This window comes from Emys orbicularis, chromosome 18 (genome assembly GCF_028017835.1).
Source record: "Emys orbicularis isolate rEmyOrb1 chromosome 18, rEmyOrb1.hap1, whole genome shotgun sequence".
In the NCBI taxonomy this organism is placed as follows: Eukaryota; Metazoa; Chordata; order Testudines; family Emydidae; genus Emys; species Emys orbicularis.
In genome coordinates, this window is record NC_088700.1 from 13,018,684 (window position 1) to 13,252,315 (window position 233,632).

General features: G+C 44.7%; 7 protein-coding genes and 1 non-coding gene across 12 annotated transcripts; 3 read left to right on the plus strand and 5 right to left on the minus strand.

Moving 5' to 3' along the window:
- Positions 1-4,956: 4,956 nt before the first annotated feature.
- On the minus strand, positions 4,957-23,669 carry DOLPP1 (dolichyldiphosphatase 1). Its single transcript, XM_065418701.1, has 8 exons — positions 23,573-23,669; positions 15,678-15,778; positions 11,410-11,494; positions 11,032-11,131; positions 9,948-10,046; positions 8,423-8,551; positions 7,674-7,763; positions 4,957-6,969 (listed from the first exon to the last, which is right to left on the minus strand). The coding sequence occupies exons 1-8, from the start codon at positions 23,646-23,648 to the stop codon at positions 6,933-6,935; spliced, it is 717 nt and encodes a 238-aa protein (XP_065274773.1). The 5' UTR covers positions 23,649-23,669; the 3' UTR covers positions 4,957-6,932.
- A 17,276-nt stretch (positions 23,670-40,945) lies between these two features.
- Positions 40,946-65,961, minus strand: MIGA2 (mitoguardin 2). The gene is made up of 16 exons (XM_065418864.1): positions 65,896-65,961; positions 65,482-65,725; positions 63,304-63,514; positions 61,741-61,853; positions 52,682-52,799; positions 51,321-51,454; positions 49,365-49,482; positions 48,552-48,652; positions 48,008-48,123; positions 47,414-47,486; positions 46,312-46,398; positions 45,456-45,554; positions 44,438-44,572; positions 43,427-43,480; positions 41,957-42,073; positions 40,946-41,170 (listed from the first exon to the last, which is right to left on the minus strand). The coding sequence occupies exons 2-16, from the start codon at positions 65,575-65,577 to the stop codon at positions 40,970-40,972; spliced, it is 1,773 nt and encodes a 590-aa protein (XP_065274936.1). The 5' UTR covers positions 65,578-65,725; positions 65,896-65,961; the 3' UTR covers positions 40,946-40,969.
- A 2,970-nt stretch (positions 65,962-68,931) lies between these two features.
- On the plus strand, positions 68,932-110,367 carry SH3GLB2 (SH3 domain containing GRB2 like, endophilin B2). Of its 3 annotated transcripts, XM_065418630.1 has the most exons (11): positions 68,932-69,078; positions 83,411-83,552; positions 83,968-84,096; positions 87,160-87,293; positions 87,798-87,890; positions 93,291-93,353; positions 99,365-99,388; positions 102,671-102,760; positions 104,011-104,111; positions 107,676-107,925; positions 108,786-110,367. In XM_065418630.1, the coding sequence occupies exons 1-11, from the start codon at positions 69,016-69,018 to the stop codon at positions 108,891-108,893; spliced, it is 1,197 nt and encodes a 398-aa protein (XP_065274702.1). In that variant the 5' UTR covers positions 68,932-69,015; the 3' UTR covers positions 108,894-110,367. The 3 variants fall into 3 exon arrangements, with proteins under 3 accessions (XP_065274702.1, XP_065274703.1, XP_065274704.1); XM_065418631.1 differs by lacking the exon at positions 93,291-93,353; XM_065418632.1 differs by lacking the exons at positions 93,291-93,353; positions 99,365-99,388.
- Positions 110,368-112,827: 2,460 nt separating this feature from the next.
- On the minus strand, positions 112,828-161,105 carry NUP188 (nucleoporin 188). The gene is made up of 44 exons (XM_065418677.1): positions 161,071-161,105; positions 157,064-157,118; positions 156,354-156,427; positions 154,054-154,138; positions 153,021-153,101; positions 152,547-152,591; positions 151,721-151,813; positions 151,480-151,599; positions 150,582-150,793; positions 149,940-150,054; positions 148,941-149,141; positions 147,662-147,751; positions 145,960-146,025; positions 143,423-143,542; positions 142,460-142,586; positions 142,143-142,298; positions 141,343-141,469; positions 140,792-140,879; positions 140,622-140,698; positions 140,000-140,114; positions 139,315-139,435; positions 139,050-139,116; positions 138,327-138,455; positions 133,430-133,563; positions 132,605-132,711; positions 131,797-132,003; positions 131,026-131,195; positions 129,821-129,890; positions 128,773-128,840; positions 127,149-127,344; positions 126,343-126,420; positions 125,094-125,179; positions 124,425-124,570; positions 123,199-123,380; positions 121,634-121,834; positions 120,823-120,915; positions 120,439-120,597; positions 119,207-119,344; positions 118,616-118,690; positions 117,112-117,321; positions 115,521-115,652; positions 115,263-115,333; positions 114,393-114,522; positions 112,828-113,651 (listed from the first exon to the last, which is right to left on the minus strand). Exons 1-44 carry the CDS (start codon positions 161,094-161,096, stop codon positions 113,481-113,483), a joined length of 5,214 nt encoding a protein of 1,737 aa, XP_065274749.1. The 5' UTR covers positions 161,097-161,105; the 3' UTR covers positions 112,828-113,480.
- On the plus strand, positions 125,897-126,053 carry LOC135891476 (U1 spliceosomal RNA). The gene has a single exon (XR_010562266.1). It is a non-coding gene; the product is annotated as a U1 spliceosomal RNA (small nuclear RNA).
- Positions 161,106-161,184: 79 nt separating the features above from the next.
- On the plus strand, positions 161,185-170,895 carry DOLK (dolichol kinase). Its single transcript, XM_065418865.1, has 2 exons — positions 161,185-161,239; positions 169,029-170,895. The coding sequence occupies exon 2, from the start codon at positions 169,126-169,128 to the stop codon at positions 170,713-170,715; it is 1,590 nt and encodes a 529-aa protein (XP_065274937.1). The 5' UTR covers positions 161,185-161,239; positions 169,029-169,125; the 3' UTR covers positions 170,716-170,895.
- A 5,302-nt stretch (positions 170,896-176,197) lies between these two features.
- PHYHD1 (phytanoyl-CoA dioxygenase domain containing 1) lies at positions 176,198-186,780 on the minus strand. Of its 2 annotated transcripts, XM_065418872.1 has the most exons (11): positions 186,681-186,780; positions 185,367-185,525; positions 184,654-184,729; positions 184,410-184,457; positions 181,472-181,527; positions 181,232-181,294; positions 181,113-181,134; positions 180,148-180,276; positions 177,863-177,979; positions 177,355-177,481; positions 176,198-176,259 (listed from the first exon to the last, which is right to left on the minus strand). In XM_065418872.1, exons 1-11 carry the CDS (start codon positions 186,711-186,713, stop codon positions 176,214-176,216), a joined length of 876 nt encoding a protein of 291 aa, XP_065274944.1. In that variant the 5' UTR covers positions 186,714-186,780; the 3' UTR covers positions 176,198-176,213. The 2 variants fall into 2 exon arrangements, with proteins under 2 accessions (XP_065274944.1, XP_065274945.1); XM_065418873.1 differs by lacking the exon at positions 181,232-181,294.
- Positions 186,781-199,744: 12,964 nt separating this feature from the next.
- LRRC8A (leucine rich repeat containing 8 VRAC subunit A) lies at positions 199,745-208,214 on the minus strand. Of its 2 annotated transcripts, XM_065418812.1 has the most exons (3): positions 208,046-208,214; positions 206,058-207,982; positions 199,745-200,020 (listed from the first exon to the last, which is right to left on the minus strand). In XM_065418812.1, exons 1-3 carry the CDS (start codon positions 208,212-208,214, stop codon positions 199,745-199,747), a joined length of 2,370 nt encoding a protein of 789 aa, XP_065274884.1. The 2 variants fall into 2 exon arrangements, with proteins under 2 accessions (XP_065274884.1, XP_065274883.1); XM_065418811.1 differs by having other exon boundaries at positions 206,058-208,214.
- Positions 208,215-233,632: the final 25,418 nt, after the last annotated feature.

Sequence of the window (233,632 nt, forward strand, 5' to 3'; positions counted from 1 at the left end):
ACTGTTAGGATGCATTGTGCTGCTTTTCTAGAAGTGTTTTCCTAACATAACCTTGCGAGGGGACTGGTCTTTGTGTGCTTTCCACAGCTCGGAATGTTCCCTTCCCCATCCTTCTAACACCTGGGTCTTCCCTTTTCCTGCACTTTCTCCACTAACTGTGAAACACCATTGCTACAATTGGACTCACTTCCCCTACTCTGGCCTTTTTTGTGTGTTTTAAGCATAAAGTGATGGATTGCTGGTGGGTCTCCATCTCAGAGCTTCAGGCTCTTCAAGTGGAGCCTCTTTGGCTTTCTTGTGTTGCTTCTACTAAACACATGCATTTTAATTGATTTTTTTTTTTAATTGTGCAGGCTCTGCTGGCCTTGACTTTATGCACTTAAATATTCTGTAGTGGGGAGGGATGATATAGACCTTGATGTTGTTTGCAGAACCTGTCCTCTTCATTCTGCCCCTTCTCTTTCAAATGGGAAAAAAAGATGGGAACCATGTTGACCTTTGTTACTTTCAAACTGAAATATCATGCACTGCTTTCCATGCTGCATTTATTTTAGTCTAAGGAGATGCTGCATAAGTAACTTAATGAGCCCTTCTACTCAAGTTTCCAAAAATGTCTCCAGACTGCATAGGTGGTGATGTATGTTGGAATTGAAGAAAAAAAGGCCGCAGCATGACACTTCTCCCCTGCTGTTTGTTATCTACTCCTACCAAGCTTGTGGTTCCTCTAAACTAAGGGAGGTAGTGAAGAAAGCACAGGAGTCTACTCTAGGATGTATAGACTCTGTCTGTTCATTGCCCCCAACAACCGCCTTTTCCATAGGAATCCGACAGTGCTTCTTCAGCAGAACCTGGTTTCTTCTTGCCTTAATGTTATTTATACCCATGGTGATTTATAATTTCCCTCTTTCGGGGAATATAGTCACATCTGTGTTGGTTTGATTGAACCTTTAGAAAGGAAGGAATTATATATTTATAAATGTGCAATTTAAAAAATATTGTGACACAATAAGAAAGGAATATAAAACCGCCAATATCTTTCCTAGGGCAGCATGTGAAACCATAGACCTACTGCCATTAGAGAAGAAGGTGCGTTGTTTGCCCCCACCGATGCTATTCCTGCAGTGGGATAACGGTAGTTCTGCAAGCTCAGACGTGTGGGTGCTGAACCAAGGAATAGCTTGAGTCTGTAGTCTGTTTTATCACATGAACACTTGTCCATATCACAAAGCCACCCAACCAGTAGGGTCATTGCTGCTCTTCTGGTGTTGGGCCTCGAGAGCATTCCCAATCAAGGTGCCTTGGTAGAGGGGTGTGACCAATTTGAAGTACGTTCATCCTACTATTATTGAAAACCTCTCTTTTATGAGCACTTACTCACCCCATCTCACTTTTTAATTGATGCAAACCTGCTCTCAGTTGTTTTAAATTCAAATTCCACCCCGCAACTAAATAATGAGGGGAAAGTTTTACTGAAACTCACCTTACAGCTAACGATTGTACAAACCTCCATTAAAAAAGTTTAAGTTTAAAAAATATTATAAATGGAATGAGATGGTTAGAAAGCAACGGGAGCATGTAACGCAAAGCTCTGAGCACAAACACACCTGCTCTAGCTATCTAATTTTTCCATAATGAACGAGACTGAAAGTTACAAGAGGCCACCCAAAATCTTAATCTGTATTAATATTTATTATATGTAATGAGTACTTACATAACCATTTAAGAGACTGCAATCTTCTGGAATGAATTGGAATGGGTAAGGTCTTGCTGGGATTAAAAAAACCACTACTTTTTATGGAGGCTTTTATTCTGGAAGAGATTCCTTTAGTCAGAGACAAAGTAAACTTTTTTTCCCTCCCTGTATGTAATGAATCAATATAGTGCCTGCTGATAACTGATGTTACCCTACTGTGGTCTGTGGCCAGGGGGCCAAAGACCAAGTGCCTTCAACCACGATATCACTACATATTGGCATGTCTTATTATTACAAGGCTAATTTCAGAAACTAAGAACTCTCTCTTCCCCCCCTTCAATAAGAGAGAAGTAATCACTCAAAGGCAAGTGCCCACTGAAAAGGATGAGATGGAAGTGCACTCTGCTATTAATGGAAAACATAGGGGATGGGTCTGATTTTATCTTAAGTCAGATATAAAGCTGGAGATCCCATTGGGTTGCAGTGGCATTTCTCCAGCTGTGGCGCTGAGGTCTTTATGTGCCATGCATAGGGAAACACAAAAGATTCTGATCCGGCTTGTGCATTCTCTCTTCAGGATTAACAGGGGAGCTGCTTTATTACATTACAACTGTTTACAGGGTTTTCTCTTTTAAAAAAGTGTTTTTTCTCTTGCTGTTGCCAATTTCAAGCTGTGGTGATGTCCCTCTGACTCATCACTTCTTGACTTATTTTTCAGTGACCAGTTATTTTGACAGGTTTCAGAGTAGCAGCCGTGTTAGTCTGTATCCGCAAAAAGAACAGGAGTACTTGTGGCACCTTAGAGACTAATAAATTTGTTAGTCTCTAAGGTGCCACAAGTACTCCTGTTCTTTTTGCAGTTATTTTGAGTGCCGGGTTTGTTTGTTTGCCCTTTATTAGCTGGTCACTTGCCCAAGAAGTGTCCATGAGCTTAAAGGCTATGTAAAACTTATGAAGAAACTACTGATTTACTGAATAATTAGGGAAATATGTAGATTTATAATAGATTCATAGATTCTAGGACTGGAAGGAACCTCGAGAGGTCATAGAGTCCAGTCCCCTGCCCGCATGGCAGGACCAAATACTGTCTAGACCATCCCTGATAGACATTTATCTAACCTACTCTTAAATATCTCCAGAGATGGAGATTCCACAACCTCCCTAGGCAATTTATTCCAGTGTTTAACCACCCTGACAGTTAGGAACTTTTTCCTAATGTCCAACCTAGACCTCCCTTGCTGCAGTTTAAACCCATTGCTTCTTGTTCTATCCTTAGAGTCTAAGGTGAACAAGTTTTCTCCCTCTTCCTTATGACACCCTTTTAAATACCTGAAAACTGCTATCATGTCCCCTCTCAGTCTTCTCTTTTCCAAACTAAACAAACCCAATTCTTTCAGCCTTCCTTCATAGGTCATGTTCTCAAGACCTTTAATCATTCTTGTTGCTCTTCTCTGGACCCTTTCCAATTTCTCCACATCTTTTTTGAAATGCGGTGCCCAACTAATGTACAACTAAACTCTTGGATTGGAGGTGTGGTTGATGGCACAGCCAGTGACTTTGCATGCTCTGCCAGTTAAATGCATTAAATGCTTTTTTGACAATGTAATCAGTGTCCTGCAAGGATTGGTGATGTTCTTCCAACATAAATAATAAAAGTCTAAATGTTGTCAACAGGGTTGATTCTATGCAGAAAATGCTCTAGGTATAAGTTTGATGATTCTTTACCAAATGATGTTCATTGTGAGTCACAGAACAATAGATCACACAGGAATGTATCCTCTTCCATGATAAGGGAGCAGAGCAAAAGATCAGCTACTTGGAAAGCAAGGAGTAGTTCTCTGAGGGTAGTCATCTACCTTCCTTGCTCCTTTTCAATCCACCTAGCTAAAGGCAGGAGGCTACCTACCTCTCTAAGACAAGTTGTCAGCTTCTAGCTGAAGTTTCTCTTCTCACATCCTAGGCTGCTCAACTTGGCCAAGAATGTACAAGGGGCCTTTATAGGCATTTATCGCTATGTCAAACAACGTGCAGCTTTCTGGGGGATGGAAAAAGAAAGCAGAAGCAGACCGAAGCCCAGTCTACACTTAAACCTTACATCAATATAGCTACAGCACGCAGACATATGAAAAATCCACATCGCTGAGCACCGTAGCTATGGTGACTTAACTCCTTCTGTAGACGCAGCTAGGAAAATGGAAGAATGCTCCTATCAGTCATTTAGGTGGAGTTCCTACAGCAATAGGAAAAAACCCTTCCCTTGCTGTAGTCTGAATCTATGCTAGAGTTACAGCAGCATAGCTATGGTGCCATAGTATAAATGGCCAGAGAAAGCAGATGGCAGGAACTGTGCTGGAGAAGCATAGGGCTGTCTCCCCAACCACAGGTTGCACAGCACTGGCTTGATGGTGCTATGAAGTTGTAGGGTTTAATGCACTGTGTCACTGTAGACAAACTGCCATAGCCACACAGTATGTTAATCATTAGAAAATAAAGTAAATGTAGTTTTTAAGGTGACTTTTCCACTTCTCTAGGATGACAGGCTCCCTGGAAGAGGTGAGGGATGTGTTAATTACATTTGAAGCAATTTACATTTTTTGCCTCATCTTTGGGAAAATGACTCAACTGCTGCCCCCCCCACCCCCATTTTTTTTAAGTGAGGGAGAAGAATGGTGGTAAATTTTATTTACTTGGCGGTTAGAAGATAAAGAACCAATTAGTACTGCATTCCACGCTGGTGCCTAACTCATTACTACACTACCCTATTACCTAGCTAACTTAGCTACTCGCACTTCCTTTTCCCTCTCTCTCACCTCCCCCTGTGGCCTATTTTAATGAAATGGTTATGGGCCTGAGCTAATGCCTATTAAAGTCACAGCCCACAGCTCAAAAAGAGAGGGAGATTAGCCCTGCCAAAGTGCTTTTATGAGAAATAAAAGTGCTATTGTTTTATGTGCAAATGCACTAGAAATCTCAGTGTGGAGAGTTCATATTAGATCACTCCAATGAGTGCTAAATTCAAGAAATTTATTGTAATAGACTAAAATTCCCCTAATCCTTAGTTTAAATTTTTTTTTTTTTCAAAAAACTGCTGCTACAGAGAAAGATATATTCAGTTTAGAACAAGTATGTGTTAAAAGGTTTTCATTCTTAATCACTACATTAAAATAAAAGGACTCTCTCTTCCTAGGCCAAATTCCAGGATTAGGGTAGAATAGGTGCTATAGCAACCAATTCATAACACTAACACACACACACACGGATCATGGCAAGAGGAGCAGATGAAATCTTTAAAATGCTGTTTTTAAATTAAGATGGCAGAAAAATACAGAGATGATCAGATATGAGCAAAATCACATCTTGCATCAATACATACCAATGAGTTTTTTATGAAGCTTCAGTAGCTTTTTAATGGAAGCTAGTAAAACATGCAGTAAGACATAGATGGGTATGCATAGTCACTATCCCTCTGTACAGGTGACAGTATCAGACAGATGCTAATGTCCTCCTCTTTGACCCAGCTTGGTAGCTGTACTTGCCCTGGCCTTCCCCTGTTATAAAACTTTAAGTCAATTGTACTGCGAGTCTCTCCACCTTGTTGCTGAACTTCATTGTAATGTCTTGATTACAGGCTAAAAAGTGCAATGGAACAGTCTGTGCACAGCCATGAAGTACATTCAGGATGCACTGCTGACTCACTGTTAGTATAGTCTTCTTAAAATATTTACCAGCCTATTGCAGAGGATCTAAGTACTTGCAGGGTCAAAGAGGCTGTCAGATATCCTATCACAGGGGAATGGTACCCAAGCATCTAGCAGCAGAACTTACTGTCCAGAACTCCAGACTAAGGAAGTTCATCACTTGAAAAACAGTCAAAATGAAAAAGGAAGGAGAAATGAAAGTCCTTACAGAGTAAGGGAAAGATCCCTTAGGAGTTATGCATTCTAGGGAGCCGGTGCAGACTTTTGCAATAGTCTTGACTACTGCAGAAGTCAAAACAAATCAGCATGACCCATGGAAATGTTTGCCAGGGTTAAAACATACTGCCTCATTTCAGCAGTAACCTGGGTTTGAATCTAACTGGGCTCTCCAAAAGTAATTCATGCAGTGCTAAAGCCAGGCATCAGCACTCATCACCTCTTTATTTTTATAAAAAGTTTACTGATGGCTGAAAAGCTCAATGGAAAGATTCATGATCAGAAAGAGGGTTTAGGGTAGAGACTGATCATACAAACCTTTAATACCAGTAAAAGCTTTTTTTAATGACTTTGGGGTAATCCTTAAAAGCATGGAGTTGTGCCTTAACTAGCAGTTATTTAAACTTAATGGTGTCCTTCATCAATAACAGAGTCTGGCTTAAGTTCAGCAACAGAAACTGTAGAGATCTCAGCAGCTCTGGGGGTCATAAAAGTACAAAAGGAAGAGGGAGTGGAGGGATAGTTGTAATGTGTATACCGTGTTATTGACACCTAAAAAGAAGAGGGCCCGGATAAAACAACCTGGCTAATTACACAACAGGAGCAGCAGTGAAGAAAAAAAAAAAATAGTATATTTTAGGTTTTCCTCTGTGTTTTAACCCCCTCCTCGCCCCCAGTGGTATCCGTGCAGGCTTGCACACAGGAATGTCACTAGTGTTTAAAAGCAAATCTTTAGTAGTTTCTTTATATCCTTACAAAGTGCAGCAGGAATTGATTTTGCTCTCCCAACTGTTGCAGAAAGGAAAGAAATACCTCTTCCCCTCCTGCCTAAGCCACCCTACCTCCCCCACAAATTCAAAACGCTAAATTAGGCAAGACCTAATTTTGGTTTTGTCTTCTTCCAAACACACAATCAATGCATCACCCACCCCGAAAATAATCAATTAAAAAAAATAAATAAAATAGTGTGTATATTTCATGCTGCAAAAAAAGTCACAGAAATATGATTTTTTTTTGGATTCTCCCTCCCCCAAACAAGCCATCAGGTATTTTCTCCCCTTCCCGCGACTCAGACACGATGGTACATTCCAACTGGCAATGTGCATTTGTGTTATAAATGAGGTTCTGCTCCTTCACGGTCCCACATGCATCAGGGAGCATCCAGCTAACTGCAAAAGCCAGAGCAAAGGCCTCCAGGCTTTGAGTATGGTCCCTGCCTGTTCCTTTGGTCCATCTGTGAAGACTCCTTGCTGCTCCCAGGTCTGTACAGGTCTCTACTCTTGTCCTTCTCCATTAAGTCCTGCATTCTGTTCCCATGTCTTGAGTCACTGGAGCTTCGTACCTAGCTTGCGCTGTCTGTTTCTGCAATGAGAACATAGAGGTGGCAGAGTGAGGGAGATCTCCATCACCAGGCATCATAGCACACTCAATGGATAAAGAGGTGGGAGGAATAAAATGAGCTGGATAGACCAGACCACCACATCAGTGTCAAGAGTGGTCATTCCTGCTTTTTACAGGCTCAGGTCTGGAATAACCAGAGGATCTGTAGCTCACAACTGAAGTGCATTAGCAAAGGGGTGTATGTGAGAGACCAGACGTGGTTACACAGTGGCTACCCTACTGTGACTCCCTTTTTATGGAATACCAAATTCACCTCACACAGCACAAAATGGAGACTTACCACTCCAGATGATTCTGCTCAAGTTATACACTTTACTGCATCCAGAGAGACCCTTTACAACACGGGTTGCAACATTTGGTTTCTCCCCTACTGCTGCAGTCCCCTATGGCTTTGTGTTTGGAATCATTTGTACTTGTTTATCACTTTTTCCAGTTTCATACTGATTATATTTTAACCATACACTCTATTAAAGTCAACCCACAATTTGGCCTCTTTTCACACTCTATACTACCCTGTCCATAAAAGCTACCCACATCAGCTACTTTAATTTTCATATATAAATAAAATCACAACTGATACAGGTAAATAAACCATTACCCTATTGGTGCATGCAACAGCTTAGATACACCTCCCTGTGTGCAGAACCTCCTACCATCCTGCTTACCTTGCCTCTGCTCTGGTGACTGTGTATTCAAACCACAGGATGTTGGGAATGAGGCTGGTATCTCTGATTAAAAAGAACTCTGAAGCTGGCCTAAAATTAACAAGGTTTGGGGGAGAAAAAGAGGGCGAGAGAATTAAAACATTTTCTTTCCTAATTCTGATAAGCACCTTTCTTTCAAGGATCTCAAAGTACTTTATGAACAATTATGCCGAACAATTCCTCCTCCCGCAAGAGGTAGGGAAGTATTATCCCCATTTTACAGATGGAGAAATGGTGGCACAAGTAAGTTAAATGATTTGCTCATGGTCACACAGGGAGTCAGTAAGCAGAGGAGGGAACAGAATCTAGGAGTCGCTATTCCCAGTCCCCTGCTCTAACCTCCAAGACCATTGGGAAACTGTGCACAGTTTAAACCCCTTTACATGGGGGTTTGCATTCCTATAGATCATCATAACAATCATTTGGTTTCACGGACTGAAGTATCCCATGATTGGTTTTCTTACACCATATGGTATGAATTCTCTATCCCTGTGAAGGTTGACTAGGACTTTACTTCCTTGCAAGGGTGTCATGCTGCTCCAACTACCAGTAGGTTCAGCACATTTCAAGAGGTAAACACTGTTGTGGCCCCTTTCGTGGTACACAGAGTAAACTTGAGGCACACAGTGCTGGACAAGTATCTGGTTCTGCAGGAGGGTGAGGCCTTGGGGGATTAAAACATAACACAGAATAGCATAAAAGGTTTTTACCATGCAGCTATCCTTGGGAACAAAGGAGTTAAGATCTCCTGTGTGAATGCAAACCAGGCTATGGCCATGATGCTTCCTGCAACACCTCCGTATAAGACCTGGCTCCAGGTGTGGTAGAGCAGATAGACCCTTCAGATGAAACAAGAAAGGAAAATGACCAGAGACAGGATTTCAGACAAAATAAGGGCATCACACAGTTGGTTACAGCGTTTTACAGGCCCCTGTAAAGGCCAGAGCAAGGTTATCTTCCAGATGTGAAACAGCCAAGTGGCACCTATTTAAAAGATATTGAATCATAAAAATGTAGGCCTGGAAGGGACCTTGAGAGATCATGCAGCCCATCCTCCCATGCTGAGGCTTCCCCCCATCCACTAATGGATAATCAGGAAACAACTTAGACCCTTCTGTGTACATAAATTTCTGTTTAAGAATACTCCTAAATCTGAGAAGCCCAATACCTAAGAAGGTGTCTGCGTGTTTCCCACAGTAGGAGTTCAGACTGGCTGGGGGGCCTGTTGCTGTTGGTCCCAGGAGAGAATTTTCCAGAGCCAGCCGCAGATCCTTCAGTAACTCTCCGAAGCCTGGATTTAAAGGCTTTCAGAATATATAGTAATTTTCACTCCATGCATCTGAAGAAGTGGGTTTTTTACCCATGAAAGCTTATGCCCAAATAAATCTGTTCGTCTTTAAGGTGCCCCCGGACTCCCCATTGCTTTTGAGAATATATAGTGTGAAGGGAACTTGTTTTGTCGTGGTTTTTGCTGATCTCAAATTCAGCAGTATGAAGGCTCCATTGCTGCAGACAGCATACCGCTTTTTAGCTGGTAGTGGTCACAGTAGTAATGATTTATTAGATTATCCTGGCACATAGACACTACTCACACAGACTAAGTCTGTTCATACTGCAAGATGATGGAAGCCAAACAATTGTGACTACATTTAGACTGACTCTACAAGAAGTCATTTCAGTCAATACTAAATGCTTCACATGCTGCAGAAGGTACTGGTCCATGACCTAGCTCAATGCTTTTATGGATTAGTGCAGAAAAGGGATGAGGCAGACAAAATTACTCTGTCCATATCCTGGACATGGAGGCCAGAGAAAATGGGGAGGGAAGCACTGGTCTTCAGTTTTGCAGATCCATGTGTGAAGACAGAGATGCAGGGCTCGATGCAAGTCCCTCCCTGTCTATGACCAACTCTCTTCGCAATGATCCAGCCTGCACATAGTTGGGTTTGCAGCCATGGGGCCCAAGTGCAATCATATAAGCTTATAACCACCCATTGGACTGCAATTTTTGAGGTGACTATTGAGGGACATAACTAGACCAGGAAAAAAAATCCAGCGAAAAAGAAAGAGCTCCCATTCTGAAGAGTCCCTGGCAATACAGGACTTCCTCAGCCCCTGGTATTTCTGGCACAGTTATCAGGAACTGAACCACAAATGGATGAGGATAAAGTGCTGCCAAAAACCCACAAGGCCAAGGGTTAGTACAAAGGAATAAGACAAATGGCTGCTTCATACCTACTATATGAGACTAGAAAGGCCACTGTGACAAGGCAGATGGACAGGACATGTCGCCACAATAAATCCAGAAACCTGGCATTGTTTGTTTGGTGCATTCTGGAAAAAAGAAAGAGATGGGGGGAAAGCCATTAGTGCAGTGGAAAAGAGATGGTGATAGGGAGCGGAACAGTCCCTATATCCCACCCCTCCAAATTACAGTGACCTAAGGAAGCCATAGCCCTCACTGATGTCATGGATAACCTCTTAACACTCCAGTGCTGATGTATCCAACTGCTGCCAAGAGGATGCAAGTGAGAAAGCCCGACCCCAGTGTCCAGGTGTTAATGGAGATCACTACAAAGGGAGCCCATGTGCCCATGGTACTATTATGTCTGGTGTGGGAGGCGCACAGAGTGCATATGCAACCAGCATGCCTCAGATCTCCTTATAGCTGCCCACTTGTGCTTGGCTACAGTATAGAAGGGTTTTCTGGTCTCTCGTCTGCTCCTCCGTATTATAGAGCTGGAGGAGGTAGCCATAGCTGAGCAATGAGGACTTCAGAAGAGGGGTCCTACACCAGAGAATGCAAGCCTAGCACCAGGCAGCAGAGACAAACCATGAATGGGTCATGCGAGAGGGCAGCAGGAACAAACTCACTAGTACAAGGGAGAATAGCTTCATGAGAAGATAGCTCTTCTCTCTCTCTCTCTCCTCCTTCCTACTTCCCCAATTGCATTCCAACATGGATTTTGGCAGTCTCAGAATTCAGCATGATTAAAAGAGACTGCGTCAGCACAGCCATATTCCGATGGACTCATGCTACTGGGAGCGATGGCATCAGGGGCCACCTTCCCTTCCCCTCCCTAATCAACATTCTCGCAGCAGCAGAGCCCATAGTCCTATATTCAATCTTTGATGAACTCACTCCAGAGGGAATCCCACCCCACCCCAAAACAGATTGCACAGGTCCTGGAATTCAGCTCTACCTACAGGAATCAACTGAACAGAAGGAAAGGCATGCCACCAGAAGGTAGCCACCCATTCCAAATGCCCCCAGAGGTCAAAAGTGTAAAACAGCCAAAACCTAATGAAGAAGCTTCACCTTAAATAAAGAAACAGGAACGAGTAAACAGAGAAAAACCACATGAACTGAGAGTGACTGGATGGCATCCCGTATTTTGTAGTCACCGTTGAATGGGCTTCTGGGAAGAGAAGAAGAAACAGTATGCTCAATACAGAGCAGTAGCCTGAACACTTCAAAGATCCAGCCAGGCCACAGTGTTGGGGTGCGTGTGTGAAATTACAATACATATCTCTGATCAGCTGCACCGTAAGCGTCTCTTCCCAACCCCCATATGAACGTGCAAACACAACATACCAGACCTGAGACAAAACCACCCTTCAACCCAATTATCGTCACCACAGTTCAAAGAGAACTCATGTACCCGCTCTTTCCCCCAAGCCACCAGGCCATACTTGCCTTCACAGGGCCGTGGCTCACGGATAATATTCTTTATTAGCCAGTTCACTCCTTCATTGAATGCCAGCCCCCCTAAGAAAGATATCTGTGAAAGAGACAATTGTGTCAGCCTATGACCCTGCATCCATCCCTCAGCTTCCCACTGTGTCATCTCAATGGTGATGCATCTCATCAAACCTTTGCGACGAATTTTCCTTAAAGGGACACAGTCAACTTAAAACAAAACCAAACCACACTTTCTCTCTGACTTTTTTTTTTTTGTTTTTTTTTTTAAACTACTACAGTTACAAGTAACACTCGAGATTACTCTAAACAAAAGAGATTAGACTGAAAAAATTCTATTTACTTTGTGCATTTGATAGCACTTTGTATATATTCAGTTTCCCCTGTTTGTGGGAGTCTTTCACAGAGCAACAGAAGAGAGAATAATAAATAAATAATAATAATAAAAAATAGAAAATATTGGCAGAGGGACTCCAAGAGTAGTGTCATAGCTGCAATTTTTTTTTTTTTAAATTGCCTAGATTTTAAATTGACAATACGTCTTCAACTGTTTGCTGCAGGCCAACAGAGGGAGCACATATGATGCTGTTGATATGCTCTGCTTAAAAGGGCAGCTTTTTATTTTATTTTTCTCTTCAGTGAACAACTTACAGAAAATAATTATCATCCTGAAGCTGTTCCCCACAGATTTCTAACATCTTTAAAGGCAAGGCACGTTCTGGACCTGGCCAGATTATAAAAACATAGTATCAATTTCACTCTGTAGTCCAGAATACTCCTTCCCTCTCTTAGACCTAGCATCCTGGCCAAATTCCAATATGCGTAATCGTATTCTGTCTCCCTAAATTCCTCCTCCAGTTTCAAATAGTTATGGGATTTTTCACTTCCTGAGCTAAACTGTGGGTCAATATACTGTGTGCTGCCGAAGAGCTGTCACATTCCAACCCAATGGTGGCTCCTTTCTATAGGTAGAATTAGTAATCAGCATTAACATTAACACTCGCTTAGTTGCTTACACTTTTATTACTAGCCCGTTTTCAGTTGCTTATAACTTTGCTGAACGTTGGCCCTTCAGGCTTGTTCTCTGCTCAGGTTGCAGGTTTTGTTTTGTTTTTAAATTTAAACAAGCACAGATCAGCCATTTCAGAGAATGAGATTGGGGGAGAAAGGTAGGAAAAAAAACATGTTAACTTTGGCTCAATTAGCTGTTTCTCTGATGAGCTCTAGCACTTCCATGTTTAGAGCAGGAAGACGAGATCTGCCAGGGAATGGTCCTGGACTCAGAGAGGTACCTTTTGCTTTTTCTATGAAAATCTACCGATATGTGGATGAATTATAAGCCTCCGGGCTTTGCCATTTGCACAAGATCAATAGAGAATGGTAGCGATTTGCTGCTACAATCTCTTGAACATCCCATCTGCACTCAGCATACTACAGCCCTACAGAGCTTTTTTAACATGGTAACTGAACTGAGAACGCTCCCAGGCAGAGCTAGAGCTCTGGACAGAGGACCATGAGGCATCTGCCCACTGCCCCTCTGGACTGAGTGAGAGGAGGAGATGCCTTCCCCAGTTTAGAGAAGCAGCATTCCTTCACAGCACCCATTCCTCATTGGCTGGTGCAGCAAGAGCTCCCCATTACGATTCAAGTTACTTTTACCATTGGAGGAAGGTGTTCTGGGCACCACCAGGACAGCATTAGTTTTGTCTCAGATCTATTACCTGGTGCTTATAATTCTTTGCACTTCACAGGCTGCAAAATCAACATTAGGAAATGCCAAAATTAAGGTTGTTTATGCAACCTTAATTCAGCCTCCTCGTTCATATACTTTATGATACGGTCTTTAATTACGTCTTCACATACTGTTTGTTTTAGAGGATCCCTGCCTCGTTCACTGCACAGGAGAGATAGTGAATGAGGCAGAGAGTTGCAAGAAGAGGAAAAAAACATGTTATTCTGTGTTTCAGGCCTCCACTAGGCCCAGTACAGCTCGGTCTATTCCTGACTTTGCATGCACAAGGGGATTGTATTTATTATGATAGGAAGTCCACCGCAAAGATTTCATGGAGAAATCTTATTTTTGAATGCTTTACCTTGCAACTGTAAAAAAAAAAAAAATCTTAAAAGAATGTTAAACTGTAACATGTATGTACAGGTCAAGGGCAGTGGCAGTTTAATACCTGGTGCTTCATCTATCAAGGCACCATAACCTCCCCTACAAATGGGGATGGATGCAACAACCTTTTACCATCTCTATGATCTTTACTGTATTATATACAAACACTATCTATCTATATCTATATACACACTTATTATATACACATTATACAATATATCCCACGCTATATATATATACACATCTCCCAGAAGGTCCCAAAACATTTACCTTACAAGCTCTCTCTATGTAGAGAGAGAGAGAGAGAGCGAGAGATTGTAAAATAAGAGTGTGTGTGTGTGTGTGTGTGTTTGTGTTTATTTATTTATTTAAGGGATCTTCTGGGATGAAAGGCACCATATAAAGATAAGTGAATTTAGGGTTTAAGGAAGCTGGATTCACAATCCTAAAACTGTCTTCTATTTACAGAGCAGATACAACACAAGCAGTAGCAGTGCAAGCTCCGCCCCCCCCATGCATGCCCCCTGCCAAAGTGACACAATCTTCAGCAGGTATCACCTCTAGAAATGAAAGAAGGTTTCAGTCTTTATGACCTATTCTATTTTCAGTATTTCTGCTGATTGCTAAAATGGGGAGCTAAAATTTGTGCCTAATTTGATTTTTTTCCTATGATAAAGAAAACTGCCCATTAGAAATTGGACTGGAATTACCAATTCAGGTCACATAGGCTTCCAAGAAGCCTTTAGATTGTTACGACTTTCAGAAGCTACTTCCTTGGGCAGCAATCACACTAGTAACCTAGAGGTTTCATTACCAATCCCCTGAGCCATTCAGTTCCCATGACAGTGTTGCTTTATATAAACATTGCAATATCAGAAACCTGATGTCATAATCCTATTACTGACTCCATTTCACCTGTCTGTTTACAAAAAGCAAATATTATGAATGGCTTGTAATCCCTTGTATGGAATGTATTCAGCCATCCCATCCTAGCTACTTGTCAGGACAAATAGCAGAGACCTTGGGGCATGCTGTATCGTGAAAAAACTAGCTTCTGGTCAGGAGAGAAGTAGGAGTCACTCCTGCTCCTGCTGTTTCACACACAGAGATGAAATGGGCCTTGCAGGCACACACAGCCTGATTTCCAGAGGTCCTGAATACTTACAACACCAGATAGACTTGTGGGTGCTCACACTTCCGAAAATCTGACCCTTAACGACTAAGATGACAGGCAAAGCTGCCACTTATTGAAACTGGCATCAGCGTCAGTGATCTTCACAGATTAATGCAAACATACAGCACCAAGACAATCAATGACATGGGGAAACCCATTTAGAAAATAATCTGAAAAATAAAATCACTTAAACATTAGGTAATAAAGCTTTACAACCTCTTGGGGACAAAAATAAAACAAATACAAGAATCACTTTATCCTCCATCAAAATGCAGCCAATCTTAGACAGACGTCTAACAGAACAAGGCAACATGACAAACAGCTGAGAAGAAGTGAAGAATATTGTATTCACCTGACACCAGAGGGACAATTTAGAGAGGCCGAACATAATTATCCAGACTGAAGTTCAGCCAGTATACTACTGTTAATACCTCCTCATTTTACAAAAAGTATCAATGACCACAAGTGATCAGGACCCATGTTTACATCTCATCCAAAAGACAGCACCTCCATCAGCACAACCCTTCCAGAGGGGAAAGTGCATCCCACAGAATTACAAATACCATCTCCTGCAGCATATGGGGTATTCTTCCTATTCCTGTATCTCCCATTCATCCTGCATGACCCTGCTTAGCCCAAGATCTCATGGGATCACAGCACAAGACAGAAATAATAATGGTATTAAAGTCCCACTTTAGTTTCTCACAAAGAGAGGCAGAAAATTTGCAACTGTCACTGAAATGTATGGCATGTCCTGGTCCAAGAATTCAGGGATGGGACATTATAGGGCAAGACAGGGGAGTGAACTAAGGCCTGACAGTAATTCAAGAGTATCACAATTAATTGTGATTTCCTCTAGGCAAAGAGGTCACATTTGTTATGGTAGCTCTGTAATGGCAAATCTCTCCTGCCCTCGCCTCCCTTCTCGCGTCTCCTGCCATGTGAAGTACCTGGGGTGGAAAGAGGAAGACTCACCGTATGAAGCTCTCTCTTGAATATGATGAGTGTAACAAAGCCGACTATGATGAAAATTGGACAGAGACTCAAGTAGGCTAAGAGCTGACCAGAGAAATCACCTGAGGAAGCAAACGAGAGAAACAAATCAGCCTGCATTGTGTGTGTGCTTGCCAACCATAGAGACTGCCGTCTGCTAGTGCTTCAGAGCTCATTGACAGCAAAGGTGTGAGTTCACCAGATTAATGGCCTAGCATTATATGGCAGACCCAGGATCCCTTCCTTGGACTCAGCATTTCATCCCAAGTGCTAGCAGGGACTGAAGGTGCTGAAGAGCAAGAAGAGTGGTAGTTATTAGCTTCAGGATTGGGACGAGAGGGAAATGAAATGAGCCTAGCATAATTCAACAGCAATTTCTGTCTGCCAGCTTACAACATGTATTGAGAGGCTGAGTAGTTTCCCACCTAGACACAGCTAGAGTTGGGAAGCTGCATTACAGAATCTCACAGAAGAAAATAAAAAGTGTCTCAAGAGCCATCTGTAATGGCTTCGGATAGAACGGATCAGGGGTAGACAAATGTCAGAGGTGAAAAATGGCAATACATGGTACACGCTATATGACTCAGTCCAAATCACCCCTTGCCTACTGCCAAAGCACCATATCTATTTGTTCACTTAAAAGAACACATGGTCCCCAAAAACTCTTTTGGAAAAGGTAAGCATAGGCTCAAAGCAAACAGGAAATTGCCAAAGTCATTTTGCTCCAAGATCAGCTTCTCACCACAAGAGGAGTTTTTCCATTTATTTTTAATAGAACATATTGTAAAAGATACATAAATCAGCAGCATCATTTGAAGATGCCAGTCATCATTGCAGATTCAATATGAAACTCACAGGGGAAAAGACATCCCAAAAGGCTTTGCTACACTGGAGATATTTTTAAAAGGAGGACACTAAAAACGCTACCCTGGTATCAACTGAATCAAGAGAGGGTCAAAGCCATTCTATGCTAATCTCCAAAAGACAGCAAGATCCTTCCTATCTCACCACATGGCCACAGAAGGATCAATCCCCATCACAAAGCACCTGATCCCTCCTGCCTACCCGTTAAGAAGAGAGGATATTTCTGCATGACTAAATACCTGATTCCTTCCTAAATCAATTTCACTTCCTTCTATTGTATAATACAGAACATTTCCCCCAAAACACACAAGTTGCCTCATTTTGAACTAAACAGCATTTGACGTGATGAACTTTAACTTCAATCCCTGAACAAAAGTATTCTCACTGTTACAAAGTTCACATTGCTGGGTGTATTGCCAGATGGTTGTTCAGTCACCTCACACACACGGTGCATACTCCCTTCCCATGGCTGGCTCTGTGTCACTTACAACTGGGAAGCACCAAGAGCATCAACACCAAGAGAATGGGCTGAAGAGTTTCATTCTGCAAAACCAATGGGAACTTGGAGTTAATTGCAGAAGAGCCCTAAAAAGCTTTTTTGTTTTGATTTAACCTGGGGTCCCTTAATAGATCTTTGGCTCAATGACCTTGCGCAGTCATTAACATCAATGCAAAGTGGGTTTCAAATGCTACCAGATCCGAATGGTAATGTTGTATGCCCACTTTGCACTGGGTGTAAGTGACACCACAAGGTGTAAGTGACATCACAAGGTGCCAGAAAACAGAGAATCAGGCTCCTTACATCTAAACATTGATCAAGAACCACATAAATGCAAGAAGAACTCCACCTTAAGTGACTGTTAACGTCAGATGCCTTGAGAATTTTAGACTACTGGACAACCAAAATTGTACTGAAGTCTTGGGTATGCTTTCAAGTAGTCTCAATTCAAGGATTATCTATTAGAGATGGTCTCTAGTTCAGGGATCATTGTTTATCAAAGCATTCACTTTGTTAATCTGTAGTATATATACATTTTGAAATTTGGTTAGACTAAAATACTGTAAAATTAATTTAAAAAATAAATAAATTGCGGACAATTTTTACTTTGTTTTCTCAGGAGGGACTATATTTCTCCCACAGATGGTGTAAGAATATCTTTATAAGCAGTTGGTCTTAGATAAAGTCACACTGAAAACAAAGTAGAACTACAGAGATCATAACAAAGATTCCACCAATATCACATAGAAGAACCAATACGGCAAGTCAACTAGTCAGCAATGGCTGGTGACCTGCGGAAGAACCTGAGGCCAAAATCCATGAACCAGAGCCTCAAGCACAGAATGCTGTATAAATGTATAACAGGAATCATTTACTCAGGTAATCTGAATACTGTTTGAAAAACTTGTTCAGCACTTGGAACTAGGGCTATCAAGCGATTAAAAAAAATTAATTGCGCTTAATCGTGCTGTTAAACAATACTAGAATACCATTTTTTTAAAAATATTTTTGGATGTTTTCTACATTTTCAAACAAATTGATTTCAATTACAACACAGAATACAAAGTGTAGAGTGCTCACTTTATATTTATTTTTATTACAAATATTTGCACTGTAAAAAACAAAATAAATAGTATTTTTCAATTCACTTAATACAAATACTGTAGTACAATCTCTTTATGATGAAAGTTGAACTTACAAATGTAGAATTATGTACAAAAAAACTGCATTCAAAAAATAAAACAATGTAAAATTTTAGAGCCTACAAGTCTACTCAGTCCTACTTCTTGTTCAGCCAAACACTCAGACAAAAGTTTTTTTTACATTTGCCAGGAGATACTGCTGCCCACTTCTTGTTTACAATGTCACCTGAAAGTGAGAACAGGCATTTGCATGGCATTGTTGTAGCTGGCATCGCAAGATATTTACGTGCCAGATGCACTAAAGATTCATATGTCCCTTCATGCTTCAACCACTATTCCAGAGGACATACATCCATGCCGATGATGGATTCTGCTCGATAACAATCTAAAGCAGTGTGGACCAACCCATGTTTATTTTCATTATCTGAGTCAGATGCCACCAGCAGAAGGTTGATTTTCTTTTTTGGTGGTTCGGGTTCTGTAGTTTTTGCATCGAAGTGTTGCTCTTTTAAGACTTCTGAAAGCATGCTCCACGCCTCATCCCTCTCAGATTTTGGAAGGCACGTCAGATTCTTAAACCTTGGGTCGAGTGCTATAGCTACCTTTAGAAATCTGATATTGGAACATTCTTTGTGTTTTGTCAAATTTGCAGTGAAAGTGTTCTTAAATCAAACAACATATGCTGGGTCGTCATCCGAGACTATCATAACACAAAATATATGAAAGAATGTGGGTAAAACCATGGATCAGGAGACATACAATTCTCCTCCAAGGAGTTCAGTCACAAATTTAATTAACACATTTTTTTTTTAAACAAGCATCAGCAGCATGGAAGCATGTCCTCTGGAATGGTGGTCGAAGCATGAAGAGGCATATGAATGTTTAGTATATCTGGCTCGTAAATACCTTGCAATGCTGGCAACAAAAGTGCCATGCAAACGCCTGTTCTCACTTTCAGGTGACATTGTAAATAAGAAGCGGGCAGCATTATCTCCTGTAAATGTAAACAAACGTGTTTCTCTTAGCGTTTGGCTGAACAAGAAGTAGGACTGAGTGGACTTGTAGGCTCTAAAAAGTTTTACATTGTTTTGTTATTTAGTGCAGTTATGTAACAAAAACATAAATCTACATTTGTAAGTTGCACTTTCATGCTAAAGAGATTGCACTACAGTACTAGTATGAGGTGAACCGAAAAATACTATTTCTTTTGTCATTTTTACAGTGAAAATATTCATAATCAAAAGTAATATAAAGTGAGCACTGTACACTGTTTTCTGTGTTGTAATTGAAATCAATATATTTGAAAATGTAGAAAAACATCAAAAATATTTAATAAATTTCAACTGGTATTCTATTGTTTAACAGTGTGATTAAAACTGCAATTAAATTTTTTAATCATGATTATTTTTTTGAGTTAATTGCGTGAGTTAACTGCGATTAATCGACAGCTCTACTTGGAACAGAGCAGTGCTATCTATAATCATATATTAAACACTATTAATACCAGCAGGGTTCTAGCAGAGCCATATTCTAAAGCCATATTACAGAGTAGACTATGTAGGTGGATAGGTACCTAAGTAGTGATGTGTTGACTGTGAGTGATTGTTTCTGGCCTGGCTCTCAGGAAAGAGAGACCCTGCCAGTCCACACTGGTCAAGCAAACCATGCTAGAAACCTGCTAGCAATAATGTACTCACTAGTTTAGTAGATGGTTGTAGCTAGTGCAGCTCTGATCCAACGGCGGAAAGGGCTTTAAATCTTCGATGGATAATGCATTGGGGGCAGAAGGGGAATCTGAGAAAACAAGGCCAACTATGTTTATATCATAATGTTTTCAAGTTTTAGAAGTGGCACAAGTAGATAATATATTATCTATTCTTACAGAAGTTTATTCCTAGGGAAAAATTAATAAGCGGCTAAAAAATGACGTGCTTCCATGGACCTGGTTTAAAAACAAGACTATGCAACTATTTTTGACTTTCCCCACTCCCCAAACCTCTAATAGCTTAAAGGGGACGGAGTAAGGTTGATAAGAAGAACGATCCCATGAAAAACAAAAAATTCAATATTAAGTTTTATTTTAACTCAAACATTCCCTAGAGCATTTTGGGCTCAAGAACCAAAAGATGAAACTGACTACTTTATTTTAAGTTATCCAAAATGCAAATGGATGAAGCCGCGGTGAAAAGCACATTAGATTTTCTATATTAGCCTCTGGCTATATTTATATATTTATTTTAAAGTATGATTTTTACCCAGCATCCCTTTGGCACTGACTGGAAAGATGTGAGGTTTACCACTTTAGCATAACCTGAATGTAACGTGAAAATATGAATTAATGGCACTGTTACCACATCCCATCACGGGGTCTTGTTTTACCGCCATCACCACTGTTTCCTATTGAAATGTCTATTTGTGGCAGCGCTGTTTATCGCACAAACTTGCGGAAAAAGAAGCAACCACAGACACGTCGGTTACATGATATGAATGCTTTCCACTCCATCAATACTTTCTACACTGATTTTCATAGGACTGTCCATATCCTACCAGTACAACTTGCAGGACATTAAGAACAGTCTCAAGCGATCTTTGAGGATGATGTGATGCTGTGGCATGACAAGGTTCACATCACAGCATGATACATTTCTGCTGGAAAACCAAGCTTAAAGCACTAAGATATGAGAGACGCATTGGCTCTGAAGAGCTACAGTCCCAGCAGAAGTCACAATAAAGAACAGTGGAAGAAAAAATATTCTTATAGAACATACAGTCAGTTAGTTAAGTAGCAACAACTAAGTGCTAAACAACTATATTTTTAAATGTGTGCACACATGCAGAATCCTTTGCTTATATGCCTCATTTAATTATACATACTAATTTTGTTAGTGCCCAGCGCCACCTAAACATGTTTAGCTTCTCAAAGTCTATGAATTTTTAAAAGGGTACTACGCAAAGAAGCTAGCAAAATTCTCCATATTTCTTTAGGAACAGGAGTTGTTGCTGTGCCACATCTTTCTATACCAAGGTCAATTTCTCAAAACAGAGCCTCTTACAAACACCTCCCTTCATTTTTCTTAAAGAAATGAGAAGTCAGAGATCCTTACAAATCCCAGTTGTCCTGAAGAAAAACATGCTCATATGCTTATCTAATACCAACAGACCCTGGTCGTCAGCATCAAACCTGGGACCTCTGGAGCTTAGTGCATGAGCCTCTACTGCAGGAGCTAAAAGCCATCTGGCTGTTAGCTAAGGCTGTAGAGCAGACTCAATCTCTTTCTCTCTCTTTCTCTCTAAGTGGTCTCGATGCCACTAGATGGGACAGAACACTACACCCAGAAGGCGTGTGGGTTACACTTACATGCACACATACCAGGAACTTAATGTTTCTCTAGTGGAATTCACCCTGAAGACAAGAAATCCCTTAACAGGACAGATAGAATTTTAAGGTTCCAGGACTATACATGAAAGTGATATTGGGACAGTATTAAGACAAGCTTGAAAAAAGATCTGCTTTAATACAATAGGAATAGCTGCTGAGTTATGTCCCACCATTATGTTTCTGTGATGTTTATTTCTCCTTCCTGCATGCCGGATTTTACATTTATTAGTAATAATTCTTTGACTGGTGCTTGCAGCCACCACTGCTCCTATCTCTCCAGGCCTCTTTGCAGTTTTCTTCTGTCACCGTGTGTTTGCTACTTCTCCAAATTAGATGTAATGCGGTAAATGATCACTCCGGAATTACACCAAAGGAACACTCAACAAAGACATGGAGCAGCTACGCCAGGGATAGAGAAAGGCTGTTTGGTCAAAAAGTTCCCTCTGGAAACTCTGGACTGGAATTCAAAACCAGGGAGCATCATTTTTTGGCAACTGAATGACAGGATGGCAGCAGGTCTCCAGCCACATTAAAGGTCTCCTGAAATGAGAGATTTTAAGGACCATTGCCACAGTGCATCAGACCATTGGGTCTTCAGGAAGAATTTTAGGGAAGAATATAATTATTAACATTGGAATTTCACCAAGTCATGCAAGCTAACACTCTGTCACCAAACATAAATAAATAAATAAACCCCAACAACACCAGAGGTGCTGTTTAGAGAACTTCAAACCAACCAACCCTTGCTAGCTGGAGAGAACTAGTATCATAACACAACACAAAATAGGCTGGACTGCGAGCATGCAATGTCAAAAGACAATATGGAGTCCGGTGGCACCGGACTCCTTGTTTTTGTGGATACAGACTAACACGGCTACCCCCTGATAAAAGACAATATGGGATCTCACTGAATCACAATGATGCAACAGCTGGGAAAGAATCTGTCCTGCAAGGTTAACAGCTGTTGAAGGGACTTTGACACCTGCCCTTCTAAGTACTACTCAAGTCCCCAAATCAAGCCCCATAAAAGTTTCCATGCAGGGAGCCCAGAGGTTGTAATCTGCACATCTCCAACCAGGGAATGCTATCATGATCGGACCAAAGTTCAACACCTCCAAAAATACAGTCTGCTTACACAGTCCTGCCTACCCAGAACCCACTAAAAATAATCCTGAAAAGTATTTCAGGACCAGGACAACATCACTGCAGCACCACAAAACAACAATGCTCTCAGTCATGACAGCATTTCATCGGGACGCCACAAGAACAAGTCACTACAACATCATGGGGATAGGACGGTTCAATGCTGCAACACAGCAATGCAAGGTGACATGGGCACCACGTTGTGAGATGGCAACATAATGTGGGGACAACTTGCATCCCAGCATCTCTGTGCCACTAAGGCAACTCTACACCATGGCAGCTCAGAACACAACCAGACAGCAAGGGAGAAGGGTGACACAGTGATGTTGTGACACAGTAGTACTGTGAAGTGATGCTGCAACCTCCTGTTGTGAGAGGAGAGGTGCACCCTTGGTGTTAGCACATGGCAGTGACATCATAACGAAGAATAACAAGAAGCCACGGTAATGAGAGATGGCAAGACAAGGCAGCAATGTGGAGGGGAGACATGGTGACACACCTCAAGGCAGTGACACGCCATGATCCCCAGGAGCCTGCTGCAGTGGGGCTGAGGCAGGTCCCCTGGGACCCCGTCACCTCCATGCACTCAGCAGCCCCTGAAGCTAGAAGTCCAGAGCTTGGGATAAGCACATGCGCAATATGGAGCACACAGGGATCACAATCTGGTAGTAAGTCCCGCGGCACCAGTGCGCATGCGCTTCCCTCCGGCCCTGAGCTGTTGGTTAACGGCTCACTATTTGGCAGCTACCACCCCGGCGCTGGGACCCCATTCACCCTGAGCTGAGAGCTGCCCACTCCCGTGGAACCGGGACCACGGAGGAGGCTGTAGAGGTATTCAAGCGAGCTTTACCTGCAAGATACTCGACATGGGTGAGGGAGACCGGCCGCCAGGGAGCAGGGAGCGAGCACTCTCCGACTGCGGCCATCTTACCCGGATACCGGGCCGGGCCGCCACAGCCAATCGGAGCGCACGCAAGGGGCGGAGCGGCCAATGGGCGGGGGAGATAAATCTGAATTACCAATGGCTAGGCGCGGCAGGTGAGGCGCTAACCAATCAACAAAAATCTAATTAAAAATCCAATCCGGGGAGCGAGATAGCCAATGAGAGGCTCGCACTGCTGTCCAATCCAAGCGAGACACAGGTAGCTATAGCCCCAATCAGGATAAAGGCGGGGGTTATAATGTTTTATCATTGGTGAAAAAAATTATGCAGATTAGCCAATCAGCAGGTGGCCTTGGTCTCATTCTTAGCCAATCAGATGTTTGAATGGGTGGTGGATAAGGGGTCTAAGGGGTGAGAGGGGCAAGCTGGCAATTTTGAGTTAAAATGGCTTCCTCGCCCCTCCTCCAATCCAAGCAGGGCAAAAGCATTTCACTCAATGGGAGTGGTTCTCAAAGAGCAGCCTTATGAGCTATGAGTGCAAGTGAGGCCCAGAATTACCTCACCCAGTAGTCCTGTTGACAGAAAATGGGGGAATAGGGGCATTTACCTCAGCCCCTGCCCCACTGATAGGGAATGGGGGACTAGGACCAGAGTTAACTCACCCCCAGGCTCACTGACAGAAACACGGGTTGGGGGACCAGGACCAGAGTTAACTCACCCCCAGTTCCATTGATAGAAAATGGGACCTGAGGGAATGAACCCATGAGTTGCCTCCTTCACTGGTCCTGTTGACAGATAATGGATGTAGGGGCAAAGGGCTCTGGCTTGCTTCCCTGGGTGGTCCTGTTGCCAAAAAATGGGGAGACAACAGAAGGAAATGGGGCTGTGAGTTTTCTCTCCCTCAACCTGAAAAAAAGAGAAGGGAGAATGGAGGCCTCTTGCCCTACTGTCAAAATCGAGAGCTAGGGAAACTATGGCAAACGTTACCTTCCCTCTCTAGGCCCAGAAAAGGAAGCTGGGTTAATTGGGGAATGAGTGTCTGTTTTCACTGTCAGAAAAGAGGTTGGAGAATTGGGACATACATTACCCCTTCCTCCACTGCCCAAAATACGGTGTCGGAGACGAGTAGAGAAGAAAATTAGTTGCTTTAGGGGGAAGCTGTGGTAGCTTCTACAACTCATGGCTTGCAAGTGGTGGAGGCTACCCATAAGTGCAGGGTCACAACCAGCCCTTACTTGTGGGGAAGATTGATGAAGATAGCGCTGCTGGGAAACCTGGGGAGTGAATATGAGAGCAGCCATGGGGTTGTGCTGCACAGCTTCATTCTGATCTGGGAGTACAGTCACACACACAAAACTGCTGTGGAAACTCATGAATTAATACCATGCCAAGGAACCACCCTTTGAAACAAGAGTCTGCTAGCAGCAAGTAGGGCAGACTAGAAGTGTGGGAGGTATGTGTCAGTGGGAACAAGTAGTTAGAGTTGAAATATGCCACTCAGACTGCGGGGTGATTTTAATTTATCTATTATTTATTTTTCTGCAGAAAGATGGTTGATTGACAAATTCCTACATGTACTGAAACTACCCTTTTTTATCAGTATTTGGCAACATGGAGAATACGGAATTCCTCTTTATGATCAGACACAGTGGACTATAATTACATCCACATCTACTTTATAGCTTTGCAGGTAACGATGATAGTTTCCTGAGTGGCACTAAAAAAGGAAATGTGAGCAGTAAGGGATTTAGTATTGCACTTTACCAGAGAACACGGTGCTGCTGCCTTCTCGGCAGTTTGAGTGGTATAAAAGTTTTGTTGCAAATAGAATGGGGGCTAGGTAGCACTGTGGGTTAAGGCACTATGGTTTTTGCCTTTGGTCTTCGAAATGTATATTTGGTCACTAAGTGAAAATAAACATGGGGATCTCTTTCTCTTCCATATTTCAGAGGGATAGCCATGTTAGTCTGTATCAGCAAAAACAAGGAGTCCTTGTGGCACCTTAGGCCTGGTCTACACTAGGAGGTTATGTCGAATTTAGCAGCGTTAAATCGAATTAACCCTGCACCCGTCCACACAACAAAGCTATTTAGTTCGACATAGAGGTCTCTTAAATTCGATTTCTGTACTCCTCCCCAACGAGGGGAGTAGCGCTAAATTCGACATGGCCATGTCGAATTAGGGTAGGTGTGGATAGAATTCGACGCTAATAGCTCCGGGAGCTATCCCACAGTGCACCACTCTGTTGACGCTCTGGACAGCAGTCCGAGCTCGGATGCTCTGACCAGCCACACAGGAAAAGCCCCGGGAAAATTTGAATTCCTTTTCCTGTCTGGCCAGTTTGAATCTCATTTCCTGTTTGGACATCGTGGCGAGCTCAGCAGCACTGGCAACGATGCAGAGCTCTCCAGCAGAGATGGCCGTGCAATCCCAGAATAGAAAGAGGGCCCCAGCATGGACTGATCAGGAAGTCTTGGATCTGATCGCTGTGTGGGGCGATGAGTCCGTGCTTTCGGAGCTGCGATCGAAAAGACTGAATGCAAAGATCTACGAGAAGATCTCAAAAGCCATGACAGAGAGAGGATACAGCCGGGATGCAACGCAGTGCCGTGTGAAAATCAAGGAGCTGAGACAAGGGTACCAGAAGACCAAAGAGTCAAACGGACGCTCCGGATCCCAGCCCCAGACATGCCGTTTCTACAAGGCACTGCATTCCATTCTAGGTGCGGCCGCCACCACTACCCCACCACTGACCGTGGACTCTGAGGATGGGATATTGTCGACGGCCGCTTCCTCGGAGATGTTAGCGGACGGGGAAGATGAGGAAGGAGATGAGGAGGACGAGGCAGTCGACAGCGCTTACAACGCTGATTTCCCCGACAGCCAGGATCTCTTCATCACCCTCACAGAGATCCCCTACCAACCCTCCCCAGCCGTTAACCCGGACCCTGAATCAAGGGAAGGATCAGTCGGTAAGTGTTTTAAACATGTAAACATTTATTTTGAACAGAACAGGAATATTAACAATGGGTTTTTCATGATTAGTTTGCCCTAGGCGCTTAACGTTTTAGTCCTTGGCAGTGCAACTACTGCAAAAGAATCTAACAATGTCCGGTTTATCATGATTAGTTTGACCTAGGCGCTCTACTTTTTAGTCCTTGCCAGTGCAGCTACTGGAAAATAAGGTCTATATGTCCGGGGATAGAGCTGAAATCCTCATGGGACATCTCCACGAAGCTCTCCTGGAGGTAATTGGAAAGCCTTTGCATGAGGTTCCTGGGGAGAGCGGCCTTATTGTGTCCTCCGTGGTAGGAAACTTTTCCGCGCCAGGCTATCATCAAGTACTCTGGGATCATTGCCTTGCAGAGCATGGCGGCATACGGCCCTGGTTTTTGCTGGCTTTCACGCAGCATGCGGTCTTTCTCTGTCTCAGAAATCCTCAGCAGAGTGATGTCGCTCATGGTGACCTGCTTAGAATTAGGGGAATGTTACTATTGGGACTGCTTGCCTGTTCCTTTACATAACTGTAACCGGCGGTTTACAGCCACGCGGTGGAGGCGGGAGAGGGGCAGCATAGAGGGATCTTTCCCGGGGACAGCCGCGAGGGGGTGGGACAGGGGCAGAGTTCATGCTTGCCGGATTGCCGGCAGCAGGAACTGGCCAACGCTAGGAGCATTGCTTTGAACGTGAAAGGAGGGCACTGCTATAATTTAAGTTTTAAGCAGCCAAAAGTCTACGGCTTACCATGTCAGCCTGCTTCCCGAATTCCGCTGTCCTGCCCCGCTTGTCTGATCTCCACTGCAAGACCCCAGGCACTGAATGCGAAGGCCGAAAATTCGACCTTGTCCTGAGTGCGCATGTGATAGGTGCTGTGCATGGTCTTGTTCACAGAGAAAGACTATGTTCATTGTTCACAAAAATTTATCTTTGTGAGGAATTCACTTCCTTTTTCCCATCCCACAGCTGCGACTGTCTCCCGACCTACCCCGGCATCCCCCTCCCAGAGGCTGGCGCAGATTAGGCGGAGAAAGAAAAGGACATGGGACGACATGTTCTCAGAACTTATGGGCTGCTCCCGAGCCGAGGCGGCCCAGCAGACCCAGTGGAGGGAGAACATGTCGCAATACCAGCGATCACACAGCGAACGGGAGGAGAGGTGGCTGCAGGAAGACCAGCAGGCGACTCAAACGCTGCTTGGACTAATGAGGGAGCAAACGGACACGCTCCGGCGCCTTGTGGATGTTCTGCAGGACCGGAGGCAGGAGGACAGAGCCCCGCTGCAGTCTCTCTCTAACCGCCCTCCCCCGCCACAAAGTCCCATAACCCCCTCACCCAAAGTCCCAAGAAGGAGGGGCAGCAGGGGTCGTGAAAACTGTCACTCCACCCCTGCAGACTGCTCAAGTACCAGAAGGCTCTCATTCCCAAAAATTTGATAAGTCCTTTCCTTCCCGCCTCACCCAAGCCCCCGTCCCAGTTTCATCCCCTAACTGTGTAGTTGCTAATAAAGAATACGTTTCTGTTAATTACTGTTTCCGTCATGTTCTTTTAGAGGAGAGTGTGTTTGAAGGGGGGGGAAGGGGGTTGGTAATTGGAGTGGACAGTCACCTTTACCAGGGTACAGACACGGTGGCAGGTTCAGCAGAAGGTCACACATACATTGCAGTCACTAGGCACCCTGGTCAGTCTGGGAGGTGGTTTTCATGTTCTGTGTGTGTGGGGGCTATGTGACTTTGTGGCGAGGGAGGGCGATTAGAGATCTTATGCAGCGGTCCTTATCCTGGATCACAGAGCCACGCAGCAGGGGATCTGTAACCGTCCTCCCCCGCCACAAAGTCACATAGCCCCCACACACAGAGTCCCGAAAACGAGGGGTGGCAGGCTCCGTTGAAACAACCAGTCCACCACTGCGGACTGCTCTAGGAGCAGGAGCCTGTCATTCCTCGAGTTTAGAAGCGTTCTTTCCATCACTACGCCCGCTCCCCACCACAGTCTGCGTCCCAGTTTCAACACTTTACCGCGAAATCCGTAATAAAGAAAACGGTGTTCATTAACAAAGTTCCATTTATTTTATTTTTAAACGTGTGTTGGAAGTGGGGGAACGGGGTATGTAACTGGAGAGGATAGTCAACATTAACCGGGTAAAGAAACGGGGGCAGGTTCAGCTTCTCTTTAAACAAACTTAATAGTCACAGGTTACCCTGCTCACTGAGGAACCTAGCTTTCAAAGCCTCCCGGATGCACAGCGCGTCCCGCTGGGCTCTTCTAATCGCACGGCTGTCTGGCTGGGCGTAATCAGCAGCCAGGCTATTTGCCTCAACCTCCCACCCCACCATAAAGGTCTCCCCCTTGCTCTCACAGAGATTGTGGAGCACACAGCAAGCTGCAATAACAATGGGGATATTGGTTTCGCTGAGATCAGAGCGAGTCAGTAAGCTTCTCCATCTCCCCTTGAGACATCCAAAAGCACACTCCACCACCATTCTGCACTTGCTCAGACGGTAGTTGAAGAGTTCTTTTTCAGTGTCCAGGGCGCCCGTATAGGGCTTCATGAGCCAGGGCATTAGCGGGTAGGCTGGGTCCCCGAGGATCACTATAGGCATCTCCACATCCCCAACAGTTATTTTGTGGTCCGGGAAATAAATACCTTCCTGCAGCCGTCTAAACAGACCAGAGTTCCTGAAAACACGAGCGTCATGAACCTTGCCCGGCCATCCGACGTTGATGTTTGTAAAACGTCCCCTATGGTCCACCAGTGCTTGCAGCACCATTGAAAAGTAGCTCTTTCGGTTAATGTACTGGCTGGCCTGGCGGTCCGGTCCCAGGATAGGGATGCAAGTTCCATCTATAGCCCCACCGCAGTTTGGGAATCCCGTCACGGCGAAGCCATCTATGATGACCTGCACGTTTCCAAGGGTCACTACCTTTGACAGCAGTAGCTCAACGATTGCGTTGGCTACTTGCATCACAGCAACCCCCATGGTAGATTTGTCCACGCCAAAGTGGTTCGCGACTGACCGGTAGCTGTCTGGCGTTGCAAGCTTCTAGAGGGCTATGGCCACTCACTTCTGGACAGTCAGGGCTGCTCGCATCCGGGTGTCCTTGCGCTTCAGGGCAGGGGACAGCAACTCACAAAGTTCCAGGAAAGTTCCCTTCCGCATCTGAAAGTTTCGCAGCCACTGTGATTCATCCCAGACCTGCAGCACTATGCGGTCCCACCAGTCCGTGCTTGATTCCCGGGCCCAGAATCGCCGTTCCACAGCATCAACATGACCCATTGCCACCATGATGTTCAAGGCGCGGGGTCCCGTGCTTTGTGAGAGGTCTGTGCCCCTCTCAGACTTAATGTCCTCACCGCGCTGCCGTAGCCTCCTCGCCCGATTTCTCAGCATCTGCCTCTGGAAAAGGTGGATGATAAGGTGCGAGGTGTTGACAACAGCCATAACTGCAGCGATGGTCGCAGCGGGCTCCATGCTCGCAGTGCTGTGGCGTCCGCGCTGTCACTCACCAGAAAAGTGCATGAACTGATTGCCCGCCGGCGCTTTCAGGGAGGGAGGGCGGGAGTGACAGTTGGATGATGACAGTTACCCAAAACCACCCTCGACACATTTTCTTCCCCAGCAGGCATTGGGGGCTCGACCCAGAATTCCAATGGGCAGCGGGGACTGCGGGAACTGTGGGATAGCTGCCCACAGTGCACCGCTTCCAATGTCGACGCTTGCCCCATTAGTGTGGACTCACAAAGTCGAATTACTGTCCTTAGTGTGGATACACACGTTCGACTTTGTAATATCGGTTCCACAAATTTGATTTAAGTAAAATCGAACTACTCTCATAGTGTAGACATACCCTTAGAGACTAACACATTTATTTGGGCATAAGCTTTCGTGGGCTATAACCCACTTTATCAGATGCATGGAGTGAAAAATATAGTAGGCAAGTATAAATATACAGCACATGAAAAGATGGGAGTTGCCATACCAAGTGGGGGGGTCAGTGCTAACGAGGCCAATTCAATCAGGGTGGATGTGGCCCATTCCCAACAGTTGACAAGAAGGGGTGAATATCAACAGAGGGAAAATGACTTTTTGTAGTGACCCAGCCACTCCTAGTCTTTATTCAGGCCTAATTCGATGGTGTCAAGTTTGCAAATTAATTCCAGCTCTGCAGTTTCTCATTGAAGTCTGTTTTTTAAGATTTTTTGGCCACTTTTAAGACTGTTATTGAGTGTCCAGGGAGATTGAAGTGCTCTCCTACTGGTATTTTAATGTTACAATTCTTGATGTCTGATTTGTGTCAATTTATTCTTTTGCGTAGAGACTGTCCGGTTTGGCCAATGTACATGGCAGAGAGGCATTGCTGGCACATGATGGCATATATCACATTGGTAGATGTGCAGGTGAACGAGCCCCTGATGGTGTGGCTGATGTGGTTAGGTCCTATGATGGTGTCCCTTGAATAGCTATGCGGACAGAGTTGGCAACAGGATTTGTTGCAGGGATTGGTTCCTGGGTTAGTGTTTCTGTTGTGTGGTGTGTAGTTGCTGGTGAATATTTGCTTCAGGTTAGGGGGCTGTCTGTAAGCAAGGACACTATTATAGGACCATCATAGGAATGGGCCACATCCACCCTGATTGAATTGGCCTCGTTAGCACTGACCCCCCACTTGGTAAGGCAACTCCCATCTTTTCATGTGCTGTATATTTATACCTGCCTATTGTATTTTTCACTCCATGCATCTGATGAAGTGGGTTATAGCCCACGAAAGCTTATGCCCAAATAAATGTGTTAGTCTCTAAGGTGCCACAAGGACTCCTTGTTGTTTTTTCTTCCGTATTTGTGCACATTAAACTCCACTCACTTGGAAGTCCTGGGTAGGGAGAAGAATACAAAGGGTATGTGGTACAACAAAAGAGGTGTATGTACTGGAAGCATTTGCACAAGGAAACTTGTGAAGAGCAAAACAGCTTTTAGGAATGGTAAAGTCACTCAAGTTAAAAGCTGCAAAGAAAATGGGCCTGTGCATGTAACATTTCTTATTAGAATATGGAGGAAGTCGCAAACCTAGCTAAGCCAGCCAAGGTAAGAGCTGAGTGTGTTTTGGTTTATTTTTGTTGTTGTTTGATCGCAGCCAAATATTGTATGGATTAGTTAAGATCTACCTCTTGATCATGTTCAACTAAATCTTTTAAATATTTGATTTTAGGGACAGGAGAACTACTCCTCTCCCCTTATGGCTATAATGTAACTAGTTTCAGGTGGCGATTATGATCCTGCCCAATGAATTTAAACAGTGGATCCCATGCTTGGCTTTCCAAGAGAAAAGGTAGCAAATATAGATAACAGGCACTCTCTATTGAGAGTAGATGTTGACTGCAAAAGTTAGGTCTTCTTCAAAAGACTGAATTAAGGAAGTGTGAAGGATTTCCCTTTCACCACTGAAAGCCAAACAGATCCTGTTCTTCCAGAAATATTGAAAATGATTTGTCAGTTTATATTTATAATGTGACAAGCAGTGAAACCTCTCTTGGACATTATTACTAGAGGTACTTCAATGAGAATGTTTAGTGAAAAGGAATCTGTAGCAATATTAAATCAGTACATGATACAATAAGTGCTCTTATTCCTTATCAAACCCCTCTGAGCAGGCCTGGACACAATGGGGTTCTCACAGTAATCCAATATTCAACAGGAAAATATTAATGTTTTAGAAGTATCAAGTAATCCTCAGTATCCCTGTAAGAGGGCCTTCATCATAATTCAGCTAAGCATTATTCGCAGTGTACAGTTGGGAAGACTAGCACAGCACTTTAGGGACTTGTCTCTATCTATAAGAAGCTAGGACTAGTACCCAAGATGAGTCATAACCTATAGTTCTTTGCTCTAACCTCTAAAACATGCATTCTTCTTCAATTTGAAAGCTCTGGCCATTATTACATTAATCAACCTCTGTTTAAAGTTTGGTTTGAAGGGATCTGTGTAGTGCTCATGGAGGCAGCCTATCTATTAAAAGGGAGAGTGCACAAGGCTATCTGTGAAAGGTTTTTAAATCACTTTTTCAGGCTCAGCTATGTTTCATTTGGTAGATTCACCTAAAGTACAGGTTGAAAAAGTATCTTGGCAATAAGTTCTAGCACATAAGTGTGAACTGACCCATAGCTAGGGTGACCATATTTCCCTATGCTGAATATGGGACACTTGGTAAAATTACTTGTATTCAAGCAAGTTCAAGGGCAATCATCAGAATTATGCAGTGCAAATGTTCAAATTAACATCAAGGTGACTGAGCCCGTTAAAAAGAAATACTGCGTAGTTGGATTCTTTTTATTTACCTTCTTATCTTTAAGGCTTTAGGGTTCACAAGGGGAGAGGTGACACACACACTCCCAATACACCTTTCTTGGACGGGGTGTGTGACCGACCGACCAACCTGACCCTTCCTGCCTGGCGCTCTCCATGCCTGGCTTGGCCCCCAGGACGGACCCATCTCTCCTGGTGCCGCATCTTCCCATGGCAACAAGTGGGAGGGCACACAGGGTCACATGCACCCCCCCCATTTTTTATCAGGGTTCACATCAGAATGTGGCCAGCAGCAGCCTTTTGTCACTGTGCGGTAGGGAAGGGATGGGAGCTGCTTCCAGCTGCAGAGGAGGAGCGGGGCCAGGAGGGATGACCTGGCCCATGTCTTTGCAGAGCTCATCTCTCCCCCCTTCTTTCCCTCCCCCTCCCCCCCGCCAGCTGGAAGCAGCTTGTCCCTTCCTCCCTGCACAGCCTCGAAAGGCAGCTAACACCTCCAGGTTACTGCTGACCACCGACATAACCCAGCTGCCTCCTGTCTGCCCCCCCACCCCCAGCTACTGCACGGGCAGGAAGAGGTTAAGCCCTAAGGATGCATTGTGCACCAGAGCCCAGGGAACCTGAGGCTTTAGCAAACCGGGCCAGAGAGGTGGCTCAGCAGGGGAGGGTGCTTAGGGGACAGAACAGCCCTGCGCTCCCTGGGGGCATGACCTGGTGTGTGCGGGAAGAGGGTGCTAAGCTCCTGCCTGGGGGGCTGCTGTGGAGCTTGCAGGTTTGGGGGGCGAGCAGGCTGGAAATCATTTCCCCCTCCCACTCCAGAGCTTAGCTGTGGGGCGGAGAGGCTTCCCCATGCCAGCGCTGTGTGGGACTTTGCTCCTCCTGGCCAGCATCCTGGGCCGGAGGGTGTTGGGCTTTTCTGGGGCGCTGGCCCAGCCAGAGGCAGTGGGGGAATGAAGCCTGCCGGCCAGGCTGTTGGTGAACTGAGCGCTCTGACCAAGGGCTGGTTCTCCGCACAGCACTGGGAGTGGGACGCGCCCTGCCGGGGGGATATGGAGGAGCTGGAATGGTGAAGGGGCAAAGCAAGGAGAGGACAGCCAGAGGGGGAGCATGTAAAGGGCCGATGAGTGGGTAGTAGCAGTGACACATAACTGGCCACCATCTGCCCACACTCACCAGCCACTGCAGCTAGCAGCCAGCACCGGCTGGAAACGGGACGGGGAGGCGGAGCCCTGCTGGCCGAGAGCCAGCACACAGCAGGGACTGTGCTGATGGACCAGCAGGGGGAGCAGCCGACCCCACACACTGCATCTTCGCCCCACCACCAGCCTTGCACACCCACCCCCATCATCAGCCACTGGACTCCCCCACTCACCACTGGTGGGAGGGCAACTGGCAAGCAGGGATCTGGCAGTACTAATGGGGGGGGGGAACAGAAAATATGGGACAATTTGCCCGTTTTTGAGAAAAAGTCGGGACACCCGCAGGAGGGCTTAAATATGGGACTGTCCCTTTAAAACCAGGACATCTGGTCACCCTATCCATAGCTCAAACCAAAAAACACAGAACAGGAGCCTCTCCACCATCTCTTGTGAAAATAACAACATTACAGTTTTCAGGCTTCTCCCACTATATTTTTAAATCCACTACTCTTTTTTTTTTTTTTAGGAAGATAAGAATTGCTACACTGAAGCAGTTCAGGGGCTTATTCTGTTTGGTGTCTTGCAGAACCAGCTATTTCAGAGGAAGGTTCAGCCCTCCCTGCCCCCAGACAATTAACCTATCCATAGATAAAGTTTCTTCTTAAGCCAAACACTAGCAGAGGTTATGTACTGAAGCATGGTGGTTATCCTGTCTTATTTAACTATCAATTTTCTTATCCATATGAATGTTTAATTCTTTGAATATATCTAAGCTTTTCACCTCACTGTTAGCATGTGACAGTGAGTTCCACACATCAACTGTGATCTGTTTAAAGAAACTATTTCTTTCTACAAATGCGATATCCTACCAAAAGCTGTGGAAGTACACGGCTCTTCTGGTCCAATATAGTTGCTTCATGGCTTGAAAATGAAAGTTTTAATGTGCTGTAGTTGCGTAATGAAAGGAACCTACACTTTTCTACAGGTCTCAGCGGATAGACATTTTTAGTCTTTCAAAAGCATTCTACAAATCTTTACTTTTGTCTTTCAGACCTAGTTCTCAGATACCTTTTAATGTGTGCAGTATAAGAATTCACACAGACCATGAGGTTAATTGTTCAGTTTCTTTCTTTAGCACAATATTACAATTCTCCTTTAGATGAGGTCACCTTTGAATGGGAAAATCCTGGCAGATGAAGCAGATGGATTATCAGCCATTGCAGAAAGTACATAAAGTGGATCATAGGATGGTCAAGAAATCAAATCTAAGTGCTTGTCTATATATGGAAGTTTGGCATTTCTATACCAGTATAACTAGAGTGATATAATAACACTGGTACATTTTCCCCTGTTGACAAGCCTTAAGATTTTACTTGCTATCAGTTCTTAACACACTGATTCTAGAAATAAGCCACTGTTTGCCTGCATATTATAAGTGGATTCTCTCTCAAAAGAACTGGTCAGAATAATATACAGGTTGGCACCTAAATCAGAAGTTACAAGAGCCTTTATCATAATTCAGGACCCACTAGTGGAATTAGAAACCAAAACCATATATAATGAAGGAAAGATTTATTTGACTTGCATTTAATGCCACATCCAAAACAGATATAAAAGTTTTAGCTGGGGGAATGAGGGGGAGGGAGAGCAAGAACAGATGAATCTTTACACATCAGGAAATAAAGGGGGGGGGGAGGAGCCACAGGCACAAGGTTACATTCTTTAGTGTCAGGTGTGGCAGAGGAATGTCCCATTGAAAAGGGTTAAGGGAAAGCAGAATTTCACATCCTCTCTCCTTTGCCATGAATGTGTGGGTCATGCTCATCTTCAAAGCCATTCTGAACTCTGATATTTTGAAGCAGGTTTTTCTCTTCTTTAATTTCATATATTTGTGATTTAAAAAAAAGTATTTGCCTAACAGACCTGTTTAGAGCATGTCTGTACTGCATTTAAACACCAATGGCTGGCCATTGTCTGCTGACTCACGCTTGCAGCACTCAGGCTATGGGGCTATTTAATTGGGATGTAGACATTCGGGCTTAGCCTCCAGCCCAGGCTCTGGGACTCTTCCAGCCCCATAGCCTGAGCCCGAGTCAGCTGACATGGGCCAGCTGTGGGTGTTTAATTGCCGTGTAGACATACTTTAGTCCAGGAGGTCTCAAACTTCATTGCATCGCGACCCCCTTCTGACAACAAAAATTACGACATGACCTCAGGAGGGGGAACCGAAGCCTGAGCCCTACCGCCCAGGGCGGAAGCTGAAGCCCGAGCCCTGCCACCCAGCGCAGTGGGGTGATCCCAGCCCTAGTGATCCCATTAAAATGGGGTCGAGACCCACAGTTTGAGAATCACTGCTCTAGTCTAGTCTCTAAATTTATTAAAATAGTGCATGGGCACATTAGCCACTTAGTGAAGCTCATCACAACAACTCCCACTTCAGATTAACTGAGGTCAAAGTTCAGTTTAAGAAGGAAATATAATCATGCATGTTTGGAGTGCTGAGTTTAAGCATCAGGTTTTTATTTTTATAATGCCCAAGTCATGTTTTTAAAAAAATTCCCTCAAGGCTAAAACCTGGTACATGTTAGCCCAGATTGATGTATTTAAGAGATGTTATAACCCCTTGAAAATAAGGGTTTGTTATAAAAAATGCTAACACCACCTATCTCTAGAGCAGGGGTGGGCAAACTTTTTGGCCTGAGGGCCACATCTGGGTATGGAAATTGTATGGTGGGCCATGAATGCTCATGAAATTGGGGATTGGGGTGCGGGAGTAGGTGAGGGCTCCTGCTGGAGGTGCGGGCTCTGGGGAGCAGGAAGGTGGGACCGAGGGGTTCAGAGGGCGGGGGGGGGGGATCAGGGCTGAGGCACTGGAGGAGGTCAGGGGTGCAGGCTCCAGGGGGTGCTTACTTCAAGCAGCTCCCAGAAGCAGCAGCATGTCCCACCTCTGGCTCCTACGCGGAGGCCAGGCCAGGCGGATCTGCACGCAGCCCTGTCCGCAGGCGCTGCCCCTGCAGCTCCAGTGGCCCCGTTTGCTGGCCAATAGGAGCTGTGGGGGCGGCTCTTGGGGCGGGGGCAGCATGCGGAGCAGAGCCGCGTAGAGCAAGCCTCCGTCCCCGCTCCCTGGCAGGAGCTTGAGGGCCGGATTAAAACATCTGAAGGGCTGGATGTGGCCCCCAGGCCATAGTTTGCCCACCCCTGCTCTAGAGTCCAACCAAATATGTCTCACTTGCTATTAATACTAAAGTATCTTTTGCTCTAAATACAAAGTGCTAGGAAATATTTTCTGTTAGATCTCTCACTGAGCTGGAGGGTAGAAGGTTGTTTATTCATAATCCTCACGCCCGCCTCCCCTTCACAAAACTGAATCCCTTAGAAACTCTCCATACAGGCATGTAGTAAAGTGGGTGCTTCATCTGTTGGACTTTCACACACACAGCATATGGTGAAATTTCACAATCACAAAAGAATGTACTAGTGCAAAGTAGATTCTATGGCAACTAGCTCAGTTGTGCATTTACAAATAGAGCCCTGTGCCACTCCAAAAAATATTTGAAATATAAAAACAGACAGGTCCTGATAAGGTCTTGCAACTTGAGAAGTGATACAAATCACATTATCTTTCTTTTGGGCCCAAATCAGCACTGCATTGAGGTCAATAAGAGCAGCCCTGAAGCCCTTCAGAGGTTTATATCCAAAGCAGCATACCATTTTTATCTACCGACTGTAGATCAGTGCTGGTTACTCCTGGAAGAATATCTCCTTTGGATTTAACTATTTTGAACAATATTCTTGAGGCTATAATCCCCTCATAGGTTGCATCAGGTTTGTTTTGTTCTGGGGGGCTTTTTGGTGGGGGGATAGAATGGGGTTTTGTTTTGTTTTTTAAAGATCTACCTCCCCTATTAGAGCAAGAGGCAGATCATATCAATAGGCCCAGACTTTGTTGTGTGCATGGAACAGGTCAGTATTTGGGGGGAGAAGATGGGGGGGGGGGAAAGAGACGAGAAGAGAAACAAAAATAAATACTATTACATCAAGTTGCATTACCAGCCACAATCACCCTTGAAGAGGAATTCTTTGCCTTCATCAAAAGGACAGCGCATCAGATTATGAGTAGGGGAGTAAAGGGATCATTTCCTACCCCCACCTTCTCTTGACTGATTAGGAATTAACTTTTCCTAGCTTAAGAAGGACTGTACAAGTATAGGGTGGTGCTTTATAAAAAAACAACAACCCCCACCCACCACCACCAATTTTAGTCTCTCCCGTGAGGATTTGAAAGTCAGAGCTAATATTCTTACCCATGTGCCAGATGGGTTGCTTCTGATCCACTCATCTTCATTCAGGTAAAGACACTCAAAGCAGCAAATACACAGACAACAAAAACTCTAAAAACCTAAAGTGAATAGCGTCAATTCTTTAGAATTTCAATTATTCTTCCTTATTCTATTTGTCTTCACATTCATTAGCATCTTTTCAACTACTACAAAGCTGCTGGAGTTCATCTTTCATCCAAAATAGCCATGCAAGGGCACAAAATGGTGTAACAAAATTTTTTTGGTCAAAGTAACTTGCTTTCAGAATTCAACCTACATTTTAATTCTGATCAATATGGGTATGAAAGGCTGCCAGCATCCTCTGTTTCTTTTCTAACTGTTGTTTGGCTCCTACCAGCATGCTTGGAAGAGCTTTCCTGGAGTCAATTGCCATCTCTCAAATCAACAGCCCTTGTTTCATTAAGCCTAAGGTATGCCTTCACTAATGTCCACAGCTGTGCTGCTGTATTGTAGATGGCTTCCTACATTTGTGTTGATGCAGTTAGTGCACCTCTCTGAGAGATGCGGCTAGAATTCTTCTGTTGACCTAGCTACCATCTATAGTGTGGGTTAGCTTGACCTCACTACGTTGCACTGGGCACAACATTTTTCACAGCCTGAGAGATGTAGCTAGGTCAGTCTAATTTTTAGATGCAGACCAGGCCTCACTAAGATTTGTTGCTTCTCACTTTCTCATGCCTAAACAATTGTCTTTGTATATTATGTTTGTCAGGTCTTTGAGGCACACCGTTTTTCTTTCTTGCACTTGTGGAGTATCATGATCATAATGCTATATGAGTATTACACTTGGCTTTTTGCAAGAGTCTGGGAACACCATATCTCATTTCATATCCTCTCTCATACTCTCTTCTGCTTATTTTCTGTCTGCTTTTACTATTAGAAACTGTGTCACAGGTGTCTTTGCAGAAGAACCTCTGACTATAGCCCAGGAAATAGAGAGGACTGGAATAATTCACAACTTTCTCAGTTCACTCACTCCAACTTCTATAAGATCTTTGTATTCTCATCATTTGCGAAACACAGCCAGACAAGGCTCATGAAGCTCCTGAACTAAAAGGAGCCAACCTTTCCCTGGAGCAGAACTGGAAAAGCAGATCATTGTAAAAGCTGAACCCTATTTGCATCAATACTCTTGTTATGGGGTCTGCTTTTCCACTCTTGGATATGTCCTCTCTTTGAGGCCACTATCTTTGACTTGAACTAAACCTAGGCAAACCAAGAGATGTGTGGTAGCCTCCTGAGACTTCACTTGTGGCTTTATAGTAGGAGGTGGCAGCATATTGAGAGCATCATCTGCAACCCTTCTCAGCGAGAACTGTGGGAATCTCAAATCCAAGTTACCGGAATGCTGCTATACTAATGTCCAACCCCCTGCATCACCAGCAGGAGCCACATTTTAACCTCAATGATAAGGCTTCTGACAGTTAATGGTCAACAATTTCACTCCAGCAGGAGAGCACTTCTGAATGTCTGTCTTTATAACAAGTGTATATATACATTCCATAGAGAACTGTAAAAAACACTACATTGTTTAATGTGGTGAAACTAGAGCTTTAAGAGCTTCCCTCCAGCAGCTTCACCCAGAATCCCAGCTCTTTAAATAACTGAACCATGTAATACCATCTGCATTTCATATCTAAACTCCCACTCTGCTCCCACAGCAGTAAGTGCCATCTTACACATCCTTCCTCCACCTGTGTATTTCATTCTCTGTGATACCCGTCCAGTGAGAGAGACTATTATTGGCTAATTCTGAAATACAGCAAGGCACTCTGATGTATATTGGAGGAAGTATTTATGCATGCATAATCAGGATACAAGTCCAACCCCTTCCTACAACCACCATTCTCAGTCTGCCTATTATAGGCTGCAATGGTATCTCAACGAGAACCCCAGTGAAAGGGTCTAGCTTACAAAAGCAACAACACATAGGGATGAAGGACAAACTCCCTTCCAGCGTCTGTCATTACAAAATCTGCATTTTACTTCCATTCTTTAGTCTTCAGTGCTTTACAGAAGCATTTTTCCTCCCCACAGGAAACAATTATTTCTCTTCCTCTCCATCATATCTGAACGTAGCATTGTATACCATAAAATGTATAAGTTAAAATCAGCAGTAATGTCCACAGAGACATGGCAGAGAAGTCACTTTTAAAAATACCTTCTCAATCGAAGAGGAGATAAGAGCCAAGGCGAGAATCTGTCACCATTTTACCTACCCACCCACTCCCTGCAAGTATCAGGGAACTGCTCCCAGAGAACACATAGTGAAGGGAAGGTGCTTGTCTGCTGTCCCTTGCAATGCAGGAGGGTAGGATCTTGGGCCCAAGCAGTTTATGTCACAACTAAAAGAAATTTTTAAAAAACAGAAGAGGTGGTATAGACAAGAGGAGGTTCAAATCATAAGCCTGTGAGTGGTCCTGGAGCTATTCCAGCCAACACTACTGGCTATAAAATGTAGTAATTCTTGGCAGATCCAGTGATGCCAGGGGATGAATTAGTTTTGTTGCCACTGATCACCACAACAGGTGGTGTAGCTACCTCTTAGAAAAAGGTCTCTTAAGAAAATGGATTTTCTCCCCTAATTGAATATTAGTTGAGCTCCTCCAGGGGTCCATTTTCACTGGACAGTGTCCCATTCATCTCTGGGGTCGTCTCACTACCCAAATATCCCAGGAGGATCTCACTGCGCCGCCGTGACAGCTGCAGAATGTCTTCTGCCAGCAACTGCACTGTTGTGTATCTCACATTGTCCAGGTCAAACATGTCCTTCAAATATTGCACTATCTGGTGCTGCAAAAAGAGGGGGAATGTTTATAGTAAGGAACTGTGCCCCCACCATACCCGAAGTCAAGCAGAGACATGTCAGTTGCCTGGCCCTAGGAGAGTATATTCCATATAGGATTCTGCAAGTTTCCCCATCAGACACACAAAGGGTCTATTTCAGACTGTACCAACTCTCTTGCTAAAGCAACCCTGCCAGTTTCCTGTGAGGTAGGAAATTTTGTTTTAGGAGACAAAGACTGACATCCCTTGAAGAAAACGGGGGAGGGAGGGAGCACAGAGCAGGGTCCCTGGAGTCAGGAATGTGATTGCACTCTGTGGTACTCTCTCATGGCAAATGTGTTGTAATCTTAAAATTTAAGAAAAAAGTTCCACGTTAGGCGGAGTCAAATAAGAATCTAGAAAGAACAGAGACATTTAGAATTTAAGATCAAATATGGGTCCCACATGATGTTAAGCTTCTGGCTGACCTCTGAGTTGATAAGAAATACATTAAAATGGAATATATACATGGGTATCCTGAATCTATTCTGAAGTTACAGATTTTGTCCAGTGTCTCATTTTGCATGTTCTTACAGGAGTAGCATAGTTAGTAGCAAGTTCTAATAAGAATTCTTATAAATCTTATCATGCAGGCTGCTGATTTTAAAAAAGCAAAGACTTAAACCAGATTGTACTAAGCCAAGTTCTTTAGTATTATTCCAATAGAGGCCCTTCAATGAATACCTGGTCATAGATTAGAGCCAGAAGATGGAACAAATATATAAAGAAGGTAGGTACAGAAGGCCAGCTTACCTTGAAGAAACCACAGACCTCAGACAGCTGCTGTTTGGGCCCCAGAAAACCAAAGGCTAGAACAGGACTGACGTGCTCCGATACGGAGTAGAAATGAGAGATAAAGCCATCTGGTACCTGTCATGGGAAAGAAATCCAGATCTCATCTTTGCTCCTAGAGAGAATTTACAAGCTAATCCACTTTACATTAGGCAGCCTCATCTGATAATTGAAATGCATATGTCCGGAGCATGACAAGGCAGCGCTGTGTTACCACGTACTGTTAAAACAGCTGCCACAGTCCACCCCAGAAAGGGCTGCATTTAAGAGGTTGAAGTTGGGAAGAGAAGCTACAAAAGAGACTTATTTAGCCACCCCTCTTGCAAAGTTAGACACCGATCATTCAGATACTTTCAGATCTTACAGGACTTCTATATCTTGCTGTTTTTAAACTGCCCTTCGATGGAGAAAGAAGTACAAGACAACTGAGGCCAGCTATTAGGCAACCTTCATGGTCCTGAAATCGTGCATCCGAAGAAGTGGGTTGTAGCCCACGAAAGCTTATGCTCTAATAAATTTGTTAGTCTCTAAGGTGCCACAAGTACTCCTGTTATTTTTTCAAGATCTCTAATTTTCCATTTAACACAAGAAATTGGATGAAGTAATTTAAGTCCCCCATGGTCTGAATGAATTTTAGTACTACAGCAGGGACCTGGAGAGGCTTCCACATGACAGCACCAGTACTTAATAGTTACCTAGAGCAATACACCTTCAAGGCATTTTACAAATGTTAGTTAAGCCTTGCATCACCCCTGTGAGGCAGGCATTATCCTCATTTACTGACTGATTATGGCATTGTATTTAAATGACTTCACAGAGACCAGGGAGTGAGTGACAGAACTGGATTAGATCAGAACTCATGAGATCCTGACTCTCAGTCTCCTAGGCACATCTGTGATGACAGGGCACGTTTGGAAAGCAGCACAGAGTTAGTGAAAAGGGGAAATACAGTGGGCAAAATCTAATCAGCCAACCAGCTAGCAATGCTGCCAGCAGGGTTGCAGGTAAGTGGTCTTAGTCCATCACTTCACCAAAAAAGAAACAGCCCACATAAAAGGGAAACCACTATTACCTTGGAATCTGTGGCCATTACTATAGTACTGTAGGCAGTGAATATGGAATATTGAGATTTGCTTTTAAATAAGCAAGATTGGAAACTAGAATCATAGGAACTTCAGTAAGAGTGCCTTGGTATCTGGGAGGTCCCTTCAGCAAACGTGTTAGTGGACTCCTGCTGTTTCAGATATGGGTAATAGGACAATTTAGTCTGTTCTTGTAAAAATCTCATCTAGATTCATACTTCACCAGGGTCCAGATCACATCTTGGTGACAACCAGGTGCCTTGTGTTCCTTCCTTCCCCCCTCAGTATCTCCCCCCGCCATCTCTCTCACACATTCACCCACAACACCTTATTTTTATGTTTTACTTACCATTAGAAGCCTCCTCTTTGCTTTCAGAACTGACCAGCAGGCAGTTGCTAGGGCCTGCAATTAAAAAACCCAACATCATTTAATGGTGTGAGCCTTTCCAGAGAACAGGATGCAACTTACCAATATATTGCCATCACTATGGCCTGGAGCATTACTTGTTCCCACCATTCTGCAGCCCTTTACCGGGTAGCAGATAAGGTCCCTGCTAAATTCCAAAGTTAAACTTATGTAAACTGAAAGCATGTTTGGTCACTTCAAATCCATACCAGACCACACACAGTGCTTATGAATACCCCCTAATACCATCCAGTGAAGGAGGCCCCCAGCTACTCCAGAATGCAGATCATAAACAGAATTTTAGTCCATCACTTCACCAGCAATGAAACAGCCCATGTAAAAGGGAAAACACTATTAACTTGTGATGTCTGTGGTCATTGCTACTGTATAGTATTGTAGGCAGTGAATATGGAATATTGTGATTTGCTTTTAAATAAGCAAGATTGGAAACCAGAATCATAGGAACTTCAGTAAGAATGCCTTGGTTTCTAAACAGATATGCTTTTTTGGGCTCCCTGCAGATTAGACAGTCTAAGGTATGCAGGACAGCTAGATCTAAGAAAATGCATTAAGATTCAGGGTTCACTTTGATAGGGTCTCCAATGGAGAAAGACCTGAAAAGCAGTAGACACTGAGCCACCACCCTTCCAGTTGCAAAGTACAGGACTAGGAAGGTGATGTCTGAGTGTCTGCAGTCTACACACATTATTCTTTAGCATAATGTTATTACAGAGAATAACTGGTAAAGGAATGAACCTGCTAGAGACAACACAGATTCCCTATAAATTACTCAGATCTATCAAGAGACTGGCCAATTCCTGTGTTAGCTAGAGGGACAGAAAAATAGGGTTGTTCCTTTAAGAGACTTCTGTGTAATCAGAAAGCCTGATTCTCTTTTTTTGTCCTTATACTAATGAAATAGTCATTTGGAACAAGGACCACCGTTTAACACACCGTCTCCTTGAAGCTGTCTGAGAGCCAGCGGTTGCGCAGGACGGCTAGGACAGAGGAGGGAGGGTTCTCTAGGTCCTCAAAAGCATCCATGAGAATGAAGTCCAGCACAATATCAAAGAAATTCATGCACACCACCTGCCAGAGAACAGACGAGTCACAGACAAGAGCTTATAGAAAGGAACTCAGACCAAAGAGGGACCATCTGAGAAATGGATTCTGAATTCTTTAGTTACAAAAAGGGCCAAATTGACCAGTGGTGTAAGTGGGCACAACTCCACTGATTTCAGTTCAATGGTTTGAAGTTTAAGCCAGCAAGCGTTTGCCCTACTAGTCTTGTGTTAAGGATAAGCAGATTCAAAACCAATTGAAAGCAAATACAGCTACAAGATTTACAACTGTAGTACTGTCATTCAGGAGAAACAGGTTCAGAAAGAATACATGAGTCAGATTTTTGTTGTTGTATTAAGCTATATTGAAGGCAGCTACAGCCCTGGATAGGTATTTTCCCTAACCACTGTGTTACAGGCCTAACTACAAAGCCATTTGCAGAGAAAGTTGGAATATTGGGTACTTTTAGTTGCCACAGTTTAACTTCCTGGTGTTAAGAGCTGGAGTTTCCCCTCCCATAAACTATTGCAAAATAGTTGTAAGTTAACTGCAAAAATAACAGGAGTACTTGTGGCACCTTAGAGACTAACAAATTTATTAGAGCATAAGCTTTCGTGGGCTACAACCCACTTCTTATCCGAAGAAGTGGGTTGTAGCCCACGAAAGCTTATGCTCTAATAAATTTGTTAGTCTCTAAGGTGCCACAAGTACTCCTGTTATTTTTGCGGATACAGACTAACACGGCTGCTACTCTGAAAGTTAACTGCAGTAGCTTTGGGGTCCAGTGACACCAAGTGGTGAGTACCAACGTATTTAATTTAGAATTCCTGTTCACTGTTGGATCCTTCCAGTACATTGTTTCAGGCTTTCATTTCTGCTCTATCTTTCTAGAGAGAGTTCCTCTACAAACCCCTCGTCCTTCCAGCTCCCGCTGAGTGGTTGGCCAGGTGTCTTGCTTCAGTGCGTAATGTAGCATCTCCTCATAGCTTGCCAGAAAACCTTTGGGGTTCTTCATGAGAACAGAGAAATGAGACAATGGGAACAATTAGAAGCAGTATACAGTTTCAGATTACTATTAAGCATTTCTCTAGCCTGTTGATCTGAATATGTCAAAACGATTTACACATAAGCAAGTACTTGCCTAATTTTTTGGCCAACGATCCTTTGAGGAAAGAGAAGGACTTTATTTCTGGAAGGTGTGGTGGCCACAAGACCACCACCACTTGAAGGTTGTATGTTGTACGCACTTGGATACTATGACAAAAGCTATATAAGTACCTACACAGACATCCTTATAGGTGACTAATTGATTCCAGTAAGAAGCTACCATTCATACATTAGCAAGGCAGCATAGTCTTACTGCTCTACAGGTTGGTTTAATGAATAAAAGCCACGTTAAAGATTCCCATTCATTGACCTCTGCAGAACAGATGCACTGAACAGAGTGCCTGATTCCCCTTCCCCCTCCCAATGGGCGTCAGCTGGGAGCCCCCTGAAACACCTTCCCACTAATGAACCACATCATCAGTGATGGTGGCTTTGGAGAGGAGGTTGCATACAGAGCTTCTCCCAGGAAGAACCAGTGAAGAGAGGGCAAACATGGGAACTGTTTTTTCCCTTTCAAGTGGGTGATCACAGTAAGGACAGGGGGAGGGGGAAATCACACGGATTAGCGAGAAATTGGGATTGAGTAATTGTGTCTATGAAGTGCACCTTTGCTCATCCAAGGTGCAACTGAGTTATCTCCCACTCACATGCCCTCCTACCTTCTCAGCCTTTGTCATTAGTCCTGTCACCATCTGCTTTCCAACCTCTCCAAAAAACAACTGGTTGCTCTCATCCTGCAGAAGGGCCTATACAGAGACCAAAGAATCTTTCACTAATTAGGTAAACATAAGTCCTTATTCCACGACGGTGGAGATAGGAGACAACAGGAGGGTTCTTACACTAGTGAAACAAGCAAACGTGGATCTCACGTTTTCCTTGGCCTGAAAGCAGACATGAATTTAAATAGTGGAATCTATTCAGCCCAAGGCAATGAGCTCTGTGAAGTCTGTGCTCCTAGTGAATCTAATGTCTTCGAGTCACTCAGCAACTCCTCATGTCAACAACTGATTATTCGGAGATGTCCTAAAGAAAAAGTATCTAGTCCTCCCTGGCTGGAAAGAGGATCATCACAGTGCTAAGGCTTAAAAAGGTGAGGTGCATAAAAGCAAAACAAAAGGCCACAGGGTGAAGATGAAGTAAAAGACTTCCCTCCTGTAGGAAATAGGCATAGAATGCTGGAAAAGTCTGGGAGTGGCAAGAAGAAAAAAAAAGTATGTGAGCTCTTGCACTATGATGATGCAAGGATCTGGGAGGTACATAGTCACCTTCAGCCTAAAGATATTATTCTGGGGACTGGATGGCTGAGGATAGAAAGCCTTTCACTCCTAGGTCACAGGTGGTACAACTCCAGGCCAATTACCATCAGAGGCTGTCAAGCAGCCTGGGTGAAGCAAGTCTGGTAGTCTCCAGACAGTTCCCAAATAGCCAAGAACTTTATTATAAGAACTGCTATATGTAAACCTGGTGTCTGTCTTGGCTACAAAGCCACATCTTGAATGGGCACAGAGCCTGATTTATCTTCTCACTCCTAGAGTAAGGGTTGAAACACATTTTGGGGAAGGTGTAGGATAAGGGAAGTTTGCTCTGCTGCTTTCTGTGATTTACTTGTTCTGTAGAATTGGAGGACTTCAGTGTCTAGGACAGGCTTGACAGACCCTTTTCATTCACAAGGACAGATACCGGAAGTGACATGTATTCTAACAGTCAGGAAGCCTCTCAAGTGCAGATGCAACAGAGTTCTGATAGCTAGAAAATTCCTACCTGGAAGGCCTGCCTGACACAGTGGAGCTTTGCCAGGAAATCCTGATCATGGTAGCAGCCTAGAAGCTCTGTCCTAAGAGAGGAAAGCAGGATCTTACAAACTCCAGTAACAAAACAAGTCTGAAGAGGCAGAGACCAAGTTCCTAATTTGGGCTCCTAATTCCCTTAGGCTCCTTTGAAAATCTCACTGGGCACTAACTGAAACCACTAGCTCCTTTCATGTAAGCCACTGAGCCACTTTCAGATAGTCATTTTGATCATTACATTCCATGGCTAGATTTGAGCCAACAACCCAGAGGTGAAAGGTGCTGTAGCTCACTGCCCCAGGAAACTAGTAATCTTAGAGTGTTTCTCACAGTATGAGGATGTATCCAGCCTGAATCAAGTTAAACAAACCCAAGCAGCATCTGAAGTCTTGGGCTAGTTAAAACCCCCTTGGAATTTCCAAGCCAGCAGAGAAGGTGCTAAAAAACTTCTCTCTCAAAATGGTATTCTAACCCCAGTGCCAAGCCCCTACTAAGTAACCTGAGGAGTTCATACCTCTAGCCAAAGGAGACTTGTCATATGGACTGAAGACTCCTTTTAGCACCTCACCTTAGTGTTCTGCATGAAACGCTCCCTTCTTTCACCAACTGTAGAGCTTCTTCGTATGCAGCTGCTGGCTTGGAAAGCTGAAAAGGTATTTTCCCAATCTGGAGGGAGTCAATGAGCTGCAGAGAAAGCAGAAGAGGTCAGAAGAAAATTTTTGTTATATCTGTGCAAATCCTGGACTTCAGAAACAAGAGATTAGAGTCCATCAGTTTGAGAAGGCATTGGTATGCGCCATTTCACACCAAGACATTCAGACATTACTGGAACTCCCATTCTGATTGGATCACAACTTCCTTAGCCCCAGCATGGTCCAATTCCTTCTTCTACTACATCTGTAGTACAAGCCATATTAGCAGGTGCTGCAGCTGCTTTTACAGTACTTGTCTAGCTATTACTACATGCCGCTAGATGAAGTAAACACATGGCCATCTTCATACTCTCCCCAGCATTAGGAACATGGCAGAACCACCAGCATGGGCAAGTTCCCAATGCAGCAAATTAAGTAATGTTCGATTGGTTTATTTACAAAGGATAGAGTTTGAGTCACCTCTGCAGCAGAAAAGAAGGAGTCCTCAGAAGTCAAACTGTCTTCGTCATCTGTCCGAAGTCTCAGTGACCCATCTGTCAGGGGAAGCATGAGAGTTCTCTCTGGAGGGGGCAGAAAAAAAGTTTATGTTTAGCACTGTATCTCTAAAACTCCATTCCTCCCACCCAGCACACTTTTCCCTATATGCAAGTCTTTATGTGGCAGCAGTGCCCCTTTGTGGCCATCTTGAAATTCCTGGCACTTCCTTGACATTCTCAACTGAAGAGATTTGGCTGGCCTTTAGGAGAGAGGCACATGGTACATGAGGTCTATTAAGAAATAATATGGAGCTAAGCCAGTGGCTTCCAAATTCAAATACTATTTTCCACTGAAAAACTGTATTCTTCTTTAAGTCTTTCTCCCACCCACTCTTATCTACTACTAGGAAAAGAAAAATGGTCTCAGAACTAGATTCATTAGTTTCCTCAGTCTAGCAGGCAAAGACAATTTGAAACCTGGGACCAGCAGCTGGTAGACTACAATGCATTGCATGTTTCCACTGCTGTTGTTCACAGGTTGCACACAAGTTAAGGTGTTTTATCTCCTTATCTGTCCATCCTATAACACCATTACACTCAAACTCTGTTGTAACAGCCACCTCTATCCTGCCAGAAGGAATTTGTTGAGGCCTTGGCAAATAAAACATTAGAATTTCATGGAAAGGCTTGATACCCATCTCCTATTAAGGCTGTATGGAGCTCAGGTCTACTCCCTGGTGTGGCTGTAGCATATTCTCATGGCTGCACCTATAGCTGACTCCCAGGCCCACCTTACCCAGGTCTAGCAGCATGCTGTCGGAAGGGAGCGTTGACCCAAATTCTTCCTGAAGGTGATATGCCCGGTGCAAGAGAGATTCAAGCTTCTCTGCAAACTCCTTTTTCTGGGACTCCTGCTTAAACATAAGCAGACACTATCTCTCAATAGCCAATTGTGCTGCTGACATAGCACAACTGATCACTGTTAGAGATGCTTACAGCAAAGTACTGAAGTGAAATTTTGCATCAACAGTTATGATTTACCAATTATAGTTAAGTTAATGAACTGAACTAATTACAGATTCACTTCAGGTTAAACTTGCAATAAAACTAGGGCAGCTTGTATGCAATCTACAACTTTTTCCTTCTGCTGTTTATCCATTTAAGAGGAAATAGTACATTAGCCTATCACCTGTAGAAACAGTTATAATGGGCTATCAGTCACAAGGAAGAATTCAGTTATCTCAGTCTAGTCTCAAGTAAAGGTTTGTTCATTCCATAAAGCCTGTATTAGTTTGCTCTGTTCTCAGGTCAGACACCAGAATAATGCAGATCAGCTTCAGTATGTTATTAGACAGGAGTGAAGTCTGCTGTTAGCACAGTTGTGTAACATCAGTGAGTGGGTGAAAGAAAAGCTTATACAATGTCTACCTTCATTATACTTTGCTTAGATCTTCACTTTCATAGAGATCTAAGCCCTCAGCTAGAAGAGTTAAATAAAACTACCAGATCTGTTTTGATTATGAAGCAACTCTCAATTTAGCTGTAGAAACACAAAGGGACACTTCAAGCACACACAGCAAATATCAAAAAGAATCCAGATTTGACTTGCATAAACATAATAGAACACAAAAGATAAACATCCCACACAATGAAGACACCAGGTTCTGTTTTATAAGAAGGGTATCTCACATCAACATCCCTAACTTCTACAAAGTTCATAATTTGGCCTCTTTCATTACCTGCAGGTACTATCTCTTTAGCTATTTAGTCACCACTAAACTTTTCTACTTTGGGTGCACCCTTTTATAAGAGCCTTTCCCAGCATGCTCCCTCCTATGGTAGTTGACCCTTTAAATCTGGGGGAGACAGCCAGCTGCAGCCTTAGACTGTCCATTTTGTAGGTGACTGGATAAGCCGGCAACTCTCTTCTTCTAAGTGAGTATTTTGGCACATATTTTCTCTTAACTTTCCCTTTCTCTAATGGCTGAGAGAGTTGTCCAGCCTCACAAATTTGTTTTCCTCTAGTAAGACAAGTGTGCAACTAGTTAGCTTTTCCATTTCAGTACAGTTCAGTACAATCTTGGCAACCAATCTAGCTAGACCCTCCATTTTAAAGGCATTAAAAAGAGAAATAACATTGGACCAGACAAACTATTCTTAACCTAGTTTGTTGCTGTATTTAATAATAATTAATAATACATAGCTCTTTGTTAACACTTTTCATCTGTGGATCTCAAAGTGCTTTACAAAGAGCAATATTATCCCTATTTTCCAGATGGGGAAACCGAGGCACAAAGAGGGAAGTGATTTGCATAAAGATACCCAGCAAAGCAGTGGTGGAGCCAGGACTTGAACCCAGGTCTCTTGAGTTCCAATGTAGTGTCATAGCCACTAGGCCACACAAGCTATCTTGTTGTGTTCTTTTCCTAGCAATAACTAACTCTGAAGTTTGACAAAGAATCTTCTGGCATAAGTCACTGAGTTTACAATTGGTGGAAAACTCACTAGGAAAAAGATTTAGCCAAAAATGTTGGAGAAGCATCCTTTCTAATTCCAGCAAAGCTATATCACGAAATTACAAGTGGTTAAGGATGAGTCCTAGCCATAGCAGATACTCCCTTGTCTAGTCCACTCTCCTCCAAACTTGCTTTTCAATGTTTAGTCTCCTACTGATGACCTCCCGTTCTCCCATCCAATCTGGCCCTCACAATGTTCACTAGATGGATAATGTAGAGGAGAGGTTGGTACGTACCTCAGGCAACTCCTCAGACATAGTTTCTTCATGTTTTGTGTTGTCCCAAGAAACTGGAGTGCTAGTGTTGTTTCTCTGCCTTACGGTCAATGCCTGCTCCCACTTCTGCAGCGCCTCCTCAAATAGCTCCATCCCTGGCAATGCAATAAAACATAAGCAGTGAAATCAGTCACTTATACAGCAAAAGGATGTAGCAACCAATAAGATGCCTTGCTCATTTGTGAGAGTAGAGTGAAGTCTCGTCCCAAACCATTTGCAGCCTAAACCAATAGAATACAGTAACTCCTCACTTAAAGTCGTCCCAGTTCATGTTTTTCGTTGTTACATTGCTGATCAATTAGGGAACATGCTCGTTTAAAGTTGTGCAATGCTCCCTTCTAACGTCCGATTGGCAGCCGCCTGCTTTGTCTACTGCTTGCAGGAAGAGCAGCCCGTTACAGCTAGCTGGTGGGGACTTGGAACCAGGGTGGACCGGCAGCCCCCTATCAGCTCCCTGCTCCCCTAAGTTCCCTGTGCAGCAGCTGCCTGCAGTTCAGCTGTGTCCCTCCCCCCACTGCCATGTGCTGCTCCTGCCCTCTGCCTTGGATCTGCTCCCCAAGACTCCTGCTTGCTGTGCCGGGGGGGAGGGAAGGAAGAGGGGGGCTAATGTCAGGGTGTCCCCCTCTCCCCTGCTCCTGCACCCCGCTTACCCCATCTTCCATAGAGCAGGTCTCAGGACTGAGGGAGCTTGCAGCAGCTGCGGTCTCAGCAAGCTGATCTAATTAACAAGGCAGTGTACTTAAGGGAAATGCCCATATCTCCCTCCATTCCTGCTGCCTTGCAGAATGAGAGAGTTAACCCTTGAAGGCTCAGCCAATTGCTAGTTAATCATGTAGCAGTAAGGGAAATATCCCACCCTCTGACTCCTCAACCAAGCTTCACAATCAGAGAGAGAGAGAGAGAGAGAGAGAGAGAGAGAGAAAATGTCCCTGGAACCTAACCCCCTCATTTACATTAATTATTATGGGGAAATTGGATTTGCTTAACATCGTTTCGCTTAGTCGCATTTTCCAGGAACATAACTACAACGTTAAGTGAGGATTTACTGTACAAGGAAGTAACAGATATTTCTTTCCCTTATGGAGGTTGTCTCATTTGGGTTAGGATTCAATGAAACCATCACCATTCCTCATCCAAGGAGAGGAAATTGATTTCTCCAGGTGAACAACAGTTTGTTGGTGGAACAATGTTGATGTTAAGCACAGGAGGAGACAGTGTTCATATCTGTTGGTGGAACGAGGACCGAATGAACATGGAGACAGTACTCCTACTCTCACAACATAAGGGATTATTCTTTCAGGTTAAGGTTAATTTTTGTTTACCTTGAATATAGAGGTTTTCAGCACTAGAGTCGCCAGCTGCTCCAGGATCTTCCATCGCTCTCGTCTCCCAGGGCCCTGCAGATGCTGGTGTTGGGCTGGAAGAGTTCACAGCCACTATCTATCCAGTGAAGAAAGAACAGCAGCTCCTTTTAGAACTTCCTTCAAGTATGACGTAGACATATGGTGTAGACGCGGCTAGGTTGATGGGAAAATGCATCCATCATCCTAGCTACTGCTGCTCAGGGAAGTGGATTACCTACAGCGATGGAAAACCCTTTGTCTCTGTAGGAAACAGCTACGCTATGGGGGCTGTAGCTGTGCTGGTGTAGTGCCCATAGCGTAGTCATGGCCTCAGTCTCTCCTGCAATTTTCAGGCTTGTTTTCAGTATTCTCTTGCTTTTCCAAGGTGAAAATACTGAAGAATGTAGATGGCAGGGATATCGGTGCTATGCAATCCAAATCCATCCTAGTTCTGCGTGTCCATAAAGTTTAGTGCAAGACATTGGTGCTCAAGAGCTACTTCACAGGGAGCTGCAGAGGGCCCTAATGCTTCGGGCCAAGTCCTAACACAACAGACAAAATCCATTCACAAGGCAAAGAGTATCACCCTCCTCCCGCCAGGAGCCTGATAACCTCTTTAAACATACATAAGAAAGTAGTGTTCGTACAATACTCTCTACCTGACCCCACTCACTGGCTTACAAAGCAATGACAAGCCAAGCTCACTTTGGGGTATGTCTACACTTTGAGCTGGGGGTGGGTGATTCCTCAGCTTAAGGAGATACAGCTGTACTAGTCGGGATCAAGCTAGTATGCTAACAACAGAGTGTAGCTGCAGAGGAGGGGCTAGCCACCCCAAGTACGTACCCATCAGAAACCATAGGCACATATGATTGGCTCCATCTCTGGAGGCTTCAAGATCTAGTCTGGGTCATTGGACCTGGTTACTATGGGCTAGGAATTGTTCTACTGAACTGGTTTAAAACATGCTAATAGTTTGGCTTCTCAGTGTGACGGGCCAAACTATGGAATAACAAGGCTTAAAGAACATGCTTTACTGCAGGTACTGACCTAGGCTAGAAGACTTAACATATTTTGTTCACACATGCTGTCTGACCAATGGTTGTTCCAAGCTAATTTCCACAACTGTACTTAAGCATAGCTTAAATTTGGCTGCACAGGTATATGTCCTCGAGCTGGGAATCACACTCTGAGCTCAAAGTATAGACACATCCTTAGCGTGCTTGCCTGGAATGCTGGCGAGGGCGATGAAGAAAGGGGAGGAGAGAAACAAGGAGGACACCAGGACTGTTGCTACAAGAAGGGGAAGGGAGGCATTTGTCCTATTTTGCCAAAAAAGTCAGGACATCCTGGGCAGGACTTAAAAAGGGGACTGTCCTGGCCAAAACAGGACATATGGTCACCCTAGACTGTAGTAAGAGCTGCCCGGGGAGCTGTGAGGCGAGAGCAGCCCCCAGCCCATTTCCCTGCCCCCCAGGGCGTGCCATCCAGGACAAGTAGAGGGTCCAGGGCTCCTCACAGCAGCCCAGATTCCCTGAGCAGCTCTTACCATGGCCTGACTTTTGGCCAGGAGGCAGGGCCGTGGGGGGCAAGGGAGGAGCAAGGGGCGGGGGCCCGTGATGGGGGTGTGGGCCCCCCAATGTTCTTTGTGCCCAGGGCCTCAATAAATCTTAATCAGCCTCTGTAGGTGGGGGCTGAGCAGAAGCAAGAGACACACTGTTCTAGGTCTTAGTTCAGTGTGCTGGGCTAGTGCCATAAAAGCATTTTAAGATCTGATACTGCAAGCTATCAGGGCTAGGTTCAAAGGCTGTAGGATACGGACATTGCATGTGATTGTACAGCAGTTGTTTCTAGCCAGAGCAAGTCATAAAATATGAGATTTTAAAATCACTTCATTTTGATTACCACTTTTCTTCCCCACATGCAATTCAGACCTGATTTTAGTTGCTCATCTCTCATGAACCATTATGTTACAATTTGTTTTGCATTACTGGAACGTAGGGATTCCAGGTGGTATGATGCACTGCTGCTCTAGGGGACACTATGTGAGGAGGAGGAGATGATCTTGGGGATACTGTATGGTGTTTTAGAGAAGCTGATTCTGCTCTCCTGTCTTCAGAGCTCAAGGATGGAGTTCCAAGAGCCAAATGAGTTGGAACTCACCTCAGCAGTTTAAGGATAAGGTCTCCTTAATCCCAGGGTTAAGAAAACCAGAAAGAATGATCAGTATTGCCCAGAGACTGGCTAACACTACAGTTCCATGGAAATAAATTTAATCCTGAACTTCTGGAGGATGCAAGGAAAAAGACACAGGCTGAACACTCCTGGGAACTTACCAAGTATAGAAAGGATTTAGCAAGAGTCTTGAAAGACTTTTTGTCAAAGGGAAGGGGGCGGGAGGTGGAGGAGGAGTCAAACTTACCAGAATTTAGGGTATGTTTTTGTCTAAAGTGAATTCTCTTCTCTCTCTGAACCTACACATCTCTTAAATCAGCTTCTTACTATGTTTTCTAACTCACCCCGTTGGTAAATCCTGATTTACAGAACAGCAGAATAGCACTGGAGAAGTAACTAGTACGAAGCATAAGGGGGAAATCTCAGCCCCCGCCAAAAAAAGGCTAGAGAGCAGAATGGCTCACTTGTTTGAAGAGTACTTGACTGTACATGAAAAAAACATAGATTCAGAAGTAGCTCTAACTATAAATCATATGTTTTACATAAGAACATAAGAATGGCCATACCGGGTCAAACCAAAGGTCCATCCAGCCCAGTATCCTGTCTGCCGACAGTGGCCAATGCCAGGTGTCCCAGAGGGAGTGAAGCTAACAGGTAATGATCAAGTGATCTCTCTCCTTCCATCCATCTCCACCCTCTGACAAACAGGCTAGGGACACCATTCCTTACCCATCCTGGCTAATAGCCATTAATGGACTTAACCTCCATGAATTTATCTAGTTCTCTTTTAAACCCTGTTATAGTCCTAGCCTTCACAACCTCCTCAGGCAAGGAGTTCCACAGGTTGACTGTGCGCTGTGTGAAGAAGAACTTCCTTTTATTTGTTTTAAACCTGCTGCCCATTAATTTCATTTGGTGGCCCCTAGTTCTTATATTATGGGAACAAGTAAATAACTTTTCCCTTATTCACTTTCTCCACACCACTCATGACTTTATAGACCTCTATTATATCCCTCCTTCGTCTCCTCTTTTCCAAGCTGAAAAGTCCTAACCTCTTTAATCTCTCCTCATATGGGACCCATTCCAAACCCCTAATCATTATAGTCGCCCTTCTCTGAACCTTTTCTAATGCCAGTATATCTTTTTTGAGATGAGGAGACCACATCTGTACGCAGTATTCAAAATGTGGGTGTACCATGGATTTATATAAGGGCAATAAGATATTCTCCGTCTTATTCTCTATCCCTTTTTTAATGATTCCTAACATCCTGTTTGCTTTTTTGACTGCCGCTGCACACTGCGTGGACGTCTTCAGAGAACTATCCACGATGACTCCAAGATCTCTTTCCTGATTAGTTGTAGCTAAATTAGCCCCCATCATATTGTATGTATAGTTGGGGTTATTTTTTCCAATGTGCATTACTTTACATTTATCCACATTAAATTTCATTTGCCATTTTGTTGCCCAATCACTTAGTTTTGTGAGATCTTTTTGAAGTTCTTCACAGTCTGCTTTGGTCTCAACTATCTTGAGCAGTTTAGTATCGTCTGCAAATTTTGCCACCTCACTGTTTACCCCTTTCTCCAGATCATTTATGAATAAGTTGAATAGGACTGGTCCTAGGACTGACCCTTGGGGAACACCACTAGTTACCTCTCTCCATTCTGAAAATTTACCATTTATTCCTACCCTTTGTTCCCTGTCTTTTAACCAGTTTTCAATCCATGAAAGGATCTTCCCTCTTATCCCATGACAACTTAATTTACGTAAGAACCTTTGGTGAGGGACCTTATCAAAGGCTTTCTGGAAATCTAAGTACAATATGTCCACTGGATCCCCCTTGCCCACATGTTTGTTGACCCTGGTACTGATGTTAGACTTACCGGTCTGTAATTGCCGGGATCACCTCTAGAGCCTTTTTTAAATATTGGCGTTACATTGGCTATCTTCCAGTCATTGGGTACAGAAGCTGATTTAAAGGACAGGTTACAAACCATAGTTAATAGTTCCGCAATTTCACATTTGAGTTCTTTCAGAACTCTTGGGTGAATGCAATCTGGTCCTGGTGACTTGTTACTGTTAAGTTTATCGATTAATTACAAAACCTCCTCTAATGACACTTCAATCTGTGACAGTTCCTCGGATTTGTCACCTACAAAGGACAGCTCAGGTTTGGGAATCTCCCTAACATCCTCAGCCGTGAAGACTGAAGCAAAGAATTCATTTAGTTTCTCTGCAATGACTTTATCGTCTTTAAGTGCTCCTTTTTTATTTCAATCTTCCAGGGGCCCCACTGGTTGTTTAGCAGGCTTCCTGCTTCTAATGTACTTTAAAAACATTTTGTTATTACCTTTTGAGTTTTTGGCTAGCTGTTCTTCAAACTCCTTTTTGGCTTTTCTTATTACATTTTTACACTTAATTTGGCAGTGTTTATGCTCCTTTCTATTTCCCTTGCTAGGATTTGACTTCCACTTTTTAAAAGATGCCTTTTTATCTCTCACTGCTTCTTTTACATGGTTGTTAAGCCACAGTGGCTCTTTTTTAGTTCTTTTACTGTGTTTTTTAATTTGGGGTATCCATTTAAGTTGGGCCTCTATTATGGTGTCGTTGAAAAGTGTCCATGCAGCTTGCAGGGATTTCACTCTAGTCACTGTACCTTTTAATTTCTGTTTAACTAACCTCCTCAGTTTTGCATAGTTCCCCTTTCTGAAATTAAATGCCACAGTATTGGGCTGCTGAGGTGTTCTTCCCACCACAGGAATATTAAATGTTATTATATTATGGTCACTATTTCCAAGCAGTCTTGTTATAGTTACCTCTTAAAGAAGTCAAACTGCATTTAAATTGCATTTCTATTGTAGATGGAGTCCACTTACCCTGATTTGCACAAAACTGAGCCCCAAGGTTTTGAGTCCAAATATGCTAGAGAATATATCTGCTCTGAAGGCTGTCTCTGAATAGGTCCTGCACTCACCATGTTTCAGAAGCAGGAATGGAGTCTGTCTGGTGTCTCTCTTCCAGTCTACCTACTATGAAATGACTGCTGGTGAATGTGAGAGGGCAGAGCCTGCCCCTGCACTTTAGCAGCCTTACAGGAACCTACCACCAAACAATGGATTAGTTTCCCCACCCTGTTCACCATAACAAGGTGCGAATTTCTGAAGGTAAGAACAGAAACTGCTTCACCCACCATCCCCTCCCCATCTTCAGGTCCTTTGACTAAAGCAGTGGTGTCCTTGGTCCACAGAGGAGATCTAGCCACCTTGCCTATGCAGATTCTGAAGAATCTCCACTTCCATTTAAAAAGTGGTTTCTAACCCTCAGGACTGTAAAGAAATAACAAAGCCTTCCAAATGTGTCCCTAGTATTTAAGTGCAAGCCTGAATCCACAGGCAGCCTGAAACAACTACTCTAAGAAGTGTGAACTCCCTCCACACCACCCATTAATCTTGTTAGGCTGAAAACTTGACAGCCTAAGGACAGTACTTTAAAGGCCAGAGTTAGCTTTATCATTGCAGATCCTTTTGTCAGATGCAATGGGGAAGGAGGTGGAAGTGAAGCCCAGAGTGTGGGAACTGGGAGTTACTGCAGAGAAGGAAATGCAAAAGGAATAAAAGGAAAGAAAGATGCAAGAGTGGGGAAGGAAAGAGAGAGAGAGACACAGGAGATGGAAAAGAAAAAGGGCAGAAACAGCAGCTGTCTTAAAATTGAACATTTTCCCCCCAAGCAATGCTAAATGTGACAATAGGGTACGGAACTAATACATAATGATCCCAAGTAAAAGTTTAATTACTACATAAATTCAGATTCTACCTTTGATCTCTATGCAAACCTCCCCCTGACATCAGTGGGAGCTGAGCTGTGAATAGAGCCGAGTATGTGATCTTAAATGTATAGCTGTATCCATGAACCAGATTTAAAAATGGAATTCAGATCTCCCCTCAAGTCAGTTTGATATTGCTAGGTTAGAGGCAAATATATACCACTTAGAAACTCGCATTCATATCTCTCACAAACATCAGAAGTGGATCTTGAATTGGTTCTGTATTCACCCATTACAGAAGTGTTTCACCCTAAGTTTCCAATAAAATAGGTCAAGATTCCAAAACTAGCTTTCAGTGGGAGAATCCTGCTATTCTCCCCCACCACACAATCAAATTAACTAGCCCAATTATTTGGGAACAGTGCAGTCTGGCAACATGGGAGGGAGGTTTGTTCCCACCCATCCTTTCTCTGAAACCAAGAATGTGACGTTGTGCAGTCTACATGGTTTTATAAAAACATGATAATAAGTGAATATAATGTAACTGGGATAGTTTTATAAAAAATTTGATAATAAGTGACTATAATGCAAATGGGATATGCTTTGTGCAAAAGGTCTCTTGTAAGGTATCATTACAAAGCTCATAATCTACTGAGTGTGATCATCCTATTTGTAGAAATGTACCACTCTTGTATCTAAAACTAGAAATATAAAATGCAACTCTGAGGGCCTATTGTAATTATGTAAAGTGTGGGCCATTAATGATGGTTTGGAATCTTGATGACTCCCATTGTCTGCAGATGGCTGTTTACCTGTGAGTCTCCCTGTATGTGTGTGTGCTGGCAAGTGAGTAATGAAGTCTTGCAGTGACATGTGATCATGTCACCTGAACTGGAATCCATCTTTAACCTGGTGCTTTTCCAGTGAGGGGGGGGGGTGGAAACCCAGAGGGACAAAGGGTTCCCGCCTTATGCAAAAGATATATAAAGGGGTGGAAGAGAACAGAGAGGGGGAGGAGCCATCATGAAGAATCCCCTAGCTATCACGTGAGCTGCAACAAGAGCTGTACCAGGGGAAAGAATTGTGCCCAGGCCTGGAAGGTGTCCAGTCTGAGAAAAACTTACTGAAGCATCTCTGAGGGTGAGATTATCTGTATTTAGTTTGATTAGGCATAGATTTGTGCATTTTATTTTATTTTGCTTGTGACTTACTTTGTTCTGTCTGTTACTACTTGGAACCACTTAAATCCTACTGTCTGTATTTAATAAAATCACTTTTTATTTAGTAATTTACTCAGAGTATGTATTAATACCTGGGGGAGCAAACAACTGTGCATATCTCTCTATCAGTGTTATAGAGGGCGAACAATTTATGAGTTTACTCTGCATAAGCTTTATGCAGGGTAAAACGGATTTATTTGGGTTTAGACCCCATTGGGAGTTGGGCATCTGAGTGCTAAAGACAAGCACACTACTGTACGCAGTTTTCAGGTAAACTTGCAGCTTTGGGGCAAGTAATTCAGACCCTGAGTCTTTGTTAGAGCAGACTGGAGTGTCTGGCTCAGCAAGACAGGGTGCTGGAATCCTGAGCTGGCAGGGAAAACAGAAGCAGGGGTAGTCTTTGCACATTGGGTGGCAGCTCCCAAGGGGGTTTCTGTGATCTAACCCGTCACAAAGAATACCAGGAAATGAGAGAAGAAACACATCCATGGGAAAGAGGGAGGCTACCCCGCACCCCCATTCCTTCAGTTTGCTGCTTAGCCATTGGCTTGGTAAAGGGGGATGGAGCCAGCTCACTGTCTGATGTGTGCCCCCCATGCCTTGCCTATTTGAGCTAACCCCTGGCTGTGCAAAAGCCTTTTTTTACTCACTCTCCAGTTAGCTGTGATCCATGCAACATAACACAAAAATCTGGCAGGGGTATTCCCACCCACCCTTTCTCTGAGACAAAGAAAAATGACCTGTACATCTATTTGGTATCTTCTGCTGTTGGCTGGGCATGGGCAAAAAGATGGAAAAGTCTTGAGCTATATAACCAGTTCTTGTCCTATGGATGGAGGGAGAGGCTGACAGGAGAACTGAAGGAGTTAGTGTGGAGTTAGAAAATTAGATTTTACAAACGAAGGTTTTACAAACTCGCTGCCTAAATCTTCCTATGCTTCAGCTGGCTTGGTAGAAGATCTAACGAGTAACTTCCACTCAATGCCTTATCTACCCTGGCAGTTTTCAGGAAGTCTCCCACTGTTTCACAGCCCCACTCATGGGAGCACTAGTGTAGACAGGACGCAGCATCATTTAGACCTGTTCGGAGCAGAGTTAGATAACACAGCTATAGAAATGCTGGCAGCCAGACTGCACTAGCAATGGAGCTACACTGCTGGGAGATCTGACAACTGCCAATGTAGACCTAGTATATGGTATAAGCAACATCTAAATTTTTAGCTGTCTTTTTTGAGCCTGTCTGCACTGGGGAGATGTTTTAAAATCGCTTGAAGACATAGTATAGACCCAGTTTTATGAGGCTTAAGGTAGCCTGACCTGAACCATTTTTTTCTGGTCCAGGCTACTTTAAAGGGCCTAAAATAGGGTCTATGCTACAGCACTAAGTAGTTTTAATGTTGGTTAGAAAGTTTCCATGCAGAAGAAGGGCCCTAAACGTCTACACTTTGTACATAAGTTGCAGTGGCGCAGGCTGCAGTGCTTATGTTGAACCAACATCTACTCTTTCTGCTATAAAGCTCTCCCTTTCTTACCTCAGTCACTGGGGACATCCCAAAATGGCCAGGTACAGTATCACAATTGGTTTTTAGCTCTGGCTGATCTCCAATCAGTAGCCCTAAAATCATATTGGAATTGAAGTTTGGAGGGGTGGGGAATAAAGCACACTGGTAATCAGAATGATGGAATTTTAAGGGCCAATACCTCAACCTGCAGGGCTACAAAAGCTCTGACACAAAACAAATTATTTTCAGGACAAGTAAATTCCACCCACTCTACTAGTTCTGGATGAGTAATAACAATCTTGTTAAGGGTCAGCAGGTAAGTGTGACTCCTTCCTCTGCTGGCTAGAGCAGATAGCAATGGTGTTAGGGTCTCTTACCGAGGCTAGGCTGTGGGAGGAGCAGGAATGCTTGCTTGGCTCAATGGAGGAAATCCCGCTGAGTGTGTCATTGCTCTTGCTGCTAGGACTTTGTACTCTCTTGTTGGAGTATCCTGGAATTGGAAGGGTGGTAAAAACAAGCCTTTAGGTCTTCCCACTCTGTTTACAGCAATCAGAGAAAGGAACCTATGCAATCAGATGTAGTGTTGCTCACTCTAATCTGTCCTGTGCTGCCCCAGGTTAGCACCACTGGAAGCAGAGTCTCCAGAAGGCTGCTGAGAGGGCAGTGCCATCTCCAGAAGAATCAGTTCTCAGTGGGGTAAAAAAGGAAGCAGTCACAGAAAAATCTGGTTCAAAGCAAAATGGCTTCATTGCAGTCCTGGATGATGAGGGGAACTGTGATTAGTTAGTGACAGGGCATAGATCTGCTGAGTTAAGGGATGTGCAGAAGGAGGAGGAAGCGTATTTCTAATAGCTACAGCTGGGAGTCAGGGTTCTATTCCCTCCTAACTTGCTTTGTCACCTTGAGCAAGTCACTTAACCTCTGGCTCAGTTTCCCCATTGAATATGGAACTATGAATACTTATTCACCTCTTTGGATGAAAGGACGTACGCAAGTGAAAAGTGTTATTGGAGAAATATTAGGCATCAATGCCTCACATCTCTTCTGCCATGTACAGTGCTAAAATAAGTAGCGTTAGTGCAAACACAACAGCAAACTTGCCAGTATACAGCCAGCAAACTTGCTTGACTTCATAATTAGTGTTTTTATAGAGTTTCATAATTTCACAGTGCTGTACAGACAATACTTAATCCTCAAAACACCCCCTGCGGTAGCTGGGTAATTGTTAATCCCATTTTACAGATGGGGAACCAAGAGAACAATGAAGGGACTTGCCCAAGTCACACAGCGAGTTAGTGGGAAAGCTGGGTTTAAAATACAATCTCCTGACTCCCAGTCCTGTCCTCACTCCTCCAGACTACACCACCTCCTTTACTGCTTCCAAAGACTGCTAAAGGTGATTTCAGGGCAGCGCTGCCAATGCCCATGCTTTGGGCAGATGACATTAGCAATTTGTCAGAAACCCACTGCCACACCTAATAGGCATCAAATGGAGCCAATCATGGTCACCAAGATCAATACACAGATGTGGGCTGTGGGTCACTGCATGCATATAGCCACACACATCAAGTGAAAGTATTACACAGTGGGGTCGATAGTCTCCTTTTGTGTTAAAGTTGATGGCAACAGCAAACCTCACTGTAAACCCCTGCAGCCAGTTTTCAATCACTTGTGCTCTAGGGTAATGATTTTGCGTGTTCTGCTAGCTAGTCTGCATTGTGGCTCCTATTAGGCTACCGTCTGATTAGTTTTGCCTCCCGGTCTCATTCTGCCTCTGTATAGTGTTTGGAACTACTTTAACAACCTGATCTACACATCTGCTTGGAACTACCTGGGCTTCTGTCCTATATTTTTCTCCTCCCAGCCAATATTGCTTACACAAAGGTTCCTTTAACATTACGTTGCATTGCCTCCCCAGCATCTGCTTTTGCAATACCAACCTTTTTTCACCGAAGGGACCTTCTTGGTTGGTAAAGAGGGGGCAGGGACTCCTCCAGGCTTAATGCCACACTTTTCTGGGGTGATCTGTCTCTTTCGACGTCGACGCCGCTTCAGCTGGTGTGCGGCAAGAGCTAAGGCAACTGTCCCAAGCGCTGTAGCAAACAGCACCTTCCTCAGGCCTGGGGAGAGTCTCAGCTGAGAGAAGACAGACTTTAAACACAAGAGATATAAGAGAGCAACAATGTAACACCACCCATTTATATAGCAGTTTTAATCCAGGACAGCTAGGACCAAAAGGCGCTTTACAGGCACTGATTTACCCACCAGTGAAATATAGACATCCATGGGGTAGAACACAGTAACTGTTCAATAGTGCCCAGCAATGCTAAACTCTTCAGGACAAGATGTGAAGGAGAGAATATCTTATCTGATAGACTGCAGATAGAATTAGAGTCCTGTATGATTTACAAGCAGTTCTCTCTGTATAATCATTTCAGATGAGAGCTTGAAACCTCAGGGGCTGCCTTCTCTATGTGGATATTAAAGATCCCATGGCACTTTTCACAAGAAAAGAAGTTTGCCTCAGCGATCCTGCTCAAAAGTTTGTAGGTCCAGACTAACAACCAGAAGTGAAATCCTGGCCCCACTGAAGTCTATAGCAAAAACTCCCATTGACTTCACTGGGGACTGGATTTCACCCCGGCACATGTAAGTTACACTACAAATGCTACAAATTATTTTACATCCACCTAAAGAGGGATGGGGAGTGGAGGGGACGATATACATGTCCCACTACAGAGTTCTGAATGAGTTCCATCATTTTCCAGGCAGAGGTACCCAAGACATCGTTCTGAGGACTGAGAAGTGGTAGATGGCATGTCCAGGAAGCCCTAGGCAGCTGGGAGGTGGGTTAGGTCTGGGCCATTTCAGGCCTGATCTAAAGCCCAATGTAGTCAATGGAAGTCTTCATAATAAGATCTTAAATACATGCAAAATAGCAGTACATTTATTATTAGGAAAGCACTTACTGTAATACTTATATGCGAGACAGTTACTGTTATTAACCTCAACTCTGAATTTCCTGATTTGGGGGCAGTTAGTCTTATCCCTACTGTTGCATTAGTATATTTTTCCATTTATGATAATCATGTTTAACAAAAACAAAAACTATACCTGAGTGTCTCTAAACTAAAAATGACCCAAAGGTTCTGCTTGGTACAGAGAAAAGTGGGGTGAATAGCATGCGGCATTAGCAATTTTGGAGTTACAACAGTGTCACCTCCATAATTATAACCCCCACTTTTTCAGATGTTTATAAAACTAGCTGTTACACTTTGGACTAAAATTTCAATTTCTACTTGGCCAAAACTTGGTAGAATTTTGAAAATTCAGTACAATTATGATCAGCCCAACAAATTATCAAAATTTGTTGTTTCCACAAAAACTCTGTCTCTTGGAACACAGAGCAATATACACCGAATGTTCTCTACAGAGCAGTTTCTGTACAGTGCCCATTCTTTTCCCCAGCATCTAACCATACTTGCCTGCAAACCCTCAATTTTCCTGCAACCCTTCCCTACTTCACAGCTAAATTCCCCTCTCTGTTCGATACCTATGTGGCCCCCATCGCTGCAGTAGCTGAGTACCTCACAATCTGTAATGCACTTATCCTCACAACACCCCTGTGAGATAGGGAAGTGCTATTATCCCCATTTTACAGATGACAAACTGAGACACAGAGAGGCTAAATGACTTGTCTAGGATTATGCAGGAAGTTTGCGGTAGAACAGGGAACTGAACCCAGATCTCCCAAGTCCTAGATTATGGCCTTAGCCAGTGGACCAGCCTTCTTCTCAACGCCCCCCTCCTCACTGCCAAACCCACCATCAAAGCTTCCCCAACAAGTGTCCCTCCTTCCCTCTCATCTGCAGGATGCTCCCCAAGCCTCCCCAGATGACACCTGACCTCTTGTAAAAAGCCTCTATTCCCGATTCCTTCCGCAGTCCCTCAAACAAGTGCAATCACCCCATAGCAACCGTTAAATCCTCCCTTTCTCTTGCCCCAGCACCACCCTGTTATTTCTCATCACCCTCCAAAACAACTGCTGCAAACAGCCCTGTAAAAGAAAACTCCAAATAACTCTGCAGAAAATCCAGCTGTTTTTTTTTTTTTTTTACCTGCCCAAATGTCGTGTAAAGAAACACAGGGATTTCTGCCACTGTCATTGCCAAGGCCTGGATGATGGACATTCCCTCCGTTCTCTGAAAGGCCATGTCTGAATGAGGCTCAGAATACGCACAGGAGTCAGCGTGTGGGAAGGACCCTTATGGGAACTGCTCAGAGAGTTCACAAAGAAATCCAACTTTGTTTCAAAATGTGCCTTGGGATTCCAGAATCGGTCTCCAATTGTGAATTTTCTCTCTGCAAGGAATAGGAAAAAAATATGGTAAATAGTAGCAAGAACAGCACAATCTCCTCTGATAAAGAAATTTTCGTACAACGCATCTGAAGGCACATTACAATCCATTTAAAATAGCAAGACAACTATAATGGGATAAACCACAGAAAAGAGATATGAAGCTTATTCTTACAAACAGTGATGTCTGCCTCTCAAACGAAACAAGGATGAGAATTCCCAATCCAAGAAGCTCTGGAGCTTGCGACCCCAAAGATTTTTAGACGAGATCAATGGCCCAATCTACGAGGGACAAGGAAGTATGTTAGCTGAATGGCTTTTATAGTAGTTCAGGGTCAATTGGTTTAAATACAGTTTTGCTGGCCAATGTGGACAGCAGCCAAGTCACATTACAGCCAGATTGAAACAAAACTGCTTTAGCTCAGGCACAAAACTAAGCTACAAGAGGTTTGTTTATTTTTAATAGAATATAATTATAACACTTTTTGGCCACATCCACAGTGCCCACCCACCCGCCAGTTCAACCACAGTCACATTTAGGCTATGCTTAAGTACAGTTGTGGACAAATTAGCTTTGAACAAGCATTGTTCAGCCAGCATGTAGAACCAAAACGTGTTAAATATTATAGCCTTGGTCTGTACCTTGACTAAAGCATGTTCTTTAAATTTGGTTATTCCATTGTTTGGCCCCTGTCTCACTGACAAGCCAAACTTGTCATGTTTTAAACCAGTTCAGTAAAACAATTCATAGCCCATAGTAACCAAGTCCAATGACCTAGACATAAGATTTTAGAGCCTCCAGAATGCAGCCAATCAGATTGGAAGCTGAGTTATGCAGAAGTATAGCTTTTAAATGCAGATGAAAGTGAAAAGTAGGAAGGGTCTAGAATACACAGGTCCAAACAGATAGAAATTTTTTCCATGGCAACAATTTTGTATTAAATAAAAAATTTAGTCAATATATAGATCGAGAAAACAACTTGAGAATTTGAATAAATGCAGGACTTCAGTACATGCATCTGCTAATCCATGGAGTGATGGATTACAGCAATCCAGCCTGCAAGTTATCAAAGCATGGATTGCCTTCTCTGCATTGCCTCAGAGAGCACAAGCCGAAGCGCAGTGGTGTTACTCGGACTGTAAAAGGAAAATCTGTTTGGAACAGCACAATGTGACCTTCAAATGGCAGAATTAGATAGAAAAGAACACCAAAAATACTGATAGCAGCAATGAAAAATAATAACTGGATCACAATTGTAACAACTGCCTAAGGGGCAACAGCATGTAATGAGACCAACAGCCAAAAACTGCCTTACTATTTTCAAACTTTAAAAAATTATCTGATACCCAACTCTGGAGGCTGGTAACACAGGCAATAGCAACACATATTGCTTCAATTATATCAGCAGAGAAAGCAAAAGCAAAAGCAACAATGTATAGGAAGTTACGTATTTTCTTTTATCTAGAACTCTACTGGAATGTCGTAAGTTAACAAAGAATGCAGTATACCCTTTCCATCCCTCCTGGGCTGTAAGCTTAAGGCAATTAATATGCCTTTTGAGAAAATTAAGGATTTTAAAGGGCCAGGTCTTTTGGAATTACTTGGTTTTATTTGTTACTATTGTAATAATGTAAGGTGATTGAATTTCTCGTTTCCATTATTGTGGGATGCCGAGTTCAATTATTTATAAAGCATAAATTTAAAACGGATGCAAAGCAAACTATTTTCAAGGATACAGTAAGTCAGATAACGTACCCCAGAAACCCGTTCTGATATTGCCGGAGGTGCTCCAATACAAACCTGAGCATGGTTCAGCAACTTCCTTGGCTACTCCCTCATAAGCCATTCCGTAGATACTTCCTTCCCCAGCACAAACTCCCATAAACTCTAGAAGGGGGGGGCATCTCCCTCACTGCTCTGTTATGAACCCCACTATGGGAACCTAATCCTGCTGCTGCCCCCTGCCAGCGTTCAGTGTTGCACAGACTGCTCCAAAGTAAAACCCCAGTGCTAGGAAGCTGCCTTTCTGGCTACTTCCTTCTACCCCCAGAATCAGCATGCCCACCTCCCTGCCCTATTAAGGCACCCGACTCCCCCAAAGTCTAAACCTTGCCTCCCCACCACTTCTGCAGCGGCACAACCCCCACCGAAGCCAGTACAAATGCCGGTACAAGGCAGCCATCTCTGTGGCTGCTCCATAATAAACCCCAGCGCGGCACAGCCCCGTCCCCAGGGCGCACCCCATGCTGGCCAGCCACTGCTCCCCAGCGCAGCGAGCTCCATCGCGGCACGAGCCCCCGCCCCCAGGCACGCCGGCCGCAGGGGGCTGGCTGCATTACACCCCCCCCCCAGCACAGCCAGCCCCCTGCGGGGGGCATAAACCCAGGTCGGGGCAGCTGTACTGGGGGGCCGAGAGGTGCCGGGGGGCTGTGCGAACCCAGCCCGGGGCTGCTAACCCAGCTGGTCCCTATTGCCCCTGGCCCCATCGAGTCCCCCCCTACAGCAAAGAGACAATAACCCTCTCCCCACTCCCCCCCGCGCGAATGGAAGAGTCCGCATCCCCCGGCACCCCGGGCGCTACCACACCCAACAGGGGGAGCCCGCAGCCCTGGCTGAGCCGTTCTCACCCAGGCACATCCCATGGCTTCGGAAGGGCAGCGTCTCCTTCCCCTGCGCGCCGCAGCCTAGCCTGACTGCCACCTGAGGGAGGAACGCGTAGGAGGCCGCCCGCTGCCAGCCAATCAGAACAGCGGGCTGTCCCTGGGCGGACCAATCAGCTGGCTCCCCTGGCCAGCCGGCGGCGACAGCGGAGAGTGCGGTTGAAGAGCAAAGAGCAGCCTTCCTCGTGGGAGGGGAGGAGGGCATACATGTCAGTGTTGATTGACTGTGATTGGCAGGCTGAGAAGGAAAGGGGAGGAGCTTCTCTTAAAGCGGCAGCGGCAGCTAGCGGCACCCTCGGGGACCTGAGGTTCCTTATTTACCCCCAGAGCTCAGGGCCCACACAGCCGCCCTACAGGAATCCGGCGCTGCGTCCATGGGTCTAGGCCTGGGCCTGCACGAAGCTGCCATGGCACACAGGACAACAGCGAGGCCGCCCCCCAGGGGGAGGTGTGCCGGGTGCGTTCCCCTTTAAGAGGCAGCCGCGAGGATGCCAGAGGGCGCCGATGGGCCCTATAAAGGGGCGGGTGCGCTGAGGGCTGACTCGGCTTAGCGCTAGTCTCCCCTGCCCGCGGAGGGGCTGTAGCTGGGCGGTGGAGAGTCTGGGAGCTGGGCTCCGGCGGCGCGCGCGGGGACATGGATTTCAACATGAAGAAACTGGCCTCGGACGCGGGGGTCTTCTTCAGCCGGGCTGTGCAGGTGGGCGGGAGCGGGGGCGGCGGCTGCGGGGCGCGGGGTCCCTCCGGCTACTGCAGCTGCGCATCCCCGTGAGGGGCGGGGGTGTCCCTAGAAGAGGCTCTTTCAGGGCTTCTGGCTCCCCCCGAAAACACTCTGGCGGCGCCTTGGGTGTTTCCCTCCCCTTCGCGGTCCGCCGCCGCAGGCGCTGCAGTCTGGCGGCGGGGCTTCGCAGCGGGTCCCCTCCTCGTTGGGAAGAGGCGTCTTGAGTCCTGGGGCGCCTGGCTGGTCAGTGAGGGTGTGAAGGCGGGGAGAGCCCCGCTGCTCTGTATCGCCTCAGGCCTCACCCCCTCCGAGCGGGGGCTCTAGGATGGGGGTGGAGAGGGGTTCCCCCTTCCCCTGCTTGGCAGCCTGATGCGGTGTAGTCCCCTGAAACGAGCTGCCTTGCAGCGGGTTACAGCAGGCAGATCTCGGGCTTGAACCCGTGTTGTGTGTGGAACTGGCTCCCAATGCGGGCGAGTGTGAGGATGAGCCTTTTGGGGGAGCCACCCGGCCAGAACGTGGAGCGATGGGGGGTGGGCTCTGTCTCTGGGTTATGGCTGCAGTGCTGTCTGCACTCTGCAGCCAGGGAGCTGCTTGTGTGTGTCTCAAGTAGGTTCTCTCATTACCCTTATGCCCCAGGCGATTCTGCTCCTGAGAGAGGTGAGCCCATTACGCTACTCTGGCCTGTCTCTGCAGCCTAGCCTGGGAGTATGTGGCGAGATGACAATGGGCGTCTCACTCCCCATGCCTGGCATGTAGCATGACTCTGCTCTTAGCAAGACCCATAACTAGAAATGCTGGTCTAGGAGTGGAGTGAAGTAGGGGACATAAAACCCCAAGAGCCTCCTGTTTAAGCATCTGGACTGTGAACATTGTCTTCTATTCCTGTGGCTCTGGGGGAAGACTGCTACTCCATCATCTTAGTAGGTATCCTGAATTATCATTAGGGTTTTTGTAGGGGAGACTTTTCGTGTTTGCTTCCACCACCCACTAGCATATATAACATTCAATCTAAGACATTTTGGGGGTGCATCAAAGGGAAGTGACCCTGCCCTTTTGTCAGTGGGAGTATTGGAATAACTGAGAACACCTGTGGGGAAGCTACCTATGTGGTAGGCACTAGCATTCCAATCTACACCCTTCTGGTCATGTGTGAACTAGACAAATCCTCTTCTACCCCTAAAGAGAGTGCCTCTCTTACTTCCTTTGCTTCCCAGCAAAATAGGGCTAGGATTGTAATGAGAAATAGGGAGGGTAACCTCAGTGTAGCATTTCTAGTGACTATTATATTGTAAAGCTGCTTTGAGCCCCTGCATGTGAGTGGTGGTTGGACTGTGGTGTCTACTTCAAACAGGCAAGAAGAATTTCCCCTGCCCCAGAGTAAGAGCAGCTTGAACAAAACTCCTAAAAGCTGGCACCCTCCTTTGTATGGTGGTGGGATCAGGACAGTGGACAGGAAACTGGTTAATGCTAGAGCATATGGATGAGATTTGAGTTTCTATTCCTTTCTCTACCACAGAATTGCTTGCTTGGTACTTCCTGCTAAGTTTGTCCACTCCTCACTTTGTTGCTGTTTTTCAAACTGTTATCCTACCTCTGATGTGTGTTCCATTCTGGAAATGGGGTTACTCAGAACTTAACATTGGTGCAGATGCACCAAAGCCATATAATGCTTGTAAAACATCTTGAGATTCTTGCATGGCAGGCCCTATAGAAAGGAGAAGTAAGCGACAAACAGTGCACTGAAGAGACTGTAAAGTGGGGGTTATGATCAGTGATGAAGCTGGTGTTAAGTTTCTCTGTGGTTTGCTTGTATTCTATATCTGAATTGTAACTCCACTCTCTGAATAAGGTATAGGTAAAGAATACCAAGCTTTGGACAATGTCTCGAATGGTGGTGAACAAACTGGGAGTGTTGAGAAAGAAGGGCTTAAGTAAACTACATCCCCTTTGGTAGCAGGGGGCAGCAGGCTCCTGCCTCATTTGACAATTTAGTAAGCCAAAGTCCTATTGTCCATGCAGTACCTGGAAATGTGCAAGGCACTTCATACAGACTTTTTTATCCCAGAGACATCGCATTTTAAATAGAGAAGTGGCTTGAAAAGGGGTAGCAGAGCAAGAGGGAGGAGGATGACTAACAGTAGCTCGAGTTGCTTTGGAGGTGCTGTAGTGCAATATTGGTTAGATCATAACTCTTAAGGAGAAGCTTTAGCTCTGCAATGACGGTCTTAACTGTGTCCATACATGTGGTAAAATGGCTGGGTTTTGCCCCAGGTTCTTGGAGAGCAGTTCTAAAGCAAAGCAAGGTTGGCTGAAGTAGAGATGTGATCCCTGCTCTTGGAGTCGCACTAGATTGGTCATGATGTACGAGAGATGATCTAACAAGAGGTCAAATAGCAGATGCGTGCAAGTACCCTGCTGGGAACTCAGAAACTGTCTGACTTCCCTTTACACAGCTGTAGAAGGGCTGTGGCATGCAGTGATCCTGCTTGATTTGAGTGAGCACTGAATGCTGGGGTAACTGACTGAAACATGGCCCAGCTTTGGCAAACTGGAAACATGCCAGGAGGCAAATACTAAACCTAGAGTGATCCTTAGTTGAACAAAATCTGCTCCTATCAGGGTAGCCAGTTGCGCAGCCCCAGTCAATGTAGTAGGTGGTAAGACTACATTCTTCTTGACTAGCTTCAACTCAGTTACTTGAAGCTTGTTGCTTCCCATGTGCTAGCTATAGCCTTCAAGAAGGGGTCTGTGGCACTTTCTGTTCTGTTTTAAGCTGGCTTAACAGGAACTGAAATTTAGTTAAGACAGTTCTGATGTAGGACCTGGGCTCGCTCGATCTCTTAACTTGGGGTGGGGTGGGGGGAGTGGTAGGTATGTTGTGTACTTGCCTATTTCAACAGGTGACTGCATGCAGTGGTGTAGTTGTGTTGGACCCAGGATACAAGTCAAGGTTGGTGAAGTAATATCTTTTATTGGACCAACTTATGTTGGTGAGCGAGATGAAGAGCTCTTTGTAAGCTCAAAATCTCATCAGGTCAACAGAAGAATGCAGGCTCTTCAAGAAGCTAGTCTGTTGTAAACATGTCTATTATGGCAATGAGTCTAATGCAGTGAGAAGAGAAATAGTTAATTCAGGTACAGAATAAGGAGCAGATGGCAAGCTTAAAGATCCTGTTCACATGCAAATGGTCTTAGTAACAAAAAGAGAGGAGAAATGCTGCAAATATATGGCATATTTAGATTTGGAAGGCCTTCTAAAGATCATTTATCAAAGACTTGTACAAGGTGTAGGAAGGAGCCAGTCTAGGGATTCGCAGCTCTTCACATCAGTGATTTTAGTGCAGAGAGGAGTTTATAAATAGTTTCTCTTGGCTACTACGCCCACTTAATATCTTGCATATGAATATTCACATCATTCGTTACAGGTATAATTAAAAGAAACAAAGCAACATAGGGCAATTGGTACCAGGGGAGTGACTTTGGGGGTTTTTGGTAGGTGGGAGAGGATAGGGTGAGTTGAATAGTGCTAATGGAAAAACCCTCCCCCTGAAATGTACCAGTGAGATTAGTCCCATTTGGGTTGTGTCCTAGTAGAGCCTTGGTATTTGGATGAAAAAGCTAGTCACAGCATAGACTCCTGCATCATGGTGCCAGACAGGCAGATATATACACCCACAAAGGGGTAAATGGTTGCTAGATAAGGTCGCATGTGATTTTTCTGGGTGTCTTTGCTGTTTTGTTGTGGTTGAGGGAGTGGAAGGGAGAGCAGGTCTGTAGCTGCCTTTCTTCAGCACAGCAAACTTCCTGGGGAAGGGACTCAGAGTTGACTAGACTAGAACTAGAACTCAGTTTTATAAAGCACCTGGTGTTGCTTCCTGCTGCTCAAGGCATTTAACAAAATAATGTTTCTGGAAATGCAGTGGCTGGGAGGTAAATGGACTAGCCATTATGCACTCCGCTATCACTCATGTTACAGGCTGTCTGGCTGAGAGTGAACATCTAGCCAGACAGTGGAGCTTTAACTCCTGTTCCCATAGAATCTCCATCCCCCTACTAGAATGTGGGAAACGAACTTATTAACACTCCACTGTAAGGGTGGCTACCCCTTGGTTGTGTCCATAATGTGAAAACAATTCCTATCTGAAACTGCATCAAATACAACTACCCGATGCCCCCTTCAACTTGTGTATTGAGTCTTGTGGAAAAAGTCTGGCCTCATGACATAGACAAAATCAGCTGAGCTCAACCAGGGTTGTGACGAACTTCCACTTACCTCTCATAGTCTGCTACAACAGGTCCCTGAACTCCATTGACCCTTGCTCATAGGCGAAGTTGTTTGCCTTATGCTCTTAAGCAAGGAGGGCTTGTCAATTTCCCAGTGCTGGTGCAGTAGCTGGGGCCCATGGCTTCAGGTTCAAGCAGAGGTGGCTACAGCAGTGCTGAGGTTGTGCAGCATCTTGGCAGAAAAGGTGAATTTTACATGACAATTAGTCCCCTCTTTGGCATCTTGTTTTCCATCACATCTTGGGTGAGTCTCTTCCTTCCTCATCTTCCCTGTAAGGCAACGTTCAGTGGCCCTCATTTGACTGTTATACTATTGCCCTTTAGAAAGACCGAGCAGGAGGCAGCGAATAGATCTGAGTTTCAGCACAGCAGCTAGGGAGAGTGACCTGCCCCTGGAGTAGGAGGCTGAAGACGACTAGTGGAAGGCTTGCAGGTGAAGGCAGCTGCTAGCAATGGGGTTCCTTTCTTGAATGGCTCAGGAGCTCTCTGTGGCAGCTGCCTTCCCTTGCTGTGAGGGAGTCCCTTATGTCACTGCCTGCCCCCCACTTCATTAGCTTGACTATATAGTCCAGAAAAGCTCCCTTCCTGCAGAGCTAAGCCCCACAGGTGTGATCTTACTCTGTTGGAGTGCAGACCAGTAAGCTGTATTGGTTATGTAATAGGTAAAAGACTGCACTTTGAGAAACAATAAACCAACTAACACTGCAGCGTAATCAAGTGTTGCTCTGCTCCATAAATTGCAGGGGTGGGTGGGTAGACTGACTGGGAAAGGACTTGTCACAGAATGGGTCTAATGCACCATGTGATCCAAAGGGTTTTGCCTATAACACATCTGTCTTCCTACCCCCCTTAAAATAAAATTCCTGAGCATGCCAGTCCCATAACCTTGCTAGGGGTACTTATGGCTAAACTCTAGTGCTAACAGTTCTGCTGCTGATTTTGGAGGGCCCTAACAGTGCAACACCTCCCAGTACTGCACTGGCCTCACTGTGCGTGGAGTTGGAGCACAGCATGGACTGTGGTACAGCGCCACAATTGCCACCACCTGAGCTTCATGGACTAGCCTGATCTTTTTCTGGTCCAGAGACTGGATGCAGTGCATTGGGATTCTGGAGGACGCTTTGGATGTGGGAGATAGCATGACCTGCTGCAAGGCTGCCTCTCTGGAACAGCTTGCTGACAACAGTCTTCAAACAGTTCATTCTGTTAATTTTCCTTTGATCAGAGTAATAGACATGCTGGTTCTCAGGGATGGTGAGGCCCTGGACTGATCTGTAAGTGGGCTCTGTTGCCATAGAAATGGGAATCTAAAATATTATTAAAAAGGGACTGCTCTGAACATCAAAGCAGACAAGTGGCTGGTGTTAGTCTCTCTGCCAGGGTAGCAAAGGTGGCTGTTTCTCTATTCTGCACAAATAGAACACACTTTGGAGTCTTCTGGGGTTTCTAGAAATAATTACTTGGGCAGATGTGCCTGGTTTTACTTTTTTATATTTATGGAAACTGGTTATCTGTTAAAGTTCAAATAATGCATAATGTGCATCATTAACCCATAAACTCAGACACTAACCCTCAGTAATACAACTAATACTAGCAGCCAAATATGTGAGGCTCAATTCTTTTTTCATTTTCCTTTTGAAAAGGACATCCCCATTCCCAATATCAATGACATGGAGAAATAAAGTATAGGAAGTTCTTTCAATGGACAGTCTTTTAAGCAGGATCAAGTAGATCTTATGTATGGCTACTGTTTTTTGCAATTTGGTCAGCCTCTTAATCTGTCTATTTTGTTCAAACACAAATGGTCCTTCTGAAGGTAACAAATATAGGTAATGTATGCCCAATTAGATTTAAAAAATTAAAGGGGCATTTTAAAATGGCTTTAACACTGTACCAGCATCTGCAAGACTATCCTAGTGTTAATGGCTTTCATATCACTTCAACACAAGCACTTCATTTGGATCCCATTTTTCTGCTCTGACTCCTGGTTGCCCTGAATTACCATGGTGGGCGGAGAAGGCTATGTATGGAGCCTGATGCAAACTGGGTTTAGGTCTCAGTTTGAGGGCATATTGTGAGCCGCAATAGCTTTTTTCAAAGTGGTGCTCCAGAGAGGGAGAGCAGTGTTAAGCTTCCTTACTAGAACGGCCTAGGTTGGATGAAGCTTGCCTAGATTAGTTTCTTTAGGTGTCAAACTTTATTAATCCTCTGTGGGTGGTCTCTGAAATAGCAGAGGTCACAGCAGCCAAGGGCAGTTAGCTTCCGCAATGCCACAGGCACTGTGTAAAACCCACTGGCAGGGTCTCCAAGATATAGTCTTCACATGTTCTACTTGCTGCTAGCTTGTAGAAGACACAATTTTCTGTTTCAAAGGCCTCTAATCTGCTGCTTTTTTAAGATTTAAGGTGGGGGAATATCACTTAAACAGGGCATCTTAGTAAAAGAATTCAACACTACAAGTAAAGAAATCTAAATTTAAGATTCCTACATTGACCTTAACTCTGCCTTGCATCTCAGTCCATCTTCCCTATTCTCACATGGGCCTGCCCTCCTTGAGCGTTGTACAACAGGATGTTGTCTCATGAGCACCATGTTAAGGAGGAAAAGGCAGAAATCATCTACAGACACTTGGCAATGTGGTTTTCCAAGGGATTGTAACTTCCTCAGCTGAAGCTGTAAATGTTGAGGCCTCGCGTAAGCCAGTGTATGACTGCCTGAGCTATATCTGCACCACATTGGTATGTGCCACTGACCCACCTTGGGAGGCTTTTAGACACTAAATTACTTGACCAAAGAAAATGGTACATCCCACTTAAAACCCACCCTTGACCACAGGTGATTGTCTTGCTACCTGAGCCATGAGGGCTGTGGATGGAATCTCTGTCTCTAGGACATGGTCTAATACATTACTCCTGAGCACTGAAAGGATTTCCTCCCATGCTGCAAGTATAGCATCTCCTTTCTCTCCACAAGCATTGATGGGGATTCTAGCAAGCTGCAATTTCTGTCCCCAGAGGTTTGATTGCTGTTCTAGCTGCTGTGCAGAGCCTGCTAGCCCCTCTTCCTAACCCACATTGTTCATTCAGGCTTTCCCCAATTGAGGGGTCCCATCAGCTGTCTCACGGTCCTGTCAGGATAAGCACTAACAATGCACAGACTTTCTGCTGATCACCCAAGCCTCCAAGAGGAAACCCAACCCCTCAATGAATTATTGAGGCCCTGGAATGCAGCATGACTCTTCTCTTCCCTGGTCGAGTGAGAGTAGCACTCAGTGAAAGACTGCACTGCATTATTCATTACCATGTTGTCTGCCCTGCACAAAAACAAGCCCAGATACTTAACTGGGTCAGAGGTGCATGAGCATCCTCCTGGGGGACAGCAAAAGGAAAAATCTGGAATCGGCTGATCCTTACGTACCAATTGGCAGTGTGTGGTGCACACTGACTCCCAGGAGGTAAAGTTGAATTATTTTAGGGCTGGGACCAATTTCTCTGACAAGCAGGTTCCAGACCTAGCAGCTGGACTTCAGGAGTTGTGGGTTATCCCTATACCTCACATGCTTAGGGAGCAGTGCCAGGGCAGGGGGAAAAAGGCCGCCTGCTCCATTGTAGATAATGACATCTGTGCTGATTTTGTGCAGCAGTCATAGGATACTGGCATCTAGAAGCAGCTGTGCTGTTTGTTTTGGGTCTTCTAGAAGTAGTCTCACATAGGAGATGCTTTGGGTAGAAACAAGCTTCAAAGCAAGGTTCAGATTTCTGGGGAAAGTGTAGTTCTAAGGTGTTCAGAATCAAGTAAGTGTAACTTGCACCTTCCTCCATTCTCCCAGGTGATACGCTACACTAGTATACATGCCAACTCTGAATCTGGCCCCGTCAGTGTAATGGAGTCTCAGCTGGTGTAACTTACATCTTGAGGGGCCTGAAGAGAAGCGTGAGGTTTGGGTGGGGAGGGGGGGAAATGGGACACAACTAGCAGAGCCAAGAATAGGCAACTTAAAGTAGCCACTACTGCTGTATGTGAACTATAGCCTCTTGGATGCCTTTTCATCCACTTATTGACGAATTGTGCATTGCCTCTGAACTTGCTACTGTGCGTTGCAACACTCAGGGAAGTCTGAAAGTTCACTTTTTTTACATACCCTTGAGTCACAGGCTCTGTCAGATTCCCCGGCTGCCCTTCTCCCTCCTTCTGTAGCCTGGGTTTGCAACAGTCATCCAGCACGTGAGATGCAAGCCACATCAATAGGTGGTTCAACTTTCTCTGCATGCATGAATTGAAGGACTTGGTGTTACCACACAATAGCTACTGAGTCTTATGGGGCCATGAGCAGTCCAGCTACCAAACTGTCAAATGGAGCAGACTGGGGGGCAGAGATGTTTACTTAAGGAAGTAGCACCTGAGCTAGGGTGACCAGATGTCCCAATTTTATAGGGACAGTCCTGATTTTTGGGACTTTTTCTTATATAGGCTCCTATTACCCCCCCCCCCCGTCCCGATTTGTCACTTACAGCTAGGGTGACCAGACAGCAAATATGTGCAATGACCCTTGGAGATGATGCCTTCCCTGTGGAAGTAATGGGTGAAATCCCAAAGCTGTGGGAAGTCTAGAAGAGGCAGTGCTAAAGGGAGAGCAACAGCCATTTATCTGCAGGCTGTCTGAAGCCAGCTGTCCCTGGAAGAGGTCTGACTTTCCAGCAGGTGTGTAATCAACCTAAAAACTATAAATGGCTCCTGAGACCTCAATCAAACACAACTGCCCTCTTGGTGCAGATGCTTGGCAGGAGTTTCTAGATTGGGGAATAAGCAGAGACTGTTTTGGAAATAGAAGGTATCTGGAGCCCTTCTGGGAATGAGAGGGGGATTGAGACTCTTCACATTCAGGTTCTTAAATTTGGGATAAGAAATTCTCCTGTTGGAAGGGAGGAGTGCCTCAGCAGGGGAGTGCCAAAGATTCCCCAGTGTTCTGCTCTCTAAAAGCTCTAGTAAGTAAGGAGTGCGGATATCCTAGAGCCAAATATCTGGGGAGCCCTAGTTTGCTGTTACAGTGGGTACGTCTACACTACCCACCGGATCGGTGGGTAATGATCGATCGGGAATTGATTTTTATCGCGTCTAGTGTAGACCTGATAAAATCGATTCCCCGATCGCTCTGCCGTCGACTCCAGAACTCCACCATGGCGAGAGGCGGAAGCGGAGTCGACGGGGAGCAGCAGCGGTCGACTCGCCACTGTCCTCAGGGCCAGGTAAATTGACCTAAGATATGCTGGAAGTTGCGTATCTTAGGTTGACACCCCCACCCCCCCAGTGTAGACCTAGCTGGTGACTCTGGCTAAGATAATGTAGCCAAGACCATCTAAATGCAGATGACATGGATTCTGCTGCCACCAGCAGGAAAAATTAGCTTAACATGTGGAAGGGTGAACTCCTTTGTGCTTAAGTATCAGAGGGGTAGCCGTGTTAGTCTGAATCTGTAAAAAGCAACAGAGGGTCCTGTGGCACCTTTAAGACTAACAGAAGTATTGGGAGCATAAGCTTTCGTGGGTAAGAACCTCACTTCTTCAGATGCAAGTCAGTGGACTTGCATCTGAAGAAGTGAGGTTCTTACCCACGAAAGCTTATGCTCCCAATACTTCTGTTAGTCTTAAAGGTGCCACAGGACCCTCTGTTCCTTTGTGCTTGAGGCTGGACGTGATGTGGCAGCTCTCCTGTCTAGCACCCCCTACCAACAGTCACTCTGGCCCTGGGGTGGTCTGCCTTGTATGACTTGGCTCTCCTGCCGGTGACATTTTGTTCCCACCCCTTCCAGGGTACTTCAGTTCCAAGTCCACATCAATACCCAAAGTTCCAGTCCCTTCAGCCTCTTCCTGGGGTTTACCAAGATTCCCAAGTCTTCACCCAGGATATTCAACAGGTACCACTCAAAGAAATCCCACCTCCAGTACTTCTAGTCCCAGTCAACTCCCAGCCTTCGATCAAATCTTGTCTTAGGCTCACTATGGTGAGAACCCCATGCCTCCCACTGTCTTGGAATCTTCTGTCTTATCTCCCGATTAAACTGTCTTTCAGGCCTACTGCAGTGAGAATCACCATCTCCTGTAGCCTTTATCTCTTAGGTGCCCACGTTCCCTGCTTCTATCAGGTCCCAGGCACCACTGCTTCCCAGACTTCCTTTCCAGGTTCCATACACTCCTTCCTCAGGGCTTCTTGCTGAGGCTCAAGCTAATGCCTGCAAAATTCTTGCTTGCTTTTACTGCAGAGCACTGCCTTCTGGCTCAGGCCCCTCTAGTCTGACTCCCAGTTTCAGGCCCTCAGGCTTCTCTCTCTTTAGCCTAAGAGAGGAAGCACCTAGACACCTCACCTGAGTCTCCTCCCTGGCCTTCCTTCCCATGGCCCTATTATGAAGACCCAGCTCGGCTTGATCACCAGTTATTCCTGACACCCTTCCAGGTGCCACCCAGTGCTCACTGTAATTGGGATCAGGCTCCTGTTAACCTATGAATAACTGGTGTGGGGTTTATATTCCCCATCACACAAAGCTTTGCCAGAGAAATAATGCAAAGTTTTTGCTTCTGTTTGACTGCTTTCATTTTTGAAAATAAGAGACATGATTTAATGCAAAAATCCTCTGGCTCTCAAATACTATTTCCCATCTTCCTGTTGGCCTCTCAAAGGGGAGACAGCATGACTCAGTGGTTATGGCACCAAACTGGTAGTTGGGACTAGAACACAGTCCACCCAGTTCTGCCACTGATTCCCTATGTGGCTCTGGGCAAGTCACTTAATCTTTCTGTATCTAGCTCTCCCCCTCTGTTGTAGTGCTTGCCCACTTTCATAAAGTGCTTTGAGATCTGTGGATGTAAAGAGCTGTGGAAGTGCTAGGTACTTCATTCTCAAACTCAGATAATATGAAAATCCCTGAGAAAATAGAACTGCTGTTGTGGGTGCTTAAAAGGCCAGCCACCTTGGATCACAATTCTGTCTTAAAACCTTGTAACTATGATTGCTATAAATGACCTCCAAGATTTCTAGAACTGAAAGCCTTAACCCTAGTCTAAACAGTACTAGCCTGCCTTGGTAGGAGGCAGTGCAAGTGATAGAGATGTGCTGAAACTGTCCCCATCCCTCAGATTTTTTTTTTCCACCCCAAACTGTTCCTGTTGCTCTTCTGCCCATGCTGATTTGGAGGGGGTAGCTTAATTGTTCCAGTGATTCAACAGATCTTGCAACACATGACAACTTCAGCAAATAGTTCTTTAAATCTAGCATGATCCAGACATAACAGGTCATTGTGTAAACAGCCCTGCTGTGGGTTTTACGTATCTCGGGCATCTAACATTTGCACATGGCTGGTAACAGGATGCCAAAAAGGCTTTTCTGCCTGCGTTCCCACATCACGTGCCCATTCTGCTTTGCTATTTATCACTTTATTCCAGGCAGTGTACTGAAATGGCTCTAGCTGTGTCCACATTCAGTACTTCTCCCTACTGCAGCAGAGTGGGGCTTGCTCCAAAGACTTTCAGAAGTAACCCTGGCATCCCCTGTATATACCAGCATTCCCCTCTAGAAGGGCTGTATGGCCCCATGTAGTAGTATCCATGAAGGGGTGGGGGAATAGGGAGGATCAGGCAGGACTGTCGTACTCAAAAGATTCAGTGTCCTTAATCTCCTCATGTGATTGTACCAGGTATTTGCAATGTTTCAATAACACTAACGGGTTCTGATAGCATAGAAAGTGAATTAGAGGGCCAGCAACTATGAACAGGGGTTCATAGTTCTCAATACTCTGAAGTGGATACGTATGTAAAGCATTACAAGCTTATAAAAGGATTAAAGGTCTCAAGGGAATGCAGCATACCTTCTGTAAACAGAGGATGGTCTATTGAGCCATTCTTTACCATCACCCAGCTGTTTTATAGGCCTTTCTAGAGCCAATAAAAACCAGTTTCCATCAATGCATGTTAAAATCCAGCAGGCCAGCCTTTTGGGGGCTTGTTTGATCAAGCTGTGATGCAACTTTGTATCAGAATAAATACAGGAGGAAAGAGCTGGGATTATTTGAGCAGTGCATTAAACCAATAGAACACTAGGCAAAATGTTTGTGCCAGACCTGTTGACTGTGAGTGTTACCTGGCTTCCTCTTTGTCCTGGAACACTTCTATAGGATCTTAAAGCACTTCATGAAGGTATTACCTATTTTATATAGGTAGCAAGAAGTGGGTAAAAAAGGAAAACTGAGGCAAAGAGCTGGAACTGGAATAGAGTGAGTAAGAAGTTATCAGAACTTGCTTACCTCTAGACCAGGGATGGCCAGCCTGAGAAGGAGCCAGAATTTACCAATGTACATTGCCAAAGAGCCACAGTAATATGACAGCAGCCCCACATCAGTCTCTTCCTCCCCCCCCCCCCCCGAGCACCTCCCTCTCCCTCCCCGCACCTCCCAATCAGCTGTTTTGTGGCAGGGAGGAGTGAGGGCATGGCAGGCTCAGGGGAGGGGGTGGAGTGGGGGCAGGGCCTGTGGCAGAGCCAGGGATTGAGCAGTGAGCACCCCCCGGCACATTGGAAAGTTGGTGCCTGTAGCTCCAGCCCCAGAGTCGCGCCTATACAAGGAGCCGCATATTCACTTCTGAAGAGCCGCTTGTGGCTCTGGAACCACAGGTTGGCCACCCCGCTCTAGGCTTTTATATTAAAAACTGGGGCTCGTGTCTCCTGCGGGTGAGGATGGGGAGAGAATAGCGCCTCAACTGTGCACACTTGATCTTTGATGGTGTTTCTGATTTGGGTGGGGGAACCCTAAAGACTTGAGGAATTTAAGGGTTCAGTAGTGGCAATTTACAGTCCATTGGTGCCTCTTCACTGTTTTTAATCTAGCCCTATAAAGAGATGATGGTTTAAATTTCTTTACCTCCAGCAAATATAGCGTTTAATTTACCCCCCCAAAGAGTGCTTGGCTCTTCAGACCCTTGTCTGAGTGGCACTGAGGGGCCCTACAAGCTCTGTATCCAGCCTGGGGAGGATTCCCCCTGTGCAGGCTCTGTGGTAGACAATTGTTAGTCTGCCTTCTGAGAGCCCTATTGCAAAGAGGCCTAAGTTACTACACCAGGGGCCTTTCCAGCTCTCCTCTTCTCCCCCCCTCCCCCCCCAGCAGTTCTGGGTCAGGAGGGTGAAAAGATGCCTTGGCTGTGATAACTTCAGCCCCGCCCTCACTCTAGGCTGAGAGTTCTCCCCAGGACCCTGGCCTGAAGAGTTTATTAGCTGTTCAGGATTATGTACGGGCAAAGGAGCTGGGGTGGGAGGCTGCACTGAAGCAGCATGTGGAATATGGCAAGTGAGTTCCTTGGTCATAAAATTAGACATTAAACAACTATTCCTTGCAGTAGAACCTCAGTAAGAATGTTCCCACGTCTGGAAAGGTTGGCTGGTAAACTCTGGGAATGACTCTCTCAACTTTCTCCCCATGCTGAAAACTAAGTGCTTAATTCTGCTAGGTACTCAGTATTGTCAGTGAGAGTTGGGGGAAAGCCTGCAGAAGTGGGCCCTAAATTTGGAGGGCATTAATAATTCTACATAAAGGAATGTGACATCTGTGGCACAAACTATCTAGAGCTTGAAATGTGAACTGTGAAACAGTCTGATTAGACTCTAGCTTCCAATTAATTTGGATTTTAATAACTAACTCCCTAAAGGGAGGTAGGCTAGCCCTGAGTGCAGGTCAGACCAGGTTCTATTTTTAGCTCTTCCACCAGTCACTCAGCAATGGTAATGCTCTCTATCTTGCTGCCCATGCTGAAGGTGCACAATACTTGCCCTCACCTGTAAGGTTCTTGGAGATCTACAGACAAAAAAGCATTAGAATTTGTAATGAGAGGATTTTACTGGACTCATTCGCTGAACATTCCTTTGAGAGGAATGTCTAACCTGCTAGACATTGCAGGTTTCACAAAACCTCTTCAAATGGCTTAGCAACCTGGCTTCAGTGGAGCAGATCTTCTAATGTCTTTCCTACCCCCCTCCCCTGCTTCTGCAGTTCACCGAGGAGAAGCTGGGCCAGGCTGAGAAGACTGAACTAGATGCCCATTTTGAAAACCTTCTGGCCAAGGCAGACTGCACCAAGAACTGGACTGAGAAGATCTTGCATCAGACTGAGGTCTTGCTGCAGCCAAACCCTAGTAAGCACTGATTCTGTGGCAAGCATTTGCAGTGCTGGTGCTCTAACTGTGGCATAGCAGCAATGGAGTTAATAGAAATGCCCCACAGCCAGTGAACTCTACTGAATCAGATCTACAGGGGGAAATCTGAGGGTGGTGCTTGCAAAGACACAACCATCATACCCAGGGATGGGCAGAAAGATGGAATGTGTCCGTATCTGGCTGGCATTCAGTAGCCTTGACCTGCCCTGTGGATTCTGAAGGCAGGAAATGAGAAAACTGACCCCCTCTTTTTCTCCCTGCACTGACACCTCTGTCTAAAGCACGGTGGCCTCCTATACTGGCTATTGTCACGTGAGGGCTCTGTGGGTGGGAGCATCTCCCTCTCTGCTCTCCCTACTTGCATTTGTAACAGCCCGGGGCACTCTCGTTCCAGGTGTCAGAGTGGAAGAATTCCTCTATGAGAAGCTAGACCGGAAGGTGCCATCTCGTGTCACCAATGGGGAGTTGCTGGCCCAGTACATGGTGGAGGCAGCCAACGACTTTGGGCCAGGGACTCCATATGGTGAGTCATGGGGCACTGGCAAGTGGGCAACAGCTTATGTGCTTGGTTCAGTCCTTACAAATCTACTGGAGTTCCTAAAATTATTCTCTCCTCCCCCAACCAGCCCAAAAATGAGACCTGATGCCTCCTAGTTTCCAATGCCAGTTAACACTGGCAGGCTTCTGGGGAAAGCTTATGGTGTTCACTGTGTACCATCTAATACACTTGTGCAAGCAAGAACCAAACTGGAATGTTGTCCCGCTGATAGGTTCTCTGTGATAAACTCTCAAATGGAAGAATTTTGGATGCTACTAAGTTGGAACATATGCACTGTGGATAAGCTGGGTTTGCTGTAGCACTTCAGATGGTGATACAGTTGTGCGCAGCTGCTTTTATTTCTAGATTGGAAGGGGGAAGCTCTTATCCACAGAAGCTCTTGCTTCGGCTTCAGTCTTTCTATCCTCCACCTAAACACAGTTTATTTATCCTCAAATAAACTCTCAAATGGAAGAATTTTGGATGCTACTAAGTTGGAACATATGCACTGTGGATAAGCTGGGTTTGCTGTAGCACTTCAGATGGTGATACAGTTGTGCGCAGCTGCTTTTATTTCTAGATTGGAAGGGGGAAGCTCTTATCCACAGAAGCTCTTGCTTCGGCTTCAGTCTTTCTATCCTCCACCTAAACACAGCTGGGTTCAAGTTTCTACATCCTAGGTGCCACAGCAGCGGTATTGGGTGAGATCAGCTGCTAATGTGCTAGTGCCTTTATAGGCAATAAGAAATGAGTGGCACAACCTCAGGAAAAGCCCAATGGTTCTAGAAATTGGAGAGCTTTCCAGAGTGAATACCTTGTAACTAAAAGCATGTTCCAGCACCTTTGGCCCTGTGTAATAAGCATGGCAAAGCTATCTGAAGGGCTGTGATATGCAAGTGAATCTGTTTGCAACATTCCCTTCCCTAATATTGGTCATGTGACCTAAAGGGTTGATTCCCTTATCCATAGTATTAACAACTTCATCGCCAATCTGACTCTGCTGGGCAATTACCAGACTTCTGAATTGAAGAGAGGACCAGTAACTGGTTCAAGCCATGTCTCAGTTCTCCTTGGCTCCACTGAACTGTAACTATCCTTCAGCCTTTGCTCTTCTCTTCACCTCCATATAGTTATCTGGTCATCAGTTGCTTTCTTGTTGCTCAGGGGCTTGGGAGCCAATTAACAGATGGGGCAAACGCAGACAAATTGGCACACGTTCCCCTCCATAAGGCTTAATGCTGGGAGCAAAGTCTAAGTAAATCTGCTCTCCTCTCTGGAGCAGAGATCTCCATATACTGGAAATGAGCTGCAGCTCCCTGGAGCAGCAGGAGATTACAGGTGGTGTCTAAAGACCATCTTTAAGGATGGCATTTAAAGCTGCAGTGAGTCCTACTCGCAATCTATTCTGATAGCTCAAATTTTATTATAGTTTCTCTCCCTCCAACCTACACCCCCACCCCTTCACCTTCTAACTTGTGCTTTCAGTAATGTCGTCTCCTTAGTGCTGGGTTTAGACACTCCCAACATCCCCCATATTTTTAGTAAAAAAGAGGCAAGCAGGCAACTGTGGGGCACTGCCTTCCACCTAACTGGAATAGCTCAACTGAGTATCATGGACCTTATATTGCTAATGGAGTCTCCTTTAGTGTAAGCCTGTCCTTTTGGAGCAGGAAGATCTAATTTCAAGCTCTGCCTCAAACTTCTTTCAGAGAGGAGAATGGCTGGGAACCAGTGAGTTTCCTCGTATTACTTTTTTTTTTTTTTTTAAGATGAATGGTTACCTGATAGGGTGGAGAGGGAGTGTGGAGACTTACCAGGGTAGCTACTGGAGCTGGCAGCTCTAGCAAGGCATGACCTGACCGGATGCAGTAAATGTGGGGCAGTAGTTGCAGACAGCACTACTGTGTTTGAGCAGTGAGTAGTTGGAAGGTGAAATGTCGAAGGGATATGACAAAATGGCTGCGGATATCATTACTTGACTTCTGGCTTTAGAGCTGTCCCAATCAACTTGGCACAGTCTGAGTGTGGCCACCTCACATGATTCCAGGAGCAGAGGCTTTACAGAATGTTCATTTTCACATTTACAATTGAAAACCTCTTCACAACCATGAGGGCCAGAAAGCTTGAAACTGTAAACCCTAAAGGCTCAAACCCTGAAGGGAACCATGCACCGTTCTTTTAAATTTTTTTTGTGGGGGGGGGGAAGGTGCTGACTCAAACTCAGCATCTTTGCTGTCCTGTAGCCTTAGTCAGAAGTTCTGACAGGTTAATGTCAAAACACACAATAACGTATCTTTCTGCCTCTCCAAGCCAACAGAGAACCCTAAGCCTGCTGGAGGGACCCAACTGCTTCTTAGGCGGCAGACTCTGAAATCAAACACTGACTTTCCCTTCTAACTTTCAGCTTTGTCACAGCTCTCAGTGAGCTCTGGGTTTTATTGCCCTCTAAATCAATAGCTTGCTCCATAGCACATCCTGTTGCAGCCAGAGCCATTGTAATTGTACCCATAGCTAGCCGGCATTGCCCTGATCAGACCCCAATCAGCTTGTTTTATCTGCTCTGGTGCCTCTTAATTTGATGCTCTGTTTTTGTGCATCCATGAAATACGCCCAGGGCTGTAATAATCTGTCCCATAACACCCTTACTAAAGATTGTGGGCTGCATCACATGCTCCTGGGCAGGCCTGATACTAAAGACTGCAGTGGAGTAAGTGCATCAGCAGGCAGATAACATCAAAGCTGCAGCAAGAGCCAGTGGGTAGAGAGGCTTCAAACAAAGGGTGGACTGTTAGCATAGCACTGACTGAACGTCCTGCCCCCTCCTTGGCTAGGATTGGCTTGGCTGTCAGCAAGCAGTGAGCCATAACCACCTGGTCTGAAAGTGCCTGCTAGCACAGCTGATCCACAATGCACACACCTGAACAATGTACTGTGTGAGAGCATCCTAACCTAAATGTGCTGGGTGACTAGGATAAGGCTAAGGCATAGTGTTAACCCGATGCCTGCTGAAGCTAATGCCTCTCCCATCTGGCCTCTGGCAACTTGCAGGGAAGACCCTACTCAAAGTTGGAGAGACCCAAAAGCGCCTGGGGGGAGCCGAACGTGATTTCATGCACTCTGCCTCCATCAACTTCCTGAATCCTCTGCGCAACTTCCTGGAAGGGGACTGGCGAACTATTACTGTGAGTAGGCGAGGAAGGGGGGGGAGAGAGAGAACCAGTGTCCGCCCACCTGTGACTTGCTACCTTTGTTCTTCTTGTTTTTCAGGAAAGTGGGGAGAGGTGAAAACAAGGCTAGAGGAATCCCTCCAACCCTTTAACAACCCTGTCAGGGCAGGGGAATAAGCTACAAACTCTGGAGTTCTAATCCCAGTTCTCCCATTGGCTTCCCTCATTTGTGTGGGGAGGGAGGAATGGGGCTACTTGTCTCTCCCTCGCAGGGGTGATAGGACAATAAATTAATCCTTTATAGCCAGGTTGGCCAGACCAGAAGCTCCTTCTCACTCTCTAGAAGGTTGGCCCTTTATCCTTATCCAGCGCTCCTGCCAATGGTGCCAGTGCATCTGCTGTTACCCCCTTCCCTGCCACCAAACAAATCAGCTTGATTCCCAGGTGGCTTCTCTCTCACATTGCCAGGAAAGATTTCTAAGCACCTGGTTCTTATTTGTCCCCCTTCTCCTTTTCTAGAAAGAGAGGAGGATCCTGGAGAACCGCCGTCTGGATCTGGATGCCTGCAAGGCCAGATTGAAGAAAGCCAAGGCTGCTGAGGCAAAAGCATCGGTAATTTCTCCCATAATTCCTTTCCTCCTTTCTGCACACCAGGGCTTGGCTTGCATGTGAGAGGGAGTGCCAAGTGCTCTCGTGACCCAGAGTCGGTCTATACTGCCTGCGTTGCTGTTGGTGCTGCATCTGGTAGGGGTATGGGTGACTTCTGCGCAAGGGAGCAACTCAGCACGGTGTGAGAGGCACTGGCTTACAGTGCCTGTTGTCTGCAGGGGAGACATGCTTGTTCATGGGCACAGCCTTGCTGGGGAGCTTTGGAAGTGGTGTGAGTCTAACCTGGTCCTTGAGAAACCCTGCTTTCTGATTAGCTGACACAGGTTCCCAGCTGTTCTGAGGGGTAGCAGCTAAGCACCCTGGTCTAATCTTGGTGAAGCTTGTGCCAGTCACCAGAGACGCTGTCCTGTCAGAAGGCTTGTAAAACTCCAGTCAGAAAATAGGGACTCCAAGCTGAATCTGGGGCTTCTCCCCTAGAAAATCAACTGAAAGGACTAGGGAGGTGGGGTTAACTGTACATTTCACTGGGAGCCTGCAGGACTCCTGGAATCTCAAATGAGGGCTCAAAACTAAGAGCAGTGTTTCACCTGCAAGTTCCAGCCTGCCCTGGGCTCTGCCAATAAGGAGCATGCAGTCAAAGTCAGAAAAGTGACTCTACTTGAGCCTCTTGATAGCTGCTCCCTTGGCTTCCCAAGTCATGTCTGCTTAGCTTGCTGATGAGACTGCTGGCAGTCTGTCTTGGCGCTGCCAGTCTAGCTGCAAAAAAATGCAAGCTGGCTGCTCCATTCTGGTTTGGGAATTAGCTGGTAAATTTTCTCAGTTCAAGAATCTCTAGTTACAGAAACAGGGCAGGGGTTGACAAATGCCACTCAAACTCCAGGTCCAGTCACTGGAGCGGAGGGAGCCTTGTTCTGACTCTCGGACTCAGGAGACAGAATTATGGAAGCAATTGGAGAGAATCTCCAACAATTGTTCTTCTGACCAGATGCCTGTGCCTGCACCTGAGTCACACGATGGCTAAAACACCAGGGTGCTGGCTACGCCAATGCTGCTCACTACTGCTTGGGCTGCTCTAGCGCCGTTGGGGAAATAGGAAGGAAAAGCTAGTGCAGATGCAGCTGTGAAGGTGGGCTCCTCAGAGTATCCTGCTCAACAGGTCTGCAGTAGAGCCAAAGTAAAAGTGGACACATGGATATGCCCCACACACAACTTCAAGCCTTCAGTCTTGCAGTGAGGCTACAAGCTCTACCCAGTGAACTAGTGGCCACAGTCAGAACAAGCTGGAATCCTTGTCACCGAGTCAGGCTCTTTCCTGCTACAAAATACCAGGACCGGTGTCCTGGCCTCACCCGTCCTGCCAGCCGTCATGCGGCTAGGTTTCGTTTGGCTTCTCCATGTGTCCCAGATGACTTATGTCCCAGGGACTCTTCCTTCCTTCCCTCTTTCCACATTGGTTCCTGTTGTGTGGCTGCCTCTGAGGAGCGTAGGTAGCTATGGTAACATCAAAGGCCTTCAGTCAACAGGTCTGTTCCAGTTCTAACACCTGCAAACACACATGCTCTGTATCCCCTGGGTAAGCTGGTTTTGAACACAACCTCAGGAGAAGCCAGCTCCCCCCTTGCTCTGCTGATTGTCTAGTGGAGCCTGTGGTTCCACCCAACATGGAATAGCTGAGGTTGCACGAAAACTTGCCCTCCATATCCCCACTTCCATTTAAGGTGACTCTTGTTCTCCCCAGATGTACAACTTTCAGAAACACCAATTTCCCCATGTGTAGACATGCAGGGGGTGAGGTGGGGTGGGGGCGTGATCTTGGTTTCAAGGCAGTAAATGGTGAATACTGGTCTGGGTCCAAATTCAGATAGGAGTGTGGTGGAAAGTCTGTGCCACTTCCCTGTCCTCCTACCCACACCCCGTCCAGCTCATGATGCCCCTTGCTATTCTGGAAATGGTACGTGATTACTACAGTCAGAAAATGCTAACCCCTTCTCTTTTCCTGCCTCACTCTCTTGGAGCAGAGTTAGACCTTCCTTCCTCTCCTCTTCAGTTGCATAGGCAGCACAAGTTCTGGACAATGACTCGGTAGCTCAGTGCCCTAAAAGGCTTTGTCCAGGGCTCTGCTGGTGTGTAGCAGTAATCCAACCTCTGGTAGGGGTACTTTTGGTCAGGCATCTGGCCCTTAAGTGCTACAGCTACAACAAACCATGTGACAGGAGATCATAAACCTTGTTGCTGGGGTATTGAGCTTGATTCCCAAGTACCCTCAACAACCCTAGAAATGCAGATGCCCATGCATAACCCTGCTTCCTGGAAACATAACTAGTCCTCTAATGTAGATGAGCAATCCTGACCCAGATGGCCACCTTGGATACCAGCATAGTTAAGAATCCTCTTATCCAGCCCAGTTTATGGAGACTGATTACCTGGACTCAGCTATGGGGAGGGTTCTGTGCTTTCTTATTGTGGCTGTCACTATTGTGTGCAAGGCCCTTGTAGCAGGTGGGCAGAAAGTGCCAACATGGGACATGTGGGCTCTGAATTCTAGTCAGGTTTTAAATGTATATTAACTAGCAATTGGTTCTAGTACAATCCATGTTGGTTAACGTGTTTAACACCTGACCTGAAGACGGCTGTCGGAAACGACCCCCTCCATTAGTGTCCTACCTTTCCTGGGTAACTCCTCTCCCTCCAAACTTTGTGCTCATGTCCCCCTCCAGGTAGCACAGATCTTGTGCCTTTCCACTCCTTATTCCCTTTGGCTTTTGTTTCTCTTGGGGCTGAACCTCAGAAGCTGGTATCCCCAAAATCAGTGAGTTGCTGTTCTGTCTCGTGGGTTGGCTTGTGTCCCCTCTAACCTTCGCGGGGTTCTTGCTTTGTCTTTGACGTTGATGGTGTTTTTGTTCACTAACCTTTTTTGTTTTGTTTTTTTCTGTAACTTTGCTCAGTGTGAGGGAGATGTGAGTATTGACTGTGTTAATAGTGCTGTGACTTCTTTCCTTAGTGCCTCTCATTGTCCCTCTCCCATTTAAAAAATGTCAGGCAGCAACCCCAGAGCACATTCCACATGCAGTCTGGGCTTGTGGCTGCCTGACACAAGGGTGTCCAAAAACACAATGGAAACCTCCTGGTTGCCTGCAGCCCCTCTCCAGGAGTGTGCAATCAGTTTCCATTAAAGCCTCTTGCAAGCAGTGCTCAAAGGAGGCTGGATCCCATGTACAAACATGACTGACTCTCTTACCTCTGGCTCCATGTTGGGTGTGGGGTTGGAGAACAAGTCTCCCTCCTTGGGGAAAGAAGGATGTGAAAGTTAGACAATGATGGGCAGTGGTTGAACTTGGTCTGCAGTGCTGTACTGTCCCTTCTTAAGCTCCAGGGCTCTGCCCTCTTTTTTTCCCCACTACATTGGAACTTGGGTGGTGGGGGGGAGAGGAGGTGTATTCATCCAGTCTTCATGTTCTCTTTTGATCACTGCTTGCAAATGAAACATGTTAGTGTGCAGAGGCGTGATAGCTGCTTGCCTCCTCCATACCATGTGCTACAAGACCAATTCTGAGAGTCCAAGGAAGCCATCCTGGAGACAGAGATGGCCATGGATGGAGAGAGATCTTTTCAACTTAGCTTCTTTACCCAGAAAACTGAGGCATAAGAATCTTGGTCTTCTGGAGTGCTCCTCCTACCTTCCACATCTGGCCAGTGGGAGTGTGGATTTGGTCAGCTGGGCCCTACTCAGGATCATCTCATCAGCTAATGCATTTCTTGTTTTTGTTTTTGTTTTCCTCTTCAGTTTAGGTTATTCTCCTCTCACGCTCATAAAACCCATGAGGTAAAGTCTCTTATTGATGAGAGGCTGGCTGAATCCTCTTGTGTATGGAATTGGGCCTGTGCATCTGCTCAGTGGTGCTGCTAATTGGAGCAAATTGGGCCAATTCATTTAAGTCAAGCTGGGTGTGCTGTAAAAAGATTAGCATGGGTGAGATGTACTCAGCCTAGAGGATTATAGACATCTGGCTGGGGTTAGAAATGCTGGATCATATGACTGTCGCACACCAGCTCGCTGCATGATCAAAACTTGCCTGGCCATATTCTGATCTGTTATGCTTGTGCAAATCAGAAATTGAGGGGCTTACATTAGAGTAACTGACCTCAAACTCAATCCATTTGAGCCAACTGCCCTTGTTAAACTGAAGGCCATAGCATAGTCTTGGATACATTGTGCCTTCCACCCCAATCCAAACTACAGCTTCTCTATATATATGATGCTGAAGTGGCTAATGAGAACATGCTATCTATGGCATGGGAGGGGATGAATCTCACTTCACCCCATCATAAAATGGTCTTCTCTTGGCCATGTTCCACATTCCCATAAGGGAAGAATCTGCAGTTTACCCTTCCTGTCCTACTGCCTCAGTAGCAGGGGTCCAACTATGGCCAAAGATGGCTTGGTTATTCTCCTCCCCCACTTGCATGAAGTACAGGTAGAGAGTCTGCAAATGCTACTGAATAGAGTCCTCTGCCGGCAAGGCGATGGGTTAGATATGCTCCTGTGCACAATGAAGGTGGGATTCTTAAGAGGTTTTGATGTGGTGGTGGGGGTGACTTGTATCGCCCTCCTTTTCACTAAAAGCATGGGTCTCAAGGTGCCAATACCTGAGATGTGAGAATGTGAAGAGAAGTTTGGTGCCTCTGGCAGAAATAGACCCTGGAGGGAGTGGAGCTGGTAGATGAGGCCATGTCTCCACATGGTGTGTGCTAACAGCATCTTGGGTAGAGTAAGTGCACTTCCTCATGAACATAATGCAGGATGCTAGAGCAAACTCTGCCCAGTTATGAGTTTCCTCATACCCCCATTCTGTGGCTGAATTAGCTGCATATTCATCCTTTGTAACCTGTGAGATCCATAGGTTGCAGGTAAGAAGGAACCTCGGAGTCAGTACAAGAGATGCTAAGGCCCTGTCTGCACTGGGCTTGGAAATGTGTTTTGAGTCTTCGCTCTGGGTCCAGCTAAGACCATTTAAAATCCTTCCACATAAGTCAGCCAGACCAGGAACAAATGGCCTTTGTGTCTAGGGCTAGGCTCAAACCACTTCAGAATGTTTCACTCAGACTCTGGTTTGACTTGCTGGTGTAAATGGATCTGCAACTGCTCACCTAGTTGACAGATGAGCCTAGTGTATGCAAGGCCCTCGGTTCAGCTGGAAGTTTTCATGATCTCTTCCTTGCAGCACACCATACTTGTCAGGCTACCTCGCCCCCCAGCCCTCTAGGAGACCAAGTGTGTCTGCCACTATTCTAGGAGCTAATGTTGGGGGCACTGCCAGCCCTTTTCTCCATTCATTGGGAGGACTGATTTCCATTGACTCTTCTGCATGACTTGTACATGAAACTCTATTCCCCCCTCCCTAGGCTGTGCCTGACTTTCAGGAGACTAGACCTCGTAATTACATTCTCTCCGCCAGTGCATCAGCGGTAAGATCACCTCATCTTCTAGACATCTACGTTCTAACCTCTGTGTCTCAACCTGATTTCAACTCAGACCCAGCATTATGCTGTTTTCAACATTTTAATGTGAAATGGGCTGCCCAGGATTCCTTCCTTCCCTCATACCTGACTGTTGCCCTTAGGTGGGAGCAGAGATGTGCTGCAGATAAACCTTGATGGCTAAGGCAGAGTGTTGTGGGTGGAGATGGTGTCAGTGATTGGCAGCTGAGTATTTACTGGCCCTCTTTGTCCTTTCCCAACCCAAACCAGGAATCCTCTGCCAGTGTTTTGGTGGTTCTTGCAGGAACTGGAGAGAGGGAGGAATATAGTCCTTTGTGAGCTGGCTTCCTCCCTCCCCCCACGGACTATTCTATCCATGTGGGGCTAATGCAGGGTTGCTGCCCTGGTGGAGTACAGTGTATGTGGCTCCCTGATCAGAGCAGGACTGCCACCAGCATACTGAAGTTCAGGAGGCTTCTAGTTTAAATTGATTAAGCAAGGGGTAATCCTACAATCCCACTCCTAATGCTTGTTTGCTACCTGTGGCATGAGTGATGTCAGGCCAACAGTACAAGGCCTTTGTCTTTGTTAGAAGTGGAAGAGAGATGGCCTCAAAACTCACCTACTGATTTGGTTTCCCCCATATCAGGAGTCCCTGGCTGGTGGGAGATCTTAGTGGCTAGATGACAACGTTGAGTTGTGCTGGGGGTGGATGAGTTGCCCACTGCCTCTCTAGCATGTTGCGTCAAGTGTGGCTGAACCATCAGTGTCCAGTGCTTTGCTCGAGGCTCCCCATTGCACGATATCCAATCTCTTGTTAAAATGTTGAAAACTTGGTGACTGTCTCGCTTTCTGAACCACTTGTGAAACAACACTGATGCCCCTGTCAGGCTGTGTGACCTGGGACTGGGAGACTGGAAGATGGGTTGTGTAGGCACCAAATGGGGAAGCCCAATGCATAAGCAAACCACAGCCACATGGGAGTGACTTTTTTTAGCTGCAGTTAATTCAGCATATCTAATATGCAACACCCAAACTGGGGAGAAGTGCCTGGGCTGGAACATCAGTGTTGGTTCCACAGGGAATCTGCCCTGACCCTTTTAGATCATGATGCTGGTGCAACATTGTTTTCAATAGGCCAAATTATTCAGTAACTGTCCTGCTAAAAACCTGGAGGAGACTGAGCGAGCAATTGCTGCAGATCTCTCCTTTCTCCTCTGGAGTGGCACTTCCAATCCATTCACAGCTCTGGTTCCCTTGGTGAAGGGTGTGAGACTTTTAATGGCAATGGAGGTATTGCGATAACTAGTTTGGGTACTGGAGAGCAGAGGGGGAAAACAGGACTAGCTCCTTATCAGATGCCTAAATGCTAGTAAGTCCAAAATACTGGAGCGTGCCCTGCATTTCTGCAGATCAGAGACTTGAGAAGCCAAGCCTCTGGATAGGTTGTGACTTCCAGTGTCTTATGGATTTCCATGTCTTGCAGCCGCAGACTAGAAGACTGTAACTGCAGATTGGGCTTGCAATACGTAATCATGGCATTGGCCCATAGAATTCTTCCCCACCTCAAAGCTCAGGTCAAACTCCTCTCTGGTGTAACGCCGTTGACTTACCCACAACATGCTCAGCCCTGCACAGAACTAGCTCTACAATGAGCAGCTCAATCCCTTTAAAAGGCCAACTCTGAGACTAGGGTGCCCTGGGAATTGAGGAAGTAATAGGAGGCTTGGTTGTAAATTCTGTACTATGTCCAATCCAAACTCCTCCAACAGGATTTTTCTTTAGGATTTACCCATTAATAGTGGAATTGCACATGGGCCTTGCCCATAACCACTCCTAGCCCAGTGAGTGAGTTGGTTGGCAAGTGTCTATATTCCATGAAGTGCTTGTAGCAGCGATAGGGCTCTGGCTGTTTGTTCTGTGTGTGTTCGCAAGTGCTTGTGGCATTTTCTTCTGCAACTAGTAGCCTCAGTTGGCAGCAACAAGAAGGTGGATGGAGAGGAAGTGCCACCTTGGCCTCTCTCTGCACTGAGCAGGGATCCTGGTGGTACCTCTAGGAAGGCTTAGTCCACCCTGGCTAGCTGGAGAGATGCTAATTGAGCTTCCCTGCCCAGTGCAGACAGGGCCACCTTAGTAACTGTGGAGGTTTCTCTTGCCAGCTTGGAATCCCAGCATCCATCCCAAAGGGCCTGGCATCCCAGTGGGGAAGGAACTCTACACGCTGTTGCTCTGCTTCTCTTCTAGGCCCAACTCCCATGTGCCTCTGCTGTTTGTGACCTGATGTTAACCCTTTCACTCCTGCAGTTGTAGCTGCTAATCTTGCTTTTGTTTCTCCCTCCTCCTCTCTGGAGGGAGGGATTGTTGTCTCCAGAAGGTAACAGGCTTGGTTTTTGTGCATGAGCGAGTGAGCAAATGAGTCAGCATGTTCCCAGCTTCTCATGATTCTAAACTGCAGACACTCGGGGCAAGCCAGATGCAACTTGGACAGAGCTGGACTCGCACTTCAAAAGTCTGTCTCTCTATTTGTGGGAGAGAAGAGGTGTACAATGGTCCTGGATGACCTCACCCTATCTGATCCTCCGGAAAAAAGGGATGTGCCTAGGGAAAATTCTTGTTAACTCTTAGGCCACCCTGCCCCTAGTCTCTCAGCTGTGTCCTGAGCTGAAGTGTAGGAGCTAAGGAGCAGCCCCCCTCCCTTGCTCTGTTGTCAGACTGCAGAATAATCTGCACTCAGATGGATCAGGTCTCCCTTCTTGGATGATGCTGGTTTGGCCACTCACCATGCTCTGTACTCGTAGGACAGGCTCTAAGGAAAACCTATTGCATAGCCCTAAAGAGGGTTCCTCAGGCTCCAGCTAGGCTTCTGAGAACGTCAGTTGGAGCTTTCTGCTGAAACAGCTGAGCTGTCTCTCTTGGTGTGGGAGGGAGTAGGGAGGTAAGGTAGCACTGCATTCAGCCTTTCCCAGTCTCATCAGCCCTGTGCCACTCATTGCCCATGATGGTGTTGGGGGGGATCTGGTGCCTTGCTGAGGTGTTTTAATGCATGACTGCCTACAGCCACATGGCCAGCTAGCCAGCCACACACCTGCTTGGAACTCTTATGCTCTAGAGAAGTGCAGGGTACTAATTGGATAACTTCACAAGTGCAGCCAGTTGGGCTCCCGAAAACCTTGAGCAAATGGCAGAGATTCTATCTGGTAAAGGGCAGTGGTACGCTTTGATAGCGTATGGGGGTGGGAAGGTCTGACCTCTTCTACTAATAAGAGCAGCATGAATCTGAGAGGTCTATCACTGCCTCTGCTGAGCAAGTAGCTGTTTCTAGCTGGACAGACCTCAGAGAATGAGCCTATTAACCCATGAATACCTGCTTAGAATAACACTTCCACAGGGTTAAAGAGATGGAGATCCCACTACCTAATGGGAAGGGAGGGTTGGTGCTTGTGGAAACATCATGAGGCAGAAGATGTGCATGTTGCTCCACAAGGCTAAACAGAGGTCATAGGCCCTGTACTGATGTATATGTGCTAGAGTGGGATTTCCATCTACTGCCTTTTGATAGAAGCCTTTTGAAGAGCATTTACTCATCTTCCCTGTGTTGCTTTAACTGCCTGTAGGAAGTCCATGCATGGACTCTTGCCCTGCTCCCACTGTCTTCTGTGGCTGCTGGGGTTGGGATGAGAGCATCTGGCTTATATTGGAATTGGGTTTGATTTATTTTTTTCCAAGTGTGGGGTGTTAAGGTCTTTGTGGGCCCAGCTTAGTAGCTGAGTGTACAAAGGTTTCAAAGACCATATTAGACAAGTAGCAAGAGTCTCCAGTGCAGTCCTGGGGGAAGCTCTCCAGGGCTGGTTTAGGCAGCACAAAGTTGGATTAAAGATGAACACTGGTGACTAGTGCACTAAATACATAGCTAGACAGGGTTAGACGGGAGGGAGAGCCCAATACTTAAAGCAATGGACAAACCTGTGTGCTGAGACTGGAGCCCTAGAACAGGGCACTGGAGCCCCATGGAGCTGTCAGATTTCTGGAGTCTCTCTCCGTCACTGTCCACAAACAGCTCTGGCTTTCAATGCAGGGTATTGTGGTGAGATGGCTAGTTTGTGTGTACCACTGCCTTCTGCTGGATAGATTCAAAACGGCTATCTTTTTATCATAGGCCCTCTACTGCTGGAGATGCCACTCTAGCCCAAGCCCTTTTGTAAAAGGGTCTTCACTCCTGCATTAGGAGGATATGGGCCTTTCTGGCCAGGAAATTCTAAGCAGTGACATCATGCAGTGTAGCTACAAAAGTAACTTACAAATTCCTCTACATCAAGGTAACACTATGGGTGGTCAAGCTTAAGCCAGTGCCAGGAGGAGTGTGCTGCATCCTAACAGGGCCAGAGGTCACTCTGCAGTGCCTGGCTACCAATTTCTCCCCTCATTAGGGCCCCTGAACTCAGTCCGTGGGTAACTGCAACATTTCCCTCCTGTGGGTCCCATTTTTTGAGTCCTTTCACACTGGTCTTCCATGCCCCAGTTCAGTCGCTCTCCTGGGTCGGGAGTCCCCAGAGATGGGTCCCAGTTCAGTATCTCCGGCTTTACCAGACTGGAGCTCAGCCCTCTGGCTTCTAGGCCACTAAACCCTTCTCCCAGTTTGCTGCAGTTCTTGTCTCGGCTCCTTTGGTATCTCTCTCTTCTTCCCCGCCCCCCCCCCCCCCCCCCCCCCCCCTGGTTAGTCAATAGTAATTATGTGTGTGGCTGTGCTGGAGGGGAAACTTCTGACCATGGGAAAGACAAGGCCAAGGACCCTCTGGGGTGGATCAATATGTTTTTCTGCCTGTTCTCGTCCCTCTCCTGTTGCTGTGTTTTTTGTTTTTGTTTTGTGTTGACTGTTATGTTTCATACCTCCAAGCCAGATCCCAGAGAGCAGCTGACTGTGCCGCCCTACCCCGGGAGTTAGTGGGGAGGATGGGAGATGACTCCTTCTAGGAGCAGACGAGCCTCTTCCTCTGACAGAGGCCAAGCTCCAGCAGGCCTGGGAAGGGGAGCTAGGGTTCAGTGCTGCCTTCCTCCTATGAAGGACAAACTTGGCTACGAACACCCATATCTGCCCCCCCCACCCCATGGGATGCTTTGAACTAGCCAGAGAGACAGAGCAGCCTGGATTCCATGTAGCTTTTCCTGTTCTCCCTGAGCTATAGATCAGTGGGTGAGGGACTCCTTTAAACTGTCACAACCACTCACTTGGCTGCACATGCCCCCCGCCAGGCCATGGCGAACTGTCTGCACTAGCCCTGTCTCTCTGCAGACGTTGCTCGGTTTTACACCCGTGCCCCCCACCAGCATTCTGGAAGAGGCTGTCCTTCAACTCCTGCCCCACCTTAGCTTGAGGGGTGCAGATCATTGCATTGTTGAGCTATTCTGACCTTGCTGTTTAGAGATCTTCACTCTATCCATCCCTCCACCTCTGCCCATCCCAGCTCTTGCATTCTGTTCTGGCCAGGGCTTATTTCATACTTGTATTGTAGAAGCCCACTCCCTGCCTAGGAGCCCTATCGTGCTAGGTGCTGTACCCTGACAACTAAGAGGATTCCTCTCTCAGGGTCACACTGAGGACTTGGCTACATGAGGAGTCATTCTGGAATAGCTATTGTTAAACTGCTCTGGTTTAATGTTCTCCGTGAGATTCTCGGCAATAAGAGCATCCACACAGGACATTAATCCAGAATAAGGCAGGGTATGAATTCAAAACACATTGAGTCCTGACGATCCTCCATGTGTAGACATCTCCTGAGTTTGAGGATATGGGTGCAGGGAGGTAGGGAGGAGTGCAAAATGGGCTCCTTGAGGAAGGTGTCCTTTCTGGGGCAGAAGGCTGCCTGCTGCTGCTGGGTGAAGGGCTGGCTTGTTCCTGGAGTTAGTTCTGTGGAGTATCCGCACCAATTGCTGTTATTGCCGAGTGCTTCTTGAAGTCTCCAACACTGATCTCCTTTCCTGTTGCTCTGTGGCCCCACCAGCTCTGGAGCGACGAGGTGGAAAAAGTAAGTACACAGGTGAAAAAGTGCTGGAAATGTTAATGAGTGGGATGGGAGGCAGAACACACATCCTGCAGACTTTGTCCTCCAAATGTGGAGCGGGTGCTTGATCAAGGGTGTCACTGCTCTTTGCAGGCTAAAAGCAGAGATGTTAGCTCTGTCCCCTGGGAGCTTCCCACTGGGGTTAAGTGATGAGGTGATGAGCAAGAGAACTGTAACTAGCTAACTCTAATGCTAGTAGGACTGGCAAGGAAGCAATTTGACCACATCTGCATATCTCCAGGACCTGCCCATTTGTCTTGCCTAATAAGGCCTCAGCATCTGAAAAAATTAGGCTCCCTGTGTATAATACAAGGCAGTCTTAGGAGCTCCCTGCGCTGCCATGCTAGCAGCAGAGCCAATGCACTGTAATGGTACATTCAGCTCCTTTCCTGCAGCACAAACTCCTCCCACCTCAATATACAGGCACCATTAAGAGCCATCTTTTCTGTTTGTTCTGGAGGAATTGGGCCTGACTAGGAGCTGAGTCTAGACCGAAGTAACAGAGAGGAAGGGATTCCCACTAACACCCTAGATGGTCCTTTCGAGAAGCTGTGTAGCGCAGAAAAGTGAGCCAGAGAGCATTTCCCCTCTCAGAGTAAAGGTGGTTCTGTGTAGGAGACATGTCTCTATGTTGCCTGTCTTGGCTTGAGGGGGATGGGCAATAAACCAAAGTTGCTCCTTTGGAGTATTCAGCAGCATAAATTCACACTATAAAAAGGCAGAGATGTGGCCGGTATGTGACCGCACATAATTGGGTATTGACCTTCTGTATAGGACCTCAGAATAGTCGGGTGCTGAACAGAGATTAGATACCTGCCTAGCACATCAGAAGGGCTATGACCATGCTCAAAAGTGGTGATACTTCATCTCTTGGCAATCCAGGGTGCTCTCGTATATCTCTGCATCTTTAACCTGATCCCTAGTGAATGTGTCCAGATCCCCAAATTTCCATGGAGCCTGGCCTGCCATGATCATGTCCTCTAGAGAGCAGACTGAACGAGCTGGTTAGAGCTGAAATGCATTGGTGGAATTGTACAGGAGGAAGTGTTAATTCCTTTACACCACACCTGGTACCAATCAGGGCCACTGGCCTCTTCCATTAGATGCATGTAACTCCTCATGTTTAGCACCAAAACATGAACTAGCTACTATCCCCCTGACTTTCCCTATATTATAGAACTCTCTTAATGCTCCTCAGATCTCTAGGCAAACATGCTAGGAGCCAGTTCAGGATGTCCCCAAGACATCCCCAGATCTTGGATGGGACAAGACATGCCGTTCTCTCCCACCCCCCCCCCCACCCCCCCTTCAAGCCCCAGTTGCTGGCAGCGATTGCTGGGTGTGTGAGAGCAAACTGTAGCTTGTGTGGCTGCCTGCCAATGAAATCCTTGGCTCTGCCCAATGGAATGGAGCCAGGGTTGCCCACCAGAACACTCAGCTCTGTCTGTAGCCAACTGTTTCCCAAAGGTCTCACTGCAGGTGCACAATACACCACTGCTGATGCTCCCTGAAATCTATTTTTCCCCCCTAAACAATCTCCTTTCACAGAGGATGCAAGAAACTGTTCAATCGGATTGGCTTAAAATAGAGGCCAATCTTCCAAGAGGGTTTGTTGGAGTACTCTTATCCACATTGTGCTAGAGTAACATTGGATCCAAGGCAGTGGGCCACAGCAATCTCTCTGCTTTAAAGCAAAGCTTGATTTGCATGTATAAACTCCGGACTTCTTTTGGAGGTGATGACGCATCCTAGGAAATATACTGAGTTCCAGCCTCAAGCTATTAAAAAAACCTACTAAGGGCTTGACTGTGTAGGGAAACTGACCAGAATAACTGTTCTGTAATATCTCCCTGTGTGGACACTTACTCCAGGCACCCCAAAAAAGTGTCAGCACAGAGCTATTCTGGTCAATTTCCCCATGTCAACCAGCCCTAAGAGGAAACTGGCCATGGCCCAGGTAGCACTGTTGAGGTTCTCACACAAGTTCTTGGCTAGCATGCTCCACTTATCTCCTATCAGGGTATGTCCTCCCCACCCCACCCTGGCCCCAAAACAAATCCTCCGACTGCTCTAATTGCACTGAATGTTACTTTGGAAATATCTGTTTGGGCATCGTTCCAGCATTGCAAACCACCCATTAATTTGTAAGCGTGCTGTCTGCAAGGCCAGTTATGGCTCTGATTTTGCATATTAATTACTCTGTCTGGCAGGGCTTTGGCTTTTACATTCAAAGCCCTCATCTAATTCTACAATCTCTCCTCCCACATGGGCAGCAGCGCTGGCAAGTGGGGTGTTTCCTCCCAGGGCCTCTGCTGCAGAGTTGTCTTGTAGCTGATGTTTTTGGGCCTGATCTTGTGCTAACATGAGTTCAGAGCAGCTCCCTGGAAGCCTCTGGAATCTGACTAGTGTTAAATTCTTAGTTACCCATTGAGAAACCCCCTACAATTGCCCAAGAACTGCTGGGGAAAAGGTAAGACACTCCTCCGAGCTGGGCTGCAGAAACCCCTCCAGCTCTGTGGTTCTCTAGGCTTAGGTGGGGGGCAGAAGGAGCAGCATCCCCTGCAACTCCCATGGGAATGCTGAACTGCCAGGTGCCCTTCCACACAGTGACCCTCTCCATGGAGAGGCACTGGCTGTCCAATTCCGGTGGCGCCCTCCTACCCATAGACAATGGGGGTTTTTTTGGGGGGGGGGGGGTTAGTGAAGGACTGGCCCTATGAATGCTTAAAGATCCATAAGGCCTGCCCATGCTCTAACTTCAGTGGGATGGGAGAGTTGCACCACCCGCTCTTTCCCATCATGGATTAGTCTCCATGGCCTCCAGGTTGCCGCTGTCCTGGGGAAGGGCTGATCTAGGAGGCGATGGGCTATAAATAGGCATTGCAGACTCTGCTGCAGACATGGAGGCTTGGGACCTAGCTTTCAAGAGTGGCCACTGACTCTTGGCAGCCCAGTCCCACCACTGCCATAAGCCAGGTGCTCAGAGTTCTGAGCGCGCACAGCTCCCGGGGAGTCCAGGGGCGCTCTGCACCTCTGCATACCAGGATCCATGCATCTGATGTTGGGCTTCACAAATGGAGGCATTCGATCAGTAGCCACCTCTGTAAATGTGTCCCTACTTCTCTCCTTCTGGTGGCGGGAGGGGTCTATAGCTGGTCTCCAGCTTGTTCCAGGAGAGAAAGGAAGCTGGACCCAGCCTTCCCCTCTGCAGCCCAGGAAACACATCATGCTCCCTTTGTCTTGCAGGCAGAACACGAGCTCCGGGTGGCCCAGACTGAGTTTGATCGGCAGGCAGAATTGACACGCCTCCTGCTGGAGGGGATAAGCAGCACACATGTGAGTTCCCATGGGGCAAGTGGTCTGAGACGAAGGACCTATAGTGTCCTTCTAGATCAGGGGTGGGCAAACTTTTTGGCCCGAGGGCCACATCTGGGTATGGAAATTGTATGGCGGGCCATAAATCCATACCTCAACCCCCAATTTCGTGAGCGAGGCGGTGAGGGCTCCAGCTGGGGGTGCAGTCTCTGGGCTGGGGCCAGAAATGAGTTCAGGGTGGAGGAGGGGGCTCTGGGCTGGGGCCGAGGGTTTTGGAGGGCGGGAGGGGAATCAGGGATGGGGCAGGGGGTTGGGGCACAGGAAGTGGTTGGGGGTGCAGGCTCTGGGTGGCACTTACCTTAAGCAGCTCCCAGAAGCAGCGGCATGTCCCCCCATGCGGCTCCTGTGCAGCCAGGCAGCTCTGCGTGCTGCCCTGTCTGCAGACGCCGCTCCCATTGGTCACCATTCCTGGCCAATGGGAGCTGTGGGGGTGGTGCTTGGGGTGGGGGCAGCATGCTTAACTCCCTGGCTGCCCCTACACATAGGAGCTGGAGGGGGGACATGCTGCTGCTTCTGGGAGCTGTGTGGAGTGTGGCAAGCCCTGACCCTGCTCCCTGGCAGGAGCTCGAGGGTTGGATTAAAAAGTTTGGAGGGCTGGATATGGCCCCCGGGCCATAGTTTGCCCACTCCTTTTCTAGAAGGATTCTGGGATGATGTTGAGCCTGTCTGTAGAGGGATGGGAGGAGGAGACACACAATGTAATGCCCAAGTTCATGGAGTAAACTGAGGCCTTAGTGCAAACCTCGAGTGCTCAAGGCAGGGGCATAATGAGCCATGTACATTGTGCTATAGAAATAACACAATCCTACCAAGCGCGTACAGCTCTGCAGGCATCCGTGCACTTCGCCAAGTTGGAGAAGCCTGGCTCTTCCTAGTATCTAGAGTGAGTAACGTGAGCTGTGGGGACTAACCAGCTGAGCTCCTAACCCTGTGCTCAGTCATCTAGAACACCAGGCACAAGCTCCAGTCGAAGAGACCCCATCCACTTGTTCCTACAGAGTCCCCAAACTCCTAGATGGAAGCCTCTGGTACAAAAACACCTCTTGATTAAATCTTAAATACCATCCTGCACCTCTCTGCCCATGCACATCTCAGCTGCCACTTCCCTATACTAGAAGTGTGTGTCTCTGTAGGGAGGGGTTCCTCTGTGCCGCTGCACCTTAGCTCTAGGTCACAAACAGACCAGCTGACAATCTGTCTTCTCCCTTCAGGTGAATCACCTTCGCTGTCTCCATGAGTTTGTAGAAGCTCAGGCTACCTACTATGCTCAGGGCTACCAGTACATGCTGGACCTGCAGAAGCAGCTGGGCAGGTATGGGATGGGGCCTCCTTGCCTTTGAGGCATCATTTCCTGGTCTCTCGGCATTCTCCACCTCTGCAACCCCACACAAACTCGAGGTTAGGTTTAAAAATCAGGCCCTTAAAGCTTTATTTCTGGGAGAGCTCCTCTGAGCAACCTTTGTAATGGGGAATCCTGATCATGCTGCCTAGGCCCAAAGGGATTGGGGTGGTTTTATTAAGTGTTTAATTGCAGGGTTCACCTTTCTAAATGGATCTGTAAGAGACTTGGAACCAGGCTGGATTAACAGCTCTTTGGGACTAACGTCTGTACCCATGCAATGAGCATGCACTGTTGGAACACCTGCTAGAGAGCTGGCTGTGGGGGTGAGGGGTATTCCTTGGCTAATTGCCAGTGCAGTCGGACTTGACCAGGTGGGTCTGTGGCTGCAGAATGACTATTTGCTTTGCTTTCCTTTCCATGCCTGCAGCTCCAAAGGAGAAATGTAAGTAAGATGCCCTAGATCAGGGGTAGGCAACCTATGGTACATGTGCCAAAGGCAGCACGCGAGCTGATTTTCAGTGGCACTCACACTGCCTGGGTCCTGGCCACCAGTCTGGGGGTCTCTGCATTTTAATTTAATTTTAAATGAAGCTTCTTAAACATTTTAAAAACCTTATTTACTTTACATACAACAATAGTTTAGTTATAAATTATAGACTTCTAGAAAGAGACCTTCTAAAAACATTAATGTATTACGGGCATGCGCAACCTTAAACTAGAGTGAATAAATGAAGACTCGGCACACCACTTCTGAAAGGTTGCCGACTCCTGCCCTAGTTGATACGATCAGGAAAGCTCTTCATCTTCTCTGGTCACATTAATCCTGTATTAACTGGGGGCGGGGAGGGAGGGGTCTGGAATAGCTGTTAGTCCACACAGGCCCCAAGGAGTGTCTGACTGAAATGGTGCTGAACATGACTTGGTCTGGCACTGAGCATGAATGGAAGAGCTGCTGTACTGGGTCATACCATGGTCCATCTTGCCGAGTATCCTGTCTGGTGGCCAATCCCAGAGCTTCAGAAGGCGCGTACAGAACAGGGCAATTATGAAATGACCTTTTCCTGACTTCTGGTAGTCAGAGGGTTAGGGCTGCCCCAAGCATGTGGCTGCATCACTGACCATTTTGGCTAATAGCCATTGATGGACCTAGCCTCCATGAACTTATCAGTCTTATTTTTTGAACCCAGTTCTAGTCTTGACCATCACAACATCCCACGGCAATGCATTCAACAGGTTAGTTGTGCATTGTGTAGGAAAAAGTACTTCCTCTTGGTTGCATTAAACTTGCTGCCTATTAATTAGGTGACCCCTGGTTTTTGTATTGTGGGAAGGGGTAAATAACACTTCTCTTCTGTACCATTCATGGTTTTATCTCCATCATAATCTTCCCCCAGAGAGTTAGCCCTCTAAGATGAACAGCCCTAATATTTTTGTCTCCTTAGACGGAAGCCATTCCATACCCTTGAATCACCTCTGTTGCCCTTCTCTGAACCTTTTCCAGTTCCACTACATCCTTTTTGGGATGGGGCAACCAGGACTAAACATAATAGTCAGGTGTGGGTGCACCATGAATTTATATAGTGGTATGATATTTTCTGTCTTGTTTCCTGTTCCTTTCCTAGTAGTGCCTAACCTACTTTTTAGCCTTTCTGACACATCTATATATACAGAATAATGGAATTTGCTTTCCAGTGTGCCTTTTTAAATTGTTTGCCATTTTGTTGCCTATCCATCCAATTTTGTGAGACCCTTGCCCTCTGCTTTGGACTTGACTATCTTGAATAATTTTGTATTGTTGGCGCACACTGCCATTTCACTGTTCACACCCTTTTCCAGATCACTTAGGAATATGTTGAACAGCACAGGTCCCAGTACAGATCCTTGGTCAGGGGAACCCCACTGTTCATCTCTCTCCATTGTGAAAAATGACCATTTATTCCTACTGTTTCCTATTGTTCAACCAGTTACTGATCCTTGAGAGGACCTTCTCTTATCCCATGGCTACTTAGGCTGTGGCTATGCTAGGGAGCTTACAGTGGCATTGATGCAGCTGCACCAGTATAAGCTCTCTAGTGTAGCCATTGTATACTGATGGGAGAGCTCTCTCCTGTCAGCTTAACTACTCCAGCACCCGCGAGCGGCGGGAGCTATATTGGCGGGAGAAGCTCTCCTGCTGACCAAGCGTTGCCCACACTAGCGCTTATGTCAGCATAAATTGTCACTTGCGGGGTGGCTAATGCACATCCCTGAGAGATAATTTGTTGATTTAAGCTGTCGTGTAGCCTTAGTTTCCTTAAGAGCCTTTGAGGGACCTTGTCAAAGGCTTTCTGGAGGTCCAAGTACGCTGTATTGATTGGATCACCCATATCCCTGTGCTTGTTGACTCCCTCAAACAATTCTAATGGATTTGTAAAGGGAAGTCATGCCTCCCCCAAGCTGACTCTTCCCTGACTAATCATGTTTGTGTCTGATCATTCTGCCAATTTGCTTGGTACTGAAGTTAGGCTCACCAGCCTGCAATTGCCAGGATCTCCTCTGGAGGGGGGGGGGGGGGGGTGTTGCATTAGTTACCTTCCAATCATGTTGGTACAGAGGCTGATTTCAGTGATAGGTTGCTTTCTAGTTAGTAGTTCTGCAATTTCATGTTTGAGTTCCTTGAGAACTTCTGGGTGAATACCAACCATCTGGTCCTGGTGACTTATTACTGTTTTTAATTAATCAGTTCTAAAACCTCTTCTATTGACACATCAATTTGGGACAGTACTTCTGATTTGTTACTCACATCAGAACTATTCTTTTTGGGCATCTCTCCCACCCCCTCTGCAATGAGGATCAATGCAGAGAATTCATTTAGCTTCTCTGCAATGTCCTTCTCTTCCTTGAGTGCTACTTTAACAGCATGGTTTAATGGCATGTTACACATGACCAGCCATGGGTGCAGTTTAACTTTAATTACCGTAAGCCACTGGTGGAGCCCAGAACTCCTCTGAGTGCTGGTCCAGTGCTCTAGCTGCTTGGCCACACTGCCTCGCTTTACCCTTTCACCACAAGAAATCAAGACTCAAATCTGTCTCGAGTTAAAACTATTGTGGCATTCTCGGTCAGTCCATCTCCAATCTACAGCACAGCTGGGGGTGGCTTCTGCTGAGCCTCCGATGGGAGGACGGGCAGTGCTGCTGCTGAGGGTTCAGGTGCATTGGCAGTGCTGTAGAGCAGCGCTGCAGTGGGGACTGGAGAACCATCTGTTATGCTCTTGTAAACATTAACACTGCGCTCCAAAGTGTGACTCAGTGACAAGACCGTCCCCATAAGCTACAAACAAGCACATTTTGTGTAACGTGAACATTAGGAGAGAAATAGAGCGGCTTGATTGGACGCTCAGCAATGTTCTGCATCTCTAGTTACCCTAGCTGCTGGCTCAGAGCCCCCTTTGGGCGCAGTTCGCTAGTCAGAATCATGAACCGACAGGCTACTTCTCTTGTGCAATGCTGGAGCCTCGCTAACTTGCCTCTTCCTCTTTTCCCCCTTATTAAGATTTCCAGGTACATTTGTGGGCAATGCAGAGTCCACATCGCCTCCCCCAGCTACCACCTCTCCCACCACTGTTTCTGCCACCATTCCTGTTGTGCCCACTGTAGGCAGGGCACCTAACCCTGCCACAGCTGTTGAGGGGGCACTGAACCTGAGTGATGTCAAGCCTCCAGCCAGCGGGACCCGGAAGGCCAGAGTTCTCTATGATTATGAAGCGGCTGACAGCAGTGAGCTGGCGCTATTAGCGGATGAGGTTGGTATCTGTTCCTTGAACTCTCAGCTGCTCCCACTCCGTTTGGCATTGCTGCACAATAGTGCTGGATCGGGGCTTGGCAAGGCCCTTGGGACTAGCAACTCCTCAGCCTTTTCACTAGTGGGGCTAGTAAGTGAGAGCCTGACTCTCTTCTCACTTACACCAGTGTAAATTGGGACTAACTCCTACTGCAGTTAGTAGAATGACAGCAGTGAAGAGGAGACTGGGTCCAAGTTCTGTGATGCAATGGCTACACCCCTGTTGCGTCCTTTTGCTCCCACTGAAGTCTCTCTATTGCCATTAATGCACTAAGGCCTGGATACGTTATCCAAAGAATTCCTTCAGCTGCCTTGTCTCACCTAACCAAGCCCGTGGGTTAGATAAAAAGGCCGATCACTTGTTCTTTAACTCTCTGGTGCTGAGGGCTGAATGGGACAGTCCTCAACCACTGGACAGGTAGAAAAGTCTTGGGGTAGTTCAGAGCAGGCTGAAGTTTTAAGCAACTTCATGGCAATGCCTCTGAAATCCCTTCTGCCATCAGTGAGGGGGAATGTCTGAGCGCAGAGCTGCAGCCTGACACAAGTGTGCTTGGCAGAGACAATATGGGGTGGCTTGAAGTCCTGCCATGACTAAACAACGTACAAACTTGGAAGCCTCTGAAAGGTCCTTGGGGAATTCCCAGGCAAGAGTCTGTCTACTAGTGGGACTAACTCAAAGGAGGCTTTGGGGAAAGAACTAGAGAGATGCTGGGAAACACTAGGGGGAACTAGGTGGGTATTGCAGGAAATAAATCACAAACCTAATTCTATTCTTGGCTCCAAATGAGGAATGAGACTTCATCTAATTCTCTTCTCTCCCAGATGATCACAGTGTACAGCCTGCCAGGGATGGATCCAGACTGGCTCATAGGCGAGCGGGGTAACCAGAAGGGCAAAGTTCCTGTCACCTACTTAGAACTGCTCAGTTAAATGCTGCCGGGAAGGAGAATCTACAAGCAAAATGCAACCCTCCATGTCCTGGCATTCTTCATGAGACCATTGCTCTCTTCAGGGTCAACTCACTCACAACTAACATGGGAATTGGGAGGAAAAGACTAGGCTGATGGTGGGTGGGGGAGGAAGGGTCACTTCACCTTTCAAGGCCCCTAGAGCTGAATTCATTAACTGTCCACACAGCCTGCTTTGAGGGTTAGTTGTAAGGGTCGTGTGGTGTGTTGGGGTTCCCTCTACTGATCCCTTTCCCCCTGCCCTGCTTGTGTTAACTGTGGTGGCTTTCCAGGAAACAGCCCTGTCTCTTCTTTCTCAACAGCTGCTCATGGCATTTGAGACCAAATGTATTTTCTTTTGTGTTCAGCATCTTAGCGCCTTTCTCTTCTCAGAGACTCTTTACCAGGGTACTCTTGCTTGGGCCACATCATTGTATGCATTCCAGTGGGGGCAAAGGCGCTGGGTCTCTTTCCAAAATGCTAACACTGGCATGTTCTAACAAGAATAGAGGCCAAGGCCATGAGGAGCTGTATGGAATATAGCTGTATTTGGATAGCATGTGTCTGTAAAAACACAATTCCCCATCCACAGCACTCCTTTACCCACTGAGGGAACAATAAAACAGGGCTACTATAATGGTGCTTGGTGGCTGCTGCCTGGCACAGAATGACTCGTTGTTAAACTTTCTTCCAGTTTCACTAATCTAATGACCCAAGGCCAGTACTGCACGAATGAAACCACCTTTCAGTGCAAAGGAACATGCATCTTGCTTGCATTTCCTCCAAGCAATGGACTGAGTTTACAAGCCTTTAAAAAAGCTTTTGCTCCTTGTTGTTGTCCAGGCTCACTACTCTTCTTGGTGTTTTTTGTGGGGGGTGAGGTTTAGCCTGCTAGTCTGTCTTAACAAGTAGATGAACTTAAATGCTCTTGTCCCATCCAGCTGGTAGTGAACAGACCTAGTGCATCCTAGCACAGCATGTGGGATGGGTCCTCTTACACTTTGTATATTCACAATGAGCCTCTTACTACTTCATATGCCAAGCGGCTGTTATTTGGTTCTGCTTTCTCATCCCTCCCATTTTGCTGTCCAGGGTACCCTTGTAACTTGAACCATCACAAATACTGAGGAGGTGAATGGATGAAGTAGTAAAGACACCTTGGTCTGAAAGCTCTCCCTATGAGGTGATGTGCTCAACAGCTAAGGGATTTAGATGGCAAAATGAAATTGCTTTGGCAGCTCAAACCATGTAGAAGCATTCAACTGCACTAAGATCTTTGTTCACTACCCCTCCCCTGGTGGGTCTAGACAGACACTGACTTGCTTGTTTATCCACTGATCTTTTGCACTCTTCCTTGACTGCTTTGTGACCATCCTAATGTAATAGGGCACAGAGCACCTGTGTATATAGGGCTCTTGGTTTTCAGCATTTATTTGCCAATAAATAACCAGTCTGCCCTCCTGACTCAGTATCTTGTGTGGGTTCCATACCACTTCACTTTCCAGCTAGCAGTGAACAGTACAAAGTGGGGTAATGTAACTTAAGAGCCATGCAATACTGTTACAGTACTGAGATGTGTCATAAGTCTGAGATTAAAGACTCTGAATCCTCTGGCACTTCTCCTTTTTATCTCCCACCCTATTAGCTTAAACTAAAGTTCAGTGTGAAGCTTTCCACATGTGCTAGTGCTGTTTTAATGTCTGCTTGTGGGAATAAGCTATGACCTTACTAGCAGTCAGTTCTGCATGCTGCTCTTGAAATGTGGGGTTTAGAGAAGGCAGTGTGCCCCTCCCCTTGTAGTAGAATCTGGTATAGAAGTGAACTAGGCTGGCAACTTGAATTAACAAGGAACAGCTGCTATCTCTAAGCTGTTTCCCTAGCCCAGACCACAGGTGTGGTTTATAAAGAATATAGCAGCCACACTCTGGTCTGGTAACATTTCCAATCTCACTGTTCTGGGCTTGACTATTCCTTTGCCAGTATAAGCTCTGTAGTTGTTGCTGACTTACCCTAAAATTTGTCCCTGATCCACAGTGGGGAAGTTCCAAGAATACCCTGCTACTTGTTCACTTAGTCTCCTTACTCAAGTGTTGGTCTGTCTTGCATTTAACAAATACAAACCCAAGCTCTTCTTAGGCTTTAATGATCCCTGTGACCACCATGGACACAGGTGTTAACTTCCCACCCTGGGCTATTCCTCAGCAGTAAGCCAGACTGAAAGCCATGCTGTGGCTTGTAGTCTGTACTCCCTTAGAATATCTCCTAATGGTGGCAAGAGCCTCCCCCAACAGGTACTGGCCTCTGGCACAGGTAAGTCAAAAGTAGCAGCTTTATTGAAAGCACTCAATGAATGCTAAGAAAAATATTTGATCTTTTTCCTCTGAACAGCTTCAAGCACTCTTCCTCCTTGCCAATGGAGCCTTAGTTCTTTGATTGGATGTGAAAGTGACCAAGCAAACCTCAATCCAGTCAACAGCCCTGCCACTGTTTAGAAAAGTACTGCCTCTAACAGGCATACATGGGGCAAATCTGTGTGTGCCTTAAAGTTAAAGGCTGCTTTAGGAGAAGCTGAACCAATTACTGCTCAAAGCTTCATGGGCTACATGCTGTTTGTTTAGAGAGTGATACCCCAGATAACTCTTGAGGGGGCTTCAGGGCTGTAATTCAGGATCAGATTGAGCCTGCTGCTGCTCAGGGGCCATGAAACCATCACATTTCAGGTAACTTCACAGGAACTTACCTCTCTACATGCAGTTCAATGGAGCAAGCTGCTTTGTCTAGGACTAGCCCTAATTACAGCTAGACTAAAATGAATCATGTTAAACTTCATTTGCCTATGACTGCTGCAGGGGCTGGTTTGGTTGGCTGTGGGCAGCAGCGGGGGTCCCAGGATGCAGCTACCCACCCCCCTTCCTCCCCAGCACCCAAGGGGATCTTGGGTCACACACTGCCCCCCAACCCAAGACTTAGTCAGGTATATAGTACAGGCCATGGGCTGTGAATTTTTGTTTACTGCCAGTGACCTGTCCATGACTTTTAATAAAAGTACCCATGACACTTATGTAGCCTTAGCTATAAGCTACACCATTCATGGCTGCAAATATTGTTAAGCACAGAATCAATCCTCAACTAAGATTTAATAATGGGACAACATTTAACCATTTTTATTGGGTTTCCCACTTAATGTTGACCAGAACATTTATCAACACTGCAAGTAGAAGCTGTAATTGCAGGACTGTCTAGACAGACCTGAGTTAGCCAGCATTCTGGACTGACAGGACTAGTCCATGCTGTAGCTTCACTGCTGTTACTCAAGCAACTGGGGTATGTCTACACATGCTGTAATCACATTTCCTGACAGCAGTGTACACATAGCTAAAGGAGCAGCTTCCTGTCACTGCTTCCCCAATGCAGTTGTAGGGAGAAGTTGTCTTTTAAAAGGTGCTAATGAAACTAGATTCCTGCTCAGTTGTATTAAACATCCCACACCTTTCTGCAGCAGCCTGGAGTTAAATTAAGGGATGATAAGACAAAAAACATACAGTACACAGCAGTAGCTTCACACACAAGGCTTTTTCTCTACTTCCTAACTTAACCCATGGTGTAGTGTTGGTGTCAGCTAGCACTTATGCTACAGCTATCTGAACTGCCTTGTGAAAGTGTAGGTGGGTGAGGTAATCTTTTATGTGACCAGCCTGGGGGTGAGGCAAGCTTACACAGCTGCTCTTCACCGCTCTGTTGGTGAAAGAGGCAAGCTTGGACATTGTCCAATAAAGATATTACCTCAGCCACTGAGCGACTCTGTTATCCTGACACACCCACACCTACGCTGCATACACCATTGTGAGAGTCTTAAGTCAACAGACAGCACTAGTCTTCTGCAGGGAAGCCCCACAAGTCCAACTGCTGTTTATAAATGTTTTAATATCAGTATAAATAGGGCACAGTTACAAAAAATGCAAGATCTGAGCAATGGAATTTTGACTTAAAAACCTTTTGGAGGAGGCTGTCTTCTAGTCTTCAGAAATGTACATATCACGCAAATCAACAGCCGGAGGGACATGGGTGCGCACCTATACCATTTTACCTTGCTCTGCCAACCCAGCAGCAGTGACTGGCACCCCTTGGATACAAAAATATCAATGGAAAGCTGGTCTCCGAATTGCTGGCTGCTCCCTCGCCTGTGCCTCACCAGACTCTTACTGATAGGGAGAGGAAGATTGCACCTTGTACTAAGAGCAGAGTTAATGCCCAAAGGAAAATAGTTAAAAACCTGCCTCCTCTCCCCACCCAACTGCTGTGTACAAGCTATAAAAATAAAGGTTTTGACTGGTCGCTCTAGCAGGTGGAGCAGCAGGCAAGGAGCATGCATGGACTGAGCAGTTCTTTGGACAGGGCGGCATTCTTGGACCTTCTTACGTTAACTCCTACTCAGGTACAAGCATTCAACAGGATCTATCTCCCCAGCAGATGTTACAACTCAGTTATGAGCCCAGCCGAGCATGATGCCTTCTGTTGTGGAAATGAATAGTTCTGGTGCAATCCTGAAATAGCAGCAATAGCACACAACCTATCTCTGCACATGTCTGACAAAGGCTTGTACCAGCTGGATCAAAGGCTCCTGCCCCTCAGGGCCAATCTTGGAGGCAGACTTTCCCTGGGGGGAGGGAAGAACTCCACTGGCTGGAGAAGAGGGGCCGCCCCGGCGAAAGTAACGAGACAGGCTTGAGAGCAGTGTACTCTGAAATGAGAAGCACACAATGAGTTCGCTTCCCCAGCACACGCGCTCTCCCTCCCCTCCCCAGGGCAGGAATCCTGGGAGACTGTGCCGCCTGACTTTGTGACCCAAAGGGGGAGGTCTTGAGGCAGTCTACTCTAGACAGCAACTGGCTGTCATTTACCAGTCAAGAACTAATGGTCCTCTGCCTATACTGCATTTTCACTGGATCATTCACAGCCAAAGGGGCAAACCAAGATGGAAGTAGGCACTGCAGAAGCACATAAATCCCTGTCCCATTCTCACTGCACCTCCAATTTGAGGCTCGCAATGTGCTTTATGCACCATGATTTAAGCCTCTTGATACTTGTGAGGCAGGTCAATATTACCCCTTTATGCCTGGGGAAACCAGCATATTTAACCAGCTTGCCTCTGCTCAAAGAGAGTTCTATTATGTGGCAAATCCAGGAATAGAGTTTGTTATCCAGTTCTGGGTTTTAGTCACATCTGTTCTGCAGATTCTAGGCAGCTCTGTGTATTCAGCCTCCAAAGTATCACATGGCCTTGACAGCCATGGTAGAAAGGTCTGACTACTTTAATTGCACTAAATCTAATGGGATTGGGTGCACAGCTGTTTCCATTAGACTGGCCAGGCTATCGCTGAGAAGGGATGGCCTTTGGGCACCACAACAGACAAGTCTACATGAGCTAAAAGGAGAAAGAGGAATGTAGCACAAGGCAGGAAACCAGCTCCACAATGCTCACCAGCTCGGAGCTGAGTTCCTGCTTCATCCGCTGCTTGTCTCGTGGATGCACCGCTGGGTCCCTCAAATACCGAACAGCCTGGGAGATGAGCAGGTAGAAACAGTTTTCCATTGTAAACATGAGCAAAGACCTGTGCAAGGAAACACCACAAATTAGCAGGAGCAAGACATGCCACTGCACTACAGCAAGGATATTGTACTCCAGCGCAGACATACCCATGAGCTACTGTCTGCTAACTGGTTACACGCTGGGGCAATAGAAAAGTCACCCTAAAGCACAGGTAAGTTAGGCTAGAGTGGACTGGGTACCGAGTAACTACCACCTCTTCTCCTGTGCCCACCAACAGCTGAATCAGTATGGGATGATCTTGGACATCAGCCTCCCAAGAGCCCTGGCCTGCTTTCCGGGTTATGTGTTTGGGGGGGAGCAGGGGGAAAGCTGAACTGCTTGACATGAAATTGGAAGGTGGGTAGAAGCTACACTTAGGCTAGGTCTACACTACAGCGGGGGTCCGACCTAAGATACGCAACTTCAGCTACGTGAATACCGTAGCTGAAGTTGCGTATTTTAGGTCGGCTTACCTGGCTGTGAGGACGGGGGAAAGTCGACCGCTGCCGCGCTGCCGCCGACTCCGCTGCCGCCTCTTGCCGTGGTGGATTTCCGGAGTCGACAGCAGAGCGATCAGGGATCGATTTTATTGCGTCTTCACTAGACGCGGTAAGTCGATCCCCGATAGACCGATTGCTACCCGCCGGATCGGCGGGTAGTGAAGACAAGCCCTTATACCTACAGCTCACGCTCTGGGTCAGGCGAAGAGCACTAGGCCTCTGCTCCTCAGCCACGGGGAAGGAAAGGAACCCAGAGACTTACTTAAGAGTTTTAGTCTCCTCTTGTGTATTCAGCCCTGCAGCTTGAGCAAAGGGCTCTTTCTTCTTATCCAGCTGGAGGGGGAAGAGGAAAGTTGTATTAGAGCCTGGAGATGCAGAGGGGGAGGAGAGCTACATGGGTCAGCCCCCACTCCTCCTTAAAACAGCAGCTGAACAGAGCTCAAAACACAGCACAACTGCTATGCCTCTTCTCAGCCCCTTCGGCTTTCACAGACTGAATTAGGAGAACGTGGACTCCTACCTCTCCCAGCATGTTAAGGGCGACGTTGACAGTGGCCAGGAGGGTCCCAAAGGAGGGAGCGACATCTGAATCGAAGGCAGGTGTTGTAAAACTCAGAACAAAGAGAAGGTTGTACTCAGCCAGGTCCAGTGACTGGAGGGAAGAGGAGACAGGAGTGAATCCAAACAGCAGGAACGCGTTGTACCACCACCTAGCTCCTGTACAGCACTTTTCATCTATAGAGCTCAAAGCACTTTACAAAGCAGGGTCAGTCTCATCATCTCCTCCAGTTCACAGCTTGAAAAAGAGGCCTTGTCTACACTACCATGGTACGTCGACCTAAGTTACATGAATAACGTAGCTGGAGTCGACGTAACTTAGGTTGACTTACTATGGTGTCTACACCATGCTGCGTCAATGGGAGACGCTCTCCCGTCAATTTACCTTAATCTTCTCGTTCCGCTGGAGTACCGAAGTCGACAGGAGAGCGCTCTGCGGTCGATTTAGCAGGTCTTCACTAGACCCGCTAAAATCGACCCCCGTTGCATCGTAGACATGGCCAGAGGCACAAAGAAGGAAGTAATTTGCCCAAGGTCACAATAAACCAGAGGCAGAATCAGGAACAGAACCCAGATCTCCTGGGTTCCAGTCCAGTGCTCTACCCTCTAGGTTATGCTGTGTTAGTATGGATCCACACTCTGAAGCAAAGTGGATGTTGGGAGGATGCCTTTTCATGAAGTAAAAAGCAACAGAAGTGTGAGGCATGTGTAACTGCAAGAGTAGGATATAAGACTAGTTGGAGCATTAGTCTGCTCTGGTAAATTGGGTGGGATGTGTGTGGGTGTGTCTCTCTCTCTCACACACACATGGTTATGGTAAACAATCCCAGTGAAAGCTCTGAAAATATCTGCACCTCCACCTCTCAACCCCCTGATAGGAGAGTGCAGACAGGACTTCCTTTCCAACTGATCCGTGTCTGATTCCTTAGGGTTCGTGGACCTTGACAACCTGCTTTGGGCTCCACCTTTCAAAGAACAGCTGGCAGATACAGACGTTGACAGCCAGGGACAGCATTTTGTTTGCATTAATGTGAGTGCTAAAGGTTTGGGTGTGGCCACCACCCCTGCTTAAGGTATTAGGGATGAAAAGGGTGTTAAAGGGGCAATAAGAAAAGAGTCTCAACCTCCAGTTTATCCTGCACACTGAGACAAGACAAGTGTCTGAGGAGGGGACATTATCATATCATCTGCATAGCACAGTAGTTTTTCTCCATGCCAAAGAGCTATCTGGCTACTAGGCTCTTTAGAATCAAAAGACTAATGTGGTAAATAGAGGTGCAAACGTCCTCCTGTGTCACTGCCTAAGATGGAATCAACACACAAACACTGATGAATAGCAATAAAATGCTCATTCTGGTTGCCTAAAATCTAGGATGTACCTTGCAATTCAGTTTAGGTGGTCTGGGGTACAGGTATGGACTCCTGTGTGTTTTAGGGGGAGGGATTAGTCTCCTGTATGAATGGGACGGGCTGTGGCTCCCTTGAGACCCACAATATTAGTTAGGGTGCTTCAAACTCCCTCCCCCGCAGACATCACTCTCCTGTTCCTGTACCTGATCGAGGAGGATCTGGCAGACGTCGGGGGTGAAGTGGCGTAGGGCAGCTAGAGATTTGCTGAGGATTTTCAAGAGACCATACTGCACTGTACGCAGTGCCTTCTGCTCGGCTGCCTCTGACTCAGGGCTTGGATGCTTGGAGGAGGTCTGGGGGGTGCGTTGCACTCGAGGTGTCACAGCTGATGGGAGGGAGTCACCATTTTTTGTCTGTGGAGAAGGAAGTCAAATGAAGACACACACACACACATACAATCCCTTGCAGTTTAAGGCCAAGCTTTGCAGAAAAACAAGTTACCAGTAACAGGAATCCCTAAAGCAAGATACTCACGCTTTGCCCAACTAAGGGCCACGCTGGCAACCTACTAGAAGCCTGAGGTCTATGCTTAGCTTGCATCATAAGGAGCAGCCTTGTCTTTATTGCAAGGGTACAGTGTGCATATGTGTTGTGACCACGCTCTGGAAAGGGCTTTTCTAATCAAAATGTTGACAGAAAGAACCTTAGCCCCAACACAAGTAGTGCATCACCTTCCCACCCAAAATCCATCTAGGGATACTACAAGAGCCATATTTCACCACCACTTTAAATCAAGCCAAGGACACGAAGTCCTTGCTGTCTCCCCATTCTTAGGAGGCAGGGTTGTACAATAACCACTGGTACACAGTTTCCACCTTGCACAGCTGGTAGTTCGGAAGTAGCTAATAAAAGAGTTCAGGCAGTGGCTACGGTTTCCATGTCAGATACATTCTGCTTAATATGACTGGCCCACAAAATATCCCCTATTTCAGAGTGTCACAGAGTGTGGGGGAGTCAGGGCCCTGCACCCCCCACTTCCTGCGATTCACCATGACTCTCAGCCAGCCAGTAAAACAGAAGGTTTATTAGACGACAGGAACATAGTCCAAAACAGAGCTTGTAGGTACAGACAACAGGACCCCTCAGTCAGGTCCGTCTTGTGGGGCAGGGAGCTTAGACCCCAGCCCTGGGGCTTCCTCCATTTCCCCAGCCAGCTCCAAACTGAAACTCTCCAGCCCCTCCTCTGGCCTTTGTCTCTTTCCTGGGCCAAGAGGCCACCTGATCTCTTTGTTTTCCAACACCTTCAGTTGGCACCTTTGCAGGGGAGGGGCCCAGGCCATCGGTTGCCAGAAGACAGGGTGTCCGTCATTCTCATTCATCACATTGGCCCTCTAGGGCTCTGCACCAATCACACCCCCTTATCCCACCACCTAGATACTTAAGAAATGCATAGGGGAAACTGAGGCACCCACACAGTATTCAGAGAAAACATTAAGAACATTCCCACTTCGTCACACAGAGCTGTTCTTCCTAGGTTTTGGTTGTGGAGGGGTATAATTAACTAAACCTTGGCTCCTGGGCTGGTCTTGGTCAGCAGTTGTCACTGGAAACAGTGACTAGATATTGATTGATCTTTTGCTTGGTTATGGGTGAGAGACCCAGGGCCAGAACTCCCCCCTTCAGTTTTCCCGGGACCCCCATCCTCACCTGCAGGTAGTGCTGAAGCATTTTGCGGCTATGCAGAAGGGAGGTACAAGCCTGGCAGAGGTAACACAAGTTCACCTGAAACAAGGGGGGGGGGAGGGAAAATGATCCATCCATAGCTGACACTCTCCACAGCTGCAACCTAAACAAGCATCCAAATTCTCCATTACTGAGTCCCCTCACAAGACTAAATTATACTATTATATCCTAACAATTTAAAAATCCAGTCTGAACAGAACCTTTCACCCCAGAGAATGGGCAACAACGGCGTTTTCAGATTTTACCAATGTTTTCCTTAAGATCTTGACCCTGAGGTTCCAACCCACATGCACTAAGACAGCCAATCCTCCAAAAGTTGTCACCTCCAAGTCCCAGTCAATTTCTCCCCCTCAATTAAATGTACCTCGCTGTGTGACTGTAGGGTCCTTCATGATAAAGAGCTGCCTTCCTTTAATGGCCTGTTATGATCCCCATTAAAACAGCTTCAATGAAAGAGCTATTTACAAGCTCTCTCCCTTAGGCACATTCTCTGTCCTGCTGTGCTGGGCAGTGTGTGGGAAAATGTAGGAACCAAAGCATTCCCCTGCGTACTACCTGTATGTCCCTCAAGAGCTGCGGAAGGTGGAAATGCCACTCTTTCATAAAGTTGGAGAGCTGAAGAATGAAGCCAACAGTGTGGTCAGCTTCTTCCAGACAGGCCAGGCTCTGCACTGTCCGTACTGCATTCAGGCACTGGAGAGAGAGAAATGATGCAGACCATGATGGACAGAGCACAAAAATACTTATCTCCTACTTAGAAGGAAGAGCTGAATACACATAAGGAGAAAGCAGTGGGAGAATTACCAGCTCCAATACAGACTGGAGACACCAGTGACATTCTGAACTCATTGAGGTTTACAAGTTAGCCAGTTCCAGTCAGCAGGTGCTCCTGCTCCAAAACAAGAGAGCTATTTATCGAAGAAATCTGCTAACACAGAGACAATTCAGCACCTACCTAGGAACAGGGCTATTCAGCAAATTTGCCCTGACAAAGTTCAGCTGTTACAGGGATTTAAATGTTAGATCAGGGGTAAGCAACCTATGGCACGTGTACCAAAGGCGGCATGCGAGCTGATTTTCAGTGGCACTCACACTGCCCGGGTCCTGGCCACCGGTCCAGGGGGCTCTGCATTTTATTTAATTTTAAATGAAGCTTCTTAAACATTTTAAAAACCTTATTTACTTTACATACAACAATAGTTTAATTCTAAATTATAGACTTAAAGAAAGAGACCTTCTAAAAACGTTAAAATGTGTTACGCGAAACCTTAAATTAGAGTGATTAAATGAAGACTCGGCGCACCACTTCTGAAAGGTTGCCGACCCCTGTATTAGATATTCGACCTGCCCACCTAAGTGGACACTGGGTCTTGACTGCAGCATTTTCATTACCTGATGGAGTCCGAGCGAGGTCACCTCTAAGAACAGTTTTCAGTTTCTCCTTTTCCAACCAGATGGTTACAGTCTTTAGGTTCTCACCCAGCACCCACAACTGTTATTGCGTTGAGTGAGTGCATGAAACAGCTGTAGCAGAATTAGGACCCCCAAGAGCAAGAGTGATGGATGAGTGCTAACAACTCAGGATCTAATAGCTACCAAGACATGTATCCATCACCTGTCTGACCCCTTTCCTTGTGAATCCCTTTCCCCAACTCTTCACCTATTTTTTGAAGAATGTAAGCTATTTGAGGGAGGGACTGTGTCTTCTGTGTCTAGCTGCGCACATTCTGGCTGCTACTGTTACATACATGACAACTGAGCTATTACAGGGGAAGGGGTGGACATACCTGAAGAATCCTCTCCTGATGGACACCCACAAAGTCCAGTGCCTCTGTCAGGAAGTTGTACCTTAGTGTCTTAAGAAGGCGCTCCATCAATGATATGGAGAGACGATAGACCCCAGGCCAGGATGGGGCATCCAGAGACTTCCGAGATGAAACAGGTGTCTGAACAGACCAGCCACAACAACAAGACACATGGTTTATTTGTTTTTCTGCTCCCTCAAATACACCCCCACACTTCTCACAATGGCATCAGAGTTCTCCAGGGCACATGTGACAGTGCTCATCTCTTCTATTCCCATGACTGCTCCAGTACAGAGCCAGCAGAGGGTGAGCAGGACAGTTTTCCCAATGAGTTTCAAATCCACATCAAGAGGAAGCAGCACTCACCTGAATTGTTCCATTAGTGCTGAGCTGGTATACGCTCAAGAGGGACAAACAGATGCTCTGTGTGACACCAGCACTAGCCACAGCTGCTGCACCCTGCACAACACAGAAAAGTCACTGTCAGAGGTACCACCATTGTCTCTGAGCTGGGGGAGATGCCCCTAGCACTTCTGTTTTCTACACATCCACCCTTCTCTTTCAGACACTTCTTCCCTGCAGCCCAGAAACCTGAATTCCATCACCCCAGACAGTGCTACTTTTCTTTCATTAAAATGAAAAACAACATCCTCCCCCGACATGGCTGTGTGATGAACACACCTCCTCATCTGCTGGTACCCTGTGTGTCCCCTCGGTCTTTGACTGAAAGTTCCTGTAAGAAAGGAACCTTACATATTCCTCCCCCTGTACAGGGCTGAGGTCTCAATAAAAAAGTATTGCTTTATATTATGGCTACAGGGAGAGCAGATTCTTGCATTTCAGAGCTGTCTTAGCTGTACTGGCTACATTTGGATGGGGCGGGGGGGTGTTTGCAGGGAAAGCACTTGCTTTGAATTATAGGTTTACACTAGGGCAGGATTGGTTCTGTTCTTCCAGCACAGACATTCCATTATCCAGAAAAGTAAGGAAAGGAAATACTAAGCAGTTCTTCGTACAAGACCTACAACTAAATCCTCCCCCTTGGCAGGGCTTTAATGGCGCCACTGCTCAGCTGTACAGTTTGATGCTGCCAACACACAGTGCAGTGAGATGAACTGCATTTTAAATATAGAGCCAACAATCCAGCAAGAAGCTCTCATTTGTGTGTCTCTCTCACCTGTTGCGTCCTGGCTAAGGTCAGCAGTAGATGCAATGAGGCTTCTGTGAAGTGAAGGTTTTGTTTAACTCTCAGGCTGATCTCTAGGGCAGTGAAGATAGTAGGCAGCATAGGGACCTTCCTAGTAACCTGCAGCCAGTAATCTCCATCTTCATCTACTTCACAGAGTTCCTTTGCCAGATGCAGCCCTAGAACACACACCTGCGGCACCAGGGAAGGAGGGAGAAAGGGACATGAGAGATCCCAGAGTGCGGGATAGGGAGGAAAGACAGACATTAAAAGGCTGTCCAAAAACAAATGGGTAGATGGGATCTAAATTGTAACTGTTCTCACATACATGAATTATGGCATCAGTAAACACTATGTACACTTACTGGGCTGCATAGTAGCAAAATTCCTTAAAACAGATTTCGGAGAGAAGCAATAACAATCCATTTCCTGCAGTAAGGTACTCAGAGGAGACCTGACACCACTAGACTCACAGCTACAATAGTCCTTCACAGTCAGGACCAACCCACAGTCTCTTTAGAGGTAATGGGTCACAAAGGAGTGAAGTGTGAAACATACACAGAGGCAACTGAAGACTTTTGCACATTTGAGCCCAAAATTTCAAGGGTTCACTCTTCCCCCTTTGAGGTGGGAGTATCCTAACTGTTCCTATGACAACCACCACATTGCTCTTATAAAACCTTTCATGATCATTTCCAAGCAAATTTTAAGTATTAATAGTCTCAGTGCCCTGGGAGGTAGTAAACATAATACTAATTTTACAGAGAGGTTAAATAACTCAGGCAAGGTTACAGAGCTTGTCAATAGCAGAGATGGTACCCAGGCGTCCTGACCCCAAGTCCCCAGCTCCAACAAAGAAACCACAATCCTCCTTGGTATCCCACTTACTGTAGTCTATAGGGCAGTTCAGACCTATCTGCTACTTGGCAAATGTAAATTCAGCATACAGGACGGACACAATCAGACTTCCAGACTTGCTCTCCTGGGGTTGTTATCTCAGGAGGTATATATATTGCCACTAGTAACTGACCTGCTTGATGTATAGGAGACGCAAGGTGCTGGAGGCAAGGTCTTTGACTTGCATCATAGAGAAACAAGCCAGCCATGTACACTGTCAGCAGACACATGGTAGGGAATATTTTTAAACACCTCCGTAGATACCAGAGAAATCAGAGGGTGTTAACTAAATATTCTGGAAGAGACGCCTGCTAAGAACAGGCTCCGTGTGTTTTCAGGAACCTCGTATTAAAGTTCAAACAGCCTTGCACACAAGAAGGAGCAGATTTCTGAAGAGCACCTTCCCAGAACTTTTAGTATAGCAAGAGAAGCATGTCTCAATAACCTATCCCCTATGTCTGGGCATAAGCACAGGGGCTCTGCCACCAGGAAGCGAATAACCCTGCAAATCCTATCCGGCAAAATAAAGCATCAAGACACTCCATTTTCTACCTAGCGATATGATGCAGATGGGGCATTTTATGGTGCAGCGGACACAGCAAGTAACTTTGTTTACAGAAAGAGAACATGGCTGCAGAGCAGGCGAATGATTCCTTTACCCCATCTCGCTGGTCCTTGTGTTTACCACGGCAGGCATCATCTGTTTCCATGCTGTCCTTGTCATCTGCAGAGTCTCCAGACGTGAGGCTGTGTCGTGTCTGATCAAAGAGCACAATTACTTCATCTTGGAGGGTCTCGCACACGCTCATCACCAGCTGGGAGTACTGAGGGATCTCGCTCACTATGGCACACACACACACAGAGCACACAATGGATTAACTCAGCATCCTCTCTCTTCTGTTTTCAGTTTAACTACTGCACTGCTGGGGCCTCCACCTCTCAGAGACAGGACTTATTCGCTTTGCATTTCATTATTCTACAGATATCTATTTATAACCTACACGAGACTGTGAGGAACTCCAGAGGGACCTAACAATGCCAGCCGAATGAGCCAAGAGCTTAGGAGGACTCAAAAAGGGATTAGACATTCATCTGGATAATGAAAATATGTACAATCATAATAAACAGGATCTCTGGGGGGGGAGGGGGGAAATGGCTACAAACCTCTTATGCTTCAGAGCATAAACCAGCCATTAGCAGGGGCAGTTATTCTATAATTATCCATTACAGGGTTTTTTGCACTTTTCTCTGAAGCAGCTGGTACTGGCCATTGTCAGAGACAGGATATTGGACTTGAAGGACCATGGAACCATGGATGTGGTCTAGTCCAGCAATTCCTACATTTCTCTCATTTAACAAACACCCAGCTCATGTTTGAGACCCCTTAAAATATTCAATTCCCATCATATACATAGTCCAACTTTATGAACTGCACCACCCTTCCCTATCATTATAGCTGACAATAACCCATCGGCGGGCACAAGTGCTAATACAACTAAAATTAAGCCCTCTCGTGCTCAACCTAAATTCTTCTCAAAAAGTGCATGGAGACAGGCCTTGCAGCATTCAGATCGTGGGGACGATAAAAAGATTAAGCGATGAAACTGTAAGCTCTTTGGAGCAGGGAGTGCCTTTGACTCTGTGCTGTACAGCGCCAAGCAAAACAGGACTTGGATGCTGACTGGGGCCTCTGGGAGCTACCATAATATAAATAATAAACAAGATAAATTAAACAGAAAAATCCCACTGGCTACCAACTATAGTCACTGTCCTGCACTGGCAGCCAACAATGTGGGCATTCCTGACTCGAAAATGTTTGAATGGGACACAAGTGTTTCCAATGGTGGCAGCTCTGATCTTCATAACCTCTGCCAGGCCCTCTCACCTTTCATCTCCTTCATCTGCAGAACAGTGATGAGAGCAGAGAACACCTTGGCCTTGGTCTTCTCCATCATCTGCTGATCTGCCTGCAGCACTCCCTCCAGAATCTGCGTCAAGGAGTTTATGATTTTATCCACAGAACCCAACTCGCTGACAACAAAAAAGGGAGAGCTCGTCAGATGAGACAAGATTCCCCACTTATCATCTTGGCTGTGACTGATCTGTGCAAATCACGTCTAGGGGATGTGTGTGTAGGGGCACAGATACAGTTTGCTTAATTTAAGTCATCAGTAGGGTCTCATCATGGATATTTCAGAAATGTGTGGCGGAAATACAGTGAGATTGCAGGCTCATTATAATTTAAGTTTCCTTGTCCCACTTCTCCCCAGTGAAAGTAAACTCTCAAAAGCATAAAATCACTATTTAACAATAAAGTTCAGCAGCAGCACCCATCATCAATTCCACCCTCAATGTGAATCCCGCGATCGCACAGTCCCCAAAGCCATGGCCTGGCAAGATAAAGAGTATTGTGCAACAATAAGGTATTGTTTTATTTCCCAGATCACCATGACAATTCAGTCTATACAGCAACTCAAACATCTTCTTCCAAGTTCTTACATTCATCAGTGACTATTAGCTTACTTATGAAGAGTTATCCAAATAGCGCACCTACCTCTTCCACTGTCTCAGCAGGATCAGCAGAAGGGTGCACAGCATGGACCCCAGCTGCAGGCACAACACCGACATGGGGACCAGCAGCTAAGGAGAGATGTCCCAAAAGTTACAGTTGCAACATTCACAAATGAGAAAGATGAAGAGGCTCAACACAGACATTGAGAGCACTAAGAGCTTGCTTCCCCATCCCACCCCTGCCAGCTGCTATATTCCAAGCAGATTTGTGTACAGAGCAGGTAGTCAACAGAGTATGTGGAGAAACAGCCATGTTGTAGCTAAAGAGGTTTATGGTACTATAGATTATAAAAAGATGATGCGATTCAATATGTCCTTCCACAGAGCTATGGGAGCAGAGATCCATCCCCACGACTGATAAGAAAAGCGTGTGGAGTCCTGGATATTAACAGCACATTTTAAGTGCTAGCCCATTTGGTCAACAGAACTTAACTCTCAGCAGTGAGGTTACTATGTTCCAAGGATCCATTGCAAGATCCTGTTTATAAATTCTACATCTCAACTTGCAACCTACGTGGAATGGAAAGTGTGGCACACTTGTTTTTTATTGGCGTAAAGCCATGAACCACCGTTCCCTCTTGCTATCTCAAGAGGAAAGAGAGGAAATTATCCCCAGGTGAAACATCCACCTAAAAGAAACATCTATTATAGTCATCATCAGCCGGTGCAGAAACAGTGCAGCAACTGAAGATCTGGCAGGTAATCGACCTTGCCTTCAATAGCAAGCGACACTGCAGGTAGCTGGAATGAGTACACAGGGTCCAGCCAATGACCATGCCTGCCTTTCAACAGCTGGCAGGGGAGATACCATGATCACAAAGGTGGTTTTCCCAGGGTGAGGCTCATCCATTGCACTGCGGGTGTGCTGACCCCTGCGATTTCCCCAAATGCGGGAAACTCGACTGCATAATTTGTGGTAGTGGGGGACTGCGTTTGTGCTCAAAAAAAAAAAAAAAAAACAGCTGGCAACGCTGCAGGATCACTAGATAGCACTAATTGCAGTGTCACCTGCTGGCCAAGAAAATCAAATATAATTTGGAGAATAAAGACTTATGGAGAGCAAAGTAATTCTGAGAGAGACCTTTTTGTTTCAGTCTAATCTCACAGAATCAGGGAAAATCTGAACCACAAATAGATACAAGACTAGAGCTCCACAAAGGAGTTGGACAATTGTGCTCCCATTCTTGAAACAGATTCCTTGAAGAGCTACAAATTGAAATGCAAACACTTACTAAAGCTTTGGTCCCACTTAGCACCTCCAGAAACAGTTGCTGCCGGACTGCAGATTCAGTCAGATGCATTATATCTGCCTAGAGACAGATCAGAGACAAAGAGAGAGCTCAGACTAATTATACACAATAGTGAAAGTTACATCAACAAAACACACACCCTCATCTTTCCAATCCAACATCAACCCCCCCCCCCCTTTTTTTTTTGTATTTGTTATTAATTTACAAGGTGGCATAGGCTTTTGCATCTGCTGGATGATTCAAATTATAGAGAAAAATTAAGAATTACTAGTTGTTAGAAAAGCAAGGGGCAAAAAGTTAACACTGAGTGACTGGTAATTGGGGACAGGGTATACACTGGGCATCTTCACCACACTTTACTATAAAGACAATGAGGAGTCCTTGTGGCACCTTAGAGACTAACAAATTTATTTGGGCATAAGCTTTCGTGGGCTAGAACCCACTTCATCAGATGCATGGAGTGGAAAATGCAGTAGAAAATAATTACCTATTGCATCTCTCTGGGTATAGACAGTGTTATTGGCTTTCTTTACACTTATTATAGAAATGATGCAACATCCCCTCACTCCCATGCCACACACATACAGTATGCTAGTTTTGATCACTTGGCAAAACAAAACTCACTGAGGTAATTCTGCTGTACGGTACTGGTGTCCATTCGGATTGTGAGTACACATACAAGATAATGGAAACAAAAGCCAACAGCCTGATCCCTTACTGCGCCACATGTGGCCTGAATAACAGGGCCCGTATCTATTCAAATCATTATTAGTCAAGATGGCTCTTACGTGATTGGTGGAGATAATCAGCAGCATTCGCCAGGCCGAGATCAGCATCTGATACTCCGTCAAGGAGGTGCAGCTGCTACCCTCTGTTTCTGCCATATGCAATGCCAATGACTTCACATATCCTGACCAGTAAGCAAAGCGCTTTTCTGTGGAGAACTTCTTCAGGGTGTCTTTCAGGGACTGGTCCAGTGAGCCCCTGACAAAGCCAAGAAGAGAAATCAGATAATTCATTTATTCTTTGATCAGAGAAGACGCTCCTCCTAAGATTCAGATTGGAAAGTTATGGGCACAGCTTGTGGGGCAAGACTGTCCCACACAGAGTGAATTCAGAAGATGCACTTATTGCATCAAATGGTATGGAAGAAGAGTGACCCCTGGAGAGAACCAACTCATCTTTTTAAACATGTGATTTTTATTTATTCCTAACTTTTCGGAACAGTAGTTACATTCAGGAAAGTGAGTATGTAAGAGAGTCACATTCTTACTCAGAAAATCGGCTCCCTGTCTGTGTATTCTGCTGACTTTAGGGATAAAAGTAAGTTACTGCTTCCTATTAGCCCTGCAGAACAGCGCAGGTCTGGGAGAAGAAGCTGGAATCCATTCTGGATCATGTTTCAGACTTAATTTTAAATCTTACTGAGAATTTTATTTCTGGTGGGACAGAGAGAGAGAACATACTTCTGAACTTCTAAACCTCAGGATATGTTTTGCAAGTCTGGGAACTAGAAAATCATCCATTCATTTGTAAGCTGAGGAAGTTTGATTTAGAAGTCAGAGACACAAACTTGAACCCCCTCAGTGTTATTTTACAGAGTTGATACACACTTCAAACAAAACTAAGCTTATCAAAGGAAATATGTTTAATAGAGACTATTCTATGTAGTATTACCTCAATACCATAAAATACCATATCTGGCAATGCTAGACCAACAGAAGAATGTCCTTGCCCCACCCTCCAAAAAGACAAACCCAACATTACAAGAAGCTAAAGTAGTAAATTAATGTCATGCCATAATTATAGATATTAAAATGGTGAAACTTTTTTATAAAACACAATTATCCCACTCTATCCAAAGAATCCTACTGAAGCAAAGTAAAATTTTCTGGCATAAACATCATGGACACAAACTTAATACTATGCACTGCTACAGAGTTGGAGAAAAGCTAGATTGTCCTAATTTTAGTCCTAGCATCCAGTGTGTGATGGGAACATTTCACTGTATTACATGTGGCTAGCATAGTCCCATAATGAGCTTACAAATATTTAAAGTCTCATTATTCCAGGACAGATATTCCTCTTTTGTGATCCATACCCAGAATGTCACATTTACAGGCCACAGAAACTCTTCTCATGACATCTATTCCTCTAATAGATGGCTGCATGAAATTCAAATCAAATGAGGCAGGCTTGTGCTCTTCTCTTCTGAGCCCCAGCGGCCACAGGTAAACTACTGACTGTCCCTCCAGCATTTCCATAGAACTGTTTGCTTCAACTTGCCTCTCCCTCAAACATGGATAATCTCTTAGTATGTACTCCACACACAGTGCAGGACTTTGCCCTCACTTTCAGGTGCCCCAAGCATCATTGAAAACTCTAGAGCAGGACAGATTGTCAATGACTCACTTGACCACATAGTAGATCTCCAGGCAGATGATTTTCATGATTAAGGCACAAGTGTCCAAGACACTGAGCTACAAAGAGGGAATAAAAGCAGAGCATAAGCAAGTTATCTGTTGCTCCAGGTCAGATCTGGCAGCACTGTGTCCCAAGCTCTGTCCTACAAAGAGAGTTGAGGACCATAGTCTAAAAAGTCCAGGGCACCCACACTGTCAATCAAGCCCCCTTATGCTATTCAAGTGGCCCCAGTTTTCCTGTTACCCTTGGATTCCTGAGCATTATGCCAACTGGGCCTAGGGAGTAGCACAAAGCAACCCTCTGGGCCTCCCTGGGGCTGACAGGGATGGAAGCAAGACTTGTGCCTGCTCATCACCTAGAGGCAGAGTGAATGGTACTATACTTTCCTGTGAGAACTGTCCCACCCATGAGAGTGCCACAGCCATCTTCTCTAGTTAGGGTGGGAGTAAGGATCAAATGGCCTTATGTAAGAGCAGCTGCCTTAGTAGACAGTGCTCATCTACTCTGCCAACAAGGGAAGAGCACCATATTCAAATCTGTATGACAGCTGGATGGAGGGGGATTAAGATTTTCACAGGGAAGACAGAAGTTTTCAAAGCAGAAGATTGGCAAAATCCTCAGGAGCCCAAGTCAGTCTGAGGTAGGCCCAATAAGGAGGAGAGATTGTTCAGATGTCTGGGAACAGGAGCAAACTATCCTGTACATGTATGTATATAAACACACACACACAATTGCACATCTAGTGTACTAGTTCTTTACAAACATTAAGGAGGTAAGCCTCATCGTCCCTATTAGGTAGAGGTTATCTCTGTTTTACAGATGGTGAAACAGAGGCAGTGAGAGTTCAGGAGACTAATCCAAGTTACACAGCTAATCCGTGCAAGTGTTGGAAATAAAACCCACTCTCAGAACTCCTCTTTGTGCTTTACCCAACCATATTTCCTCTGAGATGGCAACAAGCAAAAGGAAGGAAGTTGCACGCACCACTCACTTCTCAGAAAAACACAGCTATTTTCAGTCCTTATTAACAACTCACCTCTGATGTTTCTGAGGGGGGAGAAAGGGTCCCAAAGAGGGGGTTGGTTAAGTTTTCCCAAAACTTTGGCCTAAAAACACACACAAAATACTGTAAGTTACCATACTTCTCCTATTGCTCTCAACCTTTCCAGACTACTGTACCCCTTTTAGGGCTCTGATTTGTCTTGCGTACCCCCAAGTTACATCTCACTTAGAAATTACTTGCTTACAAAATCAGACATAAAAATACAAAAAAGTGTCACAGCACACTATTACTGAAAAATTGCTCATTTTCTCATTTTTACCATATAATTATAAAATAAATCAATTGGAATATAAATATTATACTTCCATTTCAGTGCATAGTACATAGAGCAGTATAAACAAATCACTGTCTGTAGGAAATTTTAGTTTGCATTGACTGTGCTAGTACTTTTTATGTAGCCTGTTGTAAAACTAGGCAAATATCTAGATGAGTTGATGTATCCCCAGGAAAACCTCTACGTACCCCTGGTTGAGAGCCACGGACCTAAACAGCACACCTGACAAGAACAGCCTGATCCTGCCAGCCTTTCACTGCAAACTCCACTGTCTGAGATATTTCACACACCATACCTGTAGTAACACTACTCACCTGGCAGTGCAGAGCACACTGAAAGAGGAGGGTTACTTCAACAGAATTGTGCATATGTGCTTCACAACAGAAAGTTTAATTTTTCCCTAACATAAACGTCCCTAACTACTGAAATTTTCCCCAATGTTTTGCATGCAAAGCAGGTTACCAGGAGACTGGAGGAGGAGATCTAACCAGCTATTAGCTGAGAAGCCTCTGAGTCTGACCACCAAGTATCTAAGTTACAATTAAAAGGCATCCTCCAACCGGTCAGAACTGGTGGGATATGTTCATTTCTATTCACTGAAATAGAGTTTAAAACAGCCCATTCTCAATCAGCCTGTGAATGGTACTAGGCCCAATGCTATTCAACATTTTCATCAATGAACTGGAAATAAATATGAAATCACTGCTGATAAAATTTGCCAATGACACAAAGTTTGGCGGTATAGTAAATGCTGAGGACAGGGCAGTCACACAGAGTGATCTGGAGAGCTTGGTAAACTGAGCCCATTCAAACAAAATATATTTTGAAAACAGCCAAAGTTATACATCTAGAAACAAGGAATATAGGCCACATCTAAAGACAGCATAGAAAAACAATGACTCACTTGGTCCTCAGGACCAGCATGGCACTATCCCGACGGTCCTGCCACAGAGCATGAAGGAATGCAATTGCAGCCCGGTGCAAGAGGGGAGGGCACCAGTATCTTTCCTGCTGTTTGGAGTCTATCAGTTCCAAAACCACTTGGAGGCAACTCCATTCCCCTAAGCTGAATTCCTAAAGCAAGAGGGAGAAAATGAGAGACATCTACATCCAACCACTTCCTGTTTCAGTATGCTATTTAATTCCACCTACAAAATACACAGGGAAGTAAAGCTTGAGCACATGGTATAGGTGTGTATTTCATATACACATACATTTAATATAGAACACTTATGAGGAATATCTAAAAAGACAGTGAAAAGCGGAATAAATTATTTGTATAAGTCAGATTACTTCAAGGGGCAGGAAAAAAGTTTTACTTCCCTGTGTATTTTGCAGGTGCAATGAAATAGCATACTGAAACAGGAGGTGCTTGCATAGTGGTTGGAGAACACAGGAAGATTTCTCTTTGGTCGAAGGGAACCTTGTTGCCAATTGATCAGAAGGTCATAAGGTTCTCGTCCCAGAATCAGGCTACACAGCATTAAAACCAATGTTCAATATCTTGTCAGGTGCCTCGGGATGTATGACAAAGACACTCATACTGAGGACAAAGTAAAGCCTTAGAGATCTTTACTAAAATAAGGAACAAAGCCAGGAAAGCTCCAAGCCATATGTAAAGATAGGAATATCCTGTTACTCCAGTAAATGCTTATGTAGACACTTGCTGTTTTACCTTTGACCCATCACTCCCATCTTTCACTTCCAGGTTCAGGAACAGCTCAATGAGCCCAGGCTGTGTCTCTACAGCAACAGTGAGGAACTCCAGGATCATGACTTTAATGCGCATGTCCTCAATCTTACTCTGCAGGCGGGTCAAAAAGGCATCACGAATGGCAGCAGCATCACTCCCAAGGCAGGCGTAAACAGACATTGGCGCCACCTGCAAAAGGGAAGAAACACGCTAAAAAAATGTAGATAAACACTATGATGCTTCCTCGCAATATATAAATGGGGCTTGTGATATTTGTTTTAAACTGAAATTCCAGAAAATTCTCACCCTTGAGCGCAGGGACGTGGGAGAGGGGAAATCAAGAAATAATTTTGATTTTAATGGAACATGTAGAAAATTGCCAAATCGTTCTGAGTTTTGGTTGCCTCTTTAGGAATTATGCTCCATTCCTCATCTATTTCACAAGGAAAGGGGTAAAACTGAAGAAGACAGACCGACAGCTAGATAGATTTGGGCTGAGACATGTTAAAATTAATACCCCTGAAATTGCACCATTTAAATGCCTAAATAAAACCCAGAGGAGCTTTCAGATTTTAACAATCAAAAAGTGTTAGTCTAATAGGTAAAGAATAAGTCTTAATACAGGGTCCCTGGATAAGTCTTAATATAGGTTCCTTTTTGACAAGGTTGGAAATCTCAAAGCAAGGACACTCACAGGCTGTATCTTGGAGGGTCACTGGAGACAGTTTAAGTGGTGGAATCAACAAAAAGGGAAAGCATGGGAAAGCACTTGTGAGAAACTTAGTTTTACCGTAGCGAGTCGTTTGAGCAGCTGGATGGCAAGGCGTGGCAGTGCTGGGTCGTGTTTGTGGTAGATATATTTGGCTAAGACAGCGATCAGATTGTTCCCATGAGCACCTGGTGAGAACACAATTAAATCACAGGCGAGAAGCTGGAATAGTCTCCTATGAGGGCTCTTTGAGATAGACTATTCAGCAAGTATTTAGTAGGCAGTCATACTACTCTATACTAGAGTGGAAAGGGAGTGAGAGGGAATGAATTCAGCTTTCCAAGAGGACAACGGATGGGTCTAGCCGTAGGTACTACTGGCAGTTGCTTTACCATACCGTTCAGCACTGTCTCATGTTGGAAAGCAGTAAACAAAACAAGTGAAAATAACAGTAGGCAGCTATTAGAAAGCAGTCCTGGTGAGTCAACAATGAGAATATAGTTCAAAGCTTCCACACTGCTCCCAGAGCTGCAAAGAACCGGAAGCATCAGTGCCACCAAGATCCTAGTGGGTGAAGAGCAAGAGAAAAACAATTCTGCTACCCTCCCAAAAGTGGGTCCAGTGTCACATACCCAGGGTCATTGTATAAGAGGGTTCCGTAAAGATTATAATGCAAGGGGAAAACTTGTTAGCCTAGTCCACATTATAGGGAATTTACTAAATGTCCATTGGCTAATCCCTTGGAGAAGGAGAATGCCCTTTGGCGCCCTCCCATCACTGGTATGCTGGATGAGAACTGCACTGTTCAGAGAAGTCATACCTCAATCCAATGTTAGCAAGTTACACATTATCTGTGTGCGAGGGACAGACACTACTGCCTGGGCTGACCAACAAAGAGGTACATACCATGCTGAGTAAGTGCCTGTTCTAGTGGGGATACCACGCTAGAAGGGGATTTCAACCGGATGACGTTATTGGTGACCGAGAACGCCAGCTTTACTGTCTGGATCAGCAGCTGGCCCTGGCCCAGTGACTCATCGCTGTGTTGCCAAACAGAAACCAAAAGGAATGCATTAAAATCAACTCAAATGATGCTCATTAGCTGTACAGTATTCAAATAGCAAATTCAGTATTCTGTGGTCCTATCAAGCAAGAGCAAAGGTTGTAAGAGAACTCTATTCACTCTCACTTATCATGCAAGTATAGCAATATAATGCAAAAAAACTACTGCATAACTAATCTTAAGTTTATAATAGTAGCACAAGGGTCTGAGTGTGTTTCTATTCTCAACCCTTGTCTTTGGGGTGCATAACTGTTCTGTGATTTTCCTTCTTCCCTAGGTTGGAGTTAAATTGGCTCATAAGTTTTTAAGTTCGAGGAGTGCAAAAAGCAGTTTTCAGACAGACCCAATAACCCCCAAAAACTGTAATTTTTTTTAAAAACTCTTGTATCGTCCATTATTGCCAAGGAGTAGGAGGAGGGAGATTAAAACCAACAAAAATTAAGCTAAAAACTTAATTACCAGCCAAAAAAAAGTTAAGTTTGAGACATAATTCACTTAAACATTAGAAAGCAAAGACATCTGAAGTTAAGATTCCTCCACCCACGGTAACTCTTTCCCCATATCTTGCTCACCCTCCCATGAGAGTTTCACCTCCTTCTGCATGGAACATAAACCCACCCTTTAGAGTACATATATTGTTCAATGAGCACCATATGGGAAATACTTTCTTTTGGCAATGTACCATGGGTCATAGATCTCTCTGCAGAAAGTGTAACTGTTTAGAGGCATCTCTCTTTTCAGTGTGTTGGGTGGTCTACAGTCTGATAGAACTCCCTACAGTCTGATAGTAGATCAGAAGGTGATGTGTAAGTGGAAAAAGACATAAGATACTGTAGTCTATTCTTTAATGGGGAGAGGTCTCACTCCCATGTGTTAGCTATTTAGCATTTCATAGGCTAGTACACTGTTTTAGTGGGAGTGAGTGATCTGTACTGGAGGAAAGGGATTGAAGAATGGAAATGCAAATGTTAAAAGGGGAGCTTCTAGTCTACAAGTGGGAGTTGGACAGGTATCTGGGGCAGAGTTCAAGCTAGTGCAGAGAATTTAACTTTGAATTTTCTTAATTTTGAATGCATAATTATTTTCTCCTATGATGGCTTTTTAAAAGCAGAAACCTCCACTGGCTGTTAGCACATCTTATCCTGGTTAGTGCAAAATGAAAAGTCTCTGGCAAATGTTGCACTCATGAAGGTCCTAAACTCTGCTGTCTATATCAGCGGATGTTAGAGGATCCACATGGCCTTTGGTTTCACAGTAGATTGTCAAATCAGTAAGGGGCTGTTTTTACCATTAGTCTCACTTACAAAGAGTCCAAACCGGTCAGACAAAGAAAAAACTGGTTCTGAATTGTATTAACCTTTTTAACCCTTATTAAAGTTTAGGGACAATTTTTTAGAGATTAATGCCACAACCTCCCAACAGATCTCACCTCCCCCTAACAAGTCCAGGCTCCCCCTTCCCTTTTGTTCTGGAACAAAGCAGAGGTGGAAGGGGTGAGCCTTAAGGCCTCCTAACCCCTTTTCATCACAACACATCTTTAGGGGTGGGCAGGCGTGTTAAGATGGGAATGGTCATGGCAAGGAAATAGGAAGATGAGGCGAGGCAAATTGCTATACCTGGGGCAGAGGGTCACTCAGTGTCTCAGAGTGAAACTGGAAGTCGGGTCACACAGTTTTGGGTGGTGGCTAGATGGGGCCTCAGTATGAAGACCAATATTTCCCCTTAACTGGACAGCTGCTTTAGGAGCTGCTTAGTCTGGGACAAAGAGGGGGCAAAGGTACCCTGCTGTAAGCAGGACCCAACTCCTCCGCTGTCTGTGGTGATTACTTGAGATCTCCCTCAGGCAACAGGCAGAGTTTATAACCTCTTCAAATCCCCAACTAGTTCCCCTTATGAAACTCTGCAGATACATGCCATGTTACCTACAACTGTCACAAAGCCGGTCGCAGAAACAATCTTATACTTAAAGCCTTAAAATCTGACCCTTCGTAATTACAAGCTTTTCCACTTCAGCTTGTTAGTAACAGTCCTGTGTGTCAGTTCTAACTGAGAATTAGCATGTAAAACAAATGTGAAGTTTTCAGACCAAGCCATTTTTCAGTTATGAAAAGACAAAACAAGTTGTAACAATTTTGAGTCCCCGTCTTTATTTCTTCAGACTCCCATAACTAAGAAACTAACCTCAAAACTTTGCAAAAAGATTCTACTATGCACAGAGACTATGGAGAAGAAAATACAGGCAGAAAGGAAAATTTACAGAAAGTTACACAGAGGAGAGCCAAGTTCAAGATCAGACTTATGTCAGCTGTTACAATCTGAACGATAGAGTTATTACTGTGTTTAGATAATTCCATGAAAACAAAGAGGCAATTCAGAATTGAAACTGATGCTTTATCCTTATCCCATCCCGCCATGCCAACGTCATGTATGTTTCCAAATTATGGGTGATTTTACGTATTACAAAGGCTATAATACAGAGGGACAAGAGGATGAGATAAAGCTAGTCTTCACCATAAGTCAGACACAGCATGTTATCTGAACATAAGGGTTTTTTGGAAGGGTGGGGTGGTTCTGGCTTGCATAATATTACACTTACTTCCACAAATCTGCAATGCGTGCAATTCCCTTGAAATTCTCCAGTGAGTGAGTATAACTGTTGGACCAAACAAGTAAAATAAATCTAAAATTTCTAAGATCATGCTACTTCATTTTTATAGAAGCAAGTCACAGGAAGCATGGAAAGGGGAAGTACAGAGGCAAGGCCAGAACAATTCAAGGACTAATGTATAAAAGCAAGAGTATCAAAAAGATTAAAATGTCCTTGGCATAGATGGGTAAACAAGGCCCTGGAGCACACATAGTATCATAACTGCTGATGCATGCTACCTTTGATACAGATGTAAGGTAACTGTCCAAATAGCTGTGTGTAAGCTCAAAAGCTTGTCTCTCTAACCAACAGAAGTTGGTCCAATAAAAGCTTACTTCACCCACCTTGTCCCCCTAATATCCTGGGACCAACACGACTACAACAATGCTGCATATAAATAAGTGATGGTCATTTTAAGGAGAGGAAAGGGAGCACACTATTGGGACACTATTGTTAAGGAACTATTTTTGACTAAATCAAACTTGGCTAAGGAACAACAGCCAACTGTATAAACAGGGTGATGAGACAGCATCCAACAGCTACTGTAAAATAACCAAATATAGCAGTGTCATGTGTCTCTATGACAGATCAAAGAGTTGAAAACCCCTGACCTCTGTATACCACTGGTGGTCTGGGAAGCAGTTGCTAGTGATCCGTGAAGAGACAGCAAGCCATACAGTGCTGGCTCTCTTCCTTGCTTCCTGAATGTGCAGGGGAGAGGAGGACTACGTGGTAAAGCAGTATGTGCAGGTGGGGGGAGGAGCAGAATAGATAGGAGGGTAGATGAAATGAAGAGCCAAAGTAAGCAGCTTGATTAACTTTCTTCACAAAGGGCAACCCACATTAAAGGCAGCTAAAATGCTTAGGTACTTTCCTAATGTTACTTTTCCACATAAGCAACTGCTACATTCATGAGAGATTTTATGCTATCATGAATGGGAGAGGATGGGGTCCACATGGTCACAACTGGAAGGGCAGGTGTACTCCGTGCGCGCGCACGCACACTCATACTTAAGGTCCAGACTAAGAAGTCTGAAAACGTCTACTACAGATTATCTGTACTGCAGTCATGTGGCATCAGTCTGTGAAAAATCTCTAATTCAATATTTCTATTTGTTTTCACTGTATTCTAGGTTCCCTCTTTCCCCACCAGATTTGTTAAAGTATCTGAAGAGTTAATGCTCCCGAGCCAGAAAGGCTGGGTGGGTCCCCTGAGCACACTATTAAGGGACAGAGAGAGTTTTTCAAAGCACAGGCCTGCTAAACCCAGGGTTGTGAGTTCAATCCTTGAGGGGGCCATTTAGGGATCTGGGGTAACAACAACAAAAAAAACCCACAACCAGCTGTCAGGGAGAGTATTTGGTCCTGCTAGTGAGGGCGGAAGACTGGACTTGACTCAATGACCTTTGGTCCCTTCCAGTTCTATGAGAAGGACCTTTAGTTACACACTAATAAATAAAGGGATTTAACCATTGTTGAAGTGTCCAAAAGTAACTGTCCTGATAACTGGTTGGGGAGGAGGTTTAAGTTGTGAAGCAGCCCCCAGTACTGCCTTCAGGAATCCACCTTTAAGAAACTGATTAATCAAGAAACCACAAGGACTTTCTAACACTGCAACTCAAGCTTTGTAATGGTTTACTCATGCTAGCAGATTGTACTGGACTCAAGGCATGATTTGGAGGCAATAAAATTGGAACTTTTGCCATAATTTTCCTGCCTTTTACTTAATTTGGTACTTTTATATGCTGAATCTAGTGAGCTCTTTATAATAGCATTACTACAAGCAAGTGTGAAACAATCAAGCATACCCACATCTCATTTCCATAGTGCAATACTCAGTTAGGCTAAGCAAAATCAGAAATGAAAAGCAACTGCAGGAATCAGGGAATGTCTATGAAGAGAATAAGCACAGCGACAGAAAGCTGTGAATAAGCAGCAGGTTCTTGGTAATTTTTTCAGAATTTTGATCAGAGACAGTTGCCCTCACTGGCAGCTCCATTGACTCCCAGCAACATGTAACCCAGTTAAACCACATTTCAAATATGATTTGTTGCTGCTTTTTCCATGCCACAAGAGTGGAACATGCGACTCACCTACAGGACTGTGAGGCCATTACCATATCAATGGTGTCCACACCGATGCCCATGATGTTAATGACAGCCTGTCCTGCTTCCGTGTTGGCCAGGCTGAAGATGCACAAGGACTGCAGGCTTGGAGCATTGCTGCAAGACAAGGACACAGACATTGGAAAGCAAGCAATCAAAGGAAAGGTCCTCTGCCTGATCTGATACACTCAACATGTATCAGTGCCAGCATCAACCCAGACACTACAGGGATGAGCACATTAGAAATGTGCAAGATAGAAGGGTCCTACTGATCCACCACACACCATGAAAGTTAACACAAAGTAACTTCTTTCAATTTCTATACCACCCCCTCACTTCATCTCTCCCCCATTCCCCAATATGTTAGGTGCAAACCCTCAGAGTGGGCACACCAACCACAGAGAAGTGGATGGCAGTCTGGAATGTGCACATCTGCAGCAGTATAAAATTAAGTCTGTCCACTGGTTTCCTTCCCTTCATCAGCAGCTTTGCATAACCATCTGGGTTTGTCCTCTCTCCCACCCCTTTCTACATTTCCCTGGGCTCAACGTAAGCAAGATGCACCAAGGCTACAAAGCAGCACACTATACTGTTGCCAGTTTAGTATTTCACATTCCAAGTTACAAACAAAAGAACAGTGACTGAAGTCTTCTGCACTGTAAATGGGGCTGTTGCATATACAGTGATGTATGAAATTCACTTCCCCCTTACCTGCTGTGAGGATCCATTTCAGGGCAGAGATTCAGAATAGCATGGATGAGCTGCAGGATTAGGCACCCTGAAAAGCAAGAAGAATGGATTCAGTCTTCAGAGAGAGCAGTTGTTGAGTTCAGAAGCAATAGGTACCATTACATTATAAAGTATAAATCCAAGTGCTCACTGAGCCATTTATAATGAAGGGGGGGGGGGCAACAGAGAAAGACACATTCTCTCTAGACAGAGTTCAACTTTGCTCCCCTTGAAGAGCTATCCTTACCAATTCGTTCTCTCACTCCATGGGAGTTATAGCGCCATTTGTGGTAGTTTGGTAACATTTCCTTCAGCACAAATACAATGCAGGGCATCAGCCCTTGGCTCTGGGTGCTGCCAAGTTGCCCCTAGAAAAAGCAGCAACATTACAATTTCGATTCTAGTTCAAAGGTGTGACATCTTTGGTTGGAAGACATTTAATCCTCAAACTCCAAAGACAGAAATAGGGGCCAGAACAGTTCTGCCAGCAGTGCTGCGCAATGCAGCACGGGGACAGAGGTTTATGAGCAATTTCTATTCTCTTGCACTCAAAACAAGTGAAGATCAGATGTGTTATGGAGGTAAATACACTTGGATCTCTCGAAGAGGAAAAGCAGCAGACAAAGAGCTTTCCTTTCCTGCTTACCCAGAGCAATGTTAATGGGACTTTGAAGAGACTGAGCCCTCCTGCCACCCTGATCAGGGAGTGAGTGCAATTTGCAACTTGAAGATGATTGTTGGAAAGACCGAATGATGGGAAAAGCAGGAGCCCCAGCACAAAAGGTGGGTATGTTGTCAAATGGATACCAGAGGCGGCCCCACCCAAGGGAACCTCATACATTCAGTACACACCTTTACCTCATCTTCACCCTCACCAGCTAGTAGTAACCTATTGCTGCCTGAAAATGTAGGAGCACGGCAGAAACACTTACACGGACAAGAGTTGTGACCAAGTGTAGGAAGGAGATGGTGACACCATACTCGCCCTGAGGCTGTTCCACGCTCATCAACAGGTTTCCATAGCCCCCAGCATTCATTCCCTCAGCACTGTGGAAGGAGCGAGAGCGTGCATTGTATGTACAATAGGAACCAAGCATGACGGAGAAGTGTGCGCACATGTGCAGCGGGGAGGGGAATCACATTAATTAATACACATGGGGGAATGATCCTGAGTAGAGAAAAGGTGACTCACCGAGCTCAGGACAAATCACCCTTGCACTTAAGAAGTATTTTACTTCTTAAGGGCAGTATCTTGTATTTTATATGTCTGATTAATCTTGCTTCTGCTGCAAAGCTAAGCACGTTTATGATCAGAGGGTATGTCTAAATGTAGTATTTTCTCCTTATAGAAAATATAAAGAGCTCAAACACTTTACAGTCACATGTGATTCAGTGGAACTGAATTTACAATAAGGATTTTGCCAGTTTATTATGTAAGAATGGAACATTAGGTGTCTGGATTTTAGAAAGTCTGGAATTCACACTAGTGAAACACTTACACCTCATATGGCATATTATCAAGGGAAGCAAAGGCACAAGAGAAAACTGAATTACCTAATCATGTGACTCATACTGGAAACTGGATTGGCAACAAATGGTAAGAACCCTGTGTGGTGAAGATCAGTCCAGACCTAGAAGAGGAGAGAGCAGTATAAATATACCCCCTTATATATACACACGCGCAGACTATTCCATTTCAGGAAAATCAGAAGGTATCCCCTCACCTTAGCTGGCATGCGGGCAGCCAATACAGTCAAACAATTGACACAAGAAGCAATAACATCCACTGGGGGAGAGATCACACTTGTTAACCTAGGAAAAACCCAGAGTATTATATATAAAATCTTTAGAACTTAGGCCAGGTCTACACAGTTTTTTGACTGGTATAGAGAGGTTGTGATTTCTCTGCTGAAATAGTTAACTCTGTACAACCCATAGTGTAGACACAGTTATATAAGTGCCTTATACTGGTAAAGCGTATTCTCCTTCCTTCAGGGATAGTTATACCAGGTGCATTTATACAGATACAATTGCATTCACATTAGAGAGAGCTGTACTGTTATATCATTATAGTTAAAGCAATACAAGGGTTGTGTGTAGGCAAGGTGGTCTAGTGGTCTAAGCACAGGACATGAAGGCAGGAACTCCAGAATTCTAATCCCAGCTCTGCAACAGACTTCCTAAATAGTCTTTGGTAAAATTTGCTAGAAATGGGGAAAATGGTCAACAACAACTTCAGGGGTGCCTTAACTGTCACTGCTAGTCAGCTACTTACCTCTGTAACAGCATGTAGATCCGTGATGTGATTGGCAGAAGACAATCTGCTATTGACACATCGGTGCTGATGACCTTGTGAACCAGGTCAATGACTGGCTTCACCCTCTGGCAGTGCTGAATCACATCTGGATAAAGAAAACTAGTATTACAATCTGGAGAGATGCATAAGCAGCATCACTCTCTCCACTCCTTGGATGATCTACTACGCTCTCTACAAGAGAGGTCCTAACCTTCAGTAAGTTACTTCTCAGATTACTCCACATCTCTAATGAAGGGAACATCTACTTTCCAGGTGCAATACAGAAATTGATTAAACTGGGACCATGTCCCTCAAATGACCAAAGACAGAAATGTGAGGGTGGGCGGGATATTTTAAAAGGCTCCTGCTCATATTTTCTCTCATCTTAAATTTTGCCCAGCTCCCTATAAGCACTTACCACCTCCTGATCTCTTTTATGGAGGCAGCATAATACAAAAAACGAAACCTTTCCACCTCCTGCTGTATTTGACTCTCTCCTCTCTCTCCTACTTTCTTTCTCTCCTTTCTTCCTCCTCACTCCTCTTCTCTAGTATTTGCTTCCTTCCCCTTGTCACAATCCCCAATGTGGTGCTAGACTCAGCCACAATGCCCTTCTGGAACAGCGACAGGCTGTTCCAATGGAAGTGGAGAATGTGCCTAGGACCTGTCCCAATCCCACTGAAATTACTCTTGATTTTTTTCATCTTATGTTAATGTTACTAATACGTCACACTCCTCTCTCCCCGACAACATCCACCCCAATTCCCCTCTTGCCTCACCTGCTGTCGATACAACATGGAGCAGCATCTCAATTTCACAGGTGAACAATGTCCAGCTGCTGTAGGAATATTCCCATCGTACTAAATATGCCCGGTCATCCAGCATCACCTGGCCCACTGTTCCCTGAGGTATTCGTAGGTTTGTCTGGCCCAGCCCTAAGGGAGGGGGAGGAAAAGGTGAAACAAAAACAAAGTCAGAAGCTTCAGAATGTGATCAGAATCCAGTCTTCACAATTAAAACCTGTAAGCAATTTGGTTCATAAAAAACTAGATCTGAAAGTGTTCCAAGGGCGAACGACCCCACCAGAATTCCTTACCCAGGGGATAGAGAAGCTTTGGCACCTGCCTTCTCCAAAGGGTGCCATCTTCATGAGAGATCACATCAGGCGGCTTGTGTTTGTACAACTCAATGTAGAAGGACATTTTATCCAGGAAACTGTACACCTGCAAACGGAGAGAGCTACAGAATACAGCCAGAGAACTAGAGCTTTCTAAGGAACTATATTAAGCCAGGCCATTTTTAGGGATAGGTAAGGTTACTTGAAATGCATAGTCTGCTTCCAACATGCCAACTCCTACTGAAGCAGAAATACCACCATCCTGTCCCCATGGAATTGCCCAAATAATGCCTCTCTGAACTAGTTAATCAGGAAGACAGGAACTAATTATGAGTAAAGCACTAAAAGTTAGCATCCTGACACAAGGCAATTGTCACAAGCTATGAGTAGTGCTTCAGCTCTGGGTTCTGGCAAAGTGGCTCCCATAAAGTTGCAATGAAATCTGTGCTTCCCCCATTTATTATTTGATGTCTAAATTACTTGGAACTCTTGTCTACTGATTGCAAATCATAAAACAGCAACTGAGTTATACTCAGAACTTTGTTTTTTGCATTAGCCTCCCTGAACATCATATCAATCATTAGAGCAGGAAGTAGTTCCAAAGCATAAAATACATTTGAGGCCCAAGCAACATTACTCTACAGTGCCACATGGGAGACCTGGGTTCAGTTCCTATTATCTTGATCCTTAGGATTGTCCGTGCTATGAAGGCAGCAAGTTCAGTACTAGAGAGAGTGTGTGCCCTATATCATGCAACAGCAACCCTTCTGGCAGGCTCGAAAGGAAGTCTTGTCCAGACCTCTTTGGCCAAAAGGTTGATGGTTGTTACCCAAGGCATCAAGGATGGGATGTGTGTACAAAGCAAGGGGAGAGGGTCTGACACAATGTTCCTTTTCTGTCCAGATATAAACTGTCTTCCAGATTTCTGGCCAGGTTCCATACCTTTTTTGCAGTAGATTTATCTGATACAAGGGCTTTGAGCAGCTGCAGAAGAGGAGAGAGAAGATGTGGGAACATCCCACACACACTGTCCAGGATAATACCCAGACCTGCGGTTGGCTCCTGGCCGTGGAGACACAAAAGAAAAACTATTACTAAACAAAAAATGATCAACATGATTCTTCTGCTGGGGGGGTCAATGCAGCAAAGCAACTTTAGTGAGGAATGTGCTTAGGGCTCCTGCTGCTGGAACATTCATGTTGCATCTACAAATCCTAGCATCCAAAGGTTTAGAGAAAAAACAACACTCAACTATTTGTATCATTCATTGACCCTTAGTGGAAAGTTAAACTTCTCAAATTAACAAAGCAAATGTCATTACCAGTAAATCTGATCAGAGCCAGGTGGTGATGAGAGATGCCTGGGTTCCGCTATTTCCTGCTTCGTGTTGTTAAATGTTAAGCAAATGGCTCCATTCAAAAGACCACTAATTTCATCTCTATGGAACATACACCTACTATTAATCATGAACAAAAGCATCACTCCAGCCCTTAGTTTTGCTGTGATGGGCAACTAGTGTTAATGCCCCTGGGTGAGTGTGCCTGGTATAATGTAGGAAGGTGAAATGGATGAGCAAATCTGTAATGAAGCATAATTAGAGGTTTTATGCAAGGGAAGGTGACTTTTAATCTCTGACACCACTACATCATTGTTAACCTTTCCAGCTATACTCTTAGCCCAGCAGAAGAGTCTGTCCTATCTCGGGGCCTCTCCTTTTGTCCCTCCAGACCCACGAACATGATACAGTTCTGCGGTGACCTAGAATCCTACTTTCGACGTCTCCGACTCAAAGAATATTTCCAACATACCTCTGAACAGCATACTAACCCACAGAATCCCCCCTACCAGCACTACAAACAAAAGGATTCTGCGTGGACTCCTCCGGACGGTCGAAACAACAGACTGGATTTCTACATAGATTACCAAAAGCACTACATCTCAGCCATTTATGTGACAAGAGCAGTATCAGCACACACTGTTGTTCTAGCATTTAAACAATCCCAGCCATGGTTTAAGTTACCATGTAAATTACTACTTGTTTCAGTATCAACAATGCAACCACAGACCGTACCTTAACAGGATGGGGGGGAGGGGCTAAGGGCAAACCATCTAAGAGACGCAAATGGAAACTAGCTCTGCAAGCCCTGCTAGAAACTACAACCAGGGGAATGTGACGTTGCACCCCATGATGCTTTGTGGAGGTATGCTTGTGAATGTAAATATGACATAACTGGGAGTGTGTTTTGTGCTGCATATGCCATGTAACAGATCTCTGCAAAGGTTATGATCTACTGAATATATTCATGCTATTTATATGCATGTATCATTTTTGTATTCAAAGTTATGAATATTGGCTGTGTACTTGTTTGATTTTAAGTAGCCTCAGTAAGGCATTTGGGCAGCTTCTTTAGAAAGGAATTTGCAAGTTAAGTGCCCAATCAAGAAACACTCAACGGACAATGGATCTTGGAAGGCTCCAATCCACACAAGAAGTCTACCTGAGGACATTCAAGGTAGCATGAGAACAATGGCTGCTACCTGTAAGTTCTGAGTCACGCATGGACATGTGACTTGCCCATGTGACTCCAAAACTCCATCTTGTAGCTGGGATTCTACACAGGGGGAGGGAGGGGTGTCCACCCACAAGAGAAAGTCTATTTAAACCCCTGGGAGACCCCTCCATTTGGTCTTCAGCTGGCTCAAGAGATAGTCTCTCCACCCCCAAAGGATACCTGAAAGAACCTGGAACAAAGGACAGTAACCACAGGGGTGTAAGTGATTGCTGGACACAGATTAGAAGGAGGCTAGTCTGTAAAAGAAGCTTACTGGAACATCTCTGAGGGTGAGATTTCATCTGTAATCACTTTCTTACTGTATTAGAAATAGGCTTGCATGTTTTATTTTATTTTGCTTGGAAATTCACTTTGTTCTGTCTCATCACCTGGAACCACTTAAATCCTATTTTTTGTATTTAATAAAATCACTTTTTACTTATTAATTAACCCAGAGTATGTATTAATACCTGGGGGGGCAAACAGCTGTGCATATCTCTTTATCAGTGGTATAGAGGGCGAACAATTTATGAGTTTATCCTGTATAAGCTTTATACAGGGTAAAACGGATTTATTTGGGGTTTGGACTCCATTGGGAACTGAGCATCTGGGTGTTGGAGACAGGAACACTTCTTAAGCTATTTTCAGCTAAACCTGCAGCTTTTGGGGGACGTGGTTCAGACTTGAGTCTGGGTTTATAGCAGGTTAGTGGGTCTGGCTCAAACCAGGCAGGGCACTGAACCCCCAAGCTGGTAGAGAAAGCGGGCTCAGGGGTAGTCTCAGCACACCAGTGGCAGTCCCAAAGGGGGTTTCTGTGATCCAACCCATCATAGGGAATATGAACACCCCATTCCTTTCTTAAAAGAGCATATTTCAGCAAGGTATGACAGCAAGCAGGAAAGGCCAAAGAAGTCCCAAAGTACTCACCGTCCTCCAGAAGAGCTGTGGAATGCTGGAAGCTGCTAGAACTTCACAGGCTGCATCAATGATGTCCTTCAAAGGAAAGGGCGTTGGGAGAAATGAAAATTACTTTAGGATAGTTTCCTTCCAAATCAAGTCTTGTCACCTCCCTTGGAATCCAGGGTTCAATACAGTAACATTTGTGACGCTGGCAGACCAAGTGCTATCTCATGCCAAACTCCCAGGCCAATTCACTTGTGTATTAGTGCAGATTAAAGTGATTGGTGTTTACACTTCATGAAAACTATGGGATGTTACATGTATTGTTTTCACTTATCTGTATCCCGTTATAATGTAATAGCAAACATTTAAATTTACATTGTAATTACTCCTGTAATTAAATAACCCATTAAATGAGAAAGAAGCCTTGTGTAATGCAAATGAAGAACTTTAGCAGGAAAGTACTAATTTGTGTGCATTTGAAGGCAAGTGGTCGTTGTGTGTGATGATCAGAGATCAAAGACTCTAAATGCACTTGTCTCTCTCCCACAGTTAAAGAAAGAGCCCACTGTCAGCTTATTTTCTGTGAGAAGAAGGTATAAGTATGGATTCAGGGAAAGAGCCGGGATCTCTGGACTGTTTGGACTATGACAGGGAATGGTACCTGATGCAAAGCAGAGATCCAAAGACAATCTGGGTACCCTGAAAAGACTTTTGGGAAACTAGCAGTTTATTACATCTCTATCACCATTTAGAATTATAGACTGTGGCTCACCTAAACATATATTTAACCTGCTTTAACCTCTCAATAATGCATTTCCTTTTCTTAGCTAATAAACATATAGTTAGTTTACTACAGAATTAACTACCAGCATTGTCTTTGGTGTGAGAACTAGAATGCAACTTGACCTGAGTGAGTGACTGGTCTCTTGGGACTGGGAGTAACTTGGATATTTGTGATTTTTGACATAAGTGACCATATATCACTAGGTCCAGTTTGTCTGGGTGGCAAGATAGATTGTCTGTGACTCCATTGTAAGACTGTTATAGTGATCCAAGAGTTCACATTTGGTACTGAGCTGGTGCAATTTAATTCAGAACATACCACCAGTTTGGTGTCTCTGCCCTGCTTTGACATTCAGCCCTGAGGTAGGCACTCATGGTTGTGAGCCACTCCAAACAGTGTGGCAACAGTCATTCCCTAAACTGGAACTGCACACCCTAAGCTAAATAGGAGGAAATACACAAGCCCATTTTAACCCAAATATACACCAACTCTCTCTAAAACCACACTCACTGCCAATGAACTGACTGGCATGGGATATGGTAAATCTGCTATGGAAATAATAGAGTATACTGTCCTCCATACCCTAGGAGCTCAGTGCCATTATGATATATCTTATCCCCATTTCTTTCTGACCAATACTCCAGCATTTGTTCTGAAACCATTGGCCCATCAAAATGTAAGAAATACTACTCTGTATCTTTAATTAGTACCCAGCAGAGATGTTGACAGTTTTCAGAGTTGGAAGAACCGTAAAGTTTGTGTTACGCATTTGGAGTAAAACACAGTGGGCCCCACTTTCAGAACTGTCTACCTAAATCGTGCAGTGGATACAATCCCAAACACAGAATTTGCACCCAGAGTACAGGTGGCCAGTTTTGAATGTTAGGTTATGGTAGGTTATAATAAATAAGATAACGGACACAATGAGCCTTTGACACTTACCTGCTGATTGCCTAACGTATGTAATTCCAGCGAGGTCAGAACAAAGGAAAGCAGCCCATAAATACACATGCAAGCTGTGCTGGCAGTACACTGTAATGCAAAAGACAGGTCAGTGAGTGACAGTGGAGACTATAAACCCTATTCAAGAACCAGGGTATAGTTCATTACAGAACATATGTGACAGCCCTCAGTTTCCTTAGCACATCATAGACATGTGTCTCTGAGCCACTGCCCCTTTCTGCAGGTATATAAGAGAGGGGATCACCACCTCAGGCTAGCCAATGTTTCTATGGGAAGACAATAGAAATGGGAGCAGCAGTTAGTGAAGTGCCACACAAAACCACCTAAATTCTTATGAGTCAATGTGTCTAAAAGCCACCCTCCTCCCCCAGCCCAGAATCCTCTTCAAAACAATCATATCAAGAAACATTCAATGGTCAGAAAAATGAGAGGGTTCTTCTTCCACCAATGTCTGGCTGACTGACAGCTACTGGAGCTTTGGAATAGTTTGTTCTTGTAAACGACACTGTCTAGTGAAACTGTTTGTGGGAAATGGTGGCAGAAGCCAAAAGCTGTAATTGCTGGGTGCATCCATGGAGTCAACTTAATAAACAAGATAAGTATGATAGTAATAAACGTTCACAAAGTCATAGAGTTTAGAGCCAGAAGGGACCACAAGATCATCATCTTTGATCTTCCATCTCTCACAGTCCACTAAACACTACACAGCTACCTCCAAACTAACCCCAACAAACAGAATCAGACCAAAATATTACACAGCCCTTAGGAGACTAGGCAAAATTATTGTGTGCCACAGGCACAGAACAGGAGGGACTCAAGATGCATCAATGCACAAGGCTCTTGAAAGGCTGAGATATACATCTCTCTCTCTCATATATATATATCTATAGATATAGATATAGATATAGATAGATATAGATATATATAAAGAGCAGATTTTCCAATCACTGGCCAGATCTGGACCTTCTCCAGCCAAATCTAGTCCCTAACAGAATAACTTGGGGAAATACATTTTTAATTTGCCTTCTAAACCTACAAACACTTCATTTAACTTCCACCCTACACAGAAAGGAGCTGAAACAACAACACTGATGTCACTTACTGGCCAACACTTCACTATGCACTCTATTCAGGACTGGAATTAGACTTACAAAAACAATGGCCTAACCTACCTACCTTCCCCCACATCTTCACACTACCAATACCATAGAGCCCCCTCGCCCTGAAGAGCCTACAAACATGATAACTAGAAACTTACATTCTTCCCCCCACTGCTGAGTGATCGTAGCAGCTTTGTCAGGTACTGGAATATATTCAGCTGGATAGCAGTACTTCCCATTCGCCTGATCGCATTGGTCGACTCCTCTGGGGTTACTGTGTGACGGAGCAAAGCCCAGGCCAAGAGCACAGGGGCATGATGAGAGATGTCCCCTAAAGTCAGCAGCAGATGGTCCATTTCCTGCTCAGAAGACAGGATACAAGCAAAGAAATCAAGACAGGCTGAAAGAAGCCCTGACCCAGCAAGCATTCATCTGACTGAGGTGTAGCTCTAATAATCTCCTAATTCATGCAGATAAATGTCTTGTATAAAAACAAGGATCTATAGAGTTGACCAAGTTGTACTTTCAGGAAGAAACTGCTTAGCATGTTTTTTCTGTCATGCTGATTCATACCCTTTGGGGAAGGAGGTGAGAGGGTCACAAAAATAAAGGACACACAATTCTAATTAAAATAATGGATAGCCCCTTGTTTAAATTGAAGTTTGTTGTTTTGATACAAGTGTCACAGTGAAATTATAACAAATGTGAAATTCCAGGTCAGGTATGCAAAGATCAGTCAGAGCACAAGCAACACCAGTGTTTCCTCCATAACTTAATGACCTCACTGTGCTTTTCTAGCTCCCACGTATTTTCTTCCCTGAAAACCTTTGAAATATACGACACCACAGATGTTTAATTTCTCCCCATTTTGATGTCCATGTTAAGACCATTTCTTAGCTCCTCCCTACCCTTCCCTAAAACCTTCAGGGAAACCCTGAAGATAAACCACTTTCTTATGAGATAAATAGAAATTAATAATTCATTTCCTTCTTACTTGCCCCATATTGTAATGTAGATGTTAGTTCAGTCGATCTGCAAGACCAGAATCTCACAGACAAGTTCTGCCCACAGAGCTCCAGCAGCTCTACCTTGGGCAACCACAACCATCTCTAATTACAGAGGAACTACAAATGTCAAGAGACTTATTGAAGGTTTACCTGGTGCATACGCCCATTACTGGCAAATTTATGTTCCTCCGTCCTATCATCCAACACACGCTCATGCAGGGAGTCAATTTCCATGCCCTCCACCAGGATAAGAGCACTGAAGTAGCTGGAGCAGGGGTCAGGGGAAGGAAGCAAGAAAAAGAAACTCAATTTAAAGATTCAGTAGGAAAGAGGGAAGTAAAGACTGGATAATGGAACAGTCCATCAGCTTTACATTTATCTACTACTCCCTTGATGAAGGAAAAAAATATGTGAAATTAAGAGCAATAATCCAAAGAACATAAATTCTTGGATCTTGATGTGCCAACAGATGACAAGTTAGGTCTTCAAAATTATCTACTGCTGGCTGAACAGTCACAAAATAGGAAAGCCATTTATTCTGATTTGAAGATGGCCTCTCTTCCTCAGCCTATTTCTACCACGGTACATTCCACATGGCAGGTTTTTCACTGGCTGTGTCTCAGTCAAATCTGAAGAAATCTTTTATAAACTAAACCAAAGGTCATAAGGATAAACATTGTTTACACAAATAGTGATTTTGGAGGGCACCATCATGAAATACACCTATATTCTGTATTGAACAAGAGATTTGTTCAATTGCACACTAATCCCATACATACACACAAGACTTACCCAATACGATCCACCAGGTGATCCATGCTTTCATCCACCAAATGCCTGTTGGTCTGTCTAGAGCCAAATCCCTGTTCTTTGAAAAGCCTGGCAAAGGTCAGCAGCTCATCAGGTGCCATCTCAAAGTATGCATAGTAAAGGAAGATGACTTCTAGAAGCATGGATTGCTCGCGGAGGCACTGCACAAACCAGCGGGACACCTGGCGCTCTGTCTGTACAAGGAGGAGACTCCTACCGTTATACGTTTAAACTAGCATGTCAGTTGAAGCAACCTGAAATGGAGAGTGGCTGGGGCAAATCGGTCTGCTCCAATGGTGAGGGAACCTGCTCTTACGTCACACCGGAAACGCTGTTTAAAAGTCATCCCCTCAATGGCAGTGGGTGCATCCCACAACATATAGCATTAAGGGATTAAGGTAAAAATCAATGATATTGGGATTATGTGATCCTTATGCAGCCCACACAGCTGAAGACAGGAAAAACACCTACCCTATCCCAGGAGACACTACCCAAGTTGCCAGGATGCCAGATGATTCAGATTCACAATTCTGCAGGTTTTATTTAAAAATTAAACAAAACACTACTAAGAGTAAACAGAGTTGGCTGCTTAAAACAGATTATGCACCACTCCAAAACCCTGCTGGTCTAGTGACAGCTCAATGGGCTTTTTACAAAGGGGATCAGACGTCAGATCTCAAGATCAGAGCCTAGCTGCTGAAACAAGATGTGTTCAGAGTATTACCAAAGGGAAACAACTCCCTTAAATTCCTTAGAAGGCTGGAAATGTCCTTGTTAATTGCATTTAAGCATATTCACTTTGTACTAATTAGTCAACAATGTAGTGAAGAAAGAACGTACAACTCTGATAAAGGATAATTTTTGATAATTTTCAAAATACCATGAGATTTCCATGCGTTTCCCATGTAGGAGCTTCTGCTTTGTATAGATCTTCAAACTGTTTCCGGTAATTAGGAACCAGTTCCTTGTCCAGCTTCTCAACACACTGTGAGTATTGTGCCTTTCAAAAAATAACCCAAACATTACACATACACATGTATAAGCTTTTTAGATGCATAGACAGACAAACGGTGTGTCATTTAACAGTGAAATCAGATTCAGGAAAAGGTTCAAGTATTCACCATGTAGGGGTGCCTCTCATCCTGAAAATAAGTGAGTAGGTTGAGGACACAGCGCAGAATGCACATTCTTTCTTCATAGTAATAGTCAGCAAGCTGTGAAAACACAACGTCATCAGCATCACTTGCTGCTGTGTCTAACTCTCTCTTCCCTCTCCTGATCTGATCACTGATGCCTCCCACCAAGTGATTATGCTCATAAACTTACATTGCCCATGCACTACCTACAATGGACGCTTCAACGTAATGGCATGACTCAGTTAGATAGTTTAAGTCATCTGACAAAAGCATCCAGTTCACTCTTATGCATGTGCGCGCACACCCCCTTCATATATTAGAACAGGTTCTGTCATTCCATTGCTAACTCAGAAAGAAAGGAACAGGGCAGAGCAAACAAGGAGAGATGAGATTTCAATCTCTTTCTCCTCTTGGATCCATAACTACATAGGTGTGATCTTCAGTCCCCTTTCCAAAGACATCTCTTAGGATGACAACTGAGCACATAAATACAAAGCTGTGGCTATCCTAGGAGTGCTTATTCCTGCATGGCCCAATTTCAATCAGCACAGCCAAAAGGTCCCTGTACAGAGTAACTGCTCATGCTGTTCTAGTCTATGGCCAGCCACTCTTCTGTAAAGCATTTTGAGATCTGCTGATGAAAATCGCTACATAAAGAGCAAGGTATTACTACTACTTCACAAATGAATTGGAAAAATCCCCCCAGATTTGCTCTTCAACCATTCCCAGCTTTTCCTGACCAATAGCAAACAAAATTAGTTCATTGCCAACACCTCTTTTTAAAATGAAAATAAGAATGAAAACTACTGACCTTCAACATCAGAGCCTGACTCTGCCTTTCATCCTGCAGGACAGTCTGCAATCAAAACACAACAGAATAAGGAAGTGGCCTTAATGCACCTACACTAGTCGCATATAAGACATCATTTCTTGTGAGAGGCCAGATTTCAGCGTTACAGAGCACAGATTCCCACTTGCAAGCATGAGTTTACCTCTGACTCCTTTCATCCCTACCCCTCTCTCTCAGACACCTGTCAGTACATTCCTATGGCTAAGAGTTCAGATAAATCTCAGACTCACACCAGGCAGGATATACTAGAAGATTGGACCTGGACCCCAGATACCTCATTTTCTGTAATGTACTTGAATATCAGAAATTCAGGGGGGGAAAGTTCCAAAATAATTTCCAAATCTGGATTTCAGCATCATGCACAACCATGTCAATGAACCACTGGGGTTAAGGAGGAAAAGAGACAGTAGCATGATGCAGGCACATACTACAGACCTTAAGCGAGTCCCGGGTCCCTCTGTAATCCTCTTGAAGATAACACTGCAATAACTGCACACTTTGCTCTTCATCCAGCCCCTGAAAAAAGAGAGAGACGCACAGACACAGAGAGGAATAAGACAAGGCAGCTAAGTTTATCAAAAGGTGCAAAGTCACTCCAAATATTCAGGCATCTCTTCCCTTTGGAATAAATTCTTCCAAAAAGTGTCAATAAATTGGTTTCCTCTGAGGCTCTTAACAGTTATGGTCAGTAGAGTTTGTTTGTTTGTTAAAGGAAAGCAGAACATGCACATTTTAAAATAATGTAGATGTGGCTAGTTCAGCTCCAGCAGGAGTATAATGGATCAATTAAATAAGGGTCCTATCATAAACTGATCACCTTGTTCTATTTCTGATTGGAAGGAATCCAATTCTGCGGGTAACTAGTCAAGATTTTCCAACATGACAAGGGATTTTGAGTGTCCAGTTTGAGATGCCTTAAAAAAAAGCACGATTTTCAGAGGGCAAGCGCTAAGCACTTCCTGAAAAAAACAGCCTTTTAGGTAGTCTCAATTTAGGCACCAAAAATTAAGGAACCCAAAAGTCACTAGTCACTTTGGAAAATTTTAGCTTACTGCCTCAGTTCTTGCTTATAACTTAGTTTAGAATAATCAGGATTGAAAATAGTCAAATTCACTTCTACTGAACATTAAAACAGCTTATTAAACTTAACTGAGCTTCAGAATTTGATCCTCTTATTGTTTTAGTTAAATACCTGTGAGAAATGACTTGACCTGACAAACTCTCACTGCAGAAAAAAGTATGTGTCCAGTAGGGAACTGGAGAAGAAAAACTGTAGGCAAAAGTCTCAGCATAGAGAAAGTAACTCTTTATCCAGGTAGCAGGAGATAAATTAGAAAAGATTACACTTCAGTTATCTTCTTCAGAGATAAGATTCTGTTCTTGATGTAGTGTAAGCACAAACCCAGGTCTCTGGCTGTGCATTCCAAGTGTGAGGGCAAGAATTAAACTGCCTAGGACCTCTGCTCACCAAAAACTTGCTGATCCTCAGGCCCAGTTCCTTCAGTGGAGCAGCCACATCTTTATTAGCTTTTACTTTTTCAGCTGAACTTGCACTAAAGAAAGAAGAAAACCCTTTTAGTCATGAAAATGCACTAAAGACACAAAGAGGCAAAACAAAAAGGCTCAATTCCAAAATCCCTGGCTTTTGTCGGTTTAAAAATCAGACTTTTCAGTGATTGTTCTGGCTTTTCTATATTTAATATACATACTGTAACCTCAATGCAGGACTTGTTTGGCACAGTTCACTTCATGTGCAATGCAATGTACAGTTAGACCTTAGACCATCCCATGCTTTGCTGCACATTGGGCTACCCGCATTTGCCATCCTTGTCTGTCAACTGCCCTTCTCTCCAAATCTTCCCATTTCATGTTGAGGTGTTTGATGTCGTTCAGAACTGTTCATTTCCATGTTATTCACTGTCTTCCTCTCTTTCTTCTTGCATTTTCTGGCTTCCATTCAAGGGCAGTATTTGGTAAGCGTTCTTTTTCCATTCTCAGCACATGTCCCAGCCACTGATGTCTTCTTCTGTAGATTATTTGTGAGAGGATGCCTTTTCCAGTAATTTTTTTCACTTCTTCATTCATCTTCCTATCTCTATATGTTATTCCCAATATTCTTCTCAGACATTTGTGATGAAAAGCATCCAGCTTTTGCATATCTTTCTTGGTAAGTTGCCATGTCTCACTGCTATATGTTGTGATGGTGATAACAATTGCTTTGTACACATTCAGTTTTGTCTTGAGGGAGATGTTTATGAGTTGCCAGATGTTTTTGAGTCTTCCAAATGCAGGGTTTGCCTTCCCGATTCTTCTTCTTCTTTCCTCGGAAAAAGTACCATCTTGGCTGATGGTACTTCCAAGATACATAAAATTGTTCACCTTCTCCAGTTTCTCTTCTTCAGTTTTGATTTCTATCCCGGTAGTCCCCATAAACATGACTTTACATTTCTTTACATTGTATCTCAAACTATCTTCTCCATTACTAAAAAAAGCATTGCAGAAGCTGAAAAACAACAAGGCACCTGAGTTGGACAGCATTCATCCTGAAATGCTTAAATATGGAGGCGAAGACATGGAATCAGTCATCTGTTTGCTGTGCAACAAAATATGGACAGAGGAGAAAGTGCTGGAAGAATGGACCCTCAGTATCCTAATCAAGTTACCAAAGAAAGGTGATCTAAACAATTGTTCAAATTGGAGGGGAGTAACACTTCTAGCTGTCATAGGAAAAGTATTAGCAGCAGTCCTCCTGAACATAATGAAAGGAAAGATGGATACCATCCTACGTGAACAACAATCTGGATTTAGACAAGAGAGCTCATGCACAGACACTATTTTCACCCTGAGATGGATTATTGAGAACACAATTGAATTCCAAGGCAGTCTTGCCATCAATTTTGTGGACTTTCAAAAGGCATTCGATAGTGTGAACAGAGAAACAATGTGGAAAATTGTGGAACAATATGGAATTCCAACAAAATTAATAAACATTATGAACACATTCTATGCCAACTCAAAATGCTGAATTAAAATGGAAAATGGATTGAGTAAGCCATTCAGCATCAAGACAGGTGTAAGGCAGGGGTGCATCCTGTCTTCATTTTTGTTTATGCTAGCCATTGACTATGGATTAAAACAATGAAACAGTGATAACATATGGCCTAAAATGGAACAATACAAGGCTATCTGATCTAGACTTTGCTGACGACATCGCTCTTATCAATGAAGATGCCAACGGGCTACAAAAAATGCACAAACCAAGGTACGGTTACAGCTATAATAAACATAGATAGATAATCATTCTCACTCTTTCAATGTGAGAATCTGGATCTCATTTTGAGAAGACTAAGTGTCAAGAGGAGTCGTTCCTCTGCATTGAAGCTTCATCTTTAGGTAACCTATAGAGGCACTCTAGATTCTGGTACATGATTACTGTAACTCTCAGCAAGAGGCTGGGATGAACAGGTATCTAACATAGGCTGGGAGAAGACAAGAACTTGTGTTATTTCTACACATGGTATTTTCATGCCAAAATAATATTAACTGCACTGAGGCACCCCTTATAAACCTCTCCGCTCCATGTGAATAGTGAACCCCCTGCAACCTGGAGGTAATTGGCATATGAAGGGGGTAGAATCTATTTTTGCTGCATCACTGGGAAATATTCAGCACGTTCTTCTACTATCCAGTGCCTGTTTATCTAACGCACCTATCACAGTAGTATCTGGGCGCCTATTATCAGATGCTAGCATCAACGAATTACTGTACCTGGGAGGTTTGTAGTATGAAAGCCCCTCTAGTAGCCTCTGCCAATGCTTGTTCAACTCTGCTGCAATCTGAGCCTAGAAGAGAATAAAATAATACTGAATGGACAAATCTCCTTATTCTGCCCAATATCAGATTTGTTCAATTTAAACTAAGCAATGAAATTCCAACACCACACACAGAATAGGACAGCAACAACACAAGACCAACATGAAGAACATCTGTGATTCAGACTCTGATTCAAGGTGTAGAATGTCTGAGAAAGAACAGCTTGCTGGCTTTGCCTAACTATGGGAAGGAGAGGGGAAGGAGGAGACAGCAGGCTAGGCTCAGAAATGGATTTGGATTTCCAACCTCTGGGAACATTCTTGAAATCATGGACTCCATCCTAGGGAGTAAGGAAGCAGGCTGCTCCACTCATGAATACCCCAAGCCAGCCAGTCTGGAAAGCAGCACTTGTGTCCGCTCCAGAAAGGGAAGCACCTTTGCACATATACCATTCCAGTGCTGCTGCAGCTAACGAGAGAGAATAAACAAGGAGTGGAAGTAGAGGAACAAAAAACTCACAGTAAGAATATTTTGGGGGTGAAAAGGGGTAGAGCAGCAAAACATGATTCACTAGCATTCAGCCACTTACGCATAGCACAGCAGGGTTATCAGGCCACATGTCTATTTAGTAACGAGAAAAGCTGCCTAGCAAGACCTCTACTTACAGATTCCCTCAAAGCCGATCTGCCCAGCAGAATGGTCCACAGTTCTCTGCTGCTCCTATAAATAAAGAAAAAAAAACCAAAGTTCTCTCTCTAATTTAAACATGGCTCAAGGCTGATGTTCAGCCTACAAGCTTTTAAACTTGGTTTTCACTTAGAGCAGATAAAGTGGTAAGACATATTGAGCAAACCTAAACCAAAGGGAAAGCACATTTATATTAGCTACTGTAATTGGTTCAATCCAGTTTTGCTACCTGGATGCCTACAGTTAGTTATAAGGAAACCAAACTAAGCATGTAGAGATCTTTCATTCAGTTTTGTTCACAGCTTCCTCCTTGGGTGGAACAATATCAAAGTAAGGTGAGAAATTCCACCAGTTTCCCAAAGGGCACAAACTTTGCCAGAACTACTCAGCATAGCTTAGCTAAACTAAGCCTCTTGTTTGTATCTGTTTCCCAAACACTCACTAAGAACACAGAAGAAAAGGCAATCAGTCTGTGTTAGGAAGTATTTCAGATCAAATCCTTATCCTACCAGATCTCAGAAAGGAAGGTGCAATTCTGCAAAATGTAATGAACAAAATCTAGCTATTTAAAATAGCTGTGCAAACAGCAACTTCCAAAATACCGCTTTCTGGAGTTTAAGAAATTGATGTTCTGGTGGCAATGTAATCCAAGTCAGGAGTAAAACTAAACCATAAAGCCTGCCATGCAAGGTCTGTCTAGAGATGAACAGACAGGTTATGTGAAATATGCTCATCTGACAGTTTCTCAGATTACCATCTAGAGAACCTAATCAGCAAATGAGCTCCCGGGATAGCTAGAATAACAGAGAATGAAAGTGGCAGCTCTGAAGTCGTCTACACCTCCAGAGAAAGTACCAAAAGCCACCAGAGGCATTATTTTGTAAGACTTAAAGAATGAAATATCTGCAGCCTGATTTGCTGCCATTCAAAATAGACCTGGGAAGTTAGAATCCTATTTTGAGTAAATTAAGGGAATGTCTACATGAACATTTACTGCATGGCAAGCTGGGGTGTTAATCTACAGCTCTCCAACATGCTGTGCACTAACTGTCCGTGTGGACCTTTCTGCTGAGTACTAAAAGTTCTCTACTGCATACTGACATACTGCTGTCAAACCACGATACGTCAATGGGCACAAGGGAACTTTTTGTGCGCAGCAGCACGATCCACACAGACAGTTCAAGTGTGGCACACTGGAGCACTACAGATTTATATGCCAGCTTGCTGTGCACTAAGTGTTCATGCAGACATGCCCTAAATCTGGAATTGCACTAGACTCCATTGCTAAAGAACATCTCCTGATATGATTAAGCAACGAAATATGGGTGCAATCCCTCTGTCCCATGCAGAGAACTGAATGACCATAGAGTTCTCCCAAGAAAGGAATCTTTGTAATGCAGAACATCAATATGCCTGAGCCAACTCTGTCTCATTTCCACTCCTGCCAAACCTTCTCTGTGATTAAAACAGGCCTCTGATTCGGGCCAATTTACTTATTTAGACTCTATGCTATTTGACACATCAACTTTCTCTTACTATATATTTATATAGTGCCCAGCAAAACGGTGGTTCTCTTCCAACTGGGGCCTTGGCACTACTGTAATGCAAATAATACACCTCTACCCCAATATAACGCTGTCCTCGGGAGCCAAAAAATCTTACCATGTTATAGGTGAAACCACGTTATATCGAACTTGCTTTGATCCGCCGGAGTGTGCAGCCCCGCCCACCTGGAGCACTGCTTTACCATGTTATATCCGAATTCTGTTATATCGGGTCGCGTTATATCGGGGTAGAGGTGTACATAACAAAAATCTTACTTGGCGTCAGGCTTTCTTTCCATTGAGTTTGAAGGTGTTACAGTTCTCATTTCCAGCAAGACTCAAAAGCATTTCCAAAAACAATAAGGACACCTTCTGTGCAAAGTGACCCATGAGGCAGCTTATTCAGAGCGAAAAATCCTATGTATATTTCATAGACTCATGGAAATGTAGTGTTCAATTAAAAGGGCAAATCAGCTCCCAGAATATCACACTCATGATAAAACTACCCCTGTGATGTAAAAATCTGATCTCTAGCCTCAAGCCTTTGTAAACTTTTAGAGCTTTAACCTCCAGGAACAGACTATACTGCATCACATTCTGCAAAGCAAAGTGGATAACATGTAATTTTTTGCGTCTGTCATACACACAGGAATGTTGTGTATAGACATACAACAACTCAACCAATGTGTCCCCTTCTAGAGATGTGCAACTCTGATGTAAATCGAGATTTCAATTTGGCAGCAAAACCCCTTTAAACAGTAGCTCTATTTTTGTTAAATCACACTCGCCACTTAGACTTCTAAAAAAGACAGAGAACAAAAGGAACACAAAGAAAATGTTAATTCACCACTAGTTCCTGTGCCACCCTTCCCAAATAGTTCCTGTCACTTCTAAAGAACATATTACCTTTTCAAACATTTAAATTAGGAGGGACAGAGGCAGATCTACACTTCATCAGCATCATTCATTATTAAAGTGTTTGCTCTCCTATCCATCTCACATCATAGCTGGATTGCAGTTCATTTGGGATTTTAATGTTAGGTGTTTACAAAAACTTGGTGATTGGGACCATCAGGCTCCCCCATACTCCATTCAGACAACTTAATCTTGAGCCTCCGGGCCAGGCTCTCTTATGCTACCACTTCCACCTTCCATTCAGCTATACATGCTCTAACTCACCAGACTAGGATCCAAGACTAAGATTTAGGGGAGCCCAAGCTCCAGAGAGTAAGTGTCCACAGCCAAATGGGAGGTCTTGCTGGTATGGTTGGGGTATTAAATGTCTAATAAATTGCTGCAGTGGCCCTAAGAGATCGGGAACCACTTGTTTTATTACAGAGAGGAGGAAGGTGGAGAGGATTGCATGAAAACTGATATTCAGCTTGGCCATGATCAGTTGTGGTAAAATGCTGAAATAGATCTGATGTTATTTAGTAAAAATAGATGGTTTCTTGGGGCTCTACAACAGCACCCCACCAATTCCCCTTCACACACTCACTAAGCAGGAAAAGGTCTCAAACAGGGATGCGTTCATTACATCCTAAGGGGGCAAATAAGAACCAAATGGAAGTAGAATATACCCTAATTACCCCTGGGGTCTACAGTCCTCCTCAGCCCCCATACACCACTATTTCCAAGAGCTCTTCAATGGAATAAGTTCTTAAAATGCATATAGATTTCATGACCACATGGTGAACCCTCTGTTTTGATGTTTGCAAACAGGCCCAGAGGACGGCATTAGGTCAGCTCATCTAGACAGGTGAGAAACAGAGCAGAGATTTCCACTATCAGAGCAGCCCTGCGTGTGGGCCTCATTAGAGCCCAGTGGAACGCAGTAACAGGACCAACCACGCAGCAGGCTGGGAGAAGGGACTCTGGTGCCAGGACAGATTCCATCCCAATGGGGCAGAGAGCAGAGACTGTGCCAATCGGGGGGCACCAAAGAGGCCATTCAGTCAGCGACCCCAGCTTCTTAGAAATGGCCAGCAAAGGAGCCGATCCGCTACCTGGGGCTTGTGTGCAGAGGCCCTGGGTGCGTTTGCAGCAGGGGGTGAGCTCTGCTCCAGGGCAGGATGCGCCTCAGGTGAGAGGCGGTCATTGGGAGGGGGACTCTCTCGGAAGAGATGGGAGCTCAGTGGAAGTGGCTGCTAAAGCGGGTAGCGACCTCTCCTAAGGAGGGCAGCTTGGGGGAGCAGTTGAAAGGGGTCAGGGTGGGGGGGGGTCACGGGGAGGAGCCTCTCGGATATGCCGGGGGTCACGGGGAGGAGCCTCTTTTGGGGGGAAAACACCAGAACGGTGCACTGGGGAGGGGGCAGGACCTGCTCCCTCCCCCCCACCCCGTTTGCCGTTTAATGACGAGCTCCCCGGCCCGGCCGCTATCCCCGGTGTGTGTGGGTGGCGGGGAGTGGGGAGTTCCCTCAGCGGCACCCGCGTTCCCATACCTCGCGCACAGCCCGCCGGCCGCCATCTTCGCTCCCCTCTCACGTGACCCGTTGCCCGCCGCACCGGCCTGGCGCCTGCATCACGTGACGGGGACCCGCTCTTCCCTCGCCCCCGAGGGTCCCCCATCATGTGACAGACACGGGCAGCAAGATGGCGCCGTCCAGTGAGGTGAGTTAGTGAGGGAGGAGGGGCGGTGCATAGCGAGAACCCCAACAAGGGTCCCCTATAGAGTTATATAGGAGCCAAGGGAAGTGTAGCGTGGAGGTGGCTATGGGGGCGCTGCTGTACACGAATGTGTAAGAGCCGAGATGGTTGCTGTAGAGTCCTATAGGTGCCAAGCCCAGGGTAACGTAGGGCTAGCGTGGAGTGATAGGGGCTAGGTGCGCTGCGGGGCTCCGTGGTAAGGGTAAGAGGAGTGCGCTGTAGGGTAGCGTGTCTGATACAGGGGCAGGTTGGGGGTGTTGTTTTATATAAGGGCCCATATAGGGTGACCAGATGTCCTGATTTTATAGGGACGGTCCTGATTTTTGGGTCTTTTTCTTATATAGGCTCCTATTACCCCCCTCCCCCGTCCTGATTTTTCACATTTGCTGTCTGGTCACCCTAGGGGTGAAGCTGAACACGAGAAGTATAGCGGGAAGGTGAGCCTGTTACGTGCAAGCTCCTGAAGGGGAGGGGGTCACTTTGTCTCTCCTGCACCAAGTCTTCTCCCTGACCCGTAGTTTGCTACTCACTTGGATTTTAATTCGGGTGAGCATCTCGAGTTCAACCCCAAACTCCCTTGTAGGCTTGAACTCGACCTGCTTACCCGAGCGAAAATCCGAGCTGTTGTGCCTTCACTGCTATTTTAACCGGAGGTAGTTAGCCAACTTGAGTAAAGAACATCCCTCTTTTTGCGGGGAAGACATAGCCCTAGTGAAGCCCGTGAGAAAAGACATACTATGGACTTTCCAACAGATGGGAAAGCTGAGTCTTGGGAGCTCAGTAATACTTTGTTTTATACCAGGTGGCTGCACCTTCCAGGTGGAGTGGATTATTTTTTATGCTGTTAGTTGCTTCATTGAACACATAAAATACACTTCTGTCTTCCATAGTGTCTTCAGTATAGTGTCCCAAAATACCATAGTGGGAGTTGAATAACAAAGTAGAAAGTGGAGAGAGAAAGAAATTAAGTAGTATAGCTAAGAATGAAATAACGTTTTCTATTTTAGCTGAGATGTGAAGTGAGATGAATATCAGAGGTGGAGAGAGAAATTAAATCTGCTCTAGCTGTCAGGAACTGTAAAGGAGAAGTCATGCAACTAAATGAAAGAACAGGAGGCTTGTACTAACTGAAACAAATATAAAGAGGCAGGACCCATGAGGCAAATAGGGACAAGTCCATGGAGGGCTTTAAAACAAAAAGTGGATCCTGAAATGAGCAAAGAGCATGTGAAGATGTTTGAGTATGAGAATATATGGTCTGTTCCATATGTGAGCAAGTGGGACCCGCCCTGGCATTCTGGAGTTTGAAGAGCTCGTATTTGGAGAAATCATAGAGAAGGGAAAGGCAACAGTTGAGGCAAGAGGAGATATTGATAAAATAGCCCTCATTACACATCTACAGGTCAGTAGTTTTCAAATTACGCTGTAGCTGCATTAAAATAGCAGACATATGTAAATTCATACTTGGGATTTCAGCCTTCTCAAGGTGCTTCACCATCAGAACTGGTTACTTTCCCATTTGGGTGCGGTAGTTAGGTGTCGTTGCTGTAGGGGCTGGAGCTCTTAAATGTCCATGTTGGCCAATAACTGTTCCTCCGCCTCTGGCTTGCATATAGGGGTTTCCCTGCACTCTCCTACTGACAGGTCCTTGCCCCATTTTCTATATCTAGAAACAGACAGAAGTGGGCTGCTCAAAGCCAGTATTGGCCCTGTGTGAAGGAGAATTGTCCCAGATTACTTCTAACCTCAATCAACTCTATGAAATTAATTTTCCTCCCATTGTTTCAAAACTGAAAAATGACTTGTTGGATTGGGGAAAAAATACATTTAGTTTGGCTTGGTTGTATAGCAACAATAAAAATGTATTTGGTTGCCAAAAAATAAATTCATATTTCAGCCCCTGTCAATATAAATTCCAAAAACCTCTAGAGGAAATTCAGACAAGGATTATTAAATGTATAATACTAAGAACAAAACTCTGCATAAACCCACTCTGAAAGGGGGGATTGTCAGTCATCAACATCATCACTTCCATAACCGCAATGGTCGTTGGGGCACCATCACTGATGAGCAATCAACCAATTGTCTTCACCCATGACGATTGTGTGTCAGTGCTTGAGTCTCCGCGAAGTCCATTCCTGTCCACTCTTTTATGTTGTCAATCCATCTCTTCTTCTGTCTACCCCTTCTCTTCCCCTGTACTGTCCCATGGAGAATGATCTTGGATAGGCCAGATGATCTTGTTACATGGCCATACCACTTCAGTTTGTGCTTCTTCACGGTTGTCAGGAGGTCTTCATATGACCCAGCACGTTGGGTGATGACATCACAGACCTCTTCATTAGTGACATGGTTGAAGTAGGATATGCCCGGGATTTTACGGAAGCATCTCATCTCTATTACCTGTATTTTCCGTTCAAGTCCTGCCGTAAGGGTCCATGACTCGCACACATACAGAAAAATGGAGATGACCAGTGCGTGCAGCAGTTTCAGTTTGGATTCCAGGGAGATGTTCTTGTTCCCCAAATTGGCTTTAGCTTTGCCACTGTTGCTGTTGTTTGCAAAGTTCTTGCCAGAATTTCTGCCTTTGATCCTTCATCAGTGATGATTGCCCCCAAATACTTGAACTGTTTCACTGTCTCCAGCTCTCGTCCACTGACAGTGATATGTGAGCTGATCCCATCACATTTGTTTGTCATCAGCTTAGTTTTCTCTGCACTGATTTCCATGCCGTATGCTGCGGCAGTGTCATCCAATAGTTTCACAAGGTTGGCAAGTTCATCTTCGCTACCTGCCAGGCTGTCAATGTCCTCAGCAAACCAAAGTTTTGAGATTGTTCGCCCCCCCAATGCTGACTGTGCATACATGATCTTCTAGGGCATCAGTCATTATGCGCTCCAAGTAGATGTTGAACAGTGTGGGTGAAGAAGGCAGCCTTGCCAGACTCCAACAGTGGTGCGAAACCACTCTCCTATTGTGCCATTGATGAGAACTGTACTGCTGGCCTTGGCATACAGTTGTTTAATGGTAATAATAAGCTTATGACCAACACTGTACTTCTTTGTGGTTGCCCAAAGAGCTTCATGCCATAATTTGTCAAAAGCCTTCTTGAAGTCAACAAAGACACGGTGGATGTCCTGCTGGTGTTGTAAGTACTTCTCAAATAGAACATGAAGATTGAAAATCTGTTCTGTGGTACTTCTTCCAGCAGGAAAGCCAGCCTGTTCTTCAGCGATGATATTCTCCGCTTGTGGTTTCAATCTGTTCAATATGACTTTCAACATCACTTTGCTGGGATGGCTCATTAAGCTTAAGGTCCGGTAATTTTGACACAATTGCAGGTTGCCTTTCTTTGGCAGAGTGATGATTAGTGACTGTGTCCATGTGGAGGGCCACTCACTGGTCTGCCAGATCTTGTTGCAGATCTTGGTGAGTACATCTATTACTATTTTTCCTCTGAATTTCATCAGTTCAGCTGGGATGTTGTCAGGGCCGGCTTTAAGCCGATTTGGCCGATTCCCCAGAATGGGGCCCCGCGCCTAAGAGGGCTCCGCAACGTCCGGGGCTGCCAGCGGAGCGAGGAAAAAAAAAAAAAAGCCGCGTCCTGCTTCTCCCTCCTCCCTCCAGGGCTTGCGCCGCCATACTGCTGATCAGCACAAGCCTGGGAGGGAGGGGTGAGGAGGAGGAATGCGGCGTGCTTGGGGAAGACGCCAGGGCTGGGATTTGGGGAGGGATCCAATGGGGCAATGAGGGGGCGGGGCTGGGGGCGGGGCCAGGGCAGGGATTTGGGGAGGGATCCAATGGGGCAGGGAGGGGAGGGGCTGGGGGCGGGGCCAGGGCAGGGATTTGGGGAGGGATCCAACGGGCAGGGAGGGGGCGGAGTCGGGGCAGAGTTGGGGGGGGGGCGCGAGACAATTCGCGTCCCGGTGTGGGGCCCCGCACCTGCTAAAGCCGGCCCTGGATATTGTCAATACCTGTAGCCTTTCCGTTCTTGAGTGATTTCACAGCTGTTTCCACTTCTTCAGTATTGGAAAGTCATCCTCCTCTGTTGAATCTGGGCTATCTAGGACACTAGGATCTCCATTTGTCTGTTGGTTGTATGGATCAGAGCAGTAATTCGTCCACCTATTGATGATGTCCTTTTTTTCTGTAAGACTGTTCCCTTCTTTGTCTTGAATTGCGTTAGCTTTGGTCCATTTCCTTCGTCAGATCTTTTACAATCTGGAAGGCTCGTTTGCTATTTTTATTATTGCTATACTTTTCAATTTTAGAGCATTATTTTTCAATCCATATCTCATTGGCCACCTTAATTCCTTTCTTGATATTTCTGCCAATTGCTCTGTATTTATCAGCTCCCTCAGTACTGTTCTTGTCTCTTTATGTTCTCTTCTAATATCACACATTTGTAGTATTTCGTTTGTGACCCAAGGTTTTGTCTTCTTACGGTGTTTTCCAAGGATGCCCATTGCTGCTTCATTCATTACAGCATTGAGATTGTTGGTCATTGATTGTCAGTACCAAATGTAATAAAATATTATTGGATGGCTCAATTAAGATCACTTTCAGCCTGGTACCATGGTGACACCCATAAATACTAGATGAAAATCAGATGGAAAAACAGGATTGTAAATATAAATTTAGTGCATTGATTTTTTTTTTGTTACCTAAAAGATTTAAATTAACACAAGAGAAACAATCCAAGTGTCATAATTACACTTCACATATGGAATTTGATACAGAAAAGAAGACGCTCCTTTCCCCTCCCTGCTTAAACTCCTCAGAAACAATCTAGAGTTTCAACTCAGGTTATCTAATCCAGTGTATAATGTATGGGAGTGAAAAGGTCAACCCTTGGTCAGCTATTCCATAATAAAAATATGGAAATTAATACCATCAAAGAACTCAAGAGGAATATTAATAGATCAGTCTTGACTTATTTGCAGCCATTATAGCATATCCCATGCAGGAAGCCCATTTTAGGAAACTGTTAAAGAGGGAGAAACATGAATTACCACTTTAAAGGGCCTGATCTTCACATGGTATAACAAAATGTTACTGATGGATCTAGGAGATAAGCCTACCTTTATGGAAAAATGGGAGAAGGATCTAAAAACAGATATTCCTTTGGAACAGTAGAAATAGAAAAGCAAAAATCTCAACTACTTGATGTAACCACTAAGGGAAACTACTACAAAATATTTTTTCAATGGTACCTCACTCCATTTAAGCTCAAGAAAATATATATGTAAAAGTCAAATGCTGGAAAGAATGTGAAAGAGTAGGAACCTTTCTGCATAGATGGTGGGAATGCCCTAAAATAATGGTATTTTGGAGGAAAGTAGCATATAGAATTTTCAAAATAACTAAAGTTAGGCTACTCACAGAACCTATAGTGATTCTATTAGGTTACAGTCCAAAAGAGGCTATTGAGTCAGGAAAGGCACACATTTGCTACTAGCAGCCAAATGCACGATAGCTAGTTCCTGAAAAAGGACAGATCTCCTAACGCTAGTGACATGGAGAAATAAAGTATTGGAAAGCCTTTCACTGCCAAAAAATGACAGAAAGCCTTATATAAGTAGAGTTTATAATGTGTGGTTACCATGTTTGGAATCTGAACAGACTTAAACACAGAGAAAGATATTAGCCAAACACAAATAGGTCTTGTAAAGGTAACAATTGCGGGTTATAAATAAGATTTGTTAATGCTTGGATGAAAAATCCATGTATGTTGTTAATGACAAAATAACTTGTTTGTTTGTTAATAATGACACAGATCTATGCAGAAGAGACTGACTAGCTAAGGCTGTGAAATGGGTAGGGAAGGCTAGGAAGGGTTCACTTTCAGCAATTGGAAAAGAGGCTGAGGCAAAGTGTAGGGAGAGGATGAGTTGGATAGGAGCAAATGCCTCACCTCAGAATTGTAATGATGCGTAAACCACTCCTTAAGTATCTAAATGTAAATTTACTCAGACTGACTTGGGAGAATATGTATGAACTGTATCTCCAGAACATTTTCTAAAGTAAAATAGAACACTGTGGCCAGTTTTCAGGTTGAGTCTGAGCTGTGTTTTTAGGGTACATGCAAGCTGTCCCTCTGTAACACACGTAGCCCAGCAGTTCTTCTCTTAGAAACAAACAAACAATTTATTAAGCAGCTTAATACAAAGGTACAGTGGACACTGTGTAGTCCCTTTGTAGACAGAAATATGTTGTATTTGGTCCCTAGCTACCACTAGAACTGCCAAGATCAACCAAGTTCCAAAAAACAGTGGAATCTGTCCAGTTTAGACCCATGTGACCACTTCTTTTTCTTTATGACTTTGATGTTTTCTCTTGTACTCATATAATGTAAGCCTTATTGCTTATTTGAGAGAACAAACAGTGAGGTAAAGAAGGTGATGCAATAAGTAAAGTCAGTCATAAAACTAATAGCAGATGGAAGGAGAGACACTCTGAGGCAAAGGTGGACAGATGTACATTAAGATGAGTGGAAGTTTGCACAATAGGCTGGAGTATTTAATGTCCTGTTCCATCACAGAGGCTTTTTCCTCCGAAGTTTTGAGTTTTCTCCATTTGTTTAGAATCTTTTGCCAATACTTATAACTGAATAGAAAGGATCAGCTTGGACAGAAATTCCAAGTTATTTAGTACTACTAAATACTCTAATTAACCAGGGGAGAAAGGTCAGATGGGTTAAAATGCTGGAGAATTGCTATTTTAAGGGGACACTATAGATTTGTCACATTTATGTCTGAATAATTTTACTTACCAAAATTAGAAATAACCCCTAAAATTACTATAACTTGAAAGATTTTGGAGAAAGAAAATACTATCTCTCTTCGGTTTGTTTATATTATATATATGACAGTGCTTTGTGTAGCGTCAGTTTTCCCTTTTACACAGCAACACTGGAGAGAAAATATTTTTAAAAATAGAACAATGTGACTAAATCCACAGAAAATCAGAAGAAAGGAGTTAGAGGCAAGGGGAAGACCTGAAACGACCTTTAACTCTTTTTATTTTAATTGACCAATTTTCAAGTTGACGGTGTCAATTCCTTTTTTTAAAACACGAGTAGCCATTCTACATAATTTTGCTTCTGATTTGTTTTGTGTTTCAGTTAATTTGTACCTTGTGTGCTTTTTTTTGTTTTTGTTTGTTTTTTTAATTTAATTGGTATGTTTTAAAAGATCAGATGTTGCTTATGGTAGAAACAGTATTGTCGGTTCTATCAATAAAATGATTGCCTATGTAACATGCATATTTTCATCTCTTCTTTAATATTTATTTTATATAGCACCATGGCATGTGGGTGCATTAATTTCACTTCATTCTGTAACAAACTCATCACCAAGCTCTTCTGTCTTTATCTAACTTACAGAGATGTCCAAGTGCCCTTTCCAGTTCTTGTGAGTGCTGCTATTTAGTACTTGCATACACTCCTTGCAGAATATAAAGCATTCCCTCTATACTTTTAGGAGAGAGAGGAAAAATCTGGCACTGCAATAGAAGTATTTAGTATTTGCATGTGAATAAAAGTACTGTGAGATTTGGCTATGGCATTGCAAGCTGAGTTTTCTGATTCTTGAAAGCAGTAGAAAATGCTGGTTGACTTATTTCCATCCTGATTTTATTTTTCTCATGACAGGAATCAAAGCTTTCAACTGAGCTTCAGAAAATAAATAATGAGGAGGAGGCCTCAGGTATTCTAGTAGTCTCTTTAATTTTATTATTTTGTTTATTTTTATAGGCGTTGCAGTAGGATGAAAGTGAACTTTTACGAATGGACCAAGGACTGTATTGAAAATTTTGGAATCTGACAGTTGTAAAGATTCTGAAACCACAGGATGCCGCTGACTGGAACCATGTTAAACAAACCAGTGCTTTTGGAATCCCTGATTGTGTTCATCATTGTGTTGTGTGTGCACATGGTAGTTTGGGACCGGTATTCCTGGTGTGCTATTGCTCTTGCTGTTCAGGCTTTTTATGTCCAATTTAAATGGGACCGTCTACTCCGACTGGGTGGGGCCGTATTCCAATTTCGGACGACAGCTAACAGTGGCCTCCTACCAGCTAGTATGGTCATCCCACTCCTGGGGATTGTGATGAAGGAGAGATGCAAGGCTGCTGGCATTGTGTACTTTGAACGTTTGGGCATAGTTGTGGCCTCCACGGGCATGGTGCTAGCCCTCTTCCTATCTGTAATAGCAGTTGGCATCACAAGGCCTGTGCCAACTAACACCTGCATCCTTTCAGGCATTGCTGGCAGTATAATCCTCTATACCATGAAGTATTCTTTAACTGTTTCTGAAGTGATAGAAGTTCTGGAAGTGCTGCTTATTTTTGTCTACCTCAGTATGATCTTGCTCTATCTGTTGCCTCGATGTTTTACTCCTGGGGAAGCATTACTAGTCCTTGGGGGTATAAGTTTCATCCTCAAACAGCTCATTAAACGCTCACTGAACGTGATAGAGGGCAGAGCGGATCCTGTAGACTTCATCCTTCTAGTGGCAGTGGCTGGGGTGGTCCTTCTGGGGATTTTCTTCACTGCTCTCTTCTTCTTCATGGATTCAGGAACCTGGACATCCTCTATGTTTTTCCACATGATGACAGCAGTGCTGGGACTGGGGGTCCTCATGCCTTGGCTTTACCATCTGATCCGAAGGAATCCCTTGCTCTGGCTGCTCCGGTTTCTGGTTCAGACACAGACAAGAGTTTACCTCCTTGTGTACTGGACCCTGTTGGCTGCCTCTGCGTGCATGGTGGTTCTTTACCAGAATTCCAAGAGATCATCTGAATCTAAAAAGCACCAAGCTTCAACCATCACCAGAAAATACTTTCACTTCATCGTGGTGGCTACTTACATCCCTGGGCTAATTTATGACCACCAGCTTCTCTACATTGCTGCAGTGCTGTGTCTGGTAGTGTTTATCCTTTTAGAGTACATACGATACTTCAGGATCAAGCCATTTGGCCAAACACTCAGGCACTTGCTCACTCTCTTTTTGGATGAACGAGATAGTGGACCTCTGATCTTGACTCACATTTACCTACTTGTTGGGATGTCCCTGCCAGTGTGGTTGTTCCCCAGGCCTTGTGCTCCGAAAGGTACCCTATCTGGGGCAGGAGCATTGGTTCCCTACTCCGGGGTACTGGCAGTAGGGGTGGGAGACACAATAGCCTCAATTTTGGGCAGTACAATAGGGGAAATCAAATGGCCTGGGACAAAGAAGACATTTGAAGGGACAATGACTGCCATCTTTGCTCAGATCATTGCTGTGGCTCTTATTCTGATCTTTGATGGCAGGGTGAACCTGAACACCAGCTATGCCTGGATTTTGGGGTCCATCAGCTTAGTTTCCCTTTTGGAAGCCTACACTACCCAAATAGACAATCTGCTCTTACCTCTCTACCTCCAGATACTGCTCATGGCTTAGAGACATTGCCAGGAACAGACACTTCCTTTCTAGCTAGGGGTGGTGATGAGCCATGCATCCCTGTTGAGAGCTCAGTAGAGCCAGTTTGGTACGAAATGCTATATTTGGTATAGCGGGTAGAACAGCTAATGACAGAAAGGAAATAGTTCTTCAACTCTTAATTTACAATAAAAGTAAAGGCTTCTGTTTGTTTTTTGTTTGTTATTTAATAGCTAAAGCAGCACTAATTGTTGCATCCTCTCAGAGGAGTAACAGGAAACCATCCACGTGATACTGTGATTCGTAGAGCTGGTGATGCTGAATTAGATATACAGTCATAGTGATTTTGTTTCCAGGTCTCTTCTGGATGCACTGAAGCAGAAGGGGTGGGAAAGGTGAGTTCACTAGAAGGGAACAGATGGGGTCATTACATTTTCCTGGTTTTGCTACCTTAGAAGTTTGAAATAGACACGGTTCACCAGATGTATGTAGTGGTGTTGTAGCCATATTGGTCCCAGGATGTTAGTGAGACAAGGTGGGTGAGGTAATATCATTTATTGGACCAACTTCTGTTGGTGAGAGAGACAAACTTTTGAGCTACACAGAGCTCTTCTTCTGGTGACCTCAAGAAGAGTTCCATGTAGCTCCAAAGCTTGTCTCTCTCACCAACAGAAGTTGGTCCAATAAATGATATTACTTCACCCACCTTGTCTCTCTGTTCACCAGCGCAGGCTCCTACAAAGCTTGTGCACTGTATTGGCTTGCCACCGGGTTGAGTCCTGGTATCTTGTATTATTGCCCATGTGAATTCTGCCTCTTTCAATAAAAGCATGCTGTTGCAGTGAGGGTGTGCACCACCTGCAGCATAGGATCAAGTTGTATGAAGACTGCCACGTCATCTCTCATTTCCTGTTACAAAATTAGAAGACCTCTGCCAACTAGAGTGAAAACAGCACTAATGCTTATTCTGTTTAAAGTAATTTCAAATACAGAGAATGTCAAACTTAGTTTATTGGAAGAGCATGGATAGATAGGATTGCAGGGTGAAAACAATAGCCTTTGTGGCTAAAATTTTTATTTACTTGCCAGTTCTCTGGAATAAACCAAGTTCTACCTTTTTCATGCTCTCGATCTCTTGAAATTACATTGAACAAAACTTGCTTTATATGTGAATTTTTTTTAAAGCTACATTAAAAAATTAATCTCTATTGAAAAGAGTCCCATTTCCAGATACAATTTTAAAGAGAGATTAGGTTAAAACTCATTTAAAATCCTTTCCTGTATTACTCGTAACACATTAGATTATTAAAACAAAGTATTTTAACAATCCAGTGTGCTTCTCTGCTACTCATACAGTTCTTGCATTTCTCTCAGATTGAACAAAGAAAATCACTGAAGTTAGTTTCACAGCTGTTTATAGTAAGTAATGTTCTGGTTTTCATATATGCACTAGTACAGGCTGCAGTGTTTGGTTTGTAAGTCATTAGGAGGGTTGAGGGGGGACATTTAAATCTGGACAAATGGTTTTCATTAAAAATCATCCACGAAAGCATGTCTATTAAAATGTAAATTCAGGAGCAAAACTACCTGCTGCTGCCCCTTTAATTAGGATCAGAACTCAGTACAATTGAAACAATTCACTGTTTATAGCCAAAAAACCTTTCCATTTCTGTATATTTAATCCTTTGAAACATTTCTACTTCTAGGAATCCTCTCTCATTAGCATGCAAAACTGCCATTAGGACCAGATTAAGCTGATTTGTATCCTGCCTCTTCCACCCTCCCATGGAGTACCTGGTTAGGGTATTTGCTTGCAAGAATTCTTGTCCAGGGAAGTTGATTCTGGTCCCTGCTACAGCATCTTTATGACATTTCTGCTGTGTAAAGGGGCCACAGCGGTTCCCTGGGGCAGAACCCTGTCCCCAGCCCTAGAGCAACATAGGGGCAAACTAGGCAGCTTAGCACCATCCTGTGCAGCCCCAAGTTTGGGACTGGGAGTGTATTGGTGTTAGCAGGAGGATTGGCCAGAGAGCATTGTGTGCTCTGGTTATTCTCTGCTGCAGAGTCAGACCACCTCCAATCATTCTGAGATGCACTGGCCCCTGGAACAACCGAGAGAGTATCACATTTGCCCACCCTCCTCCAACCCTCTTGGCCTTCTCTTTCTGGACCATGCCTCCCGAGACACACAGCACAGAATCTCTCCTCGGACTTTAAGAACGGTCAGAAAATGACTGTGATTAACAGAGCAATAGGCTGTGAGGCACTGCTCCAAGGAAACAGCCCTGGAGAGATGGATGGTGCAAGAGTACAGTGACCCTTAGCAACAGTGAATCCAACATGCTGCACAGTTTAGTAATTCTCACGTTCTAGCGAGACCGAGTAGGACATTCTTTCTACATCTGTCTTCAAATCACATTGAACAGAGCACAGAAGGGAAAGGAGAGATGAACCAACTTTCTTACCAGGAAAATGCTACTTTAAAAAAAAATTAATTAGAAAGGTGGGGTCTTTTTCCCACAGTAACTAAGAAAAAGCCTTAGCTACCACCTATCCTGTGTTCTGCACTTGGTAACAGAGCATTCAGGTGAAAGTTGATATAACATTAAAGCCATAAAACAAAGCACCAGAACCGAAGGTTACTCTGTCCCCTGCTTATTGACATCAAAACAAGGTCTGAAAAAGGTAGGAAAGATCAGACTCTTGTTTCTAATAGAAGCCTTGGTGAATCTGAGCAAGATTACCACTGTTATCCCTACCCAGCCTACTCATTCCTGCTACTGCAGTGATTTCAGATGCATCAAGAAATCCTGTTTGACCTACGGAACCTGTTTTAGCTGCTCAGTTTAAAACTGGCACTCTTGTTCCACCAGCAAAGTCCCAGCCATTACTTAAGAGCCATTTTTACCATAAATAAACACAAGAATTTAATCTATTTCTTCATTGCAACTGGCATTTGAGACAAATACCAGAGGTAGGCATCATGCTTAAAAAGTAATGTAGCAATAAGGCTTGACGCCATGTGTTGCAAAAATCCATTTCTAACCTGCTTTAATCTGATACAGAGCCTGAGACAATAGGATGTCTTGGGTCATTCAGTCCATTCCTCCTGCAACAATGCAAGATCATCTGCACTATTTTGTTTTCATCTAGTCTATGAATACCATTGAGGGTGTCTGTTCTGTTGGCAGATTATTCTATTCAAGTGACCTCTTAGAAACTGTCTAAAGTTCATCTGTGTATTATTTTCCCAAGTGTATTAAATATCAGTCCATTGATATATTTTGCATAGGGACCCCATATAGTCAGGTACAGCTGTCTCTCTCTCTCTTTAAGGTAGATGGCTTTCACCAACTGGAAATGATAATGCTAGTGCTATTTAAAATAAGCAAAACATCTAGTTTTCATTTAAGATAAAGGCTTAACATTAATTTCTATAGATGACTTTAAAACGTTTAAATCAAGTTGAAATGCTGAAGATGCTGCTGGGCTCTATGCATTAATTTTAGCAATAAATAAAACCCTTGATATTAAGGGTTTAAACTGATCCACAATACATGCTCTTGCAATTTCTCTGAACACAAAATTCACCCATGGAGACTAATTATTAATAAAACTTACTACTGCTACTCAATCTTTTTTCCTGTTTTTGTTATATTTGCATATATGTTTCTAGAGCTTCTGCTGCCTACATAATCCCATTTGTAATGTTGCCACCACAGTTTTATCCACCTTCCAATCCCCCCTTCCTCTAGTCTGCATGTTGCTTATATTGTCTCAATGTTTGATAGCTCAGCTTTAAAATATAAAACTGATATTACACATTCAAAGGATAATAAATAGGAGGGAATGTTGTTTAGAGGGTAGAGCATGAGAATCAGGACTCCGGGGGTTTTGTTCCCAAGACTGCTATGTGATCTGGGGTAAGTCATTTAGAACTAAATGGTGAAGCCCTTGTACATGTTAGTGAGCACTTACTCAAGTAATTGGGACTGCTCCCATGAGTAAGGGCTCCACAATCAGACCTACTCCTGCTTTGTGCCTCAGTTTACCCATCTGTAAAACTAGAATAATACCTCCTAGAGGTGTTGTAAAGCTTCATTATTTAGTGTCTGTAAAGCATTCAGATCTGTGGTGGGAAAGTACTGGATAAGTGTGAAGTATTATTGTTCCCTGTCACAGTGAATTCAATAACTGAACTAAATTACTTGAGCATCCCTGTAATGAGCTGGGAAGTTGGCTTTTGTGGGTGTGTCAATTATATAATATACTGGTGACGTGAAAATTTATGAAGCGTATTTCCAATCTTGTGTATGGATACTTCAAAGAGTAGCTGTTCTCTCTGTATATATTAAAAAAAACCCCACGTAAATCCTTCGTTACTTGTTATAAAATATATTCCACTGAAACTGTGAAGAAAAGTCCTGTCTCTCTTCATTTAATAAGTCTTCATAGATTTGCTGAAAAAAGTTAAAGTTTGACTATTCAATGATAGTAATAGAAGGGTACGTAGGAACATAAAATGGACTTTGTTACTTTATTTAAATGAGGTTATTTAGAATATTCAGATATGTGGGCTGCATTACATCAATGATACTTCCTAGAAGGGTGAAGTTATGTGCTCTTTGCTAGCATCCGTTCTGCATGCTGGGAGTTAAAAGCATAATCACTGTATGTCTTTACCCTTATGTGTTGTAGTCTAACACTTTTTGGAGGTTTCAGAGACTGTCATCTTCAGACAACAGAGAAATTATGTTTGTATTATTTTTATTCTTGATATTCCCACCTCTCATTAACTTCAATAGGCATCAAAAGTTACTCAGTTCTCCTATCAAATGTATGCAGTAAAGGTTTACAAGTCTAGGGATTGTCTTATCTCCTCACATACCACTCCCCAGTAACTCTTACTTAGCATTTTAAAAGGAGAAATAAGAAATTTAGGCTCCCTGCTTTGGTCTGCCCATTCTAGACTTTTCTTTTACTCTATTGCTGTTTCAGCAGGGTAGGTTTTAACTTTTTTGTGGTACAACAAACCCCTCTACATAACCTCCAAAAGACTCTGTACACCTGAGGGTAATACAACAGAGATGGAATAAACATAATAGAAATTTTCCTGGCTTGGGTTGTACAAGGGGAAAATACTGAGATTTTGAGTATCCTGAAAAGGAGGTGCCTCTCAGCGGGTCCCGCAATTGAGGTACAGTGGCCTCTTAATAGTCAGTTCATATGACTAAAGAGATTTCCCCATCAAAAGGAGTCTTTAGGTGACTGTTCTCACTATGAGTAGAGTACACGTAACACAGATGCTCTGAGTAAGGCCAGCGCTGGACGGGTGTGGATGAAGATTCTTCTGTCATGCACACCAGCTGAAGCTACTCCTGGGCAGAGGACACACGAATAGTGGGAGATGAGAGCAGGGGGTGAAGTTGTATCTGAAGAGAACCGCAGCAGGTGGCTTAGAAAGATGAATGGAGTCTACTCACTGATCAACCATTTGACTCCAATGGCTAATGTTAGCTTTAGGTGTAGAGAGGAGGAAAAGGCAGTTCAGGAGTTGGCTGAAGCCTGAAAAGAGAAGAGAAAACACTTAAGTAAAAACTGAATTCCAGAATCAGCCCCAGGTCTACCTGACACAGAATCAGTTCTGGCTTAGATACCACTGATGCAGAAATGAACAGTTCTGATGGGAAGCCTTTAACAGGAACTTCCTCAGATCCAATCCAGTATGTCCAATCTCTTGCTACAAGAGGAAACTACAAAACTCTTAACGTCCCTAAGCAGAGATTCACATCTTGGTTTTCCACCTGCATTCATACCTTTTACTCTTTCCCCAGTGCATTTTACCTCTTTCCCCAGTGTATTTAATTACTTTCTTCTAATCTAACTCTGTACCCAGAGGGTGCTTCAGACATAGGTTGCATACTTCTGTAAGGAGAATGGGTTTTGTGATCAAAACATAGGACCAGAACCTATTCTATTCCCAACTGTGCTACAGATACCATGTATGACCCTGAGTAAGTCATTTAACCTCTGTCAGATGTATGCATTTTATGCTTTCATCAGTATAATCATTATGAAAGCTTCAGTTTAGGCTGGGAGGATCCTATTCTTCATTGTTTATGGTACTTTCTTAAAAGGGATTGTTCTCCCATGCTGGCCTCCAGGAGATCCTTGCCTGTCATTCTGCAACTCTATTACTGAGGGAAGACTTGCACAAAGAGACAGTCTCTATATGTGGCAGGAATCAAGCTGATCCTGTTCTGTGGCAGTAGGGAATTAACATCCCTCCAGGAGAGAGAAATCTATGAGCTTAATGAATGGTTGTACGGCTCTCTGCTGCACCTTTGCTGGAGGACCTTACAGCGCTGTTATAATATGGCTAGCAGAAAAACAATCCTTTGCTTCACAGGCCAGGGAAATTGTCCTGGGAAACTACTGTTGACACTGGTGTTCAGAGCTGGAGCTAGCACAGTTCTGAGCCATGTAGAGGGAACCTAGTTGTGTGTATCACCCTGTAGGTGTAACACAAAAATGGGGTGATAAGAGCTGGGGTTGCTGGGTGAAAAAAAGCTTCTTAAATGGTTACAGCTTTAAAAAGCCTCCAGTTTCCAGCAGGTTTTTTTTTTTTTTTTTTTTTGCTACTGAATGATCTCTGTATACCAGTTCTCTTTGCTCCAGCTGGTGTCTTTGGTCTCCATCAGATGGAAAGTGTACACATGGCGGGACCACTCTGAGCTGTTCAACTCACTCTTATGGACAACTTCTCCATGGATAAGAATGAGGCCACCTGTTTGAAATAAACACACATCTGTCTTTCCTTTTGAACATCTCCTTCCTCTGTGCCATACAAGAGGAGCTGGTGCTGTCTTTGAAAGGTTTGTCATGATAACGAGACAAAAGTCAGACTTGGGAAATACAGCCCATTGATTCCTATGGTAAGAATTTGTTTGGAAAAACTCCAGGAACATATCATACTGTTGCTTTGGTTCTACAAGATCCATTTCTTTCATTGTGGACTCTTCACATAACCCTTTGGCAGCAGCTGGGGCATCAGGCCTGCATTGGCAATACATCATTGCATTCCCTCTGGACCTGTGGTTTAAACTGAACATGTGTCACTGTGTCTATCTCTCTTGCATTTTCACTGGTTCTACAGATGAATCTTTACCTTTGCGGATGGGCACAGGAATAAACTGGCTATCTTGATAAGTTCGCTCAGAGCCGATGAACTGTGTGCATGGTATGGTTCCTGGCGGGGCTCGGACCATTCTACGTGTGATGCCATCTGCAATCCCACAGTAGACAAAACTTTTTTTTTTTAAATTAATAAATCATTTAACCGGGCAGTAAATAAACCCGTGTTAAGATTTAATTTTAGACTATTTAATCCATCAAATAACAAAAGCTTGATCAAGTTTAATAATCAAAGATTAATCAGCACAATACAAAAAGGAAAGAGTTAATACTTTACCAGTCTGGAAATAATATTTTGCAGAAAGGACATCTTCACTCTGTTCCAAAGCATTAACTCACTTCTCCTTATATTTATACCCTGTTTCTCATGCACAGGAAACTCTTTAAATGTCTTTATTTCATGATGAACCCTACTTTTCCTTTCCTATGCATTTTGCACCTACTGTCCAAGATTCTTGGGCACCTGCACCTAATTAGTATAACAATCTTGCATCAATTATAATAGTTGCTTATTACTTTAACAAAGCTCAGCATAATATTATTTTGTGTTTAATAATCTCTACATATGCCAATCATAGCCTCTGCACTGACTGGAAAACTTAAACCCCTCATTACATTATCTATGCCCTCCATCGTTTCATTAATGAAAATCCTTTCCTTGCTCATTTTCTCTTTTCGTTGGGAAAAGATTAAGGTTTACCTGGTGGTACAGAAACTCACACTGCCTTTTGTCTGCTTTCTCATCTGTGCCCTGGCACATTAACAAGTGCTACCCTTATCTGCAAAAACATGCAGTGCTTTCTGAGCAGAGTCCTCCACTCACGCAAAACACATCTTTGGCACTGTTCTCCTTTCTGTAACAGTACAGATGTTTAACTGCAGCTACAGAGCCATATGCTGAGTTTAGGCACAAATTGTGATTACAACAAAGTGCAAAGCTTTATGATTTCTCGGGGAAGAATGTCTTTTGCTTGATTTTTTTTTTTTTTTTATTAATTTATTTTTAAGAGAGACCTGAGGATCGTACCTGTTTTAAGGCACATGAAAGTTTGAGATGAAATGGATAAACAGTTCCCCTGGAGCTAATTAGTTCCCATGCTAGACATATACAAAATATACTAAGTGTAAAATGTGCACCAATAGTTAGAGGCCCATGGCAACTTCCATCTGTCGAGAAAAAGAGGATACACACATTTTATTTTGATTTGGCCTGATCTATGTGTTGCCATAGTCCACTGGTCGCTCTCTGATCTCTTGGACGCTATCCAGTTCATTCTTGTTTTCCATGTTTGCTGAATTTTAGACTAATGTTGGGGGGGGGGTAAGTGCAAGGTTTTTATTCTTCCTCCCCTTACACAGAGCAAGCTGGGGTAGCAATATTCTTAGTCTTGACCCAGGACAACAGAAAAGGTTAATGGGTATATATCCTGAAGGGATCTGTGTTTAAAGTTGGGCGATGGGTGATGGGGGTGTCAATATAAATAATATAGTGCAGCATCAGAGTTTTATTAAAGAAACAAAAATGAGCAAAGTGGTTTCACTGTGCTTATCCCTAACCTGAGGGAACCTGGAGAAACTGCTCCTTCCAGCCCAGGTCAGGGTGGAGAAGCATTTTCAAAGCTGCTGTAGGAAGCTCTGGAATGAAGTAAGGGTCTGTAGCACTGCAAAGAATACACTCTTTGGAAGGATCAAAGAGTAGTTGTGAAGGGCTCAAATCTTGTTGAACAAGGAAGGGTCAGATACTTGCTGAAGGAAGTTACTCAGTAATACTAAATTGAAAGGATTTCAGGAACACCAACAGTGGATCCTAATATTGCAAGGTCTGGATTTAAAAAGTAAAAATTCAATAAGATTGTGGGTACCACTATCTCTGTACTTTAAGCAGATTGTATGGGTATAGTACAGCATTAAACTTGGGCATTTGGTGTCAGAGTCAGAAATAATGTCAAGTTTTGATTTCCAGGAATGTTTTTGGATTAAAATCACAGATCCTTGGTCTAGTGACCAGCAGCAAAGGAAATGAGTCATTTGAGCCAGGCTGCTAAAAGTGGGATTATGAATTTGGCCCCTAAAAGTACAAAGGGAATGATGTTGCTTTAAACAAAGGTTCCCTAAAGCATGATGGTGTCTCCACTAGCTGGATGCGGCCATGTAACCACTGTATGATTCAGAGAACACAGTACAATCTGTGCTACTTTCCACCCGTAACCAGGAGACGAGGGTGCATTTCAGTGTATGGGAGAATAATATGAATCTTACTGGTGTGAGAGCCAGGGATGAACCATAGACAGCCGTTCTCCTGGGTGGTGTTCTCCAGAGCTATCCAGAGGCCCAGAACCTTGCCCAGCGGCTCTGTGTACAGAAATGAGGCGTCCTGGTGTGGTCTCACTGAAACCAACAGACACCTGGTTACCTTACATTTTAAAGACTGTTGAATTAAGAGTAATGGAAGGTTTATGGGGCTTTCCTGCCTTTCCTTTCTCTGCCCTCTTTTGACTGCAGTATGAATGCTCCTAGAAGTGACAACAGTGAGTATGCATGCTCCTGACAGCGCTGCAGAAGTTCACTGGCTGCGTGCATGCTACCACCACCAGCCTCCACAGACAGACAGACAGACAGACAAACACCATCACCTGGAGAATCTCACCTCTGTAGAGGTGGGGGCTGGTGAGTATATCTATTGATAGTGTGTGGGGAGAGACTGATACTGTCCCCTTCCCAATAAATTCTCAGCTCATGTCCCATTTATTCTAGGGGGAGTACAGCAAGGATAACTTATTCCAAGTCACATTTGAGGCATGTGAGAATTACTTTTGGTTTACAGCAATCCTTGAAAGACAAGGAAACTTGACATACAGTTAGGAAATCCCCCCAATCACTTGTCCTTTCCCATCTCCCTGACATCTTACTACTTTGGGAATCTCAAGCATGTAGCGAGAGTCGGCCCCCGCTGCAATCATAACACATGGGATTGGGTCACCTTTCAACCTAGTGTGGATATAAGTTAGCCCTTTGCCTGCCCATACAGAAACAGAAAGGAACCCTGGGTGAGATTTTCACACCCCATTCCCAGTAATTTCTAACGGGAACAGGGCATCCAAACCTTTAGGCAGCTTTGAAAAATCTCACTGAGTGACCAGTTTGTTACTTGAATTCCCTTCCTCCAAACCTTGGTATCGGTACATAATATCTGCAGCCTAGTACAGACGTAGTATGAATTTTACCTTCACCACCAATGCCAGGTTGCTGGAAGAGGAAAAATAGAAAGAAGAGGAGAATGTTAAACTGGAAAATATGAAAATGGCTTCTTTCACGAGTAAATAGGAGATTGGAGTTACTGTACCTTAAAGATATACATACTCTGGACAACCACTGGTTTCTCAAGGCCCAGTTTTCTTCCCAACTCCTGTGGAACATCCCAAAGTTATAACACTTCAGTTCTCTGGTCAGAATTTAGCAAATGCTTGCTGAGAATTTTTATAAATCCTTTCATGAGGAGAGGGCTCATCCTTCTGAGCATACAGTTTTGAAACTAAACGATCACATAGTTGAGTTCTTTCAAGTGACTTAAGCTACTGCTCACCTGAACTTTGGAGGAGTGAGTGATTTTCTTGAAGATGGGATCGTAAGCATGCAAAGCTGAGGGAAAGAAGTTGTTACTTAGTGAAAATTCTAGAACTCCTTTCCAGAAGGGACCCTTTAAACTCTGAGGAAACACAATGATGGGTATTACATTCTGAAGGGGAAGACTGCAGTCTGTCAGGCTCAAACTGCATCCCTCTCAGGAATCAGTTTAGTGTGCATAGTGCCCATTATCATGTCTGCCCTGTTCCTTTTGCTAAAAGGTCTGGGTTAGACAAATTCCTTTTGTTTCAAGCTTTTTGTATGGATTGTAAATTAGGCAAAATGTTTCATCAGATGGAGATCACACAAGTGCTGTTGACATTTGCAAATCATATAACGAATTTCTTTAGAGGACAAAGATATAATCAGTCTCCTTTACGACAAACTGCGGCTATATGAAAATAATGGTCTATGACCAAAAAATAGCTTGGAAGAGATTTCTGGGGTATGTTCTGAAGGAAAACCAAATAGATTATACAGAGCTCCAGATACTAAGAGCTTAGATATTACAATGGGGAGCATTATACACAACCCTAAGATAGATAAATACTAATAAGGGGTTGCACAATTTGTTGCTTCTATAGGCTGAACTCAGTGCATGCTCCAGGCATCTCTCCATTCCACCTGCAAGCTCCTTGTGTGATGCTCTCCCGTCCCCTTCTATTTCAGGCCCTCCCTGCAACACCCCTCCAATCTCTCTCCTGCCAGGGTTTCTGAGTGGCCTCCATTTCCCTCCTCCTCCCATACCAGCGTCCTCCATTCTCCCTGCATGCCATCAGTTATTTTTGCAACCCCATTCCCACTTACACCATGCCAGTGGTTCTGTGCGCTCTAATTCCCACCTTCCCCTCCACACCAGGGTCCCCCAATCTCCCACACGAGGGGTTGTATGCCCCCCACTCCTCCCACCCATGGCAGGGGCTGTGAGCCCTCTACCTCCCCTTCCTTTCATACGAGGATCCCCCAATTTTCCCTCCAGCAGGGGTTCTGTGAGCCCACTATACCAGGATCCCCCATTATTCCTTCCATGCCAGGCACTGTGTTCTTGCTCCCTTTCCCTCCACACATTATTATTTGTCTGGGAGAGAAGTCTGTCAGGTTGCCAACATGTTGAACTATAGGGAGAATGGGCACAGTGACAGATGAAACAGACTTGTTATGGCAGAAGGCATTAGTGGGTGCCAACAATCCATTGTTTGATCTATAGACAATACCAGAAGTGCTTGAAGTTGTAATTATGCTAAAGACATGGCAGGGGCTCCATGTATGCATTTTCCCCCTTTCAGTTTTCTGATTGTCCTCCAAATCAGTAGGGTTCTGGCAGTGAAAGCCTAGAATGTTCCTGGAAACTTTGGAATTGATCAGTTGTTGCATTCAAAAGTTGTCACATTACAGAAGGACAGAAATGCCATCAAGGTGAGCATTGGGCCTCACAAGCTCAGTCAATTATCTGAACGTGTCCTTCAGAGTACTACAGTTCTTAGAATTTGAATACAGCATGATGAGAAAAGTCTGTAGAGATGAAACATGGGGCATCACATTTTTATCATATGTAAAATTAAGAACTGGGAGCACAAATTCAATGCTCTTTGAATGCCTTAACTTGCCCTAGAGTTTTTAACTTGGAAGCAAATGCTTTGGATTCAGGATCACTCTTAAAGAGGATAGAATTTGCTGTTCAGTCAGTTTACTCAACCCAGCAGAGACTGCTACAGAGCAAGAAAGTGGCTAGACAGAAAATAAGTGGATAAATTGCAGAAGAATAGGTCAAAATGAATCCTTCTCTTGGAATTGCAGTTAGGCCTGAGTGAGGAGGATGCTATCTGTGTTTTCCGTTTCCTCTTGAAGGAGCACTTGCAGTACAGCAGAGGACAAAGAGAGGGTGGGAAGAGGAGTTGTTTTTTTTAGGGACATTGTTTTCCCTATAGAGACTGCAGGAGTGTGAGATCAGATACTGGATTTTCAAGTTTTAATGGAGAAAGATCTAGGCAAGGTTCCTGCGTTTGTGAGATAAAAATGCTGAACCCTGTTATGTTTTCTCTAGGTATTGTTTGAAAACAAAAGGGATACAGCTAGTTCTTTAGCAGCTGGAAGAGGGGAAATAGGACACATTGGAAACCTGTAAGAATGAGAAGCTGCTGGCAATGTCACAGTGAAGAATCCCAGCTTGTTAAGCGCTAGCAGTGTGCTCAGAACAGAGAAGATAGTCTGTCCTAAGGATCTTAACAACCTAGATTGGACACAAACAATACAGCTCAAACAATCCGTTGCATAACAGAGACAGAAGTTTGAACTTCAGCCATTATAGATCAATGATTCTTTTTAAAAACTATAAAGACCTTGTGGAACAAGTGGCTTTTGAAAAGAGATTTAAATGGGAAATGAGAGGCCTTTTGGCAAAGGACAGGGAGGTTTCCTAGCATGGGGTAACACAGAAGGAAGCACAAATACGAGAGTGGAAGGATTCAAAGGGGGCACAGGAAGAAGCAAACTGATACGTGAGCAGGTGAAGCTGAGCAAAGGCTTAGAGTTAAATCTGAGGAACTTGAACCTGATGCTGGTGAGGGAAAGAGACAGAGCAAGGTTGCAAAGAAGGGATTCGTGTGGCCACAATGGGAGGAGAGGAGGATTTTTGCAATAATGTTCAGTTGACTGGGACATGGCAAAAGCAATAGAACAGAGAGGAGGAGGCTGTAGTCAAGGCAAGAGAATTTAAATCTACGTGTCTTGTTTTAATACAATGGGCAGAGTCCGTGTTTAGCTAAAACATTAACTCAGGAGAGCAGTTTCTTTGTAATGTGCTGGCATTATTCACCATAGCCAAGTCTAAAGGATTGCTTAGTTCTGGAAAATACACCCCATATTTTCTCTCCAAAAGCATCACAGCTCAGACATACCGTGGCCAATCTTGTTTATAGATTTCTCCTTTGAAACAAGAAAGTCACCTAAGAAACAAAGTGCTGAATTAAAGAGGATGCAACAAAACAAAGAGTAAACAAAAGCGCCTAGAACTCCCCTCTCTCCCAAATAGTCATTCAGCCACCTTGTCCCTTTAAGAAAGTTCCTGGCTCACTAGCAGATTGCTTACATTTCTTCCCATCCATCCCAAGCCCATTACAGCCGATGGTACATAACTTTTACCTTTTTCATCAAAAACTCCTTTCTCAAAGAAGAATCTGATCTTGTCTCCACTGGTTAGAAAATAATCCGCACTGCCCTGTCAGAGACAAGAGAGACCCAGCAATGGTAATATCCTAGAGAGTATATCTTGGTGAACACTTCCAGCAAGGAGCTAGTACTTTCCTGCATCTTCTCCCCATCAAGAGAGCAGGAAGAATAAAGTAGAATAAAGACATCAGTAGTTCACAGAGAGGCTTTTCACTGTGCTAAACTTCTTGGGTTCCAGCTTGCCCTTTGCAGACACCCAATATAGGGTGAACAGAAGGGTTTTGGTTTGTGGGAAGTGTTGATTTGACAGTCCTGAAGACTGAGATATTCTTTATCCATGGAACCAGTATAGTATAGGTAGTAACAATAGAGGCTTTCACACATTCAGCCCTTTTCTGCAGGGACTCTTCACGTTCAGCCTCTGTGACCCATTCCTCTCTTGGCCTTTCCTGAGACCACCAACAAAATGTTACCCAAGGCAGCAGAGAGGGTGCTCATCAGAGGCAAGATTGCAGTTCAGCAGTACCTAGCTCTCAGCCTCCTGCTCAGACATGCCTCCTTGCAAGAACAAAACCCTTTTCCCTGAACTGCCTAGTGTTACAAACTAGCCCTTTGCTAGCCACCTCAGGAGTAATTTGAGATTTAGATTGCCCCTTCTCGCCTCTATCTGAAGCACCTATCTGTACCTGTGCCTGGAGCTGTTCCTCGTCGTTGGTAGAGAACTCTGTACGGCAGTCGGGTGGCACATCCATCTTGGCTATAATCTTGTGCATTTGCTCCCTCATGGCATCACATTCTTCTGTGGTGAAAAACTCTTCCAAAACAAGGAAACCATCTTCATGGAACTAGAAGAGAGCACTAGAGTTCAGATGGGGGCAGAGCGGCTGGCATTCTATGGTACACTTAAGAGACAGCAGTTATATTCAATATTCCTGGCTGTCAGTCTTCTTCAGTTTGGTGTAATGCACCTTTTCTTGGGCTCTGCATCCAGATGCTAGATCAGACTTACATCCTTGGAGATCCTCTCTGCTAGTAGAGATGCAGTAGAGCAAGGTGCATTTTTCATACACTGTACTTCGTATCATGGACCTCTTTTAATGTGCATCTAATAATCGGCATTATTGCCTGACCCTCCAATCCCACACAAACCAGCCTTTCCCATTATACAAGTTTTTTATGGATTCATTTTAATAATTTCCTTAATGAGTAATGTTTGTATTCTCACTTTTTTTAAAAGAGAGATTTCTACTGGAAAAAAAAATAATTCAGTAAGAGATTCACAGGCTGTGGTCAGAGAGAAAGTGATTACAGCTCCTACATGCAGCAGGCTCTAGGAACCAAATGAAATATGCATTTGTTACTGTCCTCATGGCTTAAAATTCTCTTCCCCAAAGGAGGAAATTAAGTAACTGCTAAACACAGACTTTACCAAAATTAACAACGCAGTTTTGTTCTGTTTCAGGATTACAACAAAATTACTGAGAGGTTGGAAAAAGTACTTGTTCTAAATTTAACTGAGAATGTGTGCTGATTTCTCAGGGGTGATTGATCAGTCCCTTATGAAATTAAATTAGTTCTCTGGACATTGCAGACTTGAACCATTGCCCCTTTATAAAGAAAAAAAACAGCAGGTTATCCTCTGATAGGCAGAGTTCAACTTCAGGAATAAGGCTGATAATTGAGAGAGAGAGAGAGAGAGAGAGAGAGAGAGAAGGGTGAGAGAGAAGAAAAGAACTCTTCAGATAGGAACTCTGTAGGACAAACCACGTTTCTGGAGCCACTTATAGTCCTAATAAAGTGTTCAGATAATACAGTATACAAAATGGAGTAGACTATAACATGTTCCCAAAGCAAATCTTTGCTAAACACAAGTGCTGGTTAAACTGGACAGGAATGTGGGTTAGTGAGATCTGTTCCCTTCTCACAAGTACGGCACTATCAGCCTGTATCTCACACACACAGCTCGCTAGATGCAGTAGTTCCTTGCTCTCCTCCCTTACCTGTTGGATCTGTTCTTCAGTTACAAATGCCATTGCAGATTCAGACTCACAGTGATTATGTCAGATCCAGACTAACACGGCTACCCCTCTGATAAGTGATTATGTCAGTACACTGTAATTCCTCCAGAGCCCTGCACAGCTAACTCCCCCTCTCCATGTGATCCTTTCAACACCACGTGATAAAGCAGGGGCGGGCAAACTTTTTGGCCTGAGGGCCACATGGGGTTTCCAAAATTGTATGGAGGGCCGGTTAGGGGAGGCTGTGCGCCTCCCCAAACAGCCAGGCGTGGCCCCCCCGCAACCCCCCCTGCTTCTCGCCCCCTAACGGCCCTCCCCCTGGGACTCCTGCCCCATCCAACCCCCCCGTTCCCTGTCCCTTGACAGCCCCCCTGGGACCCTTGCCCCATCCACCCCTCCCTGTCCCCTGATCGCCCCCGCCGCCCCATCCAACCCCTCCTCTCCTTCCTAACTGCCCCCCCGGGACCTCTGCACCCATTCAACCCCCCTGTTCCCTGCCCTCTAACCGCCCCGACCCCTGACCACCACCCCGAACTCCCCTGCCCTCTATCCAACCCTCCCTGCCCCGTTACCGTGCTGCCTGGAGCACCGGTGGCTGGCAGTGCTACAGCTGCGCCGCCCAGAGCACCAGGACAGGCAGCCGCGCCGCCCAGCTGGAGCCATCCACTCCACCGCGCAGCACAGAGCACCCGGTCAGGCCATGGCTCTGCAGCTGCGCTGCCCGGCAAGAGCTTGCAGCCTCGCTGTCCAGAGCATTGCGCCGGTGGCGTAGTGAGCTGAGGCTGCGGGGGAGGGGGAACAGCAGAGGAGAGGCTGGGGGCTAGCCTCCCGAGCCAGGAGCTCAGGGGCTGGGCAGGAGGGTCCCGCGGCTGCCGTAGTTTGACCACCTCTGTGATAAAGAATACTTGGGAACCAGATTGCTATCCAAACAATGAGGGATTTCCCTCCCTTCTTCCCCCCTCTCTTGTTTAGATTCAGTTCTTTGCCCAGATATGCTCCTAACTTTAATTGAAATCAGTATTTGCTGAGGTGACATAGCCGTGTTGGTCCCAGGATATGAGAGACAGGGTGAGTGAAGTCATATATTTTATTGGACCAACTTCTGTTGGTGAAAGAGACAAGCTTCTTCAGGCCTGAAGAAGAGCTCTGAGAAAGGCTATGTCTATACTAGAGACCTTACAGCGGCACAGCTGTACCGATGCAACTGTGCCACTGTAAGATCTCTTGTGTAGCCGTCTCTGCCCCCCCATCGAGAGGCGCTAGCTATATGCCGACATAGGCAGTGCTGTGCACACTACCACTTATGCTGCCGAAACTTATGTCGCTCAGAGGGGTGTTAAAACGACATAAGTTTTGCCAACATAAGTGGTAGTGTAGACATGGCCTTTCACGTCTCTTTCACCAACAGAAGTTGGCCTACTACAAGATATTACTTCACCCATCTTGTCTCATTGAACTCAAGGGAAATTAGGAGCCTAAATACTTGTGTGGATCTGGGCTTTTGTGCAGCTCAGAAATAAGGCGTAAACAAAAGTTTGTCTTTTAATGGGGAAAAAAACCAGCATAAGCATAATGAAAAACTCAATTCAACTCTTAGCTCCAGGGAGAGCCACAGAGCTTTAATGATTCAAACAGAAACTACAGCGGTTGGGAGGTGACAAATGCAGATTCAGTTCTAGGTGCAACAGACATTGATGGGGAATGGGATGAAGAGAACTAAAGTCCACTGAACAGCTGGATAGTGGATTTAAATGAGTGGAAATCTTCATTCACAGCTGCTCTTTGGCAGTTTTAGTTGCTTGATGCACAGCCCTTCAGTGCCAGCTGTATAGGAGTAGTCATTTTAGGCAGGCCACAGAGGCTGAAACAAAGTGTGAGAGAAAAATTAACTACTTCTGAGAGATATGAGACACCCAGCATGGGCACTCACCATCAGTGCATCCTTCACTATGTAATGGGTGTCCTTGGGGTGCAGAAGAGGAGATCTTAAGCTTTTTCTCTAGAGAAAAATACATTTGACTCTTCTAGAAAACATTCAAGACTTTCACTGAAAGAACCTGTAACTCACCCCTCTCGAAGCGCCGCTTGCAGCACCATATAATAAAGGACAAAATACAGGGAAGAGTGAACTAGAAAATGAGGAAGTGTGAAAAGCTTATATGAAGATGGGCCTTTGCCTTCAAATGTCCTTTTTTTTTTTTTTTTCCCTGTTCATAAAAGACTGTCTTAAAGGGACACCATCAATATGAATTTTTTAAAACTAATTTAGAAGGGAAGTACTTTCTGATAGAGGAGGCCTTTAAGGAATATGCCTTTTTAAAATTCCTTGTAAAAAGAATGCGGGGGGCGAGGGGTTAGTTTTTATTTTCTTCCCTTTTGATGTTTATAAAGGACTCTTCAGCTAGGGGGAAGCTGCCTGTACCCATGCACAAAGTACATAATCTGAAAAAGAAGGTTGTCTTATTTGCTGACTCCTTTCAGTTAAGTTTAGTTGTTAACTTTAACTAGGGGAGAAACAAAAAGGGTTACAGGTAGAAATTAGTGTTTTGAGTTTTTTTGCTCTTTTCAAGTTGTCAGTGTCCCTTTCATTCTTTTAGCAGATGTGAGGGCAAAGGGAACACCAGAAGCAGAGTTTGGGGCGGAGGGAAGACACATTCTGCATTCCTTAAATCTCTCTGGGAGCCTCATGTGCTTAAAAGTTACTAACAGCAGATCTATCCCAGAGAATTAACCATAAATGTGGATTTTACAGTGATTAAGGGGACAGTTTCCTCTCCCAGCAGTCTAACGCTCAAGGCAGTGGCTGATGGAAGCTGGCTGGCCTCATTAAGCCCCCAATCCTGCAGTTGATGTGTGTGGGCAGACCCCTAGCCTCATGACCTGGGGCAATCGGATCCAGTTGCTCCCTTGGATCCAATTGCAGAACCTTGCACCATTTCCTCTCGCTATCCTCCCACACCCAGGAAAAGAAATAACACTTTGCACTAATATCGTCCCCCTCCATCTGAGGCTTTTAAAGCACTTTAATTAAGGCTCACAGCACCCCTGGGAGGGAGGGATGATCCCATTTCTACAGCTGGGGGAGGCCCAGTGACTCCTGGAGTATGAACCATCCAGCAGTAGGTCAGGCATGAACATTTCAAATGCCTTTTTGACTGGAGTGATTATACTAATTTCCTCTCCAATGTAACAATAATAATTCCTCTTGATACCACTGGGAGGAAAGCCGATTAAACTGGCTGAGGGGAGCTTGCTAAGCTGCTCAGAGCTCTGGCAGACATTGCTTTTGTTTGGACTGCCAGGAGTCTTGGGGTAAGCAGATTGAAAGCCACAGAAATAGGCTACTAGACTTTAAGGTCAAAAGAGACCATCCTGATCATCTAGTCTGACTTTCTGCACATCACAGGCCACAGACCCTCACCCACCCACTCCTGTAATAGACCGCTAACCTCTGGATGAGTTACTGAAGTCCTCAAATCATGATTTAAAGACTTCAAGGAACAGAAAATCCACCATTTACTCCAGTTCAAACCAGCAAGTGACCTATGCCCCACAATGCAAAACCAAAAAAACCAGGGTCTCTGTCCATTTGACCTGGGAAAATTCCTTCCCAACCCCAAATATGGAGATCAGTCAGACCTGGAGCAGGTCAGCGAGACCCACCAGCCTGACACATGGGAAAGAATTCACTGTAGTAACTCAGAGCCCTCCCCATCTAGCATCCGATCTCTGGCTGTTGGAGATATTTGCTACTAGCATTCGCAGATGGGCCACATGCCATTGTAGGCAGTGTCATCATACCATCCCTTCCATAAACTTATCAACCTCAGTCTTGAAGCCAGTTAGGTTTTTTGCCCCCCACTGCTCCCCTTGGAAGGCTATTCCAGAACTTCACTCCTCTGATAGTTTGAAACCTATGTCTAATTTCAAGCCTAAACTTGTTGATGGCCAGTTTATATCCATTTGTTTTTGTGCCAACATTGGCACTTAAAGAACTCCTCTTCCTCCCTGGTGTTTATCCCTCTGATGTATTTATAGAGAGTAATATCTCCCCTCAACCTTTATTTGGTTAGGCTAACTAAGCCAAGCTCCATCTGTCTCCTCTGGTAAGGTAGGTCCTCCATTCCTCTGCTCACCCTACTTACCCTCCTCTGCCGCCTGTTCCAGTTTGAATTCATCTTTCTTAAACATGAGAGACCAGAACTGCACATAGTATTCTGTATGAGATCTCACCAGGACCTTTTAGAATGGTAATAACACTTTCCTACCTCTACTGGAAATACCTCACCTGATGAATCCTAGGATTTTATTATTAGCCTTTTCCATGGCCACATCACAGTGATGGCTCATGGTCATCCTGTGGTTGGCCAGTCCATCCAGCTCTTTCTCCTCCTCTGTCACTTCTAAATGACATGTGTCCAACTTATAGCAAAAATTCTTGTTGTTAGTCCCTAAGTGCATGACCTTGCACTATTAAATTTCATCCCATTTCTATTACTCCAGTTTTCAAGGTCATCCAGATCTTCTTGTATCATATTCCAGCCCTCCTCCACATTGGCAATTCCTCCCAACTTTGTCTCATCCACAATTTTTATTAGCACACTCCCACTTTGTGCCAAGGTCATTAATGAAAATGTTAAATGAGATTGGTCCCAAGGCCTTTCTCTGAGGAACTCCACTAGTAACCACCCTCGAGCCTGACGATTCACCTTTCAGTATGGCCCATTGCTTTAACCAGTTCCTTACCCACCTTTTAATTCTTGTATTAATCCCCATCTTCTCCAATTTAACTTTAATTTCCCCTGTGGAACTGTATCAAAAGCCTTACTGAAATCCAGGTAGATTAGAGCTACTGCATTTCTTTGTCTAGAAAATCGGTTACAGTCTCAAAGAAAGATATCACGTTGGTGTAGCACAATCTACCTTTTGTAAAACCATGTTATAATTTATCTCAATTACTATTCACCCCTATGTCCTTAACTACTTCCTCTTTCAAAATTTGTTCCAAGACCTTGCATACAATTGGGGTCACTAGCAACCCAAGGAGGCAGGAGCATAGAACCTGGATGTGATCATGAAAAAGTTATGGGGAGAGGGGATAATGGTCAGAACAATAGGGGGGGGGAGGTGGTAATAGGGGTCTGGAAATGTGCAAAGTTACAAAGAATTGAGTTCGAATTTTGTTTTGTTTTTAAACAAGTGTAACCATTTGGATAGGTATATTTGAAAGCTTCAGTAGTCGCACAGCCCATGCGGTCTTCACTGCAACAAAGGTGATTTTATACTGAGATAACTGTCTTAATGTAAAATCGTAGTGGAGACAAGGCACAAGTCATTTTTACCTCCTCATAGCTAGCTGATGTATACCTCAGCTGGTGCGGGTATTGGGTTGACCTTGACTAGCTACAGTAAGATTAAAACCTGCCTGTGGCTTTGCCTTCACTAGGGTTTTTACAATGAGATGGTTATCTGGAGGTAAAAACAAAATGCTTTTTTTGCAGTGAAAATATTACTCCAGGTTTCCCTAGAACTCCCCACCTCACTTCAGTGCAACCCTCCTACACTCCTGCTAGCAGAAGTTGTTTTCTTACCTGGCATGTTTTGTTTTATTCCTTTCCCCCCCCTCAATCATTCAGAGTTGTAGAGAGCTAGTGAATAAAGATAATCCCTGCCAAAGGGGTGCTTAAGCCCCATTGAGCTTTATATGACAAAGAGCCCATCTTTGTTCTCCCCTTTCTCAGCTCAGTTCTGCTACTAAAAGCATTTGGTTAAAAACAGCCATGCTGCTGAATAAGACGAGTTTTCATTCCAACACGTTTCTCAAACTATGTACATCCGCCCCTGAAATGGAGCCAGTAGCATGCTAGTCAACAATTTCCCTTGCTTGTAAAAATGCAACAGGGCAAAACCCATTACTTTTACAAACCTAACAGAAGGGGATATTTATTACACACACCCAGTACCCACTTTAACTCTCAGAAAGATATGGGGTGAATTTATTGTCTAGCTGTAATGTACTCCAAAATATGTTCAGCTGTTAAAGTGAAGTCTATTGCTTTTGAAGCCATCAGAAAGAGTGGAAGATTGTATCCAATAGTGCTGGAACAATTTTTATACAGGGTATGCTGAGAGCCATTGAACCAAACTGTAAACCCTGTATATAATGGAAACCACTTCAAGCCAGGGAGTGCAGCAACACCCCCAGTTCCAGCACCTGTGTGTGTATCAGTTTAGGCAGGTAGATATGATGCATGCTGAGGTATACAGTTAATTGGCTGGGAGCAATATTTTGATGGTGACTGGCAGAAGTTTTTTTGTTTGTTCTGCAGACCTTTCTGCTGAAAGGGATAGGGAATGAAATCAATGGGAAAAGAACAAAGTTCTTTTAGAAATCCTCTCCCTAAAAAATCCAAGTCAGCGCTATAGGATGCCACTAATAGATTGCACTCACCCATTCTACATTCACTGCACTATCAGTGATCCAGCTATTTATATTCCTTTCAGTCTATCATTTAGAAACAAAGGGAAAGTATGTAAAGGACTGCGTAGTCATCCCACTCCAACCATTCATTGTATAGTCATAGTTTAACAAAGACAAATGCAAAGTGCTCCACTTAGGAAGAAAAAATCAGTTTCATGCATACAGAATGGGAAGAGACTGTCTAGGAAGGAGTACGGCAGAAAGGGATCTAGGGGTTATAGTGGACCACAAGCTAAATATGAGTCAACAGTGTGATGCTGTTGCAAAAAAAGCAAACATGATTCTGGGATATATTAACAGGTGTGTTGTGAGCAAGACACGAGAAGTCATTCTTCCGCTCTACTCTGCTCTGGTTAGGCCTTAGCTGGAGTATTGTGTCCAGTTCTGGGCACCGCATTTCAAAAAAGATGTGGAGAAATTGGAAAGGGTCCAGAGAAGAGCAACAAGAATGATTAAAGGTCTTGAGAACATGACCTATGAAGGAAGGCTGAAAGAATTGGGTTTGTTTAGTTTGGAAAAGAGAAGACTGAGAGGGGACATGATAGCAGTTTTCAGGTATTTAAAAGGGTGTCATAAGGAGGAGGGAGAAAACTTGTTCACCTTAGCCTCTAAGGATAGAACAAGAAGCAATGGGTTTAAACTGCAGCAAGGGAGGTCTAGGTTGGACATTAGGAAAAAGTTCCTAACTGTCAGGGTGGTTAAACACTGGAATAAATTGCCTAGGGAGGTTGTGGAATCTCCATCTCTGGAGATATTTAAGAGTAGGTTAGATAAATGTCTATCAGGGATGGTCTAGACAGTATTTGGTCCTGCCATGCGGGCAGGGGACTGGACTCGATGACCTCTTGAGGTCCCTTCCAGTCCTAGAATCTATGAAGTCTGCTCTTAGATTTTTTTCCCTCTTCCTGGACTGAGTCCCCCAACCCACAAGGGCTCATCTACTGCAGGGGGAAGTAGGGAACAATCACTCCTAAACAATAGCAGGAGTCATGAACATCTTTCCCCAAGGAGCCATATCTTGGGACATTAAATGCTATATTAGCCAAAGTACTTTAGAGGAACAAAAATAAAGGGAAAATGGAAATAAAAAGTTAAAATTTTTATTTTGTTAAAGTGTCCCGTCTTACAAGTCTTTCAGAGAAAGCATAGCAGCTTTCAGCACTTGAGGTGCTGTTACCCGCCTAAACATAATCCAACATACAAGGCTTAACTCAGTTTCACGATTCTGAAGTGTCATACCAGGGTGTGGGGGGACACCAAGCCACAACTGTGAGAGTATTTTTATAAGCCATGTGAAGTGTTTAAGCCATGAGTTATGCCCTGAGGAAGGGGACATATCAGCTGTACAGACACTCTTAATGTGAGGCCCTGTCAGTTCTTTTCACACAGCCCACACTAGTTTGCAATTAGCACAGCTCCCCATTTGTTCACAGGACTTCCTGAAAGAGCAGAACAGGGGAGAATGTGGGATTTCTAGAAATTCTACATTCAGCTTTTCTTGCCAGGCAGCTTTACTCCATTTTGACTTGCTAGACCGCACTTTCAGCTAGGGCTATACATAGCTACCTGCTATTTTTAAACAGTAAGTTAATGGGTCAGATTTCAGAAGTGTTTCAAAGCAATACATATTAGTCTCCAGCTACCGCAGGAGAAAGTGGGGAGAGAATGTGCACTTCCCCCTGATATTACTTGCCAGATTGGTGCTCAACTCCATGCAGATGGGATAGACAGAACCCATTTTCTTTGATCAGATCTAGCTTTTTTTTTTTTTAAAACTGGATGGTTGCCAGAAAGATTGCAGCATCCAGTGTGTAGCCAAAGGTTTCAGAACAGTACTGCTAAATAAGATTAAAACCTATGTTAGTACTTGAAGTTTTCAACCTCTTGCAAATGCTGAGTAACATCTCAACACAGGTGATGTTACAATTTAAGACATATGACCATTTTGTTCTTCGGTGAAGAGAATAGAAATCATACCAACATTTTAAAGATCATTGCTGGATAAGGACAGAGCCAACAGGAACAGCTGGCCACATGAATGACACTAGTATGAGTAAACTCATCACTAGAGTAATCACCCTACTGCATCTCTAAAGCAGGCACCCCACTTATTCAAAAGATCCATCCTACCTCAGAAGAGCTGGAAGAGAATGGAAATCAGAGACTAAATGAGGTTTAAAAATATTTATTCACGCAAGTCCCTTTCACAAAAGGAAGTGGCTGAAATGGAAAAGGCTTAAATAATAAATTGCATGAAATGGAAACGGCTTAATACCTCACAACTGTTCAATCCAATAAGATTTTGGCGCCCATTTTCCCCATACCTCATCTGCTGCAAAACATGAATATGTCTTCCAGTTTCCTACTCTCATCTCTTAGAACAAAAACTGAGGACCTAAAGTGTGGTTCAGAGACTGAAAGTGACCTTAAAATGATATCCATGCTGATAAACATCAAGAGTTTAGTTTTGTTAAAATTAAGACATGAAAGTGAGCACAGAACAAGTGGTGGAGAAAAAGGTTCTGAGGTAGGATGCTCTAGGGGAGTGACAAAGTAGTTAATACAAAGTAGAAATAAAAATAATGAAGAATACCTGCAACACCCATGAAACAGTTTAGAGTGGCACAGTAACTTAGTTCCACCTGTGGGTTAACAGTGGACCAATAGGTAAGTTCAGCAGAAGAAAAAACAAAACAAAAACCCACAACTGACATTCCAGTGCATTGTTTCAAAGCACAGCAAGATTTAACACATTTAACAGATTCAGCTTCTGGTACCTTGGTTGGTTCAAATTAATTAGTTGAAACTTAAACATCAGGCCACTTACCAAAACAGCTAGAATTCAGTTTACCAAAAAGCTTAGAACTGTCGTTCCTATTGTGGCACAAGTGTACCTGGGATAAATAGTTCAACTCAGTAGTGCTGTTAGGAGACATTTGGCTTTAATTCAAGTTCTGTTTTTAGTTTAGCAGCTAACACAGATGATCCTGGTTATTACTATTAGAATCCTTTGAGAAGACTGCCAGGAAGAAGAGACACCAACCAGACCCTCACTGGTCTGTTTAACCTGAACAGGTTTCCTAGGATAGTACACAGGTCAGTCTCAGCCCAACTCAGCTTCTACCTGACAACCCACTTTAAAAAAAAAAAAAAAAAAGAATGGAGCATTGATTGACATGCCTATAATTGGGAAAGTGTGTGTTAGCTATGTCACTCAAGGGTTGAGTGACCAGGGAACTGTACTGGAAATGAGAACTTGTCCTATGGGCCAACCGTGGGTGCACAGCAGCTCAGGTTTTAACCCTATACTTAAAATTCTCAAGCTTTCTCCACCTCGTGCCTCTGAGATCTGCTAGTGTAGGTCCAACATCTGCTTGAAGGAAGAGGAAAAGTGCATCTCAGCCAGTTCAATTCATGGTGAGGCATTTCAGTATAACCTTGGTTTCCATTATGACAAGTTTTCAAAAACTCTTTATTCATTCTGATTTTGTCCCATGGGGGGAGCTATCTAGACCTCTTGTAACAGTCCTGGTTGAAATATTTAAAGAGCAGCAAGCAGCTCATGTTTCCATGCATGATCAATACTGGTCTTACATTTGCTTTGTGGAGCTGGATCAAACATAGGCAGATACTTATTTTTCAAACAGTAGAAAATAAAACTCTAAAAAGAGGAAGTCTCCCCTCTTTAGCAGGATGGTGGTTTGTCCTAAGGATGAGCTATACAGCAGTTCAGGAGGCCTGCATATTACTATGCAGATTTCTAGACACTTTACAGCATACTTTCTGGAGTTCAGTATGACTATTTATACAAACACTTCAGGACCTAAATTAAATGCAGTTTTATATAACTAAGAGCCCACCTTCACTACAACCAGAAGAATCAGGCGAGCCAGGTGCAGAACCTTAGCTCACTTTCCATAAGCAATGTTATAACTCTGCATAGTCCAAGGACCAGTTAGGTCTGTGTAAGCTACAACTAGTAAGTTGTTTTGTAACCAGGTACCCTGACTGCTGTAGGGTAGATGGGTCCTAATCATACAGTCCCAGAACTGGTTCAGGGCTCAGTAAAGAAGAATTGCAAAACACCAGATTTCATCTGACAGAGTAGGAAAGACAGACTCCCTCCCCCATCTGAAAGGTCCTTACTCTGACCATGGAGAGTTAGTTCAAAGCAGCATTTGTACTGTATCTTGAAACAGATCAATTTTCTGAGTAAGCAGTCTCATGTCCCCACAGCAGGTTCGCTGCCCTCCGCGTTAATACAAAACCCTAGCATGATTGGTAAATCCCACTCTGCAAATTATCAGCATCACACTTCTAAATCCCAGTTTGATCTCTGATATAGTGCATTTTGAAATAGCTAAAACTCTTCCTTTCACCAATAGCCCCATCTCTGTTGTAATTTCAACACACACTAATCCTGTTAGAAATGTGAACCTGTCATCCAGAAGAGTTTTTACAGCACCTTTTTCTTTGGAAAGAGTCATTGCTGGGAAAACATGCAAACAAGAGTTGATTGTGTTATCACTTTGGATTGTTTGACTTTTCATGATGAATGAACTAAGGGAGGCAGACTTTATACCCTTCTTAGAAGCATTTCTATAAACAAACTAAGTTTTCCTAGCTTTCAATGTAGCTTTATTTAAACAGCTGAGCATCAACAAATCCAGAGCCTAGTTAACAGATTGTTTCAGCATTTCTAGTGTGCGTATCTTGTATATTACATCTGATGCAGAAAGATAAGCTGTAGTGTTCCTTATTGCCCAGAATATCTGAGACAGAGGGTGTCTATGCTTTGCCCAACTCAGGGCTTCAGTGGCAGCTTGCCAGGAACCCAGGGTGCACCCCCCCTCCTTTTAGTATGTAGGTAATGCCTGCAAATACTACATATCCCAGCAGGCAGTACTCCAGTCTTGGAGGATCCAAACAGCTGGGCAAGGTGGAGCACTGCATACTGGAGCTGTAGGGTCCATAGGCTTCCCCTTCTAACAAGGTGGCTTTGGGGTGACTGGTGGAAATGTAAGCCACACTTTAACCACCCTGGTTTGAGGACATGATTATGAGTAGCTATCACTAACCTATGTCTGCCTCTGCAAATGCAGAAGGGGATTTGTTGAACAGTCACAAGTTAGCCTTGTTTCAACACAGATTCCTCTCCCCTCACTATGGGGCCTCCCCTCCCAGGGGGCTGGAGAAACCCAGTCCAGGGAGGATTCTTATACTCTTCCTTAACAGTGGGGCAGAGAGAAGAACAGGGTTACCATCCCAAGCACCGAGTTCAATCATGTAGGCCAAGAGGAGCAGCAAGAATGACAGCTGCTAAAATCAAGAGCTGAACGGACCGGAACAAAACAAGCAGCTTTGTAGATTGTATTGATAAAAGATGCTGGCAAAACCTCAAAAAAAAAGAAAAAATTATCCACAGCAAGGGTAGGGAAGAAGCTTGTTGAACATTCCTCTCTGCTACAGGCAGCATCTCCCCTATTTTGAGTTATATTTAACACTGGCTAATAGTGTGTTTGTATTTTTAACGCCCCAGACAAAATGCTGAGGGAAAAAGAAGTTTAAAAAGTAGTTAAAACACTTTTTAAAATTCAAAGTCTTGAAGTACCTCAGTGCTTCTGGCAGAAACAGTCTTACTGCTTTCCACCCAAGTCTTATCTCATGCATTGAGCTGCATCCTTCCTGTCCCATTTACTAAACATAACTGGAATTCAGCCTACTGACAGCCCAATCTAGGTAATGTTCTGGAACAGCTAATTTAGGCAATACCTCCAGCAATACCAGCTAGGGAAGCAGGCCATGCGATCTACTGGTCAGCACAAAGGATTGGAATCTGAAAAGACTGTGCAACCTCAAGTCAGCAGATGGAAACTGGGTTAAAAAAAAAATTTAAACAAAAAAATCAGTCCTGAATCCAAGTTGATCTTTGAGGTAAAATTACCAAAAAATGCCAGCATCTTTAAAAATAAAATTAATAAATAAAAAAGCTGTGCCATCCCCCCTGCCCTCAAAGAGAAGCCCCAACTGATTACATCAGCAAGTAGCATGGAACTATACAAGTGTCACAGCAAAGTAGAGTTGGAGTTTAAAGAGGCTCCCTGGACTTTTGTCCTTTGACTCTAAGACATCCTCAGTCCCTGATGCATGCAAGAGCCCTATCTAGGGCGATGCAACAGTGTAACTGGATCAGCACATTTCTCTCCCCTATATTCAGAGGCAGTTACCCTGAACTAAGTTGGCTCCACCAGCGGTTCTGGTTAACTCCATGGCAGCTTTGGCATCATCCCACTTCTCGTCTTGCAGAACAGCAGCACCTCTTTTGTTCCCGCTGTCTGTTGTAGACGAGCCACCCACTCTGCCTTGGTCCTCACCCTGACCCCGAACCTCCCCCATCCTGCATCCAAGGGAGCAAGCAGCCTTGTTCCCAGTCGTGTTGGTTATTCAAGGATCTCTTTAGCTAGTCTGGTGTTGGCTGGGGCGGTTGGGAGATGGAATTGGAATGGAATGGCCTTTTGTTTCCTGTCTAGTTGATCAGGGGTTTCCCTGCTTTCTTGTCAGCAGCTCAAGCTTGCTCTTTGTCTGCCCTCCACAGCCGCTCCTTGACCTCCAGGGGCAGGGTGTTGAACAGGTCCTCCTCCACCACCAGCCCACTGCGTTTCAGCAGAGGACACTCCCCCAGCTCCACCGGCAGGCACTCCAGGCGGTTCCCCCGCAGCTCTATCTGGGACAGGTTGGTCAGCTCGCCCACCCGCGATGGCAGTGACTGCAGCACATTGTTTCCCAGGTTCAAGGTCCGCAGCTTCCTGCACTGGAAGAGCTCAGGTGGGAGACTCTCAATCTGAAAGGAGAAATCAGAGAGATACAAATGTGACATGTGCTCACCTAAGGCAAGGCAAGCAGACGAGATGTAGTCAGACAAGAGCACCAGCCTCCAAATACTAATTTCTCCCTTAAATGCATTTCTGCTTTCTTCTAGGCTGACCTTTATGCATGAAACGCTTTCCCTAAGATACAGTAAAGCTACTACCTTGTCCTCACGCAGATCTTCTTTTACTGTACTATTTACAGTAAACTGCCACATGAAAATGGCTAGGCCAGAGCCAAATAGAGATTACTGACAGAAGCAGGGAAGATCTGAAACCCACTCACATCTAGTCTGTACAGCCATGTGTTCCCATCGGTGTTTCCTTTGTCCCCTCCCAGAATCCATCCATTATCGGTTCTCCCACTTGGAGTTTAAGCTTTTCACATTGACAGCCCTTCCCTGTTTGCATGGCACCTAGCACCGTAAGGCTCTGATCCTGATCAGGGCCGCAGGGTGCTAGAATAATAAAAGTAAAATGACAGAGAGATTCCATTTTTAAAGTTCAGTGATTAGCCACCTGCCAAAAAATAAATCAATCAAACACAAAAAAACCACTATTCCCAACACAAGTCAGGCTATTCCCTACATGGTTCAGTTCTGATCTGCAGCACACACATCCCTCCATACCCTGGTTATAATCCAGTTTTGCAGCCACATCTCAGTGCTTTCCCTGGTACCCCTAACTACTGCAATTACTGATCATGCCAAGTATTTGAACAGCTCATCACTCTGTAGTTCTCCTACAGAATTAGAGACCAATGTATTTCTCTCTCTCAAATGGAGGACTCTTGCTCTCCCAGCTTTCCCCCCTTCCCTGCCACCAGAACTTCTTAATTGGCACAGCTCTGTCAGTTCCGCAAGACTGACCCAACTTTCACCTTGAAACATCTGAGGTAGAGTTTGAGCCTACCAGTTCTTTCCTCCACAGAAGGAAATGTAAATGACCTCTTCTCTTCCTAGCTGCTCCAAAGTAAACAGCCTGCAGTAACCCAGGGGAGCCCTGCCTTACACCCATGTTATTTGGACAGTTGTAATACATGGGGGGCTCCCTCCCCACCGCTCATTTTCTATCTGCAGGATCAGAGACCAGCAAAAAGGCACCAAGTATACTATATGACACACATTGCTAGGGTCCTCCTCCTAGCCTCTCTCTCATTGTAGCACCTACCCTGCAAGAATAGAGATCATTTGCATTGTAACTGAGGCAGAGACCAGGTCTTATTCTTCTGTGTAGCACATAGGTCCAAACAATAATTCAGGTGGCCAGTGAGCTTCTCCTACAAACATCTGCTCCCTCAGGGCATGGAAGCATTAGTACTCCGATCCCATTGCTATTGTGGAAGGCAACATTCTGCTTCTTCCTTGAGCTGCCCTGCTCTAATCCTGAGGATGGCATGCAAACAAACATCTCCTCCCCTTAAAAGCCTGGCAGAAACAGGGAGACAGCGTTTTTGTCTTCCTCTGAAGCATCAAGTATTGTCCCTGGATGGAAGTGAGGAACTTGACTAAATGGAATGGGGGCAAATCTGATATGGTGAGTTGTGTTCCTAGGAGTGATTTACTAATGAGAACAGCAGGCTAGTGGTTTGTGAGCATTTAAGTGGATATCGAGCCATTAAAAGAAATGGATGATGGGAATTCAGTGTAATATTTGATCTTGACCAGTACAGACCATTTTTGATCCAGTGTGCTGGGGAAGGAGGGGGAGAAGCCATGCAGGTTTCCAGTCGTATACATGTTCTAGTGTCTATTCGAATGCTAGATTTTTGTGCTTCCCAATCTGTTGTATCCCCCATTCCTTCATTTTACTTAGAAAGTAAGCTCTTTGGGCAGGCACGATCCTTTCATTGTGCGCACGGGCGGCACTGAACACAATGGGTCCCTGATCAGGGACCTTCTAGGCACTACCACGATGCTCAACTTTTTGACAGTGTCAAAATGCACCGAGAGAAATTAAATACCCAGCACCATTGGCTCCCCCCCCCCCATGCACCAATAGCCAAGTGTCAGACAGGGAGATTACTAGTCCAATCAGACTGTCATGGTATCATAGTCCGACAACAACACTATAGTTGAAATTTTTATTTCGTTTATTTATTATTATTTTTTTTGCCAGCCATGCCTTCTTCCAGCAATACAAATATAAAAGCTTATGGGGTTGGGTTCAATAGATTCAGGCATCACTTCATGACCTTCTCCTTAACTCAGTGAAAGTCTCAGCCTATCCTTTGTTTAAAACATAATTGCACTCTATTTTAACTTTAATTATGCGCACAAGATCTGCCTGGAGCAGCCATTGGCTACAGAGAGTCTTTAACAAACAGCCAAAGTTCTGAATAAGCTAGAGCCAGTGGAATGGCAACAGCAACAAACAGCAGCTTTATTCAGCCATCGTTATTTGGAACCATCGTTCTGTACAAGCTGCAAAATTCAGCCTGGTAGTCATATAACTAATAAGACCAATCACTTGTTTTCAAGTGGCAGGAGTGGACTTTATCAAAGAAGAAAGTTGTGTGTTACAACAGGGCCTGATTCCCAGAAAGACTGGGTTGTACTAGCCAGCTCCAGAAGTAGCTATTTACTAGGGCTGCTGGGCTAGCAGGGGAGCTTTGAGATAGAATTCTTAGGGTCAGGAAATGCCAGTCTATCAGCACTTGCATTTTCTGCTGCTGCTGACCGTAAATAACCAGGCTTCCTGAGCCCAAGGGTAATTGTGGCCTTGCCTACATCTCTGCAGGGAACAAGAGCTGATTAGCTGTTTCACTGGATCTCCAGGAGACAGGGGGCTAGGCAGGAAAGAGAATACTGCTTCTAGCCTTCATGGTGCATTAGTGTCTTTGGAAAAACAAGATGGGTGGTTCCACATTTTATTGCAAAAATAGAGCTGCCTCAAGCTTCTTTTCATCCAGAAGAGAAACTCCACCCACCGCTTGCAGAGGATGCACATCTTGTCTTAACCCTGTGTAACCTGGACTGTTGAACAATTGCCAAAAAAAGGGTACTGTTCAAAACCTGTTTAGTTCTGCACCTTAAAATAGAGCCTTAAAAGCTTCCTTCACTTTGCTTAGTGCGGCATCCAGCAAGTGCCAGATGACGGATGCTACATTGAAGACTCCTCCTACTCACGGAGGAAAATGATTTTAGTTTTAAACCTATTGCTGAAATGTGACTGGCTATACAATGCCACACACCTTCCCCAATGCCAGGGATGGTAGGTTAGCCACAGCTTAATCGGGTGTTAAGGGTGGTTTAACAGACAGAATGGCTTCTTAAACACTAGCTGTTTAGCTTAATTTTTCTGAAGGTTATAGATCAAAGTTAATGCAGAATGGGCACCACTTCTCTGGCTCCTGGGCTGCCACTTCACTTTTAGAAGCAAGGTGGGTACTGAAAAACAACCAAAAGCTGGTTAGAATTTTAGAAGCCTCCTTGACCATTTATAATACAATTGTTAAGTTGTTTTGCCTCCAGAGTTTTCCCTATAAAAGGCAGCAATACTGAAGAAGTTTTTTGGTAACGTCAATTAGACAGTATCGATTTGTCAAGATGTATCTAAAGCATTAGGGGCCTTATTGCAGACTGAAAAATATGGGTATCCTCATAAGAGGCAGGATTTTGCTGCATATTTCCACCTGAATTCATAATCCCTTGTCATGGCTGGTTGCTCTTTGTGCAATTATGTTACCAGACTTCTTTGAGACCTCCGGTGGGAATAAGTAATCAGATGGACTTTTAAAGCAGCAAAATATTTTGTTCTCATGTCTCTAGCAACAAAGCCTCCAGGGTTTTGTGGACAGAAAGAAACAAGTAGAATTCTAACCAGAGTAGTTTTAGTTTCTATGAGGCATCAGTGGATCTTCAAATATAAATAGGCCAAATGCAGCCTTTAGTTCAACATACTTTATAAGCAATTTACAGTATTTTATGTAACCCAGGTTCAGAACTGCAGGACAATCCACTGGGAGGAGTTATTGAAGTGAAAGTATGTCATAGCAACATCAGGCAGCATGTCACAATCAGGTCATCTCTTTCAAGTTTTGCTGCTCCTAAGCAATTAAGTGGAAGCTCATTAGGACCAAAGTAACTTCCTGATCCCATATTGCAATACCTTCTCTGCTTGTAAGTTACAAAGAAAAACTGCAACTGTGTTAAACCAGAGCCTGATTTACATGTGGAGAAGACATTACATTTGCTGTAGTCTGAAGGTACATGTGCACTTGTATCAGTCAGTGATTAGTCACGTTAAAGGCCCAAGGGCAGGTCAAATCTTAAAACGCTGCAGTGTCACTGTAGGGCTTCAGTGAAGATGCTACTATGCTGATGAGAGAGCTTCTCCTGAAAGCATAGCTACCGTCTCTTGCGGAGGTGGATTAACTATGTTGACAGAAAAAGCCCCCCTATCAACATATACTGACCTAAGCCCTGGTGTAAATAGCACTACAGCGGGTCCCAGATATACATCGGGGTTGTGTTCTTGAAAAGGGTGACTGATACCGAAACGACACATACCGGGGACCTGCTGGTACAGCAGTGGCGTAGGTAGGTGGGTGATGACGGGGGCGGAGGAGTAGGAGCCATCTGACTGCCTCTCCCACTGGCCTTGCGGGGGGGGGGGGAAGAGGGGGCCAGGGGCTCCTGTAAAAATGTGTGCACCACCCCCACCCCCTGCTCCGCCGGGTGCTCCTGCCAGGGTGCAGAGGTTCACCCCGCTGGGATACAGGGGCTTGCCCCTTGCCCCGACCCCCTGAGCGATGTAGTTATACTGATGTAAGTTTGTAGTGTAGACCTGGCCTGATTTAGCTCACTATATAGGCTAAGGACAGTGCACCAACCCAGATATTTCAGCTCAGAGTTTGCTTCTGGTACTACTCACAAAAGGTCTTTTAAAGTGGTAGTTAGAGAAAAGGCCTCACAGAATAAGTGTCTCTAATTGTACAAGACACTAGAAAGACTCCTTCCGAGTCCGACTACTTGTCAACCGGTGGTTCTAGACAGCGTGCTGCATGGACAGGAGCAGCCGTAATCCAACATGTATAAAACAGCATCTACTGGGTTGGTAATTTAAGAAACTGCTGCATGTCTACTGCTGTTTTTTTTAGATCATGTAGATACCAGTTTCCAAAATGCTGTTACCTGCCCAGTGAGCAACTAATGAGTAACAGTTACCTACATTTCTAGGACATTCCTATGGGATGAATATTGGAGAATTACATAAGAAGTGGATCAAGGTCTTTGTAGCATACCACACCTTTAAATCTCTGCACAGCTCCACCTTTATTTTCTTTTGCAAAATATAGGCAGCTAGTTACATCCCACATCCCCTTGTTTCCTATGCTGCTCTTTACATTAACTGTTCCTTTTGCATTGTCCTCCCACTCTCAGCTTTCCACCTGGATTCATGTTGCCCCCTATGCTAGCAACAGTCACTTCCTGGGCACTAGGTAGCCCAGTGCTGTGTGACAAGCCACTTTTCACAAAGCCTCCTATATGCGGATCTCCTTAGCAAGCTTCTCATGGAGGAAGTATTTGATATTAGATTGTGAACTCTTCAAGGCAGGTCCTGTCTCAATGTGTTCTGTAAAGCATTGTGTACACTTATAGCACCATACAAACACCCTGACAGCAGTCCTATGCAGACACACACGGGTGGCTAGTGGCCTCAGTTTATATTGCAAATGGTTTAAGTATACGGTGCTGCATTCTTAAGTGTAATTTCTCAGTTCTCTAGTCTAAGAAACTACTGAAGAGCAGCCAAAACAGCTATGTTTGCAATCTACCCATTAGCCAAAAAGAATTTAATTGAAGATTTGGGTTTGTTTTTGCAAAGTTTCATCCTAAGAAAGTTGTACAGACAAGGAACAAAAGTTAAGTATAAATGGTAGTGCCAAGATAGTGCACACCCCACTGTAGCAGTTAAATGCTTCTAATACACTTCATAGCATGCAGCAGGAATCTTAGAATGCAGCTTTATCCAATCCATGCATCTCCGCCACACTCCCTCCTCACTTACCCTGTTGGCTGTCACAGCTAGGTTCTGCAGGTTCTGCAGTAGCCCAATGTCTGCTGGTATAGAAGTCAAGTTATTGTGGCTGAGATCCAAGTACCGCAGCTTCCGGCAATAGAAAAGCTGGGTGGGTATCTTCTCTATCTTGTTGCGGTTAAGGTAAAGGCGCTCCAAGTTGGTGAGGTTGCCGATCTGCATGGGGATGTAGGCTATATGGTTGTACCACAGCTTAAGGCAAGTGAGACGGTGTAGGTGCTGGAAGCTAATGATCTCCTCAATGGTCTTGAGGTTATTGTCCTTCAGGTCGATCTCTTGGAGGTTGTGGAGGCTGAAGATAGAGTGTGGGATGCGTTCCAGGTCGCAGCGGATCAGCTCCAGCTCTGTCAGGTTGACCATCTTCTTAAGGCTGTTGAGGACAATGAGCTTGGTACCCTCGTTGTTGATGGAGAGCTTCTGGAGGTGCACACCAACGTCCGTCACCACCTGCGGCAGCTTGGTGAGGTTGCTCTTCAGCCGAAGTACCTTGAGCCGCTTCAGTTCCCTCAGTCCGTCGATCACAATGTAACGGTTGTTCTCTGCACTCAGGTTCCCTGTCAAGTGGAGCTCCTCCAAGGTCTTTAGGCTATAAATCCACAGAGGGATTTCCTTGATGTCTGTGAACTTAATGTGCAAAGATTTCAGGTTCTCCCTCAGGAAGGCAAGGGCTGGGGCCTCAATCTTGGCAGCCGTGTGGTAGAGCCACAGCTCCTTAAGGCTGGTGAGCTGGGCAATGCTTGGAGGGATAGTAACATCGGGGATGAGCTCCAGCTTCAACACCTCCAACTCAATAAGGTCAAAGACGGTGTCGGGGATGCCACTCAGCATGAAGAGATGCAGCTCCAGCTTGTCCTGGGAGTTCTTGGTGATCCTCTGCCGCAGCTTCTCCAAGGTCCACTCATTGTTGAGGTTCAGCTGCCGCAGCTTGTTCTCACTCACTTCAGACAGAAAGACAGCGAATCGCTTGGAGTAGAGGGGGTCGTACTGGTCGATCAGGTGCAGCATGAAAGCAAAGTCGTTCTTGACGTCAGGGATGTCACTATAGCTGCTCTCCTCCCGGATGGACTCAAAGGAGTATTTCTTGAGGGATCGCCTCAGCATCCACCAGAGTGTGTACATGCAGATCAGTCCATAGAAGATCACCAGGCTAATGTAGAAAGAGGCTAGGATTTTGAAGAGAGTGGCAAGAGGGTGAGCACAGCGGTACATGCGATAACCTGTCAGGCTCTCGATGTCCACCTTGCAGTCAATGTCAAACCTGATGTTGTTGACATAGTAGACAGTGTAGCAGATGATCAAGATGAATTTGATCACCTTGATGATGGTTTGTCTCATGTAGAGGCGATAGACTATGTCTCCCTCCTCCACGTGCGTGCGGAACTTTTTAACTTTCTCAAAAAGCGCTTTGGCCTGTTCCCCTTCTTTCTTGTCCAAGACGCCCGTCTCAGAGCGATCGACAATCCCTTGCTCAATCCGCGACTTTGTTCTCTGTAGCATGGGGACAGTGGCTTCCACATCCTCACTGACTGTGGAAGATTTCTTCTCCATGGAGCCATTCATCTTCCCAAAGGCAGGCTTGGGATCACTCTCCTCCACCACTGTCTCAGACAGTGCTCTTGTTGTCCATGGAGAGTCAAAACACTTCAGCAGAATAGACACAAAATGCTCCAGCTTGGAGCTGGTCCTTGGGAATTTGAACCAGAAATTGCTGCAAGCCAAGAAGATCAGTGTGTGTAGCAGCACCAGGTAAGGGAAATACTTGGCAAACCAGTGAAGGCGATTCTCATAGCACACTGCATCCACATAGTTATACTGGTGCCGGTCTAGGTCATATCGGATCCCTGTAGGCCCAGTGTCCTGAGATGGGACAAGACTAGAGTTATAGTAAGTGGGGTCTGGAGTTGCAGCTGTCCAACCTCTGAAAGAGTCATTGCAGGAGTCTTTGGTAACCCATTTGCAGGGCAAGCAGATCATTTTGTCCTGAGTGACCTGAAGTGTCCCTCCAAACACTGCAATCATCAGCATAACTATGGAAATGTAGTCCGTGAAGACATCCCACCATGGTTTCAGGATGCGGTATGCTGGCTGGGTATCAGCAAAATAGCGCAGTTCAGTGACAGGAATCATGGTTCACCTAAAAGGAAGCCACAGGCAGATGTTACTGGAAGAGAACAGTTTGTTTTGTTTTTAAGTGAAGACAAGGAAAGCAGGGAGGTCAGATTATATAAAGAAGGTATCTGCTGGCTCAGTCAAAAAACCCCACACAATTTCAAGTCCAATTTTGAGATAAATAAATGAAGTTCCATAATGAGCAAAAGCAGTTAGCTGCTTAGAGGTTTGTGTGAAGTTAGTATGTGGTCTTAATTCCTGACAAATTGGTATCCATCACAAGCCACCACAACTGCATCCTTAATTAACAGTCTGGGGGACCAAGGACTCTCACCTCTAGAGATAGTCACCAGGACCATGTTTGGCTATGTTGATAGGCTGGCATGCAGAGGCTTGCCCTACTATTGCACCAATTCCATGGCTAAGAAATTCAGTTTCTAGTATGGTGAGCCTGCCACCTTTCAAAAGCACTATGTTCACACAAAGCAGGCAGCTACTCGTTCTAAGTGCACAAACATGCTGAAAAATTAGAAAAATTAATTCTGCATTATTGCTGCTGTCCCACAAGCTTGGAAAGGTGTGTTGTCTGAAACTGCATGGAAAATAGAGAACTATTTGCCAGTGTTCCCTCACTAAGGAAGTTCACTATCATCTTTGAGAAAAACTGAGGAGAGAGAAAATAGGGACAGTGGGAAAGGCTGGATATCATGCCTTTCCCCTCCAGTTAGCAGGACTTTGCTCTTTTCTATGCACTAACCCCTGCAAGAGGACAGAGTAATTTGTTCTGTGTGGGATGCAGTTACAAGATTCCAACGTATATGTTCTCTACATTTTCTTGTACTGCCATTATCTTGATAAGTGAGGAAGGGAGGAGGATTAACAGAGAATTAAATTAAGTTCTCCAGTCAGCCACTCCTACCTGACAGCATACATCTCGACAGGGGTTTAAGCATCACAAGGGAACACAAGTTCTGGGAAGCAGAGACATTAGTACACAGCTTACACTGTAGTTCAGTGATGTAGAGGTTTTTTGATTGAGTTTTAAGCCTGTAAACCACACACACAAGATGCCCTGGGACCAGCCTAGGTAATATGGAACCCACTGTAATGCCTCCTTGTCCGTCACTCAGGAGCTTTCATTGGGCTCCTAGCATCAGGCTCAGTTCTAGGTGTAAGGGGAAAGCAGTGGTACAGCCACAAAATAGCGGGAACAAGCGGAGATCAGGAGTGACAAAGCACCAATCTTTCAGCCACTTTGAGGGAAGCAACTAAATAGTAAAGAGATGTGGAAGGCAGGGACCCAGCCCCTTCATTCCTCCCCCCAGTGAAGGCACCTTTAAAGAAGAATATTTTCTCAGAGGGTCTTTATCACAGGTGCTAGGGGAGTGCTAGTAGAGCACTACTAACTCAGTTTACCTCATCCATCCAAGTAATCCATTTCTCCAGCCCCACCCCATGAACATCAGAGCAGGATACTTACTTTCTGCTTTAGGATTCCTGCTGCAGTAGGCTGGAAAAGACTGTGAAACAATTCCATAGTGATGAGCCAAAACTTAATGGCAGGCTGCACTCCCAGGGGATGAAAAGACAAGAGGTTTCACATAGACCCCTCTCCCTCATCCTGATCCCAGGGAACAGAATAGAACTCACATGGAGAGTCCCCTCGGCCCTAATCCCACTGATGCCTCACACAAAGGAAGAGGAGTTCTGTGCTCAAATGGCTGAGATAAGACTAAAACATCTGGAGAAAGGGGAAGCCTATATTAGCCGCACACATCTGCAGGAATGTAGCTAGCTCTAACAGGGCTGGGCTTCCTAAACCCGCCTACACTTGTGGGAAACCACTGCTTCATTTCTGGGTGATTCATATAACAGAAGAGAGATTTTATAAGGTCAGTTCCCCACTGCCACCATTCAGGCTTCACCCCAGGCTTCCAGCCTTCCCATGAGTTTCTAAAGGCGATCTGCTAAGTAGTACAATATCCTCCCAATACTTCCCTAGCAGACAGCATTTAGAGATTGCATCGTGTTGATCTGCAATCATTCATGCTTAGCGCTAGTAGCAAAAGGGGTTAAAAGCAAAGATTGTAATTCATTCATGTTTCTGTTAGAGTGCAGTGTAGGATCCTATTTCATTTTCCCCTCTTCCCTGCAGTCATATGTAATTAAAACTCAGATGTTATTCATTTGTGTTAAGAAGGGGTTGCACCCTGTCTCAATAACTCCTTACAGTCCAAAGGAGAAGTAATAAAGCTATTGGTCAGCCCCCACAGTAGGGTGACCAGACAGCAAGTGTGAAAAATCAGGACAGGGGTGGGGGAGTAATAAGCGCCTATATAAGACAAAGACCCACATATCTGGACTGTCCCTATAAAATCAGGACATCTGGTCACCCTACCTCCCAGCCCCTGAAGATTTTCACCCCCAGAATGTCCAGTGACAGGGTAGAGTTCACCATGTGGAGCAGGAAGTGTTAACTGCCTGGTACTTCCATCTAGTAGATTTTTAAGAAAGCCAGAAGGGGAAGAGCTCATCTCAGGAATTTGTGATCCAGCTCTTAAGGCTGGGATTTGGTTCCAGGATTCCAGACCCTGTCAGGCTGGAACTGTCAGACTCAGCTAATGTCACCAAGACAGGAATTTTATCATCTCTTATAGCAGCAAGTCAGCCATACCAGAGTCGTCACTCTGGCCTGCTTTTGGGGGGTAGGGGGAGGAGGAAGAGAAACACTGAATCCACGAGAAAAAAGCATGACAGGCTTACTGCAATAACTACCTCTGCCAGCTGCATGGGGTAGAAAATCTCCATTTATATCCTGCAATTCCTGATGGGCTAAGGAATTATTTGATTGAAAGTCTGCTGAGTTTGGCTCAGGTTATGGTCTATTTATACTTCGTCAACAAGTGAATCCTCAATAAGGTGGAGGCAGGAAATATTCTGTCTTCTAGTAATAACCATAGGACTGGAGAGGACCTCGAGAGGTCATCTAGTCCAGTCCTCTGCACTCATGGCAGGACTAAGTATTATCTAGACCATTCCTGACAGATGTGTCTAACCTGCTCTTAAAAATCTCCAATGATGGTGATTCCACAACCTCCCTAGGCAATTTATTCCAGTACTTAACCACCCTGACAGTTAGAAAGTTTTTCCTAATGTCCAACCTAAACCACCCTTGCTGCAATTTAAGCCCATTGCTTCTTGTCCTATCCTCAGAGGTTAAGAACAATTTTTCTTCCTTCTCCTGTAACAACCTTTTATGTACTTGAAAACTGTTATGTCCCCGCTCAGTCTTCCCTTCTCCAGACTAAACAAACCCAGTTTATTCAATCTTCCCTCATACGTCACGTTTTCTAGACCTTTAATCATTTTTGTTGCTCTTCTCTGGACTTTCTCCAATTTGTCCACATCTTTCCTGAAATGTGGCACCCAGAACTGGACACAATACTCCAGTTGAGGCCTAATCAGCATGGAGTAGAGTGGAAGAATTACTTCTCATGTCTTGCTTACAACACTCCTACTAATACATCCCAGAATGATGTTTGCTTTTTTTTTTTTTTTTTTTTTGCAACAGTGTTACACTGTTGACTCATATTTAGCTTGTGGTCCACTATGACCCCCAGACCCCTTTCCGCAGTACTCCTTCCAAGGCAGTCATTTCCCATTTTGCATGTGTGCAACTGATTGTTCCTTCCTAAGTGGAGCACTTTGCATTTGTCCTTATTGAATTTCATCCTATTTACTTCAGACCATTTCTCCAGTTTGTCCAGATCATTCTGAATTTTAATCCTATCCTCCAAAGCATATGCTTTATAAGTGTACTTTATAGGTGCACTCTCTATGCCATTATCTAAATCACTGATTAAGATATTGAACAGAACCAGACCCAGAACTGATCCCTGTGGGACCCCACTCAATATGCCCTTCCAGCTTGATTGTGAACCACTGGTAGCTACTCTGGGAATGGTTTTCCAACCAGTTATGCACCCACCTTATAGTAGCTCCATCTAGGTTGAATTTCCCTAGTTTGTTTATAATGATGCAGGATAACTGAAGACTAGAAGTCACACTCTCCTCATCCAACACTCATTCCCCTCAGAGGTAGGGCAGGTTCCACAGGTGCTAGACAAAGCAGTGGAATTAAGGTCATTATATAAGTAGCATATTTTTTTTTTTTAAAACCATGGGGCAGATACAGACCACCAGCTCAGCTAGTACCTTAAAGGTTGCACAGCCTAGCTAACTTAATTGGATTCCAAGTCACAATACAAACTATGCACAAATAGTTTAAAAGTGTCCCAAAAGCTTTTGATAGGCTCTGCCTCCTTCCTATAAAGACAGGCTGTCATAACTGACTTGATAACAGTTTGTACCTATTAAGCCTGTGCTACACCTCAACTGACTCATTTGGAGATGTTATGCAGTCAAGAGGCTCACTACACTGCCTCCAGGTACCCCTTCTTTAAGGTCAGACCTAGGGGCTGCATTCAGGACTTATTTTCCAAATATCTGTAGCTCTATGGCATGCTGTTAGAAGTAATCCCTTTGCTAAGCCAGTGTTCTGTGATTTCCTGCCACATTGTCCCTAAAGGGGTTAACTGAGAAACCAGAGCTCCCAGAGCCAGTGGGAACTCTATGGGAATTTGTCTAAGCAACGGGGGCTCAGGAGAGCTGGAGCACTGGTTTCAGGGTCTAAGGCAGGGGTGGCCAACCTTTGGCTCCGGAGCCACATGCGGCTCTTCAGAAGTTAATATGCAGCTCCTTGTATAGGCACCGACTCTGGGGCTGGAGCTACAGGCGCCAACTTTCCAATGTGCTGGGGGGTGCTCACTGCTCAAGCCCTGGCTCTGCCACTGGCCTACCCCCATTCCACCCCTTCCTGCCCACTTCCCTGAGGCTGCAGTGCCCTTGCTCCTTCCCCCTCCCTCCCCCCAGACTCCTTGCAGGCCAGGAAACAGCTGATCGGGAGGTGGGGGGAGAGGTGCTAATCGGTGGGTGGGAGGCGCTGGGAAAGGGGCAGGGGAGCTGCTGACTTATTACTGTGGCTCTTTGGCAATATACATTGGTAAATTCTGGCTCCTTCTCAGGCTCAGGTTAACCACCCTTGGTCTAAGGTAACTGGACTGTGGGGTGCCACTGCCCAAGAAGGCTGTCAGACGACATGGGGATTTCACCTAGGAGTGCGCCTGAGAGACCCAGAGCTAGGACCAGTGACTAGTCATTATCCAAACCCAGGGGGTTTAGAAGCAGATGGGATCCAGCAGTTGGATCCACTCAGACTGGCATCTGCCCAGAGAGGGAAAGTGGGGCATTCAGGATATAGCTAGAGGGGGTCTGAGTGTTAATGGCACTGAACAGCCTCTCATCTCATGCACTTAAAGACTGGATGTGAATGCTCCAGGCCACTCCAGAATCCATGTGACAGAGCCCTGACAGCCTCGGCCTGGGAAGAGATTATTAAGGATTTAAGGACAGGTTTTAGTTGTCTCATTAGAGATGGGGGAGAAGTAAATACCAGTGGCAAGTCTACTGATGCAAGACAAGTGTCCCCTCCCTATACATCTCCCGTTGCAGAAGCTTCTCAGTCTGAGAACCCAGAAACAGGGGCACTCACACCATTGTGAGCTCTGCTGATGGAGGCTAAGGGAAGCAGTACAGTGATCTCTAGAAAGTGAGTTTAATTCACGTTTAAAGTCAAATTAGTCTTCACCGTGCTTGCATACTCACAGCTGGTTTGGACCCACTAGACATCTGGTCCTTCACTTATCAGAAATAAAGGAAAGAAACCTTTTGGCTAAAGGAGTATATGCAAGGCAGGCTGTGGAAACAGCCTACACTGGAGGGGGAAATAAAAATCCTACAAGGGTAATCTGCCTTGTTTTGATTCTTCATAGTACTGCTGCATTCCCCTTGTCCCCCCAGTAACCTTTTCCAAAGGAACGGACTATTTCTTTGAAGGCTCCAACCGTACGTTGAATGCTGCTATTGCTCACTCAATGCCACCTCACAGATTGTTTCCAGGATACGCAGCTCTCCTGCTTCTACCAGGGTAGGGGAAAGGCTGCAGACTGCATCCTCACTCAAGTGTAAGCACACAAGACTAATGATCCACATGCCAGCTCACCCCATAAATCCACCCCCTCCTAGGGTCCCTACATCACCATCAGCCTCCAAATTTAGATGAAAGAGCACCTTTTGCTATGGAGTCTTTTGTGGTGTCCTGTTCCATCATACTCACCTCTCTAACCAGTCAGCTGTGGGAACAAGGGAACCTTTCATTTACTAAAAGATTTAAAATTATTATTGTAACAACTTACAGTGCACCAGCCAAGAGGTGTAGCAGATTCACAGAGCTGTATGGATAGTTTTACACAGGCTACTATGACAGAAGTTACAGCAAAGATGGATTTTCACAACTGGTTTGCCATACACCACAGTGATCACTGCAGACACAAGTGTCACTAAATGCCATTGCCATCTCTTATCCAGAGACACACAGCAAGGCATTTTATAATGGAGCACAAGAGCTGGGATGCCCTGGGCATGACTACCACACATGGAAAGTAGAATCAGTCAATATCAAAAACTGAATCAAAAACCCACAACACACTGCACATCTGAAACTCTGGGTGTCTCAGGCCCTACAAAGCAGCACATGGCTAGTCTTGATTCAAGCTGACTGTGTTCCTTGGATGTGTCAGCTTATCTCACTAGTTTGCTGAACACCTTATCTGACCCTTCACTTGACCAGTCTCACTCCCTGTGACCACAGACCAGAGAGCCAGGGTGTCCTTGGATAAGTCACCTTAAATTTCTGAGGCTGTCTCTTCCAGGATCCCTTAAATCTGAGCAGGTCCTAACCCTGAAAGATGCAGTGTACAATACATGAACCCAGCCTGCACTGCAATCTTATCTCCCTCTCTGCCCTTGCAATAATTCAGTTCCATCTTTAGCCCATTTTGAATATACTCGTAATATAAGGTGCCCTCCTCCCAAAACATGGTCTGGAAACTAGAAGTGAACAGGTGCCCCATAGGATTACTTACCTCCAAGAAGAGAAACAGGGATATAAGATTGGTTCAGACGCAGGGAGAGGACTTATTCCTCTTAAGAGTACAGCTCTTCCTGCTGGTGAGCCACAGACATGTTACAAGAAATCAGCAGAGCACAGCTTCTCTTCCCTTCCTACTGCTTCTTCCCCTCCCTGAAATCTTGAGGACAGCAGCACAAAGCCCCCTTTGTTCAGACACCAGAGTCCAATTAAAAAAAAAAAAAAAAAAAAAACTCCTCAGGCCAGAAGCAGGATTGGAGATTTCCCACCACCACATGTTTAGTTGCCCCAGATTTAAAGGAAAAAGAGCTGGAAGAAGCTCCAAGTTTCCAGCCATCTTTCAGAAAAGCTTTCCTAGAAGAAGGATAGCAGCGAGCCCAGCTGGAGAAGCCTGAAAACTGGCAGCAGAGGAAACCAACTAAGTAACTTAATCCATCCTGTCTCAGAGCACTTTAAAAAGTGAAGGATGTTTAAAGCAGCAGGAGAGAAATAACCCACCTGCCCCCCCGCCTTCCAGTTGAGACAAAATAAGACAATTCCCTCAATAACACAAGTTCTTCTGGAGGCTCCTTATCACCCTTCATTCCAGCTAAAATGAGATGTTTAAAATGGGGCATTTAGAATTAGAGCAACTCCATTCCAAAGAGTTAGTGTTACCTCAGCCAGGAAGTGTAAAGCAGGGGTTCTCAAACTGGGGGTCGGGACCCCTTCAGGTGGTCACGAGGTTATTACATGGGGGGGGGGGGTCGTGAGCTGTCAGCCTCCCCCCAAAACCCTGCTTCTCCTCCAGCATTTATAATGGTGTTAAATATATATTTTAAAAAAATCACCTTAAATTTATAAGGGGGGGGGGGGGGAGGTCAAACTCAGAGACTTGCTATGTGAGAGGGGTCATCAGTACAAAAGTCTGAGACCCCTGGTGTAAAGCATTAACACAGATACTCCATTTTCAAACTCAAGGGTGAAGATCAAAGGCAGTAAGTCAGCCTTCTGTTTTAAGATCCTGGGTTTTCCCTTTGAGGAGGACACCAGGTGCCAAATTTGAGCCCAGAATGAGATTAAGTTAATCCCTCTGATTTGTGTTTTACACTGTGGGATTGACACACCCTTAGCTACAGCAACACAAGCCAGCCAGGTTACAATGCAGCATTCATCTTCCCAGCCACGTAATCACCATATCTGAATCACTGAGAAACTGCCCTTACTAAGCAGTGGCTGCTGACACATTACTTGGAACTCCTACGAAAAATGCAAACAAAGTCCAGCTGCTGATAGCCAGATGGGTAGATTCTCATGCAGCCAGTCACCGATGGCATGGAACATTCAGCAATTCCTGAGTTGCTGGTATGGTGGGTAGGAAACGGACTGACTGAAGAGCTGCATTTCCTGTAGGACTCCTGGAGAGGAGAGTAATAATCCCAATCCAGCCCCAGAGAGCAGGGCTACAAATAGCATTTGCCTAAGTGTTTCAGCAGGACAGCTACCCTCCAGAGGCAGCACTGGCAGCAAGTTCTTGCTCTAGCAGCATGTGATTCATGGTTGACTCAGCACACAAGCAAGCCTGCCCTGACAAGTACAGGGAAGACCATCTGCAGGAGAACAGAGAAAATCCAGATTGGAGCTTTGATCACATGACCTGATTTATGCCTTTCAGTGGCATTCCACCCCATCCTGGAAGGAAGTGAGCCAGGGAATTTGGTGTTATCAGTGCAGTCAACACACTGGAGCAACAATCCTAACATCAGCATGACGCAGAGCTGCACAAACCAGGGTGACTTCTTACGACTTACTAGAATGATGCAAGCCAAAGAGACAAGCACTAGACTGTGTGAGCTTATGAATTATAAATATACAAATCAGTGACTGAAGCAGGCTATCCACAGCTAGTCTTTTCTTTTAGCTATGGGGAGTACAAGAGCTTCAAGGGCAGTGGAATTTTTCAACCATCTTATTCCATCAGGATACTATGTGTGCTTATGCAGAGATGTGATCTCTGTATTACTTTGAGGCTTTCAAGCACCACAGAGAAGTTTAAATATAAACCTCTCAGTTTAAACCCAATGATGTAACAAATTCAGAGTAAGATTCACAAGGTTTATCTTCCATATAAATCATACACCCAAGAAGCAGGCAGGGGAACCTTGGACTGGTGTAGTGTCAACCCACCCTCAAATGCACCAGGCAAAATCATGATTTGTGCTGTTCAGATACCTAGACAGCCCTTAAGTCTCCTTTTCCTGACCACTAGGAATAACTGAATGAAGAGGACTTACTGGCATTTTGTGACTAGCTTCTAGGTAAAGGATAGGATCACTAAATTGGAATAGGAAGCGTCAAGTATCAAACTTTGAGATGGCATCTCCCCAAGCAGTCATTGAATTAACTATTCAGATCTCATAGTTTAACCGTGGAGAAGATGAATGTAATCAGAAGGAAAGCAAGAGTACAGCAGCTTTTTTTAAGCTATAAGCAGAGGAAACCAGCAAAAATCTCTCTTGTTTGATAGATAACATGACCAGAGATCCACTCAGGATGGATAACCAGTGGTAAACCCAAGAAAGGCTGCTACAACAGGCTTGGACAGACAGCAGCAGCAGGAAGAGAAATAAGACACCAGCTATCCTGTGATATGTAACCTCAGTCTTTCAACAAAACAACAACAAAAAGAGGAGGAATAATCATAGGATCACCTATTTGTCCTACAAGTCTTGCATTCAGGATATGGGTGTTCCAGAAAACAGACTCCTCAAGTATTCTAAATCCAGCAATTGACACATCAAGTTCAGATCACCACCAAACCTGTTCTCATTAGTGAGAAGCTATCAGAGTTCTGAACTGCCCCACATGGATCACCCAGAAGCCAATGAGGACAAAACTGGTAAGATGCTCTTTTACAAGGCTAGGGTGACCAGATATCCCGATTTTATAGGGACTGTCCTGATTTTTGGGTCCTTTTCTTATATAGGCTCCTATTACCCCTCACCCCGTCCCAATTTTTCCACACTTGCTGTCTGGTCACCCTAGCCAAGGCCAGTATCAATGCCCTGCTGTGCACAGAGCCTGGGTCTTGAGGAAAAGCAGCTAGCACTACCTGCAATGTGTAAAGTTAATTTTGCAGTGAACACTGATGCTCAGTATGTAAGGAATAGGTGCTATTTTTACAACAGGGTGGGCATGGTGGAGTAGCTTTAGTCTCAAACAATTTGATAGCAACAACGAGAACTAAAAAAGGTTGCACAGCCTAGCTAACTTAATTGGATTCCAAGTCACAATACAAACTATACACAAATAGTTTAAAAGTGTCCCAAAAGCTTTTGATAGGCTCTGCCTCCTTCCTATAAAGACAGGCTGTCATAACTGACTTGATAACAGTTTGTACCTATTAAGCCTGTGCTATACCTCAACTGACTCATTTGGAGATGTTATGCAGTCAAGAGGCTCACTACACTGCCTCCAGGTACCCCTTCTTTAAGGTACTAGCTGAGCTGGTGGTCTGTATCTGCCCCATGGTAAAAAAAAAAAAAAAAAAAAAAAAAAAAAATGCTACTTATATACAACTTCTATAAACTTTACTACCTATACTGCAGTGCTCCCTTCCCAGTGTCCCTTTGTATCCTTTACCAAGTCCACCATTTATGCTTGGAACACCTCCCTCAAGTGCCAAACCAATTCTCTTCATTCAATGCCCCTTTTAACAAAATCCATCCACAAAGCCCAACAAGCCACTGAAGTAGAAGAAAGCTCTGCAGTGCAGTGCTCTGAGATTGGATGACATGCTGGCCACCCAGTAATTTGTTCATCTGAACTATACTGTAATTTACTGGGCAGGGATCATCTCTCACAGATTTTTAGTCCACCAAGCACACTGAGTACTCAATATAATGTTAGAAGGGTTTAGACAGCCCATAGTCCAGAACATGGTTATCACAACCTCAGCCTTTAGCACGATTAATTAAGCAACTGTTTAATGCAGATTATTGGTAACAGTTCAAGATAAGGGCCAAGGACTTTGAGTGCCAGGATGGTATTTATGGTCTATTCAGAAAGAAGCTACATGCATTTTGATAACTAGGGTCAGTGGAACATCAGATACTTAGGGACTATGCAATTTTGTAGGAGATGCACAGTATTTCCAACAGCTCAGAACATGATCAGCATATGCAGAGGATTTTGCATTCGCTCTCATGGGTGAAGAGAACTAGACAGGCAAGGACTCTCAGAGCTAATAGCTGACATTCCTTGACTGGCCACAGAGTTTCCTTGCTAAGCCGCATGGAACTATTCACATCAGAGTGGAAAGCAGCCATTACCACAACAGTCTCAATTCATGCTTCCACATGGAGTGCATTACCAGGAATGGACCAAGAGATGCCTGTATGGTAATGCAGTGGTTCAACACCCTTCTGCCTATAGACATCCACTCCATTAGTCGGAGGATAGGTTCAGGTTCCTATAACTGGGAGGTGGACACTTATGGAATGGAGCACTATTCAAGTTATAACTGGATTGCTACATTCAGCTAACTCCTTCCATCTTCAAGCAGTGCCTAATGGGTAACAAGCTTGTAATCAACTCACTACTACTCTCTCCATCACCATCTGGCCCGCACATCATTTTTATTTGGTCTCATGCCAGCCATGACCCATCTCTGCACTTGTATTTTGAAACTGCACTTGGACAGTCAACATTCAACTGGTGCCACCAGGAATTTCACATCATTACAACTCCCCACTTAGGAACTGGACTGTAGCCTTACCCTGTGGCTGGGTTCTGCTATCTGCACTTCAATTCTCTGTGCTGGAAGAGGATGATGTCCGTATGTGCTGGATCCTGACAGAGCACAGAAACACTGCATTCCCCAAGCGCCATGGGAGCAGCTTCCCTGAAATTAAACAAAGTCTTATCAGCAGAGAAAGTACCAGTGTCTAAGAGGCCCCAGGTTAACTCTGACAAGACCTTGAGAAAGGGTATCTGGTATGTCAGTATTTAAGTGACTTAAGTGGTCACAGGGATCCAGGAAGAGACCCTCTAAGAAAGCTGGGAAGATCAGTGTCAAATAGAAATTTAGGAGGTGGCAACTTGGCTAGCTATCAGGGAGGATTCTCTCCAAGCTCTATTAGAATATAACAGCAAAAGCAGATATTACAAACATGTTTAAGAAAATCTGGGACGTTTACTAGCATCCCACAACCTAACTGAGTCTAGTTGATGGAAAGAGGTGACCCTGTTAGCAGCATGGACTTTGTTCTCTTCATTTTAAATATTCTAGGTCTCTTTACCATGAAACTAGTGTAGTTATTTCTGAGCTACAAGTGTTAAGGCCTTGTAGAGGAGGAACAGGATTGCCTCACCGTATCAACTCCTCTGCCTGCTAAGGTTCTTTTCAGCCAGCCAACTTTGAAGCCACTCTGAACACCACTATTGGACAAATCTTTGTAAGAGTTCACACTCTTTTTTACTGTCCTTGTTTCAAGGTACAAGTGTTCAGTAACTAATCCACTTGCTTCAGTTGAGTAACTAGAAAGAGGATTATACTTGTATTACTCCAACCAAAATGGGGGTTGGATCAGTGATTGCAACTTGCCGCCACTTGCAAAAATCAGAGTTTGAGATTTTTAGCTCTTTTTGCTTGTGGGCAGCAGGGGTTGGAACCATAGGCAAGGAAGTGGACTTAGCTTTCAGGAGCTGATCTCCAACACATCACTGCAGGACAAAGCAGAAAAGGAGTTGAGGACTTCAGAACATGTCCAGCTCAAGAAGAGAAGGCATGCAATCCAGGGTTGGAAGAGGCAGGATGGTGAGGAATCAGATTGAAGGAGGAAATGGGGAAGATACTCAAAAATCCAAGGATTATGTCCGGAGGGGGTCTCCCTATTTCTATTCCTCAAATTTATTTTAAGAAATTCAATAATATTTTCAGAACATTTCTTTGGGGTGCAGGTAAGAAACCCTAGACTGGTTCAAAACAAATCAGAGCTCCTATCTCTGGAGTTATTTAATTTTTCCACCTTGAAAATTTCTCTTTTTTGTTAAACCAGGCATCTTTGTGGCTGTCAGATATGACTGCACAGACCCCAACTTGGATTCAGACTGAATGAGAATTAGTATATTCTCTCCCTTTTTCAGGCACCGTATGATCGAATTCGTATAAATTTGATGGCTCTAGAGTTCCCACAATAATGGGTGTGAAGCAAGCTTGGTCAAACTTGGCTAGAAAGTTCTGCTTCCATTCATGGTAAAATGGTCCTACGGAGCAGTGCTATCCTTAATTGATGGCAAAACCTTGATGTGGAGGCATTGGATGGAGTGAGGAATGATAACTGTGATGCAGCTAATTTACAGCAATAAATTTAAACCATTTGTAGGTCTTCAGTGACAATTTTGCTTGCCCTGCTTCAGAGCTAGAAATAATTTAATTGGATCTATTTACAAATGTATTTGGGCTGGATGCATTGGGAGCTCCAGAACTTTTATTATGTGGAGGAAACTTCCTGGATTTATCTGGCCAGCGGTATCCTTTTACAACTGTCTAGCCCAAAAAGCTCAGCCAAAGATTGATAATTTCAGAGTTGCTTAGAACAGAGATTTGATACACAGATCTCTCTGACCCAATGGAATACAATCATATCTAATGTTAAAAAAGCAACTATAGACCTGAGACTACACCTTATTCACAAAAAGACACTTTTTCAAATATGCTGGTCCCCCCAGTAGGTTAATAGTAATGGGCCTCAAATGCTGACTGCTGTTGGATATGTAGTTCCCTTGGTGCTACTTTAGTTTATATGTTTTGGGAATGCCCCATATCAAGAATTTCTGGTATGAGGTGGGCCAAAGGATCAATTTGATATTGGACACTAAATTGGAGCCCTTCTCATTAAGTTTCATTCTTTGATATATTCCTGATACCTGGTGTTTATTTGGTAACAAGGCAGCATGGTTCCAACATTCAGCTTTGGTTGCTAAAAAAATTAATCCTGCAAAAATGGAAAAGTTGATCCCCACCAAACATTGATGCCTGACTTAGTGATATGGCTGCCCCTTTTTAGAGGTCTAGGATTATCTTCAGGGTCTGCATTAGCTATGTTGCTTCCCCTCCCTTCCCTAATCCTAATAATTTTTCTTTATTCTGTGCATTATGATTAATCTGGTATTTTGTCATATTTGGAAAGATACATACGTTATTTAAAAGATAATCCAACAATGCATTCCCTGATCCCAATTCACATAAAGTAAAATCATGTATCTATGGTATGTTATTTTAATGCTGGTGTAGACCATGAATGTGGTTGCTCCTACAAAATAATTAAAAGGACCTCTCCAAAGTCTTCACCCTATAGTTTCTTGCATTTCTTAAGCTTCCCAATTTCCACTGTGACTGAGTAACTCAAATATTTTTAGTGTTTTACTGACCTTCATTTAGATCACATCCTCCCACAAAAGACTAGTATGACCCCAGCATAGTTGGCAGATGCAGCAACAGGGCACCTTGTTATTGTCATTGAGCTCTCTGCTTTGAGTATACATGATGCGCAGGTCACACAGCATCCTACTCTGCTTATTATAAGCTACTATAGCAACACCTCCCCCCCCACATCCTCCAATTCTGAGAACTGTTCTCTACAAAGCAGGTTGGAAAAGCAACACAGTCAACCTCTTGATGCCAATATTGCCAAGAAAGATGTGGAGAACAGACTTCCTTCCCTCACCAAGAGGTCTTTCAAAGCCCAAGCTAAACATTAAGACTAATATGTATTTGAAGTCTCATTTGCTTAACACTATAAATACAAACAGATTTTCCCAGTTATTTCACTTCCCTTTTCAGTTTAACAATACCTAATAAACTGTAGCTTTCACAAGAACCTGACATAGAAACCATATAAACAAGGGGGAAACAAAAATTAATTATCTGATTAGTCAGCAATTTTTCCCATCTAACCCCAACAATCATGACCTCAGCTATAATTTAATGGAATTTAGCCACACAGCATATTTCACTACCTTTTCTGGTGCAAGGACCCATCCATGTATTTGAAGATTTTTCAAACAGGTTCCTGCTCCCTCTTTTCTCTCCCCCACCCCTAAACAGATCAGCGATCATTTCACCTACTCACTCAGATCCACACATGGCCCTAGGTGCCCCCGACTGTACTGGTGTCCACTGCCCCACCCACAACCCTATAGCATATAGCGGGAGGGCGTGTCGGACTCGTCAGTGACAACTGACACCACCACAAGATCATCAACAGCTAGCAGCGCAGGTTTCCAGGTAGGGACAGCTTCGGGGTGAGATTTCCCAGGAGTGCCCAGTAAGACGGAGAACATTTGCACAGCAACCGGATCCTAAAGAACAGCCTGAAGTCAAACCCAGAGGTGAGGGGGACCCTGTAAACTGTAGCCCCAAAATCATACATACACACCAAGGTCCCCTTCTTCCCCTGCCCCCAGGGTCCCGACCCCACCATCAGGCCACCTCTTTCCCTTGCCTCAGTTTCCCTTCCTCTCTGACTGTCCCCTCCACCTCCTCCCATTTTCTCCCCTCCCCTTAACCCCGCTCCTTGCCCAGCCCTGCCAGCCCTTACCCCTCTCCCCAGGAGCTTGTCTCCTCTCCGGGATGCTCTGGAGGGAGGAGCCCAGCCCCGGGGGCGTGCCGCAGAAGTCCAGCCTCTGTCGAGCGGGGGAGCCCTACCCCCTGCCCCGAGGAGCCCTAGTCCTCCATCCGCACCCACCTGGCAGCGCCTGACCGGCTTCGTCCCCTTCACTCCGGCTCCTTTTGTTTGGCCCTGACTGCACCACTCGGGCTGCTCCGCCCCGGAACTGACCTCACCCAGCCGGCATAGCCGCCTCCAGCGCTCCCTGAACGAGGTACGGGCGGGGGAACGGGGCGGCGCCATCTTTATGCGGGGCACTTGTTGCCGTGGTCTGTCTGTTCAGCCATCTTTGTGCAGGGCGCGTTGGTTAAGCAAAGGGCGCCATGTTTGTAGAGGGCGCGTCTATTGCTGGCTGCGGAGGGGCTTGGGTGTAGCCATTTTTGTGAGGGGCAGCGCCATGTTTGCGTATGTCTCAGCGGCTTAAAGGGACAGTAACTCATTTTTTCGAAATCACCCAAGTGAATTGAACACGTCCAGGTAGTTGTTCCCAGGGGTGCCTCCACTTTCCCCAGGGGTTAGCCAAAGGGTCTGAGTGTCCTTGGACTGCACTCTCAATAAGTGCAACAGGGAATATTTTAGGGCCAAAAGGACTGGGTTGTGTGGGTCAGTGGAGGCCTATAAGGGAGGAGGCTCAGTGTTCAAACATCATGGGTTCAAATCCTGCCAGGGCCAACTCAGCCCTTCCAAGGTGGATGAACCAGCCAGGTATCCTATGGCTCACTGTGTGCAAGTATTTCAGATAAGGTTGAGAGAATCAAGGTTGTGATTTAAATGGATCCCAGGGCAGCTTTCAGAAGAGCCAGGGCTTGGCTGAAATATTTCCTCTTCTGTATGCCAGCTGCTGCCCTTCTTCCCAGAAGTGGCTGCATTTCACTGGTGCTGTACACAGGTAGGAACAAATTGATTCTTGGTGTTACCCTCTTGACTTCAGATCAGTGATGCCAGGCATGACACTGACTTCTGCAATGTCACACCAGAGATGACACTGACTTCTGCAATGTCACACAGGGATGATTGTCCCCCTATAATTTGTAAAGTATTTTATGATTAAAAAGCACTCTATCAATGTTAAACGTTACTATCTAGTCATAATCTGGTTTGTTACAATGATCTAATTGAATTCTAAGTATAAGCAAATCAGGGTTAAAGCATGTATGTCTGATAAGTGGGGGATGGTGCCCAGTGACTGATAGTATATGCCAGTTTAACTCATCATCTTTCAAAGGGGAAAAGTAGGAAGCAAAGACAGGAGGACCCAAGAACAACCTCAGAGTTTTGTTCAGACTTCTGTGATTTATGTGACATTAAGGAGGAGCTCATAGAGTGCAAATACTATAGAAAACACAGATGCAGTTGTATTATTATTATTTATTTATTTTGTTTGTTTGTTAAGTGCTCACAGCATGCTCAGTGCTGTGTAAGACACAAGGAAATGGACCCTACCCTGAAGAGTAACCTGTTTACCTGGCTGATTTTGTCTTGCATCCTCTTCAAACTGGTAGATGTGAGGATGCTGCATAGTTCCTATTATGAGATCTAACGGTTTCTTGGTAAATCTGTTCTTCATTGGTTTTGATTTAGGGCTAGGTTGTGCTCCCTTTGAAGTCAATGGAAGTTTTGCAATTTACATCAGTGGAAGCAGCCTTGGTTCCTTCATGAGCTCCAGACGAAATCCGAAGTGCAGATAGATCATCGGTGGAGGCAAACATTTATTTATTTTGAATTCTCATAGGGTAATATTTCTTATAACACAAAAATTTTTTTGTTCTTTATCAGACCATTTCTTAGCAAACTGTTAGATGTCTAAAACTAACTGCATCTCTTTTATTAGTGATCATGCTTTAGGCAATGGCTTGGCTAACTTGGGAGAATATGGTACACTCTCTGGGCCTGATTATCTGCTGACTTGCACCATGTACACTCATTTGCACCAGCACAAAGTGAATAACAAATCACTACCATTCTGACCTGGTAGCATTTTACACCCACTTTCCCCACCCACTTTGCACTGTTGCAAATAACTGCACAAAGTGCAGGGGAGTGGATAATCAGGGCCAGAGACTCCCAAGTGAGATAAACCATTGCATACAACATGATCACTAATAAAATTGATGTATATATGTGTGAGACAAGGTGGGTGAGGCAATATCTTTTATTGGACCAACTTCTTTTGGTGAGAGAGACAAGCTTTCGAGCTTACACAGAGCTCTTCTTCAGCTCGGAAGCTTGTCTCTCTTACCAACAGAAGTTGGTCCAATAAAAGATATTATCTCACCCACCTTGTCTCTCTAATATCCTGGGACCAACACAGCTACAACAACACTGCATACAACAGTGTACGTGTGTGTCAGTTACCGGTAGCTAGAGTAACACTAGTTGGTATTGTCATATAAATGGGTTTCAAAATACAAAGTTGGTAAAATGAGTGTTTTTAAAGAGAGTTTGCAATAATAAGGAGGAATTAGATTTAAGATGTAGATTCTATAGCTTTTCCCTCTGGACCATATAAAGACTAATCCACATCCATTTACAAAACCCCACTATATTTCCATTACAATAGCTCACCTCTGTCAGGTCACTTGGTAATGTAACATTTGTTGTACTGTGCCCTGAATAGTAACATCATTGCTGAATTGCAATTATGTCCCATGGTAATTTTGTGGCATCAGTAAAAGCAGGCTTCTAGGCACAGTACTTGATTCACTGAGGTTTATTTTAACTAGGATGACTCATTTTAGAATATTGACCTGCATCGTAATTAAAAAAAAATCATAAAAGAAAGGTGAAAGGCATTAATTATAATCTTATTAGTGCAAAAGATGCAATTTGGAGTGGTTAAGGGTTTGAGAGTAGCAGACATTAACTAGTTTACGCCTGCTATTCTTTCCATAATAAAATATAACCAATCTGTAACTTTTTAGGAGCTTTACATTTGTCGCTGTGCTGCGCTAGCAGTTAGCTTTATGGGTGCTAGGACATGCATTTGAGTAGTTATTATTCTATCCAGTAGATGGCAGTGGTGCACAGACACACTAGCTAGTTCATTGGTATTTATATCTATATCTCATTAAAATATGACATTATGAGGTAAAATTGTTTGTGTCCTCTTTGTTTCTTTATGATGAACCCCTGAAAATATGTTGTTGTTTTTCTAATTTTGCTTGTTTGTTTTTTTTAACCTGACAAACTCCTGGAATGCCAAATATTGTCTTCCTTCCTGCACGTCTTCTTGGAGGGCCCACTTATAAAGCAGAGTATTCTGGAGTAAAATTACTTGTATTCGGGCATAGAGTGTGTGCACCCAGGGACTTATACTGGTATAACTATTATAACAGAATAATTATTCCAGGATAGCTATGCCAGGAAATTTCACAGTACAGACAGAGAAGCACTTAGGCATTTAACAGCCCAAGGCTCCTAATCACTTTGGAAAATGAGACTTTGGCTTCTAAGCCACGTTGGCACTTTTGAAATGTTCCCCCAGATCTCTTTGCTCCTGAAAGATTTCCCCCACTTAATTCTGCCTCTGCGTTTACCCTTCTGCAGCCTTTCCCAACAGCTCTCCAGAGCTCAGCTCCTCCCAGGAAGTCACAAGAGCAGCTGAAGCAAATCAGAAAGGGGGGTGGGGAATGAGAATGAAGGAAGACTAGGGGAGTTGTGCTCACGTGCTGAACTGTGCAGAGTAAGGCTGGAGTAAGTGGATTTACCTTTCCCATTCTAAGAACTGCTTTGTATCAGACTATCAGTCTGTATGTATTGGCTGCATCTCCGTGTTTCCTTCTTCAGTACAAACGTTTACCCTGCTGCTTCTCAGGGATTAGGAGATCATGGGGACTGAGTCCCTCACGCTGGGTTATTTTTAGAGCAGGAGTCACTACCAGTGCTATTTTTTACTTTTTGCTGATTCACTGGTGCAAAGAAGGAGCACAAGAAACAGAAGGACAAAGGAGACCATGTTTACTACTAGGAGCAATAGGAAATAACCTCTTTCTGTGGGTGACCTTATCAGGCTCTGGGCTGCTATAACATAACCCCTTTGTGTGCAGCTCCCCAGATCAGATTTGCACTGCCCCACTATGATAGAGGAGTCCCCTTCCTGCTTCATTCTCCTTTGGGAGCTGAGCTGATTCTCTCTGGTTGAAAAATATGCCTAAATTAGAAGGGAATCCCCGAGTCTTTACCCACCTAAGTAGCATTTCCCTCTCCTCCTTTTTCACTTTCTGAGCATGGGGTAGATTACTGGAGAGCCTCAGAATTGTGTGACGATATTGGGGAGGCAGTATTGTAGCCCAATCCTCTGAATCTTTCCCCACCCTGATTTCAGCAACCCAGACCTATACTAACTTGAAAGAAGTGTATCCTCAATGATATCTTTAACTCTTTGCATGCCAACTGTGACAGGAAGGGAGAGTGCAGAGACCTGTAGACACATCTTGGGCCAGATCCTCAGGAGGCATAAACTGCGAAGCTCCATTTACTACCATGACGTTAGACCAGCTTACATCAGCTGAAGCTGTAGCATCTTAATGATAATATCTAATATACAGTATAGTTCATCTCATCCCAAAATGTCTCTCTTTCTCACACACACACACCCCTGAAATCCAAACATTCTCTGCAGAAGGATAAAACAGCTATTTAACAGTCCCCAGCAATGCTATGCAACATTGTGGGCCTGAATCTCTTGTGCGAATTGAGTATACAATGCTACTGTTCTTATTTGATAGCAGTCTACACTCACCTTGCAGTTGTGTCAATGATAACATAAGGTGGGAAAGTAATGGAGACTCCTGTCCTGTATTTAGGACAGAAAATGATTCTATTTGTAATTTCAAGTTAATTTCTCAGCTTCAAATCCCCAGTTTAGTGTATTGTTTAAGAGCTGTGTGAATTAACCTGCGTTGTATCGGTATAAATTAAATTGTATTTTCTGTATTTATTTGGACTGGACTTAAATTAATTTGCCAAACCAGTGAGCCGGCCAAGGTTATATTAGTTCTGTCAGTATCATACACTTAGGACAATGCTGTACAACAGAAGAGGAGATCTGACACAAAGGAACATCAGAAATGTAAATTAATTTGTTTGAGGTTTTGAGTTGAATCTAAATATTGAAACCACTGGAGCAGGAAGCAGATTTCCTATTAAATGGGATAGAAGTTGGAATTGAATAGATAAGACCTGGGGTGATGGGGGTTTCTCAGAAATGGTAGGGCTACAGCCATGATTTTGTCCTTAACTAGTAGGAAGGAAGAGAAAAGGATGGTTGAAGTAGAGGAAGAAGCATCAAGAACTGGTGAGAACCTAGGATTGGTGGGAAAAAGAGGAGAGGAGGAAGTGGCTGAGCTTTACTGTGTGATGCTGGCTTTGCATGTGTCATAGAACCAGAGTGCAGTCTTGTATGTGGGCTTTAAACTGTGTAAAGTGAAGAACCATCAAGCATCTCATTCCTGCCTGCTCCCTTCCACCCTGCAAATGCAACACCCCTCCCCTGCTGCTCTCCACACACACCCTTTGAATCAGCTGACACACGAGACTTTATCTGAATGTAGAATAACTAAAGCTCTAGCCCTAAATGAGAGACCTGGGCATGTTTCCATAGTTAGATGGAGTCCTTGCTTTGTATCTGCAATGATGGAAGTGATGATCTCACCCCTTTGTTTTCTGTCTTGGGGGAAATGCAGGTTTATCTCTCTAGGACTGGAGTCAGTGGCATGCTCAGGAGACTGTCTCTGGGTCAGTACTTTCTGAGAAGGAAGAACCGTGCTGGATTTAGCTGGTACTTCAACAAGGTATTGAACACCCAGCACTGCATTTCTCTGGGTTTTAGCCCAATGCCTAGCTGATGCCTTCAACAGATCTACAGCCCCATCAAGCCTGTAGCACAAAGCTCAGTCTCCTGGTGAACTGGCACCAACAGCAGTAGCAGATGTGGCATCACAGAAATAACTGATGCAAATTCTTCTCTGCCCAACTAGTTTTGTGTGTCCCTTTTAAAGGGAACATCTAATGCGGTGATACTCAGACAGAGGCTCACAAGCCGCAAGTGGCTCTTTAATGTGTTTCCTGTGGCTCTTTGCAACACATGATATTAAAACACTGTGTGATTTAATTATTAACCAACCTAAGTTATTAACCAGTCAGGATGCTTTTACCATGTTATTAACTTAGTGCAAGTTGATAACTTAATTGGTTATTAACTTATTGCCATGAGAATTATATTTATATAGCACTATATACACCTCTACCCTGATATAACGCGACCGGATATAACACGAATTCGGATATAACGCGGTAAAGCAGTGCTCCGGGGGGGCGGGGCTGCGCACTCCGATGGATCAAAGCAAGTGCGATATAACATGGTTTCACCTATAACGCGGTAAGATTTTTTTGGCTCCCAAGGACAGCGTTATATCGAGGTAGAGGTGTATATAGTGCTATATAAATGAAACAATGAATTCACACTACAGTGGCTCTTTTGGGTAATGTTGATCGCTAATTTGTTCCTGAACCACTGAGGTCTGAGTATCACTGATCTAATGAGCACGAGGTCAGTACTTCTCATTTGGCACAGAGACATCAAGGATTCATTCATCTAACAAGAAGGTTAGCCTCTTCTTGCAGAGATGATAATACTTAGCACTTCTTTGCACCATTAAAAGATCTCCAAGCTCTTTACAAATATCAACACCCCTCTGGTAGGGAAGTGTTGTTATGCAGGAATACTGAGGCACAGAGCAGGGAAGTCACTTGCTCAAGATCTCACCGTGATCTGTGGCAGAGTTGGGAATAGAATCCAGATCTCCTGACTCCCATTCCTGTGCATTAATCATAAAACCATCTCCCCCCCCCCCCCCCCCCCCGCCCCCGTTCACCTCAACTGCAGCTAAGGAAATAGGTTATTTAATTTGGGAATTGAGGGAGTTCTGAGTGCTGTTGAAAAGTGATATCCACCCCTCCCTCCAAATGCATAACTTCAGAGGCCAACAGGTGAGCTGAGCAATTCTCTCTCCATGCTGCCTCCAAAAGTGGTGGCCAGTCATAGTGAAGTTCCAGACAAGCCCTTCAGCCTAGTGGTGGCTGTGCTGAAGTGAAGAGGTCTCTGTTCTGCAGTTTTGGGGGAATGGCTGGTCTAAACTGGGGCTGGGAAAAGAGGAAGTCTGTATAGTGAAAAGTTGTGGGGAGGGCTTCTTATCTTCCTTCAAAAGCTTAGGGGGCTTGGAGGGGATTTCTGAGACTTGGAGTTTCTTACTTCAAGGTAATTTATTCCTACTGATTGCTGATCACTTTTCCTTGCTGATGAAGCAGTATGTTCTGAATCTTGGCCAAGCGCCTGCAGTTCCACCAAGAACTTTAGCTTGCAAATAGTGAAACAGGACAGAACACTAGAGCTGTTAATGTTTAATCTTAAACTTACTCTTACTTACCAGGTTATCAGTATCCTCAATTAGCCCCTGCTCCCTTTATTCCCACTAGAAACAGCAACAGGCTTCGTATCTCACTAACTCTCACGTTCATGAGCTGGTCCAGAAAGAGCTAAAAACAAGTGTACAGGAGAGGTTCTAAGGCTTTCGTTGGTCTTCTTCTAGGCCAGGGATGGGCAAACTACAGCCCGGGGGCTGCATCCGGCTCTCCAGACGTTTTAATCCAGCCCTCGAACTCCTGCTGGGGAGCAGGGTCAGGGGCTTGTCCCACTCCACGCGGCTCCCAGAAGCAGCGGCATGTCCCCCCTCCGGCTCCTACGTGTAGGGGCAGCCAGGGGGCTCAGCATGCTGCCCCTATCCCAAGCACCACCCCCGCAGCTCCCATTGGCTGTGAATCTCAACCAATGGGAGCTGCGGGGGCGGCGCCTGCGGACGGGGCAGCGTGCAGAGCCACCTGGCCATGCCTCCGTGTAGGAGCCAGATGGCGGACATGCCGCTGCTTCCGAGAGCTGCTTGAGGTAAGCGCCGCCTGGAGCCTGCACCCCTGACCGCCCTCCCACGCCTCAACCCCCTGCCCCAGGCCCTGATCCCCCTCCCGCCCTCCGAACCCCTCGGTCCCAGCCCGGAGCACCCTCCTGCACCCTTAACCCCTCATCCCCAACCCCACCGCAGAGCCTGTACCCCCAGCCAGAGCCCTCACCACCCGCCCCGCAACCTAACCCCCTGCCCCAGCCCGGAGCCCCCTCCCACACTCTGAACTCTTAATTTCTGGCCCCACCCCAGAGACCGCACCCCCAGCCAGAGCCCTCACCCCCTCCCACACCCCAATCCCTAATTTTGTGAACATTCATGGCCTGCCATACAATTTCCATACCCAGATGTGGCCCTCGGGCCAAAAAGTTTGCCCACCCCTGTCCTAGGCCATTTAAACTCGCAAAGGGATGCAGGCAGCTGGTGAGTCTGTAGTACCCAGGGCACTGTGCGTTAGCAGCTATAGAAGAGCTCAGAGTTCATCATAAGGCATTATGCAGGATAGATCCTGAGCCCAGCGCTCCCGCCAGAGGCAGAGTCATCATGACAACCATGCTGTCCAATGATTTACTTGTAAAATTCCTCATGCGGGCTGAAGCTGCATAAAGGTCTTGAGACCCTGGAGTGAGGTAATAGTGCATTGTGACACTTATCAAATAATAATGCAGCCCCTGGGAAACTACAGAGAGGAGGTGGTGAGGGGAAATTTATTCTCTGGCTGGGAAGCTATCAAGCATTCAGAGGCAGAGAACCTGGGGGAATAGGGTGGGGGCACAAAATTTCCCTGGCTTCCCAGCCACAAATGAATCACTTAACATCTGTAAGATATGCAGGCAGCTAAAACTCTTGTCCAAGTTCTCTTCATCTTGCGTCTCAGTTACTGCAACACCCTCTGGGACTGGACTTGCTGACCTCTCGAGGTGCTTTCCAGCCCTATGTTTCTATGATTCTCTTGCATTGCTCATATCCATTCAAAATGCTGCTACAAATATCATTTTCTTAGCTCTTCGCTTTGACCATGTTACTCCTCTCTTTGCACCCCTTCACTGGTTCCCCTTTCTCCATTGCATCAAACTTAAGGTACTTGTCTTTAGTTTCAAGACCCTTCATGGACTACCCCCATGCTACCTTTCATCTCTCATATGCTATTGAAAAGTCAGTTTCCCCCCTTCAATCAGCCAATTATCCCAGCCACCATCACCCACTTGTTAAATTCTCAAGAAGCACCTCTGTGCTGCTCCTCATGCATGGGAAGAGCTCCCCATAAACATCTACAAAGCCACCTCATCCTCCTTCGAAACCCCCCTTACAACTCTCCTTTGCCATGGCCTATAAAAAATTTGACACTGGTTAGGCAGATGGTTTGCTGGGACCACTGCCCATCATGCTGACCAGAGTCATCTCATTGTTTCTTTGTGCTCCCCCATCTGTCCAACTGTTGTCTCTTGTCTTAGACTGTAAGCTCTTTGAGGCAAGGACCAGCTTTTTGTTCTGTGTTTGTACAGCGCCTAGTACAATTGGGGTGCTGGTCCAGGATATGGATAACGAGGAATAAAAACAGAAGTTGTTCGTGCAGAAAGCGGGAGTGTAGTGTTCCGTAGGGAACTGGAGGTTCCTTCTAAAGGATCTTCCCTACATTCTGAAGGGAGGTCAGTTGAAGGTAAGAAACTGCAGCCTGTAAATGATAGGCCAGATTTGTAGCTAGTGTATTTTGGCATAGCTCCTTTCACTTCACCTGCTGATTTACACCAGCTGAGGATCTGGCCCAGTATATCTAGGCTC

Excerpts from the sequence above, each read along its gene's own strand:
- MIGA2 (XM_065418864.1), bottom strand. The coding sequence starts at position 65,577 with ATGGCCTTTCAGAGAACGGAGGGAATGTCCATCATCCAGGCCTTGGCA. Across the intron at positions 48,653-49,364 it reads CAGCATGCTGCTAGACCTGG|AGAGAACTCTCATGCTTCCC; the intron begins GTAAGGTGGGCC and ends TGCCCCCTCCAG. Across the intron at positions 48,124-48,551 it reads CCTTCTTTTCTGCTGCAGAG|CTCATTGACTCCCTCCAGAT; the intron begins GTGACTCAAACT and ends CTTTCTCTGCAG.
- PHYHD1 (XM_065418872.1), bottom strand. The coding sequence starts at position 186,713 with ATGGCATTTGTAACTGAAGAACAGATCCAACAG. Across the intron at positions 180,277-181,112 it reads ACCTGGCATTGGTGGTGAAG|TGAGACCACACCAGGACGCC; the intron begins GTAAAATTCATA and ends TGTTGGTTTCAG. Across the intron at positions 177,980-180,147 it reads CATCCCTGGCTCTCACACCA|ATGGCATCACACGTAGAATG; the intron begins GTAAGATTCATA and ends GTGGGATTGCAG.
- DOLPP1 (XM_065418701.1), bottom strand. The coding sequence starts at position 23,648 with ATGGCCGCAGTCGGAGAGTGCTCGCTCCCTGCTCCCTGGCGGCCGGTC. Across the intron at positions 15,779-23,572 it reads CCATGTCGAGTATCTTGCAG|GTGATTTCTCTGGTCAGCTC; the intron begins GTAAAGCTCGCT and ends TTGCTTCCTCAG. Across the intron at positions 6,970-7,673 it reads GTCACCAGAGCAGAGGCAAG|AAACAGACAGCGCAAGCTAG; the intron begins GTAAGCAGGATG and ends TTCTCATTGCAG.
- LRRC8A (XM_065418811.1), bottom strand. The coding sequence starts at position 208,214 with ATGATTCCTGTCACTGAACTGCGCTATTTTGCTGATACCCAGCCAGCA. Across the intron at positions 200,021-206,057 it reads TAGCTGTGACAGCCAACAGG|ATTGAGAGTCTCCCACCTGA; the intron begins GTAAGTGAGGAG and ends TTCTCCTTTCAG.
- SH3GLB2 (XM_065418630.1), top strand. The coding sequence starts at position 69,016 with ATGGATTTCAACATGAAGAAACTGGCCTCGGACGCGGGGGTCTTCTTC. Across the intron at positions 93,354-99,364 it reads TCTCCGCCAGTGCATCAGCG|CTCTGGAGCGACGAGGTGGA; the intron begins GTAAGATCACCT and ends TGGCCCCACCAG. Across the intron at positions 102,761-104,010 it reads AGGGGATAAGCAGCACACAT|GTGAATCACCTTCGCTGTCT; the intron begins GTGAGTTCCCAT and ends TTCTCCCTTCAG.
- NUP188 (XM_065418677.1), bottom strand. The coding sequence starts at position 161,096 with ATGGCGGCCGGCGGGCTGTGCGCGAG. Across the intron at positions 146,026-147,661 it reads ATACGTTAGGCAATCAGCAG|GACATCATTGATGCAGCCTG; the intron begins GTAAGTGTCAAA and ends TTTCCTTTGAAG. Across the intron at positions 142,587-143,422 it reads ATAAATCTACTGCAAAAAAG|GTGTACAGTTTCCTGGATAA; the intron begins GTATGGAACCTG and ends CTCCGTTTGCAG.
- DOLK (XM_065418865.1), top strand. The coding sequence starts at position 169,126 with ATGCCGCTGACTGGAACCATGTTAAACAAACCAGTGCTTTTGGAATCC.